Source organism: Felis catus, chromosome C1, assembly GCF_018350175.1.
Source record: "Felis catus isolate Fca126 chromosome C1, F.catus_Fca126_mat1.0, whole genome shotgun sequence".
NCBI classification, from domain to species: Eukaryota; Metazoa; Chordata; class Mammalia; order Carnivora; family Felidae; genus Felis; species Felis catus.
Genome location: NC_058375.1, coordinates 173,887,422 through 174,175,779, shown reverse-complemented (window position 1 = coordinate 174,175,779; position 288,358 = coordinate 173,887,422). Strand labels below are relative to the sequence as shown.

Here is a 288,358-nt window from a genome sequence, read left to right as displayed (position 1 = left end):
AAGGAACATTTCCTATATATATTTATTTAAGCAGAATCTAAGGGAGTCTTTATTTGTACTTTCTTGAGATTGAAATCATCCAGAGAACCTCAGAGTAACAATAGAAAGAATGGGACTCTTCCTTTAAAGATAATGTTCTCCCATCAGGAAATTAAATGTTTCTCCTGGCAGCAAGTGAAGTACACAGAGGAATGCAGTCTCACACGTATACCTCTTTAAAGCTTATCACAGACCGGGTTACCCAAGGTTCAGACTAAAGGGGTGGGGGTGGGGGGCAGTCTCACCCCTAGATATTATTTGAACATATAAACCAGTTTAGAAGTGTTAATTAAAACACATTTGCTTTTCTAGTAGACTTTTATGAAAGAATTAAATGTAGTAAACTATAACACCTTTATATTACCAGAAGGGAAACAACTAGCATCTGCCTTAAAGATGCCCTAGGTTATGCTGTGTGTGTTCAAAGCTGTAATGTACTTGATCCATATATATAACAAAGAATCCTCTAAAAGTGCTCATCCAGGCAAAGGCAGTTTTATGGAGAGGAAAAAGCAAGTGGATTTGGAATCAGAGAATCAGTGAGTGAACATGGGGTCAGTGACTAGTTGCTATGTCAACTTATCAATGTTCTGTAACATTTGGGGCCTGTGTCTCCAACTGTAAAAATAAAGATAATAATAATACCTGGCTTACAAAACTGCTATGAAGAATAAAATAGTACATGTGAGAGGGTTTTTAAACTTTCTACTGCTATGCAAGTATAAAATAATATTATCAGTCAGATCTGTAAATCAGAGAGGGCCATGACTAAAATTTTGCCACATGAACATATGGAATCTGAAAGGATACACATTATAGAAAATGCCCCTGTCTCTTCAGGGCCAATACTGGGTAAATAAATGTCTCCTTGCTGTGGAATCCAGTGTACTCTAGGCTGAACTAACACGTAGAAGTAGCAAAGTGAGACTGGCACTAGAGAGACATCTAGTGTTTGAAAGAACAGGAGAGTAGATTTGAGATTGAAGCAATTTTGTTTAAAAAAAAGAATGAAATGGTCTGTGTCCACATAAAGGTATACAAAAATTAAATCAACATAATAATATTCCTACACCATTTTGAATCCTCCATAAATGTGAAACTTTTTTATTGAATTTTCAACTTATACACTAGCATTTTTAAGGAAAACCAGGAGTCAAGGAAGGTAACTCCTGGAACTTCCCTCTTAGGACATTTACCACCTCCCTGGGTAAAGTTTGGTTCAAATGGGAGAGAAAATAGGTCTGGGGAGAAGATAGATGAATAGCAGAGGGAGATTATGTTTGGAAAGAAATAAATCAGTGGGGGCACCTGAGTGGCTCAGTACATTAAGTGTCTGAATTCAGCTCAGGTCATGATCTCACAGTGGGTGGGTTTGAGCCCCATGTCTGGCTCTGTGCTGACAGCTCAGAGCCTGGCCAAATCCTATCTCTCCCTCTGTCTCTGCCCCTCTCCTACTCATGTTCTGTCTGTCTCTTCTCTTAAAAATAAATAAATGTTAATTAAAAAAAAAAAAAAGAAAGAAAGAAATCAGTGAAGGAAAAATAATTAGGGGCTCCTCTGTGGAAAAGGTGAGCACGGGCTATGGGAAAAGACCAGACAAGAAGACTCTACATTTTTAGTAATAATTCACCCTTCTAAATATATTGTTGACTATTGTTTCATTAGCCCACATATGTGGTGATGCATTGAAAGTAATTCAGTTTACAGGTTTTAATAACTAAACATCAACAAAAGAATTACTGCAGTTCAAATAGTTAATAGATATTTATTAAATGATTACAGTGTGTCAGAAATCTTCAAGATATTGGGAATGTACCAACTAACCAAACATAAAAATTCCTAGGCTTGGAGCTTACATTCTAGATAAGAAGAAAGACAATAATTAACATGGAAAAATAAGTAAAATAGAGAGTGTCTGAAAGGAGGGAAGAGGGAATGAAATTTTTGCTAAAGTAACACTATACCTAATCTTCTTCACCAGAAAATCAAAAATGATTTTGGAGCCATTTTTAAGGCATATATTAGTTTTTTCCCCTTCCAATGTCAATAAAATTTGATAGCCACAGTTCTATGTTAGCTATTCAAGCTCTTGGTTGGAATAAAGTAAGTAGTTGAAGCAGCCATATTTATGTGAAATTACTTAGTTTTCCATATCTCAAAGTTCTCATCTAACATTTTACTTTTTTTTTTAAGATTTTATGTTTAAGTAATCTCTACACCCAATATGGGTCCTGAATGCACAACCCTGAGGCCAAGAGTCACTTGCTCCACCGACTGAGCCAGCCAGATACCTCTCATCTAACATTTTTCTAATCACTTTTGTTTCAATTTGTAAACCTGCTAAAGTTCCCTGCCACCACTGAGATTTCATAAATGGCTCTAAATGATAATGGTAACTAGAAATACAGGGGCGTCTGGGTGGCTCAGTCGGTTGGGCGGCCGACTTCGGCTCAGGTCACGATCTCTCGATCCGTGGGTTCAAGCCCCGCGTCAGGCTCTGTGCTGACAGCTCAGAGCCTGGAGCCCGTTTCGGATTCTGTGTCTCCCTCTCTCTCTGCCTCTCCCTGTTCATGCTCTGTCTCTCTCTGTTTCAAAAATAAATAAACGTTAAAAAAAATTTTTTAAGGAAATACAGAGCCTATTCTTCTTTTTATTTACATGCTTGGATAATGTCTATAGAAATATTTTTCTAAATATATGAAGAAACTATAATATTAGTTTTTTGTCCCTAAGTTCTAAGAATCACTAAACTCTAGTAATGTCAAGCTTCTGCTTGGGATAAAGTACTCTTGTCCCCAAGACTGAGATTTATTTTTTTAAAGAAATAAATGGTAAAATGCAATGCCAAGCAATTCAGGTGTTTAAAAAACTCTTAGAAACCTTTGATGAAAGCATGTTATTTTCTTTTAGATCTAACTACCAAATGGGTTTGACATGATATATTTAAGGGACGTAAGTACATCATTGTTATACATACCAAAATAGGCAAATATTCTCCAGGAATTTTCATGTTGGTAGCCTTTTTTCTGAAACTTTTAAAAAATGTTTATTTATTTTGGGGTGGGGGTAGGGGGCAGAGAGAGAAGGAGAGAGAGAATCCCGAGCAGGTTCTTCTGCACTATCAACACAAGCCCGACTTGAGTCTCGATCTAACCACCATGAGATCATGATCTGAGCTGAAATCAAGAATCAGGTGTGTAACCAACTGAACCACCCAGAAGCCCCATGTGCTACAATTTAACAGCTCTCTTAACTCTCAGAACCTAACAATACATATTACTATGTTTTGATACATAATTTGGTGTGAAATGACATGACTTGTTTATTTTTTAGTAACATTGTGCTATCACAATTCTTTAATAATTCTCAGGAGATTTAAAATCCAATATGTAAATTTCTGTGTTCAAAATCTTTTGTAACTAAAATTTGCCAAAAGTGTTATTTTTCCTTTTATTATGATAACATTTACTAATATAACTTTAGTAAACTTTAGAGATTTCTCCCCAACATATCTATATGCATATTCTCTATGGAACCAAAAAAAAAAAAAAAAAAAAAACAACCTATGGTATGCATAGAAGTTCATACAGCATCATATTCTTATTCTCCTTATCCAAGAAACCAGATTTCTTGATTCAAAATCCTTCACTATATACATTGCTTATGGTCTTATATTGATTATTTCCTTCTGGTCTGCTTATGTAATGGCCATATTTAAGCTTCAAAACCGTAGTGAGAAATGCTTATTTATGTGATGAGAGAAGAATTTAACTCCTTGCTCACTTTCCATTCTGTCATTAGTGACAATTATCATCAAACATTCTAAATTTTTCACTCAATAGAGAGTCCTACTTATAATTTCAAACCCTTTAGCTGAAACACATACACACATACACACATAGAGACAGAGACAGAAAGCTGGAAAGAAGGAAATTGTTGGAATAGAAAGATTATATGAAAGTCTTTTATTAATTCACATTATCTTCATTACTTAATCTGAAGGAGGAGGTTGATTTTGAATGTTACTTTATCTTTAGTTCCATTGAGTGGTGATGTCACTTATAGAAATTTGTATCTTGTTTAAAAGGTACCACAAAAATATTGACCTTTCCATGCATCTTGCTACTATGAGACACTTTGTCATGATTACACTCATTTTGCCATGTAAGACTTTGAGATGTTGTAGAAAATGACTTATTTCCTAGGTGTTATCCACGTAGAATCCATCCAATTATATGGCAATGTGGGATTTTAAAAAGGTAACAATCCTGAGATGTAACATTGAAAAACTCAATCCAGCACAGTGTGATTTGGGAGCCATCCCTGTCTTCATAACAGAGTCTATCCAAATCCTTATATGAATTTTCTCTGGCTAGTTTGATGGTACTAGAATCCCACCGACTGGTATAGAGACTCTCTTAAAGCAGACTAAAGGACAGGAGACATCTGCCTGCTATCATGGAAGCCAGTAAAGCAAAAATGTAGCCCTCCTTTTGCAGTGTTATTCAGCCTTATGCCAATGAAAGGATCCCTTAAATAATCAGAGAGCTGTGTATCACCTAAAGTTGGAATTTCGCTAGACCAGGTATTTTTCACATAAAAGCCCATTAATAATAGTTGTATAGCCACTGTATGTTTCATAGTTGGATACTTACAGATTTGGCCAAATTAGAAGATTAAAAAAAATGGAAAAAAATTGTATTCATATGATTTTCTGGTTTCAAGTCTGTGATAAAACTGTGTCATAGATACACTGGAGCACATTTTCATCTAACTATCATGTATAATTATAAAAACAATAGCCATAGCTATTAGCAAGTAGCATGAACCAGTCAGGATGTAAAGCCCTTTAAGTGAAATAATCTAACTTCAGTCCTTACAAGGTAAGGTATGATTCCTTGAGGTAGATATGATTCCTTTTATAACAGATGAGGAAGCAAGTTTCCCAACTAGATAATGTTGGCTGGAATTCATTCTAAGCCTATTGTCTTCAAAGCCTATGCCCTTAAACACTATGCTTTACTGGTGTCTGGAAATGAAATCAACCTAAGTATTTAAAACTCAATATCTAAAAACTGGCACATGAAGTTTAACTTTGATCTTATGTCTATAAGAGGTATGAAAAGTTAGAAAACAGAGGTGCCTGGGTGGTTCAGTGGGTTCAGCAACTGACTCTTCATTTCAATTCAGGTCATGACCTCACAGCTTGTGAGATCAAGCCTCACATCAGGCTCTGTGCTGACAGTACGGAGCCTGCTTCAGATTCTGTGTCTCCCTCTCTCTCTGGCCCTCAGCTTGCTCATGCTCTTTCTTTCAAAATAAATAAATAAACATTAAAAAGAAAAGAAGCTACAACTGGGTGTTATATGTAAGTGATGAATCACTAAATTCTACTCCTGAAATCATTTTTACCATATAAGTTACTAACTAGAATTTAAATAAAAACTGGAAATAATTATTTTTAAAGAAGCCACAATGGTTTGCCCCTAGGTTAAGATGGTATCCACGGACACATATTTACAGTAAACGATAACTACCTGAAATATTCATTAAAGTTATGCTTCAAACAGCAGATCTTATCCTTGTTCTCTGGGATACAGTGCACAGTGGAAAGAGCACCACATTTGAAGTCAGACAAGTCGTCTCTCAGCTCCAAACTTAGCAGCTGTTGAGATCTTAGTCACGAAACTTAAACTATTTGCCTCCATTTCCTCAGGGAATAATAAAACCTATTTCCTATTTTGTAGTGAGCATTCAATGACACAATGTACATAAAGTTGCTGACACTCACAAAGTGCTATGAGTGTTTTCTGAAACTGACTTTCAAAGTAAATGATGGGAAAATTTTATCCTAAAAATTAAACATTTAAAGCATTGAATTTTGAAAACATGCAAAGTGTTTTTTGAAGCCATACATATTTTTTAACTCTTGTATGTATATATGGACTAAAATTGGGTTAATCAATTTTTCCATCACATGTAATTAAAAAAATTTTTTTTAACGTTTATTTATTTTTGAGACAGAGAGAGACAGAGCATGAACGGGGGAGGGGCAGAGAGAGAGGGAGACACAGAATCTGAAACAAGCTCCAGGCTCTGAGCAGTCAGCACAGAGCCCGACGCGAGGCTCGAACCCACTGCGAGATCGTGACCTGAGCCGAAGTCGGGTGCTTAACCGACTGAGCCTCCCAGGCGCCCCTATCACATGTAATTTTAATAATATATGGCAACAACCTTAACAGGCTACCTATGTTAGCAAACTACAAAGGGGAGCATAGCTTGATGAGGCTATTTGAACATGTTTTCATCTATACAGAGAGCCACTATGGTAAAAGCTCCTAAAATATTATTCACTGAGTGACTATATATTTATAGTAATTTTGTTTCAAATATGTCTTACCTTTAGAAAATTATTTTATGAAAACTTTTGATTTGCTCAAAAATTGTTTTCTGAACCACAAAATTTTCACCAATTCTGCCTTTCAAATTAGAATCTCAAATATAAGCTAAAAGTACCCCCCAATCCTTTACTCCATTCACCACATTTTTACAAAGAATGAAACATCAACCTGAGGCAAAGTGACTTGTTCAAGGTCTTACTGTGTTTCTGATTTTTGATTTAGGGCCATTGTCATCAAATAGGCTCCCTCCTGTTTATTTTTTTTTTCTTTTTTTTTTATTTTTTTAAGTAATCTTTACACCTAGTGTGGGATTCAAACTCACAACCCTGAGACTGAAAGTCCCAAGCTCTTCTGACTGTGCCAGCCAGGCACCCCAGGGTCTCTCCCTCTTTAGATGGCTTAAATTTTTTTTTTTTTATTTTGAAGTAATTACACATTCAGAGTAACTTGAAAAAAACAGTCTCGTGTAACCTCCACCCAGCTTCCCCCCAATGGTGCCTTTATAGAACTGTAGAACAATATCAAGACCAGGAAATCGACACTGGTATGATGCTGTTAACTAGACTAGAGATGTTATTCAGTTTCATCATTTTTTACATGCACTCATCTCCATGTATTTGTGCATGTGTGTATAGTTCTATGCAGTTTTATGCCACCGATGAAGATGCTTTTGCTAACGCAGTGCGGGGCAGGAAGCTCCTGTAGCTAGATGATGAGCAATTACAGAATGCCTCGACTGCTTGTTTTCTTATTGTAAGTTTTCATGTCTCCTAAATCGAGTTCTTCTGGATTTGACATAATTTCTTTTCTCCCCTGATTGGATAAGCCTGAGCAAATAACTAAAGATTTTGAATGTCAAGTTTCCATTCCATGAATAAAGAAATTAAAGCAAATGAGCTGAACTTAATAGTAGAAAATTGGTCACATTATTTAAGGCTATCATCTATATTATGCAAAGGAAAGCAATTAGATGACGACATCTTCACACATGCTTATACCTCCAGAAAGAGGTCTGCGCGTCAGGCTTTTGTGGAAAGCACACTGTGCCAGCTACTTATGACCTAAGATCAGTGTCTACTTCACTCAGCATAAGAGAACAGGTGGGTCTTTGATGGCCTTGCATGTCATGCTTAATACACTTGATAGTTTCCCTTGTGTTTCTTTCTGCAGATGTGTCATAAGAAGATTGAGGCAATCTATGTTTGGCTCTTGCTATAAATATCTAAACTGATTTTACGAAGGCACATGTTGGTAATAAAATACTAACTGCCTCTTACAAGCACTAGAAAAAAGTTAAAGGATTATTTTAAGAAATGTATTTTTACAGATTTGATCAAATGTTTAAATTGCAATATGTTTTATTACTTAATAATTACTTACAGAAAGGATTTCTGAGATTTTCCTTTTCTAGACGTATCATCTAGATTCTAGATAAATTAAAAAATATTTGCAGTGTTGGTTGCTATAATGAATTAACAACCAAACTGAAGATTATGCATTTATATTATACATAAATATGTAAATATATGTTTTTATATATATTTACATATTTTAATGTAAAAATTGACCAGTTATTTTATGTCATCTCAAACATTTAAGAACTGCTTAAACACGGGGCGCCTGGGTGGCGCAGTCGGTTAAGCGTCTGACTTCAGCCAGGTCACGATCTCGCGGTCTGTGAGTTCGAGCCCCACGTCAGGCTCTGGGCTGATGGCTCAGAGCCTGGAGCCTGTTTCCGATTCTGTGTCTCCCTCTCTCTCTGCCCCTCCCCCGTTCATGCTCTGTCTCTCTCTGTCCCAAAAATAAATAAATGTTGAAAAAAAAAAAAAAAAGAACTGCTTAAACACAATGCATGGAGTCTAGGGAATTGTGAAGCATTTCCAAGGCATTAATCTAAAAAACCACTTTTGAGACTTTATCTCACTGAAATACAATTACACAACCATCCTATTAAAATATAACTTTTTACTGCGTTTTCAGTAATGGTGACTTTTTTATTACTATTTAATTGTAATTAATTCAGGAAATACATGGAAAACAAGTTCAGAGAAATCCATACCCTCAAACAAAGAGAAAATCTGATAAATATAGATTTCTTTTTTCAAATAATTAATTTTCATCAATTAACAATAACTTTAACAAAATCAAAGATTTAGCATACTATTCAGTGAGAAAATGGCTTCATCATGAAGGGTATTTTCATCCAGATTTTGCAATTTAGAATGGAAAGCTATTACCAATTCTAATGTTTTTCTAAAATTTGCATTTTTTTCCTTTATGTTTTAATTTAAAATGTATTTATTGCATACCTACTACAAACCAGGCATTGGGCTGATTCAGAGGATACATGCTAAAGAAGAAGACAGAGCCCTTCCCTCAAAAAATTTTAATCTAGTAAGGCAAAAAGAAAAGAAAACATGGACCCATAGTATAGGGTTTGACAACATTAAAATAAACATTTATTTTCAGTTTGTCCTTAATTTTTTTTGAGATTATTAACACAATTTTTTAAATTTCTTGGAAATCCTATATCTTTAAGAGCACAGTGCTTTTTTTGGGTGCCTAGGTGGCTTAGTCAGTTAAGGGTCTGACTTCAGCTCAGGTCATGATCCCAGGGCTCCTGAGTTCAAGCCCTGCGTCGAATAGCTCAGAGCCTGGAGCCTGCTTCAGATTCTGTGTCTCCCTCTTTCTCTGCCCCTCCCTAACTCATGCCCTGTCTCTCTCTCAAAAATAAATAAACATTAAAAAAAAAATAATGAAACAAAAGAGCGCAGTGCTTTTAAGCAAGTTTTTATTTCCTCTGTGATCTTGCAATGGCTATGAAATTTTCTATCAGTTATTTCTATTTGATTTATGATTATCAAATATAATTAATTGATATATAAGAATTTTAAATATTTTGGGGTGCCTAGGTGACTCAGTTGGTTAAGCATCTCGACTCTTGTTATGGGCTCAGGTCATGATCCCACAGTTTGTGAGATCAAACCCTGAGTAGGGCTCTGTGCTAAAAGAGTGGAGCCTGCTTGGGATTCTCTCTCTCCCTCTCTCTTTGCCCCTCCCCTGCTTGCTCTCTCTCTTTCTCTCTCTCCTAAAATAAATAAATAAGCATTTAAAAAAAAATTTTTAATTTAAAAATTTTTACACTTTGTGCCAAAAATGGCTTTAAGATTAAAAGTCTATACATTTTTTTCTTATTTTCCAAAAACTGTATTTTCCCTGAACTTTATGTTAACATTCTATCTTAATAGTGATAAAGAAGAAAGTTCCTCTACAGAAAATTCTCCTCCATTTCACTTCTTCAACTCTTTCTCTTCCAAAACACTCACTTGAAAGTTTGATCTATGTGTGGAGAGGATATGAACCCTTAGTAGACATAATGAAATCTGAGGTCATGCACATTTAAAATGATATCAAAGACATAATAAAGCATATGTGTATGCGATGCACATCTAAATACTTCTTTTGATTGTAAAAGCATGCACTTTGTCTTAGAGCAGAGCTTCCACTGATAGTACCTATGACTTCACATCAGATGGGGAAAGGTTGGTAAATGGAGAGAGTGATAAAGTTAAACAACTAAACACAGGAGAAATTTTCCAATCTGATGTAACTCATCTCTCTTGAGAATACTGACCCAGTGCTGAGTCATTCACCCAACTGGAAAGCACATCATTGCCTTCAGGCAGCCTTATTTATCATAAGGATGAATAGACTTGGTTCTTTCACTCAAAGGTGTTGTACATTGAAATTTAGGCTCTGATAAGATAAAGACTAAGAGGGCTTAATGGTCTGATACATTAACAAACCCCATAAGCCATCATATTTCTTCTGACCTCAGAAATTTTAGGCTACCTTTGTCCTGTCTTTTAATCCTGCCTTTAACCTAATTGATAATGACTACTCAGCCCTGTTTGCTACTTAATTTCTTGCTTTTGTTTCCTAACCAACCATTTAAGTATGGATTCTGACCTTGTTATTTATTTTTGGACCATTTCTCTCTATCCATTTAACATTAAGTATTAGATTTCATTGTAAGCGTATCCTTTCTTATTTATGATATTTTAGACTCCATCTTGTGCCTAAGGATGTAAATATTGCTTGGCTGCCTTCTCTCTTATATCTTAATTATCAACCTATAAATGACATAGCTCTAAGTATGATGCAGGAAAATGTTATCATGTCTTGTCATCTGTGATTTCACAAAATACTAATAAACAGAATTACATCCTTAGCTACCTGCTAAGACATTTTTGAAAGAAAATGTATTTTAAAATATTATTTCTGATAACCTCAGTTCATCCTGCAGATTGTAATACTGAGCACATAATAAGAAAAAGAGAATTTATGATAAATCTTCACATATGTGTACTACATAATATATACTACATAAATACTACCTTTATATGTCATTCATCCACTAATTAAAGTTTTGTTTTGTTTGGGTAGTTTGAACTTGGGTCCCTCTTCTGAGAAAATGTTTGTTGCTATCTCTAAACACCATTGCCAAAGGAAGGGAAGGAAAAGAAAGAAAAAAACCTTTTAGATCCAGGTCTGTAGCCATTAAATTTTTTGTTTAAAATTTCTAGGATCTAAATTTTGCTTAAGGGCCATGCTGTTAACATTATTCTTTTCTGAATAAGTGTCATTAATTATGACACATATTAACCTTTCAACTCAGGTCTTTATAAGTAAGACATTTTGGGTAATTTTTATTTCTTGTTAGAACAAGTCATGTGCTTTATGGCTTTTCTACTTGGTCAGGATAATAAATATAAACACTGATTTTTTCTAAACTTTTTAATTTGTTTTCTGCAAAAGAGAACTTTGAAGCTTAAACTCATATTAATTTTCCAGTTCACTAGGAAATAAAAGCATTTAGTCACAAGTTTTAGAAATCCACATATTCAGCATTAGAGAAGAAAGAGAGGAGTGGAGGGTTGAGAGAGAGAGAGAATATGGATTCAAGTCAAGGTATTGAATGATTATGAGTTATCTGAACAACCATAGTATATAAAAAAGTAAACTGGTAAAATTCAGCAATTGAGATGATATTATAATATGTGATATCTTTTTAAGGAAACCAATTTTTTTCTTGAACATTTCCTTTCTCCTATATTTGTTTTACTCCAAGTGCTACTCTTCTTTCCCTCTTACTCTCTGTCCCTAACTACCCTTAACTTCCCTGTCCTCCAGCCTCACAAAAGCCAAAATGGCTATTAAGGATAGAGATGAGGGTGGGGAAAAGCACTTAAGATAATGTACCCCCACTTAAATATCTTATTCATTGAAGTATTCTTATCAGCTTAATATTTTATAAGTATATAGATAAATATTACATCCATTTAGCTCAAATAATCTAACTGGAGATCTGCCCAGCTAGCCTCCCAAGAAAAGAAAGCACAATTTCCATCTATGCCTAGAAGTTTCTAGGACATTTGCTAAACTGTTAAGAAGTTAGAGAAGCCATGTAAAATATTTTCCTTCATGCAAAGAAAATAGAAAACTTAGAGTTCAGTCAGGCAAGGGGAGGTTTTCCTAGGCATGACACCAAGGCACAAACCATAAAGGTAAACAAAGATAGATGAGATGTCACAAACATTTAAAATTTCAGAACCAATGGGACACCTGAGTGGCTCAGTTGATTCAGTGTCCCACTTGGGCTCAGATCATGACCTCACGGGTGGTGGGTTCAAACCCCTTGTTGAGCTCTGTGTGGACAGCTCAGAACCTGGAGCCTGCTTCAGATTCTATGTCTCTCTCTCTCTGCCCCTCCCTTGCTCAACATGCTCTGTCTGTCTCTCTCTCTCTCAAAATAAATAAACATTATTTTTTTTTATTTCAGAGCTGAAAAAATAATTAATTAGGTCAAAAGGGAAATATCCACTGCTCTGTCATATAATATTGATGGGTATATAATTGTTATGATTTTCTTGAATCTGTTCAGGCATAGATTCAGAAAAAGATATTGATGATAATGGCACAGACATAGATTTTAAACTCAACTTACCCTGTGCCCCCAAAATTCCACTTCCAGGAGTTTATCTTAAAGATATGAGACTAACAAGGTTAAATGTATGTATTTTCATGGAAGAAAAATTTATATCAGGAAAATTAACCTAATATCCAAGTGGGGTGGATAAGTTAAAAAACATTTATAGCTGCACTGAGCAATAGTGCAACTATAGAAAGTGTTTATGTAGTTCTGTGTTTTTATACATTTGTATTGTCTCATTTTTAAAAGCTCTAAAAGAATATATGTAAATTGTATCATTCCAGTTTTCTTTTTAAAAAGATATTTATGGGTTTATCTGATTGCATGCATTGTGAAAATACTTTGAAATAATGAATATCAAAATTCAAATGATAGTTATGTCTGATTTGAAGGTTGAGTGATTATTTTCTTTCTTTTTATGTTTTTCTAAAACTCTGATTTCTTCAAAGAAAAAACATTTGAAATTCACACTGAGAAAAAATCAAACAAATTCAAGCAAAGGCAGTGATTTAGAAAGCATATGTTCTCATTTTGGATTATGGATCTAAGTTCCTTTCTAATTTTTATTATTCTAAGATAATTAAAATATTTTACCACTCATTAATCACGAGTTGACTATAACATATAACTATAACATATGCATATCTAAAAGTCATACTTATAAAAAGGTAACTTACATAAATACTTATAAGTCCTTCTGATATTTGAATTTCTTAATAATGAGGCAAGTTCTCCAAATCATATCCTATAAAACACATCTAATATTTTCTTCCCCTTCATTTGTATTCTTCCTCCTCTTTTCCCCCTTTTGTCTCTTTCTTGACTATTCTGTAAATCCCATAATTATCTATGATTTCATAAAGTCCTCAATGAATCTCTAAATTTATGGTATACAAAGACCCCTGGAATTATGCAATTTATATGCTATCAAATTGAGGATGATAAAATAATTAATAACTATACATCCTTAAGGAATGTGAAAATTCAATAATATTTAATATTAATATTTTACTTTTTCTTTAAATATTTAAATTATTATATACTTTTTTTGATAATTATAATGCATTTCTCCAGAGTAATTTTCCAAAAGAACTTTTCATCCAGTAATTACACTCACAGAACATGGCATAATTCTTATTTAATGCAAGTTTCTTAATGAAAAATTATATCACTATTACCAGTTCTTAATTATAATAGCTAGATATTTGCTATATACCAAATAATTTGCATTCATCATCACATTTAATCTTCTCTCCCTTACCTTAAAAATAAGGAAACTAAGTCTCAGAAGAGTTGTATAATGTACTCAAATTGGATAGTTGAAAATAAAAAAGTCATATGTAATATTATTATGAGATTATTTTGGAACAAATATTATAACCCAGGTGTCTGTAACAAAAATTGTCAGAATTCCCTTCAGGATTCTATTTGAGAATAAAAGGAAATGTTAAATACTCATATTTTAAACTTTAAACAAAGACATGTACAGGGGGAAGACCATTCTAAATAGCTTCTCCTCTCTATTTTTGAATAAAACCGTGACAGAAAGTAATTCTTACTCACAAAATAAGTTTGAGTAATTTTATGTCAATTTAACCCATATCTTAGAATAGGAACAAAAAGTCTGGAATGCTTTCCTTTTCTCTTACCAGCGGTGCTCCCGAGGCTGCCACGTTTAGTGAAAAAAAAAAAAAAGTGTGGAGTTGCTTGGCAATGTAAAGAGGAGGCAAGCGTGCCTATTAACTGTAATGCTCACAACAATGTCAATATCATGTCTTTTAATTTCTTTGGAAACTGAGTAGGACACAACTCGAGGGATGGGTCAACCATGTGAGATTAGGAAAGATGCACAGAAAGGTTTTTATACACAAAATCTCACATGGACGCAGTCTACAAATTAGAGTCTTATTTGGACTGGTAGGTTCCTCTTGTATAATAAAAGATTTTCCTGGCAGAATAATTCTACCAGTTATTCCCATCTTAATTTCAATTACTTAATGTATAGTTGAGATAAACAAATCTGGGAAATAGGAATATGATAATTAGGGGAAAGAGTGGTTATAATTGAGAATTATAGAATATAATTGAGGTAATAGAAAAATATTACCAGTGATTACCTTTAAAGAACTAAAGAACTCGATAATGGTGATGGAGGAGAAGGTCTGGGAATAAATGGGTAAGCTTGATAAGGCATGTCCAGAAGATAAATGGGATTTTACCAGTAACACTTTTCCAACATGCAATCTTGCTTAGGGTTCTGGTGGTGGTTCCCTCATTTTATCCCAATCTCAAAAAACCTCCAACTATCTGTCCAGTTGTTTATTCTTTAAGAATTTTTCCCAACTGTATCTCTTTCTCCTCTAAATAATTAATATTTACTATTAATTTTTATCATTGGAAATACCACCATTTGATATTCTTGAATAGTTGCCTTGTACACAAGTGGGAGCCACAGCCCTAGAATATCAGGGTGGGAAAATTGGGATGCTGGTAAGGGATGAACACTCACTCCACTAAAAATCATAGGGCCCAAACCATGGTGACTAAGAGCAAAACCCTGGAGAGAAGCTGAGCAAAGGCCAAGCCGACTATCCAAAAGAGTCATTAATCCTGATGGCTTGGACAGAAAAAGAAACTTCCTAAGTCAGTGAAAAGGAAATAGCGTGGGCATCCAAGGAAATAAAAAAATTCATAACAGAGAGCGATCCGGGACAGAGCTTTGAGAGAGACCCTGAAATAAAGAGATTTGATACAGTAAAAAGAGATCAGTTTGGTCTGACCACTTAGTTACTGTTACATCAGTTTTGCTCTGCTTCTTCTACTAGATTGCCAGAGAATATTCCCTGTGAGTCTTACTGAAAACTCCTGCTATTCTTTTCCTAAGTGTGAGGAAGCAGAAGCTGAGCAACATTCAGAAACCACTAACACCAGTGGTGAACCCAGAAAAGGAACAAACCAGGAATATAATCAGCGCCAAGTGTTCCTCTGACCTAGTCTTTTGATTTATAAGTTTCCTTGTTTTATAAATTGCTTCTTCCACCAGAACCACATGGTTGACCTTTTGATAATGAGAGAACTGATAGAAATTCATTGCTATGTCCCTTTTCCTTCTCTGAGCCTCCCCATCTTCCCCACTGCCCACCCAGTAAGAGTTTTCACTACCCAATTGGATAAAAATTTCCACTACAAATAGAAGATGTAGAGGTACGAAAGGAGGAACAACAGAATTAAGAGACTCAAGGCAAAACTAACATGAGAAATCTGGAGGAGCAATCAGTTAATGCAGTCCCCTTATTTTACATGAGAAGAGCTTGAGGGAAATTAAGGTGATATGATTAAATTAGATTCTATATATTTTGGATCCTCCATTTAAAAAAATTGTCTCTAAGAAGTTGTTTTAAAATGTTGGTCATCAAAAACCATTTTCACTTGAAACAAATTAAGTCCATAATGCAAATAGATTGAAGACATTTTCTATAAAAGTAATGGCAGAACCATTGGTACATCTCGGGGACCAGTTATTGTTCATTATGTTGCCAGGCACACACACCACTTGTTTGGCCCCTTAGAATCTAACTCTTGCATAAAGGCGGGGGGGGGGGGGGGGCGGTTAATGGAGAATAGAATTACTTGAGATGAAGTAATTTGGTTCTGTTAGATGCATACCACATAGATGCACCATTAAAGAGATCTAGAAGTAAAGAGATCTCACTGGGACAATTCCAGCTGAACAAACTATAAAAGCTAATGTCCACAAGCAACCTGCCTATGGGGAAGAAGGGAAGGGGAGAAAAAGGTCTAGATCAGCCCACCTCACACCTCAGATGACAGAGTAGTCTTTCTTGTGAATTATTTTTTTGTCCCAGTTAGTTCACCATTTGCACCTTTTCCTTCTGAAGTGCTTGGCGTCAAGAGTGAGTTTCAGCCCTGCACCACTGAGGAGAGGCTTAGTCTGCAGAATAATATGTGACTTCACTCTTCCTAGTGCTGAGTTTATCACACCCTTCCTCAAACGGCTGCCAAGTATTTGTGTCTTCCCGGCAGATCCTTGAGGACAGAAACAATGCCCATCTTGTTCAAGACTACTGTCACTATTATCTACTAATATTCATAGAGAAATTTACATCTCAGAATATGTACAGACACATAGAAACAACAATATAATGAAATGGGGAGGGATTTGTATCACCACCTGAGGAGCAGACCGAGAGACTAATGTGTCCAAAGGGTGTGATGGCTACCCAGGACAGGAACCAGGATTAGAATACAGATAGCTCCCTCCTGATTCAGAGTTCTGCCTCTCCTCAGGCCAGTCATAGACGCCTGTACCAGGATAGAGAAATAAATGCTGTTCATATTACATAACACCACAGAAAACTAAAGGAATGTAAAAGGGAAAGGAAATCATTTGTTAAGAAAACCAATGGTGTTTCTTCGCTCTTTTTTTCTGAATGATTTCTAGGATTAAATTACTCAGCTAGGTAGAATGATTTAAAACTTGCAGGATATTGTCTAACACCAAGTAATTCTATACAAAATGGGGACCCATGGAGTGCTTTAACTCATGCTGTTTTCCCAGTTTTCTCACCCTTAATTCAGGGGCAGACAGAATGACTTATGTCAAACCATAATAACGTACTTCTGAAATTTTATGAAGTATTCTGACAAATCACCTCACTCGCCCCAAACGGTAGCTGCCTCCAAATGCAAACGCCACATTTATCTTAAGGATCCAGATATCTGAAGAATAGTAAAGGTCTGCTCAGCATTTCTTTCACTGTAGGAAACTGTAAAATTCCACAGACCACCATACAATGCGGTCTTATTTAGAAAAGGAAGAAAAACCAAAGGCATGAGACAATATATTATTTGTTTTTAGTGTTTCTTCCACTCAAATTATTTGACTTCAGGCTACACGAAGCAAAGAGAGATAACCCCATACGAAGCTCCTCCTAAACTTCAAAACTCTGTGAAGGATTTGAAGACAGATGTAGGATGTCTGCTGGCTTTGATAAGAAACTGTACAAGTAAAGACAGAGCCTTAGGAAGTGGAAAGAAACACAAGTGTATTCATTACCCAACTTAGTAAGATTATGATAAAGAACAGTTGCACTGTTTGTGTTAGCTAAAACTCTGAAATGCAGAGCATATATCTTTGTTACAGCAGCAATCTAGGTTTTAATAACAGGACAAGTAGATGGGCTTTTTAAAAATGATTTTTATCAAATTAAAAAGCTATAAACCTAACTTGTAATGTTATTAGTATTTAATCATTGAAAGAATAAATTGTGTGTAGGGCAAGCTATAAAAAATGTCTTTTGAGGCTTTCTTTTATCAAAAAGAGACATTTGTAAAAATTAACTTCTCACAAGGGATTATGCAAAACATGCACTTCAAAGCCTGTTTCTCTTTGATGACAGCCAGAGACAACTCATAATCTAATTGTCAAGGGTTCTTGGAATTCATTCCTAACCCATTCATTAATTTACTAGAAATATTTATTGAATGACTATTATGTGCCAGGAGCAGTGATTGTTATATAAAGACCAAAAATATGTGTCCATGTTACAGTTCTGATCTCTAAAGCTTTCTCTGTCAACTTTTGCTGTAGCTCTGAATTCCTGCCACTCTTCACTCTACATTGATAAGCAAGTGGGGAAGAAAGCAGCAGGATTTATCTATCCAGAGAACTTGTGTAAATTACCTAAAGTTGTGGCAGCTCTCTTTCATATTTCCAAATTACTTAAGGCAACAGCCTAGAACAAGGTCAAGGTTTTGCTGCTCCCTGTGTGTTTGATTTGCCTAGACAGTAAATAATTCTCATTTCTAAAACCAATTAAACTATATGACTTTGGGAATTTTCTACTTTACCTGAGCATGTTAGAATTGCACATGGCTTTTCTTATTATTACAGAGCAATTTATTTGCTTCATTGCTTTCATATTTTGATTACTTCTTTGAACTTTATAAAAATTAGTTTTTATGAACATGAGATTTATGTGCCTTATTGCCTTTAAAGAGAAAAACAAACGCTAAATATGTCATTAAATATAAATAGATCTAAAATTTAAATTTAACTATAACTTTTAAAAAAATGTTAATGTTTAATTATTTTTTAGAGAGAAAGAGGCAGAGCACAAGTGGAAGAGGAGCAGAGAGAGAGGGAGAAACAGAATCCAAAGCAGGCTCCAGGCTCCAAGCTGACAGCACAGAGCCTGACTGGAGCTTGTACCCAGGAACTGCGAGATCATGACCAAAGTCAGATGCTTAACCAACTGAGTCACCCAGATGCCTCTAAATTTAAATATAATTTTAATGCATACTTTTATCATATAATTTAAAGTATAGCTTTTAAATTACATTAAACTTTTAAGGGCAAGTTATCTACATAGCTTAAGTTACTTGACTTTCTAGAATTTGAACTTTTTACTTTAACTTAAATATTAAATCAGTGGCTCTACTAAATATGGTATAAAATCACATTTCAAATTAAACATCTTATATCATTGACTTAGCAGTGACCTAGCAATCAGGTTAGTAATTCATTAACTTGGAAATGCTTTTAATATTAATTATTCTAATCACATGTGTTTAGTTTAAAAACTTTAGGTTCATAGACTTATAAGACAATTGCAATAGATCTGAGTGCTACAATATACTTTAATTTCATTTTTGAAAAGCGTAAAATGGAAATATAGAAATAATAGACTTCCTAAAGACCCTTCTGGATTAGTGAGACTAAATGTGTAAGCTTCACCGTTTTTACTTACATTTTCCTTGACATGGGTTCGTTTTTTAAAAACCCCTCCAAAGAGAGATATAAGATATTTGGTTTGGAATAGCAAAAAGCAGAGTTCCAGAGTCATCAATGCATGGTTCTGGAAGGGACAGACCAGAACCAATTATGGCCATAAATTTGGTTTCAGAAAGGAAAAAAAAACTTTTGTAATGAAGACTTATGTTTAAGAGAAGAATTCTTTGAGAGAAATTATGAAGAGGAGAAACTCTGTAGGTAGAGCCCATGTTTTCTAGGAAGCCAGAATCTATTCACCCAGACCTGTGCCAAAATAGAACCTCTGGTTTCTAACCTGTCTTATGACAGCTCCAGTTCTTCCAAAGAATTTAGGCATCTCACTTGCAGAAAATGCTTCAGTTATGGAGTCTAAATTAGAGACGTGTCTATGATCTTTGATTTTCCTTGCATGGAAAAAAAGTAATTGCTAAAGAAATTCTCTACTATTCATATAAATTTAATCTTCTCAGAGTATCAACTGGCCCTTTTTCTCTCCCATGACCACCTAGGATGGGGACAGAAGCCTGAGGCCAGAAGGACCTAACATAATAAATCAGACTTCTTGACAAACACATCAACTGTCATGAACCTTGACTCTCTTTGTGCAGTTGATTTAATTAGTGGACACTCTAACTCACATCAGTAGAAAAACTTAAGAGTCTCAGCCCATATGGTTCATGTATACATGTTCACAGAGAAGTTAGTTTGGAACAGTGAAGGAATAAGGAATAGAAATGTAGCTTTTTGTGTTAGTTTTGTAACAAGAGCTCCAAATCTAATACCATCTTCCACTGAGATACCTGAGGGAGGCACTTACCAAGAAACAAACATTTTAGACAGACGTTTTCACAAAAATTTTAATTTTGTTTGTTGTTCAAGTTATCAAAGCTAAAAGCTTCTCTCTGAAGCATCTCTGTGTTAGTCCCTAGATAAACAGAGAAAAAGGCACGTGGCTAATATAATGCGAAAATAAAGGAAACTAATGTTAAATCATGAATAAACAAGTACTATTTTAGAAATGGTAGCAAGAATATAATCCCAACTTTCATAACAGTATTATGATTATCAGGGACAGTAATAGGTAAATTATTTACATATTTACACATCTCAGGTGTACTTATGTTTCATCAGATCAATATAAAGCATCCAACCTAAATAATCAGAAAGATTATTGCCAATGGCATGCTAGAGAGTCATTTGAATAGCTCATCTCAGTAAGGAACTAACCATATCTCAGTTTTTTTAATATGAAACTCAAAAATTGCCGTTATTTTAAATTAGGTGTTGAAATCCATTGGAAATTCTTTCGAAGTGTGAATGCCTAAAGGTACTCTAATCCAGACAAGCAAACATAATGTGCTTCAGTAGTTTAAACACAAGTTAAAACACTGAAGTTTTCCTATGCACAACTATAAAGTATTTTGTTACCTAGAGAAAAATTGAACATCTGCTTTAAAAAATAAAGTCCTAAAACACTTACCTATAACTGAACTGTATATTTTAAAAACATATTTTGAAGTATATAAATGAATGACTATATTTATAAATAGAATTTGAATAAACGTTATTTCCTATGCAAAGTAATTGAAAGCATATCATTATGAGAAGGTTATTTTATATGATTTTGTATTTGTTTAGTTAGTTAATTAACTAGTTAATTAGCTATGTTTCTTCATTTAAAAAAATTATGTGCAAGGTCTTAAAGATATCAAACCCCTCCCAATTGTGAAATCAGATAGACCTGGGTTTGAAAGTTTCTCCATAATATATTATGTAACTTTAAAAAACTACTTAGATTCTTGGGGTGCCTGGGTGGCTCAGTTGGTTGAGTGTCTGACTTCGGCTCAGGTCATGATCTCGCAGTTCGTGGGTTGAAGCCCTGTGTCGGGCTCTGTGCTGACAGCTCAGAGCCTGGAGGCTGTTTTGTATTCTGTGTCTCACTCTCTCTCTGTCCCTCCTCTGCTCATGGTCTGTCTCCACCTCAAAAATAATAAATAAACATTTAAAAAATTTAAAAAAGGGGCGCCTGGGTGGCGCAGTCGGTTAAGCGTCCGACTTCAGCCAGGTCACGATCTCGCGGTCCGTGAGTTCGAGCCCCGCGTCGGGCTCTGGGCTGATGGCTCAGAGCCTGGAGCCTGCTTCCGATTCTGTGTCTCCCTCTCTCTCTGCCCCTCCCCCGTTCATGCTCTGTCTCTCTCTGTCCCAAAAATAAATAAACGTTGAAAAAAATAAAAAAAATAAAAAAAATAAAAATAAAATAAAATAAAATAAAAAATTTAAAAAAACTATTTATATTCTTTTAAATTTTTTGTCAACTGTTAAATGGAAATAATATCTACCTCACAGAGTGGATTATGTAAGATAGGATATGAAGCACTTAACACAATACCTAGCCTATGGTGAACTGAATATTAGTTAATATTAGTAACTGTCATTATCAACCATGCTATGCCAAATACACATGGGGTTGGCAGACATGAAAAATTACCTAGAGGAGGTAGAAATTTAGCTAGACCTTTAAATGCAGAAATATTATAATTGCTGTTTAAGTTTATGCACATAAAATATGCTAAATCAACATTTTCTTAAATGGCTGGTTTAACCTGGTGCTTTGTGGAATAATAAAAACTGTCCCCCAAAAGAAGCCAGTCACAAAAGACCACATATTTTATGATTCCAATTGAATGAAATGTCCAGAATAGGCAAGTGTCGAGAGGCAGAAGTAGATTAGTGATTGCTTAGAGCTGGAGGAGGGAGTTTAAAGGACAATAGCTAAAGGGCATGAACCTTCTTTTCAAGGTAATGAAAACACTCTAAAATTGATTGTGGAGATGGTTGCACAACGTTGTGAATATACTAAAAACCATTAAATTATACATCTTAAATGGATGAGTTGTACTATATATGAATTACATATCTTTAAAATAAAGTTGCTCCAAAGGAAAAAACCTGTTTACCAAAGGCTCTTACTTTACTGTTCTTCCACAATATGGACAGTTTGTCAGTATAGGCTCTCCACCTATGCTGAGTGGAGTTCCTATTCCTATGGTGTGGCTCAATGAGGAGGAAAGAAGGAGCCTCACAGGGACCATAGCTGTCATCCTTCTGCCCTGGAATTCCTTCTTCAATAGGCCCAAGAGTTTTTCTGAGCATCTGCAGTTGAAATGCATCAGCTATTAGCAAGATATCTTAAAATGGTAGAAGGTATTGGCATAAAAGAAAAACAAGTTCTTTCTAGGAGAGGTGATGTGTTAAAGGCCTTTGAAGCATGCATGTCATTTAAGAGTGACCAAAAGGTTTAGAGCCTAAGGAGAAAAACTACACTAAGATTAACAGAAACTGTGAGCTTGAAAATAAGAACCAGAATAAAACATAAAATTTAACTCAAAGACTTGTTCAGTAGCTCTTAGGACTTAAACTGCTTTCAAATGCATTAAATCTAAACTATTAAAATTCATTGAGTGGCAAACTGGTAAGCTAATACAAAATGTGCCTATTTGTAGGCTGTGAGGAAGGTCACCTTTCACTTTTTCCTATCTTAACTGTGACCTTTCTGTCATCTACTTATATATGTAAACCATTTGACTTATTACTAGAGACATGATCAATTCATTTCTCATTCCACAGCCAATAATTTATTCCTTTTAATGATTTCCTTATTTAGATTATATAATGTTGTATTTACATCCTAATGGTACATATTACTAACACAGACATACACAGAGACATACCCAGATGTTTACATATTGTCAATATAAAATAAGAGGAAAATTTATGGGAAGCTTTGTGTTCTTATTCCATAGAATAACTCATGAAATACTCCCAATGGATAAAGCATTATGCAGAACACTTTCCAGTCCACTACCATAGAATTAATAATTTACTCTGATTCTTAGGCAGCTAGACTGTGGTCAATATCTGGCCAGATGGTTAAAAAAAAATGGTGACATTGAAAAATTGGAGAAAAGGATACTTGGAATGGTATGTATGAATGGAATACTTGGGAAAGGCCCAGATCATGAAAATGTTTGTACCCCATATGGAGTCTAACAGTCCCATTCCTCATAAATAGATCTTTAATAACTTAGATGTATAAGCTGAATATGGATGTGAGTCATTCTCCTGGTTGACCCAGGACCACAGGCTTTTAAAGTTGTTATGGGGGCAAGGATGGAAGTTACACATGAGTTCAGCCAGCTGATGCTATTACTGAATGTCCAGTCTGCCAGCAATAGTGGCCAAACATGGTGCCTTAAGGGAACTGGCAGCCATCTGGAAACTGCTCAGTTGAATTGTGGCCTTTTCATTGCCAAGGAAGCAATCCATAAAATACTACCTTCAATCAAGATACCAGTTTCAAATTTTAAAGCAGCAAACTAATGCTCAAAAGCAATAATCCTTATGGAATAATCAGATTCCTTATTGAAAACTTTCCTATACTACCAATTTGCAAACAAGACTGTAACACTGAGGTGCTAACTTGCAGGATGTGATAATTGTTCTGAACAAATGACTAACACACATATATGGTTTTGTTTCTCCAAAAATGTGCAAATCCTAGTATAATGGGAGAGAATGCAGATGAGTCTTCTAAAATAATATTCAATAATCTTGATAAATGTCTTGCTTTTTAGACCAAGAATTCGCTTTTGTATAAGTATTGGTACCCAAGAAAGATATGTGTATACCATTGACACAGTAATAGTTTCTCTGAATTAAAAACAGAAGAAGCTGCATCCTGATTATTTTGGTTTTATCCTGTCTTTAGGTAAAGACTTAAAAATTGCAGCTATGCTGTCGTTTGACATTGATTATCAACAGTAAATAAGATTTCTGCCCTACAATGGGACTAGGAAGAGTTAGGATAGAACCTAAAGGAATGCTGTATGATAAAGAAAAATCAGTATGCTTCAAGCCTTTATAGAAAGGACCACTAAGTCCTACAAAAAATGAAGGATTAGATCACATCACTAAGAAAACAGCACCAACAAGTTAGGATTCTGTCCAACCACAAGGGAAATATGGAATCAGTAGTGGAGAAAGGAAGTGAAAATTACCAGATATGCTATCTGCAGAAATGAGAACTCTAGTCTATACATATATTCTTCACTTTCTGAGCATATACCTTGAAACGCGCATGCATGTGTGTGTGTATCTGTGTGTATGCAAGCATGTACGTAAGTGTACACACAGTTTCATCCTCTTAACTTTCTTTTCTTTTATAGTATTATATGGAGAATATATTTGCAATGGTTGAATTTGACACTTATACCACAGGTTGAGAAACATTAATCTCTTCCATTGGTTCTGTGAGTAATGATTTATCCTTTCAAACATGTCTTTTTATTTTTTTATTTTTTATTTTTTTTTCAACGTTTATTTATTTTTGGGACAGAGAGAGACAGAGCATGAACGGGCGAGGGGCAGAGAGAGAGGGAGACACAGAATCAGAAACAGGCTCCAGGCTCTGAGCCATCAGCCCAGAGCCCGACGCGGGGCTTGAACTCACGGACCGCGAGATCGTGACCTGGCTGAAGTCGGATGCTTAACCGACTGCGCCACCCAGGCGCCCCTGAACATGTCTTTTTAAAGTTAAGGTCATAAGTCAGTTTTGACTACTTATACCAAAGAAGTCAAATAGCAATTATATATATTAATTTCAACCATGGATTTATAGCCCATGTGGAATAAAAACAAAAGCAGGAAAGTCCAGAAATAAAATTACTGTTCAGATTTTTTGAATATTAAAATTTTTTAAATCTAGCCAATTCTTTGCCAACAAAATTTCATGGACTCCATTCCAACTTACTTTTAGTATAAGGGTGAAGTATAAGATAATGTTATTAACTATCATGTACTGAGTATCTACTATGTATCAGGCTATGATACATTCATTTAACACTCATGAGTTATGTATTTTAATTATACAAATATTGCTAATGGGAAACTGATATTAAATTATCCAAATATCATACCATTAGTAAGTAGCAGTGTTATGTTCTTAACTATCGTATTATATTACCTCCTTAAAAATCAGTCTGTTCAAGGTATTTGTGAAGAAGCCTTGGCAAATGCCTTCTGGAAGAGGGGCATAAAATAATCTATGGGTAGTAATCAAAAAACTCCCAGCAAGCAAAAGTCCAGGACCAGATAGCTTCACAGGTAAATTCTTCCAAAGACTTAAAGAAGAGTTAACACCTATACTTCTCAAATTATTCCAAACAATGGAAGAGGAAGGAAAGCTTCCAAATGTATTCTACAAGTCTAGCATTACCCTGATATCAAAACCAGATAAAGAAACTACAAAAAAAGAGAAGTATAGGCCAATCTCTCTGATGATTGTAGATGCAAAGTCTCATCAAAATATTAGCAAACCAAATCCAACAATATATTTAAAAAAAACTCATTCACCACAATCAAGTGAGATTTATTCCTTAGATGAAACAGTGTTTCTTTTTTTTTTTTTAATTTTTTTTTTCAACGTTTATTTATTTTTGGGACAGAGAGAGACAGAGCATGAACGGGGGAGGGGCAGAGAGAAGGAGACACAGAATCGGAAACAGGCTCCAGGCTCCGAGCCATCAGCCCAGAGCCCGACGCGGGGCTCGAACTCCCGGACCGCGAGATCGTGACCTGGCTGAAGTCAGACGCTTAACCGACTGCGCCACCCAGGCGCCCCGAAACAGTGTTTCAATATTCACAAATCAATGTGACACATCACATCAATAAGAGAGAAGATAAAAACCATGTGATCCAGGAAGCCAAGATGGCAGAAGAACATGGAAGTTATTTTGCATCTCGCATCCATAAAATACAGCCATATCAACACTAAACCATCCTGGACACCTAGAAAACTGATTTAAGGATTAACAACAATCTGCACAACCTGATCCACAGAACTCAGCAGGTACGTGATGCAGAGAGGTGAACTGAGGCAGAGAGAAGCCGTGGAGGGCAGGGAGCTGTTTTTGCTTGTGGAGAGAAGACAGAGACAGAGGGAGGGTACAGGAAAAGCACCCCCCCACACACACAAAAGCAGCTGGAAAGTGGGAAAGTGGAAACAGCCACAGGGACTGAACTAAAAAGGGGAGAAAGGAGAAAGGAGAGGGTTTAAATTCCATTAAGACTCTATAAACAGGAGGAGCACAGAGTCTGAAACTCCACAGCTTGATACCTGGCGGTGCTCTTGTGGGCAGAATGTATCCCCAGGAGCAGAGTGAAGTCCAGGGGGTCCTTAGGCGACATGGAGAGAGGCAGTTCTCCTGCTGGGGGGACATTTGGTAGAGGCTGTGAGGCCACCCCACAGGCAAAGGTCCCAGTAGACCCAAGAGAACAACCACCTTCACTGGTGCCGTAACAAGGATGTTAAGAGTGAAGACTGGTGCCAGATGTGTGTTATGATTTTCCATAATCCCTGTAATGCTGTTGCTACACAATCTCATGAACTTTTTCTGGGACGGGCTGGCACCCAGTTACAGTCTCTGGGCATTGGGAACAGCGCAGTCCCATGAACATTCCTGGGTGCAGCTGGCACCCAGCCATTGCTTGGTGAGACCCTCCCACAGAGGGTCAGAATGGGTAAAGCCTCAGTCCCTCAGAAATGAGCGATCAGGAAACACAGCCCCATCTGAGATAAAACTCAGGAGGGAGGTACCACCTTGCAACCTGATGGCTTGCTCATAGACAGTGTAAAAGCAGGGTGTGGATAGAAGCCAGAAGCAAAGGCCAGGTACACTATTGCCGATCAGGGAGATCTGGAGTTCTGAAACCAGACACCGGGTAGCTGGGGGATGCCATTTTACACCCCTCCCATGCATGTGCATACACACCTACAAGTGCCACAACAATCCACCCCAGTAAGGTAAGCAGCGCCATCTAGTGGAGAATGGAGCTGTTATACTAAGCCCCACCCAACTGGGCCAACCTTGTTCTTCAGGAACACCATAAGTCTATCTTCCTGCTTAGTTTACAGACTATAAAGTGCTTCATAGTTCCACTTCTAGGGAAAAATGATGTAATTTCAAATATATTTCAGTCTGTTCGCTGGTCCATCTATTTGATTTATTTCTTTTTTTTTCTTTTTCATTTATTTTCTTTTTCTTAAATAAAGAAAAATTTATTTTCAATTTTTATTAAAAATATTTTCCTTTCCGGCAGCGGGTCTGACTCCCTCCTGGTGCCGCAGGGCCCCTCCCGAAGCAGATCACAGAAGGAAAAGCAAGCTGAGCCTGTCCCTCCCACCCCCGTGCACCCTGCTGATCCACCCCAGCTAATACGCCAGATCCCCAGCACCACAAGCCTGGCAGTGTGCAAGTAGCCCAGACAGGGGCCACACCACCCCACAGTAAATCCCGCCCCTAGGAGAGGGGAAGAGAGGTACACACCAGTCTGACTGTGGCCTCAGCGGTGGGCTGGGGGCAGACATCAGGTCTGACTGTGGCCCCACCCGCCAACGCAAGTTATTCAAGACAGCACAGGGGCCTGCAGTTCCGCACCTCTCCAGGGACTATCCAAAATGACGAAACAGAAGAATTCCCCTCAAAAGAAACTCCAGGAAGTAGCGACAGCTAACGAACTGATCAAAAACGATTTAAACAATGTAACAGAAAGTGAATTTAAAATAATAGTCATAAAATTAATCGCTGGGCTTGGAAACAGTATAGAGGGCAGCAGAGAATCTCTTGCTACAGAGATCAAGGGGCTAAGAAACAGCCAGGAGGAGCTAAAAAAATGCTATAAATGAGCTGCAAAATAAAATGGAGGTGACCACAGCTCGGATTGACGAGGTAGAGGAGAGAATAGGTGAACTAGAAGATAAAATTATGGAACAAGAGGAAGCTGAGAAAAAGAGACATAAAAAAATCCAGGAGTATGAGGGGAAAATTAGAGAACTAAGTGATGCACTAAAGAGAAATAATATACGCATAATTGGTATTCCAGAGGAGGAAGAGAGAGGGAAAGGTGCTGAAGGGGTACTTGAAGAAATAATAGCTGAGAACTTCCCGGATCTGGGGAAGGAAAAAGGCATTGAAATCCAAGAGGCACAGAGAACTCCCTTCAGACGTAACTTGAATCGATCTTCTGCACGACATTTCATAGTGAAACTGGCAAAATACAAGGATAAAGAGAAAATTCTGAAAGCAGCTAGGGATAAACGTGTTCTAACATATAAAGGGAGACTGATAAGACTTGTGACAGATCTCTCTACTGAAACTTGGCAGGCCAGAAAGGAATGGCAGGAGATCTTCAATGTGAGGAACAGAAAAAATATGCAGCCGAGAATCCTTTATCCAGCAAATCTGTCATTTAGAATAGAAGGAGAGATAAAGGTCTTCCCAAACAAACAAAAACTGAAGGAATTCATCACCACTAAACCAGCCCTACAAGAGATCCTAAGGGGGATCCTGTGAGACAAAGTACCAGAGACATCGCTACAAGCATGAAACATATAGACATCACAATGACTCTAAACACATATCTTTCTATAATAACACTGAATGTAAATGGACTAAATGTGCCAACCAGAAGACATAGGGTATCAGAATGGATAAAAAAAACAAGACACATCTATTTGCTGTCTAGAAGAGACTCATTTTAGACCTGAGGACACCTTGAGATTGAGAGTGAGGGGTTGGAGAACTATCTATCATGCTACTGGAAGTCAAAAGAAAGCTGGAGTAGCCATACTTATATCAGATAAACTAGACTTTAAATTAAAGGCTGTAACAAAAGATGAAGAAGGGCATTATATAATAATTACAGGATCTATCCGTCAGGAAGAGCTAACAATTATAAATGTCTATGCACCGAACACCGGAGCCCCCAAATATATAAAACAATTACTCACAAACATAAGAAACCTTATTGATAAGAATGTGGTAATTGCAGGGGACTTTAATACTCCACTTACAACAATGGATAGATCACCTAGACACACGGTCAATAAAGAAACAAGGACCCTGAATGATACATTGGATCAGATAGACTTGACAGATATATATAGAACTCTGCATCCCAAAGCAACAGAATATACTTTCTTCTCGAGTGCACATGGAACATTCTCCAAGATAGATCACATACTGGGTCACAAAACAGCCCTTCATAAGTATACAAGAATTGAGATCATACTATGCATACTTTCAGACCACAATGCTATGAAGCTTGAAATTAACCACAGGAAAAAGTCTGGAAAACCTCCAAAAGCATGGAGGTTAAAGAACACCCTAGTAAAGAATGAATGGGTCAACCAGGCATTAGAGAAGAAGCTAAAAAATATATGGAAACAAACGAAAATGAAAATACAACAATCCAAATGCTTTGGGATGCAGCAAAGGCAGTCCTGAGAGGGAAATACATTGCAATCCAGGCCTATCTCAATAAATAAGAAAAATCCCAAATACAAAAATATTTTCCTTTATTTTTTTCTACTGTATTTTTTATTTTTGTAAATTTTTCCTTTTTTAAAAAAAATTTTTAATGTTTATTGTTGAGAGGAAGAAAGAGCATGAGCAGGAGAGGGGGAGAGAGAGAGAGGGAGACACAGAATCTGAAGCAGGCTTCAGGCTCTGACAGTTCAGCACAGAGTATGATGTGGGGTTCAAACCCACAAACTGCAAGTCGTATCCTGAGCCAAAGTCAGATACTTAACCAACTAAGCCACCCAGCAGCCCCTGTAAGTTTTTCCAATTCTATTTTACTTCCAGTATTTTATTTTATTCTATTTCATTCTATTCATTTTTTCAAATTTTCAAACATTTTCCTTTTTTTTTCCATTTTTTTCTCTAATCTATCAAGATCCTTTCAACACCCAGACCAAAGCACACCTAGGATCTAGCATTGTTAATTTGATTTGTGTGTCTGTGTGTGTGTGTTGTTTTTAATTTTAATTTTTTTTACATAATTCCTTTTCTTCCTTCAAAATGATGAAACAAAGGAATTCACCCCAAAAGAAAGAGCAGGAAGAAACGACAGCCAGGGACTTAATCAACACAGATACAAGCAAAATGTCCGAACCACAATTTAGAATCACAATGATAAGAATACTAGCTGGGGTCAAAAATAGATTAGAATCCCTTTCTGTGGAGATATAAGAAGTAAAACCTAGTCAGGTGAAATAAAAAACGCTATAACTGAGCTGCAGTCTCAAATGGATGCCACAGCAGTAAGGATGGATGAGGCAGAGCCGCGAATCAGCAATACAGAGGACAAATTTATGGAGAATAATGAAGGAGAAAATAAGAGGGACACTAAGCAAAAGAGCAAGATTTAAGAATTAGAGAAATCAGTGACTTATTAAAAAGGAACAACATCAGAATCATAGGGATCCCATAAGATGAAGAGAGAGAAAAGGAGGTAGAATGGTATGTGAGCAAATCATAGGAGAAAACTTTTCTAATCTAGGGAAAGACACAGTCATCAAAATCTAAGAAGCACAGAGGACTCCCAGTAGATTCAACAAAAACCGACCATCAAGAAGGCATATCATAGTCAAATTCACAAAATACTCAGGCAAGGAAAGATTCATGAAAGAAACAAGGGGAAAAAAGTCCTTAACCTACAAAGGAAGACAGATCAGGTTTGAAACAGACCTATCCACAGAAACTTGGCAGGCCAGAAAGAAGTGGCAGGATATATTCAATTTGCTGTATCAAAAAAATTTATAGCCAAGAATTCTTTATCCAGCAAGACTGTCTTTCAAAATAGAAGGAGAGATGAAAAGTTTCCCAGAAAAACAAAAATTAAAGGAGTTCATGACCACTAAGCCAGCCCTACAAGAAATTTGAAGAGAGACTCTCTGAGGGGAGAAAAGGTGAAAAAGAAAGAAAGAAAAAGACCAAAGGCAACAATGACTAGAAAGGACCAGAGAATACCACCAGAAACTCCAACTATATAAGCAACATAGTTGCAATAAATTCATATCTTTCAGTACTCACTCTAAATATCAATGGTCTAAATGCTCCAATCAAAAACGTAGGGTAACAGAATGGATAAGGAAACAAGATCCATCTATATACTCTTTACAAGAGACCCACTTTAGACCTAAAGACACCTTCATATTAAAATTAAGGGGATGGAGAACCATCTATCATGCTAATGGTTGACAAAAGAAAGCTGGAGTAACCATACTTATATCAGACAAACTAGACTTTAAAATAAAGACTGTAACAAGAGATGAAAAGGATATTATATCATAATTAAGGGGTCTATCAACCAAGAAGACCTAACAATTGTAACCTTTTATGCGCCAAATGTGGAGCACCCAAATATCTAAATCAATTAATCATAACATGAAGAAACTCATTGATAATAATACCATAATAGTGGGGGGCTCCAACACCCCACTTATAACAATGGACAGATCATTTAATCAAAAAATCAACAAGGAAACAATGGCTTTGAAGGACACAATGCACCAGATGGCCTTAACAGATATATTCATAACATTTCATCCTTAAGCAGCAGAGTATACACTCTTCTCCAGTGCACATGGAACATTCTCCAGAATAGATCACATACTGGGACACAAATCAGTCCTCAACAAGTACAAAAAGATTGAGATCATACCGTCGATATTTTCAGAACACAAGGTTATGAAACTAGAAAACAAGCACAAGAAAAAGTTTGGAAAGATAAAAAATACTTGGAGACTAAAGAACATCTTACTAATGAATGAATAGGCTAACAAAGAAATTAAGAAGTACATCAAAGCCAATGAAAATGATAACACCACAGCCCAAAACCTCTGGGGCGCAACAAAGGTGGTCTTCAGAGGAAAGTATATAGCAATCCAGGCCTTCTAAAGAAGGAAGAAAGGTCTAAGATGCACAACCTAACCTTGTGCCTTAAAGAGCTGGAAAAAGAACAGCAAATAAAACCCCAAACCAGCAGAAGACAGGAAATTAATAAAGATTAGAGTGGAAATCAATGCTATCGAAACCAAATAAACAGTACAACAGATCAATGAAACCAGAAGCAGGTTCTTTGAAAGAATTAACAAAATTAATAAACCCCTAGCCAGTTTGATCAAAAAGAAAAAGGAAAGGACTCAAATAAACAAAATCAAGAATGAAAAAGGAGAGATCACAACCAACACTGCAGAAATACAAACAATAATAAGAGAATATTATGAGCAATTACATGCCAATAAATGGGCAATCTGAAAGAAATGGACAAGTTCCTAGAAACATATACACTACCAAAACTGAAACAGGAAGAAATAGAAAATTTGAACAGACCCATAACCAGTAAAGAAATCGAATTAGTAATCAAAAATCTCCCAAAAAAACAAAAAGTCCAGGGCCAGATGGCTTTCCAGGGAAATTCTACCAAACATTTAAGAAAGAGTTAACACCTATTGTCTTGAAGCTATTCCAAACAGAGTAATAGAAGGAAAACTTCCAAACTCTTTCTACAAAACCAGCATTACCTTGATTCCAAAACCAGACAAAGACCCCACTAAAAAGAAGAACTACAGACTAATTTCCCTGATGAACATGGATGCAAAAATCCTCAACAAGATATTAGCCAACCGGATCTAACAATACATTAAAAAAAATTATTCACCACAACCAAGCGGGATTTATACTTGGGATGCAAGGCTGGTTCAATATCTGCAAAACAATTAACGTGATTCATCACATCAATAAAAGAAAGGACAAGAACCATATGATCCTCTCAATAAATGCAGAAAAAACATTTGCCAAAATACAGCATCCTTTCTTGATAAAAACCCTCAAGAAAGTAGGGATAGAAGGAGCATACCTCAAGATCATAAAAGCCATATATGAACGACCCAATGCTAATATCATCCTCAATGGGGAAAAACTGAGAGCTTCCCCCTAAGGTCAGGAACAAGACAGGGATGTCCATTCTCACCACTGTTATTCAACATAGTATTGGAAGTCTTAGCCTCTGCAATCAGACAACACAAAGAAATAAAAGGCATCCAAATCAGCCAGGAGGAGGTCAAACTTTCAGTCTTCGCAGATGACATGATACTCTATATCGAAAACCCTAAAGATTCCACCAAAAAAACTGCTAGAATTGATTCATGAATTCAGAAAAGTTGCAGGATATAAAATCAATGCACAGAAATAGGTTGCATTCCTATACACCAACAATGAAGCAACAGAAAGAGAAATCAAGGAATTGATCCCATTTACAGTTGCACAAAAAACCATAAAGTACCTAGGAATAAATCTAACCAAAGAGGTGAAAAGTCTATACACTGAAACCTATAAAATCTCATGAAAGAATTTGAAGAAGACACAAATGGAAAAAGATTCCATGCACCTAGATAGGAAGAAAAAATATTGTTAAAATGTTGATACTACCCAAAGCAATCTACATATTCAATGCAATCCCTATTAAAGTAACACCAGAAATCTTCACAGAGCTAGAACAAATAATCCTAAAATTTGTATGGAACTGGAAAAGACCCCGAATAGCCAAAGCGATCTTGAAAAAGAAAACCAAAGCAGGAGGCATCACAATCCCAAACTTCAAGCTATACTACAAAGCTGTAATCATCAAGACAGTATGGTATTGGCACAAGAACAGACACTCAGGTCAGTGGAACAGAATAGAGAGCCCAGAAATGGACCCACAAACCTATGGCCAACTAATCTTTGACAAAGCAGGAAAGAATATCCAATGGAATAAAGACAGTCTCTTCAGCAAGTGGTGCTGGGAAAACTGGACAGCGACATGCAGAAGAATGAACCTGGACCGCTTTCTTACACCATACACAAAAATAAACTCAAAATGGATGAAAGACCTAAAGGTAAGACAGGAAGCCATCAAAATCCTCGAGGAGAAAGCAGGCAGAAACCTCTTTGATCTTGGCCGCAGCAACTTCTTACTCAACACGTCTCTGGAGGCAAGGGAAAACAAAGCAAAAAGGAACTTTTGGGACCTCGTCAAAATAAAAAGTTTCTGCACAGTGAAGTAAACAATCAGCAAAACTAAAAGGTAACCGATGGAATAGAAGAAGATATTTACAAACGACATATCAGATAAAGGGTTAGTATCCAAAATCTATAAAGTACTCATCAAATTCAACACCCAAAAAACAAATAATCCAATGAAGAAATAGGCAAAAGACATGAATAGACCCTTCTCCAAAGAAGACATCCAGATGGCCAACCAACACATGAAAAAATGTTCAACATGACTCATCATCAGGGAAATACAAATCAAAACCGCAATGAGATACCACCTCACACTTGTCAGAATGGCTTAACATTAACAACTCAGGCAACAACAGATGTTGGCGAGGATGTCAAGAAAGAGGATCTCTTTTGCACTGCTGGTGGGAATACAGACTGGTGCAGCCACTCTGGAAAACAGTATGGAAGTTCCTCAAAAATTAAAAATAGAACTACCCTACAACCCAGCAACTGCACTACTAGGTATATATCCAAGGGATACAAGTATGCTGTTTCGAAGGGACACATGCACCCCCATGTTTATAGAAGCACTATCAACAATAGCCCAAGTATGGAAGGAGCCCAATGTCCATCAATGGTTGAATGGATAAAGGAGAGGTGGTATATACATACAATGGAGTATTACTCGGCAATCAAAAATAATGAGATCTTGCCATTTGCAACTACGTGGATGGAACTAGAGGGTATTATGCTAAGCAAAATTAGTCAGTCAGAGAAAGACAAATATATGACTTTACTCATATGAGGACTTTAAGATACAAAACAGATGAACATAAGGGACAGGAAGCAAAAATAATATAAAAACAGTGAGGGGGACAAAACATAAGAGACTCTTAAATATGGAGAACCAACAGAGGGTTACTGGAGGGGTTGTGGGAGAGGGGATGGGCTAAATGGGTAAAGGGCATTAAGGGAATTTACTCCTGAAATCATTGTTGTACTATATGCTAACTAATTTGGATGTACATTTAAAAAATAAATTTAAAAATATGTGATCATTTTAATAGATGCAGAAAAAGCATTTGGCAAAATACAACATCCATTCCTAGTGGAAACTCTCAACAAAGTAGGCTTAGAAGGAACGTACTTCAACATAATAAAGGCCATATATGAAAAATCCACAGCTAACATCATATTCAATCGTGAAAAACTGAGAGTTTTTCCTCTAAGATCAGGAATAAGACAAGGATGTCAACTCACACCACTTTTATTCAGCAAAGTACTGGAAGTCCTAGCCACAGCAATCAGAAAAAAAAAATAAAATAAAATAAAAGGCATCCAAATTGGTAAGGAAGAAGTAAACCTTTCACTATTGCAGATGACATGATACTCTATATAGAAAACCTGAAAGGCTCCACTGATAAACTACTAGAACTGATAAATGATCATTAAGGTAGCAGGATACAAAATCAGTGTGCAGAAATCTATTGAATTTCTATACACTAATAATAAAGGCAAAAGAAATTAAGAAAATAATCCCATTTACATGTGCACCAAAAATAATTAAATACATAAGAATAAACTTAATCGAAAAGGTGAAAGATGTGCCCTAAGAAAATTATAAAACTTTGATGAAAGAAAGTGAAAATGATACAAATGGAAACATATTCTATTCTAATAATTGGGAGAACAAATAGTGTTAAAGTGTTCACATTACCCAAAGCAATCCTTATAATACCAACAGCATTTTTCACAGAACTAGAACAAATAAAACTAAAATTTGTATGGAACCAGGAAAGACTGGTTCCATAGGAAAGACTAGGAAAGACTAGCCAAAGCAATCTTGAAAAATAACAACAAAACTGGATGTATCATAATTCCAGCTTTCAATATGTACTGCAAGGCTGTAGTAATAATTATAAGGGTATGGTACAACACAAAAACAGACGTATAAATCAATGGAACAGAATAGAGAGCCCAGAAACAAACCCATGATTTACAGCAGGGAAAAGACAGTCTCTTCAACAAATGGTGCTGGGAAAATGGGACAGCTAGATGTAAAGGAATGAAACTGGACCACTCTTTTATACCATACACAAAAATAAACTCCAACTGGGTTAAAGACCTAAATGTGAAACTTGAAACCAAAAAAATCATAGAAGAGAGCACAGGCAGTATTTTCTCTGACATCAGTCATAGAAACATTTTTCTAGACGTCTCCTGAGACCAGAGAAACAAAAGCAAAAATAAACTATTGAGACTACATCAAAATAAAATGCTTCTGCACAACAGCAACAACAAAAAACAATGAATATAACTAAAAATAAAAAAGGCAACCTATGGAATGGGAGAAGATATTTGCACATCACATATCCAGTAAGGGTTTGGTATCCAAAATATGTAAAGAACTTATACAATTCAACACCAGAAAAACCCAAATAATCCAATTTAAAAATGGACATAAGACATGAACAGACATTTCTCCAAAGGAAACTTACAGATGGCCAACAGATACATGAAAACATGCTCAGCATCACTGATCATCAGGGAAATACAAATCAAAACCACAGTGAGATATCACCTCACACCTGTCAGAATGGCTAAGATAAAAAACACAAGAAACAAGTGTTGGCAAGGATGTGGAGAAAAAAGAATCCTCTTGCACTGTTGATGGGAATGCAAACTGATGCAGCCACTGTGGAAAACAGTATGGAGTTTCCTCAAAAAATTAAAAATAGAACCACCTATGATCCAGTAATCCCACTACTGAGTATTTACCTAATAAATATAAAAACACTAATCCAAAGGGATACATGCACCCCTATGTTTATTGCAGCATTATTTACAATAGGCAAACTATGGAAGTAGCCCAAGTGTCCATGTATAGATGAATGGATAAAGAAAAAGTGGTATATATATATATATATATATATATATATATATATATATATACACACACACACACACACACACACACACACACACACACACAATGGAATATTATTCAGTCATGTAAAAAGAGTGAAATCTTGCCATTTGCAGTGACATGAATAGAGCTACGGAGTATAATACTAAGAGAAATAAGTCAGACAGAGAAAGGCAAATTCCATATGATTTCACTCATTTGTGAAATTTAATTAACAAAGCAAATGAACAAAGGGGAAAAAAAGCCAGAGAGAGACAAACCAAGAAACAGACTCTTAACTATAGAGAACAAACTGATGGCTACCAGGGGAGAGGTGGGTGGGGGAATAGGTAAAATAGGTGATGGAGATTAGAGTATACTTATCATAATGTATGAAATGAAATGAAATGATAAAAAAATAAATTTAAAAACTTAAAAATGTTTAAGAAGCTTAAATTAAAAAAATCAATAACCAATTGAGAAAATGAAACCCAAGAACAAGAGGTACTCTCCCAAAATGTGGAGATTACAGCAAAAGTAAGAATAAAACATGCAGAATAGTACTTTAAAATATGTATTTTATATCCTCAGAAAAATATGAAACAATACTGCTTTCATTAAAAAAAAAGTATCACCTAAAGAACTTAAATATTAAAAAAGTAAATTCAACAGAGAAGCTTCAGAGAAAAAAAACTAGCAAACACTACCTTGTCCAGTTAATCACCTCACATAGTGAGAAGTCATGTTGATAGTCAGCATCGTCTGATAAGATGATGAGAAGGGTATTTCACCTCTATCACATTCTTTACAAAAAACTATAATTCTAATAATGAGAAAAAATCATACAAAGTGAAGACATTCTATAACATCCTTAATCAGAATTCCTCAAAATTCTCAAGGTCAAGAAAAACAAGGCTAAGAAATTATCACAGAGCTGAAGACGCTAAGGAAGCATGACAGCTAAACACAATGTGGTATAATGGATGAGATACTGGGATAGAAAAAGAACACTAGTGGAAAAAGGTAGTGAAATCTGAATATAATCTGGAACTTAGTTAATAATGATTCGCCAAAGTTGGTTTCTTAGTTTTGCCATGGTTATGTAAGATGTTGGCAATAGGGGCACCTGGGTGACTCAGCTGGTTAAGCATCCAACTTTTGATTTCGGCTCAGGTCATGATTTAACCATTTGTGAGAATAACCCCATGACAGGCTCTGTGCTGACAATGCAGAGCCTGCTTGGGATTCTCTGTCTCCCTTTCTCTCTGCTTCTCCCCTACTCATGCATGCATACTCTCCCCCACCCCCATCTCTCTCTCTCTCTCTCTCTCTAAAAATAAACAAATAAAACTTAAAAAAAAAAGATGTTGGCAATGGAGAGAATTGTATAAAGGTAGACAAGAATTCTCCACTATCATTGAAACATTTCTGTTAACCTAAAATTATTCCAAAGTTGAAGTTTTATTTTAAACACACTCAAATCAACTGAGTAGCAGGACAGCTAAGCAGGACAAGAGAAATAATGGTATAACATTCTGATTTCATCAATATGATTAAGACTAAAAATTCTAAAAGGCCTTATGCTAAAAAACACCCAGATGCTGGATCAATTACTATAAACATGCTTTTAAATGCTTTTAAATAAACTGAACTCTTATGAGTTCATAAAAATTTAAGAGAAATTTTCCTGAGGGCAAAAATAGAAACAAATATTTTCAGTCTTCAAATATTAAGCTAAAACTATAGTGGTAAATTTTACCACTCAATATTGCCGTAGGTGATTAAAAGCTAAAAAAAATAGTCCTTTCTGAGAATTTGTAGCAATATACTGCTTTCACATGAGTTTATGATTTGAATTTATATTACCATCCCAATCAGGGAATCCCCAGACAGGATTAGGTAAACTTACTCACAGGCTGATATCAACCGTTGGCCCCCAGTAAAAGTAAAACAAAATCCTACCATGAGATAAAGATTTTTCCTCAATCAAGCACGTTAAGTGTTTCCACAGATTAATTCTAGGCAAATATGATTCATATCTAAAAAAGAAACTACGTCATTATCATCATCATCATCATCATCACCATCATCATATAACACACTACAAAACAAGCTGCCATCAGCAAGAGTGAGTAAGAACAGGTTAGCATTCATCATAGATTACAGTCCAAAAACTTCAGATACAGGAATCATCAAATAAAGATTATAACAATTATGTGTGAAATGTTGAAAGAAAAGTAGGAATAAATAAAAGTATGAATCAGAAGATTCTCAAAAATGATCAGAGAAGATTTGACAGTAATGAAATATAATTTATCAATCTGAAAAGCATGATTTTTTTTAATTAAAAACTCAATGGGTAGGTTAAACTGCAAATCGAAGAATGGTAAAGAAAGAATTATAGAACCTACAGATAGATGTATTTGAAGAAATCATTCAAAATGTGAGGAAAAGGAGATAAAAAATATGAAAGAGAGGTTAAAGTTATTGAAGGATAGACTTAAAGCCTAACATGTGTCTAACTGGAGTTTCAAATAAGGGTATTAGAAAAAATTCTGAAGACATAAACTACACATCTTAGAAATAATAGAAAAAGGTAATGACTAAGAATTTTCTAAGACTATACATACATATGAAGCCACAGTTCAAAGCAAATACTAACCAAAAAAAATCCTTAAAAAATGAAAAACAGGAGAGTGTTTTTCAGAATCCCATTCCTACTATTGTGGTTTTTTAAGTAGATAAAAGCATTCAGAATAAACAACAGGCCAAATTATCAGTTTCATTTCTCTGGCCTAGACATTATCTTGTGTGCAGTTGTGGCCCACAAAGCCACAGTTGTATTGGGTTTAGCATGGTGCATTGTGTAATCGCATGTCACCAAACAAGTTGTGTGAAGGAATATCTGGAACGAGTATGCGATTTACTCTGTAGAAGGGAGAAACTCCTCCGTCCTTATTATACCATAACGTGCTCATTTTGTGTACAGGGAGGGAGATTGCAGTGCAGGCTGTGAGTGTACATTACATACATCATGGAACCCAAACCATTGCCTGCCAGCTTATGGAAGCTCTGGCACTGACAACAGGAGTCATTAACTCTGAGTCATATATCAGAGATTACATAAATGATATATTGCATTTGGATTATACCTTACTCTTCTTTGTTTCAAAAAATAAGAGTAACCAAGAGCAGTTTTTCATGGTTTAGGAGGGAAGCTGCCTGTCCCACTCAAAGCAGAGAAATACGGAGCTAACTGCCCTTCCATCCGAATCTGTTCTTCTGGCTGAAACATTTCTAGAAACATCGACCTTTTCAAGTGCATGACTCTAAGACTTAAGTGTTGATATGTCTGATTGGATATCCTGAATAAAATCTTGAAATCTGATTACACAAACTAAAGCTGCCAACCAGAAAACATAATTTTATCCCCTAAGCATGAAGCCCATCAGCTAGCGAGTGTCAGGCAAATACATGAAATCAGAGGAATGATTAGTTAATCACTCTGACAATTAGTTAACATAGTATTTCTGATCCTAAAAAACAGCTGATAATTGCATGGAAAATTCTTATGAAGACCACAAAAATCTCATGTAAAAGACCAAGTAAACAGCCACACGATGCACAAGATAAAGGGAGATAATTCGTTTCAGTTCATTTCTATCTTCATTTTAGACTTTTCTTTAAACCAAACTTTTCCCACACCTTCATTTGTCCTCCCTGTGGCCCTAACATACAAGATTGCTCTAATCATTGTAATAATAACACTTGCATATTAGACAAAAATTTTATTATTAAGCTCTTACAACTTCCAGAAGCTTTTGAATTTTCTTTAGATAAGCATCTGGGGAGTGAAAACAGTGGGAAAGTAGTGATAATCCCAATTCCGTATTTGGAGACTTAGTGAGAGCTGGAATTTATCAAGGGATGTTAAAGGATGCCACATAAATGGGTAACTTCTGGGGCACCTGGGTGTTTCAGTTGGTTGAGTGTCTGACTTTGGCTCAGGTCATGATCTCATGGTTTGTGAGTTCGAGCCCCATGTCAGGCTCTGTGCTGACAGCTCAGAGCCTGGAGTCTGCTTCAAATTCTGTGTCTCCCTCTCTCTCTTTCTGTCCCTCCTCCACCCCCCCACCCCCGGTCTCTCTCTCTCTCCCTCTCTCTTTCTCAGAAATAAACATATAAATAAATAAATAAGTGACTCGTGCATACATTGTTCCTGGAAGGAAGGCAGTGGTATAGCAGTTAACTTTCTGAATCTCAACTATATTTTCTATTCAAATAAGGACCTGTCTTGTTCTTAAATTTAATAATTGCTTTAAAAGTATCTTATTTATTTCACAATGATATAATTAAAGTATATGAAAGTACTTTGTAAACTGAATAAAAACTATTTTAACAAATTTAAAAATATTTTCTTATTAAAAACAGTAACAATACTAATGAACTATAAAGACCTCTTTTCATATTTGTCATTATTAAAATCAAATCTAAGAATGTGGATCTGGAATATGAAATCTATTCATATTGTACTTAAACCAAAAAAAAAAGAGTTTATAAAAGGTCACAAAATAACATTATTTATGCAGGAAGAGTTTCTGAACAGAAAAGTGGAAGTCTATTGTCTACTTAGCTTCCAACTCCTAGAAATTCATAACATTCATCCAAACAATAAATCCTTAAAGCTATAAAATGATGTGTGTGTGTTTTTAAATATGAAATTTATTGTCAAATTGGTTTCCATACAACACCCAGTGCTCATCCCAACAGGTGCCCTCCTCAATACCCATCACCCACCCTCCCCTCCTTCCCACCCCCCCCCCATCAACCCTCAGTTTGTTCTCAGTTTTTAAGACTCTCTTATGTTTCGGCTCTCTCCCTCTATAACCTCTTTTTTTTTTTTCCTTCTGTGTGTGTGTGATTTAACAACATATCTTATTTGGATACAAACAATATTTAATATCCTCTTGTATCACTAGATACAGAATAAACATGTGATATAGTTTAATACATTTCTAAAAGAATTTTAATAAATTCCTAATAAAATTAGGACTCAAACTTTATAACTTGTAAAATCTAAAATCATCTTGACCTTTCAACAGAATCTAATCACAGTTGATTCAATTTATTTAATCCTTGCCAAGATGTAACACTCTACTGGAGGAAAAGATTTTCCAGAGGAAGGAACAAGTTTCTAAAGGTTATAAAGCAACAGAGTAATTTTTCTAAACTTATTTCTGAGATGTTTAATTAAATCAAAACACAGTTTTAATTTTCCTCATGTTATATTTAATTCTAGTTCTGTGAAAAATGTTGGTATTTTTATAGGGGTTGCATTAAATCTGGAGGTTGTTTTAGGTAGGTAATGTGGACATTTTAATAATATTCATTCTTCCGACCCATGAGTATGGAGTATACTTCTTTCCATTTTTGGTGTCATCTTCAATTTCTTCATCAATGTTTTATAATTATCAGAGTACAGGTCTTTCACCTCCTTGATTAAGTTTATTCCTAGGAATTGTATTCTTTTTGGTGCAATTGCAAATAAGATTGTTTTCCTAATTTCTCTTTCTGCTGCTTCATTATGTGTATAGAAATGCAAAAGATTTCTGTATATTAATTTTGTATCTTGCAACTTTAATGAATTCATTTATCAGTTCTAGTAGTTTTTTGGTGGAGTGTTTAACATTTATTTTTGAGAAGGGGGGGGAGTGCAGAGACAGAGGATTCCCAAGCGGGCTCTGTGCTGACAGCAAGCCAGATGTAGGGCTCAAACTCACAAACATGAGATGATGACCTGAGCCAAAGTGGGATGCTTAACCAACTGAGCCACCCAGGTGGCCCTTGGTGGAGTCTTTACAGTGTTCTATAGATGGTATCATGTCATTTGCAAATAGTGAAAGTTTTACTTCTTCCCTACCAATTTGGATGCTATTTCTTTATTTTGCTTTCCTAATTCCCAAGATTATGACTTTTAGTATGTTGTTGAATAAAAGTTGTGAGAATGCATATCCTTCCTGATATTAGAGGAAAAGCTCTTTTTCCACCATTGAATATTCTGTTAGCTGTAGGGTTTTAATATATGGCCTTTATTATGTGGAGAAATATTCCCTCTAAACCTAATTGTTGAGAGCTTTTATCATGAATGGATATTGTGCTTTGTCAGATGCTTTTTCTGCATCTATTGAAAAGATCATGTGGTTTTTATCCTTTCTCTTGTTAATGTGATATATCACATTGATTAATTTGTGAATATTAAACCATTCTTGCATCCCTGGGGAAAGTCTCGCTTGATTATGATGGATTTTGTTGTTGATGCTTTGCTTTTTTTAATCTTTATTTATTTGATTTCTAGAGAGAGAGAGAGCACAAGTGGGAGGAGGGGCACAGGGAGAGAGAGAGAGAGAGAGAGAGAGAGAGAGAGAGAGAGAATCGCAAGCAGGAGCTTGATCCCATGAAACATGAGATAGATCATGACCTCAGCCAAAATCAAGAGTTGGATGCTTAACTGACTGAGCCACCCAGGCACTCCTGTGGTGAGTATTTTTTAATATATTGTTGGATTTGGTTTGCTAATATTTTGATGAGAATTTTTGCATTTATGTTCATCAGAGAAATTGGCCTGTCCTCTTTTTTTGTAGAGTCTTTCTCTGGGTTTTATATCAGGGTAATGCTGGCCTTGTAGAATGAATTTGGAAGCTTTCTCCCCTCCTCTATTTTTTGGAATAGTTTGAGGAAAACAGGTATTAACTCTTCTTTAAATGTTTGGTATAATTCACCAGTGAAGACATCTGGTCCTAGACTTGTTTTTTGGGAGTTTTTTATTACTGATTCAATTTCATTACTAGCAGTTGGTCTGTTCAAATTTCCTATTTCTTATTGGAAATAGATTCAGTTTGGGAAGGCGATATGTTTCTATGCCAATTTTTAGGCATATATTTTTTTCATAATACTCTCTTCCTTTGTATTTCTGTGGTATTGGTTGTTATTTCTACTCCTTTGTTTCTGATTTTTTTTAATCCTCTCCCTTTATCTTGATGAGTCTGGTTGACGGTTTATCAGTTTTACTGATCTTTGCAGAGAACCAGCTCTTGGTTTCATTGATCTGTTCTATTAGGTTTTTTTAGTCCATATTTCATTAATTTTTTCTTTAATCTTTAATTATTTCCTTCCTTCTACTGGCTTTGGGCTTTGTTTGTTCTTTACTTGCTCTGTTAGGCATAAGTTAGTTTGTTTGTTTGAGATCTTGCTTGCGTGTAGAGATAGGCCTATAGTGCAATGCACTTCCCTCTTTGATCAGATTTTTTGCATCCCAAAGATTTTGGACCATTATACATTCATTTTCATTTGTCTCCATGTATTTTTTTATTTCTTCTTTGATTTCTTAGTTGACCCATTCATTGTTTAGTAGCATGTTATTTAGACTCCATATATTCATGCTCTTTCCAGTTTTCTTATAATTGAATGCTGGTTTCATATTTCTGTGGTAGAAAAGAAGCGTGATATGATTTCAATATTCTTAAATGTATTGAGATTTGTTTTGTGGCCTAATATGTGATCTATCCTGGAGAACATTCCATGTGCACTTGAAAAAAATGTGTATTTGGCTGCTTTTGAATGGGCTATTCTGAATATATCTGTTAGGTCCATCTGGTCTAATGTGTCATTCAGAGTCAGTTTTCTTGTTGATCTTCTATCTGGATGATCTATACATTGACATAAGTGGAGTGTTAAAGTCCCCCACTATTATTGTATTACTGTCAATTTCTTCCTTTATGTCTGTTAATAGTTTCTTTTATGTTTTAGATGTGTCCTTGTTGGGTACATAGGTATTTATAATTGTCATATCCATTTGTTGCATTGTTCTCTTTATCATTACATAGTGTCCTTCATTGTTGTTTGTTACAGTTTTTGTTTTAAAGTCTGGTTTGTCCAAAATAAGTGCTGCTATACTAGCTTTCTTTTCATTTCCATTTACATGGTAAATTATTGTTCATCCTTTCACTTTTAATCTGCATGTGTCTTTAGGTTTGAGCTAAGTCCCTTACAGACAGCATACAGATAGGTCTTGCTTTTTTTTTTATCAATTCAGTCACCCTATGTCTTTTTATTGGAGCATTTAGTCCTTTTACATTTAAAGTAATTATCAATACTTATATGCTTACTGTCATTTTGTTACTTGCTTTATGTTTGTTTTTGTAGTTCTTCTCTGTTCCATTCTTCTTTTGCTGTCTTCCCTTGTGGTTTGATGACTTTCTTTAGTTTTATGTTTGGGTACCTTTCTTTTTATTTTTTGTGTATCTCTTAATAGGTTTTGATTTGGGATTACCAGTAGGTTTGTATACAACATCTTATGGGTAGAGCAGTCCATATTATGTTGAGGTTCACTTGAGTTTCAACCGTTCTTAAACCACTAAACCTTTACTCCCTTGTACATTTTATGTATGTGATGTCATACTTTACATCCTTTTATTTTGTGAATCTCTTGACTGATTTTTGTAGACATAATTGATTTTACTGCTTTTGTGCTTTAATTTCCATTAGCTATTAATCTTTTGTCATTTTTTTGCATTTACCTGTGAAATTTTTTCCTTTCACAATTTTCTTATTCCTGAGTATGTCCTTTTCTTTCCACTCAAAGAATTCCCTTTAATGTTTCTTGTAAGGCTGGTTTAATAGTAATTAACTCTTTTAACTTTTGTTTGTCTGAGAAACTCTTTATCTTTCCTTCTGTGCTGAATGATAACCTTGCAAATTAGAGTACTCTTGGTTGCAGTTTTTTTTTTCTTTTCAGTACTTTGAATATATCATGCCACTTACTTTTGATCAGAAGTTTCTGCTGAAAAACTAGGTAATTGCCTTATGGGGTTGCCCTGGTATAGGACTTTTTTCTTTTCTCTTGCTGATTTTAATATTTCTCTTTATCATTACCTTTTGCCATTTTATTTATTATGTGTATTGGTGTGAGCCTCACTTAGTTAACTTTGTTGGAAGTTCTCTGGATCTAGATGTTTGTTTTCTTCCCCAAATTAGGGACATTTTCAGCTGTTATTTTTTCAAATAAATGTTCTTCCCCCTTCTCTCTCTCTTCTTCTGGTATCCTTATAATGAAAATGTTATTATACTTGTAACGTCACTAAGTTCCCTTAACCTATTATCATTTTTTATTATTTTTTTTTCTTTTTGCTATTCACCTTGATTACTTTCCATTACCCTGTCTTCTAGGTCACTTATCCATTCTTCTACTTCCTCTAATCTGATATTGGTTGCTTCTAGTGTTTTTTTTTTTTAATCTCAGTTATTGAGCTCTTCATCTCTTCACTGGTTGTTTTTTTAATATTTTCTATGTCTTTTAAAGGTCTCACTGAGGTTTCTCACTCTTTTCTCAAGACCAGTGAGTATCTTTATGACCAATACTCTGAATTCTTAATCAAGCATATTGCTTATCTCCACTTTATTTAGCTTTTTTGCTGTAGTTCTATCCTGTTATATCATTTGGAACATATTCCTCTGTCTCCTCATTTTGTCTAACTCTCTGCATTTGTTTCTACATATTAGAAAAGTCAGCTATATCTCCTGATCTTAAAAGTAGTGGCCTTGTGAAGAAGAGGTCCTGAGGTTCCCTGCAACACAATGTCCCTAGTTCATCAGAACCGGGTGCTTCAGAGGTACTTCTCCCATGTGGGCTGCATGCACCCTACTGTTATGGCTAAGCCATATTTGCCTTCAGTCCAGTCAGCTGCAATGGTCCACTTTGCCTGTTGTGGGCACACCAAGTATCATTTGGTTTCTGTGATGTTAAGTGGCTAGTCTGGGGCCACCACAGGCTTGTAGTTGATTGGGACTGGCAGACAGAGCAGGTCCTTATGCCCAGCCTATTCTCTGGGGCTACAGTCACACTCATCAGCAGGGCACTCTCTTTACATTGCTAGCTATAAGGTTCAAATGCTGGGACTGTAGTCACACTAGTATGTGTGGTTATCTTACCCTCTTCCTAGGGCAAGAGTTACTTGGGGTGCCATCAGTCCCTGCTAGGGTTGCTTTCAGGGTGTGTCAGGGCAGAAGCTTCTTTGGAAGGACACATGCTAAGTGGGGCAAGTTTAATGGGGCAGATCCACAGGAGAATGTAAAGGCAGGGCAGGTGGTGCTACAAATTAGATGGGGAGTGTTTGTGCTTATTCCCTCAAGTGTCCTGCTCTGTAGGCTAGAGGGGTGAAGAGAAATGGCAACCACCAGCACTTTTGTTCTTAGTGAAGTTCCCTAAAGATCCCCTGCCCTCCAGGGCATGTTCTGAGATTACTAAGTAAATCTCCTTCACATATACCCCAGGTGCTTTTCAAACTGGTGCTTCTATGCTGTATCTTAGTGGTTTACTTATTATGTGGCTCTTTAAGTGTGAAGACTCGGTTTCTTATCCCTCCTGGTGCTCCCAGAGCTAAGCCAGCTATAAAGTACCTGGAATTAAGCCCCACTGATAGTAAAAATTTGTAAAATTAAGCCCCACTGGTTTTTACAGCTAAACGTTATGGATACTCATCTTCCCAGGGCAGGTCCCCTGTGCCTGGGATACCTGGTGTGAGGTCTGATCCCCTTACTTCTCCATGCTTGTGGTGTCCTTCCTGTCTGTGGTTAGTCTTGCTGGGAGTTTGACTCCTGACCTGGTCTCTACCCTTCCTACCCTTTTAGATGTGGCCTCCTCTCTATAATTAACTGTGTAAAAATTTTCTGGAATCTTCAGGTCACTTTCAAATTTAGTTGCACTAATGTAATTGCCACTTTAGTGTGTCTGTGGGACAAGGTAAGCTTGTGATCCTTCTACTTTCCCAGCTTCCCCAGAGTTCCAAAACAAACAAAACACTTTAAAAGAAAAATTTGGCAGGAATAAAATAAGCCCAAGTTGACATGATAAAATAGCCAAATAGAAAAAAAATGGATATTAGAAATGAAAACACTGTAAAAGTTCCAATGACAGAATAAACTCCAGATTGAACTCAAAGAGATCATCAGTAGATTATAAGATAATTACTAGGTCATGCCATTGGTCATGTTATCTAATTTTGCTGCTATTTAAACTACTGCTTCTATTTGAGCTGCTTTACCCAAATTTGCTATTATTTAGTCCAAGACAAAGCAAATCTGGCCAATCTATTTATATCCAGTCCTTCCTATGAAAACTGAATAGCATTAGATATGAATAAATATATTCCAATAAATTAAATATGCCATCTTCCTGTTTACTTAAAACTTACCCCACTAAGCAATTATGCTGACTTATAACCAAATTCATGAAATAAAAATAAGGGAGAACTGAAGAAGAAAATTTGAAGTGAAATAAAAAGAGACTTGACTTTATGATGATATGCAATCTCCTTGGTTTCTGTACTGAATTATTGGTATATTAAAGACAGAAACCACACAGAAGATTTTTAAGCCAGTGAAAATACTCTGTATGATATTATAATGATGAATATATGTCAGTATACCTTTTTCCAAATCCATAGAATGTACAACACCAAGAATGAACCCTAGGGTAAACAAGGAACTTTGAGTAATTAAGAAGTGTGAATGTAGGTTCATCCCTGGTTTAAAAAAAAAAGTACCATTCTGATCAGTGATGAGGAGTTGATGAGGAGGAAGCTGTTTATATGTGGGAATAAGAGATATATTTGAAATTTCTATACCTTCCTTTCCATTTTGTTGTAAACTTAAAACAGCTCTAAAAACTTTGTCTTAAAAATAAGAAATGAAGACTGTAAACTACTTGGTGATGAAAAAGAATGAAATCTTGCTATTTGCAACAATGTGGATGGAACTGGAGGGTATTATGCTAAGCAAAATAAGTCAGTCAAAGAAAGGCAGATGTCATATGATTTCACTCATATGTGGAATTTGAAAGACTTAACAGATAAACATAGGGGAGGGGAAGGAAAAATAAGATAAAATCAGAGAGGGAGGTAAACCATAAGAGACTCCTAAATACAGAGAACAAACTGAGAGTTTATGGGGGGTGGGTTAAATGGGTGATGGGCATTAAGGAGGACACTCTTTGAATCACTAAGTTCTACTCTGAAGACAAGACTACACTGGGTGTTAATTAACTTGAGAATAAATGAATAAATAAATAAACAAACTAACAGACTGTAAAAAAGTCTTTTAATATGACTGGAAATGCTTACTGTTTTGTTTAAAGCAATAAAATGTTTTCTATATTTTGAATGTGACTTAACCTAGAAAACGTTTAAATGTAATGGCTGCAGGCTCAAGTTCATTTATGAACAGGGGAAATCATCAAATTGTGTTACATCTCTGAATAGTAAAAAAAGATTAGACAGAAACCACGTGTTATTCTTTGCGGCCCACAATCATTAACACTGACACAAAACAAAATCCATTGATTAAGCAAGCAAACCATTTATCTAGGAATTTCTTCTGCATTATATCCCAGGTTTAGTTTGCACCTGCAGTTGCCTTTTCCAAGATCTATTCCTACTATTTGATAACTCTCATCACAGTAAAAACCTGACATGACTACATGGCATACAAAACTTTTTGACCTGGTACTTGCCGGCTTTGTCTGACTTTGTCTCTTGCCATTTCCCATACTCCATATCCTTCCCCAGAACACACTCCACTCTCCAACAGTTCTAAACAATTCTAAGGATGTTCCCAACATGCCAGCCTCTCTTCCCATTCCTCACCTTCACACATATTCTTCCAGCTCCTAGAATCCTTTCATCATTCACTGCACCTGACAATCCCCTACTTGACCTTCAAATCCCACTCAAATGCTGACTTCCCATGATGCATGGGTTGCTGTTTCTCCTTTGTTCCCCCTGAATACTGAAGCAGTCCACTCATTGTATAAATCACTGTACTGAATTACAGTAATTTCTTGATCTTTGTCTATAGACAAAGATACTAAGACCCTAAGATCCTCAAAGGCAGGAGACTTGCCTTTGTTTCTTTGTGTTCCCAAGATCCAACCAAGGGCTTTGCACATCATGGCACACAAAAATGTCTATTGCACTAAGACAGCTCTTAGTGGGAAAAATTCAATCTATTCTTTCACCTTGTTGCATCTCTTAATTTTATACTTGAAGGCTCTCTGAAAACTTTGCCAGTATTCTTTAATTCTTACATAACAATGCCTAGTGGTCAAGTCCACTGTCTGTGAAGCCCAAGAGCTCAGATTTCCTATTCTAATGCCAACCTTTATAAAATATATAACCTGAAATAAGGTATCTAAACTATTTAGTCAGTGGAATAGGGAGAATAATAATTGCCAACACTTGAGCATTTACTATGTTTTTGGCATTGTTCACACAATAACTCATTTATCCTCCCCAAAATTCTGTGGAATATAATTTACCCTTATTTACATGTAAGGAAACTAAAGCACAGAGAGGTTAGGGAACTTGATCAAAGTCACAGAGCTAATAAGTGGTAGAGTCAGAATTCAAACTCAAGTCACTGGGCTCCAGAACCCATCACTTACTTATGACCTTTAACTGCCTCTACTATAATATTGCCATATGTGAGGATTAAAGAAGATGATGGAGGTACATAGATTAGCACATACTAAAACTTCTGCAGACGGCAGTTATGCTTACTGTCATAATAACAATTCGCCTTTGCTTCTTAGCTCCAATACCAGGTATTGATAACTGCATTTTTATACAATGCCAAAAATGATGAATTGGAAAATGCTTATTATAAAGTTGACCTTAAAAGGCTTGATACTCACACATGCACAGCATTATAACTATGTTCAATTAATATGGTTCAATTAAACCTTAATTTAAATTAAAAAAAGCATAAGTCAAAGTATGGGTTGGTTCTGTGTTAGACTTTTCTTCTTTTCTATAAGGTAACAAGGTCAAAAAGTAGTTTCTCATAGTATCTATTAACAATTTAAATTTTGAGGCTTAGAAGTATTTCAACTGACTGGCAGTGTTGAATCCATAACTTCCTCTCTAAGATTATTATTATAAAGTTTTTCCAGAGTTAATTTTAATGATGGGTCAAACTTAGAAGGTTCATGTTATTCAAGGTTAGAGGTGAGATAATTATCTAGGATGGCGCATTGAAAAACAAGTGTGGCTGGAAGTGCAGCAGGATGGGGAGCGCTCTTTAGCTACATTACCAAAGTCCCTGGAGAAATCAAGCAATCCAATAGCCTCATCTAATATAATTGCAGCTCTGAAGTGTCTGCCCAGAAGAGTTTTATTCCCACACTCACAGGGTGTGCCCTCTTGGAACTGAATATATGAAAGCAAATGGTAGAAATAGCACCAGGAATCCCTTTCACAAAAATTTTTATGGTAAGAAGGAAGATATGAAAGATAGAAGTGTTACTACAATCTCAGATTTAAACTCCTGACTGCAATCAGATTATCAGTACTATTTCAGAGATTAAAAGCAAAACATTTCAAATATTTTATGTAATAGAAGATACGCAAATAATTAGTTATTGTGTGAGCAACGTATAAATGAATTCTCATATGAAAACAAGTTACTTGTAGATAAAAAGAGTAAGCTACTAGAAGAGCTGTATAAAGGTTTCAAGTTTTTCTAGACGAAAGTCATTAAAAACAAGATTGAACTTTTAAACAGTTCCATGTGACTTATCAAAAAAATAATAGCCAACATTTATTGAGCATTTACAAAAATCCCAGGTTGGTTATATAGTTTCAATAAAAATATATAAAGCAAGTGAAGACACATAGTTTATAAAAGAGCAAAGCAGGAAATTTCCATTGGAAAAGTCTGTGAAGTAAGAGCCACTTACATTCTGATCCCAGCTATGTCACTTAAAAGTCTACCTCCCAACTTAGGTTACAAAGCATATTTTTCTCTCCACTTTTTGCCATTTAAAATGAACTAAATATTATTGTATAATTTTAATGCAAAATTCACATTCAATAAACAATTTACAATGCCCTAGTAGATACTTGTTTTGAAACCCCAGCTAAATAATGTTCAAACTAATAAATGGATCATTTATGGATGGTGATAGGAGGTCTGAGCTCTCATTTTATCACTCCCACTTCTTATCATCCCATTTTTGCCACTTTATTCCACATAGCTTAAAGTACTTAGACAAGAAAAGCAAAGAATATGCTAAAACTATTCAGTTGTTTGAAAATTATAAGTCTCATAAAGATTTAAGAATATCTTTTTGAATTTCATAGGTTTACTATCAGGAAGAAATATGTATTTTCTAAACTGGGTTCTTCTGTCTTATCTTAGCTGGTGGTGCCATCATTAACCCACTTAATCAAACAAACTAGTATCACAAAGGAATCATCAACTCCTCCCTCTCCGTTATACCTCACAACCAAGCGGTCATCACCTTGTCATTTTTTTATTCTAATTCTTAAATAGGTTATTATTCTTGTTATTCCCACTGCCTTAGTTAATGTCTTTACCATATCTCAATTGTATTAACGCAGCAGCCCCACAGTGAATTCTCTTTCTCTGAGTAGATCTGCCTTACACAGCTACCACAATCATTCATCTAAAACACAAGTCTGACCCACTCAAATCCCTGATTAAACTAATGTGGATAACTTCCCATTGTCGACAGGATAAATTACAACCTCTTGAGTATGCCACTAAGGCCTTCATGACCTTATTCCAGACTGACTCTCCATGACGAATGATGGAATCCACAGCACCCAGAAAAATTTCTGACAAATGATAAACATCACTTAATATTAAGCAAATAATAATCATCGGTTAATTAATAGTGCCGACTAAATAGATACATAAATAAATAACTGTTGGTCTCGTTTTCACTAGCCCCTATTTAGCAATCTGTCCTCCTTTGATAGCAACATGAAAGGGCATCTAATTCCCCATGCAATCCAGGCTGTTCTACCCTGTGGTTTCTTCTCCTTTGTCTGGTTACTTCCCAATCCTCCTTTAACATGCCACTGGAACACTGGCTGCTCCTAGAAACTTTCCCCAAATCTTCCTCCCTTCATATGGGCTCCCAAAATATAGTGTGAGAAACCTTTAGAATTGAACTGCAGAGTACAAGATGTTATATATAAATCGCGTTCCTATTATTAGCACTTGCCTCATACCGAGCACACAAAAGATGCCTAGCAGATGTTAGGTAATAAATGAATGAGTAAATCTAATCCAGTATGTGCCTAATCTAATATACATATATATACATATATATGAATATAACTTCTTCAGTGTTGGAAAGTAGCTAAAATGCAAAAAAAAAATCTGTTTCTTTATAAAGTTGCAGCATTTAGGGGCGCCTGGGTGGCTCAGTCGGCTGAGCATCTGACTTCGGCACAGGTCATGATCTTGCTGTTCGTGAGTTCGAGACCTGTTTCGGGCTCTGTGCTGACAGCTCAGAGCCTGGAGCCTGCTTCAGATTCTGTGTCTCCCTCTCTCTGCCCCTTCCCTGCTCATGCCCTGTCTCTCCCTGTCTCTCAAAAATAAATAAACATTAAAAAAAATTTTTTTTATAAAGTTGCAGCATTCCACAAAATATAATCAAATACATAAACTCTGATTTAACATCTTCAAATACAGTTCTCAAGGCTTTGATTTATCACAATAGATGTGAATCAAAAGTTCACCATCTCCATTTTGGTCAGTATTCTCTGAACAATCTATCTACAAGGTACTTACATCAATTAAAAAGAGAAAATTATTTTTAAAATGCTATAAAATAAAGGCAATACATTAAATTATTATTGCTATTAGATCTTTCATATGTATTTCATGTATTAAATATGTGAACGTGGGGGGGCCTGGGTGGTTCAGTCGGTTAAGTGTCCAACTTCGGCTCAGGTCATGATTTCGTGGTTCGTGGGTTCAAGCCCCACGTGGGGCTCTGTGCTGACAGCTTGGAGCCTGGAGCCTGCTTGGGATTCTGTGTCTCCTTCTCTCTCTCCCTCTCCCCCATTCGCTCTATCTCTCAAAAATAAATAAACATTAAAAAAATTTAAAAATAAAAAAAGTATGTGAATGTGATCTTTATTTGGCCACTCTGCCAAGATTATTCTAGTTGCTAGCTACTGATTAACCTAGATACATGTATTCTATGTATTCTAAGATATACATAGAGTATTAATAAATTGATTCAAGTTTAGAATAATAATGAAGCTTCTTAATTTTGTAGCAAGCTGATAATGTTTGAAATGTCCGTATACATACAAACTTACAAACACACAATAGTGATAGGCATAGAAATCACAGACCTCATAGGGTATTTCCATATGTAAAAGAATGCATTATTTTTCTAGTAAATCTAAACTTAATATGAATTTCTTTCATAAGTAATCATCAAACATAATATTAGTAAGGGAATTTTATATATATTTAATAGACGTATATTTATGCAATAGAAAACTGAAGAGCGTAAGTGCATTTTAATATTGTATGCCCACGATACCTTGACCTCACCTGTATCATAAACTTACTGTGTTGTATATTAATTATGTATTTATGTGTCTGTCTCCTTAGCTAAATTACAACTCCTTTGAGAGCATGAACTGGGTCAAAATAATTTTTTATTAAATTTTTAATTTTAATTCCAATATAGTTAACATACAGTGTTATATTAGTTTCGGGTGTACAATATAGTGACTCAACAGTTCTCTACATTACTCAGTGCTCATCATGATAAATGTACTCTTTAATCCTCTTCACCTATTTCACCCATCCCCCCACCCACTTCCCCTCTGGTAACCATCAGCTTGTTCTGTATAGTTAAGGGTCTGTTTCTTGGTTTGTCTCTTTCTCTTTTTTTTTCTTTTGTTCATGTTTTCTTTTGTTTTGTTTCTTAAATTCAACATATGAGTGAAATCATATGGTATTTGTCTTTGACTGACTTACTTCGCTTAGCATTGTACTCTCTAACTCCATCCACGTTGTTGCAAATGGCAAGAATTCATTCTTCTTTGTGGCTGAGTAATATTCAATACAATATATATGTACCACATCTTCTTATTCATTCACCTATTGATGGACACTTGAGCTGCTTCCATAATGTAGGTATTATAAATAATGCTAAAATAAACATAGGGGTTCATGTATCCCTTTTTGTTTTTATTGAGTAAATACCAAGGAGTGCGATTACTGCATTGTAGGGTAGTTCTATTTTTCTCAAAATCATTTTTGAATCCCCAGTGCTTAACATATGACTGCAAGAAAGTGTAACTCACTGAAAAATGTCAAGGCTAGCATTTAGTAAGTTTGTTAAATTACACAGTATTGTATCTATGAGAACCCAAAGAAGGAATACAGTTTGCTCTCAATATTATAAATAGTTGTGCTTTTCTAAAGAAATTGGATTATTTTTATCTTACAAGGAATAAAATTTATGTGTTTCCTTCTTTCCCATTAGCTGTTAGAAAATAAAAAAAAAAAGCAATACTCTCCAATAAAAAATGCATAGAATGTCAGGACATTTATTTTGTATTAAATACTCAATTCCTCTTTCTATCTTATTTTTGACTTCATTATTTCTACTTTCTTCATCTCCTCTACTAATTTCAAACCACTTTCCCTTCCTCCATTACTTACATTTATAGAAATCTCCATGAGGCCATTTTAAAACAAACTGGATTAAAATGATTACGCAAATGGCAGATGTTCAACAAATATCTTTTCAATAATTAAAGAATGGAATACATTGTTGAATTTAAACTTAAATTGAATTTACATGTATACTTTTCTTTTTAAAAATCTCTTGCCTTACATTAGGTAAATTCTTATGTGTTCTTTAATTTTCTATTATCAATACATGTTCAATAACAAAAAGTTATAGATAATACACAACAAACAGGAAGTGCTAGAACTTCTCTGCATAGGTATTCTGTTCTACATTTGTAAAATAGCACATGTAATGAAACTTTTTCCATAAGATAATTCTAATATGCAATCCACTGAATAATAAAATGAGTTTAGATTTGTGCTATTAAAATAAAAGTATAGCTTGTAAAATAAGCATAATCTAAATGCTTTGTGGTTATGGTTTTAAAGTCATTTCTTTTGAATTTTACTTAACAAATGACCCTTAGTATTCATACTCTCATCATTTTAAGCCATGTGACAAAAAAACAACTGTGGGAAACTTTAGGAGTAGTGGGTGGAGCGGGGAAGCACTGTGTTTCTTCAGGATTCCCAGAAGTTTGCGTGGAGTCAGCTCGCACTTGTAATAGCTAAGGCATTAAAAACAATAACAAGTGCTTCTTTTGCAGTTCATAAAGTTTAAAGATGAAAAGTAGGCAGCAAAATTCTTCAGATGGATTTAACTAGAAATGACTTGTAGCCAAGCCCCACATTTGTATTGAATAATTTCCATGGGTATTTCAAAGAACAAAATTTCTAGGTCAGTTAGTATCTATATATTTAACCAAAAATAAAAAAGGATTAATGTATTAAGCTACATAATTTACTTCATATTAGTAAATGTCTTGCTCCCTGTATGTCATCCTTGTGAAAATTTCAAATTGAGGAAAATTTTGGATTTTTAAATTCAATTTTTAAATTCAATTCAAATTAAAATACACTATAGCTTATATTAAGCCTAAGAAAATCTGTTGTAGTATCAGTTTATCATAATGTCTGTCCTATATTTATGAGGCAAATTACACACATGACCCTGATTCAATACTAAGTTTGGGGGGTTCTTTCCTTAAATAACCAGCAGATACTTAGGTACTTTTATGTGAAGTGGTAAGAAGCAATCTTCAGGGGAAATTATATTCATTCTATCAACGAATATAAGACAAGAAGCCATGTGATCTTTTGGAGACCTAAACTCTAAAGAGGAAGTTGTGGAAATTTTTACTTCTTAAGAACTTTTTCAAAGGTCAGCAATGTTGCACTTTCAGTAGAAGACATCTTAAACTTTTAGTCTAAAAACTACCAAATAATCTGTGTAATTATCAAGGTACCTTAAATGATTGAGTGCACTTTAGCCCATAGCTTTTTAAAGAAACTGATAAAATCAGAAAAAAAGGAAAACAGCAAATTGTCATAGGTTACAGACATTCTAGGAAAGGAATTTCAGATTTTGCTCTAAAAGGTCTTCTACTTTTGCAACATATTTCATCATTGTGTTGCATCATTATCACTGAAACACCACTTTGTTTGCAATCACTTAAATGTTGAAAACATGATGGTTGACTCAGGCATATTAGTCAAATAGTGTTTAAAAAATTACATTCAGGCCTTTTCAACTGTTTGAAAATGATCCTTTATTAAACATAAAGATTCTAATATTTTTATGAGTTCAGATTTTATTATTTGAATACAATATCATATCAGGTCAAAATTAAGAGGTGACTGAAAAATTCTTAGACTGATTAGGGAAAAAAGAAATCATTTTGTCATTAGAACACGAGGGGATTCTCTTCATACAACTTATCCTGATGAAGTTTGAAAATATGTAATTTTTAGCAGTGTTCTTACTCCCTCTTGTGACCAGTAAATGAAATGTAAATGCTGCATAGAAGTTTCAATGGGGCTTTTAATAAAATTCCCCAAACCTAGCTAGATTATACATGTTCTTTAGAATTTATTTAATATCAAATACATTGCATATCTAAAAATAATTAATTGAAAGCAAAATTCATCATGACTAAGTGACAATATCAAAAATTTATTTTTCGGGTGCTTTCTCTTATTTCAAGATGTGTATTTTTAAATGTCTAAATTTCTTGATAAATAAAACTAAATTAGACTAGAAGATAAAAGGCAGCAAGATTCTCTAGATGGATTTAACTAGAAATGACTTGTAGCCACAGCCCACGTTTTACTGGAATAGTTTCCACAGATATTTGTACTTTGATATGGCCAAAGAGAGGTGGCAGGAATAAACGATTGTTGTCTTAAAAACATCCAACAGCCTGGACTCACAGAAATGCTCCAGTATGCAGAGACCTGGAGCCTCAACATAACTGTTTCCTTTTAGGTCCGCAGAGGCAGACAAGCCTGTTAAAACTGCCTTAATTAAAATAAAAAGAAATTGAAGCTCACCTTAGATTCACTCTTCTCTGTTCAACGGCACTGCCCTTGCCTCACCACTGAGCTTTTATCTCCCTCTTTTCCATGAATCCAATGTCCTCTAGGGGCCTAGGATGAACCTGTATGCTTACACTGCCCCTTAGTCAAATGTCCTGTATTCCACACTTACACAGCATCCCTCACACATGTCAAAAGTTCATATGGCACCCTATTCATTCCTTTCATGATTTTTACTATTCTATTACCTTACAGATGAATACACAAATAGAAACTAAAATGTAAATGTTTGCCTTTCACATCATATATTTGCATTTACCACGGGATTCCTGGTGACATGATCCTTTAACCCAAAATAATATAGCATTTTAGGCACCATTATAAAAGAAGTAAAAGTATTGAGCACCTACTTTAGCAGGTACTGTGTTGGCATTTTATATGATATCCCTGTGATTCTGGTTTAATTATCTTCAATTTATAGATGAAAAAACCAAGACTTAGGAAGTAACTCACCTAGGGTGCCTGGGTGGTTCTGTTGGTTAAGCATCCGACTCCTGTTGTCGGCTCAGGTCGTGATCCGTGGTTTCACAAGTTCAAGCCCTGTGTTAGGCTCTGTGCTGGCAGCATGAAGCCTGCTCAGGATTCTCTCTCTCCCTCTCTCTCTGCCCCTCCCCTGCTCACACTGTTTCAGTCTCTTTCAAAATAAATAAGCTTACTAAAAAAATTTTTAAAGAAGTAACTCACCCAAAGTTACGTGGTTAATATTGGATCCAAGTTGCACAGCAGGTTGTCTAGCTCCAAAGTCTGTGTTACCTTTAGCAAATAATGACATATTTTTGGCCCCAAAGATTTTTTAGGTGATTTTTCAGACCTCAAATAAAGGTTATTGTCTTCTCCATCTGTTTAGTGAAATTCTGGTGTGTTGTGAATCATGCTCAGTGCATCAAATATGGAAAAAGTTCTCAAAACTAAACATATGAATATGAGATCACTAAACTAATTTTCACTCAAGTCCCAGGATTTCCATTATTATTATTTATAGTCCTCTATTGGGTATGTTATTGCATTATGAAATTCTGTGGAGTCCTAGTTGAATTTTATTATACATCATTAAAAGCATTTGAACATTCGCTTAAAGTTATCCACCAGTGATTTATTGAAATATTTTATGATTGAAACCCATTACATATTATACTATGTTATGTCATAGTAAAACCTATGATAATGGTGAACGTGATAATCATGGACTCTGCTGTTATAGTTTAGTGGGGAATACTTATAAGACCACTTTCAAAGCATGAAATAATTGCCGTGATGGAGGCAGAAGAGCAAAGAAGAATGAAACAAAGAAGAGGAGCCAAAAGTCCCAGACAAAATTAGAGAATCGCTTCCCAGAGAAAATGATGCCAGACTTAGCAAACAAAAGAAGGGAGGAAACAACGCTTCAGACAGAGGGAACAGCACTGAGAAGTAGGCAAATATTTAAGATATGTAAACAACAGAATTTTGTGAGATGTTTGATATGAAGCAACAGAGAAAGCTGGAGGGCAGATTGTGGAGGATCTTCAAATTCAGAAATTAGAACTTTATCCTGAGGGCAACCCTGATAAGCAAGCAAAGGAGAGACACAATCTACTAGGCATTGAGACATAATCACTCTGAAGAACTGCTTGGAAAAAGGCCAGAGTGGAGGGAGACCCAGTGGAGACTGTTTCAACAATCAAGAAGAGAATAAGGGGTGCTTGACCTAAGGTCAGAGCTATAGCAATACTAAGAAAGGGACCAATTGTAAAATATATAAGTCACGGAATTTTTGATATATTTGATATACAAAGGGAGAAAAAAAGGAGGATTGAGAGATGTTCATATTTCTGCCAGTTGAATGAATATCATGTTTGTGAGCTACAAAACAATAAAGTTAGCTGAAGGAAGAAAAAATGAGAACTTTTGATATTTCAGTAGAAAGGAAGTTTGAATTCTTAAATTCTCAGATAACTTTGAGTCTGAGAAAAGTGAAGCGTATTTTGAACAAGTATTGTGGAGAATGGAAACATGAAATGGCAGGCAAAATAAGGCAGACTTGTCTGGCATCCCTGAGAACCGCAGTGCAACTGACAAGAAAGACAGTGCTGGTAACATCCTGACCTATGATGTGATTTTCACCATCAGGGTGGCCTGGAGTGGACCATTGGGTTGATGCAGGATTGATGCTGTGCTAGGGAATGAAACAAAACATCGGTGGGGCAAGGAAGGCAGGGAATGTGGATTGGAGACAGCTGAGGAGTCAATGGTTCAAAAACAGGTGTAGTAGAATAACTGAATGGAAAAGTTAAAACTGTGGTTCTCAACTGTGGTGGCATATTGGTGCCACCTGGTGAGCTGAAAACCTGATCTCTTGAATCACAACTCTAGAGATTACAGAAATTCTAATTTAATTAATCCAAAATGTGGCCTAGGCTGGGCATCAGGATTTCAAAAGTTTCTCCAGGTAACACTAATGTGCAGCCAAAGTTGAGAACCATAGAGCTGAAAGGATTTAAGATTGAGAACTGTTTATTGTTGTTGTTGTTTTTACTTTAACATGTGAAAGGGGAAGAAGTAATGAGTGATAAAAAGGTCCAGGATATGGCTGAGGGAACACTTGTCTGAAGTGCTGTGGAAGTAAAAGTCACCAAAGATGTAAAAATCAAGGACCTGGGCAGAGAATCAGATGGGTTATCCACATGGACACTGTCACCTCAGGAAATGGCAGATCTGGGAACAGCAAAGGTTGTGAGTCAAATGCTTAATTTAAATTATTTTTAGACTTATAAGACAAGTAGAAACCAGGTGTTGAGGATTCACATTACAAATTATATAACTCCTGAAATGAACCTAAATATTATTATATATGTATTTATAAAATATGTTTACATATTTTACATAGTTTACATTTTTATGCATAAAATATAAAATAACTTAGTCTGTAACACTAAACCTGTGGAATTAATGAAATAAATTCAGATGACTTCATTGACTTTTCCAGAAGGGGAAAAGATATTGTATTTACATCAGTGTATTATATCAGTAACCTATAAAACATAGTATATCAGGGTGCCTGGGTGGCTCAGTAGGTTAGTATCTGATTTTGGCTCAGGTCATGATCTCACAGTTCATGAGTTTGAGCCCTGCATCCATCAGGCTCTCCCCTCTCAGTGCAGAGCCCACTTTGGATCCTCTGTCTCCCTCTCTCTCTGCCCTCCGCTGGGGCTCACCCATGCTCTTTCTCTCTTTCAAAAATAAATAATCGTTTAAAGAACAAAAGTGGGGGGGCACCTGGGTGGCTCAGTCGGTTAAGCGTCCGACTTTGGCTCAGGTCATGATCTTGCGGTTTGTGAGTTCCATCCTACTCAGTCGGTTAAGCATCGGGCTCGGTGCTGACCAGCTCAGAGCCTGGAGCCTGGTTCAGACTCTGTGTCTTCCTCTCTGCCCCTCCCCAGCTCATGCTCTGTCTCTGTCTCTCTCTCTAAAATAAATAAACATTTAAAAACATTTTTTTTAAAGAAAAAACAGTTTTCAGTATAAGCAAATGTCCTTCTATGAATTTGAATTTTAAAATGAATGAATATGCCTACCCTTTTTTCAGTGCTTATATTCACCTAATAAGAAACTATGCCTCTTCCCTAATGTATACTTATCTCAAATCACTTTTAAGGTTACCAGCAGGAAGGCAGATAATTCTAGCAATTTTACCTGATTCTAAAATATATCCTAGTTTCCTCTGGTTGGTCCAAAGGAGAAAAAAAAAAGTATAAAACACTAGATATTATTTGACAGTGTTACAATAGCAACTTCTCATACACTAGGCAGTTCTTTACAGGACCATCCGATTCAGCAAGACTATCATAAGTTCCTCTAGACATTTCAGTAAATTCCTTTGGTTGTGGTTCAAGACTGATTCATCTTATACCAATATATCTATGTCATTGAATAATTTTGGAATTTTATCTTTAAATTTTAAGCAATGTACCTTTTGCAATTATAGTAGATATATAATGTCTGCTTTGTTTTCTACACTATACATATTTGTTTTCTGACATTACATGAACATTTTGCCCTCTTTTCAGAAGTTTTTGGCAGTTTTGTCAATTCTAATATATTTATATATTCACTGATAGCCTGCAGACTTGACTGACTAGAAGCATATTTCTGGCAATTGGAGAATCTAATTTCCCAACTATGTTTTCACTGTATAAATATAGTTATTAAGAACTAAATCAATACGGGAGTGGTTGTGGGAGAGGGGATGGGCTAAATGGGTAAGGAAGGGGCACTAAGGAATCTACTCCTGAAATCGTTGTTGCACTATATGCTAACGAATTTGGATGTAAATTTAAAAAAATAAAAAATAAAACAAGTTAATTTAAAAAACAAGTTAATAATAAATAAATAAACAAACAAACAAACAAAAAAACTAACTCAATACGAATCTTCCCCTGTAGTGGTCAAATGTAACTTTTTTTCTTATATTCACTGTTAATTGCAATGTCATTTAAAGAAGCTAGAAAAAGACTTGATTATAACTCGAATAAATGTATTTTTAAAAATATAAAGGGGCACCTGGGTGGCTCAGTCGGTTAAGCATCCTACTCTTGGTTTTGGCGCAGGTCATGATCTCATGGTTCATGGGTTTGAGCCCCGCATCAGGCTCTGCGTTAACAGTGTGGAGCCTACTTGGGATTCTCCCTCTCTCTCTCTCTCTGTCCCTCCCCTGCTCATGTGTGCTCATGTGTGCACACATGAGGAAAAAAAAGGAAAAAAAATGTTAAATCATGAAAAGTATATCAGTAATATAACCAGAAAGACAAATGCTAGCACTGGCCTACCTAAGTTGTGTTGAGTAGAATTTATTTCTATTGTAGAAATGCCTCTAAATCCTCAGATCAAATATGTCACTTATTCTGATTTCATGTGCACCAAGTGTATCTCTGGTTATATTGCAGAAAAAAACATTCTGGCTAGAGGATAGGAGTGTTGGGTTATGTTGACTGTTATATTTCTTATTGTTAAATAACACACTGGCTTTCTGATTTATATATTTCAGTCTCTTGTGAGTTTAGTCAGTGTGAGTCATCCAACACATCTCACTAATTATAGGGTATTGACAAGATTGAGTCTTTGAAACTCGTAAGCTGGACCAGAGTGAAATCACCAATGTTGTAATTCTACTTTGTATGACTTTTTGGCCTCTTGAAATTTGACCAGCTGGCTTCCCCAAACTCAACACTTCCAAGCCTCCACAATGGAGTTCTTTGTTTACAGGAAGAGATTAGCTGTAACACAAATAATAGATAAGCTTTCATCTGTCAATCAAGGTGTTTCCACCTTTAAATCAAGACTTTCTCCTCCCATGATTCATTTAATAGGAAAAACTCAGAAGAAATTACCATAACTACAGATTGATTTTTTTTATTATAGCAATGTCTTTACAATAAACAAATACTGTGCTTTCTAAAAGTGAAAGCATTTCAATCATAATGAAAAAAGGGAAAGACAACATAGTTTACTTGAATCAAAGTTTTTAAGATGCTTTAATGCTGTTATACCATATATCCAGGAATGGACAAATTCTGCACTGCGCAGCATCCTTCCTCCTGTGGTTGGGAGGCAGAGGGAGAGGGGAATCAACACAAGGACCAAGGGAGAACGAAAATCAAAGGATACTTTATTCATATCAGAGCAAGCATGGGATCACTGTGCTCTGCTCAAAAGGTCAAGAATAAGACTGACGAAAAGGCATGAACAGTCTACTTTTCCTTACCATGATCTTCATCTTCTATTCCCTCCACTCACAGAAACAAACCTGAATATAAATTTGGGACCTCAACCATTTTCTGGATAGCTGTATTGATAAAGAAAGTTGAGAAAAGAAGGAATTTTCCCTGGATACAATCACTGTATGACTATAAAATGGAAAACCAGAGAGAACAGAGTCTCACTTAGTGCCTTTTAAAGTACAAGGATCCTTCCTACTTGATCATGGCCAACCCAAGTGTGAAAGTGAAGACTGGTCAAAGGTAGAGGCAGGGTTGAAACAGAGTGAGTAAGCCAAAAATTCCCCTAAGGCTGTAGTGTAAAGAGGAAAACCATAGACTTTGGAATCAGATAAATCTGAATTAATTATCAGCTCTTCCCTAATTAGCTACAGGGCTTCTATATGATCCTTAATTTCTAATTTGTGAAATGTGGATAGTAATTTTTACGAGGGATATTAGGAAGATTAAACAAATGACTAAAAATAGTTACTGGCACAGAGTAGGCACTCACTAAATGATGGCTATCATTATTAAATATTATGGAAAATTTATTTGTGGACCATATGCACTTTGTTTAAAAGAGAGTTTATCTATGGGCACCTGGTGGGTTGGTCGGTTAAGCATCCAACTCTTGACTTCTGCTTAGGTCATGATCTCATGGTTTGTGGGTTCAAGCCCCACAGCAGGCTCTGCACTAATGGGGCAGAGTCTGCTTGGGATACTCTCACTCTGTCCCTCCCCAACCCCCCCCAAATAAATAAATAAACTTTAAAAAAAAGAAAGAGAGTTTATCTAAAATATAAAGAGCTAGATCCATGCAATTTGTTACATTTGGTAATCATTTATTCAGCATTTTCATCTATAGTAAAAAGAGCTTTAAAATATTTCACTTAAGAATAATTTTATTTCTATGACTTACTATCAAAATTATCTAAACTAATAAGGCCTTCATTTCTATTTATCTAAGGAATGACTTGTTCTGTCACATACATCCATTCCTATCAATACTTAATTGTTTCTAAGAACATTCATTTCAGATCAACCTACATAATACTAAATGTCTAGTCAATGTACATTTGTTTAGATACATGTTCTTAGCCTTAGTGACTAGATCATTTATTTCTTTGTCAAGGTAATATATATCTAGCTTTTTTTTTCATTTTCTGAAAATTAATTTTATTCAACATCTTCATCCCCTGGGATTGAGAGTCATGCCAAAGGTTGCAGAGCATCAGATTATTTCATCATGGAGTTGTGAAATGAAAAGTTGTTCTGCCAGAGGTTCTTGGTAGACAGTAAATGTTGAAATCCAATACTCTCTTACTAATGTATGTACTTAGAAGCTTGTTTTTAATACAGCAGTACAGAAGTTTACTATGTGGTTAAACTTGAGTAAATATTCACATTTAAGTTTTACCTAACTTCCATTCTTCTTTTTTTAACTTGTTTTATTGATATATAATTGACATATAACATTGCATACGTTACGTAATACAACATATTAATTTGATACATCTATGTATAGCAATATGATTACCACCATAGCATTAGGTAATACTGCCATCACGTCATATGAATATCATTTCTTTTTTGTGACAAGAATAATTAAGATCTAGTCTCTCAACAGATTTGAAGCTTATAATATAGTATTGTTGTCTATGATCACTATATTGTTCATTAGATCTCTAGGGCTTATTTATCTACTAGTTGAAAGTTTGTATCCTTAAACAACACATCCCAATGTCCCCACCTTCAGGCTCTGGTAACCACCATTCTACTATTTTTATGAGTTTGAATTTTTTTTTAATTTTTTAAATGTTTATTTTTGAGACAGAGAGAGAGACAGAGTGTGAGCGGGAGAGGGGCAGAGAGAGAGGGAGACAGAATCTGAAGCAGGCTCCAGGCTCTGAGCTGTCAGCACAGAGCTTGACGCAGGGCTCGAACCCGCAAACCATGAGATCATGCTCTGAGTTCATGTTGGACGCTCAACTGACTGAGCCACCCAGGCGCCCCAATGAATTTGGATTTTTTTAATTCCACACATAAGTAATATCACAGTTTTTGTCTTTCTCTATCTGACTTATTTCACTTAGCATAATGTCCTGAAGATCCATCCATGTTGTCACAAATCCTTCTTTCTTGTGTTTGAATAATATTCCATGGATACATATACCACATCTTTATCCATTCATCTATTGACAGACACTTAAGTTGTTTCTGCATCTTGGCTTTTGCAAAAACTGCTGCAATAAATGTGGAAGTACATATACCTCTCAAATATCCTTTTTTTTTTAATTTCCTTTAGATATATACCCAAAACTGGCATTGCTGGATAATATAGTGATTCTATTTTTTATTTTCTGAGGAATCTCCATTCTGTTCTCCATAGTGGCTACACCAATTCACATTCACACCAACAGTCTACAAGTGTTCTTTTTTCCATATCTTCACCAAGTCTTACCTTCTCCATGGTTGCCATTCTAAAAGGTATAAGGTAATACCTCATTGTGATTTTGATTTGTATTTCCCTAATGACTGGAATGTTGAACATCTTTTCATATACCTTTTGGCCATTTGGACAAGTTATATGAGTTCTTTATGTATATTAGATATTAACTCCTTCTCCAAGACATGGTTTCAAATATTTTGTCCCATTCCACAGATTATATTTTTATTTTGTGAATGTATCTTTTTCTGTGTTTTTTTTTTAGTTTCATGTAGTCCCATTTGTTCATTTTTGCTTTTGTTGTCTTATTTTATTTTATTTTTAAGTTTATTTATTTTGAGAGAGAGAGAGAGAGAGAGAGAGAACAAGTGGGGAGGGATAGAGAGAGTGGGGGACAGAGGATCCAGAGTGGGCTCTGTGCTGAGAGCAGAGAGCCCAATGTGGGGCTCGAACTCACAAACCGTGAGATCATGACCTGAGCCAAAGTCAGACACTTAACCAACTGAGCCACCCAGGCGCCCATTTTGTTGTCATATTTTAAAAAATCATTGCCTAGACCAACATCAAGGAGCTTCTTCCATAAGTTTTCTTCTAAGAGTTTTATAGTATCAAGTCTTAAATTTAAGTCTTTATAACCCATTCTGAGTTAATTTTTAGTGAGTGGTGTCAGACAGGCTCAATCTCATTTTTCTGCATGTATTTATACAGTTTTCCCAGCACTGTTTGTTGAAGAGACAATCCTTTCTCCATTTAATTGTCTTGTCTCCCTTGTGAAATGTTACTATGGGGGGAAGAGGTTGCTTCTGGATTCTCTAGTCTGTTCTATTAGTCTATGTGCTTATTTTTATGCCAGTACCATACTATTTTAATTACTATAGTATAGTTTGAAATCAAGAAGTGTGATGCCTCACACTTTGTTATTCTTACTCATGATTTCTTTGGCTATTCAGGGGATTTTGTAGTTCTATACAAATTTTGGGAGTATTTGCTCTATTTCTGTGAAAAAAATGCCATTGAAATTTTGACAGAGATTGTGTTAAATCTATAGATGGCTTTGAGTATTATGAACATCTTAACAATATAAATTCTTTCGATCCATAAACATGGAATATCTTTCCATTTATTTGTATCTTCTTTAATTACTTGTATCAAGCTCTTATAGTTTTCATTTTATAAGTATTTCACTCCTTCGGTTAAATTTATTCCTAAGTATTGTTTTTTTTTTTATTTAAGTGAGATATAATTGATACATGAAATTGTATTAGTTTTAGGTGTACAACTTAATTATTTAATATATGTATATATTGAAGAATGATTACTACAATAAGTTAACATCCATCACCACATAGTTATAATTTTTTTTCTTGTGATAGGAACTTTAAGATTTACTTTGTTAGCAACTTCCAAATATATAATACAGTATTGTTAACTTTAGTCACTATGTTGTGTATTACATCCCAGGACTTACTAATTTTATTGTTGGAAGTTTGTAATTTTTGATCACCTTCACCCATCATACCCATTCCACCCATTCCCCATGCCCTCCTTTTGGCAACCACCAATCTGTTCTCTGTATCTATGACTCTATTTTTAATTTTTTCCCTTTTTTAAATTTATGTTTTTAATTGAGGTATAGTTGACACATAATGTCACATTAGTTTTGGGTGTACTACATAATTCAACAAGTCTCTGTGTTATGCTATGCTCATCACAAGTGTAGCTACTACCTGTCACCATACAACCTATTCCAATACCATTGACTATATTTCCTGTACTAAACCTTTTGTTCCCATGACTATTCATTCCATAACTGGAAGCCTGTATCTCCCACTCCCCTTCTGGCAACTATCAGTTTACTCTCTGTATTTATGGGTCTGTTTCTGCTTTTTGTTTGCTTGTTCATTTGTTTTGTTTTTTCAGATTCCACATATATATTTGAAATTATATGGTATTTTTCTTTCTCTGACTAATTTCACTTAGCATAATTCCCTCTAGGTTCATTCATGTTGTTGCAAATGGCAAGATCTGATTCTTTTTATGGTTGAGTAATATTATATGCTATATTATTTTTATCCATTCATCTATTGATAAACACTTGGGTTGCTTCCATATCTTGGCTATTGTAAATCATGCTGCACTAAACATAGAGGGGCATATATCTTTTCAAATTAGTGTTTTCATTTTCTTTGGGCAAAAACCAGAGGTGGAGTTACCAGATCATATGATATTTCTATTTTAATGTTTTTGAGGAATCTCTATACTGTTTTCCACAGTAGATGTACCAATTTGCATCTGCAAAAACAATGCAGGAGAATTCCTTTTCCTCCACATGCTCACCAACACTTGTTATTTCTTGTCTTCTTGATGCTGGCCATTCTGACAGGTATAAAGTTATATCATTGTGGTTTTGATTTGCATTTCTCTAAAGATTAATGATGTTGAGCACTTTTGATATACTTGTTGGCCGTTTTTATGTCTTTGGGAAAATATCTATTCAGATCCTCTACCCATGTTTTAATTACATTGTTTGGTTTTTTGCTATTGCATTATATAAAGACTTCATATATTTTGGATATTAATTCCTTATCAGATAAGATTTGCAAATATTTTTTCTCATTCAGAGGGTTGCCTATTCCTTTTGTTGGTGGTTTCCTTTGCTGTGTAGAAGCTTTTTAGGTTGAAGTAGTCCCACTTGTTGATTTTGCTTTTGTTGCTTTTGCTTTTGGTGTTAAATCCAAAAAATCATTGTTGAATTATAAAGGAGTTTCTCTGTATTTTTTCTTCTAGGAGTTTTATGGTTTCAGGTCTTTGGTGTAAGTCTTTAATCCATTTGAGTTTATTTGTGTGTATGATATAAGAGACTGGTGCAGTTTCATTCTTTTGCATGTAGTAGACCAGTTTTCCCAACATCATTTATTAAAGAGACTATCCTTTTCCCATTGTATGTTTTTGCCTCCTTTGTGTAACAATTGAACATATATGTGTAAGCCTATTTCTGGGCTTTTGTTCTGTTCCAATAATCTGTTTTTATACCAGTACCATATTATTTTGAATACTGTAGCTTTGAAACATAGTGTGAAATCAGGATGTGTGATACCTCCAGCTCTTTTTTTTTTTCCTGCCTGAAAATTACTTTAGCTATTCAGGGTTTATTGTTCCATACAAATTTCACGGTTTTTTGTGTTCTATTTCTGTGAAAAATGCCACTAAAGTTTTGATAGGGATTGCACTGAATCTGTAGATTGCTTTGGGTGGTACAGATATTTAATAATATTAATTATTTCAATCCATGAGCACAGAATATCTTTCCATTTTTTTCGGTCTGCTTCACTTTTATTCATCAATGTCTTCTAGTTTTCAGTGTACAGGTCTCCTTGGTTATATTTATTCCTAAGTATTTTATTCTTTTTAATATAAATGGGATTGTTTTCTTAATTTCTCTTTCTGGTTAGTTCATTTTTGTGTATAGAAATGCAACACATATTTGTGTATTGACTTTGTATCCTGCAACTTTACTGAATTTGTTTATTGGTTCAAATTTTTGGTGGAGTCATTAGGGTTTCCTATATATAATGTCATGTTATTTGCAAATAGTGATAGTTTTATTTCTTCCAATTTAGATGCCTTTTTCTTTTAACCTAATTGCTGTGGCTAAGACTTCCAACATAATGTTGAATAAAAGTGATGAGAGAGGGAGCATCTTTGTCTTGTTCTTGATCTTAGAGGAAGAGCTTTTAACTTGTCACCATTTAGTATGATGTTAGCTGTGGGCTTGTCCCATATTGGCTTTCATTATGTTGAGGTATGTTCCTTTTATTCCCACTTTGTTGAGAGTTTTATTATAAATATATGATGAATTTTTTCAAATGCTTTTCCCACATCTATTGAGATAATTATATAATTTCTACTCTTCATTTTGCTAATGTGGTGTATCACATTGTATGAGTTGAGGATGTTGAACCATCCTGGAAATGCATCCTTGATATACATCCTGGTTAATCAAGGTATGTGATTCTGTGATGAGAAAGTAGTTATTTGGAGTTATTGCCTAGTCATTTTACATTATTACAACCTACTTACACCTAGAGTCTGGACATTAGATAAAGAGCCAAGCTTAGGATTCCTGCCACAAGTTTCTACTTCGCTTTTACCCAGGGCAATTTTTATTTTTATTTTATTTTTTTTTCAATATATGAAGTTTATTGTCAAATTGGTTTCCATACAACACCCAGTGCTTATCCCAAAAGAGGCCCTCTTCAATGCCCATCACCTACCCTCCCCTCCCTCTCACCCCCCCATCAACCCTCAGTTTGTTCTCAGTTTTTAAGAGTCTCTTATGCTTTGGCTCTCTCCCACCCTAACCTTTTTTTTTTCCTTCCCCTCCCCCATGGTCTTCTGTTAAGTTTCTCAGGATCCACATAAGAGTGAAAACATATGGTATCTGTCTTTCTCTGTATGGCTTATTTCACTTAGCATCACACTCTCCAGTTCCATCCACGTTGCTACAAAAGGCCATATTTCATTCTTTCTCGTTGCCACGTAGTACTCCATTGTGTATATAAACCACAATTTCTTTATCCATTCATCAGTTGATGGACATTTAGGCTCTTTCCATAATTTGGCTATTGTTGAGAGTGCTGCTATAAACATTGGGGTACAAGTGCCCTATGCATCAGTACTCCTGTATCCCTTGGGTAAATTCCTAGCAGTGCTACTGCTGGGTCATAGGGTGGGTCTATTTTAATTTTTTGAGGAACCTCCACACTGTTTTCCAGAGTGGCTGCACCAGTTTGCATTCCCACCAACAGTGCAAGAGGGTTCCCGTTTCTCCACATCCTCGCCAGCATCTATAGTCTCCTGATTTGTTCATTTTGGCCACTCTGACTGGTGTGAGGTGATATCTGAGTGTGGTTTTGATTTGTATTGCCCTGATGAGGAGCGACGTTGAGCATCTTTTCATGTGCCTGTTGGCCATCCGGATGTCTTCTTTAGAGAAGTGTCTATTCATGTTTTCTGCCCATTTCTTCACTGGGTTATTTGTTTTTTGGGTATGGAGTTTGGTGAGCTCTTTATAGATTTTGGACACTAGCCCTTTTTCTGATATGTCATTTTGCAAATATCTTTTCCCATTCCGTTGGTTGCCTTTTAGTTTTGTTGGTTCTTTCCTTTGCTGTGCAGAAGCTTTTTATCTTCATAAGGTCCCAGTAGTTCATTTTTGCTTTTAATTCCCTTCCCAGGGCACTTTTTAAAATAACCACTTAGGGGCGCCTGGGTGGCGCAGTCGGTTAAGCGTCTGACTTCAGCCAGGTCACGATCTCGTGGTCCGGGAGTTCAAGCCCCGCGTCAGGCTCTGGGCTGATGGCTCAGAGCCTGGAGCCTGTTTCCGATTCTGTGTCTCCCTCTCTGTCTGCCCCTCCCCCGTTCATGCTCTGTCTCTCTCTGTCCCAAAAATAAATAAACGTTTAAAATAACCACTTAGAGTTGAGCCCATGAAAAGTTACTGACTGCCACCCAACCACCTTATAAGTAATAGGTGCTTACTACCCTGCTCTCTATCATGACACAGAATAGAGAAGTGCCCTTCCTCCACCCTCATTGCACCTCCCATCCTTTTCTGGGATCTATCAGCAATGGCTTGTGTCTGGAATTCCTTTTCATGAGTGTGTTGAAACTGCACCTTCAATCAAAACTGCCCTGAAGTTTTTTTTCACTTCCCCAAAGTGGGAACTCACATGCTGAGAGAGCTACCTGCCAACCCCATGTGTGTCTGGCTTGTGCCTCTTCATTCAGTAGGTCATAATCTGCATATTCTTAATTTAACACATCAGCTACAGGCCCCCCAACACAGTTTCTTTAAATGTATTGTTAAATCCTGTTGGCAAATGTTTCGTCCAGGATTTTTAGATCTATGGTCATCAAGAGTATTGGCCTATAATTTTCTTTTCTTTAGAGTCCTTATCTGATTTTCATATCAGAGTAATGCTGGCCTTCTAAAATTAGTTTGGAAATGTTCTTTTTTCTTTGTAAGAGTTTGAGAAGGATTGATATTAATTCTGAATATGTCTGGTAGAATTCACCAGTAAAGCCATCTTGTCCTGGACTTCTGTTTGTAGGGAGGTTTTTGATTACTGATTACCACCTACTGGTAATTATCTGTTAAGCTTTTCTATTTCTTCATGGTTCAGTCTTGGTAGATTGTAGTTTCCAGGAATTTATCTATTTCATCTAGGTTGTCCAATTTGTTCATGTATAACTGTTCATAGTAGTCTTAGGACATTTTGTGTTTCTGCATTGACATTTGTAACGTCTCCTCTTTCATTTCTGATTTTGAGTCCTCTCTTTGATGAGTCTGGCTAAAGGTTTGTCTACTTTGTTTATCTTTTCAAAAACTAGCTCTTATGTTCATTGATCTTTACTATTGCATTTTTAATCTCTATTTAATTTACTTCTGCTTTGATCTTTGTTATTTCCTTCTCTGTATTAATGTTGGACTTTGTTCTCTTTCTAGTTCCTTGAGGTGTAAAGTTAGATTGCCTATTTTAAAACTTTGTCTCTTAGGGACTTCTGGGTGGCTCAGTCGATTAAGCAACCGACTTCAGCTCAGGTCATGATCTTATGATCTCATGGTTCATGAGTTCCATCCCCGCATCTGGCTCTGGGCTGGCAGCTCAGCGCCTGGAGCCTGCTTCAGATTCTGGATTCTGTCTCCCTCTCTCTCTGCCTCTCCCCTACTCATGATTTCTCTCTCTCTCTCTCTCTCTTTCTATCTCTCAAAAATAAATAAACATTAAAAAATATTTTAACTTTGTATCTTCAAATGAGCATTTATCACTCTGAACTTCCTTCCTAAAACTACTTTTGCTGAGAGGTGCCTGGAATGAAACAACCCATTTTCATTTAGAGTTATTATTGATATGTAAGAGACTTACTAGTACAATCTTATTAATTACTTTCTGGTTGTTTTATAGTTCCATTGTTTCTTTTTCTCTCTGTTTCTGCCTACCTTTATAAATTGGTAATTTTCTATAGTGATACACTATGTTTCCCTTTTCTTTATCTTTTGTGAATCTACTCTAGGTTTTTGCTTTGTAGTTACCATAAAGTTCACATAAAACATTTCACAGACAAAACAGTCTGTTTTAAGCTGAGAGCTTAAACTTCCATTTCTTACAAAAGCTTCATGATTTTACTTCCCCATTTTATATTTTTGATGTATTATTTTTTAAATATATATATTTTTAATGTTTATTTATTTATTTTTGAGAGAGAGAGAGAGAGAGGGAGGGGCAGAGAGGAGGACAGAGGATCTGAACCTGGCTCCATGCTGACACTAGAGAGCCAGATGTTGGGCTCAAACTCATGAACTATGAGATCATGACCTGAGCCAAAGTCAGATGCTTAACCAACTGAGCCACCCAGGTGCCCTGATGTATTATTTACATCTTTGTATGTTGTGTATTTAACCAAACTATATTAGCTATAATTATTTTTAATACACTTCCCCTTTAACTTTCATACTATAGTTAAGTAGTTAACACACCATCCTATTACAGAATTTGAGCTTTCTAAGTCTGGCTGTATATTTATTTACCTTTACCAGTGTGTGGTATACTTTCATATGTTTTCATGTCACTACCTAGCATCTTCTACCTAGCATCTTTTCATTTCAACTTGAAGAACTCCTTTCAGCATTTCTTGCAAGTCAGGTCTAGTGATAATGAACTCCCTCAGCTTTTGTTCATCTGGGAAAGTCTTTCTTTCTCCTTTGTATTTGAAGGATAACTTTGCTGGATAGAGTATTCTTAGCTAGAAATTTTTTTGTTGTTGTTTCAACACTCTGAATAGGTCATTCTACTCTCTTGTAGCCTGCAGGATTTCTGCTGTGAAATCTTCAGGTAGCCTAATGGGGGATTCTTTCTAGTTCTCAATATTTCTTTTATCTGGCTGTTTTTAAGATATTCTGTTTAACTTTGATTTTTGACAGTTTCACTTTAATATGTCTTGGAGGGTTGTTTTTTTTTGTTGTTTTGTTTTGTTTTGTTTTTTTGCATTGAGGCAACAGGATGACCTGTTAGCTTCGTGAACTTAGATGTCCAAGTCTCTGCAGGTTTGGGACATTCTCAGCTATTACTTCTTCAGATAAACTTTCTGCCCCTTTCTTTCTCTCTTCTCCTTCTGGAACCCTGATATTCTAATTTTTTAATGGAGTCCTATACATCACATAGGCTTTCTTTGGTCCTTTTCATTCTTTTATCCTTGTTCTGCCTGACTGTGTAGTTTCAAAATTCCTGTCTGCTCCCTTATTTCTCCTGTCTTCCTTTTGCTCTACTCAACTACCAATGCTCTCTGCTGAAATTTTTTCATTCATTGAATTCTTCAGCCCCAGAATTTCTATTTGTTTCTTTATGATTTCTATCTCTTTAGTAAATACCTCATTTTATTCATTTTTTTTCTGACTTCATTGAATTGTCCTTCTAGTTTTCTTTTTTTTTTTTATTTTTTTTTCAACATTTATTTATTTTTGGGACACAGAGAGACAGAGCATGAACGGGGGAGGGGCAGACAGAGAGGGAGACACAGAATCGGAAACAGGCTCCAGGCTCTGAGCCATCAGCCCAGAGCCTGACGCGGGGCTCGAACTCCCGGACCACGAGATCGTGACCTGGCTGAAGTCAAATGCTTAACCGACTGCGCCACCCAGGCGCCCCTTCCTTCTAGTTTTCTTATAGCCCATTGAGTTTCTTCAAAACAGCTATTTTGAATTCTTTACCAGCTAGGTCTCAAAATACTGTGCCTTTGGGTTCAGCTATAGAATTATTGTTACCTTTTTGTAACAACCTGTTTTTTTTTTATTTTTCATGTTTCTTGTAGTTTTGTGTCATTGCTTTTGTATCTGATGTACCAGATGCCTCCTTAAATATTTACTAATTCTCTTTGAGTTAGATACTTTTCATTGTTGCTGTTATATCTGGGTTTTTCTCTGCATTTTGGGTTTCCCAGAAGGGTTGCACTATAGCTTGTGTTTGCAGTTTCTCCATTACCCACAGATTTTATTCTTTGTTTTTCTAATTGCACTCCATTTGCTGGACTTGATTTTGCCACTGGCCTCAGGATCACACACAGGAAACCAGAGTATAAGAAGGTGTGGGTTTAGTCCTCAGGGTACTGAGGGTGCTGTGGACCTCGTGGAGAGATCCTCAGGTGACAAACTCCCAAAGGCTCATAGACAAACTTCCTGCTAAAGTCTCAATGTAGTCAACAGGAACCATATTGCTTTAATGCCTTTTGTTATTCTTATCTGCCTTTTTCTTGATCTCCTTCTTCACCCCAGTATGGAGGTCCCACCTAGTACTGAGTGCTTCTGGAAGGAAATGGACTTTTTCAGACAGGTACCACTTAACTAGAGTAGCCAGGCCCTCACTTACCACTATCCTTTTTCCCCACGGGAATGATCACCATTGGGTGGATAGCTCAGCCCAGTGCAGAGTTGCCTTGAGGGTAGGGAAGGACAGTGCAGGGAAGATTCCCCTTACTATCTCCATTGCAGCCAAATTCTCTTTTTCCTCCAATGAGATGTTAGAATTTCCCCCTTGGGAAGGCTGGACTCTTGCAAATTCTCTCTGTTCTGTGGATATCTGTCCCAAATCAGCACTCTCCAAGTTTATTGCCCCAACTGGAATGAGAAAGGTTGAGGCAAATTCTCTGGCTCTGCTGGTTCCACAGACAATACAGAGGTCTGTCTGCCTTTTACCAGATGCACAGATGGGCAACACTTCATCCAAATTCCCTGGCATATGATGCTGGATCCCACAATTCCAAAGGTGCTTCTGTGTGTGGATGGATCTTTCATTTGTTGTTAAAAGGGAAAGACAAAAAAGAAGAACATCTTGCCATCACTCCCTTTCCATCCTTTATCATTGTTATTTTTTTGCATTTGCATTTAACACAGAGAGATCCCAAAAGAAAAGGAAAAATCTATATAGTGGGAGAGATAGGGTGAAGATCACAGGATTTATTTTAAAAATTAAACAAAAGTTTTTTTTATTTTTGAAAGACAGAGACAGAGATAGAGCGTGAGCAGAAGAGAGACATAGAGGGAGGCACAGAATCTGAAGCAGGCTCTGAGCTCTGAGCTATCAGCTCAGAACCCGACGTGGGGCTGGAACCACAAGATCATGACCTGAGCCAAAGTCGGATGTTTAATCAACTGAGACACCCAGATGGCCCCACAGGATTTTTAATCAGAATATATGGTACTCACTCTGTGATTCCAACAAATTCCAATTTTATAACTCTGGTCAAGTTACATAGATAATACTCAGCTTCTCTCTCTCATCTGTAAAATGTAAGTAATGTAAACGTTTAAGAGCTGTGGGGAAAATTGAATGAAAGATCTATAAAGAGCCTAGCCTGTATTAGGTACCCAACAAATGCTAGGGCTCATCGTTCCTTCTTCCTTTCCTACTGTCTTTTCTTGTCTTTCAGTAAGAATAACAACTTCCTTATGTACTTTATAGCTACTTTTAGAATATGAAGAACAAGGTCAATTTAAAAAAAATTAAATTAAAAGCACTTTTGCTAATATCCATCAATTTTCATTCACTTACAACTCTAATATCTGTCTTTATTACAGAGAGTATTTAGAGATCTCAGATGGTTGTGAAAATGAGGTGAGCACCTCCAAAATACAATTTTAAGTTATTTGAAGCATCTTTGAGTCTGGCATTAATGAAGTGATCAATATATATTTGTGTAAAGAATGCTATTAAAAATTTAATGAGACAAATAAAAGTAAATGTTCTTGGTAAGTTTTAATACCCAAATACACACACATATTCATTAATTCTTTTTTTAATGTTTATTTATTTATTTAGAGAGAGTGAGAGAAAGCATGGACCAGGGAGGAGCAGAGACAGAGGCAGAGAGAAAATCCCAAGCAGGCTCCGTGTTGTCAGCACAGAGCCCCAAATGGGGCACAGTCTCACAGTTTTTGAGATCATGACCTGAGCCAAAATCAAGTCAGTTGCTTAACCAACTGAGCCACCCAGGTACCCACAAATATTCATTAATTCTATATAAGTCAAGAAGTAAATCTATTTGGATGAATCTTCCTCTCTTATCTGTTTCCCTTTTGGTCTGACTTGAATAAGTTCATAGAAAATGAAAAGTTATCTTAAATTACATACACAGTTTCAAATAAGAAGACCTATCACTAATGAACTAAATCTTTAAGTACCACTCCGAAAACACAATTGTCGTTTTCCATTTGTCAGTGACAAGACTATTTTAACAGAACATGAATTGCTACAAGAATATCTGAAGCTTAGCTGTGAGTTAATCCCCCTGCCTATGCATAGCACTTGTACTCTCAGAACTCAGTACTGGCTTTACTCTGGGGGTGGCCAGCTCCACCTTCCTGCCTCTCTGCTTGATCTCTGCTGGCCGGCTGCACAACTTCCAGGTGTTTTCACGAGCACTTCTGGTCAGATGGGGCCCCAGGAGCCACAGTGGGTGGGACTATGTCTCAGCTACCTTGCCTGGGCAGAAAGGGGTGGGGTTGTATAGGCTACTTTCAATTTCCCAAATAATCTCTCTAGTTGGGAAGGGCTGGGAGCTACCCTCAGCCTTAGCTATGGATTAATGGCCCTGCCTATGCATATCGCAGGGTAACTCTCCATGCCCAGTACTGGCTTTGCTCTCTGGGTGGTCAGCTCTTCCCACCCACCTCTCAGCTCAAATTTGCTGGGACACACAGCTTCCAGGTATTCCCACCAGCCCTTCTGGTCAAATAGAGCCAGGAAACACTCTCCCCAACAGGTGGGATTGTGACTCAGTTCCTTGCCTTGGTGTAGGGCAAGTGACTCAGTTCCTTGCCAAGCTGTAGAGCCAGCAAAATGCCTCATTTGACAATTCAATGAAATAGATCTAAATTCCCTAGTCAGAGTGTGCCCCCAGCTTCGTTCTGCAGATGAGCAAAACCACTGTTTGGGATTAGTTCTTGGGCAGTGCAGGTATGAACTTGTTCTGCTAACATCCATGTGCTGGTTGCAAGCCCCTTCCCCTTCTCCATCATAGTCAAATTCCCATTGGTTGAGCCCCACAGATTTCCCTGCAATCCCCCTGGTGCAGATCAGAGTAGGGACTCCTATAAAGTGACAATGCTGAGGGGTGCTGGTTGTCACCCCCTGTGTTTTCTTTTCCCACTAGAGGAATGGAGGCTCAGGGAAGACCTCTTTGGGTGGTGCTCTGCTGGCCTGGGGGAGGGACAATGTAGTAAATGTGTACTTCTCTTACCCTTCTAATGCCATCTGTCTTGGTGTCTGTGGTGCAGGGGGTGTTTCAACCTTACCCTCATGTTCTAGGATTTGCTCAGTGGTGTCTTGTTCGTGAATACTTGTTAGTTGTTCTTCTTGTGAGGGGGAGCAAAGTCAGGAATGGCCTACGTCACCATTTTGTTGATGTCACTCTCCAAAAGCTTGACTCATAGTCATAAAATTAGAATTCTATTAGATTAAATCATATCTACCACAATAGCTTCATAAATGTCATTGATGTTCCTGTTAAGTTTTTGATTGTTCTTATTACTATATTCTACTCTTCCTGGCAAAAGACCTTAGAAACTCAATAGCATCATTGCATGTTAAAATTTTAATCTGATTGTGAAGTCTCTTCCTTAACTGGGAGGAGGAGGAAGAAGAGGAAGGGGAGGAGAAGAAGGCAGCCAGCAGACTCAGTGATAATAAAAAATAAAGTCTTTGGATCTAAAAGAGGACAGAATAATGTTCCTGGAGACCATAAGAGTTACTCTCTAACAAACTGTTCTTTTAACTTGCAAGATTAACCTTGTCCTCAGGATCAAGTCCTTCTTTAAGTATGTTGAAACAACTACTCCATAAATCAAAGAAAGTTAGTGGCAAGGATTATTAGGAGTGCTTCAAAATGTATTTTTAAACAATGAATAATATGAGGGGCTTTTTCTACATTTACAATAATCAACACTCTAATAAAGTGTCTGTAAAATTGAATTTAAAAATTAATATTGCAGAAATGGAGACTTCTTTAAACTAACAACTGAGTTTGAGGCTCTTCTGTGGTAGAAAACTATTGATATAACATTGGTCATTAGATACCTAAAAAACAAGTGAAACATTTGCAAACTACCTGACAGCCACAAGCTTACATATGTATCAAACCAAGAAAAGGCAAGCCCTATTTTAACATTAGGGTGAACAGATCAGGTTACCAACTACTAACCTCAAGGGATTACTTCTGAGGTTTCTCAGGATGGGGGCGGGGGAAGAAATAGTGTACCATTGACGGTCCACCATCAAACCTAAGAGCTCTGAGTATAAGCACTCCACCCACACACAGCTGCATGGCCCAATTTAAGCATGTGATCTTCACAGGGAAAAGTTGGAAAAAAACAGAGTCAGAGATTGCACAATTCAGGAGATTTTTGCCAAAGTGCTCCCTAGCTTGCCTGAGACACCCTGGATCTGGCTCTCAGACATGCTGAAAGGGCTTTCCTTGATCTCCACAAAGCCAGAAGCAGGGTCCCTCTAGCAGCCAAGTGATTCTCCTGGGTCAGTTAAACCCAAGTTCAACAGCCTCATAACATCTGGGCTGCAGCAGAGAAAGACTCATTCTTCTCTTTGTTGTTGTGTCCAGCATCAGCCCAGCACAAAACTAAACTAGCTAAATAATGTCTGTCTTTTGATATTTCCATGTGTGATTTTCCTAAATAAAAATAAGGCAGAGTTTGTTTTTTAATCAAGCTGTGATAGTAAGCTTCTTTTTTTTAATATATTGTGGTTTTTCAAACACAGTTCCTTATGAAAAAAAATGAAATAGACTTATTAAATGATAAACTATTTGAAATCATGGCCATAAATAAGAAAAATGGAATATTTCAATATAAAAACCTGATAAGGTCAACAGAAAGTTAGAGATATAAATGTAATTATTAAAACATCACTATTCCTATGAAGGTAAAAATGACCCTTTATTCCATGATAAGCCCTATAAGGCAAAAAGGTACACAATTGCTTCAATGTATTTGATCTCTTAAAAATCTGGTTGTCAAATCCATCCCCTTAAATAAAAAGAATGGGCTGGTGGGAAGAGAAAGAAAGAAAAATTAGGGGGAAAAGAAGATATAACACAATAATAAAATTTTCTTTCTTTAGTGTCGGAGGCCATACAATAATGTTCCATGGTGGGGGGGGCACCTGGGTGGCTCAGTCAGTTAAGTGTCCGACTTGAGCTTAGGTCATGATCTTGCAGTACATGTGTTCGAGCCCTGCATTGAGTTCTGTGCAGACAGCTCAGAGCCTGGAACCTGCTTCATATTCTGTGTCTGTCTCCCACTCTGCCCCTTGTCCACTTGCACTCTGTTTTTCCCTCTCAAAAATAAATAAACATTAAAAGAAAAATTTTTTAGTAATAATGTTTCTGTGGATGATGAAAAGTACTCTGATAAAGTGTCGTTTGCTTTAGGACTTTTGTATTTGGCTCTTCATAAGCATTAGCCAGAGAAGACAATCAATGTATGGCTATTAGAATTTTCCTGGGGTCCTAATTAGTATTCTCCTGGGGTCCTAAAAGCAAGTTGCACAACCAGCATAATTTTTCCAACACAAATAGATATAGAGAATCACATATGGACCTAGTGTGTTTTTTAACACATCCAAACAAAACCATACTTTAAGACATTTGTGTTACTTATTAACCCTGATTTTGTCTCAGACATGAGTTTTTTCTATCTGTGCTTTTGCAGTGGACTACCAGCTTAATTCTGCTCTAAAATTGGATGATAGACATTTTAAGCCTCTTTAGAAGTCTGAAGGTCTTTAGAACTTTTCCTGCTCAAAACCAAACTGCAAATGGCTCCTGCCATTGTGTACATTTCTGTACACAAATGTACGGAACTACAACACTTCCTACGCAACACTTTCTATGCAACTTCCTATGCAACAATTAACTTAATGTTTTAATATTTAATACTTTATGCTAAGGACAAGTGCATTACAATTGGTCCATTAAATCCAACAGTTTTATCTACATAACATGGGCCTTCCTCATAATGGCCATAAGAAGAAACAAGATATAGGGAGGCACTGTCCCTATGATAACCAGAAGAGTTGAAGAGTCCATCAAAGAAAGATATTCATACACCCCATACAAATGTTCACTGAATAAATAAATTATGTCTTGCTTAATCATGAAAACTTATGCAGCCATTAAAACTGAAAATTCTAAAAAATACCAACATAAACATGAAAATGTGTGATGTAATATTGATTTTTACAAAAAAGTTATATTCAGAATTAAAAACACATATATACATTTGTGTGTTTGTATACACATTTGACTGCAATCTTGAAAATGCATTGAAAAATATACATGGAGAGAAAATGAATCAAAATGCTGATAGTGACTGTCAAAGTTTAAGACTATATATTATTATTGTTGTTTTCTCTTCAAAAGTTTTTGTAATCCATTTTGTTTATATTTTTAATTAAGTAATATTTTTAGGGAGAGAGAGAGTGTGTGTGTGGGGAGAGAGAGGGGCAGAAAGAGAGAGAGACAGAATATTAAGCAGGCTCCATGCCCAGTGTGCAGCGCAACATGGGGCTGGATCCCATGACCATGGGATCATGACTTGAACCAAAATCAAGACTCGGTCGCTCAATGGACAGAGCCACCCAGGCACCCTGTTTGTAATCTTTTTAAAAGAAGGGATTTGGAAATCATTTTGCAAACTCTTCAGATATTTTTTTTAACAAATTCAGTATGGTACATAAAACTAGGTATCACTAGAATATATCCACCATTAATAAATCCAATATGGTACATAAAACTACATTGGTAGATATGACTAGAATATATCCACCATGACTCTTTAAAACCAGATGCATACCCCAATTAAAACTGACAACATAAAATCCCTGAATGAAATGAGTTCTTTAGTTTCCAAAAGGCATGCATTCTTTATTTGTGACTAAATTTTAGCCACAAAATGGAAATCCCCGTTTTTTTTTTGCAATAAGGGAATACAGTTGGAATTTTTATCATACAAAGCAGAGAGGAACAATTTTTAAGTTTTAAGAAATTGTGTAATTGTATGTTTTGAGAAATCATGTCATTTCCTGACTTTTCTGTTTTAAGTGTTATTTTACTATTTTTAAAAAATGGGGTCATAATTCCAAAGTGGGGAAGATAAAATGGCTACTTTCTATATAGCTTTTGATTGTTTAAGGATTTCTAACTACTTTATGCTGAAATCTAATAACATATCTCCAGTTCTATCTGAAATATTATTAGCATAATATTCTCTTAGCAGAGCTCTACCAGCTTTTAACCTACCTGACACTTTTCCTGTATTTGTGCTCTGTTTAACACAAGCAAGCCCGCAGCTTCCTGTGTGATGGTGATAACATATGCCTGACTTTGTTGTTGGTTGCTGGAGTGAAAGGGAAGACAATGCCCTTTAACCTGTGTCAAGTAGAATAAAGCTTATCAGATCCTCCCCAGATATCATTAAAGGAAATGGGTTGAGAAGGCTGCCTCTGGTAGGAAACATATATTTTAGAAAACTGTCACTGCTAATCTTTTTTGTTATGGCACTAGAAAATCACCTCTAGAAATTTCAGCCCTTCTAGACAATGAAATCCTACCAAGATAAACTGAAGAAAGTAACAAGAAAAATGTAACAGGCAATAAATTATCTTCTTGCAACCACTATGACAAATGCCCTTCACCAAAAGAATTACCTCACTATGATTATTGGAAATTGAATCTGAAATCCATTAAGTGTTCAAAAGATAAGAAGTAATACAGAATTTTATTAAGCTTGCTTATAAAATACAAATGTATAAAATATTACTTACATTTAAGTTGCAAAAGGTTTATTACCAACTAAGTTTATTCAGTCTCTTGGGAAATTCTATCAGGCATAATACCGATAGTCGCACACTCAAATCTCCTTGCCCCCTCCCAGTCTCCACTTTCACATACACAAGAAAACTGTTAGACCTAATAAACAAATGCAGTAAAGTTTCAGGATACAAAACCAACAGACAAAAATCATTATTTTCTACACACTAACAATAAGCAATCTGAAAGAAAATTAAGAAAACAATTCTGTTTATAATAGTATCAAAAGGAATAAAATGTTTAGGAATAAACTTAACCAAGGAGGTAAAAGACTTGTATACTGAAAACTACAAAACATTGCTGAAAGAAATTAAAGGAAACATAAATAAGTAGAGATCCATGTTCATGGATGGAAAACATAACATTGTTAAAATTACTATACTACCCAAAGCAATCTACAGAATCAGTTCAATTCCTTTCAAAACTCCAATGGCATTTTAACAGAAATAGAAAACACAATCCTAAAATCATATGGAACCACAAAGAACTGTGAAAAACCAGAATCTTGAGAAAGAATAAAGCTGGAGACCTCATACTTCCTGATTTCAAAACATAAATACTACAAAGCTACAATAATCAAAAGAGCATGGTACTGATATAGAGACCAATGGAACAACAACAAAAAAGCCTAGAAATCAATTCATGCATCAACTGATCTTCAACAAGGGTGAGAAGAGTACACAATGGGGAAAAGATAGAGTCTTCAACAAATGGTGCTGGGAAAACTGGGTATCCATATACAAAAGAATGAAACTGAACTCTTTATCTTATTCCATCCACAAAAATCAACTCCAAATGGATTAAAGACTTAAACATGAGACATGAAATGGTAAAACCCAGAAAACAGAAAGTAACAGATGTTGATAAGGATGTGGAGAGTGAATCCCTTGTGTACCTGTGGTGGGAATGTAAAATGGTGCAGCCATTATGCAGGACAATATGGAAGTCCCTCAAAAAGTTAAAAATGGAATTACCATATGATTCAGATATCCTACTTCTGTGTATTTATCCAAAAAATTGAAATCAATATCAGAAAGAGGCATCTGTACTTCCATTGTTCATTACAGCTATGTTCACAATAGCTAAGAGGTAGAAGCAATCTAAGTGCCTGTCAGCAGATGAATGGATAAATAAAATATGGTTTATACACAATATGGAATACTATTCACCCATAAAAAATTCTATGACATGCTACAACATGGATGAACCTTGAGGAAACTATGCTAAGTGAAATAAACCAATCATTGAAGGAAAAATACTGTATCATTCCACTTATATGAGGTATCAAAAATAGTCAAACTCGGGGTGCCTGGGTGGCTCAGTAGGTTAATGACTGACTCTTGATTTCAGCTCAGGTCATGATCTCATGGTTCGTGAGTTTGAACCCCACATTGGGCTCTGCACAGTGCAGAGCCTGCTTGGGATTCTCTCTTTGCCCCTCACCTGCTCATGCTCATTCTCGCTCTCTCACTCTCTCTCAAATAAATAAACTTTTAAAACTAGTAAAAAATAAAATAAAATAGTCAAAATCATCAAAGCAGGAAGCAGGATGATGGTTGTCAGGAGCTGAGGGAAAGGAGAAATGTGGAGTTGTTATTTAATGGGTATAAAGTTACAATCACTCAAGATAAAAGAGTTCTAGAGACCTTTTGTTATAACATTGTGCTTATACTTAGCAATACTATACTGTATACTTAAAAAATTTTTTAAGTACAAAAAGTATTATACTTGCACAACACACAAATCACTTCACTTGATATGGTTGCAATCTAAAGATGTTATTCAAAGAATAATCATTAGAATAGTATTTGTACCAATATGTCCATTTTTTCTTAAGAATTATCCAGGTTTTGACCACCTTACATGTGTCAAATACTAGTGCAGCTCTTACTAAAAATCCCATACAATGGACACATCAGTCCACTCCCATCTCTTAGATTGCAAAACAGTTTAAATTGTGAGCCCAAATCTATCCCACATCCATTCTCAGAATTTCTACATTTTCAACATTATCAGGTTATTTATGGATCCTCATTCTTCCTATCGTGGCACAGTTTCTGTAATCTATACCTCTTACCTCCAGGTAGAGATGGCTTTGCTAAGATACTACCTTGTCTGCTATTTTGCATGCTGTGTAAATAGCTCCAGTACCCTGTTGGTAAACTTCTCTGCAGTCTCTACTCACAGCTCCTAATTTCCCAACAACTAGTAAAACCTTGTTATTTTGTTTAACAAGCAAATAGCTTATGTAAAAAGGTGGAGAAGGAGGTATAAAATGAATATCACAGAATCACAAAGCACAAAGAAAAGCAGACCTAGAAACCAGAAAGCTGTTAATATCAGGTTGCTCTCCATATCTCTGCTTCTCTCACTGCTTGGGACTGTGGGCCCTGAGTCAGACTGCCTAAGCCTAAAATCTTGTTCCACCATTTGCTAGCTATATCACTCTGATTAAACCATTTACTATGTCTAAGCCTCATTTTCTCCATCTGAAAAATTGGAACAAAAAAAGTACCTTTCTAATAAAGATAAGGTGACATTAGAGAGTAAAGTTCTTATGCAGTATGTAGTAAGTGCTCCATACATGTAAGCTGTCAAATTATTCTCTTTACTTCTTCGTCTACACTGAATCACTCAGACTCAACATGGCTGCTGCCCAAACTCTGGGCATCATCCTATCTGAGAATGCAACACAGTGATATGGCTGATATTGGGTCAACTGTCCTCTGTGGTTTAAATAATTGTTGCCCACAGCCAGGATTTTGAGACAGGAAGGGTAGCACTATCTAAGAGACCTGAACATGCTAAATTTACACAAGCAATAGAATCTATCTTGGACATTGTGTCCTGAATCTATAAATTATATACTCTTGGTTAAGTTACTATTTATAGGTACAGTCATTTTTCTGCTGCTGTTTCCAAAAAAATTGGTGGCACATATAGGGCTAGGTCCAAAGAGGACAAATTCCTGCTGAAGAACTTTTCGCTCTATCTTATGCCTCCAAATAGCTATTTTATGCTAAGCAATTTATTTCACCTCTCTGATCACTCAGTTGAGATCACAGTTGAGATCACAGTTGTCTCAACTGTAATAATGTAAGTTATATTTGTCAACTGTAATAATGTAAATTATATAGAACAGTGTTTCTCAAAATCTATCCGCATGCAGCTTACAAGCTAACACTCTCCTATGGACTGTACCACAAATGAGATGGATAGTAGAGTATATGAGAAATTCCTAGAACTTTCTCTGTAACTTCACCTCTTTTCCTCCAAATCAAAAAACATATGTATGTATCAGTGAGTAAATCAGGGTACTTGAAACAGCCTAAATAGATGATCTCTAAAACCTCTTAAGTTCTAAGACTTACAATTCTAAGACAATCTTAAAACTAATTCAAAGAAGATCCTTTAGATAATCTAAAGTAACACAAATTTGCTACATTTCTCCAGTAATTCTGTAGCCTTATTATATGAGATGAACAAAGATTTCAGTATGTTATTCTCAAGAATGGGTGTTTCATATGTATTGGAAAAAAAGCAAAAATGGTTGTCCCGTAGACTGGTTGAAGAGCTTATAAAATTACAAAATCGTTCCTTATCTATTAACATTTGCAGAATGATTTATGAAATATTGATGAAGGCATATGGAGTTTATTATTCAGTTACAAACAGCCTACTTTCTTATTCTTAGCAATAATTCATGAAATATATGAAAAGAATACTTCATTTCTAACATCTTTCACATTTATTTTGGGTGTGCAGTTAAATATGGGCATTTCCTTCAGTCAAAAACTTTGGCCATACTTGCAAAAGTGTTTGGCATAAAATAGGCTTAAATCTAAAATTATCTTCTAAATTACTAGGATAAAAATATTTTATTAACAACAATATTTCCAAGTTTTACATTATCTTACACCAATATTTCTGCAGGGCCTATTGCCCTCTCAGGTTATTCCCAGTGGTACTTCTCTTCATTAATGGCAGAGAGAACAATTCTTTCAGGATAGGATTTCCTGTTCAGTGGCTATAAAATTACAAGGATGTTAGTTTGGAATAACTTTGATCTAAGTACTTAATAGTAAGTAATAACAGCATATATTTGACAGACCCCAAATGAAGATGTGGGCCTACCTACAGAAATAATTTTCGTTCACATTCTATTTTGTTTTAAAGACATCAACTTGTGTTCCTTTAATTCCCTAAAGTAAATTATGTATTCTATTTTTTGAAGATTAACCTAATATAATAATGTTTACCAGTTGAGCAACTCTCTATCAACTATTATGAGACTACAATAATGGGTAGCATTCCTATCAAAACTCATTAAATTTTCTGGTTAATTCTCTCCTCTTTTTTAGAGAATAATCTGAAAATCATGCTTACATTTTACTCTAGAAGAGTATTGTGATATTGTAATCAATGAACAATATAATTTTCATAATTCTGCAGCCATCCAGAAAATATTGGAGCAAGGCTAGTAGTAAGTGGATTCTAAGGTAAATTATAATGGTGTAGAATTGTAATTGTTTAAGTGAATTGATAGGTTGGACTTCTCCAGGAAAATGTTTAGGTGCCAATCTAATTCATGTACAATAGGGAGTTACTATAGAAAGTAGTAGTGGAGATTTACTAACCATAATAATTAGAATTCTAAAACTGTGAGCCCCAATTCCAACCTGTACCGGCTTCCAGATTGGATGACAGTTTCACAGCAAGGAATATTATTGACTGGAAACAACATAATAAGATGGCTTAAATAACAAACACATTCAGTCATTATGCATGCTAAGAAATCTGAAGGTGGGCAGTTTAAAGGTTTGTTGGCAAGCTAAAAATGACAGGGTTCTGGGATTTTCTCTTTACAGTTCTTTGGCCTTTCCTTCATGTTTGCAAAATGGGTTCCACAGTTCTAGACATCATTTGTCTAAAGGCAAGGATCGGGAAGGGGGAAAGCTGTGGGACTAGAGTACGATAAATTTGTGTTCCTTCCTCTTTTTTATAAGTAAGGGTTAAATCTTTCCCAAATGTTCTCCAACAGAGTTGTGACAGTTCTGTCAGATAACCATTCCTGGGTGCACAGGATTATGGGAAAGAGACCACTTGGCCAAGGAAAATGTGATTGACAGACTACAAATGATTGGTTCAGATCACTTTTGAGTCTGCACAAATAGATTTGTGATTCCATTAGCATTAAAAGGAGACCAATCTCAGAAAAAAAAAAGGGAATAAACTACTCATACATGCAATAACATGGAAGAATCTCGAAAATGTTATGCTAAGTGAAAGCATTATGCCAGACTCAAAAGGCTCCATACTGTATGACTCAATTTATGACATTCTAAAAAAAAAAAAAGGCAAACTATAGGGACAGAAAGCAGATCAGTGGTTTCCCAAAGTGGGAAAGGGATTGATTACAAAGAAGCATGAAGGAGATTTTTAGATAATGGAAATCTTTTCTGGCTTGATTGTGGTGTTAAACTATTCTATAAATTTGTCAAAATTCATAGAACTGTACACCTAAAAAAGCATTGCTTTTTATTAAATATTAATTATATGTAAATAAACAAAAAAGCTAGAGACTTCTCTGGCAAAAGGCAATTAGTAGTATATATTACCACTCCCTCTATTACTGTTTCTCTCTGAGACCTTTAGCATATTCTGAAACTCCTCATGGAGATCTAGAATTAAATCAATTCATTTTAAAACTGTAGCCCAAAAGTCGACTAGACCTGGAAAAATCATTTCAGTAGAGACTAGTTAATTAAGAAAAAAACTCCAGGTGTGCCAGAAAGTTCCTGGAATAATCTTAGCATCTGTTTTGGCAAAAATCTGTTTCCCATGGTCAGCAACAACTTGTGGAGCTGGACTTTGCCAGAAAATATTCCTCTGGCTGCTCTCTATTTGCACAGCATTCAGAACTTTGTGTGCCTGCAGAGGATGGCTAATTAACGTAAAAGTGTGATCAATTACACAGAACAGCAGTTACATTTCAGTGTTAAAACTTTTAGGAAATGCTAATCTTATAAAATTTCTTTACATAGAAAACTTTATTTTATCCTCTTTCTACATCTTCACCAATAATCTATTCAAGAGAGTAAAATACAAAACACTAAATATCTTCTACAATAGTTGAGCCCCAGTTCTTAGTGTTGTTAAAAGGGACACTTTAACTTCTCATTTTTAGCGTAGATAATGCCTCTGAATTAACCAAAATTTTATTGGATGAAATTCTAAACATATTTCTAAATGCATATTAGCCATTGGTCTAATGCTTAAATAAAAACAGTATTGGCACTATGAGAATTGAACAGAACAATCACTAAAACTAGGCAACAGGCCTAAAAAGCTTATTAATGACTTTCCCTACAACATTACCCACATACATGTGGCCTGGTCCACATGGCAGTGCTTTTTTTTTACGTAGTTACTAACATGCTAAGTATACACAATAGCAAGTTTGAATAAAATGTGAGAAATTCAATCATTTCTATGATTTAAAAAATCCAGATGTTTAAAATCACGTAGATCAAACATTCGAACATTTGAATATTCCTTCTTAATTTTATCCAAATGTTTTGACATTTTAGAGGAGGAAAATTAGGAGTAAGAAATAATGGGACTAAAATGAACCAAGCAGAATTTTTATTTTGAGTAGATCTTGAGGAACAGTTGATAAGCATTTGAGTGAATATTTGTGCTTTTGGAAACAATGGACAATCTCCAGTATCTACCCTAAAATTTGAATAGTGATTTCCTACTACCTTGCCTCTAGACTTCTAATGTGGTTAATCTTGGGAGGTCATTTAGAGATCAAGAGTACTCTGTTAGTTTAGCTGTAAAACGTATCACAACTCCCACCAAATTTCCCAAGCTTGACTTCAGTGGGATATGTGTTTCCTAGTTGCAGAATCAAACATAATACCCTTATAAACACAGCAGTTCTGCTGAGTAACCAAACTTAACCTCTCAAAACAAAGCATTTCTATTAAAATAACTTGTTTGGCACATCATTAGGGTTGTACTATTATTAGTTCCAGGCAAACAGATGTCTTCCTGGATGAAATCCAAGCCAGGCATCTTTTTTTCTTTTTTTTTTTTTTTTGGCAAGTGGGTGATAGGCTAAATTATATTTTTTTCCAGCTCAGTAAGCTTTTAGCATTAGAAAGAGATACAATCTTGCAATTCCATTTGACTTCAATTTTTAATTTATTCTTTTACAGTACATTTTACAACAATTTGATTCATTACAAAAGCAAGATAGTAAATTCCATGTTTTCTGAAAATGTAAATATACTAGCCAATGACATAGAAAAGCTCAAGATGAAATTCATAATTTTAGAGCATCATCTCTTAAAAGTAAAAACATGTGTTATTATTATTTCTAAAATATGCATTGTAATATCAAACATTAAACCATCCTTCAATAGTACCGCCATTTGTAAAGGGCTTCTTTTTTTTTTTTTTTTTTTTTTTTTTTTTGCATGGAGCCCAACATGGGGCTTGAACTTATGACCCTGAAACCAAGACCTGAGCTGAGATCAAGAGTCAGATGCTTAACCAACTAAGCCACCCAGGCACCCCCATTTGAAAGGACTTTAAAATGTACCAAACACTTATCCTGCAACTTTTTCTTTTATTATGAAAGTGAAAATTCTCTTTTCCCTTATGTTTTCCATAGTAAAAGTGGTTTTTAATTTTTCCCCAATATAAGTTTGTACATCTCAAGGTTAAAAGAAGTAACTGTTGCAGAGACAACTACTTTTCCATTTATACATATTCACCTTCTTCTTTTTAGTAATAGAATCCCTGAACACACTGTTACCCAGAAAGATGCCATATTTACTAGATTCCTTTGCCACCACAAATGGTCATTTGACTATGTTTTGGCCAATGGGATATGAGCAGAAGTGATAGGTGCCACTTCTGGACCATTTCCTTAAACAGAAGTTGCTTCCTCTTTTTTTAATTCTTCTATGTCCCCTTTATCCCTTCCTGGGGACTGCTGCCAATGAGCTTGCTTTAGCACTGGGAAACAAAACACAGCAAAATAGAAGGAACTGGAAATTGTAACTGACCTTAAAAGCCACTTTATATTTAATTCTTCCTTACGGATATTTAGCCTATTTGATGCCTCCATTTTTATGATGTGGTTAATTGATACAATATATATGCAAAAAGATTTTAGATGTCATATTATCTTGTCTGGTAACAGTCTGTGGGGATTTTCACTCCATGCAGTTCAGATAGGGAATACCTCAACACCAATCGTTTCTTTTTATTTATGTTTTTAATTTTTTTAATGTTTATTTTTGAGAGAGACAGAGCACAAGTCAGGGAGGGGCAGAAAGAGAGAGAGAGATGCAGAATCCTAAGCAGGCTCCAGGCTCTGAGCTGTCAACACAGAGCCTGATGTGGGGCTTGAACTCACAAACCGTGAGATCATAACCTGAGCCGAAGTTGGACACAACCAACTGAGCCACCCAGGTGCCCCATCACCAGTCTTTTCTACAGAGATACAAAGAATCCAGATCTGATCACTCAGAGTATTACCATCATGAATGCTCCATGGCTGGATTCATGACCTATACCAGGCCCATAAAACCTCTCCCAGCTTTCTTTGCTAAAACTGTCAGCAAAAAGACCCATCTTCTCCTTCAGAACTCAAAAGCACTAAGTGCTAAACAAATTTGGATTATTGATGCTCTCTTGGCCACCCAAGTAGGGAAAATCTGCCTAGAAATAAATGTAACACAAAGAAAACAAAGCCAAGGGAGGAAGAAAGAGGGGGATCTTGATTATATTATTTAAGCTCCTGCATCCAGCTGTGCTAAAGCTATATACATTCTGGGCTTCCCACTTTTCTGGGCCAGTAAATTCCCACTTACTGTTGAAACTAATTAAAGTTGGATTTTTATAATTTGCAATTATATAACTCTAGTTATAGCAATTAATTATAGTCATTTTAATTGACATAAAATATCAAGACTTTTAATCTAAAAATATTCTTAACTTCAAAGTCATCCCCGTGTTCCCAAGAATATCAGTTGGAGATGTTACTAGTCTTCTTATTTTACACGATCATTCTGGCTTATTAAAAGCTAAATCTGTGACATTTTCAACTCCATAATACCAAGTCTGATATGAAGTTTTAGCCTATTCTCTGCTGTCAGCCAAACATACAAATACTCTTTAACACATGTTGCCATATATGAATAAATTAATTATGGTATATGTAATGTAATTTAATAATATTACCATTTGAATTATACTTTTTTTAGTGATATGTAGCACCTGTATCCCTCATTTTAGATAATGAAAGAGATATGAGATTTATTTGGAAGAGAATTTTCAAACTGAATTATATAAACACAAATATATAATTGGTACCTATTTTTGTTCCAATCCAAATGGAGTGAACAAATAATATATAAATTAAAATAGGCTCTATTAGAAATTGGTAAATCAAATTAATTCCACTAAGTTAAGACTTGGGAGTCTTGGCTACCTCCAACCACTGACAATTCATTCAACAGAAAATATTTAAGTACCCTATGCCAGGCAGTGTTCTAAGCATTCAGAATATTGTGAAGAAAACAGTCAAGGGGTGCCAGTCAGTTAGGTGTCCAACTCTAGATCTTGGCTCAGGTCATGATCTTACGGTTCATCAGTTCCAGCCCTGCCTCAAGTTCCATGTAGAGCCCCCTGTAGGGCTCCACGCTGACAATGCAGATCCTGTTTGGGATTCTCTCTCTCCCTGTCTCTCTGCCACTCTCCTGCTCATGCACACACACACACACACACACACACACACACTCCCAAAAATAAATAAACTTTAAAAAAAAATAGTCAAGTTCTTATTCCATAAGTGGTGAATTGATTTTTCTTTGGTATATTGAGTCCCCTCATACCATCTGATGGGAGGGTTCTCTTCAGGATCCATCCAATAACAGTCAATGTTGTCTTGAATTTCTAAATCATGAATCCTGAGGAAGAACTAGTGCTTGCTTTGGCAACACATACACTAAAATTGGAACAATACTGAGGAGGAACTAGAGTTAAAGATAGTTGGCCTTGTTGGACCTCATATCACCTGAGGTCTCTGTCAGTCTCTGCTTAGAACCTTCAAACCTGAGAAACTAATCCCATTATGTCACTGTTTTTCCAGTCCAGTGTAACATCCATACCCGTTACTGACCTTTCCTTTTATATGATACCACTCAACACTTCTTAATTTCTAACTGCCAATGCTCTTGTCTTCCCAATGCTTTCCTTTATATACCCTGGAATTCTTTGTTATTGTTTTGTTTTGTTTTTTAATTAGTTTAAACAACAACATATATTATTTATGGTGGAAGGCAGTGTTAAACATGGATTTAATTCTTTGTTGTTGTTTTTATAAATACTGAGCAAAATTGTTCACATAACAATGTGGTATTGGACAGATGGAATGGAAGTTTTGGTATTAGCAATATAACTCAACTATTTGCCCTCCTTTCAAGTTTATGCCAAAAATTACATGGTGATCTATTATAAAAAAGTATATTTTAATGATCTATTAGTTTCTTCATTTGTTTTGAAAGCAAAGAATTAGAAATGCCTTGACTTTCAAAAGGATTTGTTTCTGAGCCATTAGAGACGTTCACTTTCTTATCATCAATACAAATTTTCCTTTTGTTTGGTATACCAAGGACTTTCACATGCTGGGGTGATGAATACCAGATTGGGTGTGAGATATGATTTTGTTTTCTAAAATGAGAAAAGTATGGTTACAAAAGCAAAGTGGGGGAAAAAGACAAGCATGATGTTTTAAGTGAAGGTCTCCTGCCAATTAATATTAGGAAACAGTAAGCATGGGAGTTGAGTATCTGGACACTGAATTTCTTAAAATTCTAAGCCCCATGAACTTTGTAAAAGTCTTTGTGGACTTCAAGAAGTTTGAAAATTGCCAATCCACTGCCCCATAAAGTACCACTTTTACATCAAATGGCTTTAGGAAACACCAAGTGACATGTTCTCTTGCTCCTTTTTTTTTTTTTTTTTTTTTTTTTTTTTTGCATATCCAAAGTCCATCACAATATAGTCTACAGTCTATATTCACTATCTTCACTTTCTTACCTCCCTCTTACCCTCAGTCATACCATAAGTTTAGACAGTAAATTCATTCACATAACTCCACTGAACTATCTCCTGTAAGAGTCATCAATAATTTCCTAACTTACAAATCCATACACTTCCTTTATTGCTCAAATGGCTGGACTTATTTGCAGTTTCTGACCCTGGTGACCACTCTGTTTTTCTTGAAATTCACTATTCTCTGAGCCTGTTGATTTATTCCTGCTTTTCCAGCCTGCTTTCTAAGACCTCGTTGCACTGTCATCCTAAAATGTTGTTCTGCAAGGTTTCTGCTTTTTCTCTCCTCATTGAACCACTCCACCCAGATGATCTAATCCACCTCTCTGACCCTTCCTACATCATAACTTCTGTATCTCCAGCTCAAACTTCTCCACCAAATGCATGTGTTTTATAGCCAATGCTTTGTCAGACAGCTTTCACTTTGCTGCCTGCTACACTGCCTCAAAATGGCAAATTTTGAACTTTCCTGCCAAATTTGTGTCTTTTCCTACAGTCTCAAATTTTAATGAATGCTACCACCAAGCCTTCTAAAACCTTAGAAAACACCAAGACTCCTTCTCGATTCTTCACACTCTGCTTCCATAGAGACCAAGTCTTACTAATCAAATCTTTTACACATGCATCTTCTCTGGTCACATTTCTTAATTTATCCTCCTAACAAATATTTATTACATACCTATTATGTTCCAGGTACTGTTCTAAACATAATGAACAGAATGTAGAGACAGACATATTCCTTGTATTTTTACATGTGTGTATGCATATACACGAGTGGGGAATAAGTTTAAGAATTCTGTACACTTGCACCAATGGGTTAACAAGGCTTAGGGAGGGAAGCCACCACAGGGTGAAAGCGCCCAAGGCCAGTCATTAAGTAAGACAAAGCATAGAGCCAGAAAACCACCACCACTGGAGGAAAGTGCCCAGGGCTAGTCACTAAGTAAAACAAGCCTCATGTCTAAAAGCTGCCTCCACAGGAAAAAAAGCATCAGAGAACAGTTAGAGGTGGAAAGCCACACAGGGCAAACACACCCAAGGTTAGCTAGTGAAAAGGGTGCCTTGTTGGCCTTGAGGCAGCATGCTCCAGCAATCTTAAACTTCGAGATAGCAGCTACTTGGCTGTATCACCTACAGAGAAACACTGTCCATCTGGCGTCTGGCACACCGGTATATCATTGTGCTTTAATCTCAACTTCAAACACCACTTGCCCCCCCAACTCTTTGCTTCTTACACACACAAGTTAATGGTCACCATCTTATTGTTTTCTTCTGCATGTTCACCACATATGTAAAATCTTGATAGCTCGATAAATACATCAACAATAAATACATCGACAAAACATCCAGGGCTCTTGTCTCCTCCTGGACATTAGCCTCTCTCGTTTTCATTTCTGCGTCAGCTCTCTTGCTGGACAAGAGAGAACTCCAGACTCATAGTCTGCGACAAAAACATACACATAATATATATGTGCATATACGTGTACGTATCCTCTACTTTAGATTTGTACCATTTAGGGGCACCAAGGTGGCTCAGTCGGTAAAGCGTCTGACTTCTGATCGGTCATGATCTCACAGTTCATGAGTTTGGGCCCCACATCTGGCTCTCTGCTCTCAGCACAGAACCGCATGGGATCTTCTGTCCCCATCTCTCTCTGCACCTCCCCAGCTCATTCTCTGTCTCAAAATAAATAAATAAACTTATACATATATATGTGTGAGTATATGTATATGTGTGTGTATAAGATTTGTATCATTTGAAATTTTTTCAATCTAAATTGTTAAAAGATTATTTTGCCAAAAAAATAATAGAACAGATCAATGAAACCAGGAGCAGATTCTTTGAAAAAATTAATAAAATTGATAAGCTCCTAGCCAGACTTATCAAAAAGAAAAGAGAAAGGACTCAAACAAATAACATCATAAATGATAGAGGAGAAATAACAATGAACACCACAGAAATACCAACAATTATAAGAGAATATTATGAAAAAGTATACACCAACAAATTGGACAACCTAGAAGAAATAGGTAAATTCCTAGAAACGTTTTAACTACCAAAACTGAAACAGGAAGAAATAAAAAACTTGAACAGACTGATAACTAGCAAAGAAACTGAATTAATAATCAAAATCTCCCAATAAAAATCCAGGACCAGATGGCTTCACAGGGGAATTCTACCAAACATTTTTTTTTTGAGAGAGAAAGAGAGACAGCCCATGTTGGGGAGGGGGAGAGAGAGAGGGAGAGAAAGGATCCCAAGCAGGCTCTGCACTGGCAGCAGAGCCGGACTCGGGGCTTGACTCACAAAACCATGAGATCATGACCTGAGCTGAAACCGAGAGTCAGAGGCTTAGCCACCTGATCCACCCAGGCACCCCTCTACCAAACATTTAAAGAAGAGTTATACCTATTCTTCTCATACAATTCCAAAAAACAGAAATGGAAGGAAAATTTCCAAATTCATTCTGTGGGGCCAGCATTACCCTGATATCAAAACCAAAGACTCCACTAAAAAAGAGAGCTACAGACAAATTTCCCTGATGAACATGGATACAAAAATTCTCGATAAAATACTACCAAACTGAATCCAACAGTACATCAAAAGAATCATTCATCATGATCAAGTGGGATTTATTCCTGGGTTGCAAGAGTGGTTCAGTATTTGCAAATCAATCAACATGATACATCACATTAATAAAAGAAAGGATAAGAATCATATAATCCTCTCAATAGATGCAGAAAAGGCATTTGACAAAGTATAATATTCATTCATGATAAAAACTCTCAACAATGTAGAGTTATAGGGAATACACCTCAACAGAGAAAACGTCACATGCAAAAAACCCACAGTTAATATTATCCTCAATGGGGAAAGATAGCTTTTCCTCTATGGTCAGGGACAAGACAGTATGTCCACTCTCACTACTGTTATTTAACATAGTACTAGATAGAAGTCCTAGCCCCAGCAATCAGACAACAAAAAGAAATAAAAGGCATCAAATCAGCAAGGAAAAAGTTAATCATTCCCTATTTGCAGATGACATGATACTCTATATAAAAAACCCAAAAGACTCCATCAAAAAATTACTAGAACTGATACGTGAATTCAGTAAAGTAACAGAATACAAAATCAATGTACCAAAGTTTGTTACATTTCTCTACACAAGTAATGAAGCAGCAGAAAAAGAAATCAAGGAATGGATTGCATTTACATTTGCACTAAAACCATAAGATACCTAGAAATAAATCTAACCAAAGAGATAAAAGATCTGCACTCTAAAAACTATAAAACACTGATGAAAGAAATTGAAGATGACACAAAGAAATTGAAAGACATTTCATGCTCATGGACTGGCAAAACAAATATTGTTAAAAAGTATATATTACCCAAAACAATCTACACATTTAATGCAATCCCTATCAAAATACCAAAAGCATTTTTCAAAGAGCTAAAACAATCCTAAACTTTGTATAGAACCACAAAAGACTCCAAATAGCCAAAGCAATCTTGAAAAAGCAAAGCAAAACTGGAGGCATCACAATTTTGGACTTTAAGCTATATTATAAAACTGTAGTGAGCAAGACAGTAGGGTAACTGGCACAAAAACAGGCACATAGATCAATAGAACAGAATAGAAAACCCAGAAATGAACCTACAACTATATAGTCAATTAATCTTTGACAAAGCAGGAAAGAATATCCAATGGGAAAAAAAAAGACAGTCTTTTCAACAAATGGTGTTGGGAAAACTGGACAGCAACATGCAAAAGAATGAAACTGAATCACTTTCTTACACCATACACAAAAAATGAATTCTAAATGGTTGAAAGACTGAAATGTGAGATGGGAAACCCTCAAAATCCTAGAGGAGAACACAGGCAGCAACTTCTTTGACCTCAGCCATAACAACTTTTTACTAGATATGTTTCCTGAGGCAAGGGAAACAAAAGCAAAAATGAACTATTGGGACTTCATCAAGATAAAAAGCTTCTGCGCAGCAAAGGAAACAACCAACAAAACTAAAAGGCAACCTACAGATTAGAAGAAGGTATTTGCAAATGATAATTTGTTAGTGTCCAAAATCTATGAAGAATTTATCAAACTCAACACCCAAAAAACAAATAACCCAGTTTAAAAATGGGCAGAAGACATAAATAGACATTTTTCCAAAGAGGACATCCGGCTGGCTAATAGACACATGAAAAAATGTTCATCATCACTCATCATCAGAGAAATACAAATCAAAACCACAATGAGATATCACCTGTCAGCATGTCTAAAATTAACAACACAGGAAACAACAGGTGTTGGTGAGGATAAGGAGAAAAGGGAACATTCTTACACTACTGGTGAGAATGCAAATTGGTGCAGCCACTCTGGAAAACAGTATGGAGATTCTTTAAAAAGTTAAAAATAAAATTACCCTATGACCCAGCAATTGCACTACTTGGTATTTACTGATTTGAAGGCACACATGCCTTCCAATGTTTACAGCAGCTTTATCAACAATACTAAATTATGGATAGAGCCCAAATATCCATCGATTGATGAATGGATAAAGAAGACATGTGTGTGTCGTGTGTGTGTGTGTGTGTGTGTGTGAATATATAATAGAATATTACTCAGCTATAAAAAAGAATGATATCTGCCCATTTGCAATGATATGGATGGAACTAGAGAGTATTATGCTAAGCAAAATAAGTCAGCCAAAGAAAGAAAAATACCTTATGATTGATCTCACTCTTAAGCGTAACTTAAGAAAAAACGAATATGGAGGGAGGAAGAGAGGCTAACCAAGAAATAGACTCTTTACTATAGAGTATTGGTTATGAAGGGGCGATGGGCAGGGAGTTGGGTTAAATGGGTGATAAGGATTAAGGAGGCACTTGTGATGAGGACTAGATGTTGTATGTAAATGAGGAATCACTAAATTCTACACCTGAAACTAATATTACACTGTATGTTAACTAAATGGGATTTAAATAAAAATTTGGAAAAAAAATACTTCTATTTTGCAAAAAAAAAAAAAAAAGAAGGCCTTTAGAGATATCAGTGTACCTAACATTTCTCTGTTCTCTTTCCCTTACAGTATGGGATAACTTAATATCCCTAAATTTCTATATTTTGTAGTGTTGGGTATTAACTTTTTATTATGTAATTAATATTGTGAGTAAATTGACACTGAAAAGAAATCTTTTACTATGAGAAAATAGCATGAAGAAGTGCAACTTCCTGTGAATTCTGAGGAAAATTTTTAAAGAAAAATTTCGAGAGTATAACTGAAAATTAATTAGTGAGAGACTGATAATACTTCATTCAAATCAGAATACATCGGCACTGAGTATCCCCCTTTCCTCTGTGGCTAAAAACTTATTACAATGTTGACCACATTAAAACTACTACTAAAAATGGCAAATGTTAATGCATTTTTATATACTGTTATTGGAAAAATACTTCAACATGTCATTTTTTCCTTTAAAATGCTAACAGTTGTCTAAACAAAAAGACAAAAATTTTGCCTACTAAGGAAAACAGAACTCAGTATGAAATAACTCTCAACAATTATTCAGCTATTTCTGGCCTATGAACATCTAACCTAAGACATGTTTTCATTATTTAATATAATAAGTTGAAGCTGATGTTCAAAGCATCAAGGTCAAGCCAACACAAAGCCAAAGCCTCTGATGCCACATTGGGTAGTCAGAGAGGGAAAAATAAGTTAAAAATATCTAACTTATGAATTACCCAACACGTTCTTTTAGCAAGAAAACTTATCAGTCAACATGATATTAAGCTAGTCAAGTATTGCTCATATCCTTTAAAGCATATTTATAAACTAGATAACACAAGGGGGAAATGTTATACTTTTGATCTCTCTATTGGCCAAATGTCTTTCATAACCTATTGAAGAAAAAAAGCCACTGGCTGAAAACCCAAAATAGAGTGCAGGAAACAAAGTCATTGCTGTCATTCCTGTGTGTGATTGTTTTCTTTCTCTATTCTGTTAATGTAGATTAGCACGAAAGCTTAACTAATTTAAGCAGCTGACATTAATTTGAATAGGTGCAATAAAAATGAACATTTGAGTAGACAATAATTATCTTAATACACAAGAGATTACATTATTAGATCTAAATTTCACATCATCATCCTTGGAATGATAAATAAAAATATGTTTGTGAACAAGCAAGGATTTAATAATTGTTCGCCCAACAGCATTCAGATTCACGGACTTATACTGACACCTAGTGGAATGAAAACAAGATGCATTGCAGCCAAGATCTTCACTCTCAGGCTTTTTGCACTTAGCCTATATGATAAATAATACATATACATACACACTATATACATTTTCTGAATATATGCCCAAAGAAAATATAGCTTTGGAGTCAATTTGGTAAGAGATTACTTGAAAGCAATTGAAAATGGATGCTATTAGATCTCAAGTAATAATACCTCACCAAAATCTATGAAAATTAAATTACTTAAAACTAGCCATGAAAGTTATTTTTATTTTAATCAAAGTTTTTTTCACACCAACCACATTTTAAACTTTTTATTTGCATATTTAAAAATTGTGCACTCCGATAATGAAAATCATTTGAAGGAAAAAAATGGCACTCTGATTAAACTGCATTTTACGGTCTGCCTAACACCTGGACCAACTTACTTTCTACTGGCGGCTCCCACCCGCTTCCTCCTTCACCAGCCTTCAAGTTCTTTTCTTTCCCTGCCAGCCAGACAGGCAGACAGGAGAGGAGGCCCAGTGTTCATGGTCAGTAGTTGAGATTCTTTGATGAGAAAAGGGGCAGAAGTCATTTAAACTCGATCTAACCTCCTTCCAGCTTACAAAGTTAAACAGCTCAAACAAGGAAAATAAGAAGGGAATGCTTGTGGAATATACAGCCCATATTGGCAGCTCAGGCCTCATTACGATTCGCCTGCTTGCTCCTCCTGTTCAATCGTGTCCTAGGACGGCAGTGGATTTTTTTTCTTGCATCTTTGTCTTCTTTAGTTTCTACGTATCGAATTTCTCAATCTCAGCCATATCATGTTTGTCAGACATGGTTGCAGAGGAAGCAGAACCAGGCGGCCAGCAAGCCATGTATGCGCCATGGCCGCTGCCGAGTCTTAATCAGGGTGCCTGAGTGGCTCAGCAAGTAAAGCCTCCAACTCTGGATTTTGGCTCAGGTCATGATCTCACACTTAGTGATTTCAAGCCCCTTGTGGGGTTTCTGCACTGAGCACAGAACCTGCTCCTAAGCAGGCAGGCTCTCTCTCTCTCTCTCTGCCCTTCCCCCGCTCGCTATGATAAGTAAGTAAGCAAATAAATAAATAAATATATTTTTTTTTACTTTTAAATGAACATAGTTTAAAGAATTAATGCTTGATAAGACAAAAGAGGTCCCTGGCCCCTCTATACCTGTTCTTCTTCCGCAGCAGCTTTGTTTTTTGGGGTTTTTTTTTTTTTTTGGTTTTTTTGTCTATTTATTTACTTATTTTTTTTATCTTCAAACAACTTCTTAATTTTTAATTTCCTTCCCACTACAGAAGTCAAGGGTTTGCCTTTTGCTCACCCCTCTCTCACCACACACACTCACCCTTCTTTCATTTTCCCAATTTCCATCATGCTTTCAGTTGGGTTACTACAAAATATATTAAAATATCATCAATAGGGGCGCCTGGGTGGCGCAGTCGGTTAAGCGTCCGACTTCAGCCAGGTCACGATCTCGCGGTCCGGGAGTTCGAGCCCCGCGTCGGGCTCTGGGCTGATGGCTCAGAGCCTGGAGCCTGTTTCCGATTCTGTGTCTCCCTCTCTCTCTGCCCCTCCCCCGTTCATGCTCTGTCTCTCTCTGTCCCCAAAAAAAAAAAAAAAAAGGTGAAAAAAAAATATCAATATGTAAACACTAATCAGAGTAAAGCCACGCAGTAAGCTATGATTAAATTTCAAATTTCTGTACAATATTTTTATTCCTAGAACTGATCATTGTTGAGGAAGTATTTGTTTGTCTCTAAGCCTGGGTTCCCTAGAAAACAGTACCTAAGGTAAAACTTGTATACCAGCATTTTACTGGGTTGTGAAACCCTTAGGAACACAGGAATAAAGGAAAGGAATGCGGGGCAGGAAAATAGTGCAAGCAAATATGACAGAGTGAATAACTGAACCAGTCTCCATTTGGTATCAGGTGCAGCTGATGCTCCATCTTGCAGGACCATCTTCAGAGTCTATTTCAGGAGGCCTGGAGTAGGGGCAGAGGGCAACTTACCCATCAGTTCCCATCTCCCAGGATTTGCAAGCCCTAGCTGTAATGGTTTGCCTGTGGTTTTACTGGGTTTAATAACTGAAAATCCCCCTTGCCAGAACCATCCTCCCACCCCCCACACCCCATCCCCCTAAAACAGGATAACTGATTACCTAAAGGCATCTCAAACATAACAGCCAACAGATCAGCCTGAAGAATGGAAGGCTGAGGTGCTGGCAGGTTGGACCCATGTGAGGAAACAAATCCCAATGGCCGCTAAAAGAGTTGTGACCAAGGTAACCTGAGATGGCATATGAAAGGTCTGTTACAGATTATTTCTTAACTTTCTGTGCCTTAGGACTGATTCAGCTAGAAACTCTGAACATCATGCAAAAAAAAAAAAAAAACACCTTAAACTTTTCATATTCAGTCTGTCAACTTCACTTTCCTAAAGAAACAAATTTGATGGGGTTTTCTGAACTCCAGTTTGGACCGTTTTTCTTCTCCTTATTATTCTGGAGATTCCTTCCACCTGTATCCTCATTAGATTCCCTGTGTCCTGTAGCCTGTGTCTTTCTCTCTATGGGTTTACTTCTGTGTATTACTAGATCACATACTCTAGTAGCTTTCTGAGGAGGGACAAGTTTGATGGGAGGTAAATATTTTAAAAACCTTGCATGTCTGAAAATGTTTTCATTCTTTCTGCATAATACTAACTTCAGCTAGGTGTGGAACTCTAGGATTGAAATCACTTTTCCTCAGAATTTTTTTTTTCTTTTTTTTTTTTTTTTTTTTTTTTTTTTTGGGACAGAGAGAGAGAGAGAGCATGAACGGGGGAGGGGCAGAGAGAGAGGGAGACACAGAATCGGAAACAGGCTCCAGGCTCTGAGCCATCAGCCCAGAGCCCGACGCGGGGCTCGAACTCACAGACCACGAGATCGTGACCTGGCTGAAGTCGGACGCTTAACCGACTGCGCCACCCAGGCGCCCCTAGAATTTTTAAGGCATTGCTGCATGTTTTATAGCTTCAGTGTTGTTGATGAGAAGTAAAAAGCAATTCTTGTTCCGGATCCTTTCGTTTCTCTCTCCCTCTCTTAAAATTCTCTTGTGTCTTATTTTAAGTTCTTTTTTTGTTCTCTTACTATTTCTTTATTGTAGCTTTTTGTTCTTTTTTATTATTTCAGTAGACTTAACTCTCTAAAAAGCTTATGCAAAATTTTTATGTTTTCTTCCCCCTGCAGAGTATCTGTTTCTTCCTCAGAGTGTTTTGATTTTGGCTATTTGATATTTATTTTTATGTTAAAGACCTCCCTTAGGTTTCCTATTTTGTGTTCATATTTACTAGTTCATCATTAAGAGTGGGTGATGGAAAGCCCTAGTTTAAAACTGAGTGTGCAGGTGGGGCTTGTTGACTATAAGTATCACTACAAATGATCTAGCCAGGCCATGTCCTTGTCATCAAGGAGCCCGCATTGTATTGTACTGCATTGTATGTATTGTATTGTATTGTATTGTATTTAGGTCTTTCATCTAGAGCTGATCAGATTCCCTAGAGACATTCCCTAGAGAAAAGTCTTTTTTCTTCTCTGAAAGTAAATGCCTGAGGACCAGTGATCTAGCTGTAGAGTAAGGTGCTGGGATTCAGCCTCTAATATGCATATGTTTACTTAATACCACAGTTTTCAGTTTGGTGCAAACATCCTTGATTATGCTCAGGGTTCCCCAGTGTTGAGCCCGCTGTGTCACCACCTCTGCTAATTCACCTAGATGGAGGCAGTTGTCTAAGTGTTCAGAAAGAGGAAGGGGACTTGGGGATATAACCCCCTCCTACATAGGTTTCAATCAATTTTTTCTTATTTTAGAGTATCATCCCACTGCACCTTGCAACTGCCAGAAGTAGCTGAGCCCGTAAATCCTTCGTCTCTTTTGCAGTTCTTTAAGGAAACTGGACTGATTCTTACCTTTTACAACACGAGTTCAGTATACAGCTTTTACCGGTTTGCTACAATGCCTACCTACCACTCGTTGGTCATTTCATTTTCCAATATTATGCTGCTGTTGTCTCCACTTTCATCTTTTGCATTTGTGGGTTCCTGCCTTTTAGAATATTTCCTTACTATAGCCAGTGGAGTCTGGAAGTTTAATTAGATTTGTATCTTTAATTCACCAAGCAGCAAACTTATATCTCCGTACAGTTAATAGATTTGTTTTAGGGTTTTTTTGTTTTGTTTGTGTGTGTGTGTGTGTGTGTTTTGTTTTTGTTTGTTTTATTTTGTTTTTGTTTTGTTTTGATTTTTTGCCACTTAGGTCACTAAGAAGAAAAGCCAAAATATAATACACATATGTTATAAGTGTTTTAATGCAACAGAACCAAAAAATGATATCTAAAGTCCAACTGTCCACCTCCACACCCAAATTATCTGGGATACATTATAAGTTCATTACAGATTCCTCCAGAAACACAATGTGATTGCTAGTTCATAATTTCTCAGTCCTTTAGCAACTAGCTCATACTAATAAAAAAAAATGCACAAAGAACTGCTGCATTAAAAAAGCTTTATAATTTATTGACTTAAAGTAAGAAACATACTATCAATTGAATAAAGTATTCAAACTTTACGAATTGCAATTCTATGATCAAAGTACAAAAGGCCACAATAATAATGAGGTTATTTTAAAATAATTAAACATTAATTATTAATTATATGATGCTATATTAATTTGATGTACTCTTACTATGTCAATTTGCCAGTTAAACCATTCTCAAAATTCTTTTTTTTTTTTAATGTTTATTTACTTTTGAGAGGGGAGTGGGCAGAAAGAGAGAGAGAGACAGAATCTGAAGCAGACTCCAGGCTTTGACCTGTCAGCACAGACCCTGACATGTGGCTTGAGCCCGTGGACCACGAGTTCATGACCTGAGCCAAAGTCTGACGCTTAACCGACTGAGCCACCAAGGTGCCCCTCAAAATTCTTAATTATAGGGGCGCCTGGGTGGCGCAGTCGGTTAAGCGTCCGACTTCAGCCAGGTCACGATCTCCGGTCCGTGAGTTCGAGCCCCGCGTCGGGCTCTGGGCTGATGGCTCAGAGCCTGGAGCCTGTTTCCGATTCTGTGTCTCCCTCTCTCTCTGCCCCTCCCCCGTTCATGCTCTGTCTCTCTCTGTCCCAAAAATAAATAAACGTTGAAAAAAAATTCTTAATTATAAATAATTCAATATGAAAGAAATTCATGGCAATGAAGGTTTATTAGGGGGAGTCTGGATATTGCATCAAGACAAGTCCAAACTGATATATCTAACTGTTTAGTATGCATCTCCACTGAAAGCCCCACAGGCACCACAGTCTTAACACATTTAAACCTAGACTCAACATATTCTTGACCAACCCTGCTCTTTCTTCTGTGTTACCTATCCCAGTGAGTTGAGACTCATCTTGGCCTCTTTCCTCTATCATCCAAATCCTACTGATTTCTAAGACATTCTGATTCTATACCTGAGACCCATTATTTCTTGTATATCTCCTCAGCCATTAAGTTAATGCAGAACCTCATTTTAGTTACTCATCTGTGGTCACAAAAAACAAACAAACAAAAAAAAACAGAATCACTGAAGCTAATTCAAGCAAGAGGATTTATTGTAGTAAGTGTTAAAAGATAAACTGAGGCACATCAAAATTTTCAAGAGTTTACTTGAGCATACATTGATTTGAATCAGGCAGCACCAAACCAAAGATAGTTAGGAGTACTCTGAGTATGGGAGCTAGGAGGAAGGCTTTTATAGAAAGGACAAGAAAGCAAAGCAAGGAAATTATTTGATTGGCTATAACTTAAGTGGTTATTTATTTGGGAAAGCCTACTTAGCTGTGATTGGTTGTTCATATGTTTCATCTTCTCAGACTTGAGTGCATTGACTCTGCTTTAGGTTTTGGTTTGTCTAATGGCCTCCTTGCTTAATTACTTGACATGAGTAAGTGAGGAAATGACAATAATCTGGATGGAGGGACTATAACAGAGATGGTCTGTTAGGGCTAGAGAGTAGTTTAGATTGATGGTAGCTCCGAAGACTTTGGCAGCAGCAACCCACAGAGCTTTTTACTCTAGTACTCTGTATGACCATGCAGCACCTTAAAGATCTGCTTATTACAATCTTCTCCAGAAATTTCCCTTTGAGTATTAGCTCAGTTTCCAAAGAAAGGAACCTAGATCATCTTCATGAGCCAGGCCCCTAAGTTAGACTTGCCTGTGAACCTTTGTTGAATGTAGTGTCCACTCTTGGTCCAAATAGCTATAATGAGATAGTATTCACATGACTATTTGCCCTAGGACATCATCTCACTTTGAGATTTTCCAGAGGTTAGGTCGAAGTATGATTTTTTTTCCTGACTCTGAAAACACACACACACACGCACACACAAACACACACACACACACACACACACACACACACACACATTTCCATTTCCATTCATTTTGCTTAGGGAATGTAATATTTTTCTATTTATAATATTCTTATGGGCTTTACCCTGAGAATGTCAGGTGTTGTCATTTGTTACAAAGGCAATTTCCAATAATATATTCATAGATCAGCTGAATTCAGTTCCTGTTCTACAGTTAAGAATAGTGCCAAAATGATATCAGAAAAATTACCATCTGGAGGATATAAAGAGAAGAGATACACTGAATGTATTTTCCAAGTCAACAAATAATTGAGATAAAAGAAGACAGTTTTTAAATATTGATTTAATTTTTGATTTACATAGGCCAAAATGTCAAATATTTAGTCTTGTGATATTACACCCCACGAGGTCCACAAGAAATATTCTCCAATGAATAAAAACTTATATTTACATATCAAATATTCAAAGTCAACTATATGTTTAGAGAACTTTCAAAATGTTTTCATGTTGATTTTCTTTCAGTATGACAACTAAAGTAATATTTCCGTATCTCATATTTATAGGAAATAGTCATGAATGGTACTTAAAATTGTATAATAAATCTTAAATTAGACATGGTTTCTATAGCAAGTGAATAGTGAGAGGCAACTATTTCAGATAAGCTTGGGTGGTTTAGTTGGTTAAGTGTAAGACTCTTGATTTTGTTCAAGTCATGATCTCACAGTCATGAGATTGAGCCCCAATTCAGGCTCTGGGCTGGGCATGGAGCCTGTTTGAAATTCTCTCTCTCCCTCTCGCTATGCCCCTCCCCCACTCGCACACACAATCTCTCTCAAAACAAAACAAAACAAAACACCCCACAACGTTAATCTATATAACTATAGACCCTAAGAAAGCTAAAATATTTCTTATATGATATTTAGGATAATCTTTCATTTCTGCAAGAAAACCCTCTGCAGTATTCCTAGAATATGCCAATTCAGTATGCCTTTAAAAGTTTTCTGTGATGGGAATCTTCAAGCAACATGAGAGATCCACTTCATTTTTGGACAGGTGAAATTGTCCAAATATTCCTTCTTATAAGGAGCCAGTCTGACTCTCTAATATATCAAGCCCTCTAGAATGGCATAGATCAAAGTGGTACCTTTTCATATGCATGCCTTTTAAAAGTATTCCTTCTTAAGTGTTCTAAGAACCTCTCATAAGATGTAATGCCTAGAGACTTCCAGATGCAGTTAGTAACTAAAACAAAGGCATCTGACACTCTTTGACTCCTTTATGGCATAAAGATTAAATAAATGCAAAACAGTAGGAGAAAATCTGGAACACTAATCTGCGCTATTTGCAGAAAATTATACCAGAGGAACCAGGGAGATACACCATGTAGACTACATTGCTAATCAAGGAGCTAGTCTATAAAAATCAATGGCTCTAACCTCAACTATGTGAGCTGCAGCAACAGTAAGGAGAGTAAAATGATTTCAAGAACAGCTGTGTCAGGAGACCAGAAGTAAAGAAAGCACACAAAATAAGTTATTAGTGGCATTAGTATAGGAGCTTCTTTTTTTAACATCAATATTCTTTGATGCTGTTGGGAACAAACTTAGAAAGGAGTTTGGACCAATTTTTAGGGTAAAGCCCCTAAAAATTATTTCACAAAACCTGAGAAAAAAAACCTTACAAAAACAAGTACCCCTGGTGTATTGACCACAGTCTTAGCTTCTTCCTATTCCCGTATCACTGAACTATGAACCACCCCACTAGCCTAAAATGGTAACATGAGGATTCTAACAATTCCAAGTAGATGTTGAAACAAAACAAGAAGACTCCATTTGTCCCCCGCTAGAGGAAAATACTAAGACTAGAAGAAATTACCACCATCAAGAATGAATGTAGTAGACTCTGGGTCTGGAGTTCTCTCTTGTCCAGCAAGAGAGCGGACGCAGGATTGAAACGCGAGAGAAGCTAACGTCCAGGAGGGGACAAGAGCCCCGAGTAAGGGCCTTGCTCCATTTTTATTTGGATCAGAAGGCTTACAAGCATGGTGGACTTGCACAAAGAGACAATGAAATCTTGAACATTAACTCATGGGTGTGGGGGAACAGGGCGGGAGCGGGGGGGGGGGTGGTTTTGAAGATACAAGGTGTTAGAGGTTTGAGTCAATACAAAACAAAGTCCTTGTGCTGGGCAGATGGTTGTTTAAGGCAGGCTTGAGGAGCCAAGTCTGTTTACTTAAACTTGTCTAGGGGACAGAGAGCAGGCTACTTCAGGTTCAACAAGGTACCTTTCTTTTGCTAATTAGTTCCACTCCAGGCAACTTGCTGCTGCTGTCTATAGCCCTGTATTCTATAACCCTGTATACCTGTTTACCGATTTTGGTCTTTCCTTCCAATGAAAGCGGCTTTCTGCTATTGTACTAAACTGGGGGGGGGGGGGGGGGGGGGGGGGCAGAGGGGTGGAGGGGGGTGATGCGCTTCCACCCTGAATACCTAATCTTGTTTACCTAATCTTGGATGTTTTCATCCTGAGATTTCCTATTCCTATACCTTTGTCCTATAGTGGGGGCCTTTGCCTTGTTTACCTAATCTGTTTTACCTAATCTTGTATGCGTTCATCCTGTGGCTTTCTATTTCTTTATGCCTTGTTAACCCATTGATGCAAGCTCAGGGAATTCCTAAGCTTATTTTTTCCCCACAGATGAATAAAAAGAAGAAGGCAACTTAGAAAAGATTCTATCAGAATAATAAAAAAGTCACACCTTTCAAGAGGTAGACAAAGGGTGTGCTTTAAAAAAAAAAGTGTAAATTTTCAGCAGCATCTGTTTTAATGCTTGGTAAAATTCACTAAAACATGGTCTCATGGTTTTATTTTTTAAAAAAGTAATTTTTTAAAAAAGGTGATAAGATGTCTGCAATCAAAGGAGAACTGGCTGAGACAAAAGAACTGTATGAAAAATTGGCAGAAATAGCAATGAACTAGAATTTTCTAAACATTCAATGACATGATTTTTAAATGCCTTAGGATGAAGAGCGAAAATATGAAAACTCTCACAGACCAAAATGGCAACATAGGTTGTTCCTGACTTCACTCCCCCCTCACAAGAAATAAAGCTCACAACTCTTCAAGAACAAGACACCACTGAGAGAATCCTAGAACATGGGGAATGAAGCTGAAGCACCCCCTGCACCCTGGAGACCAAGACAGATTGCATTAGAAGGGCAAGTGAAGCAGCTACACGTTGATCACAATGCTCCTTCCTCAGGCCAACATCACACCACATGAAGAGGTCTCCCCTAAGCTTCCATTCCCCTAGTGGTAAAAGAGAACCCGGCAACCCCTAGCATTGTGGGTTGCATTGTGAAAGCTTCTACTCTTATCTCACACCATGAACATTACAGGGGATCTGCTCAACCAATGGGCATATGACTGTGACCGAGAAAGGGGGAGGAGCTTGCAATGGCCAGCACATGGATCTTGGCTGACTGAGTTCACATCTGCAGTGCCCAAGTACTGATCTCAACCAGAGGTTTTACTCATCTGCAGAATAAGCTAGGGGCACACTCTGACCAGAGAACTCAGTGGTGTGCAGATCTGACTGATTCAGAAGAGTTTTGCTAGCCTTAGAGCAGAGTTTGCTCACACCCAGGCAAGAAGCAGAATCATAGTCCCACCCTCAGTGGAGAGTGTCTTCCAGCCCCATCTGACCAGAAAGGTGGTGACAGCTCCTGGGAGCAGTACAGCTCAGCAATGCTTGTGCCAAGAGGCAGGCAGGCAAGCAGAGCTGATCACCCCCAAAGTAAAGCCAGTACTGGGCATGGAGCATTTCCATGCTACACATAGGCAGGGGGATTAACTCATGGCCAAGGCTGAAAGTAGTTCTTGGCCCCTCCACCTGGAGAGCCTGTTTGAGAAATTGAGTAGCCTGGAGCAGCCCTGCCTCCCCCAACCCAAACAAGGGAACTGAGACATAGCCCCACCGGCTCTATAGAGTGCCTTCTATCCTCATCTGATCAGAAAGGCCTGAGACAACTCCTGGAGCTGAGGGGCTGGCAGGCAGAGCCAATAGTTTGTAGAACAAAGCCAGTGGCCCTGTTCAGTCAGGGGATTTGTGGTGTAGGTCGGCTTGAGTTAAGACAACAAACAAAGAGCCTTACCAGCTTTACAGCTCTTTCTCCCACTATACTTGATCAGGGAGTCAAATTTCTAGCCCCACTCATTAGTGAACACAGTCTTCAGCCTGTTGACCACAGAACCTACCTGGAGCACACAGAAAGCTGCAGAGCCCATCTTGTAAGGGAGAACCTCTGTATACAGTGGCACTCAAACAGAGTGTACAGCCCATGGTTTCCCCTGTCTGCAGAACAAAGCTAGTGGCCTCACCTGACCAGAGAATTCAGTGCACATTCTGGCCTAATTCAGATCCACAAACAATGATCTATACAGGCCTTGGGCCCTGTCCTGCTGCCCTGTCAGGGCAGGGAAGATAATTCACAGCCCTATCTGCTACTGAATATAGTACCTAGTGTGATCATCTATTAAGCCTGACCAGAGAATCTAGGCAACCACAAAGCCAATCCTTCAGCCTCACTTGGGAAAGGAATCAAGCAGCAGTCCTTTCCAACTGTTTTGAGCCAATGACACACCCATCCATCCATGTTCTCAGAGCTCAAACAGCTGCCTCACCCCAAAACAGACCATCATAGCAGGCCCCACCTGCCCAAGGACATTATCAATAAACACACCAGAAACCCAAACTGGGCTGACTAGTAAAGAACTGTCTCTGTCAAAACCTGTAAAGTTTGAAAGAAAAGTCTGATTACTCAAATGTACAGATACTAACATAAGGAATCAAGGATCACAAAAAAAATCAGGTAAGTGTGGCACCACCAAAGGAAACTAATAAAGCTCCAATAACTAACCCTAAAGAAACAGAGATCTATTAACTGTTAGACAAAAAATTCAGAATAATCCTCTTAAGGAAGTTTAGTGAACTACCAAAAAACATAGACAGACAACTAAATGAATTTAGAAAAACAATGCATGAACAAAAGAGAAGCACAAGGAAACAGAAGCCATCTAAAAAAATAAAACAAATCCTATAGTTGAAAAATACAAGAATTGAACTAAAGAATTCAATAGAGAGGTTTAAAAGTAGATTCAATCATAAAGAAGAAACACTCAATTATTTGGAGGATAGGACATTGGAAATTACCTAGACAGAGAAGCAAAAAACAAACAAACAAACAAACAAAAAGAATGAAAAGAATAAAAAAATCCTGTGGAAATTATGGGACACAATGAAAAGACACAATATTTGCATTATTGGAATTCCAGAAGGAGAAGCAGAAGAGAAAGGGACAGAAACTATATATAAAGCAATAATGGCTAAAAACTTCTTGAACCTGCAGAGAGAAATGAACACCTCAAATAGGTTGAATCCAAATACAGCTAACCTAAGATACATTATAGTTAAATTGCCAAAAGCCCAAGAAAGAATTTTAAGAGCAACAAAAGAAAAGAAAGAAGCTATATACAAGAAAAGCCCTTACAAGACTACTAGTGGATTTCTCAACAGAGATTTTTCAGGCCAGGAGAAAATGGGATGACATACTCAAAACACTGACAGAAAATAACTGTCAACCAAGAATTCTAAACCTGGTAAAACTGTCTTTCAGAAACTGAGGGATGGACTTGCTTGAACAAACAAAAACTGAGGGAGTACTTACAAGAAATGCCATAGAGGTTCTCCCTTACAAGAAATGTTAAAGATGGTTCTTTGAGTGGAAGTAAAAGAATGATAATTAACATCATAAAAACTTATGGTGCCTGGGTGGCTCAGTGAGTTAAGAGTCAGACTCTTGATTTCAGCTCACAGTTTGTGGGATCGACACCTCCACTGTCAGTGCGGAGCCTGCTCGGAATTCTCTGTCTCCCTCCCCCCGTTCATGCTCTCTCTCTCGAAATAAGTAAAATTACAAAAAAAAAAAAAAAAAACCTCAAAAAGGTAGCATAAATCTCACTGATAATAGTAAATATAGTCATAGATTCTACAATATGGTAATAGTGATGCATAATTCATTTACAACTCTAGTTTAAAAAGAAAACAAATCATAACTACAATAATCTGTTATTAGTTACACAATAAGAGCATGTAAATTATAACAGCAATTACCTAAAATGTGAGGGGGGAGGAGAAGTAACATTATAAAGCTTAAAAATTCTATTAAAGTTAAGTTGTTTTCAGTTTAAAATAGGGTGTTATAAACTTAAGACATGTTCTGTAAGCCTTACCAACCACAAGAAACAAACCCGGTAGTAATTACACAAAAGAACACAATAAAGAAGTCAAAGCATACTAATACTAAAAGACATCAAAACACACCAAAAAAGATAGGATAAGAAACACAGAAAAACAGATATACAAAACAACCATAAAGCAATTAACAAAATGATAATAGGAAGTTCTTACCTATCAAAAATCACTTTAAAGATAAACAAATTCTCCAATTAGAAGATATAGAATGACTGAATGAATAAAAACCAGATCCAACAATATGCTGCCTATAAGACACTCACTTTAGCCTTAAAGACACATAGACTGAGAATGAAGGATGGAAAAAGACACTTCAGGCAAATGGTAAAAAAAAAAAAAAAAAAAAGGTGCAGTTATACTACATTTATATCAGATAAAATAGACCTCAATTGAAAAATGGTTAAAAAAAGTCATTATATAATGATAAATGGGTGAATACATCAAAAAGATATACCAATTATAAATATTTATGCACCCAACATCAGAGAACCCAAATGTATAAATCAAAAATTAACAGAGCTAAAAGGAGAAATAAAAAGTAATACAATAACAGTTGAGGACTTTACATTTTTTTTAATGTTTATTTTTGAGAAAGAGAGAGAGAGTGAGTGGGGAGGGGCAGAGAGAGAAACACAGAATCTGAAGCAGGCTCCAGGCTCTGAGCTGTCAGCACACAGCTCAATGCGAGGCTGGAACTCACAAGCTGTGAGATCATGACCTGAGTTGAAGTCAGACGCTTAACCGACTGAGCCACCCAGGCACCCCAACAGTTGGGGACTTTAATACCCCACTCTCAACAATGAATCTCTCATCCAAAGAATCAGTAAGGAAATGGTGGATTTGAATAACACCAGAGACCAAACGGACCTAAAAGACATATATAGAACATTCACTCCAACAGCCACAGAATACACATTCTTTTCAAGTGCACATGAAACATATTCTAGATTGACTCTATGTTAGACCACAAAACAAGTCTCAGCAAATTCAAGAAGACTGAAATCATACCAAGTATCTTTTCTGAACACAATGGCCTCAAACTAGAAATCAGTAAGTGGATAACTGGAAAATTCATGAACACATGGAAATTTATACAATACTCTCCTGAACAACCAATGGATAAAAAAAGAAAGGAAAAATAAAAAGTTTCTTGAGACAAATGAAAAGGAAAACACAACATACTGGAACTTGTGGGATATAGCAAAAGCAGTTCTAAAAGGAGTTCAAGGCAGTAAATGACTATATTAAGAAGCAAGAAAGATCCTGAATAAACAACCTAGCTCTTTGCCTTAGTGAACTAGAAAAAGGAGAACAATCTGAGTCCAAAGTTAGCAGGAGAAAGGAAATAATAAAAGTTAGAGAAAAAATAAGTTAAATAGGGAACAGAAGATTAGAAAAGACTACCTGACCCACGAGCTGATTTTTTTGAAAAGGTAAACAAAATGGACAAACACTTAGCTAGACTAAACAAGGCTGACTAAACATTGTAAATGAAAAAGTAGACATTAAAATTGATACCACAGAAATTCAAAGGATCCTAAGAGGCTACCACAAATAACTATACACCAACAAATTATACAACCTAGAAGATATAGAAAAATTACCAAGACTGAATCAGTAATAAATAGAAAATCTGAATAGAACTGATACCATCACTTTAGAAAATCCTCAGTCAGTATGAAGAATCCGCAAAAAATTAAAAGTAGAACTACCATATGACTCACCAATTCACTTCTGGGAATATATCCAAAGATAACAAAAACACTAAATTGAAAAATGCACTTTCACATTCATAGCAGCATTATTTATAATAGCCAAGGCATGGAAACAACCTAAGCATTCACTGATGGATGAACGAAAAAGATGAGGGATATATGTACAATGGACTATTACTCAGCCATAAACAAACAAATAAAAAACCCAAGGAATTCCTACCATTTGTGACAACATGGATGGACCTTGAAGGCATTATGCTAAGTGAAATAAGTCAAACAGAAAAAGAAAAATACTGTATGATCTCACTTATATGTGAAATCTAAAACAAAAGAAAACAAACAAAATTAACTCAGAAAAAGACACCAGACTTGTGGGTACCAGAGATGGAGGGAGGAGAATTAGGTGATAGGAGGAAGGTGGTCAAAAGGTACAAACTTCCAGTTACAAATCAGTACTAGGCATGTAATGTACAACATGATGATGATAGCAAACATTGCCATATGACATATAGGAAAATTGTTAAGAGAATAAATCCCAAGAGTTCTCATCACAAAGGGAAAATTTTTTTTCCTTTTTTCTTCCTTTCTTTTCCTTTTATTGTATCTATATGAGAAGACGGATGTTAGCTGAACCTATAGTGGCTATTATTTCACAATGTATATAAATCAAATCATCATGCCATATGCCTGAAACTTATACAGTCATGTATGTCAGGTTTTCTCAATAAAATTGGAAAAGAAAAGCTCTCCCAGAAAGCAGAAGAAAAGGTTGAGAAAAAAATAATGAAACAGTAAATAATAGATAAGAATAACCAAAAAGAAGCAAATAAAATCAGATACAAAATATAGATAATTTGTATTCTTTTTAATGGAACATAAGCAATTATAACATAGACTAAGACACTATGTTGACCAAGTGTTAAAAAAAATTATGAAAAACAACTTATGAAATGATTCTGGTTGAAGTCTTAAGTACAAAGAATTTTTTTTAATGTTACCAATACATAAAGGATAAAAAAATTAGACTAGTCTCAGAGATATACCCTCTATATCATGGATCACCTACAAAATGTATACCAATATTTTTAGGGTTAGAGGAGAAAGATTTTTATCCAAGTATTTTATAGCCAGCCAAATTGTCATTCACCTGTGAAAGCAATTTTAAGACAATTTACGTTATTCAAGACTGCAGAAAATATATATTGCACATTCTCTTCCTGCAAAAAGTATTCAAGAAACTATTCAATCAAGAAATGAATCAATTAAATAAAGAAAATAGAGAAGCTATGTTATAAAAGGGCAGGTGTTGATTAATAGAAACCATTTAAACATAAAATTAAACAACAACAAAATAATAATAAACATAAAATTAAAATGACCCCAGTTTTACTAGTATATATCCTCTAGTTCTTCACTCATTAATCATATGTAGGAGATAAACTCTCCCTATTTAGCTAGATATAAATGCAAATAAAAAATTTGATGCTAATCAAATTTTTGCCTTTTTATACCTATTTTTTAATTCTCTTTTTTTAAATGTTTATTTATTTTGAGAGAGAGTAAGCATGAGCAGGAGAGGGAAAGAGAAAGAGGGAGAGAGAGAATCCCAAGGAGGATCCATGCCATCAGCACAGAGCCCAATGTGGGGCTCAATTCCACAACCCTAAGATCATGACCTGAGCCAAAATCAAAAGTCAGATGCTCAACTGACTGAGCGACCCAGACACTCCTGTTTTTTTTAATTCTGTAAACAGGTTTTTTCAATCTCTTTAACGTTCTGAAATTTGCTAATCACATATCTAGGTATGGTAGTAATTATTATTCATTTATCCTAATGCTTGATATCCTAAGCTCTTTCCACTTGAAGGTAAGTTCCCTTTGTGGCGGGATTTTTTTTTTTAATTTCACAATCATTTTTAAAACCAAAAAGCTATTTCTGATTCTCTAGTTGTTCCCCAAATTATTTTAACCTCTCCCTCTGGCCCATTTTGTTACTGGTCTAATTTCTTAAAACCACCTTTCCATATTTCTCAGATTTTTTTTTTCTTTTGGCTTCATATTGTAGTACATTACTAACTTCCACCAAGACCTGAAAGGCAGAAGTGAATGAGAGAGCATGAAGCCCAACTAGCAATTACAGTTATAAAGTCCTTTGGTTTTCTGCAACAATAGTGGAGGTACTGATGTCCAGTCCCTAGCTTCTTGAGTGACTCAGAGGTACTTCTGCTGCAAAAAAAATCTCATGGTATGAGTAAATAATTTTCCTCAGTGCCTCACTTTAGTATATGATCAAATCTTGATCTCTATGGCCTTACTAGACATTTTGCAAGCTAGCTTAGATCCTATAATAAATTATTTTGTACCTGGAACCAGCCAGAGTGACTCTCTTGTCTAACCCAATGCTGGCAGGTAAGAAGGAGTAAACTGTTCCACGTTTATGCCTTCACTTATTCCCCCCCGAGACAGTCAGCACCCTCCATTCATATTTGTTCCTCTAGCAGTTGCTGAAATTTGCCAATGGCTCCATGTATTTATTTTCTATTGGTTTTTAAAAAATTACCACAAACAGTGGCTTAAAACAACACCATTATTAGGTCACAGTTCAGTAGGTCAGTAGTTGAAGCAGGCCCAGCTGCATTCTCTGGTCAGAGTATTAGGAGACTGAAATCAAGATGTCAGCCAGTCTGTACTCTTATCTGAAAGCTCTAAGGAAGAATCTGATTTCAACTTTATTTAGGCTGTGGCAAAGTCCAGTTCCTTAGTGTTATAGGTCTGAGTCCCCCATTTCCTCTTTGGCTCTTCTTCCAGAGGCCCCCAGCGTTCCTTTAAGGTGGATCCCTCCATCTTCAAGAAAATTATGCCTCATCTCAGACTTCTCCTTCTGCCACCAGCCAGAGAAAACTCTGCTTAATTTTATTTTATTTAAAAAAACTTTTTTTTAAGGTTTATTTATTTTTGAGAGAGGGAGAGAGAACGTGAGTGGGGGAAGGGCAGAGAGAGGGAGACACAGAATCTGAAGCAGGCTCCAGGCTCTGAGCTGTCAGCACAGAGCCAGATGTGGGGCTTGAACTCACAGACTGTGAGATCATGATCTGAGCCAAAGTTGGACACTTAACCGACTGAGCCATCCAGGTGCCCCCTGTGCTTAATTTTAAACGAGTTGTATGATTAGATCAGGATGACCCAAATCATCTTCCTTTTAATTAATTCAAAGTCAACTGACAGCAACCTTAATTACATCAGCAAAATCTCTTCGCCATGTAACAGGACATATTCACGGGACAGGGAATTATAGAAAGACAAAGGTCACTGGGGTCATTCTTAGAAGTCTACTACCTCAGTCCTCCCTAGTTTTTTCAGTAGCAGAGGTTGAAACCTTTTTATTTTTTATTTTTTATTATTATTTTCAAAGGCTCTTCAGATGGAAGTCTGGCATCTTAAACTAAAAGTCCCAATCACACTCACAGTAAGTTGCAAATTTATTTATATTACACTTGGATGTACAAAAAACTGAAGTATGCTTTCTCTCTAAATGATCCAATCACCTTTGCTAGCTACCACTCCACTTGAGCACAAGGAAAAAAAAAAACCTTTTAGTCTGATTTAATAGCCTTTTTTAGATTAATGAGTATCTATTGCCAAAGAAAAATTGAACTGGACAGGGTTAAACAGTCAAGGAAGACTTGTTCAAAATGACTGCATGGGCACCCAGGTGGCTTGGTCAGTTAAGCATTCAACTCTTAATTTTGGCTCAGGTCATGATCCCAGGATTGTGGGATCAAGCCCCACATGGGGCTCTGAGCTGAGCATAGAGCCTGCTCAAGATTCTCTCTCCAAGATTCTCTCTCTTTCTCTCTCTCTTCTCCTCTCCCCTGCTCACACTCATTCTGTCTCTCAAAAAAAAAAAAAAAAAAAAAAAAAAAAGCTTGCAGTAGAGGAGAGAGAGATTGAGAACTCAACTACATTGAAACAAAAGGAGCATTTTGAAGCCTGCAGCAAGCTAGTGGAAAAGTACTAGAGGAGGTTGTTAGGAAGGGGATTGGTCAATGTAATTAGGCCATCTATGACTGCTAACTGGTGATTACCAAAGTTAGGTTTCATACTGCCACAAAGACCAGGAGATGGGGGCACTATCATTTTTTTTTTTAGTTTAGTTTATTTACTTTGAGAGAGACAGAGACAGTGCAAGTGGGGGAGGAGCAGAGAGAGGGAGAGAGAGAATCCCAAGCAGGCTCTGCACTGCCAGTGCAGAGGCACTAGGCTCAGACTCATGAAACTGAGAGATCATGACTCCAGCCAATACCAAGAGTCTGGTTGGCTCAACCGACTGAGCTACCCAGGCAGGGGGCACTATCATTCTTGATGATTCCATTTCAAAGGGATGGTTCCCAGGTCCTTCAGAAATATACTACTGTGTTGTAAAACTGGCAAGAGGCTGGGAGAAGAGGTACATCTCAAAGGGACAAAGAAAAAAATTACGATTTAATGTTTCCTAGAATAAATGCTCTAAGAAAAGGGAGGTCAGGGACCTACTGGTAACTGGCCCTATTGAACTTTGATTAAAAAAAAAGAAAGGTATTGTGTTGAAGCACCTGCACTGGAGTCCTCGGTTCTCTTTGCCACTTTCTATTGTCTTGAAATTGCTGAGTTCTGCATCATCTTAGTCAGACACTAGTATACTTCTTCTTGTGCCCATTCTTTATATGTAAACACAGACTCTATATTCAGTGTATGTCTTTAATCCTTGAGGACCAGGACATTACAAGCAGTTCATTTACTCTCTGTCTTCTACTGGCATCTCTGCATATTGCTCACTTCATGTTAGGGGACACTAAGCTAAAAGCTGAAGTTCCCCAGTAATCTGCACCTCTCTGACACTATTCCAAAAGTAAACACACCTTCCATAGGTGTTCTCAGTCTTCCCAAACCAATCTCAATGTTTCAATCCATCCCTTGCCTCACCCTCACATCTCCCACCCTCACCCCAACACAAACACACCCACGTTAAGATTAGCAGCTGACTTCTTCCACTGACTTGTTAGTCTTCTTTTCATCCCCCAATGGCATACTCTTCCACTATTCCAAGTCTAATACTCTAGGCCCAGTTTATTCTATCGTACCCTATAGAGTTAAGATGCATTTATTTATAAAATGTATTAGTTCCTGTCTTTTATGGCCAAATTGTATTACTAAAGGGGCTAAAACTTAATTCATGAAACTCAAAGCTTATCAATGACTCATTTCTAGTACCACTTCCCTCATCCTGGGGCAATATGCTTCAAAATGTAACTTGGAAGGGAACATGACAAACTTATGGGAGAAATTTAATTCCCTGATTTAATATTTGCAAATATTACTCATGTCATACTCTCTTAATTGATGAAGGAAACATATGGGATAGTCACCTAGCTATAAGAACGTTTTTAAAGTCTTAACTGACAGATATAAAAACAAATGTCTTACATCTAGACTGAAGTTCTAACAATCTGTGCTTTCTCTTTTTAACTTCCATGAAAGTATGAATACTCCTACTTTTATCACCCCCCAAAATGGAATTTATGAACCCACATTTCGCTTACATAAAGTTTATTGTGTCTTAAACATGTGTCCTTTCTGAAAATTATGTCTATCACTTACACATAAGTATTATCTAATTACAATAAGTAATAACAGTTTTAACAATTATTTACTGTTTATTTTTTAAAGTTCTCTTCAAGATAATTCTTAAATAACTATATAATACTTCATATGTATATTATATATAGAAAGAGATATTATATGGATATACATATATATATTGTGTGTATATATATACATATATATATACACACAATATATATATGGAGAGAGAGAGCAGGAGTGGCAATTGAATAAAATGCCTTCACTCTGAAACCCATCTCATCTTGTTAAATAGAAAGTGTAGATTGTCAGTAATTTATATTGAATTTTTAAATTGTGAATATTAATAAATAAACTAATTCAATTTATAATTTCTTTTGGTTTCAATATGAGGTTTTTCCCTAATGTGTGTTTCACTTTAACACCTAGCACCATTAAGTTGACAGTAAAATTGGGATTATGGTCATATGTATGTTAGTTGTTATTAGTCAGAATAGAAAAGTAGTAATAAAATTTAGTAAGTTAAGATCTTAGACCTAGGACTGGTGGTGTTTATCTGCACATTTAACATGTGCAAGTTACCATTTCCATCATCTTCTCTCATATCGTGGCCTTTGCCATTTTCTCCTCTCTGCTCTTGACATAGTCTAGTTATGGCCTCCTCCCATGATAAAATGGACAACTATCCTTCATCTTCGCTTATGTTACTGAGCCACCAAGTAGCTATTTCCTGATTTCAATTTCTTAGAAAGATTCCAGTGACATGGCTTCTTTACTTGACTCAACTTTATTACAGCTCTCCCAGTAGAATGCAGTAACACAGTTCGTAGACAATGTGAATTATTTAATCAACATTGCATACTTCAAAAATATTCCATACAACAGAGATTGTGGATTTGGAGGACAGAGTCAATGGATTTGGCGCCACCCCCCCACACCCATCCCTATCTAAATATTCAATTTAGAAATGCTCCTCTGGCTTTAAAACCAAACCCGCCCACACCCTGCACACGTCCCGATTTAAGGATCTAGCTCCCTAGGGGTTAGATTCCAGTCTTTTCTTTCCCCAGCGACTCGCTCAGATTATGCATATAGTGAGCACTCTGGAAATGGTGGAATATTGTTGAACAAAAAGTTACTCGGGGGTTTCTGATAAAGATGATGAATCATCACAGGAAAATTTGAGCACGCAGAGCCCAAACAGTAACCCGCTCGTGCGACTGTCCTAACACATAATTTACCAGCCCTGCCTGCAGGGAACCAGCAAAAGGAACACGAGAGATTTGACAGCTGTGTCTTTAGCCACCTTTTAAGTTGGGCAGGTCGGGGTATTAGAAACGCTTCCCAGCCAGGAACCTGGCTTCAGGAACGAGCGGAGGCGGCTCTCAGCTGCGGAATCCACTCTCCACCCCTTGCCCTTTGGTTGCCAGCTATAGCTTGGCCGCAAGGCACTCTGGGACATCAGGAAGCTCAACCTTTATCACCAAGGCAACCGGCCGGCACGCGGTTGTCATGGAAACCGGCGGGCACTCGGAGAGTCTCGTAGAGGCTGCCTTCGCCCTCACCCAAGCAAGATGCTTCGCCGAGGCTGTAAAGCCTCTGAAAGGCGAAGACACTTGAGCAACCACCTCAGCGGGCAACAGGACCTGGCGCTGAGCGGCAGCATCTACCTCCTACGAGAGATAGGCCCCACCGGCTTCCTGCTGAGGGAGGAGGAGCCGGAAAACAGGGATTTCCGAGTAATTACCACCCCCAACTTGCCTTCACTCCCGTCCGGCCCACCCACCCAGTTCTCCTGGGCCTTCCTTATTTCTAGCCACCTTCACAATCCCTGCGGATTCTCGCTGCCACACCCACCACACCCGCGCGAGATCCAGACTCTAAAGATGTGCAAATTGCAGAGGGAAGTCGTGTTTTCATAGAAAAGTTTAATTTTGGGAAGTCAGGACTCCAAAATGGCATCCAACTCTTGTAAGATGATGGCACCTGCTTGATGTTTAGGCTTGAAAATGTGAGACGTTTTACTTAAATACATGCTTTGCGTTGCATGCGTTCTTGGATCCGTTGTTGGCAGTCACGAGCCCTGTAACTAAAACGAAATGAAAATCCTACGACCTATTTCATACTGTAAATACTAAATAAATAAAATCTGTTTTTCTTTACTCTTTAGTCACTCTAAACCTCCAAGAAGATCCTTTTAAAGTACCGTTTAGGTGGCGATGCCTTGGAAAGGTCTTAATAAAAACCTGAAAAAAAGATATTTTATATTTGCATATCCCACTCTTGCCACTCAAAAATCAGCCACCATCCCACCTCCCGGGTGTTGATTTGGAAAATTTTAATTTAGTGCCCTGCATTCTAAGTACTGAATACAAATTACTAGCCTGTGCTTATTTAAGACATCTTTTTTTTTTACTTTGTCCCTTAGAACACTTAGTTAAAAAATTATTGTCGCCAATATAAACTTGGTGAATAAAATTCGTCTTCTCAAGTAAAATTATATACCAATTAAGTGTACAAAACAAAAGATCCAAAATAAGCTAATTTACAAAAAGTCTTTAGCTCCACTGCAAGGCAGAATGAACTTTCATTAAGAAATGTATCGATACAGAGATATTTTTTAGCTTTTAAAATTAGATTTCTTTTCACTTGCCTGAGTGTAGGTCACTGAAGAAGTCTTAAGTGATAATACAAGTTGTTGAGCAAGACAATATGACAGTGAAAAATCAGCCTGGAGACTGGTGTCAAGAGTTAAGATGTCTCCATAGACTATATTCAACGTTTGAAGTCACCTAAACTAAATTACTTCTTGAAATCTCTTTTAATCCTGTCGTCTATTAAATTATTTTTATTCTAACTCTAAAAATTAACTGGAGGGGTTTTTTTTTAAGTATGCATTTTTCTTTTAAAGGTTTTCTTAGGAAATCCTCATGTTTGTAACTGTTCCACATTTCTGAAAGGAGGCGAACTTTGTAAGCATATATGTTGGTAAGTAACTGTAATCCAGATCTGCCACAAAGGAACATCTTGGTATATTGCCTTTTTCATGATTTGAGTACTGAAGGTAATAGAAATTTGTTGTTGGGAGATATAAGGGTAAAATGGCTGTAGTTTTTCAGTATATTTTGGGGTATTTTATTTCATTCTGAAAATTAAATAAAGTTTAACTTGAGAAACATACTACCACCTCTGCAAGTTTTAAAAGTTCATGTTTATAATTTAAAAAGTCACTTTTTAAATTCTTACTAAGAATCTTATGTACAAATGTGAAATCTAACTATAAAACAGAAAAAGGAAAACCTCCCTGATTCACATCAATAACAATAATTATGTTCTCACTATAGGATTTCTATTTGCTGTCAGTTAAAAATAAATTCCCAAATACATTTTTATTTTTATTCTTTCTACTGGGTGCATTGTTTGTTTTCTTTGTAAATGCAGTACAACAAACAAATCATTTAATAACAAAAAATTTGTTGTTTTTTAAATTTTTATTATTTTTATTATTTTCTTCAATTTCTCTAACGCTTATTTATTTTTGAGAGAGAGAGACAGAGTGCAAGCCGGGGAGGTACAGCGCGAGAAGGAGATGCAGAATCTGAAGGCTCTGGCTCTGAGCTGTCAGCATAGAGCCAGACACGGGGCTCAAACCCACAAACTGTTAGATCATGACCTGAGCCAAAGTCGGCCACTCAACCGACTGAGTCACCCACGTGCCCCTCATTATTTTTTTAATTATGATATTTTCTAATGTATTATTTTTATTTTCAATAAGCATTTTACTGTGAATCTTTTAAGATAGTAATAGGACTACACTGAGAATTACTTCTGTTGAATCTGAAAGTTTTCCTCTAGTGACAGAACCTACTTACAGGGAAATCCCAAAAATGAAAATTTTTTTAAAAATTGTTTTAATTTAGTGTTTGGAGTTAGTCTGGAATTCTTTCCCTTCTTTCCATTTTTTCATTCTTTCAACTCATTTTGTTTTACATATCTATATTTATATGAGCAAATCATGAATTATATTATTATAGAATATTTGTGACTGAAATTGGAGGGTAAAACAAATCTAACAAAAAATTGAGAGAAGAATATGTATCTCACATTTTGAATGCTTTTCTTTCTAAGTTAAAAAAAAAAAAGTATATACCTTCATTTCCAAAGCTTGTATTACGAAGTTTTTGTTGTTTTGTTTTGATCAGTTTTTATTGAGCATTGCTAACACAATTTACTCTAGTTAGCATAGAAGATATAAAATATGGTCCTTTAAAAACTTGCAGTTTGGTTTTATTATTAAAAACAGTAAATTATGTTTATTAAAATAGGTTTTTTTCATTTTTTTAATGCCAGCTTCCTCAGGGCAAGGGCCTTCTGTTCTGATTTCTATATAATGTTACTTGTTTTTTACAATATATTAACCAAACTAAATGGAAATATAATTCAAGTATTTAATGTACTAAAGTATATTTAATACATTTAAGTAAGAATTTTTTATGTATTTCTCAGCTTTTAAAAAAGTCATATTCCATTTCAATTGACGATATTTGAAGTATTTTTTCTGTCATACATTCAAGTGGTACATGTAGGAAAACAGTATTGGTACTCTGCAGAAAATTACTCCATTTTCAGGACTAAGAAACTTCTAGGGAAGTTTAAAGGAATTACAATGAATATCTCATTCCTTTACTAACCTGTCTCTGTGAATAAATGTATGTTATAAAGAAATACATGGACTCTTTCTGGCAAATCTCTTTATTATAAATGTCTTTTATTTTCATTTATCATACTTTTTTCACATATGCTTACTTTAAAACATTTATTTAACTACTGTTTTTGTATGAATTTTTTATTTTAATTTCAGTACAGTTAACATTTAACTACTTATCATTATAACAGAAAACTGATGAGAGTGTTAAGTATATTTATAACACCATCAGCAATATAAATTCTATAATGCTACTCCTAATATTAAAATATATCATTTTAGGTTATATCATAAATAAATATTTCTTTTGGTTTTCCACCTGTGAATACTAGGGTCTTGTTGAAAAAATTCAAACTTCCAAGGAATCATGAATGTAAGTTGCATTTCTTCTTTTATTATTTTGAAGTTAACATATTTAATAATTTTTTGTTTAGACATATTCTAAATTTAAACAATTATTTTCCTAGACAATCTGACAACTATCTGTAGCTCAGTTTGTTGCATTTAAGACACTTGGAACATTTTTCTTCCTTAATAAAAAAATGTAACTTTATATGTCATTTCAAATTCAAGGGCACTTAATAAAAAAAGGGATGAAACAATGGCTAGTTATTCTGAAGGCAAAATTTCCTTCATGTGTGCTAAGCAAAGATTCACAGTGGTTTCTAGGCGTAAAATTATTTTAATTATAAAAAAATCAGAAATGTAATTTTTTAGATCACAGTAATAGTTGACATGGAACATAATTTCATTCAAAAATATCTACTAACTGAAATTTGTATGTAAAAAATATAAATACATGTTTTTAAGAGTAAAATAGTTTTTATGACAGTACTTAAATTGAGTTTAGAGTCAAGCATATAGGTATGTAACTTTAAGTTCTAGAGTCCTCAAAATTAAAAGAGAAAGAAATTAATTTTGTTATAGGTCATTTGGATTTATAGATTTTATAAAAAAGATATTGTCATTATGGTAATCACAGTAAACATTTAAAAGTTGTACTAGATAATAAATTAATATTAGTGTTTCACAGACACTTTTTTTTGTACTCTTCTCTCATTTTACACATTCTCTTATCAACAGAGCACTATTTTCAGTTGCCTTCGGGGCAGCTCAGATTTGGAGGTCCCACAGGCATTTTAAATACCAAATTTCCCCCCCCCCATTTGTGCTCCCCTCTTGTATCCCCTACCTCATATATTGGCTTTCCTTTTTCTTTAGTCTCCAAAACTAGAAACCATAGGATTCTCCTTGATTTTTCCTCTCCCAATTTCCTCTCTCCTGTCTAAGGAGTCATTTCATAAATCCCGTTCATGTTACATCCCACCTCCTTCTCAATGGTGTTTTCATCTCTCCATTCTCATTCTCACCTTTGTCCAACCTTCATCAGCCCTTCATAGTGTTGTAGAGCCTGTTTCTTTTCGGTGCCTGCACTTGGTTTCTTCCTTCTCCACATTGTAGACAAAAGGTTCTTTCTGGAATGTCACTTAGTTCTCTACTTCATCCTCTCTTCCAATCCCTTCATACACAATGATTGGGTTGTTTGATATTGCACACACTGTTTATTTCTCTATTTCTTCATTTTATCCACCTGAAGTTAAGTGCTCACGTCCTCTCCAAATCTTACTTGTTCTCTACACTGTTTTACATACCATTTTCACAAGCTTCCATACTAGTGCTGTCCAATAGAAATATAATGCAAGCCACATATGTAATTTTCTAGTAGCCATATTACAAAGAGTAAAAAGAAACAGGGAAAGTTAATTTTAATAATATATTTTAATTTAATCTAATACATTAAAATATTACTATATCAACATGTAATCAATATAAAAATATGCAATATTTTTGATACTGTCTTCAAAGTCTTAGTGTTTTATACTTACAGAGCATCTCATCTAGACACTATATTTTCAGTGGAAATATTTGATCTGCATTTAGATTTTATAAAATACTCAGTTGAAAAATAGATTCATGTAATACCTAAATTGTTACATATACATACTTACAAATTTTTCAGTAACTATATATTATGAGTTTTCAATTTAAATTTAAGTGAAACAAAATTAGAAATTTAGTTTTTTAGTCACATGAACCATATTTCAAGTGCTCAGTAGTCACATGTGGCTAATGGCTACTCTTATTACAGTGCAGCTCTATACAACCAAATTCAACAAACATCTATTGTACTATGTATTAGACAGGAGCCTCTGTTAGATACTTCTTTATGAATTGAAAAATGAATACTAACATTTGTGGAGCTTTTCATTTCCAAAAGTAGCAATTTCATATGGATTAACCTAATAGTTAATATTCTGTTATCCTTTTTATTTCTTAAAGGCAGAAACTGTGTCTTGTTCTTTTTATAAATATCAGCCTATGGTTGGGAATTTTTTTAAATGTTTTTTAATGTTTAATCCTAAATGTTAATTTTGAAAAATATATACTCCCTACAAAAATAAAAGATCTTTCATATCTCTATATTTAAAAGAAGTTTTGGTCAACATTGAGAGAATCCTATTTGCACAAATATTCAAAAAAGTAGAAGTCTTAATCATCTTAAAATTTATCATGTAAATGAAAGCTAGAATGGGGGTGCCTGGCTGGCTTAGTCAGTTGAGTAACCGACTTTGCCTCAGGTCATGCTCTCACGGTCCATTGGTTCAAGCTCTGTGTAGGGCTCTGTGCTGACAGCTCAGAGCCTGGAGCCTGCTTTGGATTCTTTGCCTCTCTCTCTTTCTCTGCCCCTCCCCTGCTTGCGCTCTCTCTCTCTCTCTCTCTCAGAAATAAATAAGCATAAGAAAAAATTTTTTAATGAAAGCTGGAACAAACATAGATGATTTAAATTAATTTAAAGAAAGCTATAAATGATTATTCATTTGGATTATGTGAGTGTTTTGAATATCATTCCTAGATCCTTCTAAAACAAATCAGGAAACAAATATTTGCACTCTAGTGTTGCATATCAAAAACAATTGACTTTTATTTTTGAACATTTACAAAGATGATTACAAAGGAATTTTATTATAAAGACATCAGTTTTTGAACATGGAGCATTATTTTTCCCATCACCCAATAAATGTTTTCCAGCAAAACCTACATTTATCACCTAATAGTTTCTTCTAAAGATAATGTCTATTTTTTTTTATAGTTTACTTTTTAATAGAGAGCTGAGGGACAAAATAGCTAAGAGTCAAAAACGTATCCTTCTCTTTGTTTTATAAACGTTGGCATTAGAGAAACTTTTAGTTTATCCAACTCCCCTCTCTTCTTTTATAAGGGAGATTCTAAAAGTTCCAATGCTAACAGTAGTCAAAACCCAAAGTATAAACTAGATTTTTTTCCCTCTTCTCCTCCATTTTCTCTTTTTCTTTTTGTCTAGTAAATGCCATCCGTTCCTTTTTTTAATTAAATATTTACAAATAAATTAAGAACCATGTTTAAGAAAAAAAATTTTAAATTCCCACTACAAAGATACAATAAACTTTTTTGCTCCCATTTTCCTTTATTACTTTATATTTATGTATGTCTAATAGCGCATGGGAATTTTGTCCTCTGCTTTTATCACACATTGTTACTTTATACCCATTTTCAATGCTGTGTAATCTCTGTAATTAAAGTCATCAGTGGCTACATATGGTATATCATAATTTAGTTAACATTATTCTATTGTTAGGCATTTAATTTATTTCTGTTTGTCATATTCTTTGTACATGAAGCTTTCTCTTCTTTCAATCATTTGTTTAGCCTAATGTCTCATTAATCAGATTTTGGAGTAAAAGTATTAAAATTTTTATGTCTGCTGACCAGATGTATTGCCAAATTGGTCTTAAAATACTTTTGCTGATTTGCAATTTCAGCTACCTGTCAATTTTCTGCTAGGTTTGGTTTGAGATTCGTGTTTTAGGTACATATTATTACTTAAGCACATAATGAAAGACATGAACAGAACACTTAAGTCCCCAAAGAAAATAATTTAAAAATATGAAGAAATATTTTCAAATGTTAATAATATTTCTGTAGTGTAGGGGAAAAAAAGGCTGTCCTACAGAACACAAAAAAATGCCAGCTACAAGGTTCATTGTAATCTGTTCGTTCCTGGCAAATTAAATAAATTTCCATTCTTCCATACATCTAACATACCCTTAGAAGGTCTAAAGTATCTTCATATAACTTTTTTAAATGCAAAAAGAAATGACATAAGGCAAACAAACATAACATTTCATTGATTTACTATTGCTTATTCAATAGGTTTTGTTCTGTGTCTGTGTATCATTCTTATTTTAACTAATTTTCTTTTATGTTAATGAAGTTGAACATCTTCCATTGCCCTCTGATAAGATTAGCTGTCTTGCTCTTCTCTATAAAAGAATATTCTTTCATAGTCTCATACATTAATTTTTTAAATTAATTTCAGAAGAGTTTGTTTCTGCCTTTCATTTTCCAATTCATGTTATACCACATAAGACATTTATGGCCAGTTCCTCTTATGAACTTTTATGTTTCAATAATTCTGCTGCCCTAGGAAATCTTTATTCCCAAAAGCACAGTTTTTGTTCTACATTTTCCTCCCTGTCTTTTTTAGAGAGCAGATGTTGCTCTGTCTCTGTGACAAATAGCTCTCATCCTCCAAAGTAATGGTTAATTAAATTATGTTACCCTCTTACATTCCACCTGCCACCCCACCTCATGCAAGGAACAGAGATTTCTATATTGTTCTATGATGTTTTCAGTATTCTTAGTGTTTAATTTTTAAGTCTTTCCAGAAAAAATGAAGGCTTTATTATCTTGCAAGTATTTTAAAATTTATTAAATAATGTATTAAATGTATTAAAGAATGTATAAAATGAATAGAATTCAAGAGGACCAATAACAGATGGCATTTAAATTATGGCATGTTAAGGAGACAGAAAAGGAAAGGAGCCTGGGATGGAGAAAGGAATAAAGAATCTAGGATTCCCTGATCAAAACTAAATGTATTAGAAACGATTTCTTATAAGGACAGTAGGATGGAGAAAATTCATAATTCAAAGAATGCACATCCCAAGATTATAAGCAACATAGTTCCAAATAGATTATTCAGAAAAATACTAACCAAATCTGTGAAAGATGTGGCTACCAAGACACTCTTGTAAAAACTGAAAACCAAGACAGGAGAGTAGTTACAATTGAGTCTTGCTCTCCTGTTATCTATTCATTCATTATTCATCTAACAAAGACTAATTTCACTAACTACTCAAATATCCCTGTTTCTCCTTTATGTATTTGTGTCCATTTCTTTTGGTGGTATGTTGATAAAATACTATTTATGGACAAATTGAACAGATTAAAATCTAAGACATGGTTATAACACCAATCCAAGGATGAACACTGTCATATAATTAATGCAAAACCTTTACAATGCAACATTTGCACTGACTCTTTTCAGTTATAAGAAAAAATATATAATTTCCATTCATTTATTTTTATGTTTATTTATTTTTTAGGGAGAGAGAACAAGTCAGGGAGGGGCAGAGAGAGAGGGAGACACAGAATCTGAAGCAGCCTCCAGGCTCTGAGCTATCAGCACAGAGCCTGGCATGGGGCTCAAACCCATGAACTGTGAGGTCATGACTTGATTTGAAGTCAGATGCTTAACCAACTGAGCCACCCAGCATGTCCCATTCTTTTTATCAATGGCTCTTTCTTGACCTTTTGGTTCTGAAAAAAAATACAAGAAGTGGTAAATCTCAGTGTAACAATTCAATCAAAACTGTCTTTCTGATATTTGAAAGAAAGTTCTAACTTTCAGCATAAGTTATTTACATTTCTGTATCTCTAATTTTGCCACTGAATTTTAATACTTTGGGATTCTTCATAGGTGCTTTGCAGTTAGGTCTTGTGGAAAGAGAAATCAGTGACTTGCTTCGAGGGATACATCGAGTTCAAACTCCACAACAAGGAACAAATGATGAAACTGTGCATATTGAAGAAGATGGGTACATTAAACAGAAGGAAATTGGTTCAGATGATATCTGCTCTATTTGTCAAGAAGTACTTTTAGAGAAAAAACTTCCTGTCACATTTTGCAGGTGACATGTTTTTTCTTTATCTTTGTTATTGAAGTACAATTAAAATACATTATATTAGTTTCAGGTATACAGTATAATGATTCAGCAGTTCTGAGGAATGTTTAGTACTCATCAAGATAAGTGTACTCTTAATCTGTGTTATCTATTTCACCCATTCCCCTACTCACCTTCCCTCCGACAACCACCAGTATCTTTTCTGTATTTAAGAGTCTGGTATTTTGCTGATCTTTTTATTGTTGTTGTTCATTTGTTTTGTTTCTTAAATTTCACATATGAGTGAAATCATATGGTATTTGTCTTTCTTTGGCTGATTTATTTCACTTAGGATTATACCATCTAGGTTAATCCATGTTGTTGCAAATGACAAGGTCTTATTCTTTTCTGTGGTTGAGTAATATTCCATTCTGTGTGTGAATGACACCTTCTTTATCCATTCATTTGTTGATGGACACTTGGGTTGCTTTCACATCTTGGCTATTGTAAATATGCTGCAATAAGCATAGGGGTACATATATCTTTTGAATCCATGTTTTTGTTTTCCTTCAGCAAATTACCTTTAGTGAAATTACTAAATCATAATAATTCTATTTTTAATTTTTTGAAGAACCACCATACTGCTTTCCATAGTGGTTGCACCAGTTTGCATTTCCACCAACAGTGCATGAAGGTTCCTTTTTCTCCACATCCTTGCCAACACTTATTTTTTGTGTTTTTTGTGTCAGCCATTCTGACAGGTTTAAGGTGATATCTCTTTGTGGTTTTGATATGCATTTCTCTGACGGTTTGTGATGCTGAGCATCTTTTCATGTCTATATCAACCATCTGTATGTATGCCTTGGAAAATGTCAGTTCAAATCCTCTGCCCATTTTTTGATCAGATTATTTGGGGGTTTTTGGTGTTGAGTTATATAAGTTCTTTATATATTTTGGATATACCAAAATCAGATATATCACTTGAAAATATCTTCCCCCATTCAGTAGGTTGCTTTTTGTTTTTATTGATGGTTTCCATTGCTGTGCAAAAGCTTTTAATTTTGATTAGTCCCAAATAGTTTAATTTTGATTTTGTTTTCCCTGACTGAGGAGACATATCTAGAAACATGATTCTATGGCTGCAGTCAAAGAAATTATTGCCTGTATTTTCTTTGGGTATTTTTATGGTTTTGGATCTCACTTTTCTTTAATATTTTAGAGTGAGAAAGGGAAAGCATGAGCAGGAGGAATGGGAGAGAGGAAGAGAGAGAATCCCAAGCAGGCTCCACATTTAGTACAGAGCCAAACACAGGGCTCGATCCCACAACCCTGAGATCATTATCTGAACCAAAATCAAGAATTGGATGCTCAACTGACTGAGCCACCCAGGCACCCCCAGGTCTTACATTTATATCTTTAATCCATTTTGAGCTGATTTTTGTGTGTGGTGTAAGAAAGTGGTCCAATTTTATTCTTTTTGCCTATAGCTATCTAGTTTTCCCAGAACCATTCATTGAAGAAACTGTCTTCTCCTCATTGTAAATTCTTGCCTTCTTTGTTGTAGATTAATTGACCATACAAGTGTGTGTTAATTTTGGACCCTCTATTCTGTTCTGTTGATCTGTGTGTCTATTTTTGTGCCAGTATTATACTGTTTTCAATTACTACAGCTTTATATATATCTTAAAACTTGGAATTTGAAATGCCAGCTTTATTTTTCTTTCTCAAGCTGTCTTTGGCTATCTTTGAGGTTCCATACATATTTTAGGATTATTGGTTCTAGTTCTGCCAGAACTGTTGTTTGTCTTCTGATAGAAATTACATTGACTCTGTAGATTGCTTTGGGTAGTGTGGACATTTTCATAGTATTGATTCTTTCAGTCCTAGGGCATGGAATATCTTTCCATTTGTTGTCTCATCTTCAATTTCTTTCATCAATGTTTTATAGTTAAGTTTATTCCTAAGTATTTTGTTCATTTTGATGCAATTATAAATGGGATTTTTTTCTTTGTTTCTCTTTTTGCTACTTCATTATTAGTATACAGAAATGTAATAGATTTCTGTAAATTGATTTTGTATCCTGTGACCTTACTGAATTCATTTATTAGTTCTAGTGTTTTTTGGTGGTGTTTTAAAGGTTTAATATATATAGTATTCTGTGATTTGCAAATACTGAATGTTTTACTTCTTACTTACTAATTTGGATGCCATTTATTTATTTTAGCCTGGTTGCTGTGGCTAGGACTCTCAGTAGTATATTTAATAAAAACAGTAGGAGCAGACACCCTTATCTTATTATGATCTTAAAGGAAAAGCTCTCAGTACTTCACTGCTGAGTATGATTTTAGTGTGGGTTTTTTATATATAGTCTTTATTATGTTGAGAAATGTTCCCTCTAAACCTACTTTGCTGAGAGTTTTTATCATGAATGGATGTTGTACTTTCTCAATGCTTTTTCTGCATCTATTGAGATGATCATATGGTTTTTGTCCTTTCTTTTACTAATGTACCATGTTGATTGATTTTTGAAATTTTTCTAGGGATAGAGAGAGAGACAGAGGATGAGCAGGGGAGGGGCAGAGAGAGAGGGAGACACAGAATTTGAAGCAGGCTCCAGGCTCTGAGCTGTCAGCACAGAGCCCGACACGGGGCTCGAACCCACAAACCACAAGATCATGACCCGAGCCAAAGTCAGACGCTTAACCAACTTAGCCACCCAGGTGCCCCTGTTTTATTTATTTTTTTAGAGAGAGACAGACAGAGACAGAGAATGAGCAGGGAAGGGGCAGAGAGAGGGAGACACAGAATCCAAAACAGGCTCCAGGCTCTGTGCTATCAGCACAGAGCCCAACACAGGGCTCAAACTTGTGAACCGCGAGATCATGACCTGAGTCGAAGTCAGAAGCCTAACTGATTAAGCCACCCAGGCACCCCTCCTTCTTCATTTCTGATTTTATTTGTTTGAGTCCTCTCTCATTTTCTCTTGATGAGTCTGATAAAAGGTTTATCAATTTTATTGATTTTTTTCAAAGTACCAGCTACTGATTTCATTGATCTCTTCTATTGTTGGGGGGCGGGAGTTGTCTCTATTTCATTCATTTCTACTTTAATTTTTATTATTTCCTTCCTTCTACTGGCTTTGGGCTATGTTCTTTTTCTAGCTCCTTTAGGTATAAGGTTAGGTTGTTTATTAGAGATCTTTCTTGCTTCTTGAGGTATATCTGTATTGCTATAAATTTCTCTCTTTGATCAGCTTTTGCTGCATCCCAAAGATTTGGACCATTGTGTTTTCTTTTTTAGTTGTCTCCATGTATTTTGATTTCCTCTTATTTTTTTGATTAACCCATTCATTGTTTAGTAGCATGTTATTTAGCCTCCATATATTTGCATTCTGTTTGATTTCTAATTTCGTAATGTCATGATCAGAAAATGTGCATAAGATTTCATTCTTTTTAAATTTATCAATATTTGTTAGTGACCTAATATGCAATCTATTCTGGAGAATGTTCCATGTGCACTTGAAAAGACTGTGTAGTCTGCTGTTTTGGGATATAATGTTCTGAATATCTGTTAGGTCCATCTGGCCAGTCCTGTCATTCAAAGCTACTCCTTCCTTGTTTATTTTTCGTCTGGCAGATGTATCCATTGATGTAAGTGGGGTGTTAAAGTCCCCTACTATTATCGTATCATTGTCAGTTTATTCCTTTATGCCTATTAATAGGTCCTTTCTGGCTTTAGGTGCTTCCATGTTGAGTGCATAAATATTTACAGTTGTTATATCCTTTTGTTGGATTGTTCCCTTTATCATTATTAGTGTCCTTCCTTTTCTCTTGTCACAGTCTGTTTTCAAGTCTATTTTGTCCAGTATAAGCATTGCTACTTCAGCTTTCTTTTCACTTTCATTTGCATGGTAAGTGGTTTTCTAGCTCTTCATTTTCAATCTGCATATGTCTTTAGGTCTGAAGTGAGTCTCTTGAAGGTGACATATAGATGAGTCTTTTTTTTTTTTGAAAAATATTTGCTAACATTTATTTTGTACGAGATAAAAATGGGTCCCAGAAAGGCTAAATGAATAGACCACAGTCATACAGGTTGTTAATAAAAGAACTATAACACATAACTCTCTCATAAAAACGTAATTAAAAATTCTTCAAAAAACCCATTAGCTCTATCTGAGAAAAAGACTAAAGCTAATTTTTCTTTTTTTTTTAATATGAAATTTATTGTCAAATTGGTTTCCATACAACACCCAGTGCTCATCCCAACGGGTGCCCTCCTCAATGCCCATCACCCCACTTTCCCCTCCCTCTCACCCTGCCCCTCCCCCGTCAACCCTTAGTTTGTTCTCAGTTGTTTTTTTTTTTTCGTTTTTTATTTTTGGGACAGAGAGAGACAGAGCATGAACGGGGGAGGGGCAGAGAGAGAGGGAGACACAGAATCGGAAACAGGTTCCAGGCTCCGAGCCATCAGCCCAGAGCCTGACACGGGGCTCGAACTCATGGACCGCGAGATCGTGACCTGAGCTGAAGTCGGACGCTTAACCGACTGCGCCACCCAGGCGCCCCTGTTCTCAGTTTTTAAGAGTCTCTTATAGTTTGCCTCCTTCCCTCTCTGTAACTTTTTTCCCCCTTCCCCTCCCCCATGGTCTTCCATTAAGTTTCATAGGATCCACATAAGAGTGAAAACATATGGTATCTGTCTTTCTCTGTATGACTTATTTCACTTAGCATAACACTCTCCAGTTCCATCCATGTTGCTACAAAAGGCCGTATTTCATTCTTTCTCACTGCCAAGTAGTATTCCATTGTATATATAAACCACAACTTCTTTATCCATTCATCAGTTGATGGACATTTAGGCCCTTTCCATAATTTGGCTATTGTTGAAAGTGCTGCTATAAACATTGGGGTACAAGTGCCCCTATGCATCAGCACTCCTGTATCCCTTGGGTAAAATCCTACCAGTACTATTGCTGGGTCATAGGGTAGATCTATTTTTAATTTTGTGAGGAACCTCTACTTGTGAGGAACCTCTGTTTTCTAGAGTTTGCATTCCCACCAACAGTGCAAGAGGGTTTCCGTTTCTCCACATCCTCGCCAGCATCTATAGTCTCCTGATTTGTTCATTTTAGCCACTCTGACTGGTGTGAGGTGATTTCTCAGTGTGGTTTTGATTTGTATTTCCCTGATGAGGAGTGATGTTGAGCATCTTTTCATGTGCCTGTTGGCCATCTGGATGTCTTCTTTAGAGAAGTGTCTATTCATGTCTTCTGCCTGTTTCTTCACTGGATTATTTGTTTTTCGGGTGTGGAGTTTGGTGAGTATTTTATACCTTTTGGATACTAGCCCTTTGTCCAATATGTCATTTGCAAATATCTTTTCCCATTCTGTCGGTTCCCTTTTAGTTTTCTTGATTGTTTCCTTTGCAGTGCAGAATCTTTTTATCTTCATGAGGTCCCAATAGTTCATTTTTGCTTTTAATTCCCTTGCCTTTGGAGATGTGTCAAGTAAGAAATTGCTGCAGCTGAGGTCAGAGAGATTTTTTCCTGCTTTCTCCTCTAGGGTTTTGATGGTTTCCTGTCACATTCAGGTCCTTCATCCATTTTGAGTTTGTTTTGTTTTTGGTGTAAGAAAGTGGTCTAGTTTCATTCTTCTGCATGTTGTTGTCCAGTTCTCCCAGCACCATTTGGTAAAGAGACTGTCTTTTTTCCATTGGATATTCTTTCCTGCTTTGTCAAAGATTAGTTGGCCATACTTTTGTGGGTCCAATTCTGGAGTCTCTATTCTATTCCATTGATCTATGTGTCTGTTTTTGTGCCAGTACCATGCTGTCTTGATGATTACAGCTTTGTAGTAAAGGCTAAAGTCTGGGATTGTGATACCTCCCGCTTTGTTCTTCTTCAATATTACTTTGGTTATTTGGAGTCTTTTGTGGTTCCATACAAATTTTAGGATTGCTTGTTCTAGCTTCGCAAAAAAAGAGAACTACAGGCCAATATCCCTGATGAATATGGATGCAAAAATTCTCAACAAGATACTAGCAAATCTAATTCAACAGCATATAAAAAGAATTATTCACCATGATCAAGTGGGATTCATTCCTGAGCTTCCGGGCTGGTTCAATATAGGCAAATCAATCAATGTGATACATCACATTAATAAAAGAAAAGATAAGAACCATATGATCCTGTCAATAGATACAGGAAAAGCATTTGACAAAATTCAGCATCCTTTCTTAATAAAAACCCTCAAGAATGTCAGAATAGAAGGAGCATACTTAAACATCATAAAAGCCATTTATGAAAAGCCCACAGCTAAGATCATCCTCAATGGGGAAAAACTGAGAGCTTTCCCCCTGAGATCAGGAACATGACATGGATGTCCACTCTCACCGCTGTTGTTTAACCTAGAGTTGGAAGTTCTAGCATCAGCAATCAGACAACAAAAGGAAATCAAAGGCATCAAAATTGGCAAAGATGAAGTCAAGCTTTCACTTTTTGCAGATGACATGATATTATACATGGAAAACCCAATAGACTCCACCAAAAGTCTGCTAGAACTGATAATGAATTCAGCAAAGTCACAGGATATAAAATTAATGTACTGAAATCAGTTGCATTCTTATAAACTAATAATGAAGCAACAGAAAGACATAAAGAAACTGATCCCATTCACAATTGCACCAAGAAGCATAAAATACCTAGGAATAAACCTAACCAAAGATGTAAAAGATCTGTATTCTGAAAACTATAGAGAGCTTATGAAAGAAATTGAGGAAGATACAAAGAAATGGAGAAACAGTCCATGCTCATGGATTGGAAGAATAAATATTGTTAAAATGTCAATACTACCCAAAGCAATCTACACATTCAATACAATCCCAATCAAAATTGCACCAGCATTCTTCTCAAAGCGAGGTGAATCTTTTGTGTATATAAATATATATATATAAATATATTTAATATATATAAATATATTATAATATATTATATATAATATATATAATATATTATAATATATTTTATATAATATATATAAATATATATAAATATATAAATATATATATATTTACTCACCCTGTGTCCTTTGATTGGAACATTTAATTCATTTATATTTAAAAGTATTTATTGATATATATGTACCTATTGCCATTTTGTTACTTGTTTTATGGTTGTTTTTGTAGTTCTCTGTTCTTTCTTCTTTCTTGCTCTCTTCTCTTGTGGTTTGATGGCTTCCTTTTGTGTTGTGCTTGTATTCCTTTCTCTTTACTTTTTCTATATCAATTATAAGGTTGTTTTTATATGGTTGTCATTTTTATGTGTGGTTGCCATTAGGTTCATATATAACATCCTATGAATATAATAGTCTATATACGTTAATGTTGCTTTAATTTGAACCCATCTAAAGCACTAGGCTTGTAGTTGGGCAGCATTAGTAGTCACACCAGATGCCTGCCCTCAGTCTGTCTGTTGGAGTTGCAGTCATGCTGAAGTGCAGAGTGCTCTCCTGTGTTGTCACCTGAGAGGGCTTCATTGGTAAATGGAGCCAGATGTCAGACTAGATGCCTACCTCCAGTCCATCTGTTGGGGCTGTTGTCACACCTGTCTGCAGGTTACTCTCTCTGCCTTGTCTCCTGAGAGGCTTTCATGGGTGGATGGGTCCAGAAGTCAGACCCCATGCCTGCCCCCATTCTGTGTGCCCATGCTACAGTTGCACTGATTGACAGGGCAGTCTCTGAGCTTCCAACTGTAAGATTTGGCTTCTGGGACTGTGGGTGCACTGGTGTGTGTAGTTACCTTCTCCTCTCCTGAGAGCAGGAGTCGCTTTAGAGTGGTGCTGGTCCTTGCCAGGGCTGCCTACGGAGCATGTTAGGGCAAGAGCTGCTATGGGGGGACACCTACTGAGTGGGGAAAGTTGGTTGTCATGGATCCACATGATAATGTGAGGGCCAGAAGCACTGCAATAGCAAGATAGGTGGAAAGTGTTTAGCTGATTGCTACAAACATCCAGGTATCTAGCCTATGGGGCTGGGAAGAGGATAGAAATGGCACCCACTGGCTCTTTTGTTCTTGAAGTCTCTTAATGATCCTTGCCTTTCTAGGGCATGTTCTGAAATTAGTAAATAATCTCCTTTGTGTGTACCCCCTGGTGCTTTTCAAACTGCTGCTTTTATTACTGTATCTGGGCTGGGTTATTTGTTATGCTGGCTCTTTAACAGCAGGGACTCAGTTTCCTATCACCCTCTGGCTCTCCTGGAGCTAGGCCCTGCTGGCAGTGTTAAGCCCCATTGGTTTTCAAAGCCAAATGTTATGGGGACTTGTCTTCCCAGTGCAGGTTCCCTGTGCCTGAGGTGCCTGGTCTGGGGTCTGATTCTCTCACTTCTCCATGCTTGTGTTGCCCTTCCCATTGTGGTTAACCTCCACATGGGTTTAGTTCTTGACCACGTCTCTGCTCCCCCTACACTTTTGAATGTTGCATTCTCTCTACGATGAACTGTGAAAAATATGTTCTGCCAGTCTTTGGTTGTTTCTGAGTTAATTGCACTGATGTAGCTGTTATCTCAGTGTGTCCATAGGACAGCGTGACCTCAGGATTCTCCTACTTTGCCATCTTCCCAGCATTCTGTGTGTTTTTTTCCTTTGGTGATTTAAAGCTTATGAAAAAATTCTAATTTAATATGTTTGTAATTTCTTGTTAGGAGACATGTTGATAGAAAAACAATAAAAAGTTTTACCTATTGCTTAATTTATATTTAAATGGCCTTCTTTTGTTTCCTAACATATATGTTGTAACAGGTCCTGTTCTTATTCTAAATATTTCTAGGCTACAATATAAAGGGTGAAAATTAAAATCTAACTCCACTTTATTCCCTTCTCCCTTCTCCACTTTAAGCTATTAAGGTAGGATAATTTTCACATTTTTGTTTTATACCCATTGGCTCAGAGAAGTTACAAAGAATTTTCTGAGTAAAGATAGTACTTTAATATTCTAAAAATTCCTTTCAGTTTCAAATTCTATCTTTCAACCTAAGTAATTCAAATTTTTACCTATACACAAACATTTATTCAGAGTGTCATAATCATACTATTCTTCAAGGCACTGTAAAGTTGGACTTGGATATTTGGGCAACCATTTGCTATTGAATTTTTCATTTTCTTACTCCTGATTATTTGCAAAAATTTTCATCCATGTAGTTTTTCATATAGCAGCTTCTTTTTTTTATTTTTTTAATGTTTATTTATTATTGAGAGAGACAGAGACAGAATGCGAGTGGGTTGGGGCAGAGAGAGAGGGAAGCACAGAATCTGAGGCAGGCTCCAGTCTCTGAGCTGTCAGCACAGAGCCTGACACGGGGCTCAAACTCACAGGCTGTGAGATCATGACCTGAGCCGAAGGCGGACACTCAACCGACTGAGCCACCCAGGCACCCCTCATACGGCAGCTTCTATTGCATATTTTTAAATTATTAACTGTTTCCCAAAATATTATTTCTCTCAGTAGATATTTTTCGGGTACTATCAAATATTGTGATTTCTAGAAAAATGAGGTGATACCCCTGTTCTCAGTGATGTCTTTCATTTAAAAATAATTACTATTGTTATAATTTTCTTTTTGGTCAAGATTATATTTATCCTGACTTTAAAAATGAAAAATACTGGAGTGCCTGAGTGGCTCTCTTAATCTCAGGGTTGTGGGTTTGAGCCCTAGGTTGGGTGTAGAGATTACTCAAAAATAAAATCTTAAAAAAAAGAAAATGATGCAAAATTGTTTGCCACCATTTCATTGGAATGGGGGAGAATTTGTTAGGAATTCTGGTGTATAGATTAAAGATGATAGATTAGGTAGGTGAATAAGATAGTGTTTATGTGTATAATCAAGCTATATCTGGAAAATTGGTTCAGAATCTGTTTTTATAGGAAACAAAGATGGTAGCACAGAAAGTTTTATTTATATAAATACATATAACTTTGATGGATACAAATGGTAAACTCATTTTATTTCTAACAGGTTTGGCTGTGGCAATAGCCTTCATATAAAATGCATGAAGATCCTAGCTAATTATCAGGATATGATATCAAATGCTTCCATGTTGAAATGTCCTCTATGTAGGAAAGAGTTTGCACCAATAAAACTTATTTTAGAGGAATTCAAAAACTCTAGCAAACTTGTAACTGCAGCTGAAAAAGAGCGACTGGACAAACACCTTGGAATTCCCTGTAATAACTGTAAACAATTTCCAATTGAGGGGATATGTTATAAGTAAGTGTCATCAGTAAAATGATAAACATGTTTTCTAACTCTTTTTAACATTAGAAGACTTGAAGCATTAGAGTACTAGTCATTTAGGCTGGGCTCTTCCTTCTGTATGTAGTATGTTTGAGAAAGTGATGGTTGCTTATTTAGGATTTCCAGACTGGTGATCTATGTCAGCCTAGTACCTCAAAAACTCATTGTTTTATTCCTTCACTTACAGAAAGGTATTGGCTTTGCACTCCAGTCTAGATTGAGAGTCTGAAGTAGCATTCTGTCCTGGAAGCTCTGGACACAGGCTTGTTGCTTTGGCCTAAATGAGTTTCCAAATTCAGAACCCTCCACTTCTAGACCTCTCAGCTTCTGTAACTTTCTTTGAACCATCATTGATATTGCCAAAAACTTCTATAATTGAGCTAGAAGGATATTGACTAGATTGACTGAATATTTAATTGAGTTTCCTGAACTCCAAATTTCAACAAGTACATGTGGTTTTTGTTCCAATCCTATACTTCAATGGCAATAAGATAATTATTAGAGAAAACAGTTTTTGTTACTTTTGTACTTAATCCCCAAACTTTCCCGCAATTGCCACACTAAAACATCAATTAATTGCTATGCTTAGGAATTGTGTTTTAATTAAAATTTTAGCTTAACTCTATGTGAAGAAAATATTTTTTTCCAGTCTTCCTAGAAATACATTATGATGAGCCCAATTCATACATTTTTTAGAACCCTCTCATAAAATCATAAAACTGTTTTTAATCACTCCTGTCAGTAAATGGTAACTTTTCTGGTTTATAGTGTTTTAGTTCTTTGTTTTCCTTATGTGTCACATAGAAGAAAATCAACTGGATCACTGTAAGTAAGAGTCTTTACTGGAAAATGACTGGCCTGAGAAGACTCCAAAGGAACATTTTAACTTGAGAAAGAAGGTCAGAATTTTTGTGAAGGTTTAGCAGGTATTCAGCTATCATCAGGAATGTTAGTTAAATAGGTTCCAGAAAAAGGAAGGACTTGATCTTCGGTATTAGCAACCATTGTTTTCAAGAGGTACAGATCCAAACAGTAAGAAGCTAAGATAACATGTGAAAGAGGGGGTTGGGAGGAACAGCTGTGAGAGATGAGGACATGAAGCAGACATGGTGTAAAATTCTCAGTCCTCGTTGTTGCCTGTTCCTCAAATTATTAGAGTGTGGCTTTTGTAGATAATTTCAAATCTTTCTTTTAAGTATTTTGTTAATGGTAGTGCACTCTTTTCCTCTGAGTTTTCTGACTGCTCTCTCTGTCTTTGTGGATGATTCTTCACACTACCCCTTGTACAGGAGGAAAAAATTTTCTATACCTTTCTAGGTTCTTTCATCTGGTCTATTAATTAAACTGACGTAAGACAGATTAATAGCAGAAAAAGCAAATTTAAATTTGTTCATGCAGGAGCCTCACACTGACATGAAAGTTTCAAAGACAAGCAGTTAAGGCTTAGAAGCCATCCTGGGCTAAGGAGAAAGGGGGTAGGAGTTCGTGTCTTCAAAGGGAAAGAGGACAATTTATGGGAAGATGGGAAAAACAAATGTCAAGCCATGGTGAGACAATAGGACACAGAGAGGAATTTGAACAAAGAGGTCCTGCTGAGCTCCCTCCAGTTTACCATACCTAGTACATACTCTTTGTAGTTATCTCTGGTGGTAGCTCTCTTCCTGGACTGGGCCTCTATCTAAATTCCTTTAGGTAGTTGAGGGGGAGATAAAAAGCTCTTCCTGACTCTTTTTGGGCCTTGATTGACTTGAGCTCAAAGTAATCCACATGCCAAAGTGGCACATTCTGGGGAGACTTGTTCCAAATACAGGTCCACTGTTTTGCTCCCTGCTTACTGCCCTACACTAGGAGAATAATTTCTCCACTCTAGGTTTGGCTTACAATTACTTACCTCCGTATCAGTCCTCTCTTACAAATTAAAGAATTTATTTCAATATTTGTGACTTCACCTTCATTTCATTCCCTCAGATACTGACATTTTAGTCATTAGCCTGAAAAACTATTCCCAGTAGTTTTAGTAATGTATTGAGTAGGAGACAAACTAGAAAGCTTTTCAGTTCCTTCTTCATTAGAGTTTTACAACAGAGCTGCTACTTTTAAGAAGTTAATTCTAAATACATATATATATGTATGTGTGTATATGTATATATATATGTGTATATATGTATATGTATATACATATGTATATATGTATACATATGTATATGTATACACACACACACATATATATGTTGAAATATAGAGATACTTAATTTTTTCTTGCCTAGCAAAATTTGGTGTATCAAATAAAATGCTCCATTGCTATGATTGGTTAATGTTAAAATAATAACAATAATAAATTAGTGCATATGCTTCTAAATGGTTAAAGGACATATTTTCCCAGATTTCTCATGGAAATAGTTTTCTAAAACTTTAATAACTTGCATAAGAAAATAAGTTTGTTTGATTACTGCCCAGAATATTATTTGTTTGGTAAATATTGCTGCAAGTAAATTAAAATTATGTACTTATTGCAAATTTTTTTATAAATGATGTAAGTTTGAGATTAAAGCTTTTGTGGAAAGTGAAGTTTCTGTTTATTTAATAACTTTTTATACATATAACTTTTTACATATTGTGAGAAAAAAGGGAATATAATTTTTATTTTTAAGAAGTATTCTGCTAAGCACAACTCTCGCATTCTTGAAACAATTGGAAAACACTGGCTAATCAAACGATAGAATATCTAATAGGCTATAAATCCTATAGGAACTTAGATAAAGAAATGAAAATCAAGGTACTGTGGAAAGAAATCATGGAAGGATTGTGTGGTAGACAAAATAATGCCTTCCCAAATATGTCCACATTCTTATGCCCAGAACTTACCTAACATAGGGGAATTAAGGTTGCAGATGTAATTAAGATTGCTAAACACCTGACCTTGAAGTAAGAAGATTATTCTTGATTGCCTGGGCCAAATGTAATCACGAGTGTTCTTAAAAGTGGAAAGGGAGGCAAAAAAAGAGTCAGAGGGAGATGTGACTTTGGAAGAAAAGCCCAGAGAGACAAAGCATTGCTTGCTTTGAAGATAAAGGAAAGGACAACAAGCTAAGCCAAGGAAGGTAGACAGCTTCTAGAAAATGGAAAGACCAAGGAAAGGGGTCCCCTTTAGAACCTCCAGAAACAAATGCAACCCTGTTGACCCTTTGATTTTGGCCCCTCGAGACCTATGTCAGCCTTCTATCCTACAAAACTATAAGATAATTAAGTTGTGTTGTTAAGCTGCTAAATTTGCTGTAATTTGTTACAGTAGTGGTAGGAAGATAATAACAGGTGAGAAAAGATGGGCCTTGTCCTATCTGCCTAGTTCCCAGGAAATTTTAGCTGGAATTTTTCACCTAAACCATCAAAATAATTGGTTTTTTTTCTTGTATGTCTTAATATTTTGCCTTTTTAGGTGTACCGAATGCATAGAATATCACTTATGCCAGGAATGTTTTGATAGTTGCTGCCATCTTTCTCATCCCTTTACATTTCGTGAGGTACAGTTTCCATCTTGAATTATATGGTGTTTGTATTTATCCTGTTGTAAATCTAAATAAAGTAAATCTAAGAATAATAATACATAACACTTTGGAATAGAGATGATTGTCTTTTAATAAGAACCTAAGACTATATTTTTAGGAGAATTCTTTTTCATAGAGATGTACAGTGCAACTAACTCTCACATTGGTAGTTTATAAAATCTAACAATAGCAAACATCTGATGACATTACACATAAATCTTAAGTATAGGAATTACAGCCACTAAACTTGAAAATTCATTTTAAAAAAAGCTCAGCATTTCTAATTGGCATAACTTATTGACAACAACTTATGGTTTTAAATTTTCTTACATCAACAATAATGAAATTTTATTTCAATCCTTTATACTGTATACTTAGAAGTAAATGCCTCCTGATGTTGAATAATAATTCTACCTTCTACCTATTAGACAAGATAAAACATACACAAAAAAATTACTATTATTCATTAATATTCTTACCTTAAAAAGTAATGTTATTATAGTAGCTGTACAATAGTATATTAGACTCACTAATAATTTATAAATTTTTAATGTTAAAATTTTTTAAATGAATATTATTCACATTATGTTGTTAATATGTGGCTGATTTTAATCCACAAAATTAAAAATTTCCATGATTTGCAAAGTAACATTTATTTTTACCTATTACAGAAGAGAAATCAAAGATGGAGATCACTAGAAAACAGATCAGATGAAACTGTAAAATATGTAGATATTAAAAATGAGACAGAAGAAAAGATGCCACATTTTCAAGGAAAGCAAGGGTAAGATTCTCAGTGAAGCTTACATTTCTTTTGTGACTTGGGACATTTAAATAATTTTTCAGTTTGAATAAGTTTTATTCATTCCTTTATTCAGTAAATACTAATTATATCCTAGTAACACTATTATGCAAGTAAAAAGGAAGGCTTTAGAGTCAGACTGCTTGAATCTAATCCTTGTACAACTATAAGTTGGCAGTGTGACTTTTGGGCTAGTTAACTACTTTGCTTCTCTTCCACATTTTTTTCATCTTTAAAATGTGGATGGGGTGCCCGGGTGGCTCAATCAGTTGAATGTCTGACTTCAACTCAGGTCATGATATTGTGGCTCGTGAGTTCGAGTCCCACATTAGGCTCTGTGCTGACAACTCAGAGCCTACTAGCCTGCTTCAGATTCTGTGTCTCCCTCTCTCTCTGCTCCTGCTCTGCTCATGCTCTGTCTCTCTCTCTCTCTCTCTCAAACATTAAAAAATAATAAATAAATAAATAAATAAATAAATAAATAAATAAATAAATAAATAAAATGTGGATAATTATAAAACCAGCCTCATAGGAATTTTGTGAATATAAAATGGTTCAGACACACAGCAAATACTCAAATAATGTCTGTTATTATTAATACTACCAGAGATTCTACTAGGCATTAGGGATATAGTAGTTTCCTCAGTAAATAATTGATCATCTAAGTAAATGTAAAATTAAAAATGACATAAGTTATTAAAAAAATACAGGGGGATTTGATACTTGTTTTGAAGCAATTGATCTCTAGGGGAAGGAAGTCTTTTCTGCATCACTCCCCTACTGTTTCTCCCTCATGGAGGAAGAATGCTGAGTGGATTGGTTGTATTTCACAACCTTGATTGAGCTGTTTATTAGTGGACAGGCCTTCAAATTTTTTGTCATATTCCTTATTAAAGAAAATTAAATATACTGTGTATTATTAACACATTAGCTATAAAAATATACAAAAGAAATAATTTTGAAAGGATATGGGATAAAATTAGTTTTTAAAAATAACTTCAGGGGCACCTGGGTGACTCAGTCAGTTAAGTGTCTGACTCGATTTCGGCTCAGGTCATGATCTCACAGTCATGAGATGGATCCCTATATTGGGCTCTGCACTTAATGTGGGGCCTGCTTAAGATTCTCTCCCTTCCTCTCCCTCTGCAGCTCCTCCACTTGCACTCTCTCTCTGAGTAAATAAATAAATAAATAAATAAAGTCCCTTTATTAGTAATAATAATAATTTTAGTGAATTATATAAATAAAAATCGTCCTTACTCTCATTAACACAAAAACTCACATACATTTCTGTCCAATCCAGTGGATATTTACCCATGTCCCGTGGGTGCTTCAGACACTTTGTAGACCACAGGTCTTATGAAGCATAAAATAACTTGTGGGTATATAATACGCCTATACTAAGGCTCTCCATCTCCATTTCCTCTGGCTCTGGCTAGGTTCCTAGGCTCTGGCTGTTACACTTCAACCTATTTGGATAATAAATTGTATAACTAAATGTGTTGAAGATATTGTAGGTAGAGACAAGAGAACATTAAGGTAGAGAAACATTCTAGGCAGAGAAAGTGGATTAAATAAAAGGAGAGAGTTTCAAGATAAGGAATACTCACCACATTAAATAATAAAAATACACAGTATTTTTTTTTAGTTGACAATCACAGGTATTTTTTTTTAGTTGACGATTAGATGATCTTGGTAAAAGCAGTTTCTGCAATATTATGGAAATATATCTGTAGAGTGATAAGAAACACAATAGAACATAGCATGCAACCCATGAATCAATGAGTAATTTTGACTTTCAAGTCTTATTATTTAAGAAATACATTTCTAAATTTTAATTCCAGTATAATTGACATACAGTGTTATATTAGTTTCAGGTACACAATAGAGTGATTCAACAATTCTACATATAACTCAGTTCTCATCCTGATAACTGTACTCAATCCTCTTCACATACTTCATGCATCCCCCACCCACCTCCCCTTTGGTAACCACCAATTTGTTCTCTATAGTTAAGAGTTTTTTGAGGTGCCAGGGTGCCTCAGTTAGTTTAGTGCCCAACTCTTGATTTTGGCTCAGGTCATTATCTCATGGTTCATAAGTTCAAGCCCCATGCTGGGGGAGCCTGCTTGGAACTCTCTCTCTCTCTCCCTGTCTCTCTGCCTTTCCCCTACTCTCATTCTGTCTCTCTCTTTCTCCCTCTCTCTCTCTCAAAATAAGTAAATACTTAAAAAAAAGAGAGAGTTTTTTGGCTTGTCTCTTTTTTTCTTTGTTTTGTTTCTTAAATTCCACATATGAGTGAAATCATATGGTATTTGTCTTTTTCTGACTGACTTATTTCACTTAACATTATACCCTCTACATCCCATGTTGTCATAAATGGCAAGATTTCATTCGTTTTTATGGCTGAGTAATATTCCAGTGTGTGTGTGTATACTTCTTTTTTGTCCATTCATCTACCTTCTTTGTCCACTCATCTATCAGTGGACATTTGCGTTGTTTCCATAATTTGGCTATTGTGTATAATGCTGCAATAAACATAGGGGCACATATATTCTCTCAAATTAGTGTTTTCATATTCTTTGGGTAATACCCAGTAGTGGGATTACTGGATCATAGAATATTTCTATTTTTAATTTTTTGAGGAACCTCCATATTGTCTTCAATAATGGGGCCATACCAGTTTGCATTCCCACCAATAGTACAAGAGGGTTCCTTTTTTGTCCACATTCTCACCAACACATGTTGTTGCTTGTATTTTTTATTTTAGCCATTCTGGAAAGTGTGAGGTGATATTTTATTGTGATTCCCTGATGATTAGTGATTGAGCATCTTTCCATGTGTCTATTGACCATCTGTAAGTCTTCACTGAAGAAATGTCTGTTCACATCCTCTGCCCACTTTTAATTAGATTATTTGATTCGTGTTGAGTTTTGTAAGTCCTTTATACATTTTAGATGCTAACCACTTGTCAGATAAGTCATTTGTAAATATCTTCTTCCATTCAGTAGGTTGGCTTTTAGTTTTGTTTGTTGTTTACTTTGCTGTGCAGAAGTTTTTTTTATTCTTATTTTGATGTAGTCCTAATAGGTTTTTTGTCTTTTTTGGTTGTTTTTTTTGTTTTGGTTTTTTTTTTTTTTTTTTGCTTTTGCTTCTCTTTCCTCAAGAGACATAGCTAGAAAGATGTTCTTATGGCTGATATTTGAAGAGTTACTCCCTGTGCTCTCTTCTATGATTTTTATGGTTTCAGGTCTCACATTTAGGTCTGCAATCCATTTTGAGTTGATATTTGTATATGATGTAAGAGAGTGGTCCAGTTTCATTCTTTTGCATATAACTGTGCAGCTGTCCACAAACCATTTATTGAAGATACTTTTCTTCCATTGCATATTCTTGCCTCCTTTGTTGACGATTAATTGGCCATATAATTGTGGGTTTATTTTTGGACTTTCTGTTCTGCTCCATTGATCCATAGGTCTGTTTTTCTGCCAGTACCATACTGTTTTGATTACTACAGCTTTGTAATACAACTTGAAATCTGGAATTGTGATACCTCCAGCTTTGTTTTTCTTTTTCAAGATGTCTTTGACTATTCAGGGTCTTTTGTGATTCCATACAAATTTTAGGGTTCTAGTTCTGTGAAAAATGCTGTTGGTAGTTTTTTTTTAAGTTTGTTTGTTTGTTTGTTTATTTATTTATTTATTTATTTATTTATTTATTTATTTATTTTGAGAGAGAGAGAGAGAGCACCTGCATGAAAGTGGGGGAAGGGCAGAAAGAGAGACAGAGGATCTGAAGCAGGCTCTGTGCTGACAGCAGAGAGCCCAGTGTGGGGCTCAAACCTACGAACCATGAGATCATGACCTTAGCTAAAGTCAGATGCTTAACTGACTGAGCCACCCAGGTGCCCCTGTTAGTATTTTTTATAGAGATTGCATTAAAGCTGTAGAGATTGCATTAAAACTTTGGGTAGTATGGACATTTTAACAATATTTTTTTTCAATCCATGAGCATGGGATGTTTTCCCGTTTGAGTGTTGGCACTGTACTTGTTCCCACACATGTCTGTGTATCTACACTGGGCGCTAGGGGAGGGAAATGGTGCCCACCAGCTATTTGGTTCTTGGAATTATCTCCCAAAGATTGCTTCCTCTCCAGCACATACTCTGAGATTTGCAAATATATCTCCTTCCTGTATATCCCAGGCGTTTTTTAAACTGCTGTTTCTATGCTGATCTCAGTGGGGCTGTTTGTTTTGCTCTTTTAGGGTGGAGACTCAGTTTCTTATCCCTCTGGCTCTCCCAGAGCCAACCCTTTTGATTTTTAAAGTTCCAGTTGTTAAGCCCCACTGATTATAAGAACTCACAAAGTTAGGCCCCTCTAGTTTTATAGCTAAATGTTATGGGGATTTGTCTTCTCTGTGCAGATTCCCCATGCCTGAAGTGCCTGGTTTGGGGTCTGGTCCTCCCCCCTTTCCACACTAATGGCATCTCTCCCCATTCTGGACAGTACCACAGGTCAGTTTGGCTCCCAACTGCATCTCCACCCTCCTTACCTTCTTTGATGTAGACTCTTCCCTACATTTAGCTGTGAACAGTCTGTTCTTCCAGTCTTCATGTCATTTTTTGGGTTATTTAACCTGATGTGAGTGTTATGTAGGTGTACAAATGGGACAAGGTGATCCTAAGATACTCCTACTCTGCCATCTTCCCCAGAAGTGTGGAAATACATTTTATAAGGCTATAGTTGTCATACTGACTCCTCTGATGGATCTGGCAAAGTAAATTGAAAACCTTCTGGAAAAAAATTCACCATTCTAGATGCCATTAAGAACATTATTCATGGGGAGAGGTCATAATATTAACATTAACAAGAGTTTGGAAGAAGTTGATTCCAACCCTCATGGATGATTTTGAGGGGTTCACTATTTCAGTGGAGGAAGTAACTCCAGATATGGTGGAAATAGCAAGGGAAATAGAATTAGAAGTGGAGCCTGAATATGTGACTGAATTGCTGCAATCTCATGATAAAACTTAAATAGGTGAGGGGTTGCTTCCTATGGATGAGCAAAGAAAGTGGTTTCTTGAGAGAGAATCTATTCCTGGTGAAGATGCTGTAAAGATTGTTGGAATGACAACAAAGGATTTAGAATATTATATCAACTTAGTTAATAAAGCAACTGTAGGGTTTAAGAGCATTGATTAATTTTGAAATAAGTTCTTCTGTGGGTAAACTGCAATCAAGCAGCATCACATGCTACAGAAAAATCATCCATGGAAGGAAGTGTCAGTTGATGAGGCAAACTTCATTGTCATCTTGTTTTAAAAAATTGTCTCAGCCATTCCAACCTTCAGCAACCAGCACCCTGATCAGTCAGCAGTCTTTAACATTGAGACAAGACCAGCAAAATATTATAATGCACTGACAGCTCAAATAATGTTAGCATTTTTAACAGTAAGGCATTTTTTAGTTCAAGTATGTACATTGCTTTCTCAAACATAGTATTATTGCACACTTATTAGATTACAGTATAATGTAAACATAACTTTTATGTGTACTGAAAACCAAAAAATTCATTTGACTTGCTTTACTGTGGTACTCACTTTCTTGTGGTGGTCTGGAACCAAACCCACAATATCTCCAAGGTATGCCTGTATTTGAACTATGTTATGAATGACTTTTGAATAATAGGAATGTGTCTAACCTTTAGCTAAGTTGTATTTTTAAAGGTTTATCTGTGTCATCAGTTGGTAATGGCATCAAATAGCAGTTAATTTACATTGATCTGAGTTATGTTGGTTTGTACTTCTGGTACAAAAATGGGTTTGGTACTTTTAGAGTCACATTAACATAGTCTAACAATACTAAAGTAGTAAACATATCCCAAGGGAAAATGAGTTTCCTCCTAGATTCGTATCTACCAATTTATCATAGTAGCCTGAAATATTTAATGTGGCTTACTGTGCCCCTTACTTCCTACCAGATGGCAGAGTGAATTGGATTGTATTTTTCTAAACACAAGGTGTATGTGTTGGCTCAGACTGAAATAATTTGAGTATATGTTTCTTATTAAAATTTTGTTCTTGTTTCATATACATTAAAAAGTGCAAATCAAAAAATTTCAGGTTAGGGTTTTTATTTGAAATGACTAAATTAAATTTTGTTATTTATGAAGTTGATGTTGAAGTTGGATCTATCTTGTTCAGCATCAATATAGTAGATTTTTTAACTTTATAGTGTATGAGATTTATTACCTTCAGTTCAAGAAAATATTGGAATTGTTTACATTATTTATATGGAGGTAATTTACCTGTGCTATTGACTACTTCCTGATCTATAATCACATGTAAACATTAATGTCTTTCTGCTCATTCTCATTCAGCCAAGTTTACACACCAAAACAAGTGGTAAAGTCACTGCCTCTCTTACTGATTACAAAAACTAGTAAGCTGCTTGCTCCAGGCTACCAGTGTCGACTTTGTTTGAAGGCATTTTGTCTTGGTCAACATACAAGATTGCTACCATGTGCTCACAAGGTAGAAGTCACATCATTTTAGTTTGTCTTTCCTTGTAGGGCCAGTGTTTATAAATGAATTGACAGTTTAAGTTTCTCCTGCCACTTTTTAGTTATATCATGTGCAGAGATGTTCATATTGAACAGTGTATGGTAGAAGAGCCCCAGCAGAGACCATTGAGAAGGCAGCTCTGTCCCCTGTGGATGGATTTTTGTTGATTAGGACTCATTTCTATATATGCTATCCAGAAAAGATAAATGTCTCTTCAAGTTAGATTATTTTATCTTACTTCAGTTACTTGCAGAAAGAAAAAGCTTATAGAATATTAACCTAACGTGTTTTGTGATTCTTTGGATGAAACAGACGCTTAATTTGACATAGTTTTTATTTCAAATGAATTCACTAGAATTAAAGTCTAATGTTGTTTGATCATTATATATTTGGTAACCAGGTTTTTTTCTGAAATAAAGTTACTGTAAATATTTATAGCTTTAGAGTCACCTTTATTTAAAATGTCTGATAGGTTGTTTTCTTCCCAAGAATGTGATTTATTTTTATATCTTTTTATATCTTATATTTTACCATTTTATATCTTATCATTACCAGATCTATTTCCAAGTCTAGTTGGTTATGACTATTTTTATTATTTAATACATGTCATTCATTAGAAAGCAACAGTGAAATTGATGACTTAAGTAGTAAGATTTCATGAGATTACAAAAAAAATCCGTAGAAGGATTTCCATTTTAATGTTGAAAATAGACGTCAGTCCATAACCAATTCAGTTTTACTCTTCAAAATATTTCCATAAAACTTGATAAATTATAGTTATCTTCCATTTTTCTAGTTTTAATAATAACATAATAATGAAACCTGGAGAAATTTGCATAGATAATGTACATTATAAACAAGACAATTATATCTCTGATTAATTCGTAATTTTTTTTTTAGTTTCATAGGAAATGTATTGACAGTTGGTTATTATACAAGTGCAATTCATGCCCTATTGATGGACAAGTTATATATAACCCTTTAATCTGGAAAGATACAGCAGTAAATGGACACACACATCAGTCCATTTCAAACACAAACATCACTCATCTGTCAAAACAGGAAGAACCAGAACTTTTCATTCCTGGTACTGGATTAGTCTTAAAACAAAATAGACTTGAAATTTTACCTAGCATACCTCAACATGATTCTGAAAAGTTGAATACACCTGAAAGTCCAACAGATACCTATCAGAATATAACAATAGATGATCTATTCTCCATCAAGTTAGATGATTCAAACTCAAGAAGATTAATCTATGAATATAAAATTAGCCAACATTTCCCCAAGTATCTTCAAGATTCACTCACTGAACACATTGGAAAAATGTCATCTCAAGCATTTCTTCCTTCCATTACTAACAAGAATATTATATGTCTCACTGCAATGGAAAGCCCATGTATCAGTGAAAAATGGCACACTAGTCAAAGCCAGAAGATGGCCAAGGACTGTAAACATATTAACCACAATCCAAAGAAGACTGTTGGTACTAGAATAAAAGACAAGAAGAGATCAAATACTTCACTACAAGAAGATTTAAATCTTATTGTCAGTTGGGGTACAAGTAAACTTAGTTTGTCTAAAAGATATAGTAATTATATGAGAAAAGTTAGACAAAAATGTAATCTGTCAAGAAGGCCTGTATCTCACCCTTTAAATACAAAAAGTACTGAGCTATCTTTAATATTGGAAGGAGTTCAGTTATGAAAATGCATGTTTTATTAACATCAGAAAATGTTTGAATATTGAACATAAAAATGTTTCATTTGTAGAACATAAACATCGTATACTCTTGACAAATGTGTATAGAATTCTTTGTTGTCATTTTGCCTATTTGTCTGAATGACTAGGTACACTTAAATGACCCCATTCCTTATAAGACTTAAATCATTAGGTGCTTTGATCAATATGTTCAGGATATTAATTATGAATAATTTTTAAAAATTTTATTTCATACTGATTAAAATAACTATTTTTACTTAAATTAAGGAAATAGGTTTTCCTTGCATGGAGTCACTGTTTTTAAACATTGAACTTGATACATGTAACATGGAAGGATTCTTTCTAGGTCTTTGTGTATTTTTTGCATTTTAATATTCATACAAACCTATAGGAATATTCACACAAACCTATAAGAAAATCCAGATGGTAGTTGTCTCTTTCACTTTATATCCATAAAGGTATTTTTTATACATTAAAGTAAAATAAAATATAGTGCTGTAAGTTATGACACATTTACAATGGTTTCACTTATTTCAAGAAACTTATAAGTACTACCAAATTTCTTGATACAATCAGTATTAAAGGATCTGTTTTTTTTAAACCAGCCCCATTTCCAAAATAATGAACTATTGTTTCAAAATATTCACTTGAAAAATACAACCCTTAGATTCTTATTTTGCTTATTTTTAAAAAATTTATGGCTCAGTATCTTTTCAAATTTTTGTATTAAAATATTGATATTATTTCATTGACTTTTATTATCTATGACAAGGAAAAAAACCTCACATAATATTTTTGTCACAGTGTTAATGGAATACATAGTTCTATGAAACAGATCTTGAAGACATCAAGCAGAGAAAGTTCTTTGAAATAGCATTTGAATTTAAAGAAATGACTAAATTGAAGTTAATCACAGACAGAAATCACTAAAATGTAGTTCAGAAATAGCAACCGAGAGTTCATTAGACCATGAGCTACATTTTTAAATGAATGGAAAATTTGGTTCATTTTTGATATGCAAATGGAGGACCAAATACATTTGTCAGCAATCACAAATTTTATCAGCCTTTTTTTTTTCCCTTGGTAAGTTAAGGTGAAGCAAACTGCAAAATAACTTTCCAATTAATCAAATATTATTTATGTTCTAATTGATATTCTTTTTAAAAGAATTCTTCCAAAAGGAAAAGGAAAGAAAATGCTTTGGAAAGCAAAGTATATGAAAGAGATACAAAAGAACCATAAGAAATTGGGATGTTAGTAAAGAAAAAAAAATTTATTATTTAGTTTAAAGAAAGATATACTATGGACACTATTCCTATACTAGTCAAACTTATCATGATCATTCTGCAATTATTTGAGTTTTTATTATTGCAGTAGTATACTAGACATAAAATACTACACCCATGATTTTGAAAGGAGAGTAGATAACTACTGGAATAAAAATTTCTTAGGTTATGAGCAAGCTTTGCCCTGAAAGAGTTAGGGATATGAATTAGGTGACAAAGCAGAAGAGGATAAATAGTTCTCTGGTTTGTTATTAGACAAAATGAATTTCATAGAAGATGTCTGATTTCTAAGAATAGAGGTAATCCTATTTATGAAGAAGAAGATATGGCCTGAGATCAAGGGTAGCGATGAATGACCTAACAGCCTGGTCAGGGACCTAGAAGAAGAAACATTGAAAGATTGCTGACAAGCAGGCTAGGTGCTGATGGACATATGGGTGAGGGTCCTGCCGAAAGCTCCACCCACTGGGAGAATTTTCTCTTACCACTGCCTTTAAAGGCTACTCCTAGTGAGGCTACAGGGCAGTTGGCCATCCATTTTCAGTTTCCACCTACATATCCAGCCAACCCATCCAGAAGCCAAGACCACATTTTTTTCTCTGTCAGTCAGTCATAGGTTATTAACCAAAGGAGGGACACTGGTCCAACATTAATACTGATGAATGACATGGCAGTCTGGGCTCTCTGCTGATGCAGCTTGCCTTCTGATACTGCTAAAGTTATCTGGATGTACTGCTTCCACATGATGATGGTTTGCTGCTGCACCCAACCAACTTCATGACATGATGGCTCTAATAGACTCCAGCTCATGATGGGCATTTATGGATACATGATCAATCAAGTGGAATACCATGGTCAGGGGCTCCTCCACCAGAGCATGCCATGAATTGTTTTTCAAAAGGCAAATTTTATGGCCTTGCTCCAAAACCTCAGAAACCACATGTGATTCCCCTATACATGGGCTTGCCACAAGCTCCACTGGTCATGTTACTTATCATCAATACTTCTAATATTATAGGGCCTTCCAGGTTGTATGGCCAGAGCAGCATTATTGCTTATACCACAATCTAGACCTGTGGCAGAGTTCTTGTGTGCCCCAAGTGCCACCAAAGCTAGCAACCATTAGTGTCAGCCATATGGGCCACAGCAGTATTCCCAGATGTGGGATAATGGAATATACTGCTCCATAACTCAGAGATACCAACCAAGTGTTAAACTTCCTTTTCTGTTGTGGGGAGTGCAAGATGTGATCATTTGTCTTTTATTTTGGAGTGGATATCTGGCATGCCTCTGTCCACAGAAACCCCCAAAATTTTACTAATGAGAAGTCCCTGAATCTCTCTGGAGCACAATGTGTCTACCAAGGGGCAGGGTCAGATTTCCTGGCTACTAGTTTGAAATTTCCACTTGTTACAATGATTTCATCTACCTGGATTTTGACATTTAAGTGCTACCACTTGGCCTTTATTTAGATCCAGTCACCACCACCACCGCCACCCCCCGTGATATCTTGAGCCTATTAGTAAGGGCCTTTCCTACTCTCAGCCCTAGGTTATAGAAGAGACCTACCACTGAACTTTTAGTGATTCTGGTGCTCAAAGCAGAACAGTTTATAACTTTGGTTAATGGTATATTTTGCAGGCCTTTGATGGTGGGGCTTTTGGCCTTACAAAGTGTATTTACTCCAGCATGCTGGCTTCCATGGGTTTTTAAATCCCTTGGTCTACTGTTTGCTATGGTGTTCTGGTATTTCAACTTAGCATGGGCATTGCTTTTTCCACGTCTCTAGGAGTCATCTCCATAGTGAATACACCATCACCTGTAGTCCTCACCAAGCTGATTAACCCAATATCCCTAGAAAGTTCGCAAGTTAATAAACTCACCCTGCCCTATCATATATTCTGGTCCCCTTGATTAAGCACTCTCAGATTTCAGACCCACAGATTCTCCTCCAGTACACAATGTCTAGGTCTTCACATATTCTTTAGGATATTAGGCCTTATTAGCACCAGCATATTCCTGAGTTCTTCTGTGACTTAACCTTAATTATATGCCTAGTGGCCATAAAAATGTAAGGTCAGATTCTGGAGGGGGGGCAAATGATGTTTTGTGGAGAGAGGACTCTGCATTGCCTTCAAGTAAGAGGGGTGGGCAGGCTAGCTCTTTAAGAGAAAGGGTCCACTTACTTTAGCATTTTCAGAGAGTTCAGAAGATTCAAGTGGTTCCAAATGTACAGGGTCATCCACCCAAATGTTCTCTTCCCAAATGTTAGGATCCCATTCTTCCCCAACCAGACCCTGATCTTATCATAATTAACCTGCCTTGATTGGGCATTTAATCTTATCTGGAGTTCTACCACTCCATTAACTCCTGATCCTCAGTATTTCCTCTGCTTCCCTGCAGGAGAGTGTTTTCGTAAGCTACCAGGAAGGTCTGTTGGCTTTCACACTTGGAGTTTCATTGTGAATATCTTTTTCTAGGGTAGCAGTGGGCTTGACAATAGCCATCCATTCTCATTGTCCTAATAATTAGTTTCCCCAGTACTTCTCAAAGGTCTGATTCTTTATGCAAGGAATATTTTCCTACCCCAGGGGTATACTCTCATACCTCACCAACAAAGAGAATTTTAGTAATTGGGCATACACCTTCTGCCCAGGATGTCTGTGTTCCCCTTACCAATGACAGGGTCCTCATTGCAAGCTGGGCTGGAAATGATTCATCTCTCAAATCCCAATATTTCACCTAATTTCTCCTACCCCTCCCATTGCCAGCTGGCAAAGGTTATTTCTTCCAAAAGCAAATGTTTAAATAGAAATCGGTATGCAAGCTGTTCATTAACTATCAACACCTGTGGAAAGGAGGAACATGAGCCTGTCTTTATTTGAAATTTTGATGTTCATCATCTCTCCTTACCCTGGTCCCTTTTCTGGGGAAAGAAAACCAACTTTGTCAGAGGGAGAAGCAGAACTGTAAAGACTTGTTCATACTCCCGCCACAATCAGTCATGGGATATAGGCCATTATCTTGGGTGTGCTCTTGGCCCAGGTAATGCTCTGCAGCTGAGGCAGATGCTAAAAGAAGCAGACAGCTGCAGGCTGTTAGCAGATTGCACGCTCAGGAGCCAAGACAAGTCCTTTTTGGAAGGCCGATGTGGGCAATGCATCTCCAGTTTACTGTAGGCATAGAGAAAATTACTGAATTAAAGAGACGTTTAGAAGGTGACTGATAAGAAAAAGGAGGAAATAGAAGTCTAAACAAACTTTTTTCTGTGGTAGCTATTACTTGTGCTCAGAGATATCTGGTTCCTTTCTGGCCATTTACTACACTTCCTAGCCCCTTTGTGGTTAGGTTGAGCTCTGTGACTAGTTCAGACTAAGGAAACGTAAGAAAAAGTGAAGGCTGTCACTTCCTGCTAGAGACTGTGAAAAGCTCCTCCGCTGTCCAGCCTCTCTTCTGCAGCCACAGTACTTGAACCACAGAAAATTTGTTCTAGGTGGTACAGCAACAAAAGAGTGGAGCGTCCAACAGCTCGAACCCTGAGGTAAGCACTTAAACATAAGTTTGGAGGTCAGAAGAAGTTTGGGGTGAAAATACAAATTTAAGGGGCATAGGCATGCTGATGGAACCTATATGAATAAATATCAGCCAAGGAGTGAATACAGCGTAAATACATGACACTGGACAGAGCTCTGAAGAATGCTAACATTAAAACTCAGGAGAATAGACTAGCAAAGGAGGCTGAAAAAGAGTAAGAAATGTTCTAATGTGGTATCTAACAATATAACTATTCTTTCTTCATATAACTTTTGATGACTCTGTGAAATTACTTAATTCCTCCCCCCCTTAAAATATAAGATATTTGAGGCAAGGACCTTGTTGTCTTGCTTACTGCTGTATGCTTAGCATACAGTGCTTAATAAACATGGGTATTCTACAATATTTGTTGAACTACTGAATTATGAAGACAAGTGACCAGATAGGAGGGAGGCAAAAAGAAAAAAAATATGTGGTATTAGAAAACCAAAGAAGGAAATCTAGTCAATTAGTAGGTATTGGTCAGGTAAGATCAGGACTGAAAAATGTAATTTTGCTTTAGCAATAAGGAGAATGTTAGTGAACTTAGCTAGGAGAGTTTTGGTGGGGTGGTGGGAGCAAAGTCCAGATTGGATTGGGTTGAAGAGAAAACGGCAGGTGTGGGCATGGAAACAGGGAATGTATACAACTCAAGACAGATTATGAATGAGAGAAGAACAAAAAGTATCTGGAAGTAGATGTTTGTTTCAAGGTTTTTTTTTTAAGTTATGACTTAAAACTATTTAAATGTCATTAAAAATACATCTGGTGTGGGGGCACCTGGGTGGCGCAGTCGGTTAAGCGTCCGACTTCAGTCAGGTCATGATCTCGAGGTCCGTGAGTTCGGGCCCCGCGTCGGGTTCTGGGCTGATGGCTCAGAGCCTGGAGCCTGTTTCTGATTCTGCGTCTCCCTCTCTCTCTGCCCCTCCCCCGTTCATGCTCTGTCTCTCTCTGTCCCAAAAATAAATAAACGTTGAAAAAAAATTAAAAAAAAATACATCTGGTGTGTGTGATAATTGATAGCAGACAGATAAAGCTGGTGTGTATGATAGCTGGTAAGGACAGAAGGATCTAGAGCATAGATGTCAGGATAGCCTATAGTGGGATGCAGGGACATATCCACTATAACTGAAGGGAGCAGTGCCTAATATAGATGTAGATAGGTTTAGATGCAAAAGGTGGTGAAATTGCAGTCTAGGTCAGCAGAGAATAAAGAAGTGGTTTAAGGTTATTGGAAAAGAATTAAAGAAACTATTTTATTGAGAGAAATGGAAAGTGAACTGCTGAAGGATGATAGCAATTCAGGCAATTTTAAGGTTCTTTTAAGTTTGCTGGCTATACATTTATACAGTGCTACCAATCTGACTCATTTGGATGATGTTTAGCAAGCACAATGTAGTCTATGTGTAACCAGAGAAGTTGAAGGGTTGAATTCATCATGGTTTACATCTCAGTAGGCAGTTCCAATTAAAGGAAAAGGGGCCAGCAAGTTTGAGGCATCAGCAAGGGAGAGATCAAAGAGACTCAAAATCTGAACAAATTAGAAGAGACTGTAGGAAAAGGCTGACTCACAAGACAAGATAAATAAGTGAAATGAATTGGAAGACTAAGACTGGTCAAACAGGAGGTCTTAGGCAGACAAGCTGCAAAAACAGGAAGTTTGGGTCAGAGAAAGTGATACCTGAAGAAGAGACTTCAGAAGGAGGCAGGTTTCAGTGAGGTTCCAGGTATGGCCATAGGTTGGTGGAGGCAACAGAAAGAACCTGCAAGAATGAAAACAGGAAGGAAGAATGAGACCCAATGGCAATAACTGGGTCAACCTCCTAGACATTAACATCCTCCTTGATAAGAGGAGTTAGGGAGGAAAGAAAGTTCATAAATCTGTTGCCAAAAATCCTCAGTAGGGGAGTGTCTACAATGTCTACAAAGGAGGGACTATATATAAAAAAAGAGAAATCAAGAAATGGTAAACCTTCAAGGGAACTGGCATTTTTTTCCAATATATGAAATTTATTGTCAAATTGGTTTCCATACAACACCCAGTGCTCATCCCAAAAGGTGCCCTCCTCAATACCCGTCACCCACCCTCCCCTCCCTCCCACCCCCATCAACCCTCAGTTTGTTCTCAGTTTTTTAAGAGTCTCTTATGCTTTGGCTCTCTCCCACTCTAACCTTTTTTTTTTCCTTCCCCTCCCCCATGGGTTTCTGTTAAGTTTCTCAGGATCCACATAAGAGTGAAACCATATGGTATCTGGCTTTCTCTGTATGGCTTATTTCACTTAGCATCACACTCTCCAGTTCCATCCATGTTGCCACAAAGGGCCATATTTCATTCTTTCTCATTGCCACGTAGTACTCCATTGTGTATATAAACCACAATTTCTTTATCCATTCATCAGCTGATGGACATTTAGGCTGTTTCCATAATTTGGCTATTGTTGAGAGTGCTGCTATAAACATTGGGGTACAAGTGCCCCTATGCATCAGTACTCCTGTATCCCTTGGGTAAATTCCTAGCAGTGCTACTGCTGGGTCATAGGGTGGGTCTATTTTTAATTTTTTGAGGAACCTCCACACTGTTTTCCAGAGTGGCGGCACCAATTAGCATTCCCACCAACAGTGCAAGAGGGTTCCCGTTTCTCCACAACCTCTCCAGCATCTATAGTCCCCTGATTTGTTCATTTTGGCCACTCTGACTGGCATGAGGTGATATCTGAGTGTGTTTTGATTTGTATTTCCCTGATGAGGAGCGATGTTGAGCATCTTACATGTGCCTGTTGGCCATCCGGATGTCTTTAGAGAAGTGTCTATTCATGTTTTCTGCCCATTTCTTCACTGGGTTATTTGTTTTTCGGGTGTGGAGTTTGGTGAGCTCTTTATAGATTTTGGATACTAGCCCTTTGTCCGATATGTCATTTGCAAATATCTTTTCCCATTCCGTTGGTTGCCTTTTAGTTTTGTTGATTGTTTCCTTTGCTGTGCAGAAGCTTTTTATTTTCATGAGGTCCCAGTAGTTCATTTTTGCTTTTAATTCCCTTGCCTTTGGGGATGTGTCAAGTAAGAAATTGCTATGGCTGAGGTCAGAGAGGTCTTTTCCTGCTTTCTCCTCTAGAGTTTTGATGGTTTCCTGTCTCACATATAGGTCTTTCTTCCATTTTGAGTTTATTTTTGTGTTTGGTGTAATAAAGTGGTCCAGTTTCATTCTTTATGTTGCTGTCTAGTTCTCCCAACACCATTTGTTAAAGAGACTGTCTTTTTTCCATTGGATGTTCTTTCCTGCTTTGTCAAAGATTAGTTGGCCATACGTTTGTGGGTCTAGTTCTGGGGATTCTATTCTATTCCATTGGTCTATGTGTCTGTTTTTGTACCAATACCATGCTGTCTTGATGATTACAGCTTTGTAGTAGAGGCTAAAGTCTGGGATTGTGATGCCTCCTGCTTTGGTCTTCTTCTTCAAAATTCCTTTGGCTATTCGGGCCCTTTTGTGGTTCCATATGAATTTTAGGATTGCTTGTTCTAGTTTCGAGAAGAATGCTGGTGCAATTTTGATTGGGATTGCATTGAATGTGTAGATAGCTTTGGGTAGTCAATTTCAAAATTGACATTTTGAAAATATTCTTCCAATCCATGAGCACTGAATTTTTTTCCATTTCTTTATATCTTCTTCAATTTCCTTCATAAGCTTTCCATACTTTTCAGCATACAGATCTTTTACATCTTTGGTTAGATTTATTCCTAGGTATTTTATGCTTCTGGGTGCAATTGTGAGTGGGATCAGTTTCTTTATTTGTCTTTCTGTTCCTTCATTGTTAGTGTATAAGAATGCAACTGATTTCTGTACATTGATTTTGTATCCTGCAACTTTGCTTAATTCATGTATCAGTTCTAACAGACTTTTGGTGGATTCTATCAGATTTTCCATGTATAATATCATGTCATCTGCAAAAAGCGAAAGCTTGACTTCATCTTTGCCAATTTTGATGCCTTTGATTTCCTTTTGTTGTCTGATTGCTGATGCTAGAACTTCCAACACTATGTTAAACAACAGCGGTGAGAGTGGGCATCCCTGTCGTTTCCTGATCTCAGGGAAAAAGCTCTCAGTTTTTCCTCATTGAGGATGATGTTAGCTGTGGGCTTTTCATAAATGGTTTTGATGATCTTTAAGTATGTTCCTTCTATCCTGACTTTCTTGAGGGTTTTTATTAAGAAACGTTGCTGAATTTTGTCAAAGGCCTTTTCTGCATCGATTGACAGGATCATATGGTTCTTCTCTTTTCTTATATTAACGTGATATGTCACGTTGATTGATTTGAAAATTTTGAACCAGCCCTGCATCCCAGGAATGAATCCCACTTGATCATGGTGAATAATTCTTTTTATATGCTGTTGAATTCGATTTGCTAGTATCTTATTGAGAATTTTTCATCCATATTCATCAGGGATATTGGTCTGTAGTTCTCTTTTTTTAATGGGTTTCTGTCTGGTTTAGGAATCAAAGTAATGCTGGCTTCATAGAATGAGTCTGGAAGTTTTCCTTCCCTTTGTATTTTTTGGAATAGCTTGAGAAGGATAGATATTATTTCTGCTTTAAATGTCTGGTAGAACTCCCCTGGGAAGCCATCTGGTCCCGGACTCTTATTTGTTGCGAGATTTTTGATAACTGATTCAATTTCTTCGCTGGTTATGGGTCTGTTCAAGCTTTCTATTTCCTCCTGATTGAGTTTTGTAAGTGTGTGGATGTTTAGGAATTTGTCCATTTCTTCCAGGTTGTCCAGTTTGTTGGCATATAAGTGTTCATAGTATTCCCTGATAATCGCTTGTATCTCTGAGGGATTGGTTGTAATAATTCCATTTTCATTCATGATTTTATCTATTTGGGTCGTCTCCCTTTTCTTTTTGAGAAGCCTGGCTAGAGGTTTATCAATTTTGTTAATTTTTTCAAAAAACCAACTCTTGGTTTTGTTGATCTGCTCTACAGTTTTTTTAGATTCTATATTGTTTATTTCTGCTCTGATCTTTATTATTTCTCTTCTTCTGCTGGGTTTAGGCTGTCTTTGCTGTTCTGCTTCTATTTCCTTTAGGTGTGCTGTTAGATTTTGTATTCGGGATTTTTCTCGTTTCTTGAGATAGGCCTGGATTGCAATGTACCTTCCTCTCAGGACTGCCTTCGCTGAGTCCCAAAGCGTTTGGATTGTTGTATTTTCATTTTTGTTTGTTTCCATATATTTTTTAATTTCTTCTCTAATTGCCTGGTTGACCCACTCATTCGTTAGTAGGGTGTTCTTTAACCTCCATGCTTTTGGAGGTTTTCCAGACTTTTTCCTGTGGTTGATTTCAAGCTTCATAGCATTGTGGTCTGAAAGTATGCATGGTATGATCTCAATTCTTGTATACTTATGAAGGGCTGTTTTTTGACCCAGTATGTGATCTATCTTGGGGAATGTTCCATGTGCACTTGAAAAGAAAGTATATTCTGTTGCTTTGGGATGGAGAGTTCTAAATATATCTGTCAAGTCCATCTGATCCAATGTCTCATTCAGGGCCCTTGTTTCTTTATTGACCATGTGTCTAGATGATCTATCCATTGCTGTAAGTGAAGTGTTAAAGTCCCCTGCAATTACCACATTCTTATCAATGAGGTTGCTTATGTTTGTGAGTAATTGTTTTATATATTTGGGGGCTCCCGTATTCGGTGCATAGACATTTATAATCGTTAGCTCTTGCTGATGGATAGACCCTGTAATTATCATATAATGCCCTTCTTCCTCTTTTGTTACAGCCTTTAATTTAAAGTCTAGTTTGTCTGATATAAGTATGGCTACTCCAGCTTTCTTTTGACTTCCAGTAGCATGATAAATAGTTCTCCATCCCCTCACTTTCAATCTGAAGGTGTCCTCAGGTCTAAAATGAGTCTCTTGTAGACAGCAAATAGATAGGTCTTGTTTTTTTATCCATTCTGATACCCTATGTCTTTGGTTGGCGCATTTAGTCCATTTACATTCAGTGTTATTATAGAAAGATACGGGTTTAGAGTCATTGTGATGTCTATATGTTTCATGCTTGTAGCGATGTCTCTGGTACTTTGTCTCACAGGATCCCCCTTAGGACCTCTTGTAGGACTGTCTAGTGGTGACGAATTCCTTCAGTTTTTGTTTGTTTGGGAAGACCTTTATCTCTCCTTCTATTCTAAATGACAGACTTGCTGGATAAAGGATTCTCAGCTGCATATTTTTTCTGTTCATCACATTGAAGATCTCCTGCCATTCCTTTCTGGCCTGCCGAGTTTCAGTAGAGAGATCAGTCATGAGTCTTATAGGTCTCCCTTTATATGTTAGAGCACGTTTATCCCTAGCTGCTTTCAGAATTTTCTCTTTATCCTTGTATTTTGCCAGTTTCACTATGATATGTCGTGCAGAAGATCAGTTCAAGTTACGTCTGAAAAGAGTTCTCTGTGCCTCTTGGATTTCAATGCCTTTTTCCTTCCCCAGATCCGGGAAGTTCTCAGCTATTATTTCTTCAAGTACACCTTCAGCACCTTTCCATCTCTCTTCCTCCTCTGGAATACCAATTATACATAGATTATTTCTCTTTAGTGCATCACTTAGTTCTCTAATTTTCCCCTCATACTCCTGGATTTTTTTATCTCTCTTTTTCTCAGCTTCCTCTTTTTCCATAATTTTATCATCTAGCTCACCTATTCTCTGCCTCTTCAATCCGAGCCGTGGTTGTTTCCATTTTATTTTGCAGCTCATTTATCGCATTTTTTAGGTCCTCCTGACTATTCCTTAGACCCTTGATCTCTGTAGCAATAGATTCTCTGCTGTCCTCTATACTGTTTTCAAGCCCAGCGATTAATTTTATGAATATTATTCTAAACTCACTTTCTGTTATATTGTTTAAATCCTTTTTGATCAGTTTGTTAGCTGTTGTTATTTCCTGCAGATTATTTGAGGGGAATTCTTCCGTTTGGTCATTTTGGATAGTTCCTGGAGTGGTGCGGAACTGCAGGGCACTTCCTCTGTGTGTCTTGAATAACTCGTGTTGGTGGGTGGGGCCGCAGTCAGACCTGATGTCTGCTTCCAGCCCACCGCTGGGGCCACAGTCAGACTGGCGTGTGCCTTCTCTTTCCCTCTCCTAGGGGCGGGATTCACTGTGGGGTGGCGTGGCCCGTCTGGGCTACTTGCACACTGCCAGGTTTGTGGTGCTGGGGATCTGACCTATTAGCTGGGGTGGGTAGGCAAGGTGCATGGGGCGGGATGGGCAGGCTTAGCTCACTTCTCCTTTGGTGATCCACTTCAGGAGGGGTCCTGCGGCAGTGGGAGGGAGTCAGACCCGCCGCCAGAGGTGTGGATCCACAGAAGCACAGCGTTGGGTGTTTGCGTGGTGCCAGCAAGTTCCCTGGCAGGAACTGGTTCCCTCTGGGATTTTGGCTGGGGGATGGGTGAGGGAGATGGCACTGGCGAGCGCCTTTGTTCCCCGCCAAACTGAGCTCTGTCATCCCGGGGCTCAGCAACTCTCCTTCCCGTTGTCCTCCAGCCTTCCTGCTCTCTGAGCAGAGCTGTTAACTTATAACCTTCCAGATGTTAAGTCCTGCTTGTTATCCAAACACACTCTGTCCGGCCCCTCTGCTTTTGCAAGCCAGACTCAGGGGCTCTGCTTGGTTGGCGGGCCGCTCCTCCACCCCGGCTCCCTCCCGTCAGTCCATGTAGCATGCACCGCCTTGCTGCCCTTCCTACCCTCTTCCGTGGGCCTTTTGTCTGTGCTTGGCTCCTGAGACTCTGTTCTGCTAGTCTTGTGGCAGTTTACTGGGTTATTTAGGCAGGTGTAGGTGGAATCTAAGTGATCAGCAGGACGAGGTGAGCCCTGCTCCTCCTCCTACACCGCCATCTTCCAATCGAGCAGAACTGGCATTTTTATAAGAAACTCTGGAGCTGTGATCTGAAAACATCAATGAGGAGTACAGAGAACTTGACCCCACTCCGTGATCCTGATGCAAGGACAGTGTGAGAAAATAAATGTTTTCTGACAGGGCTTCAGGAAAGAGAATTTCTCAGAAGGAACACACGTTAAAGCAAGAGGGGAGGGAGGAAGGAAATGAAGCATTTTATGAAAAGACCACAGGTGTAGGGAGCTCATGGTAACGGAATCAGAAGTCCAGAGGAAAAATGGTAGGGGTTTGGGTTGGGAAGCGGAGTGTGCTGTTAGGGGAGTGTTGGGAAGAAAGGAAACACAAGGTATTCTAGAAATAAAGGTGAGCATAAGAAGATGGGACTTTTCTTGAGAAGTAACCAACAAATGGAAATTTGAGGCAGAGTTAACAGGTCATTTCTAAGATTGACTTTTAGTTGCCACTCGGTTGTGGACAGGTAGGGAGACTCACAGGTGGATATGACCTTCAGCACTGGATGCTCCTTAAACTCAATATCTCAGTCACAAATTTATAGGCCCAGTCGTGTTGCCAGGTGTTATGGCAACAAAGCATGTAGTGAGGCAGCAGGAGCCTAAATCAATGGAAGGTTGCTGGGCAGTGCGGCTGTGCACTGGTGGGAAGAGTAACCAAGAACCCAGGGGGAACATGGCAGGAGACTTGGGTGAAAGGAAGCTGGCTGGCTAGTTGGCTCAAACCCTTTTCTGTGTCTCTTAATTTCACCTGTCAGAGTGTAAGAGCTGAAAGAATTTGGAGGGGGTCCTGGGTTTTTTAATGAGGAAAAATAAAGTTTAAAGGGTTTTAATGTCAAACCCAAGGTGAGAAGCCAAAATGAGAACAAAAAGTCCCATTTTCTTCTAGTCTGACACTAGAACATAGTGGTGGTCTTTCTCATCTCTTTCTCTGAGTTTCTTTCAGATTTTAATTGAGGGAGTATTATATTATCCCATTTTCAACAAATTTTTTTTGATTTTATGTTTTCTGGAGCTTGTAAAGAAAAAATGTTGTTCTTAACAGTGAAATGTAGTTATAGTCAGTATTATACGGAGCACATACCTTCATGAATATTATCATGTTCAGTTACTCCATATAATGTTTCCTTTACACATGGTAATAAATATTTTATTCAAAGCCATTAAAATGAAATATTCAGAGGTACACATTTGCAACAACATTTCCAAAAGCAATTAGAAGATTGCAAACTGATGGAAATATTTTCTAAGTGATGTCTACTGTGAAACAAGTTCTACTTTTAATCTGTTCTTTGAAGAGGATGACCAATTTTTTTTAAGTTAAAATGTCATAATGGTTGGATGAGTGAGTGATCCCTTTGGGCTGGAAGGAGCATTTTTCAAGTTGGAATAGGAAACATTGATTTATATAAGACAATTTGGCATATCCTGGATGTTTAAATCATTGGAGAGGCTCTACTGTTTGAAAGTTAGATTTCAGCTGTTGAATAAATTGTACTGTTTTGTGGCCATCTGTTCCATAATGAAACACATTCGTTAGATGTATACTTGTTCAAATATTTGAAATCCTGAGAGTAAGAACTGGAAGGTATAACACTAAAGATAAAATTGTGCTTCCGATGCAACTTAATTAGCATGTTACTCTTATAGTGTAAAGGAGCATGGTAGTGAAGAAAATTTAAATATTTTAAGTAGTTGCTTTTATTTGAAAAATGTCAATAATTGACCAGAAGTATTTCAGTGATATTTCAATAATATCTGAAAAAAGAGCACCTGGGTGGCTCAGTTTGTTAAGCATCTGACTCTTGATTTCGGCTCAAGTCATCATCTCATAGTTATGAGATCAAGCCCTGCATCGGGCTCTGCACTGAGCATGGAGGCTGCTTAAGATTCTCTCTCTCAGAGTGCCTGCATCGCTCAGTTGGTTAAACATTGGACTCTTGATTTCGGCTCAGGTCATGATTTCACCATTTGTGAGATTGAGCCCCACGTCAGGCTCTATGCTGACAGCTAGGAGCCTGCTTGGAATTCTCACTCTGTCCCTCTTTCTTTGCCCTTCCCTTGCACTCACTTCCTCTATCTCTCCCCCCCAAACCCCCCAAAAAAAGAATAAATAAACTTAAAAAACACACACACAAAGTAGTTGGTATTAATTATAGGTAATATCAGCTGTTCACACTGAATATTTTAGAACTTTATACCTTTCCTAAAGTAATAGTTAAAACTGTGATTCAGTTAAGAAAATGCATTCAAGAGCATACACAATTACATTTATTTTTCTATTATAGAGATTTTATAAAAGTAATTTTTAAAAATGGAGGCATGAATATCCTGTTTGTATAGCATCAAATGATGTGTTTTTGACCTAGCTGAAAATATTGTAAAATATTTTTGAGTTTTAAATATTTTGCATTTGTAAGATAAGTCAGGTGAAGAAATCTGGTCAACAATTACCAATCTTACATAAACATTGCATGTATTAAATATTCTGAAATTTTTTTGTTTATTGATGCTTGAAAGTAATATTTTTTAGACTGAACTTAAAGATGAAGGCCTTCTTATAGTTTTTGCCAACATGTGTAACTTTTATAATTGTTGTGTTTTGCAGTTACATACAAGGCCTAGAAAAATCGCTTTTAAGATTCAATCAAGTAGAACCAGAAAATGGTTTTCAGATTATGTTGTCTTTTTGTTTGGTAGGATTTTGTGAAGTGAAAGGGGATTAGAAAAGGAGAAGCAGTAACCTGAAGGAATAGTACTCAGCGTACTGATGTTAGGAGGGAGCACATTTTTTGTACAGGGTAATGTTTTATTTCCTTTGTCCTATTCTGTCCCAATGCCAGGAGTTACACAGCCCCTTGAAATGGAGTGTTTTGATGGTGATGATTGATGCCCAGATAATGCTCTCTGGACCAAGACTAAGGATGCAGGCACCTTACTGTATACATTTCTGGAAAGAATATGAGTTAATGTCCATTAGCCTCCAAATGGTAAATTTCAGCAGCTGCTTGGAGAAGATGGTGGGGGGAAAGTTGAGGGTCTGAGAAATCATTTCCTTAAAGCAAGATTTAAGAAGCCTGGAAAGTTTTCAAGACCTATTATGAAAATGAAAGCTAGCTTGCTTGGCATCTAACCTGTATTTGCTTGGATTAAAAAAAATAGTTGTTGGGGCGCCTGGGTGGCTCAGTTGGTTGAACGTCCGACTTCAGCTCAGGTCACGATCTCGCGGTCCGTGAGTTCAAGCCCCGCGTCGGGCTCTGGGCTGATGGCTCAGAGCCTGGTGCCTGCTTCCGATTCTGTGTCTCCCTCTCTCTCTGCCCCTCCCCCGTTCATGCTCTGTCTCTCTTTGTCTCAAAAATAAATAAAACGTTAAAAAAAATTTTTTTAAATAAAAAAAATAGTTGTTTTCATTGAAATATAATTGGCCCCAAATTCTGTATTAGTTTCCGATATACACAATAATGATTTTATATATGTATATATTAAAAATGATTACTACAATAAGTCTAGTTAACATCCATCACCACAGTTATATATTTTTTCTTATGAGAACTTTTAAGATCTACTCTCAGCAAATTTCAAATATGCCACACAATATTATTAACTAAAGCACCATGTAGTACATTAAACCCTATTGCTTTTATGTAACTGAAACTTTGTATCTTTTGGCCACCTACCTCACAGATAACCCACCCCCACCACTAGCAACCACCAACCTGTTCACTGTCTGTAAGTTTGGTTGGTTGATTGTTTTTAAGATTCAATATATACGTGAGATGATACGGTATTTATCATCCTCTGATTTATTTTACTTAACATAATGCTCGCAAGGTCCAACCATGTTGTCCAAAATTTCAGAATGTGTACACACACATCACATCACATCACATCACATCACATCACATCACATCACATCACATTACATTTTCGTTGGCTATTTCCATCTTGTCTTGGCTATTGTAAATAATGCTGCAGTGAAAATGGGGGTACAGTTTTGGTATATTGTATTTCCATTTTCATTTCTCTCAAGGTGGTTTTTGACTTATCTTTCAACTTTTAACTTCTTTTTTGACCTATTCGTTGACCATAGCATATTGTTTAGTCTCTATGTTTTTGTGAATTTTCCAATTTTCTTATAATTTCTAGTTTCATACCATTGTGGTCAGAATAAATGTTTGATATGGTTGAATCTTCTTAAATTTATTAAGAATTGTTTATGATATGATCTAACCTAGAGCATGTTCCATGTATGCTTAAGAAGAATGTGTATTGTGCTGCTGTTCAATGGATTGTTCTGTAAATGTCTGTTAAGTTCATTTTATTTAATGTGTCATTTAGGTCCAATGTTTTCTTATTGATTTTCTGTCTGGGTGATTAATCCATTGATAAAAGTGGACATTAAAGTCCTCTACTATCATATTGCTATCTATTTCTCACTTCAGGTGTGTTAATACTTCATATATTAGGTGTTCCTATATTGGGTGCACAAATATTTACAAATATTATAATCTTTCATTGGAGGAACAGTTTTATCATTACATAATAACTTTTTAAATTTTTATGTTGCTTTCTTTTTGAAGTATAGTTGACACACAGCCTTACATTAGTTTCAGGTATATGACACAGTGCTTCACCAACCTATGTTATATTATGCTCACCACAGTGTAGCTACTATCTGTCACTATGCTAATACCACTTACTATATTCCCTCTGTTGTGCCCTTTATCCCCATGAGTTTATTCCATAAATGAAAGCTTATATCTCCCACTCCCCTTTACCCATTTTGCCCATTACCTTACCCACTTTTCTTACAACCTTGAGTTTATTCTTTGTATTTATGAACCTGTTTCTGCTTTATTCATTTGTTTTTTAGATTCCACATATAAGTAAAATCATATGATATTTGTCTTTGCCTGACATTTTACCCAGCATAATACCTTTAGGTCCATCCATGTTATTGCAAATGGTGAAATCTCATTCTTTTTCATGATATCCCTGTGTGTGTGTGTGTGTTTGTGTGTGTGTGTGTGTGTGTGTGTGTGTGTGTATGCATGTGCACATGTGCTCACACGCATGTATACTATGTCTTCTTTATCCATTCAACTGTCAGTGGACACTTGGTTTACTTCCATATCTTAGCTATTGTAAATACTGTGCAATAAACATAGAGGTGCATATATCTTTTGGAATTAATGTTTTCATTTTTTCTGGATAAATACACAATAGTGGAATTACTGGATCATATGGTCATTGTAATTTTAATTTTTTGAGGAAACTCTATACTGTTTTCCATAGTGGCTGTACCAATTACATTCCCACCAACAGTGCATGAGGGTTCCTTTTTCTCCATATCCTCATCAACACTTGTTATGCCTTGTCTTTTTATTTTAGCCATTCTGACAGGCATGAGGTGATGTCTCATTGTAGTTTTCATTTGAATTTTTCTGATTAGTGATGTTCAGCATCTTTTCATATGTCTGTTGGCCATCTGCATGTCTTCTTTGGAAAAATGTCTATCCAAGTCCTCTGCACATTTTTAAATCAATTATTTGGTTGTGTTGTTGTTTGTTGTTGTTTGCTGTTGATTTCTATAAGTTCTTTATATATTTTGGATATTAACCCCCTATCAGATATGTTATTTGCAAACATCTTGTCCCATTCAGTAGGTTGCTTTTTCATTTTGTTGATGGTTTTTTTTCACTGTGCAGAAGCTTTTAATTTTAGTGTACTCCCGATATTTTATTTCTGCTTTTGTTTCCCTGGCCCGAGAGGAGATATCTGGAAAAATGTTACTAAGGTCAATGTGACTAAGGTCAAAGAAATTACTGCCTGTTTTCTTCAGGGATTTTTATGGTTTCAGGTCTCACGTTTAGATCTTGAATCCACTTTGAATTTATTTTTGTGTATGGTGTAAGAAAGGGGTCCAGTTTTATTCTTTTGCATGTAGATGTCCAGTTTTCCCAATACCTGTTTGTTCAAGAAACTATCTTTTCCCCATTGTATATTCTCTTTTGTCATAGACGGACCATACAAATTTGGGTTTATTTCTAGACTCTCCGTTCTGTTGATCTTTGTGTCTATTTTTGTGCCAGTATTTTACTGTTTTGATTACCACAGCTTTGTATATATCTTCAAATCTGGAATTGTGATACCTCTGGCTTGTTTTTTTTCTATCTCAAGATGTCTTTGGCTCTTCAGCGTCTTTTGTGGTTCCATACAAATTTTAAGATTATTTATTCTAGTTCTGTGAAAAATGTTGTTAGTATTTTGATAGAAATTTCATTGACTCTATAGATTGCTTTGCATAGTATAGGCATTTAAATATTAATTCTTTGACTCCTGGAACTTGGAATATCTTTCCATTTGTGTCGTATTCAATTTCTTTCAATGGTGTTTTAAAGTTTTCAGAGTAGAGGTCTTTCATCTCCTTTGCTAAGTTTATTCCTAGGTATTTTATTATGTTTGGTGCAATTGTAAGTGAAATTTTTTTCTAGTTTCTCTGCTATTTCATTATTAGTATATAGAAAAACAACCAATTGCTGTGTATTAATTTTGTATCCTGCAATTTTTCTGAATTCATTTATTACTTAAAGTTGTTTTTTGGTGGAATCTTCAGGGTTTTCTCTGTGTAGTACCATGTTATCTGTGAATAGTGACAATTTAATGTCCTCCATACTAATGTGGATACCTTCATATTTCTTTCTCTTGTCTGATTGATGTGGCTAAGGACTTCTAATATGATGAATAAAAATAGCAAGAGTTTCCATTCTTGTCTCATTCCAGATCTTAGGAGGGAAAGCTCTCAGTTTTTCACCAATGAGTATGATGTTAGCTGTGTCTTTTTTTACAGATGGCCTCTATTACATTGAAGTATATTCTCTCTAAAGCCACTTTGTTGAGTTTTTGTCATCAACATTATAAATTTTATCAAATGCTTTTTATGCACCTATTGAAGAGATATGATTTTTATCTTTTGTTAATGTGGTATATATCACTTTGATTGATTTGGAAATATTGAACCACTCTGGTGAATAATACTTTCAATGAATTTTTTAATGCAGTTTGCTAACATTTTATTGAAGATTTTTGCATCAGTGTTCATCAGGGATAATAATGACCTTATTTTTAAATATTAATATAATATGATTAATACCGTTAGAAATTAATGCAGTGATATTATACAAGTTGTCATGGGTCAGTTTACAAGAGAATGATTTACCTAAGGTCACAAAAATTGATTCTTGCCACCATTAAATGTGAAACAGTTTTGACCCTTATTACTAAAGAGAAGCCAATCAATGTTGAGTCAAGGTAAATAATGTAGTATTTTAGGAAGTTCAGCTTGCTGGAGTCTGGGGATTAGGTTGGGGGAAAAAATACAAGAGATAAGAACACCAGTGAGAGATTGTTGCTATACCCCAGGTGACACAAGAGTCAAGGTACAGCATGGTACAAAAGAACCAGCCCAGGCAATGGCATCAGAGAGTTGAAGATACTGGCTCTACCACTTATCAGCCATGTAGTATGGGAGAGTCATAGAATCAATTATCAATTTTATAATGACATTCTTTTCTATTATCACAGTCTTTCTCCTAAAGTCTATTTTGCCTGAAATAAATGTACCTCCCCAGCATTCGTTTAATTTCTATTTGCATATAATATCTATTTCCATTGTGATATTTTTAGTCTATGCATTCCTCTGGTCTATGTATTTGTTTTTGTACCAGCACCTTACTGTTTTGATTACTATAGCTTTATAATATAGCATAAAATCAGGAAGTATGGTGCCTCCTGCTTTGTTTTTCTTTCTCAGAATTGCTTTTGCTATTTAGGTGTTTTGTGTTACATATAAATTTTAGGATTCTTTTCTTCTGTAAAAAATGCCATGGGAATCTAGATAGGAATTTCTACAGGTGGCTTTTCATAGTATGAATATTTTAATACTATTCCTCCAATCCATGAACATGGGATAATTTATTTGTATCTTCATTTTCTTTTATTAAAATGTCTTACAGTTCTCAGTGTAGAGATCTTTTACCTCCTTAAGTTTATCTCTAAGTATTTTATTGTTTTTGATGCTATTGTAAATGGGATCAATTTCTTTATTTTTAGATAATTTATGGTTAGTGTTTAAAAATGCTACTGATTTCTATTTAACTTTGTATCTTGCAAATTTGCTTAATTAATTTATTTGGTTTAGTGTTTTGGTGGGGTCTTTAAGATTTTATACATATAAAATATATCATCTGCAAATAGAGACAATTTTACTTCAGTTCTTTTTTTTCCATTAAAAATTTTTTTTAATTTATCATCAAGCTAGCTAACATACAGTATATACAGTGTGCTTTTGGTTTCAGGGGTGGATTCTGTGATTCATCGCTTACATACAATACCCAGTGCTCATCCCAACAAGTGCCCTCCTCAATGGCCATCACCCATTTTCCCCTCTCCCCTGCCCTCCCCCAATCAACTCTGTTTGTTCTCTATATTTAAGAGTTTCTTATGGGTTTGCCTCCCTCTCTCTTTGAAACTATTTTTTCCCTTCCCTTCCCCCATGGTCTTCTGTTAAGTTTCTCAAAATCCACAAATGAGTGAAAACATATGGTATCTATCTTTCTCTGACTGACTTATTTATTTCATTTAACATAATACCCTCCAGTTCCATCAACGTTTTTGCAAACGGCAGGATTTCATTCTTTCTCATTGCCAAGTAGTATTCCATTGTGTATATAAACCACATCTTTATCCATTTATCAGTTGATGGACATTTGGGCTCTTTCCATGATTTGGCTATTGTTGAAAGCACTGCTATAAACATTGGGTTACAAGTGCCTCTATTAATCAACACTCCTGTATCCTTTGAATAAATTCCTAGTAGTGGTATTGCTGGGTCGTAGGGCAGTTCTATTTTCAATTTTTTGAGGAACCTCTACACTGTTTCCAGAGCAGCTGCACCAGGTTGCATTCCCACCAACAGTGCAAGAGGTTCACGTTTCTCTACATCCTTGCCAACATCCATTGTTTCCTGAGTTGTTAATTTTAACCACTCTGACTGATGTGAGGTGGTATCTCAGTGTGGTTTTGATTTGTATTTCCCTGGTGATGAGTGATGTTGAGCATCTTTTCATGTGTCTGTTGGCCATCTGGATGTCTTCTTTAGAAAAGGATCTATTCATGTCTTCTGCCCATGTCTTCACTGGATTATTTGTTTTTCTGGTGTTGAGTTTGGTAATTTATAGATTTTGGATACTAACCCTTTATCCAACATGCCATTTGCAAATATCTTCTTCCATTCTGTCCGTTGCCTTTTAGTTTTGTTGATTGTTTCCTTTGCTATGCAGAAGCTTATTTTGATGAGGTCCCAATAGTTCATTTTTACTTTTATTTCCGTTGCCTTTAGAGATGTGTCAAGCAAGAAATTGCTGTGGCTAAGGTCAAAGAGGTTGTTGCCTGTTTTCTCTTCTGGAGTTTTGGTGGTTTCCTGTCTCACATATAGGTCTTTCTTCCATTTTGAGTTTATTTTTGTGTTTGGTGTAATAAAGTGGTCCAGTTTCATTCTTTATGTTGCTGTCCAGTTCTCCCAGCACCATTTGGTAAAGAGACTGTCTTTTTTCCATTGGATACTCTTTCCTGCTTTGTCAGAGATTAGTTGGCCATACATTTGTGGGTCCAATTCTGGGTTCTCTATTCTACTCCATTGGTCTATGTGTCTGTTTTTGTGCCAATACCATATTGTCTTGATGATTACAGCTTTGTAGTAGAAGCTAAAGTCCGGAATTGTGATGCCTCCCACTTTGGTTTTCTTTTTCAACATTACTTTGGCTATTTGGGGTCTTTTCTGGTTCCATACAAAATTTAGGATTGTTAGTTCTAGCTTTAAGAAGAATGTTGGTGCAATTTTTGATTGGGATTGCATTGAATGTGTAGATTGCTTTGGGTAATATGGACATTTTAACAATATTTGTTCTTCCAATCCATGAGTATGGAATGTTTTTCCATTTCTTTGTGTATTCTTCTTTCATTTCTTTCATAAGCTTTCTATAGTTGTCAGCATACAGATCTTTTACATCTTTGATTAAGTTTATTCCTAGGTATTTTGTGGTTCTTGGTGCAATTGTAAATGTGATCTATTTCTTGATTTCTATTTCTGTTGCTTCATTATTGGTGTATAGAAATGCAACCAATTTCTGTACATTGATTTTGTATCCTGTGACTTTGCTGAATTCATGGATCAGTTCTAGAAGCTATTTGGTGCAAATCTTTCAGGTTTATTATATAGAGTATCATGTCATCTGCAAACAGTAAAAGTTTGACTTCTTCTTTGCCAATTTGGATGCCTCTTATTTCATTTTGTTGTCTGATTTCTGAGGCTAGGACTTCTAAGACTATGTTAAACAACAGTGGTGAGAGTAGACATCCCCGCTGTGTTCCTGATCTCAGGGGGAAAGATCTCAGTTTTTCCCCATTGAAGATGATATTAGCTATGAGCTTTCCACATATGGCTTTTATGGTGTTTAAGTATGTTCCTTCTATCCCAACTTTCTTGAGGGTTTTTATTAAGAAAGGATGCGGAATTTTGTCAAATACTTTTTCTGCATCTATTGACAGGATCATATGGTTCTTATTCTTTCTTCTGTTATTGTGATGTAACACATTGATTTGAAAATATTGAACCAGTACTGCAGCCCAGGAATGAATCTCACTTGATTGTGGTGAATAATTCTTTTGATATACTGTTGAATTATATTTGCTAGTCCCTTGTTGAGAATTTTCGCATCCATGTTCATCAGGGATATTGGCCTGTAATTCTCCATTTTTGTGGGGTCTCTGTCTAGTTTGGGAATCAAGGTAATTCTGGTTTCATAGAATGAGTCCAGAATTTTTCCTTCATCTTCTAGTTTTTGGAACAGCTTGAGAAAGATAGATATTAACTCTGCTTTAAATGTCTTGTAGAATTCCCCTGGGAAGCCATCTAGCCCAGGACTCTTATTTGTTGGGAGATTTTTGATAACTGATTCACTTTCTTCACTGGTTATGGGTCTGTTCAAATTTTCTATTTCTTCCCATTTGAGTTTTGGTAGTGTGTGGGTGTCTAGGAATTTGTCTATTTTCTCCAAGTTGTCCAGTTTGTTGGCATATATTTTTTCATAGTATTCTCTGATAATTGTTTGTATTTCTGTGATATTGGTTGGGATCTCTCCTCTTTCATTTGTGATTTTTATCTATTCAGGTCCTCTCTCTTTTGTTTTTGAGAAGTCTGGCTAGGGGGTTATCAATTTTGTTTACTTTTTCAAAAAAACAGCTCTTAGGTTCAATGGTCTGTTCTACTGTTTTTTTTTTTTAATTCTATATGTTTTATTTCTGTTCTAATCTCTATTATTTCCCTTCTTCTTGCTTTGGGGCTTCTTTGCTGTTCTGCTTCTATTTCCTTTAAGTGTGCGGTTAGGTTTTGTATTTTGGATTTTTCTTGTTTCTTGAGATAGGCCTGGATTGCAATGTATTTCCACTTAGGACTACCTTTGCTGCATCCCAAAAGGTTTGGACGGTCATGTTTTCATTTTCATTTTGTTTTCATATATTTTTTAATTTCTTCTTTAACTACCTGGTTGACCCATTAATTCTTTAGTAGGATGTTCTTTAACCTCCATGCATTTGTAGGCTTTTCAAATTTTTTCTTATGGTTGATTTCAAGTTTCATAGCATTATTATCTGAAAGTGTGCATGGTATGATCTCAATTCTTTTGAGGGCTCAAAAGGTTTTGAGCCCTCAATTTATTGAGGGCTGTTACGTGATCTATCTTGGAGAATGTTCCATGTGCACTCGAGAAGAATGTGTATTCTACTGCTTTTGGATGAAAAGTTCTGAATATGTCTGTCAAGTCCATCTGGTACAGTGTATCATTCAAGGCCATTGTTTCTTTATTGATTTTCTGCCTAGATGATCTGTCCATTGTTGTAAGTGGAGTATTAAAGTCCCCTGCAATTACCGTATTCTTGCCAATAAGATTGCTTATGTTTGTGATTAATTTATATATTTGGGTATACCAAGTTGGAGGCATAAACATTTACAATTGTTAGCTCTTCTTGATGGATAGATCCTGTAATTATGATATAATGCCCTTCTCCATCTCTTGTTACAGCCTTTGGTTTAAAATCTAGTTTGTCTGGTAGAAGTATGGCTACTCCAGCTTTCTTTTGACTTCCAGCAGCATGATAGATGGTTCTCCATTCCCTCACTTTCAATCTGAAGGTGTCCTCAGGTCTAAAATGAGTCTCTTGTGTGTAGCATACAGATGGATCTTGGGTTTTTTTGTTTTTATTTTTTTTTAATTCATTCTGATACCCTGTGTCTTTTGATTGGAACACTCAATCCATTTACATTCAGATTATTATTGAAAGATATGGGTTTAGAGTCATTGTGATGTCTGTAGGTTTCATGCTTGTGGTGATGTCTCTGGTCGTTTGTATTCTTTTCAGCATTCTACTCACAGAGTCCCCCTTAGGATTTCTTGCAGGGTTGGTTTAGTGGTCATAAACTCCTTCAGTTTTTATTTGTCTGGGAAAGTCTTTATCTCTCCTTCTATTTTGAATGACAACTTTGCTGGGTAAAGGATTCTTGGCTGAATATTTTTCCTATTCAGCACATTGAATATTTCCTGCCACTCCCTTTGGCCTGCCAAGTTTCAGGTCTGCTACTACCCTTATGTGTGTTCCCTTGTAGGTTAAGGCCCGTTTGTCTCTAGCTGCTTTCAGAATTCTCTTTATCTTTGTATTTTGCCAGTTTCACCATGATATGCCATGGAGAATACCTATTGTTGTTAAATCTGAAGATGGGGTTCTCTGTGCCTCCTGGATTTGGATGTTTGTCCCTTCCTCAAATTAGAGAAGTTCTCAACTATAATTTGTTCGAGTAAATCTTCTGCCCCTTTCTCTCTCTCTGAGAGTTCTTCTGGAACTCCTATGATATGGATATTATTACATTTCATTGAATCACTTAATTCTCTAATTCTCCTCTCGTGGTCTAGTATTTTCGTATCTCTTTTTTCTCGGCTTCATTGTTTTCCATAATTTTATCTTCTATTTCATTCATTCTGTCCTCTGCTTCCTCTATCTTTGATGTCACTGCATCTAGTTTATTTTATACCTCATTTACAACATTTCTTAATTCATCGTGGCTATTTCTCAGTTCCTTGACCTCTGTAGCATTAGATTCTCTGCTGTCTTCTATGCTTTATCCAAGCCCAGCTATTAATCTTATGATTATTATTCTAAATTCTTGCTCATATATATTGTTTATATTTTTTTAAGCAATTCTCTTGTTGTCATTTCTTCCTGGAATTTCTTTTGGGGAGAATTCTTCCATTTCATCATTTTGGCTAGTTTTCTCTCCCTTGTGTGTTTTACTAGCTTATTGTGTGTACTGCACCTGTGAGCACTATTATATTAAAAAGGGGTCATACACTGTCCAGGGCATGGCCCCTCAAGAGGTGTTTTTGGAGTGTGTTGCATGCTCTCTGATGTTGTGACTCTGGTTCTTTATCTTCCTACTCATAGTGGTGGTTTGGGCCTTCAACCAGGTGTGCTTTGATTTGTTCTTTGAAGTAACCATTAAAAAAAAAATTTTTAAGTTGGGGGGGAGAGTGGTAGAAGAAGCCTTATCCCGTACAAAGAGAGAAATGACAGGGGTGGGGAAAAAGGGAAGAAAAAAAGTTAACCAGGCAGAAAATCAGAAAATCTATACAGTTTAATCCAGAGAGAGAGTGGGAAAATAAAGAAGAAGGAGATACAGAAGAGGTATAAAAAGAATAGATTAAAAATATCTGCTTAAACAAACCAACACTCAGAATAACCAGAACATAGAAAGAGAGGAAGAGGAGGAAGAGGAGGAGGAGGAAGAAGAGGAGGAGGAAGAAAATATATATATTTGTATATATATATAAGAACTGACCAAGAATCAAATCAGAAAATGCAAAACCACTGGACTGGTACCTGATGGTGCCTTGGAACCAGTGGCTGTGCTGGTCTGGAGGAGGGGCTGTCTGGCTTGGTTGGTTTCTATCTTGCTCTGGTAGATATGCAGTTACCAGGTGTGGGGGGCGTGGTTTGGTGTAGTGGGTCCTGCCTGCACCCTAGGCCCTTTGTCCGTTCCCTGAAGCCCCACCTTGTTGGTGATGGGGAGAAAAATGGTGACACCCAGTCTCTCCCCCACCAGACCGGGTGTCCCACACCACTGTTCAGGCAGTCAGTCCTCACAGTGCTGTGTGGACGCAACTGTGCTGGCTCGTTCTGTTCCACAGTCTATGGTGCCTCCCAGGTACTCACCTGAGATTCAAACCCTGATGTCTTAAAGGGTCCCGCTCCACATGCCCCAGTTCTGGGGAAGTGCCATTCCACACAGCCCACTGACTAAGAGTCTCTGGCTGGTGGGCATCTGCAAGGTCTTCTGTCCTCGAAGGCTATATGCTTCTTCCCACAGCACTCAAGGGAGAGGACTGCTCTTTCCAACTGTACCTCTGAGCTGCCTACCAAGCCCAGAGCTGGCTCCCCTCCTCCCCAGGCATGGGACCAGGGTGGCTGGGCCCAGTCTGGAGAAAGCCCCACAACCCTAGAATGAGGTAGAAATTGGTTCTTTCTCCATTTTTTCTGTTCCCCGGTCCACGGTTTTTCTCTTGTCCAAATTCAGTCCTACACTTGCATAGCCTCTCTTTCTTTTCCTTTTTTCTCTCCACAGAAGGGGATCCTTCCCCTCTGTGCCTACACTGCCTGTTTTATCTTTCCCAGTTCACAGTCACACACCTATGGCCCAACAAGTTGTCCCCATGGGCTCCTGGAGATGTTTCACTCTGTAGCTGTGATTGCTGAAATTCCAAGTCTTCTGGCCTCAATCCTGCTGTGTTTGAGGGATGAGGGAAATTCAGGTCCCCCTACTTCTCTACCATGTTGACTCCACACCCTTTAGGGTTTTTTTTTTTATGTTTATTTATTCTTAAGAGAAAGACAGCATGAGCGAGGGAGGGGCAGAGAGAGAGGGAGACAGAATCTGAAGCAGGCTCCAGGCTCTGAGCTGTCAGCACAGAACTTGACATGGGGCTCAAACCCACAAACCGTGAGATGATGACCTGAGCTAAAGTCAGATGCTTAACCAGCTGAGCCACCTAGGCACCTGAATTTTACTTCAGTTTTAATTGTGATGCATTTTTTCTTGCCAGATTTCTCTGGATAGGACTTCCAGTACTATGTTAAATAGCAGTGGTGAGAGTAGGCATCTTTGTCTTGTTCCTGATCTTTGAGGGAAACTTTTCAACCTTTCACCACTGAGTATGTTAGCTGTGGGCTTGTCATATATGACTTCTGTTATATTGAGGTACATTCCTTCTATATGTATATTTAAATGTTTTTTCCATGAATTGGTTGGATTTTGTCGAATGCTTTTTCTGCCTCTATTGAAATGTTCATATGATATTTTCTTTTATTCTATTAATTTTTTTGAGCATTTTTACATCCATATACATCAAGGATATTGGGTGTAGTTTTCTGGTGGTGCTCTTTTCTGGCTTTGGCATAAGAGTAATGCTTGCTTCATAAAATGAGTTTTGAAGTGTTTCTTCCTCTTTGATTTTTTTGAAAGAGTTTGAGATGGATTGTTGCTAATTCCTTAAATGTTTTCTAAAACTCACCAGTAAATCATTGGGAGATTTTTTATTACTAATTCAATCTTCTTACTAGTAATTTGTCTATTCAGATTTTCTATTTCTTCCTTTTTCAGTCTAAGAATTTTTCCACTTATTCTAAGTTGTTCAGTTCATTGTTGTATAGTTTTTCATAGTAGCTTCTTATGATCCTTTATATTTCTGTGATATCAGTTTGTAATGTCTCCATTTTATTTGTAATATTTTTGAGTCCTCTGTTTTTTCCATGGTTAGTGTAGCTAAAAGTCTGTCATTTTTTTTATCTTTTCAAAGAATCACATCACATTGTAGTTTTATGTTTTCTATTTTTTTCTTGTTCTTTATATTCTTTTTTGCTCTAATCTGTATTACTTCTCTCTGCTAACTTAGGGCTATTTTGTTTTATTTTTTTACTCTTTTTCTAGTTTCTTAAATGTTGAGTTATGTTGTTTGAAATCTTATTTGTTTCTTAAGTAGGTGTTTATTGCTATAAACCTCCCTCTTAGAACTACTTTTGCTGCATTCCATAGTTTTGGCATGTTGTGTTTTTATTTTCATTTGTCTCAAGATACTTTTTTACTTTTTTTTACATTTCTTTTTTTCTCCATTTGTTATTCATGAGAATGTTATTTAATTACATGTATTTGTGACTTTTCCAGTTTTCCTCCTGTTAATTTCCAGTTTCTTATCATTGTGGTCAGAAAAGAGATCTGGTATGATTTCAATCTTCTTTTTTTCCCAGTTTTACTGAAAAACTATTGACACACATCACTGTATAAATTTAAGGCATACAGCATAATGGTTTGACTTCCATATACTGTGAAATGATAAACACAGTAACTTCAGCTAACTTCCAGTCTCATCTAGAGACAATGAAAAGAAAGAACAAGGAAAAAAATTTCCCTTTGTAATGAGAACTCAGTATTTAATCTCTAAACAACTTTCCTATATATCATACAGCAATGTTAGCTATAATCATTATGTACATGACATCACAAATACTTATAACTAGGAGTTTGTACTTTTGAGAACCCTCCTCCACCTCCCCCTTTCCCACTGCCTGCCTCTGTCAACCACAAGTCTAATCTTTTCTTCTATGTGTTTGGGGTGGGATTTTTTGGGGTTTTTTGTTTGTTTTTGTTCATTTTTAGATTCCACATATGAATGAAACCATACAGTATTTGTCTTTCTCTAACTTATTTCACTAAGCATAGTGCCCTCAAGGTCCTTCCATGTGGTTGCCAATGGTAGGAATTTTTCATTTTTGTGGTTGAATAATATTCCATTGTATATATATACAAAAACTTCTTTATCCATTCATTCATTGAGGGAAGCTTAGATTGTTTCCTTGTTTGAGCTATTGTAAATAATGTTTCTATGAACATGGAAGGACAGATATCTTTTTAAATTAGTGTTTTTGTTACATTTGCCTATATTCCCAGAAGAGAATTGCTTGGATTCTGTTTTTAATTACAGTTCTGTTTTTAATTTTTTGAGGATCCTCCATACTTTTTTTCATATATACATTTTTAATATACATTTCTGCAAACAGAGCACAAGTGTTTCTTTTTCCACAACCATGTAAGCATTTGTCATCTCTTGTCCTTTTGGTGGTGTCCATTCCAACAGGCATAAGGCGATATCTCATAGTAGGTTTTTGGTTTAATTTCATTTTGTTTTATTTTATTATTAAAGCTTATTTATTTATTTTGATAGAGAATAAGCTGGGGAGGGGTGGGGAGGGGGGACAAAGGATCCAAAATGGGCTCCATGCTGACAGCAGAGAGCCCAATGTGGGGCTCAGACTCACAAACCCTGAGATCATGACCTGAGCTGAAGTCAGATGCTTAACTGACTGAGCCATCCAGCACCCTGATTTTATTTTATTTATTTATTTTTTAATGTTAGATTGATGACTTTGCTATTGGTATGCTTTAACTCCTTTATCATGTTCTTTTGTGTAATTACTACAAATTTTTTCCTTGTTGTTTCCATGAGGACTATATAAAATATCTTAAAATTGGGGGTGCCTGGGTGGCTTAGTTGGTTAAGTGCCCAACTTCAGCTCAGGTCATGGTCTCATGGCTCGTGAGTTTGAGCCCCACATTGGGCGCTATACTGACAGCTGAGAGCCCTGGAGCCTGCTTTGGATTCTGTGTCTCCCTCTCTTTCTGCTCCTTCCCCACCCCCTCTCAAAAATAAACATTAAAATTTTTTTTTTAATTTAAGAATTTAAAAATATATATCTTAAAATTGTAACACCCTACTTTAAACTGATAACAACTTAAATTCAATACAGTGCCTGAACTTGACACTTACTTCTCCTCCAGCTCACATTTTAGGTTGTTGATCTTACAGTTTCTATATTTTTTATATTGTGTAACAACAGATTATTGTAGCTAGGGTTATTTTTACTACATTTGTTCCTTACCTTTTAAACTAGAGTTTTAAGTGAACTGCACACCACCCTTACTATATTAGAGAATTTAGTGTCGACTATATATTTACCATTACCAGTATATTTTGCACTACTTTCTTAAGTTTTTGTGATGTGACTTAGCATACTTTTACTTCCACTCAAAGAAGTTCCTTTAGTATTTCTTATAAGACAAGTCTAGTGGTATAAACTTCTTCAGCTTTTGTTTGTTCAAGAAAGTCTTTATCTCTTCTTCATTCCTGGATAACAGCTTTAATGGTATAGAATCCATATTGATAGGGGCGCCTGGGTGGCTCAGTCGGTTAAGCGTTCAACTTCAGCTCAGGTCTTGATCTCACAATACATGGGTTTGAGCCCTGCCTAGGGCACTGTGCTGACAGCTCAGAGCCTAGAACCTGCTTTGGATTCTGTGTCTCCCTCTCTCTCCGCTCCTCCCCTACTCGCAATCTGTCTTTCTCTTTCTCAAAAATAAATAAACATTAAAAAAATTTAGAATCTATATTGATTGTTGTTTTCAAAATTTTGAACTTCTCATCACAATCTCTTCTAGACTGAAACATCTCTGTTGAGAAACCCACTGATTGTCTTATGTGGGTTTCCTTGTGTGTAATTACTTTTTTTCTTACTACTTTCAAAATTCTGTCCTTGTCTTTGATTTTTAACAATTTAATTATAACATGTCTCAGTGTAGCCCTTTTTTGGGTACAACATATTTGAGGTCATTTTTGCATCATGGATCCAGACAGATGTCTATCTCTTTCCCTAGGTTAGGTAAATTTTCAGCATTAAACATATTTCTGTCTCTTTCTCTTCTCCTGGAATTAATATAATGTGGATATTGCTTCTTTTAATTGTGCCCCATGTGTCTGATTGGCTTTCTTCATTCTTTTTCATACTTTTTTCTTTTTGCTCCTTTGACTAGATAATTTCAAGTATCTTCTAGATTATTGATTCTTCTGCAGGTTGAGTCCCCATATGAAGCTCTACGGAATTCTTCCTTTCAATCATTGTATTTTTCAGCTCAAGGATGTGTGCTTCTTTGCTTTTGGTCCTCTTTCTTTGGTGAACTCATTTCTGTCTATGCATTGTTTTCCTTATTTTGTTTAGTTCTTGCCTTTCACTAAACTTCTTTCAAAGGATTATTCTAAATGTTTTGACAGTTCACAGATCTCCATTTCTTTAGGGTCAGTTATTGGAGCTTTATTGGTTTCCTTTAGTGCTCATGTTTACCAGATATTTTATGGTACATGACTCCTTACATTACTATCTGCCTATATGAGTAACTGGTCTTCTCATCCAGACTTTACAAGTTCATGGTGGCAGAGACAGTTCTTTATCAGTCAGCTCAGTGTGGGTTTCTGGATATACCTGCTAATAATATCCTTGTTCACGTGGGGCTTGCTAATCTGGGTATATTTAGGAACAAGGTAACTGTCCAAGTTCTGAGGTTGGAGGAGTACCACTGGCCTAGAGCAGTTGAACAGTTTCCAGACTATGTGAGGCTATAGGATAGGTTCTGTCATTGCCTAGGTTCTTTAAATTCCTTAGCCAGCATCAATGACTTTGAGCTGCATTATCAGCTCTGCCTGCTGGGCTCTGTTTCAAGTTTGCTAGGCTATGTAACTTTCTAGGCATTGTGGTCAGGCTTTCTGGTTGGGTGGGGCTATGAATTAGCTTCTTCACCTGGGTGGGGTTGAGAAATTCTCCATGCCTGCCACTGGCTTTGTTCCTGATCAGCTCTGCCTACCATACTCTACTTGAGGTTTGCTTGGCTATGCTGCTTCCAGATGTTCTTGCTTGCCTTTCTAGTTAATTAAGGCTGGGAGCTTTACTCAGCAGTATATGGAGTTTTGATTCAGCTCCTCTGTGTGTGCTGGAGCAGACCAGTCTACAGGAACAACAAAACTCTTCATTTGAGGATCTGATTCAGGGAGAACTGTATTCAACTATTCTCTGGTCAAACTGTGCTACCAACTTGGTTCTGCTGATAAGCAAAGCTGCTGGTTATGAGTACTACTTGGGTGCTGTAGGTAGGAATTCAGTCTACCAAGATCTGAGTGCTGGTTACTGCAAGCCCCTTCCCTTTCTCCATCACAATCGGTGTTTAAGCCCTGCAGACTCCTCTACATTCTCTGTGGAGGGCTACATTCTCTCTCCTCTACATTCTCTCTCTACATTCTCTCTCCTCTGTGGAGGATCAGAATTGGGGCTCCCAAGAAGTAAACAACAATGCTGAAGGATCTAGTCCACCATGAAATCCCTTTTCTCAGAGGAGATCTCTCAAGGTGTTACTGCACCAGCCTGGGGAAAAGGAATGTAGTCAGCATGTAGCCACTTCCCTTGCCTTTCTAATGCAGTCTGTCTTGGTCTTTGTGGTACAGGGAGGTGCTTCAGCCTCACCTTTGTGTTCTAAGATTCTCTTGGTGTTTCGTCCATGAATAGTTATTAGTTGTTCTTGTGAGGGTGGATGAAGTTAGGAACAACCTATTTTGCCATCTTGGTGACAGCACTTTCCTGTTGAGGATTTTTGTATCAATGTTCGTTAGGGATATTGGCCTGTAATTTTCTTTCTTGTGGGATCCTTGACTGGCTTCTATAACAGGGTATTGCTGGCCTGGTAAAATGAGTTTGGAAGTATTTCTTTCTTCTCTATGTTTTGAAAAAGTTTGAGAGGAATTGGCTTTGTTTCTTCTTTGAATGTTTGGTAGAATTTACCAGTGAAGCTGTCTGACCCTGGACTTTTGTTTGTTTTGGAAGTTTTCAGTTACTAATTAAATCTCCTTACTGGAAATCAGTCTGTTCAGATTTTCTATTATTTCATCATGTAGTCTTATGGCTGTATGTTTCTAATAATTTGTTCATTTCTTTTAGGTTGCCCAGTTAGTTGGTGTATATTTGTTCATTGTAGTCTCTTATGATCCTTTGTATATCTATGTTATCAGTTATAAATTCTTTTTTTTTTTAATTTTTTTTAACGTTTATTTATTTTTGAGACAGAGAGAGACAGAGCATGAATGGGGGAGGGTCAGAGAGAGAGGGAGACACAGAATCTGAAACAGGCTCCAGGCTCTGAGCTGTCAGCACAGAGCCCGACGCGGGGCTCGAACTCACGGACCACGAGATCATGACCTGAGCCGAAGTCGGACGCTTAACCGACTGAGCCACCCAGGCACCCCAGTTATAAATTCTTTAACTACTAAGTTTATTTATTTCAGTCATCTCTCTCTCTCTTTTTTTATCTTGGTAAGAGTAGCTAAAAATGTTTCTATTTTGTTTATCTTTTCAAAAACCCAGCTCTATTTAGTCTTTTAGTCTATTTCATTTATTTCCACTCTGATATTTGCTGTTTCCTTCCCGCTACTAACATTGGGCTTAGTTGGGTCTTTTTCTAGTTCTTTGAAGTGAAAAGTTATTTATTTGAGATGCTTCTTGTGTCTTAATGTAGGCATTTATCACTACAAACTTTGCTCTTAGAACTGCTTTTGCTGGATCCCATAAGTTTTGGTATGTTGCATTTCCATTTTCATTTCTCTCAAGGTATTTTTTTTTCATTTCTCTTGTGATTTTTCTTTGGCCCATTCATTGGTTGTTCAGTGGCATGTTGCTTAATCTCCACATACTTGTGAGTTTTCAATTTTTTTTTTCATGTAAGTGATTTCTAGTTTCATACCACTATTGTCAGAAAAGGTTGATACAATTCCAACCTTCTTAAATAATGTGTTTTGTGGCCGAACATATGATCTAACCTGGAGATCCAACCATGTGTTCTTGAGAAGAATATATGTTCTGCTCCTGTTGAATAGAATGTTCTATAAATGACTATTAAGTCCATCTGGTCTAATATGTCATTTAAGTCTGATATTTTCTCATTGATTTTTTTGGCTTGTTTGGATAAACTCTCCATTGATAAAAGTATGGAATTAAAGTCCCCTACTATACTTGTATTACTGTCTATTTCTGACTCCTAGTGTGTTAATATTTGCTTAATATATTTAGGTTCTCCTGTGTTGGGTGCATAAATGTATATAAGTATTGTATACTTTTATTGGATTGACATGTTTATCATTGTATATTGACCTTCTTTATCTCTTATAAAAATTTTTGACAGGTAGTCTATTGCATCTAATATATATATATCTTTGCTTTCTTTAGGTTCCCATTTGCATAAACTATCTTTTTACTTTTACTTTTTTCTTTTACTTTTTACTTTCACTTGTGTGTTCTTAAAACTGAAGTGAGTCTCTTGTAGGCAGCAAATAGTTTTGTTTTTTGTTTTTTTTTTAATCCATTCAGCTGCTCTATGTCTTTTGATTGGAGAATTTAGTCCAGTTTAAAATAATTATTAATAGGTATGGACTTACTATTGCCATTTAAAGTTGTTTTCTGGCTGTTTTATAATTAATTTTTTCATTTTCCTTTCTTGATCTCTTTCTCTGGGATTTAATGATTTTGTGGTTATATGCTTAGATTTCTTTCTCTTCACATTTTGTGTATCAATTATAGGTTTTTGCTTTGTGATTGCCATGAGGCTTTTGTAAAACATTTTATAACATTTTGTGTGTCTATTATAGGCTTTTGCTTTGTGATTGCCATGAGGCTTATGTAAAATATTTTATAACAGTCAATTTTAAGGGATAAAAACTAAATTTTAAAGGGATACTAAGGCTCTACATTTTTCACTCCTCACATTTTGTTTTCGATGTCACATTTTACATGTTTTTAGCTTGTTTAACATTAACAAATTATTGTAGTTATTTGTAATGATTTTGTCTTTTAACCTTTATACCTGAGTTATAAGTGATTTATCCATCATCATTATATCATTGCACTATTCTGAATTTAACTGTATATTTTCCTCTACTAGTGAGATTTATTCTGTTCTGTGTTTTCCTGCTACTAATATTCTTCCTTCAGCTTGAAAAACTCCCTTTAACATTTCTTCTAAATCTAGTTTAGTGATGGTGAACTCCTTCTTCTCTTGCTTCTGGAAAACTTCTTATCTCTCCTTCAATTCTGAATGACAGCTTTTCCAGGCAGAATATTCTTGGTTGACAGTTTTTTTTTTCCTTTTAGCACTATGATTATGTCATGTCACTCCTTTTTTGCAAAATTTCTGCAGAAAACTCTACTGATAGTCTTATGGGGTTTTCCCTTGTACATAGGTTTTTCTCTTTGATTTTGATATTCTTTCCTTGCCTTTAATGTATGACAGTTTAAATATAACATGTTTTGGTATGAGTCTCTAGATTCATCTTTTTGGATTTCTATTGGCTTTATAAATCTGGATATCTGTTTCATTCCCAGATTAAGGATGATTTCAGCCACTATTTCTTTAAATAAATTTTCTGCCCCTTTCTCTCATTTCTTCTTCATCTTGGATCCCTATAATGAAAACACTGTTCCTCTTGATGTTGTCCCATAAAGTCCCTCCCTCCCTCCCTCCCTCCCTCCCTTTTATTCTTTTTTCTTTTCACTGCTCTGACTGTATGAATTCCACTGCCCTGTATTCAAGTTCACTGACCTCCTTCTTCTGCTTTATCTAGCTTGATGTTGGACACCTCTATTGAATTTTTCAGTTCAATCATTGAATACTTCAGCTGAGTGATTTCTGTTTGGTGCTTGTCTTATATTTGCTTTTTATTGAAATCCTCATTTTGTTCATGCATTGTTCCCTGAGTTCTGTAAGCATAGCTTTATGACTGTTATTTGAACTCTATCAGATATATCACTGTCTCCATTTCACTAAGGTCTGTTTCTATAGTTTTAGCTTGTTCTCTTGTTTGGAACATATTCCTCTGTTTATTCATTTTCCTTGAATCTCTGTGTTGGTTTCTGCACATTAAATAACATAGTCACATTTCCCAGTTTTGAGGAGTAGTCCTGAGTGTAAGATGAAACTTATTGTTCACCTGTGTCTGAGCTCTTGGCTGTCTCTCAATTTTTTTTTGTGATTGTTCAGGTTGCTTCTTTGTTCTTAGTGGCTCACAGTAGTTGACAGTGTACCAAGACTGTCAGTGTCCCAAAGGAGAGGATCACAGCACCTGAATGAAACCTGTTGGCAGCAGAACCCTCAGACAGCAGCTGGGAAAGTATGTCATTGGGTGACCTCCATGGAGAAACTGGGGGATGGGTTTTTTATCTGCTCCCTCCCTTATCTATACCTTGGGGTATAGCTGTGGGGGGGCAGAGAATGCTCCTACACCCATTAAGAACTGTTTCATTGTTTGCTACTGTCCTGTAGGTTTGTGAATGCAACCCCTGGGAGAACAGTCAGTTAAGAACTATTTCTTTGCTACAGTCAGGTGTGAATCCTCATGAATATAAACCTTCTTGGCTACAAGAGTCAGATGATCTAGGTGTCTGTCCCTTGGTTAGCAGCCCCAACAGCTGAGGTACTAGACATGTGTGCAAGTTCCTTCCTTGGAGATATTGGTTACTTGGAGTGGGCTAGAGGAAGAGGTCAGGGGAATTATCCATGGACTTCCCTGGCCTTGGGGGAGGATCACACGGTCATCCTCTATATGAATGTTAAATTAGAAGTATGAACTTTGGCAGCAACTTTCAAGGTTATACAAATAGGCCTCTGTCAGGGAAAGATGGAAGTGGCATTTTTTGCCCACTGCCTCCGTGCTGAGTCCCGGGGGAATAGCCACAGTGAATTCTTGTGAGTTCCTTAAGAACTATTTCTTTGCTTGCTATAGTCTTATTGATCCTTCTGGATGTGTGCCTCATTGGTTTTCAGAGCTAGGTATCTTGGGGCCTGTCCCACAGTTGGAACTCTTAAAATTTGGAGCATCATATTTGGAGTCCAAACATTTTGCTTCTCAGAGAGAAGCTGAGAGTTGGGAGTTCCTTCCTGATTGCATGGTTCTATGCGAGTAGTGAAGTTCATGATAAAAGTGTGTCTCCGCCTTGCCTGCCCATTTCAGTGTAGGTGATGTGGGTATTTTCTTGTTTTCCTGAATATAGGATTCACTCAACGAGTCTCTGGATTTCCTTCAGAGGGACTTGCCCCATGTGTAACTGTTGGTTCAGTTGTGTGCTTGGGAGGAGGTTAATTCACAAGGCTTCTATGATACCGTCTTGGGTCAAAAATCTAAGAAGTTTTTGTCTCCTTTTTTAAAGACTTTATTTTCTTAGGCAGTTTTAATTTTACAATAAAACTGAGAGACAGATACAGAGTACCATATGCCTCTTGCTCCCATACATGTATAGCCTCCACCATTATCAACATCACCAACATTACCAAAGGTGAATCTACATTGACACATCATAACCACCCAAAGTCCACAAATCACCAAAACCAATAAAGAGTGAACTTTAGGGTTCATTCTTAGTAGTGTATAGTCTTTGGGTTTGGACAAATGTAATAACATATATCCATTATTATCATACAGAATATTTTCACTGCCCTAAAATCTTCTGTGCTCTGCATGTTTATCCCCCCCACCACAACTGATATTTTTACTGTTTCCATAGTTTTGCCTTTTCTAGAATGCCATGTTGTTGGAATCGTATGTAGCCTTTTTAGATTGGAATCTCATTTAGTAATGTGCATTTAAGTTTCTGTCATGTCTTTTCATGTCCTGATAGCTCCTTTCATTTTCGCTCTGAATAATATTCGATTGTATGGATATACCACAAGTTTATCCATTCCCCTACTGAAGCCATGTAGGATATCTTGGTTGCTTCCCAAACTTCCACTTTATGGGAGGAGATATTTCCAAGGATTATTTTAATTACAAAATGGGTTATGTATGTTTACTGTTTCTTTTAATTTTACAAAATTTTTGTTGTGGTTAGACCCCTACTATAAATTCTGAAAGTTTAAAGAGTTCCTCTACTACAAATATTATTCCATTAAGGATCTATTCTCTTTTTCTTTTGAAAAGTCAACTTAAATAAGAAGAAATATTTCTTTTCAAAAATAATTCTTATTCAATATACCTCCCTGAGATTCTATGCTTTTGACACTGAGAACCCAAAAGACTGTGTGTGTGTGTGTGCGTGTGTGTGTGTGTGTGTGTGTACACAGATATGTATCTTTTGAAAACTTTACTTTGAGCTCTCAGGAAATTATTAATTTCAAAAAGTAAATGAATACAGAACAATTCAAATTTGACATAATTGTTCAGAAAATAAATAAACTACTCGCCATATTATGGAATCTCTATTTCAAGGGACAGAGCAGGTCCTTATCCTCCAGAAGCTTAATATCTACCAGGGAAGGGAGAGAAGTATGATGAGGAGCATAAGGCAGACTGAGGGAAAAGTATAAGCTAGCACCCCCCCCCCAACAGGTGGGATATATATGATATTCCTTGGACACTCCAGGCTCCCCCAAAACAGAAAGGGACCAAAAAAAATGGTTAAGTTGATAAGAGTCTCCACCAGTTTACAAGAAAAAGCCAATTCCATCAATAGCCTAAGTCCAGGAACTCCCTACTGTCTTAATGTTAATGCCTTGCAAAAGAGAAAAACAACTTTAGCTTGACAATAGCTAGGCCTCTGGTAATCTATGAGTCTTTAGCATTTGAAAATCTCTTTGGAAACTTCCCTTTTGACTTTACCTCTTCCAAGTCCATGGTATATAACCAGTCTTTCTTCACAACCCCAGTGCCCATGGGTCCTATCCCCATGCTTTAATAAAATCACCTTTTTTTGTGCACCAAAGATGTCTTCAAGAATTCTTTCTTGCTCATCAGCTCCAAACCCCACCATCACACCAAAACTTCATCAAGTAGACAACCTAGGTAATTTCAAACAGTGAGAATGAACAGAAAGCATAAGAGCAAGATAATATGATAGGGAGTGTCTAGGGATTAGGGTTCAGAAGCCAATTTAGACAGGGTGGGAGGAGGTCTAAGGAATTCATCAGAGACCTTAATAACAACAATCAGAAACAGGCAGGAGCATTCCAAAGAGGGAAGGACAAATGCAACATCCCAAGGCCAGAAATATCTTAGAAATTTCAAGGACTTAGAACAATAAAAACAAAAACCAGTGGGTTTAGAATGCACTGTTCCAGTAGAAAGAAATGTTTTTGTATATGGGCCAAAGAAAGAATGGACCAGGGGGGTTTTCCTGATAGTCCGTGAGATTTCCATAGCATGTAAGTCAGATCCTAAAAGACTTTACTTGCAGAGATGAGGATTAGAGTTGTGCTTCTCAAACTGTATTGCCCACAAGTCACTTGGGAGATCTTATTAAAATGTGAATGTGAATGAAATGTGTGTGGGAGCAGCCCCTAAGAGTCTGCATTTGTAACAAGTTCACAGGTGTTGCTGATATTGCTGGTCTAAGGACCACATTTACATTAGAAAAGTATTAGGTATTAGATTTACAAATCTTGCTCATCATCAAAATCACCTGTTTATCTTCTAGTAAATATATTTTGTTGTGGGCCGACCTACTTGGAATTTCTGGAAATAGGACCCAAGAATGTTAAAACAAAAACAAAGCACCTTAGATGGCACAGCTACCAAGTTTGAAGAGTACTGACAAAACACTACAGGCCAGGGAAATAAAATATGGGAAGTAGGAAGTTGTAATCTGTAAATATAAGTTAGCTACTCTTTCTTGTTTAGAAAGATATTTTGCTTTTATGAACTTCAGAAAATATTGTGTAGTTGGAATCAATTAAAGATTACTTTAAAGTGAGATAACATAATGATCTCTGGATTAAAAGATCAAAAAAGAAAGCCTTCAAGTTGCTGGGAGAAAGAAAGAATAAAGTAGGACTGAAACTAGGGACTTTTGATCCCTATAAGATTTCAGCTTCTAATGGGTTTTGTGGCCTGGTGTTAACCGCTGGAACTCTCTAACTCACACTTCTCATAAATAAGATCTCTGAAGTTTTTTTTAGTCCTTACACTCTAGGCCTCTTTGGTAAAGGAGTAATTCTTCCCACCTGATCAGAATCACAATGCCATCTCCCCTAATGCTCTTTCCCCACTTGTACTAGGACAGGGCAGGGATCCTTTTGTAATCAAACTAATCTGGGTTTACTCCTTGGTGAGTTACTGTCAGGGAGTAGGAATTCCTGTCCCCTCAAAGATCCTTCTAGCTGGACTAAGAATCAAGTTGACATGAGACAGATTAACAGGAGAAAATCAAATTTAATAGCATATGTACAGGGAATCTGCACAGACATGGGAATTCCAAAAATAGGCAAAATGAGGTATATATGTCATCCTGAGCTAAGGAGAAGAGGGTGGGGGTCTGGAACTTCAGAGGAAAGGAATGCAATTCACAGGGTGATAAGAAGAGCAAATGTTTGGTAATTAGATGTTTGCCCTGCCATACACATGGGTCATTCAGATAAAATTTATCTCTGTTAATAACCCTGATTCTGGGGAAGACCACCAGTTTAGCTGTTTCTGTATGGTTAAGGGAGGGACAAAAGTTTCTTTTGAGCCCATAGAGATTCAACTGCTTTCAGCTCAAAATACTTCATATGCCAAAGTGGCACATTCACAGCAGGGGGAGGGGGGAGATGGGAAGAGGAAGGGAGAGCTGTCCTGAACCCAGTCATTACAGATAGAGACTGCACCAGGTGGAGGTGTCAAACAAAGGAAACTTTATTTGCAGCAAATAAGGCGATCACAGGGAATAACTTCCAAAGCCATGACTCCCCATGTGGGAATGAGTGGATTTCTTTTATTTAGGTAGGATGAATATTCAGAAAGGGGAGTTTTGTCATCATATGTAGAGGTGGGCATAAGGTTGCACAGGCATACTTAGAAAACATACCTAGGCATGCATCCTATGTTAACGAAGCTTGTGTCTCTCATTGGGTGGAGATTCTAACATTATAAAGAGGTAGAAGTAACTGCTAGACACTCCAGGGTCCATCTGCATAGTTGTGAGTTGCTGGTCAAGCTCAAACTGATTTAGGCCAGCAGGGGCTCTTCCTGTTTGCCTCTAAAAGATAAGGTTAATATTCCTGTGAAGAAAAAGGGAGATCAGGGGGGTTCTTGCTGGTGATTGTTTTAGTCTCATTAACCCTCTGGGGCACATTTTCACTATTATGGGAAAAGGTATCTATGTTCCCTTATTGTGGGAACCCCCAAACTTCACCAGTGACCTTCTTATTCCCCACCCAAGGTTCTGGAAGAAATACCAGTAAGGTGTTCTCTTCACCACCATAGAAGGTGAGGTGAAGGGGATAGCTCCCTTTATAAACACGCCTCTCCAGAAAAGGTACTTCTCAGCTTCCTGGTGTTCCTCCTACATTAATAAGATGGCAGTAGGAAATGTGAAGTGAGTACCAGCTCTGCAAAAGGGTAGGTCTCAATAAACCCTTTGAAGAAATGGTTAGCTTGATAACTGAGCATTCTCTATACTTAAAACACATTTTTCTTCTATGGACTTGAGTCTTCAGGCTATGGGGAAATTTCCTATATTTTGGTACGGTCTCTTAAAAGTTTAGAATATATTCAAACTATGAGTGAAAAGATCAAGAAAAAAAACTTTTCTAGAAGCATTTTTTTTCTGAAGAAAACTATAATTAAATACTTTAAAATTGTGTAACTTATAATATGACTTAATAAAAAATTACAAAAAAATACTGGGGTGGCAGATGTTAAAAATAAGCCATTTTCCTTCAATTGATGAATCACTGAATAACAGGCCCATTAAAACATTCTTCATAATGCCTTTTCAACAGTTATTGCTAAATCATTCTAGATAGCTGAGCAATTATTACAGTTATATGAGATTTAGTATGAAGTATGAGAAGCAAACTATGCATGAGAGCATCTGAGCTGTATTACCCCATCCTATTAAATCCCCTAATTGACCTACAATATTATATTAGTTTCAGGTATGTAACACAGTGATTCATATTTTTATACATTATGAAATGATCACCACCACAGGCCCAGTTACTATCTGCCACTATACAAAGTTGCTACAATATTATTGACTATATTCCCTATGCTATATATTACATCCATGAGACTTAATTTATTTTGTAACTGGAAGTTTGTACCTATAATCCTCTTCACCTATTTTGCCCATTCCCTGAACCCCCTCCCCTCTGGCAACTGTAAGTTTATTCTCTGTATCTATGAACTGCTTCTATTCTGTTTGTTTTATTTTTTAGATTCCAAGTATAAATCAAAGCATACGGTATTTGTCTTTATCTTATTTCACTTAGTATAATACCCTTTAGGTTCATTCGTGTTATCACAAATGGCAAGATTTGATTCTTTTTTATGGCTGAGTAATATATCTCACACACACACACGCACACACACATACACACATACATATGTCTCACATCTTCTTTATCCATTCACCTATTGATGGACAAAGATTGCTTTCATGTCATGGCTATTGAAAAAAAAATGCTGCAAAGAACATGGGGTGCATATATCTTTTTGAATTATCATTTTCATTTTTGTTGAATAAACACCCAAAAGTAGAATTTCTGGATCATATGGTATTTCTATTTTAAAATTTTGAGGATCCTCCATACCGTTTTCCGAGTACACCAATTTACATTCCCACCAACAGTGCACAAGTGTTCCATTTTCTGCACATCCTCATCAGCACTTGTTATATCTTGTTCTTTTGATAATAGCCATTTTGATTGGTATGAGGTAATATCTCATTATAGTTTTGATTTGCATTTCTCTGATAATTATTGATGTTGAGCATCTTTTCATGTGCCTTTTGGCCACCCATATGTCTACTTTGGAAAATGCCTATTCAGGTCTTCTGCCCGTGTTTTAATTGTGTTCAATTTTTGTTGTTATTGAAGTGTATGAGTTCTTTATATAATTTGGATATCGACCCTTATTGGATATATCATTTGCAAATATCTCTTCCCATTCCATAGGTTGCTTTTTGAGTTTGTTGATTTTTTTTCTCTGCTTTTTATTTTTGGCATAGTCCCATTTGTTTATTTTTGCTATTGTTGCACTTGCCTGAGAAGACCTGTCCAAAAAAAATATTGCTGTGAACAGTGTTCTATAGCTTACCCTCTATGTTTTCTTCTAGGAGGTTTATGTCTCATATTTAGGTCTTTAATCCATTTTGAGTTTATTTTTGTGTATAGTATAAGAAAGTGGTCCAGTTTCATTCTTTTCTAGGTAGCTGTCCAGTTTTCCCAGCCTCATTTGCAGAGACTGTCTTTTCCCCATTTTATATTCTTGCCTCCTCTGTCATAGATTAATTGACCATATAAGTGGGGGGTTATTTCTGGTCTCTCTATTCTATTTCATTGGTCTGTGTGTCTGTTTTTGTGCCAATACCATGATTAGTACAGCTAATTTGATCAGTGCAGCTTTTATAGTACACCTTGAAATCTGTGATGGTAATACTTCCAGCTTTGTTTTTTTCATCAAGATTGCTTTGTCTATTTGGGATCTTTTGTGATTCCATGTAAACTTTAGGATTATATGTTCTAATTCTGTAAAACATGTTGGCACTTTGACAGGGATTATGTTAAATCTGTAGATTACGTTGGGTATTGTAAACATTTAAAAATATTTTTTCCAAACTGTGAGTATAGAATATCTTTCCATTCACTCGTGTTGTCTTCAATTTCTTTCGTCAGTATCTTATGGATTTCAGAGTACAGGTCTTTCACCTCTTTGGTTAAATGTATTCATAAGTATTCCATTCTTTATGATTCAATTGTAAATTGGATTGTTTTCTTAATTTCTTTCTCATAGTTGATTATTGGTGTATAAAAACAGATTCCTATGTATTAATTTTATATCCTGAAATTTTATTGAATTCACTTATTCTGACAGTTTTTTGGTAGGATCTTTAGGGTTTTCTATATATAGTATCATGTCATCTGCAAATAGTGACAGCTTTACTACCTTTTTTTTCAAATTGGATGACTTGTTTTTTTTGTTGTTGTTTGGGGATTTTTTTGTTTCATTTTGTTTTGGTTTGCTTTTGGCTTTGTTTTGGGTTTTGTTTGTTTGTTGTGTTTGTTTTTGTTTTTGCCTAATTGCTCTGGTTAGGACTTCCAATGCTATGTTGAATAAAAGTGGCAAGAGTGGGCATCCTTTTCTTATTCCTTATCTTAGAGGAAACACTTTCAGATTTTCACCATTGCATATGATATTAGCTGTGGGTTTGTCCTATACAACCTTCATTATGTTGAGATATATTCTCTCTAAATGCTCTTTGTTGAGAGTTTTTATCATAAGTGGATGCTGAATTTTGTCAAATGTTTTTTCTGCATCTACTGAAATGATCATATGACTTTTATTTCTCATTGTGGTATGTGGTACATTGTGTTGATTGATTTGTGGTATTAAACCATTCTTGCATCCTTGAGGTGAATCCCACTTGGTCATGGTATATGATGTTCTTTAATGTTTTGTTGAGGATTTGTATTTATGTTTATCGGGGATATCAGCCTGTAATTTTCTTTCTTTTTTCTTTTTGGAGTGTCTTTGTCTGGTTTTAATCATAGGGTAATGTTGGCCTTGTAAAATGAATTTGGTAGCATTCCTTCCTCTTCAATTTTTGGAATAATTTGAGGAGTTTAGGTATTAACTAATCTTTAAATATTTGGTAGAAATCACTTGTGAAGCCACCTGGACCTGGACTTTTGTCTGGGGGAAGTTTTTATTAATGTCTCAATTCCATTACTAGTAGTCAGTCTGTTCAGATTTTCTATTTCTTCATGATTCAGTCTTTGAAGACTGTATGTTTCTAGGGATTTATCCATTTTTTTCTAGATTGTCTAATTTGTTATCATATAATTATTTATGATATTTTTATGATTTGTATTTCTGTGGTATTGGTTGTAATTTCTCCTTTTTTGTTTCTGATTTTATTTACTTGACTCCATTCTCATTTTTTTGTGATGAGTCTAGCTAAAGGTTTGTCAATTTTAATTTTTTTTTAACGTTTATTTATTTTTGAGACAGAGAGAGACAGAGCATGAACAGGGGAGTGGGAGAGAGAGAGGGAGACACAGAATCTGAAACAGGCTCCAGGCTCTGAGCTGTCAGCACAGAGCCCGACGTGGGGCTTGAACTCACGGACCGTGAGATCATGACCTGAGCCGAAGTCGGACGCTTAACCGACCGAGCCACCCAGGCGCCCCAGGTTTGTCAGTTTTAGAACCAGCCCTTGGTTTCACTGATCTTTTCTATTTTATTTTTTAGTCTCTATTTATTTCTGTTCTGATCTTTATTATTTTCTTCCTTCTACTCACCTTGGGTTTTCTTTGTTCTTTTTTTAAGACCCTTTTGGCATAAGGTTAGATTGAGATTTTTCTTATTTCTTGAGGTAGGCCTATATCACTATATAAATTTACCTCTTACAACTGCTTTAACTGCCTCCTACAGATTTGGACCACTGTTTCATTTTGATTAATTTCTACATATTTTTTTAAATTTCCTCTTCGATTTCTTCATTGACCCATTGGTTGTTCAGTAGCATGTTGTTTATCCTCCACATGTTTGTGTTTTTGCCAGTGTTTTTTCTTATGATTGATTTCTAGTTTCATAATGTTATAGTTAGAAAAGATGCATGATAGGGATTCCTGGATAGCTCAGCCAGTTAAGCAACCAACTTTGGCCCAGGTCATGATCTCATGGTTCATGAGTTCGAGCCCCACGCCAGGCTCTGTGCTAACAGCTCAGATCCTGGAGCCTGCTTCAGATTCTGTGTCTCCCTGTCTCTCTGCCCCTCCCCCTGCTCACACTCTGACACTCTTTCAAAAATAAATAACTTAAAAAAAATTTTTAAGGTAAACATTTTTTAAAAAATTAAAAAAAAAAGATGAATGATATTATTTCAGTTTTCTTAAATTTATTGAGAATTGTTTCGTGGCCTAACATATGATCTACGCTGGAGAATGTTTCATGTGCACTTGAAAAGAATGTATATTCTGCTGATTTTGAATGTAATGTTCTGCATATATGTTAAGTCTATCTAGTCTAATGGAGTGTTCAAAGACACTGTTTTCTTTAGTTTTTTTAATGTTTTTATTTATTTTTGAGACAGAGAGAGACAGAGCATGAGCAGGGGAGGGACAGAGAGAGAGGGAGACACAGAATCTGAAGCAGGCTCCAGATTCTGAGCTGTCAGCACAGAGCCGGGCGTGGGACTCGAACTCATGGAGTGTGAGATTATGACCTGAGCTGAAGTTGGATGCTCAACTGACTGAGCTACCCAGGCACCCAAAGACACTGTTTTCTTACTGATTTTCTGCCTAGATGATTTATCCGTTGATGTAAGTGGGGTGTTAAAGTCCCCTACTATTATTTTATAACTGTCAATTTCTCCCTTTATGTCTGTTAATATTTACTTTATGTATTTAGATGCTTTCATGTTGGGTGCATAGATATTTACAATTGTTATACCTTCTTGTTGAATTGATACCTTCGTTTTCTCATATTACAGCCTGCTTTAAAGTCTATTTTTTTCTGATATGAGTATTGCTACCCAGCTTCTTTTTTTTCCTTCCATTTTTATGGAATATCTTTTTCCCTCATTTATTTTCAGTCTGTGAGTCTGAAATGAGTCTCTTGTAGGCAGCATATAGATGGGTCTTGTTTATTTATTCATTCACCAACCTATATTTTTTGATTAGAGTATTTAGATCATTTATTGATTACTGATAGATATACAGTTATTGCCAGTTTTAAAATTTGTTTTCTGGTTGTTTCTGTAGTTCTCTGTTCTTTTCTTCTTGCCCTCTTTTTTTGTAATTGATGACTTTCTGTAATGTTATGTTTTTCTTTCTTTCTCTTTTTGTATATTTGTTAAAAGTTTTGGGTTTGTGGTTACCATGAGGTGCATGTATAACATCCTAAGTGTATAATGGTCTATATTGTCTATATTATGATCACTTATGTTTGAGTACATTCTTAAAAATCTTCTTTATTCCCTCCATCATGTTTTATATATATGTTGTCATATTTTACATCTTTTTATTCATAATTTTCTTCTAATTATGTTCTTTTCGACTTAAGGAAGTCCTTTTAACATTTCTTATAAGACTGTTTAGTAATGATGGCCTCCTTTAACTTTTGTTTGCCTGGGAAACTATCTCTCCTTCCATTTTGAATGACAGTCTTGCTGAATAGAGTATTCTCAGTTGTGGGCCTTTTTCTTTTAGCACTTTGAATGGATTATGGTATTCCCTTTTGGACTGTAAAGTTTCTGATGAAAAATCAGGTGATAGCCTTATGGGGTTTCCTATATATAAAATTTTGCTTCTCTCTTGCTTCTTTTAAACTCTATCTTAAATCTTTGACATTTTAATTATGTGTCACAGTGTGGACCTCCTTGGTTCACCTTGTTTGGAGCTCTATCTGCTTCCTGAATCTGGATTTCTGTTTTCTTCCCCATGTTAGAGAAGTTTCCAATTATTATTTTTTCAAATAAGTTTTCTGCTTCTTTCTCTCTTTATCATTTCAGTTGTGTTTTTTAACTCTAATTGCTTCTTTTTTATATTTTCTATCTCTCTGTTGAAGTTCTCACTGAGTTCTTCTATTCTTCTCTCCAGCCCAGTAAGCATCATTATGATCATTACTTTAAACTATCTATCAGGCATATTTCTTATCTCCATTTCATTTAGTTACTTTTCTAACATTTTATCTTTTTCTTTTATTTGCAGCATATTCCTCTGTCTCATTTTTCTTGACTTTCTGTGTTTATTTCTATGAATTAGGTAAAAGAGCTACTTCTCCTAAATTTGAAGAAATGGTTTTCTGTATGGTCACCCCTGTGTGTAGAGTGTGTGCCTGGGGACTTTAGCTGGCTGGCTGGTGCTGTGGTTGATGTGGACAGGAGGTCCCAGAGCACTCCATGCTGGGGTTGCTGTGGCAGGATGGCTGGAGCTGAAGTAGACATGTCCCAGGTGATGCTGGGGCTCTTTGCATAGAAAATGCCCTATTAGGACAGCTAAAGCTAAATTGGGGGGCAAAATTTTGGTGCAAGCCAGAGGGTCTTAGGGTGTTCCACACAGGGAGTAGACTGGCAGAGTGGCAGGAGCCAAGCTGGGGTGCAGGCCAGGAGGTGACAGAGTGCTCTGTGCAGGGGTTGCTCCGGTATGGTAGCTGGAGCCTAGGTGGGGCTCTGGTAAGACAGCCCTAGCTGAAGTGGGTGCAAGGCAGGGTATCCCAGGGTACTCTGTGCAAGGGGTGCCTTGGCACAGCAGCTGGAGCCAAGGTGGAGTGTGAACCAGGCTGTCCCAAAATGCTCTATGCAGGGCATGCTCTGGTGGGACAGTTGGAACAGAGCACAGGCTGTGGTTCATGGGGTGATCCATCCAAGAAGCACCCTGGCAAGGTAGCTGGATCCCAAACAGACATGAACTAGAAGGGCTCAAAGGACTCTGCACTGGGGGTGCCCTAGGAGCCAAATTGGGGTGGGCCTGGAGTGTTCCAGGGTGATTGGCACCCGTGTCACCTTGGCAAGATGGCTGGAGCTGTATTGTCCCAGTGAATGCCATGCTGAAGTCACCTTGTGGGGCTCACCGAGGCAGCAAGCCAACTCGAACATCTGGACCCACTTCCTGTCCATACTATCAAGGTAGAGAGGGAACATAAACTATGGTATTTGCCAGCCCCTCTGACCTGGAAAGAGTTCCAGCAACTTCCTTACCATTTGAGAGGGTTCTAGGGGCTAGTTTCTTTATATTCTAGGTGTTTAAACCATGGCTTTTTTTTTTCCTGTAGCCAGGGCATCCAGGGCCAGAGTAGACTAGGGTCCCGAGGCCTACTGAGGCACCAGGCCAGCTATGGTTCCCATCTGTGCTATCAAGATGGAGGGGGCGTATAAACCATGGCTCACCAGCCCCTTGAACCTGGAGAGTTCTAGCAGCAACCCCACTGTTTGGCAGGGTTTTAGAGCTGGTTTCTTTATATTCTAGTTGCCTTTTTAGACCATTGCTTTTTTTCTGTGCTCCAAAGCAAATCAATCTGTTCATGGTCCTGTAGTACTATTTCTCCCCACTGTAGTTCACAGCAGGAGGTTGGTTTTTTCCCTTACTGTGTCTTTGTCTTTCTTGCCATTCTCTATCTCTGTGTGGTCTGTCTTTTGTTGCGCAGAAACTGTCCAGCCAGTCCTCAGTTGTTCTTCAAGAGGAATTATTCTATAAACAGGTATAGATTTGGTATGTCTAGTGGGGAGGTGAGTTCAGGGTCTTCCTACATCACCATCTTGGATTGGAACCCACATCTTGCATCTTTTATTTTATGGACTTCATATATTCCTTAATTATTATACAGTAAAACCTTGGATTGTGAGTAACTTGTTCTGCAAGTGTTCTACAAGCCAAACATTTCTAATAAATTTTAACATGATAAACGAGTGATGTCTTGCAATGCAAGTAGAATGTGACGCTGAATGTCACATGATCACAAGTAAGCCAATGGTTTTGAAATTCACTTTGATATATGAGTCCTTTGAATTTCAAGCATGTTTCCAGAACAAATCGTGCTTGCAAACCAAGTTTTTAGCTTTTACTGCATTTTTTTAAATTAATTTTACTACTTCTATCTTTTATCCTTCATACTTTTATAAGTAGTTGATCTACCACCTTTATTTATAAATCTCTTCTGGTGACACATCTACTCTCCTATATTTTCTTATTATTAATTAGTGCCTTTTCTTTTTAGCTCAGAGAGGTCCTTTTAACATTTCTTGCAAGGCTGGTTTAGTGGTGAAGAACTTTGGCTTTTGCTTGTATGGAGAATTCTTAATCTCTCCTTCAATTCTGAATGATAACCTTGCCTCCGTAGAGATTTCTTGGTTGGTGGTTATTCCCTCTCAACCCTTTGGATATCTCATGCCACTCCCTTCTGGCCTGTAAATTTTCTGAGACATCTGCTGACACCCATATGAAAATTCTTTTATCCATATGTTGCTTATCTCTTGTTGATTTTAAGATTCTCTTTATCCTTAAATTTTATCATTTTAACTACAATGTGTTTCAGTGTGTTTCTCTTTGGATTCATCTTGTTTGGAATTCTCTGGGCTTCCTGGATCTGGATGTCTGTTTCCTTCCCCAGGTTAGGGAAATTTTCAGGTATTATTTCTTCAAATAATTTTTCTGGCACTTTTTTTCTCTCTCTTCCTTCTGAGATATATATAATGTGAAAGTTATTTCCCTTTGATGTTGTCCCCGAGCTCCCTTAAGGTATCCTCACTTTTTCTTTAACTCCTTTTTTCATTCTGCTGCTCTGTGTGGATGTTTTCTGTTGCTTTGTCTTCCAGCTTGTTGATTTGTGCTTCTATTTCATCAGTAATGCTGCTGTACCCCAATAGTGTATTTTTCAGTCCAGTTATGACTTTTGTTTGGTACTTGCTTTTATTTTCTAACTCGTTGTTGAAGTTCTTGCTGTCTGTGTTCATCTAATTCTCCCAAGTTCCGTGAGTGTCTTCATGACCATTACTTTGAATTCTGTATTACATAGGTTCCTTGTCTCCATTTTATTACAGTCTTTTTCTGGGGATTTGCCATGTTTTTATCTTGGAACATTTTCCTCTGTCTCATTTTGCCTGTTTCTGTTTGTCTATGTGTATTAGGCAAAACAGCTACCTCCCTTAGTCTTGAAGGACTGGTCTTGTATAGGAGCTGTTCCATGTGGGCCAGAAGTACAATCTCCCTTGGTAACCAGAACTAGGCTTGGTCACCAGAGCCAGGAACTATATGAGCATCCTTCATATAGGCTATTGCCCAGCAGCTGTGATAGGGCTACAGCTGCTGTGCAAAGCCCAGGGCACTCATCCATTCCACTTCCGTGCAGAATAGCCATGGTTCAGGGTGCTCACCTAACCCAGTTGTATCTTAGGTGCTGAATAGGGAGGGAAGGGCTCAGGATACTCCCTTGGCCAGTTGTAGCTTGGTATCTGTGAGGGCTGGGCAGGACCTGATGCTCTAACTCAGTCTGTTTGTCTCTCCACTGCTGAGCAAGGGGAATGGGGCTCAGAACTCTGACTTGACCTTGTTGGGGGTTGGGTGTTATGTTTTATGAGTGAGGTCTTGATTCTCACCCAGTTCAGTTATGGCACAGGGTAGGCAGATCATTCGCTCTGGTGCTCGCAGGTTAGAGGGAGGGCACCAAAAATTGTGCCTTTTGGCTCTGTTACTAGCACGTTAAGAATGAGATTGTAAAAATAGTGTCTGTGAGGACTTCCATCCCTGGATAAAGTCCCTGAAGATTTCTGCCTCTCCAGAAACTGCTTTAAAATTAGTAAGTATGTAGGGGTGCCTGGGTGGCTCAGTCAGCTGAGCGTCCGACTTCAGCTCAGGTCATGATCTCACACTCCATGAGTTCGAGCCCTGCGTCAGGCTCTGGGCTGACAGCTTGGAGCCTGGAGCCTGCTTCAGATTCTGTGTCTCCCTCTTTCTCTGCCCCTCACCTGCTCATGCTCTGACTCTCTGTCAAAAATTAATAAACATTTAAAAAATTTTTTAAAATAAAATAAAATTAGTAAGTGTGTCTCCCTTGCTTATGGCTTAGTCTTAGATCTCAGGGCAAATGGGTTTGTGTGCAAGCCCTATGAGAGTGGGATTTCTGTTCCCTATAGCTCTGCGATTCTACTGATTTTTATTGCCCTGATTTTCAATGCCAGACATTTTGGGAGTTCATCTTTCCAGTGCCAGCTCCAAGTGTTGTGATGCCTAGTGTGGGAATAGTCCCTTCACTTCTCAAAAGAGAGTCCCATATTTTGGAGATCCTTCCTGATTGTGGGGTCACCACATCTTCAGTGGGATCCATAACAAGGTCATGTCTTTGCCTCTTTTATTCTTCTCAGTGCATCTCTTTGTTGTGAATATGTTGAATTGTTGTGAATACATTGTTCATCTAACTCTCTGGTTCCTCCCTTTCAGAGGAAAATTATTCTATATATAGCTGTAAGTTTGTTGTGTTCCTGAGAGGAGGGTCTTCCTACACCACCACCTTGGATCCCCTTCCCCCTAATTTTAGTGATTCTCTTTTTTTCCCCCAATATCTAGTGGTCCTGATGAAAAACACAATAATGGCTGTAAGAACTCAGTCAATTATCAAAGTGTAGCCTTCAAATACCAATTAGTTTGCAGTGATGCTAATGAAACCTTAAATGAGATAATGTTGGTTAACAAGGTTGAACCACAAAAAGCAACCCCTTATAATTTGAATTCATCAAATGTAGTGTCAAAAAACAATAACCAAGAGTACCTAGGTGGCTCAGTCAGGTAAGCGTCAGGCTCTTAATTTCGGCTCAGGTCATGATCTCACAGTTCATGAAATAGAGCCCCATGTTGGGCTCCCTGCTGGGCACGGAGCCTGCTTAAGATTCTCTCTCCCTCTCCTCTGTCCCATCCCCCACCACGTGCACATGTCCTTGCTCTCTTGCAAAACAAACAAACAATAACTAATATTTGCCTAGCCTGTGCTTTTCCTCTATACCACCTTATTTAAGTTTTCCATCAGCCATGTAAAGGAGGTATCACCGTTGTGGGCGTAGCTAGATGGCTATAACATGAGGAAATTGAAATTTGCTAGAAATGTGAATCATCATGATTTGAACCCAGATCCTCCTGACTTTTGTTCCTATGTTTGTCAAATGTTTACTGAAAATCTACATTGTGAAAATGCTATACAGAAAAAAATTTCAGTGAAGAGGATAGAAATTAACATAAAAATAGTTATTCATCATTTTTTCTTAAAGTTTAGTTTCAGAGAGAGAGAGGGAGAAAGAGAGCGTGCACATGAGTGGGAGAGGGACAGAAAGGAAGGGAGAAAGAGAGCTCTGCACTGTCAGTAAGGAAGGAGCTCAATTTATGGCTCAGTCTCACAAACCATGGGACCATGACCTGAGCCAAGACCAAGAGTCAGACACTTAACTGACTGAGCCACCTAAGCTCCCTGCCACTTATTTTTAAATAAAATTCTACTTACAACAATTGAATTTATACCCAATGAGATATAAAGTGAAAGTCACATTCATAAAATTTCATTTAAAAAGTCACATTCATAAAAATTCATAAAATTTAATGACTGAAGTCACTCTTTTTTCCAACTTAAATACATGTTTATTTATAAAAGTTAATATTATTGATATTTTATTTATATTTTAAGTTATTTATTACACAAATAATTTAATGATTTCAGTGGAAATCTTTTCTCACCTTACACACTCTTTCTGAGACATCTCCCCTTCACCTTTAATTCCAAACAATCATCTGGAATTTTCCAAGTCTCTACTATCTGCATAAGAACTAACATCTGATGTTACCTGAGTAGCTAATCCAAGATGGATTCAAAGATGCAGTGGAAATCTAGATGCCCCACCAAACCTTATAACTCAGAACATCTGAAAGAAAAGGACTAATCTCCCCCAGACACCCCCAAAAATCAGTAATAAACACTAAATGAAAAAACTTAGTAACAAGAACTAAGTATCTATAAAAGTACATGTTAATAATGAGACATTTCTGTATCTAATTTACACAAATCTTTCAGAAGTTATCTAAATTAGAAATCAGGGTTTCAAAATATCATTTATAACAGAAAGCTGGATATTGGAGGCAAATTTAAGCTGAATAAATATACTTGAAAGAAATATTTCCTATGTAAAACAAAAATCTACACTTTCTGGACTGAACTATAGAAATATATAAAATAAAAATTATTTTCAGCCAATTACTCTATGTTGCTTAATAGCCACAATTATGCTTTTCAATACAGTATTTAGGAAAGGTTTTTAACAAAGCTGTTCAAGTGTAATAAGCCCAGAGACTCCTGGGAATGTAATTATCTGGTTTGTTTTGAATCAGACTGTCTGCGGTTAGTCAAGTGTTTTAATAAGGTCTATAAGGATTAGAATCAGTCAACATATGAATTATGAAACTTCTAATTTCAGGCTGAAGTACAGACCAAAAAAAAAAACAAAACTAAATCATGTGGGAAATTGGGTATCCCTACAGGACTATGAAATATTATTTGCAACCATAGCAAGTATAGGTTTGAAAACCAGGAAATAAAAGCTTCAATCAAGAAAGGTTTTGTCAAAGGGAAAAAAAATATCATATATTTCTCAACATGTAAACTTTCCCAACAGAAGCAGGTAGGTATTTATCTACTATAGCTAACAAAGTGAAAAGAAGTGTTATTGCAATGTTTTGATAAACAACTCAAGTAATTTTAAAATATGATCCTTAAGTTTATCTAATTTAGAAAGAAAATAATTATCACAACTTTTTCCCTAAGAAAATTGCCATATATATTAAGTGAAAATGTTTTTCTATCATTTGAATTGATTTTATTACCTTTTTGGTATTTAACATTATAAATTGATTAAAATCAATATGGTTTATTTCTAGATGACTTTTTTCTAGTCAAATTCTGAAAATGTTTTTATAAAAAAAAAAAAAACAATGGACATAAGTCCATAATCCTAAAATAAGCAGAGGTTCAAAATAAAGGATAAAGAAAGTAAGCAAATCAAGGATTTTGATGGAGCAAATAAATCCAAATCTAGGGACAATAGAGCAGAGTTCTTGAATTAACCCCACAATTGATTCAGAGAGAGCTTACTGATAGAATTAGTTTATTTCACTGTAAACCATAATAGAGAAATCTACCTATAAAAAGAAGGCCAAAAAGTGATTTTAAGCAGTCTGGATAAAAGAACACTGTGGTATAATTTTAACGGGCACTATATTAACAGCATGTAGTTTAGGGAAACGTCCTTAATTAGCTGTCACGATTATCAAGTACTGATAGATTTTTTTTAATGTTTATTTATTTTTGACAGAGAGAGACAGAGCACTAGCAGGGGAGAGGCAGAGAGAGAGGGAAACACAGAATCCGAAGCAGTCTCCAGGCTCTGAGCTGTCAGCACAGAGCCCAACGCAGGGCTCGAACTCACAGACAGCGAGATCATGACCTGAGCCAAAGTCGGACTCTCAACCGACTGAGCCACCCAGGCACCTGTGATAGGAGATTTTTTTAGTGAATTTATCAGAAGTGATTAACCTAACTTCACCCAACTACCTCTCCTATAGTTCTTACATACTAGTCGTCCCATATTAATTTCCCTTCTGAGATGAGCCTGTGATGACCAGCTCATGAACATCATCTGTTTGGCAGCTATGTTTGTGATTTATGAAATCTATTTTCTATTACAATCCATTCCCTGTGAGCTTGGGTCTTCCATGACTCCTCCAGAAACTGCATTATTTCTGTTAAGACTCTATACTATCCAGTGGGAGATCAGGCCTTGGAAAAAAGGTAACCACAGCCTGGCTTATACTCTGCAGGGATCCAAATGGACGTGTCTATCTCAAACAATAGTGCTGGGTCATAATCTCCACTATAAATGTAAATGGATTCAGAGCCCAATTCCCATTAGAACTAACCAAAGGTATTTCTACTACAATATTAATTTATACAAGTTATACAAAATGTCTGAAAACATGGCAGCCAAGATAAGGATTCTAAAAGATATTCTAGGTGTCCCTGGCTGACTCAGTAAGTAGAGAATTTGCCTCTTGATCTCAGGGTTTTAAGTTTGAGCCCCATGCTGGGTGTAGAGGTTATATAAAAAAATCATACATACTAAAACCCCAAAGTGCAAACTGCCTGAACTTAAGTATGGTTCAACTAGGTGAGCGGAAGACCTCTTGAAGTTCTAACACTCTTAATTGTGAACAACCTTTGTGTTAGTATCTTGTATCTGCTCTTACGTTTAAAGTCCAAATAATTTTTTAAGTGGAGAGGTGATATTGTATCTTGTTCTCACTTAGAAATTTTGGGTACTGCAATTTAGTTTCTATTCTATCACACAATCTTAAGAACTCTTCTCATTGAATGGAAAAATAATTTCTCTATACTTAGCTTTAACAGTAAAAACGTGAATTTTGGAAAACATGAAATATAAAGAGAAATCAAGTTCATTATATAACCAAATGGTATTCAAATATATAATATTTATTGTTCTGTAGGGAGTGTAATAATGGGTGAAGTAATAACTGAATTATTATTCATTATTAAATGACAGTTTAGGGAGAAATGTTTTGTAGTTTACCCAAAATTAAAGAATGAATCAAGTACATTTTTATATTTATTATCTTTAATGAACTATGTTTAACATTTTACAAATCTTCAGATTGTTACAGTTTTCAGCAGTAAATATAGTAATAATGGCAATAAACACAGTGAAATGTGAGATTTCTCTGTTGAAATACAAAAGATAGAAATACTTGGAAACAAGAGGGCAAAATGTCAACTTAAGGTTTGAGATGGAAATTAAAATGGTCAAATTCTTTACAATGTCAATACATTTTGAGGGACATTATTTGACCCACAGATTCCTAAAATTCTATATGTATTGATATCAGAGGATTCAAACACAGAGAGTGATCTGAAAATGATTGCCAAAGCAAAGAAGTGCTTTTATTCCTCAACATTTGTGACCTTCGTGGTATACTGTGTATTATATAAAAGGGCATAAACCCTAAACTGCATAAATGTCATAAAAATTGATTTTATAAAGTCTCAAGATCATAATATGTATTCAAAAATACACACAGCTGTGCTTTCATAAACGAATCCATCAGTTAATTGAGGGATAATTTTGCTTTTAAGATATAGCCAAAGTATATACAAAGGATACACAAATGTTAACAATTTGTGATCAAAATTCTCTAGAGTTACATTTGCAAAAAACTGTGTTGGTTTTCAATTTAAAAATTTAAGAAAGATGTGAATATTGTAGGCTTATTATTACTTGGGTTAAGAAAAAGTAGATGGCTTCAGCTTTTTTAACAGGAAATTTGTGAACTACTCAAAATGAGAAGTTACACATTTTTGATCATTAGAAAAGGTAAATTGCCTATACTTCCCCACTGAGAACAGAATGTGCAGTGTATTAAAAAAAAAAATAAGGTTTTATTCTGAAACCAAAGAAAAGGTATTTCTAGAAAAGCCCCTGGGGATACGTCTTCTCATTTCCTTTACATAAGAATGAATAAGTGGCATACTTCAATGGTGTACCATTATGTCAACATGTGTATTCCATTACCAAACTAAAAGATCAAATATTTTTATTTAAAGGTAGAGAAAATATAAACTTAAGATATTGAAGTGCAACATCTTACTATATAGTTTCTAACTTCATTCCGGCACAACATAATTTATCAATATAACCTGGATTCAAAGAAACACACAAAAGAGAGAAATGTTACTTGCATGCAAAATTCATTGTTCCAACATGAAACACTAGGTCTATGTTTTTTAATTAAAACCTGCACATCTGTTTAATTTGGCTAACAAAGAAAATGCACATTAAAGAAAGATGTTCTCATATCCTTCCAATAAAGCAAGTCTATATCAAAGGCACTTCAGCAGAGCACTAACTCCTTAACCTTTTCCAAGTCCTTTTCATTTATGCCGCTTTTAATGCATCTTTCTGTAGACCAAGAAACCTCCTCCTCAAAAAACTAGACCTAGGTATTACCCCCAAATATTTAGCTCTTCTGTGGATTGGGTAAAAAATGGGTTTTTAAGTTCTTTGGGTTAATACAGAATGGGAGGAGTGTGACCTGACAGGTTAGGTGTTATAGGAAAAACTGAAGTAATTGTAGGAAAAAACTGGCTGAAGTCTATCTTGGGGAAAAAAAGCTGTTGTCTTTCACTGGATATCCATCTATAATTTGACTACAGCTAATATGGCTAATTTTGCTTCTTTCAACTTGTTTATGTGCCTTGCGTGTCTATGTTGCTCCCATGTTGAGTAGACGTGAATGAGAAATAAAGCAATTTCGTTTTATTCTTCCCCCAAGGGACAGGGGAAGCTGCTTCAGACATTTGCCTTCATGGGGATTTTTAGAAAATTGGATGAGTTGATTTTAATTAACAAGGAGCTTTATTTTTAGGACATATGAATGATAATTCAGAGTTGAAAGCACTTATAATTAAAAACAGCTGTTCAGTGTGTTCATACCGAACTCTTTGCTATGATGGAAATAATATGGATATATTACTTCCAAAACTAGAAAAAGAATTGTAAATTCTATAAGTGATTTAAGAAGAGACCATGTGGATATATACCTAAATTCTGGAGATAGTTTTGAGTCTTAGGGAAATAGAATTTCTTCTCCTGTTTATCAACATTTCAGAAAAAAATTAAATATTTTAATAAGTTAATATTTAGGTGTTCATAAGAAACTTTATTTTTAACCAAGTTTAAAAGGTTTAAGTGAATGAATTAAAAAATATCTTAAAGCTGCCTACATGTATCAATGAGTCTTAAACTAAAGATACGGGTTTTTTGTTTTGTTTTGTTTTGTTTTGTTTTATGTTCAGACTGGTAAGAAGTTTTCCTTGACAGCTAAGCTCAATTCTCTTTAGAAACAGGGGGAAATTTTTTTAAATAAAAATGAAAGTATCAGAGCATTCATTTTCCATATTTCTAAATAACAAATTAACACCTTATTATTCTGTGAGGTTATATCTAAAAACAACCAAAGAGCTGGCATTTTCCTCTCTAACCACCAAGTAGCTTCTTGCCCATCTTAAAAGTAAGATTTATTTTTGGGTTGACACAGTACACATGCTGTTGACTGCAAAAAAAAAGAAAATAGTGTTTGGCCTTTATGTTCTAGAATAACATCAATTCCCAATATTTGTCCTTATTTTCAGGGACAGGCAGAGGAGAACATAATAGTAACATTTCACAAGACTATGATGCCTGAAGAATACAGTTTCATTCCTAAATGTTTCACAGGGGCAGTCATCAAAGCAGAAGCAACATTTTTTGAAAGCAACTTTAGGAGTACACATTTCACAGTTGTTCTTTCGAGAGGGCTAAAGTGGCTGAGCATTTTCAGATAACTTACATCTTGAAACTATTTTACATTTTGAACTCTTGGATACTTCAAATTCATCACCCAAAAATAAACGAAAAGAATAGGCCAGAAAAAGCATTCCTTGGTATCTTTCTCTTTTGTTAGTGAATTGCCATTTTACTATTTACTCTGCTTGAGACATGTCCAGGGACCATGAGATTGCTCAGTCTCAACTTCTTAGAAAGTTCATACAGCAATTTACACGAAGCAAGAATAAACAACACGAGAGAGCAGAGACACAACCACCCTTGATGTTAATTTATGGGAATCAGTGGACGTTCCTCTCGCTTCTTCCAGATATTAGTCTTGCTATCTTTTTTGGCTAGTGGTGGTCTGCCCCTTTTTTTAGTGGGGGACATATTGGCTTCAAAATCTTCAACAGTGCTTTTTCTTCCTGGAGACTCTTCCCCAGGGTGTTCCATGATAGCTCCACTCCCTCCATCTAGAATGTGTCTTAAAGCTGGGTCCTCGGGGGAGCAGACAGTGGTTCCACTCTCACTGCTGCTCAGGTCTAAATCTTCTAAGTAAAGGATCTTAGGCTGATGCATGCTTTTGATGAAAGTTTTCTCCCTCTCGAGTTTTCTACTTGAGTGGTGCTCATTCATGTCCACCCCAGAGTCCAAACTCGTGTCATTGCTCTGGGCTCTCTTGCCCTTTTTCAGGTCTATGAAGGAATGTCTCACTTGTGCGACTGGTTTTCCATCAAGAGATACAAACCATGCTCTGGGATGGGGGGAAGGCTTTCCTTTGGACAACTCCAGGAGGGTCTGTTCTGAAATTCCTTGAAGCTCTGATGAAAAGGGAGTCATTACAACAGCTTCATTTAGTGTTCCAGGAACAGAAACAGATTCTAGTAAGCTGTTTGAATACCGGCTCCAGTCTGAAGTTTGGGATGGCAGGCTCTGTTGACCTTCGAGTGGAATATTCTCTTCCCTCGCATCTGGGGGCTGTGTGTGAGAATGCACTGGCATTTTGGGCAACGTCTGTGTAAAGTTCTCTCTACTAACTGGTTCCATCAATTGGCCATAGACTAACTGTCCCTTTCTTGGCAAAGTAGCTGACTTAGCAGTATGTAACTGCTCTGGAGTGGAGAAAAGGTCAGATGTTTGAAGGATGGCGATGGGCTGGCTGTAGATGTGCATAAGCTGTTCAGGAATGTGGGAATGTCCATATACCTCTTCGTTACCTGTGAGATACCGCTTTTCCTCTTGTGCATCACCTAGAGATGAAGATGGTTTGTTGTTAATGTGTTTAGGTTGTTTGGACCCTACATTGGGCTCCAAAGACTGTGTTGGGTTTCTTGAGTAATTATTTGGATTGGCTGATAGAAATGAAACCTCTTCATTGTAGACTTTAAAATTGTCCCGAGTTTTTACCATGGAAACTCTTTCTTCTGCTTCTGCCTTTGATGGTTCCTTTTTCTGAGGGCTATATGAGGAGTTTTTGGCATTAAATAACTGTGACTTGTCCTCGGCTTTTAATGCAACTTTGACTGAACTGATGTGATTTATGTGTGTTGTTGAAGTTGTCTGGTCTCTCTTGAGGACCTCGAGTTTAGTGATATTTCTTTCTCTCTTCTGCGGAGTACCACACTTGTCCCTACAGGAGAAGAGAGAGCAGAAAGTGTTCAAAACTTATGACCTAGAAAATTCATTTTTAAAAACCATCCCATGATATATTATATACATATGTAATTATATATATTATATATGCAGTGCTCTTAGACTGTATCCAGTTTTATTTTAATCAACATATTTTAAAGGTCACACTGCTGATTTTTATAAATAAACTGTCATACCCAGAACACATTGACATGATACTATGATCAGATAGTTTTCTGTGTTTATACATATTAATATTCTTCTTACCTGCAATAACAAAGAAGCACAGCAAAAAATCCAATGACAATGACTATTGTTCCTCCTAATATGGCTGTAAGAAACACTGTGTGGTAGGCAGTTATATCCCTTGAGTCTCCATTTATACCTGAACCTAAATGGTTCAATATAAACAAGTAAAACAGAGAATATATTATTTTAGGTAGATCAGATTTTCAATCATGTCCTATCCCGGGTAAAGCAGATTAAGTGTGTGTACACAGCTATAATGGCGGCTTCCCTGTGAGTAGAACATAACTCCCTATGTGTTGAGCTTAATCAGTTCTTGTTCTGTTCAATTAAATGTGAGCACCTTAAATGAAGTGGCATGAAATGGCCCTGCCCTCTTGCTAAGATTTTCTAGTTTCCAGACAGAATATCCAAAAGTGCTGCTATTCCTTCAACCTAGGTTCTGGAATGAAAACAAATGCTGAACTGCACCAAGCCAGGCCCAAAAGTCATGAGGCCCTGCTGCTGGGCCATTGAGGAAATCTGCTTCAAGAGGCAGTAAAACTGACCCCTGTTGTGTGGTAGCAAGATATGTAGTGGAATAAACTAGGGGAAAATATTTCTGTGCAGAGAGGTTTGGGGATAGAATGTTGGTAGTGAGGGTTGACTTAGTAGCTATATTCAATTATAAACGAAAATCTAAAGATAAATTCAAAAAGGAATTTGCCAAGGTAAGTAGGTATGAAAGGTTTTCTAGAGAGAATCTAAAAATTGGGCACTCGAAGGATTCAGAGTTGCAACTTTCAGTCTGGCCTTTAGAATAAGACACCATGCAGAGGCACAAGATACCCACCGTCTTTCTTTATGAGAGCACAGATATACACTGCTGTTGTAATCACCTTAACTGCAGTAAAAGTAGATTAATGCACTAGGATGATCAGCGTAGGCTATTAAGATTCTACATGAGGGGTGCCTGGGTGGCTCAGTTGGTTGAGCCCCCAACTCTTGACTTCAGCTCAGGTCATGATCCCACGGTTGTGGGATTAAACCCCACACTGGGCTCCACACTGAGCATGGAGCCCGCTGAAGATTCTCTCTCTCTCCCCCTGCATGTACTCTCTCTCAAAAAAAAAAAAAAGTAAAAAAAAGATTCTGCATGAGCGTAAATGCAATTAATGTTGAGGTAATCTGTTTTAATATCACTAAGATTTCACTTTGTTAAAAAATGCATATAGGGGCACCTAGGTGGCTCAGTTGGTTAATCGTCCGACTATGGCTCATGTCACGATCTCATGGTTCAAGAGTTTGAGCCCCTCATCAGGCTCTGTGCTGCCAGCTCAGATCCTGGAGCCTGCATTGGATTCTGGGTCTCCCTCTCTCTCTGCCCTTCCCCTGCTAGTACTCTGTCTCTGTCTCTCTCAAAAATAAACAAAATGTTAAAAAAAAATTTTTTAAATACATATAACAAGTCTACTGATCATTATCGACTAGAGTCTAATATGTATTCAGGGTGATAAAGTGATAAGACTGGTCAGACAGGTGGTTCTCTGGCAATCTCTACCACGAGAAACATCCAGAATGAGGCTTTCAGCTTCACCAAGGACCCTAGAAAAGACTGAGGATGACAGACTTTAGATCCTTTAACTTTTGCATCATCTTATTTGATAAAAATAAAATAATAATAATGGTAGTAAGAAAGGTTTTGGAGAAGTAGTATTGTGGTTATGCATACAAACTTTGGAGCCAGAGTGCCTCAATTAGAATCCCAGTCTCACTATTTATTTTTTCTTTTCAGAGAAACTTATTATCAAAATGTAATTTCTTGGGGCGCTTGGGTGGCTCAGTCAGTTAAGCATCCCAGTTCAGCTCAGGTCAAGATCTCACGGTTCATGGGTTCAATGATTCTGTGCTGACAGCTCAGAGCCTGGAGCCTGCTTTGGATTCTGTGTCTCCCTCTCTCTCTCTCTGCCTCTCCCCTACTCACGCCCTGTCTCTTTCTCTCAAAAATAAAATAAACATTAAAAAAACTTTATTAATGCAATTTCTTTAAATATATACCCTTCTCCCACCCTCTACCCTCTCTGGGGAGGAACAGAATATCCCCAGGAGATTCCATGTATAAAGTCTTATATGGTGAGGATGAAGTATAAAAATACTATTAACAAAAGGGAAGAAGGTACCTGTTGCTACCTTAACCTTCGGAAACCCCCAGCCTCCATTACCACATGCCCCTTTTGCTCCTTTAGATTTGAGTGTAGAATAAGCCCTTTCTCTAGAGGAGGACTCAAACCCAACATCATCATTTATTTCTTTGTAACATTCTCATTTAGTTTTGGGGCAAGTTTCATTACTTTGTGTCTCATTTCATATCTATAAGATCTCACCTATATGGCTTGTTATGAGGAGTAAGAGAGTTAATACTTATTAGGGGCATCTGGTTAAGTATCCGACTCTTGATTTGGGTTCAGGTCATGATCTCATGGTTCCTGGGTTTGAGCCCTGAGTCGGGCTCTATGCTGACAGCACGGAACCTGCTAGGGATTCTCTCTCTCCCTCTCTCTCTCTGCCCCTCCCCGACTTGCCCTTTCTCTCAGAAAAAATAAATAAACTTTAAAAAAAAAAGAGTAAGTACTTATTAAAACACTTAGTGCTTGGCACATGATAAGCACTCAGTGTACAACATCATTGTTATTAAATGAAACTTCACTGGCACTCCAGTATTAGCCACACTTTCCTATATATATGGTAAGTATTAACAAAGTGTTTATCATATCTGATAGACAACCAAGTACAGCACTCACAATATGAAATTTCTTCAAAAAGAAAAGAAATAAATGTAACATTTCTATCTGCAGATTCTTATTTAGGATCCAGGGTTGCAATGGAGTAGTTTGATTATAACTGCGTGAAATTCAACTTCTCTAAAAGTCTATGTTTCCACAATAGAGTAACACTTTTCATAGCACACAATTCCAACAGAACTCCCTTTTGGACACACGAGGCTGATACTTTTGGGTTTCTCCCAAATTTTATATACATGACAACACCAAAAAGTATGCATCTGTGTGTTTGTGTGTATGCCTAAAAAGAGTCAAAAAGGCAGAAAATTATATTTTCATTTAAATATATTTGAAAGTGCATATTTAAAAACTGTCATAAGTACTTGTTTATTAAACTCTACTCAGCTGTCTACTTGCCTATAGCAATCACTTGATTTTAATTTCTTGCACTTATTTTCCAAGGAATTCTAGAATTCCATTCAAAATGTATTTAAAAAACAGATTTAGTATGTTATTAGCTAAACTTTAAGTAGCTCCAGCACCTAGTCCATCAGAAGACCAATGTTGATTTTACAAAATGTGATTTTACTCACAATCTAAAATTTTAGGGGGCATTAAGGATCATCATATCCAACTCCTATCATTTAGAAATAAGAAAACTAACACTCAGATAGGCATGTACATATTTCAAACTCAGCCGGATAAATTATCGGCAAAGCCAGAGCTACAATCAAGCTATCCATATTTCTAGTATAGTGTTCCTCTGTGATAGGCTCGCAGAATGGATTTTTCAAAAACATCACTAGAAGGTATTTAATTCAAACTAAATGGGAATCCCACATTTCTATTTTCATACTCTGATTCACACAAAATCTTCTCTGAACTATAAGCTAAAACAAAACTTCCACCTACTTTGGAAAATTTGGCTTTTGTAATTCATAGTCATCTTCTATAAATTGATTTCAGGTATATTTTTAATGGAAAGTACACTTCTCTATAAAACTCAAGTGTTCCCTGGGTTATTTTTATTGGAAATGAAATAACTGGGATTTAGTTGAGCTGAGTATTAAATATTAATTGTTCTTTTTCATCAATATTTCATTATAGTTGCAAATCTAGAATGAAATATGGCCAGACAGCTGGCAAGACTGCAGGATATTTTGCATCATGAAGAACAAAAGTAACCACCCTCTGGTTTCTGAATAAATAATCTCATAAGTACTAAGTTCAAACAAAAACAGAGAGAACATCCCCCTTGATCATAATGGTTAAATGGCTCATATTTCTTCTATTGGAATATTACATGTTAGCTTCATTGAAAAAAAAAAGTCTTGTTACCTTGCATGGTTTAAAATTCAAAGGCTGTCAATATAAAATGATAAAAATTAAACTATCGAAAAAGACATCAGAAAGAACTGAGAGCCCTCGAATTATCAACAGGCCGCCATAACAAAGTTAGGTGATAGAAGGCTGCAGAGAAATGTATGTGCAATGTCATCCACATCCTGGGTCAGGGTGTGCACTGGGGCTGTGCCTGACTAGCATGAAATAGCCAGGTTGCAGCTGCCTCTCAGCTGGGAGCCAAAACACTCAACAAACCAAAAGAATTCTCTGACACATGATTAAAGATGTAGGAAAGACATATGCATTCAACCTTCACACTCCCCCAAAGCTTCACTAAAATGACCCTGATGGTTTTGCTTGGTTTTGTTTTTATAAACAAACCCACAGGTTAAAGGAGAATGTCGTAAGAGACCAGAGCAAGAAGATGATGAAGGCTGGAAGCTGACTTAGCAAAGCTGGCGACAGGCAAAGCCACGAAGCAATTCAATTGATACAGTGAGCACCCAAAAGGCCCAGAGAATGATACTAAGCCCGTGGTGCAATCAGACTACACTACCGCAGGTTAGAAGACTGTAAGAAGATTTAATGGATAAAACATGCAATGTTTGAGTATTTTGAGAGATTTACACAACTCAAGATGCATGTATAGGATTTCCTTACTTTAAATCATATAAATAATCTGATAGCATGTCCAATCTAGGAAAAATAAAATACTCATTTGACCTAGAACATGAATAGATCATTCCTAGTGGACAAGACTTAGTTTTTGTCCACCCTCAGCTCCTGTGTCAGGCCAACCTTCATTTGGGGTATCACATGTCTTATATTGAGAAAATCTGGGGACACTATTTTTCAATAGCCCTCACCCCAGGGGTGTGCTCATGACCCATGTCCAGGCAAACCAAACTCTTTATCTCTAGAATGAAGGAACAGTGTGAGGAAAAGATCACAAAGGGTTGGAGTCAGCTGTACATGGAGCAGCAATTCTACAAAGACAGTCAAGTAGGCCTGGTAACCGGGTGCCCTAGGATTCCTGCCTTTTAGAACCTAGTTCTTCAGCCTTCCCTGGGATCCTATGAACTCCCTGCATCCTAATACATTTTATGTAATTATCTAAGATCTGTTCCTCTTGCTTGCAACCCAACGCTTTAACTGATCTGGGTAAAATTTATCGTGAAAAGTAAACGCTTTATTGAACAAACTTTACACTTTACAGATTCATCAGACATCATGCTATAAAAACCTCAGAGTTCACAGAGCTTAATCTTTTCTTATACGCATGAAAAAAATTAAAAGAAAGCGGAGATCAACAGACTAGAAGCTTTTTCCAACATCGTACAGTCTGTAAGTGGCAAAGTTTAGAATAAAATCGAGATCTAGTGATATCAATTCCAGTTTGACTATTTGGATTTTTTCAAATGCCTTTTGTTTCATTTTTACAATACCTCTAGTTCCTGGAAGTGGAGCAGCTATCCAGTAGCCCAAACGTGGTGCATCATATGTCCAGACGAAGTGATTGTTATGTTCCTTGACCATTCCCTGGCCATGATTTACCCAAGCACCTAAAAAGGTAAGTAAAAAATCTCAATCAGTTAGTGTATAGATCTTTAAGGCTGATAGGAGTTTGCTGATAGTCATGTATAGACGTTTTTGCAGAACTCTTTCAAAAATTATGAAGACTCTGGCAATATATTATCATGAGATAATACATATTATATCAAAATATAGTTTATATTGTAATATATACAATGGGATGATTTGAATGATTATTATGACTAAAGGAAAGAAAATCATTATAAATAAACTAAGAATGTACACATTATTTAGAGAAATCACAACTCTCCGAATAATGTTTAAATTGTACATATTGAGATAGGTTTTAAGGATGTGAATAGTGAAATTCAAATTTATCAATAGGTGGCTATTTGTCACCTGTTCCAGGATTCTGATTAAACGCTTGTAATATATGTTTTATGGCCTCATTAATTTTTTTATTAAATACTGTTTTGGTCTATTACTGTTGGCATAGCTCTTTTAGAACGAAATTTTTAAGAATGTTTTTAAAAATACTATCTAATAAAATGCCATCCATAGAAAAAAATTCAGTAAAACCCAGATCTTTTATAAAGTTCAGCATAACAAAGTTTTTTATAAGTTCAGTGTATATTTGTACTTGGTTTATTAATTCACTGTAATGATATACCTACAACATGTAAAACAGTATTTAATAAGGTAGACAAACTTGAAATGACAGAAATGGATCAACTTACTGGTTTTTATTTTTTATTTTTTTTAATTTTTTTTTCAACGTTTATTTATTTTTGGGACAGAGAGAGACAGAGCATGAACGGGGGAGGGGCAGAGAGAGAGGGAGACACAGAATCGGAAACAGGCTCCAGGCTCTGAGCCATCAGCCCAGAGCCTGACGCGGGGCTCGAACTCCGGGACCGCGAGATCGTGACCTGGCTGAAGTCGGACGCTTAACTGACTGCGCCACCCAGGCGCCCCTTACTGGTTTTTAAATAGTCATACAATTAAGCATTATATATCGAATATATGAATTTAAAAATTTTGTTACTGGAGGGTACAAAGCCTCTGTCAGGACGAATAATCAGAAATCAGAACTCCAAACAGATATTCTTTAAAATGTTGTTTTAAAACAATTCTTTCATTCAACAAATTAGGAAATTCAGGCCCAAATAAGTGATTTGTTCAAAATCACACGGCTGGTGGGGTGCCTGGGTGGCTCAGTTGGTTAAGCACTGGACTCTTGATTTCAGCTCAGGTCATTATCTCATGGGTTTGTGATCGAGCCCCGCCTAAGGCTCTGTGCTGAGGTACAGAGTCTGCTTGGGATTCTCTCTCTCTACCCCTCCCCTGCTTGTGCTCTCTTTCTCTCGCTCACGCTCATAGTAAATAAATCTCTCTCGCTCTCATAATAAACATTTTTTTTAAAAAAATCACACTGCTGGTGAATGGACTAGAATCTAGGGCTTAGAGCTCTTAATCCAATAATTACAATATATTATATTTGGTTTTAGTCCCCAGTCCTTACACAGAGCTTTGGAAATCCTTGGAGTTATCTATGTAATAAAATGCAATGTTACCTATGGAAAGAGTACCTCTTGTAGTTCCTAACAAGCCACTTTCAACCACACCTGAGTTCATGTTAATGAGGTGATTTTTGGAAAGTCCCTGTGGATTGGGCTGGTTGCCAGGGAAACCCACCAAGTGATTAGAAGGTTGGAATTTTCAGCTTCACCCTACTCCTGCAGAAAGGGGAGATGGGCTGAAGATTAAGTTCAATCACCAATGATCAATGACAATCATGCCTACCTAAAAATACCTGAACTACAGGGTTCGAAGAACAGAGCTGGTGAACACATGGAGGTGGTGGGAGGGGATGCACCCAGAGGAGAGGATATTTTTCTATAATAAACTGATAATATAGTAAGTAAACTGTTTTCCTGTGAGCTGTTCTAGCAACTATCAAGGTTGAGGAGAAGATCATGGGAACCTCCAGTTTATAGCCAGTTGGTCAGAAGCACAGATGATAAACTGGACTTGTAATTGGCCTCTGAGTTGGGGGTTAGGGGACACTCTTGGAAGACTGAGCCTTTAACCTGTGGAATCTGATGCTAATTCTAGGTAGGTAGTGTCTGAATTGAATTTTAGGATACCCAGCTGGTAGAGAACTGCTTGGTGTGAGAAAAACACCCCCACATTTGGTGACAGAAGTGCAGTACTGAGTATAGAATCACATTGAGAGACTTTCTCTTACAACTATCCTTTTTACTTATATACATGTTTTTAAAAACAGTGGCAACTATATATTATTGTTTACATTTTGTAGTAAACAGGTATTTGGATTTTTTTTTTTTTTTTTGCCTAACTACCCTTCCAATCCAACTGCAGTGAAATCTCATTCCAAATCTCTTTTGAAGGTTAACTCCTCCATATTCTCAGTCCACATGATTAGTTTGGGCCTCCAACACAGTATCTTAAGCCTAAATAAATCTGTACATTCTATTTGCAGACCACAAAGGCTGGTTCGGAGATGGGCATGAAAATTCTATAACTGCAGTGAATCCAAGAGCTTGTGCAATTGCTACTGGGAAAAGAATCTCTTTCCATTGGACTTCAACCTGTGTGTCAAGTCAGAACACCTACACTCTCTTCTTGCCACTCTGAAGGTAAATCTTATCCCAGAAAGGTATTAACACAGAGAAAACATGAGAGAAATCAAATCCTGTGAAACTGTCTAGGCTCTGTATCTTGACTCATCCAAAACAATTGTGGATCATATCCCCCGCCCCCTCCCCCCTTTTTTAGTAATTTAAAGACACTCCTCTTATTTACATGGAAATACAAGAACAAAACCAAGGGAAGCAGAGAAGGAAAAAGTACTTCTACTTAGGAGACTAAACTCAGGACCAAAATTGGTACCTGAGATTTTTTTTTTTTAATAACCACTCTGTATCTTAATAGCAGAATGTCGTTTATTTTCATGAAATTAACATACATTTCTTAATTGCCTTAACCAACCTTTTAGATATAAGTTCATATTGCTTATCAAAACAAAAACCTAGAAGAGTAGAAATAGTTTTTTAAAAATTTATTTATACTTTTCTGTTAAAGATCTTGGGAAATATAAAAGGCAAGGGGGGGTGACTGGGTGGTTCAGCCAGTAGAGCACACGACTCTTGATCTCGGTTATGAGTTCAAGCCCTATGTTGGGCATAGTGCTTACTTTAATAAAAAAGGAATGTGAATAAATAATACTATTCTTTACATGTAACATATTGGCATCATTTTCCCCACAATTGTATTATATTAATCAAAGTGGGGCCAAATTCTGGTCATTGATAAAGTGCTTAAAATTGTAACATTACTGATTTAGTGCTCTACTAAAGATAAATCATTCAAATATAAATGATATATTTTAATGTTTTAAATAAGACACATTAATTTTTAATTATAGTCAGCATATAAAAATTTGCCAATTAAACCTCAATAAAGCTGAAAAAATCTTTAATAGTAATATGGAAACCTATCTTTAAGATCAAACATTCAAACACCCAAAAGGAAAATATTCAGAGTATTTTCACGTAGCTCACATACCTATGTTCATATCAAATGTCCAGGCAGGTATCTGATCCCCTGCACTTACATCATTTGTATGTATAAGGGGGAGAGAAACTTGAATAGAGCCATCCACCTTTAATTCTTTTCCTCCAGAATATATTTTCACGCATATTGCAGCAAGAGGAGTCAATTCAGTACTTTCAAAACCTAAAAAAGAAGACAGTTTATTAAAACCATATGTAAAATCCACGTTGTAGTTACATATTAATAACAAAGTAATATGGGCCTAAAATACCTAATTCATTTATTTCACCTATGGTTATCCACTTTAATATTAAATAGATACTGGGTTCTCATGAAAGAATTGTAAAATATATCATAAATATAGGTTATACTCATGTAACTTGACAAATCAATATGAGCCCAGAGATCTAATTCTTTCAGAGTCATGTGATTTAAGGTCACCAGAACCTAATTCAATGTTTTAAAAACCTACAAAACAACAGCAAAAAAATACAGTTCACAAGTGTCCTACCCAAATAAAGGTTCTACCACCTCAAGTCATCAATGCAGATTTGGGTCTATAAGCCAGTCTCTCCTGTCCCCAAGAGTGTCTGTTTCGAGTACAAGAACCAATAGACTGAGCTGTGTTCCTTGAAGTTACCTCGTGGAAAAAACATTCTGATTCAAAATGCAAATTTTCACAGGTTTGACAAACATGAAACAAAATCAGCAATATTGTTTGCTGATAAAACTAATAAGCTTTGATATATATTTGATTAATAGCATAACTGAAGGAATATAAACAGACTAAATATTAATAATACAATATTACTTAGACTTCAAAGCTTGCAAGTAGGGAAATGAGATTAAGAGAAGAATTGGTTATAGTGTTTTGCCTAAGGTTTTAAAGTATAATTATACATACAATTTATAATATGCCTTCTTAAACATCAGGAGCTACCTATATTTCTCTATTACTGACAGGAAAAGAGTAGAAAATGCCTTTGTTTTGTTTTTAAATATTAGCGATGCCAAAAATAATCTATACCAGAATATTTATAATGAATAAAGTAATATGGTTACAGATGTTAAAATTTAATATAAATTTTCTACAAATAATTTGATAATTTTAGATTTTCCAAGTAATTTACTAACACATTAGAAAGAGTTGACTCTAGTGTATTTATTATATATAATTTGCTCTTTGTAGATAAACCTGAATCTTTGAATTAAAAGCTAGAGTTTTGTTCATCATTTAACAAATATTTATAACAGAGCCCCTATTGGCACCACCTACTCATCTTGGTTCCAAAGACACAGTGAGTACATGATCTCTTGAGATATGTTTTTCACAATCTGCATTACCATCAAGAATGCTTTTTTCCATTTCTTTGCTCATTGTCAATTTTTCCTCCACCGGAATGTAAATGTATGGTAGAAGCTGCTTTATCAGTGCTTTAAGGAAAATCTAGAAAGGCAATGTAATTGCATGGTCATAAAAGTTGCCTCTCTAAGGAGGGGATGTTTGAGCTGCGGCCAAATGATAAGATGCCATCCATACAAAGACCTCAGAGAAGAGCTTTCCAGGAAGAAGAAACAAGTGAAAACCCCCCAAATCAGAGGTGATCTTGGCATGTTTAAGAATGAAAGAAGGTTGGAGGGCAGAGAGGTAGAAATAACAGAGGGCCTTCCAGGCCCTGGAAAGGAATTCTCATTATCACTACTACTATAGCTGGTGTGTATCTTCACCTGTCAGAGCAATTACTGGCTTAATGAAAAACTTCAATGAAATAGAAGACAATTAGCCTTGGTAAACTTCCTGAAACACTAATATAAGATAAGCAAAGTAATGGCATACGTATTTTGTAGACCGGTTACACTAGTACAAATCCAATGTAAGCACAAATAAATTATTATGTAATCTGTAAGTAGTTATAATTTCTTATGTCAAACTGTTTAGTAAAGCCAGCTGACTTTCTGAGGTGCCTGCTCTTCACTCCACTCCCACCCCTCGGTTCTGTGCATCAGTGGCTTTACATCCTAAATGCAGCTGAAATTATGAGATCAACTCCCCACCATGTGAGATAAGGCCAACTCAACTCAAAAAAGAAGGAAAAGAGAATGGTACAAGAGAAAAAGAGACTGAAAGATAATGATAAGGACGCAACTTGAAAAAAACTTACTCACAGACCACTAGAACTATCCAATACAATAGCCAATCCAATACAGTAGCCACCAGCAACATGTTGCAATTTAAAGGACGTTAGTGCTTTAGTTCCTCAGTGTACTAGTTATATTTCAAGAGCTCAACAGACACATGTGGCTAGTAGCTACCATATTAGATAGAGCAGAAGAACATGGCCATTGGTGGCACTGCTCTAGAACTTTTAAAATGTTAGCAGCACTCTCAGGATAACTGAAACAGTGAATGAATAGTCTCAAAAGCAGGTGGTAGAGGAATGCTGGAAGGAAGCACCCATTATGTCCCCTTCCCACTGGGCCTAATGAGTCTTGACCATAAAAACTCCTCAGGACCACATGAGCTTCATTTGTGATATGGTAGACTGGTCCCATCCTTGTAAATGTTTTTATTTTGAGCATCCTATAACTTCCATCTGGAAAATTTTGGCAGGTGTCTTAGATTGGCTTCTTCAAGAAGCTAAGCCTGAGATATCAATTTGGGAGGAAGTACCCACCATTGAGGGAGTGGAGACATATAAAGAAGAAGGAAGACAAAAAAAGATGTATTAAGGAATAGATATGTACTCTCTTTGTACTCTTGTCTATTAGTTGAGAGCTTGCCCTGGTGAGGGCCTCGCCTGCTTGCTGGACCACGGAATGCCTTTAGGCAGAGTCACAGATGTGTGCAGGAGGAAACACAGGCCCATAACAGAGGAGGGACAGTCATCTTGCTGGAGCACCAATAGCATCGGCTACAATAGGTAAGAAAAAAAAATAAAACTAACCAAAACATCTATACGCTTATTACTCTAATTTCTGGTTGTTCCCCAAATGAAATGGAACAAAATTTGACCTAAATGAAATCATCAAAATTATAGACTGAGGCGATTTTTAAAAACAGTGGCGTTTCAGTTATATGTTGCCACAGGTGGTAGAAATAGTGGAACAAAGGTGGATGTACAGAGAAGAGAGATTTTACGGGGTTTATTCATGGGTATGTTAAATAAAATGTAAAAGCCCATCATCCTCTTACCTGTTAGGTTGTGACAGCCCTATACTGTGTGTGTATATATATAGAGAGAGAAATATATATATATGCTGCTGAATCTGGAATACAGCTGACCCTTGAATAACATGGGTTTGAACTGCACAGGTGCACTTACGTGCATTGTTTTTGATAAATGCAGTACCGTAAATGTATTTTCTCTTTCTTAGGATTTTCTTAACACTTTCCTTCCTCTAGCTTATTTTAAGAATACAGTAAATAACATATAATATACAAAATATGTGTTAATTGACAGTTATTGGTAAGGCTTCTGGTCAACAGAAGGCAATCAGTAGTTACATTTCTGGAGAATCAAAAAGTTATATGAGTTTTTTAACTGGGGGGAGGCATCTCTACATTGTTCAAGGGTCAACTGTATATGTTTTTTAAAAACTTATAATTTTACTAACTTAGAATATCAAATTTATTTAAGAAAAACTTCCAGTTGGCTACTCCCATCTATAAACGTTTTACGTCTAACAATTATTGACAGTTCTGATTAATTTGATAACAATAATTGAAGGTCAAATTCTAAAAACACGTATAAACTTCTTTAAGTCAAATTTTCATTTTTATGTATTTTTTTAACCTGCAAAGTTATACAGTATCATTACTATTTTCTTTGGATAGAAATATCCTGTACATTAAATTTTTCATTAATTTAATATAATGCACGCAGAAGATTATGGTATAATTTTTCTTTCACTGGATGAAAGGAAATTGCCTTATAACATTTTAATAACTAGCTTTATATACTGTTTCTTTTAAGTATTATTTACATAAAAGCTAGATAGTACCTGATTTATTGAGCATAATTCCAGTTGTATACAGGAAATTGTCCACTTTCAAAAATTGTTGTAGAACTGTAAGATAGCCTGTTACGTTGCTAATATGATGGTTGTCAGGTAGTTTAATTAAGGCTTTTGAAAACTGAACACTTGGTTGAGATTTGGCATCTGGAAAAAGGAAACTTCATTAACAAATGGACAAAACAAATGCATATTAGGCATAACATCATTGCTCAGGACATGTTATGTTAACATCTCCTTATAATTAATATTTTAAATTCTGAATTGAAATAAGAAATCTTCCTTTCTTTAGGTCACACAAGGCACCTTTATCCTGGAGACCACTTGATTCTACTGCCCAGAATTTCTTCATCCTTTTTGGGTTTTACTCTAGGAAACCGCATACCGACCATTTTAGCCCATTTGATTCACTTGGGGTTTCATTTCTGTAACACAAGCTAATGGTGCAGGCCAGAATGGGCTGGAACCAATCCAAATGTCAGGTATTCAATTGATAAATGTTATCTCATGTTAATAACTTTGAATTGACTATCCCTTAATATAACTTACAAAGTGAAAATTCAGTGATAGTATTGATATTTCTGTAATCAATGTATTTTTAACAATTCAAGGGTCAACTCTTAAATCCTTGAAACTTATCAGAAATATCAGCTATTGCTTTGGACTTTAAGGTTGCTGACAAAGACAAAAGCAATCAGTTCAATTATTAGAATTTTTAAAGTGTCAGTTTCTAAATAGTTATATCACAAAACATGACAAAAATGTAACATAATTTTCAAAATCAGTGTACTGTTTACATATGAAGCTAGAAAAACTAATACCTGGAAAGTAAGAGATATAACTAAAAACAACATATTTATATTAGTCTTCTTTGGTTAAATTGAGGGTATAATCTAATACCTTCTGATCACTTTACAAGTACTATCTACACCTTACTCTGTTAAAATACCTGCCTTAAAAAAGTGCTGTGGAAATATTTCACATTAATAGAGGCTGAGACATGAAAACTGAATGTAACATTTGACCCTAAACTGGAGTGACAAAAAAAAAAAAAGCACCAGTGGCCAAAATCGGAATTTGGATGGTAAGTTATCCTATCAACATTAAATTGGCTGAACTGTGTTGTGGCCACTTAATATCCCAAATCTTAGCAAGTGCATGCTTAAATATTTAGAGGTAAAAGGCCACGATGCATGTAACTTACCTTCAAATGGTTCAGAAAAAAAGTATGCATACCCAGAGCACAAATACACATATAGTAAAGCAAATGGAATAAAATGTTATCAATAGCTAAATTTGAGTAGAGGGTATACAGGAGTTGTCTCTTATCCTTGCAACTTTTCTATATTTTGAAATTATTTCTGCATTTGAAGTTATTTTCAAATATAAAGTTAAAAATATACATGTGCCTTAATTATGCTGAAGCCCCAAATTTCTTATAACTGAAAACATGTGCACTAAGTAAAATGTCTGTCTGAGCCTCTCTAAGGTTTTGTACATTCCTGAAGTTTCTAATTTCTCCTGCTCCCTTTTTATCACAAGCACACACAAACCTAACACATTTTCATTGTACAAACTGAACACCTTTCTGATCAAATCCTGGAAGAAAAAATATCAATGTTTTATGGAAGTTGAGAAGTGAGGATGTGTATCTTCCAAGGAAGGATTTATCATCTGCAGAAACACCCCTCCTTTCCTGCTTAGCTTTTCAATGGGTCAACTCTTAGGACACTGAGGTAGTAAAAGGAAGCTATCTGAGAACTCAAGAGAGCCCACAGTGTTCTCATGGAGATATAGACAGTATCTCCCAGATAAATGCTCACCATTGCTTGGTAAAATGCAAAGGAGTGGCATATGGACATGTTCACACTAATCTATTTCATATATTCTGGAGGAAATTACAATTTGTAATGGGGTTTGAAGAAGACAGTATGAAGTAGGAATGTGTCAAAACACAACCTTAACAAGAAGGTGCTGCTGAAGAGGGACTGTTTTTACTAAGGTCCCAGCAGCATAACGTGTAGCCTTTCTCTATGGTAAATGGTTCCTATTTACTTTTCATCCTTCTGCACACCATGCCACATGCACCCATCCTGCCAGGCAGAGCAAACTTGCAACTCAAAATTCTATTGAATCTATTAGATTTCAAGAGTAAGATTCTGGTAATTTCCTCAGTAAATTAATCACACGCTGGTTTAATTTTTTTTCCAAATATTTTCTTTAATATTTTTGAAATAAGATAACTTCTGAGGGGTGCCTGGGTGGCTCAGTCCATTATCAGACTTTGGCTCAGGTTGTGATCTCACGGTGAGTTCAAGCCCCGCATTGGGCTGTGTGCTGACAGCTCAGAGCCTGGAGCCTGATTTGGATTCTCTTTCTCTCTTTCTGTTCCCTCTCCCACTTGTACTCTCTCTCTCTGCCCCTCCTCCTGTCAAAAATAAACATTAAAAAAAAGATAGCTTCTGAAAATGAACTTTCACAAACAATTTCTTTTTACCATGACTCTTATTGGACTCTTACTTTGAGGATTCTCTGCCTTTACCAATCAGTCATTACTATTATGCTTTAGTCTTAAACATCGATTCCCCAATACAAAAAAATAATTTTTTTGTCATCAATAGAGGTTTTATATAACATGCAGTAAAAGAGTGCAAAATGTGGGGGTTCCCCTAAGAACTAGTTAAGGAAGATGGCAGGGGGGTAAAGGTCATGCTGAAACTGTCATTCTCAGGGTTGGTAAAGCAGAACTAGAGGTCATAGTTTAAATCAGACTCCAAATAAAGCTTCCTGTATCTGGCCCATGGGATATGCAAGTGGGGTAAATCCCATCTGCTATGGGAAGACCTTACCCACTCTCAGGCCCTTCCCACTCAGGGATGGAGGTGCCTGCAAATTAGAGAGTCCCAAAGTTCCAACCTTTTCCTAATTTCACTGACCGCTAAAGCTCCGTGAGAGATGTGATTTGGAAAGAAGCTCAGAATCTCAGTGCAGTCTTTCGGAAACTCAAATGTTCCTACTGGGGCCAGGATGCTAAAATAGTAGAGAATGATTCCCACTATACAAACCCCCATATTGTTGTTTGACAGTGAAATAAGAATCAGTTAAGATCAACTTACAGCAGTACTAATCATCCTTGAGCAATTTAGACTTTTCTCCAAGTTACAACTAACATGAATTCATTAGTGAAGAACTACAGTAACATAATTAAAGGATTATCACTAAGGTTTTACCTACAAGTTGAGAAGAAGTGTTGTACTTACCAGCTAATTTTCCAGTAATTAAAACAGTGTCTTCAAATAGCCATATATTTGCTTGGCTTTGCGGGAACAGCGAAAGTGTAACTGATGAATATACTGTGAAATATAGAACAATTAAAATATTTTATTAAACGTGGGGAAAAAATAGGTTAAATATAGTCTGTTCCAGCAGGCCCTAAAAAGTGGGAAGGGGTGGGGTGGGGGGGAAACTGTGGGAACAAAGGAAAAATAAATGTAAAATACGATGAAGGGGGAAAAAAGAGTATCACAGTAAAGTCAGGGGGAAAAAGGTCAGGCATCACTATTTTACTAATCCTTTCTATTTCCAATAGTTTGTACCAACATTACTAATGATGTTCTATAACCCCAGACATGTATTGTCAGATTAAATGCTTGAATAATCCTGTTTTCTCCATACAATTGTTACTTGTTATTTTCTTATGATTAAAATAAATAAATAAAACTTTGGCTCTACAATTCAAGGTTCTCTAAGATAGAGACTACATGCACTGATGTTTTTTTAACTTCCTGCATAAGGGCACAACTCTCTTCACCACACAGTATGGTTTGCCAGCTCTAAGTTGACAGAAGAGGAAACAGTTTAATGCATAACAGAACAAATTATCCACAGTCATTGGTAGCAATGCAGGATGAGGCCAAATCTGCCTACAAGATTAGGTACCTTAAATAACAGGTGGGATCAGTAAGTGCAGATGGCCTGAAAGATAACAAAATTATTTCAAGATCAGAAGTGTGTGGGGGAGGGGAGACCATTTTATAAGCAAGAACAGATCAAATAAACTTACTAAAAATGAGTTCTCATTTGATAGCTCTCTTCTATTCGATACAAGCACTTAACAGAAATAACAAAATCCTAAATCACTTAGGACAGGATAAAATACATTTGCATGGAAATATGTTTTAAGATATTTCAAAGAGCTGTAAAGACTGATAGGATAAAACACAAAAATATACGAATGGGTATAAAATGAAATACACCATTTTCCTACAATAGGAAAAGAAATACCAAACAAAAGTATAATTTCAATTCAGAATACATTGATAGCTAGACTAATTAGTGGCTTTATGAAATTAGAAAGTGTCAGGGTAGTAGCTTGGACCTTGAGATGATTATAAGTAGGGCACTTTCCCACATTTGGATACTTTATTAAAAGGGGGGGGGGGCAGCCCTCACAGCCGAAGGTTATTAAACCTGAGGAGAATCTTTTGAACTTCACTAAAACTTATATGTGGATTTCCTTTCACTTAAAAAAAAGGTTTCTCATTATAAAAGGGATGAATATCCACTCTAGAAAAGTTGAGAAATAGAGAAAAAAAGTAAGAATAAAGTGATGGCCCTCCCAATCCCATGACAAAGACAATCACTATTAATATTTCAGTATATTCTTCCTGGCTTTTTCCTGTGATTTTTTTTAAAATAGGAAGTACAGGGGCGCCTGGGTGGCTCAGTCGGTTAAGCAGCTGACTTCGGCTCAGGTCACAATCTCGCGGTCTGTGAGTTCCAGCCCTTCGTCGGGCTCTGTGCTGACCGCTCAGAGCCTGGAGCCTGTTTCAGATTCTGTGTCCCCTCTCTCTCTCTGACCCTCCCCCATTCATGCTGTGTCTCTGTCTCAAAAATAAACGTTACAAAAATTAAAAAAAATAGGTACAATATTATATGCGGAATATTTTTGCCCTATTTTTTTCATTTAAGATAAAATAAGCATTTCCATCCCTCATTAGAAACTCTTCCTAACATTGTCAAGGTCACTTATGTCCTTTCTTGAAATATCAAGACTTAACCACTGTACTAGTATCACATATTTAGATTGTTTTCATTTTTACCATTATTGCAAAAAATAACATTTGAATCAACATTCTTATGTACAAAGATCTGTCAGCTTTAGTTATTTATATATTTTTAGGATAGACTCTTAGCAGTGGAATACTGGGTCAAAGGTGAAGATTTGGAAGACTTTTGACACACATATTTCAAAATCGCTAACCAGATAATTTTGCTGACTTGTACACCCACCAACCATGTTCGAGAAAGCTCACTATACCTCACTCTCTCAGTACTATGTTCACTTTTAAAAAACTTTTCTAAGGTGAAAAATCTAAGAAATGTGTATGTCTTTGGTACAGCAAATCTGAGACTATTAGGAAAATAAAACAGTTTGTCACATCTAGTAATCTTTTGTTTTTCTGGTTTTGAAAAATTCCAGGTAAGGATTTTGCCCATTTACCTTATTTAGTTAGGACCTGAGTGTTTTCTAACTAATTTGTATGAATTATTTACATACTGAGGCTACTACTCCTTATTTTCTAATATTTTCCTATTTTTAGACATTTTTTGAAATATAATTGATGTATGACTTATTAGCTGCCGGTGTCAACATAATGATTCAATATTTATATATATTGCAAAATGATTACCACAGTAAGTCTGGTTAATATCCACCACCTTACATACATTCTTCCCCCTGTGATAAGAAGTTTTAAGATATACTCTTAGCCACTTTCAAATATAGAATACACTATTATTACCTATAGTCACATGCTGTATAATACTTTTGTTAAAAATAGTGCAATCTACCTTTTACGACATCTTTCATTGCTTTTAGGTTTAAACAGGCCTGCCTCATGATTCACATAAATCTAAACTTTTTGCCTCTACTTTCAAGAACGTCCTTGCACCATCTGGCCCACCCTGCTCCTCACTAATCCTCTGGGCATGCCAAGCCTCTCACCACCACCTGCAGACAAGCTCTGTATCAGAGCAGAGCTCTTGCTCAGGACTCTTTCAAGCCTCTGTGAGGAAAAAAAAAAAAAAAAAAAGACTTTCACGTTTTCTTCCAACTGGCACTCCTTTCTAGCCTCTCTGTATTGACTTCACATGGGTTGTCTCATTGTCAGTTTACCAGAACAAGAGATTCCCAAAGCAGGAAAAAAAAAAAAAAAGTCATGTACATTTAAGTAAAGGCTTTTACACTGTTGTTGAGTGCTTACTTGGCATTTTCCCAGTCTTCCAAGGCAGAGGTGTCAACACGTAGCCATCCTTGTAAGCAACAATGGTTAAGCTGAGCCCTAATTTATAGGGTACTTTTATCAACACTGCTCCATTGTTCTTAGTTACTGTGGAATTTGTTTTCGTGTAGTTTACAAACACTTCTACAACTGCTTGACTCAGGTACTGACGACTGATGATGTCATTCACCTGTACTTTCAGCATAAATACAGACACTGGAAGAGAAAGAAGCCAGAAATAAGAGCATGTCAGATCCTAGGGTGCATATGTCACTATACCTTCAAATGTCATTCAAGACATCTGAATAACCATACAAAACTGATAAAATCTGGAAACACATATGTATGGATGCATTGACACAGGGGGAGAAACATTCCAACAAATTCATTATTCTTTCTAAAACTGAATAAATTTTTATTATTAATAAGGCACAGTGTTGTTATCCCAATTTTTTTCTGCCAGTAAAAAGGAGAAGAAAAGGAAGCAGTGAATAAGGGGAAGACAGAGGTTCTGTCTTCAGAAAAACCCATTTTCACTTGGCCTCACTAATTCTAATGCTATCAAGTAACTAATTCAAAATATAGTCAAAGTTCCTAGAATAAAATGCAATCTCACTAAACCTTAGTGCATGACTAGCTCCTTTATTTTGTTCTGTTGTCTGGAAAGCATGGGATGTGTTTCAGTTCCAAATTACCAAATATCAAAATAAAATCTTTAAAATACCAAGAAGTATATTATCTGTTAAATATGTAAGAAAGCACAGTAAGATAATCAATTGAGGAAAATAAGAATTAACTGGTTTCTAACTTAAACCTACAGCTTTATAGATCTTTGACAATATGTTCATGGATATACCAATGTTAATGTCTCATAAAAAAAACTTGTATCACCATGGAAATGCCTTTGTAAAGCCTGTATCACAACTTTACCACCTTTGCCAAAGAGGCCTTCTCTTCTGCTATTAATGGGCTTTGGAGTCAGTCGATGCCCATCTCTGCCATTCCCTAGATGTGTGACTTTGGGGAAGTTACCTCTCAAAGTCCATTTGCTCATCTGTAAAATTAGAATAGTAACTACTTTGAGGTAATAAAATGAAATAATGCAAATAATGTGTTCAGCACAGAGGTTAGCTATCACTTAATATCATTAATAATAAAAATTATTTCTCCACAGTTGGAGACCATTTCACAAACATTAGTGTCATCTGTAAGAAATAACTCATGAGGACTGATGTTGTGGGTATACATTTGCCAAAACCCATTTCACTCCAAATATTTTTTCACAAGAATAGCAGGTCAGGTAAAAAATCCTTGTCACCATTGCCTGAGCTGCAATATTACTACCAAACTATTCTTACACCTTATATACTCTAACTTTGTTAAAAATAAACTAGATTTTAAATTGCTTTTGGACCATAACAAAGACATTTTAAATACAAATCGAACTACTGCAGTAATCACCCAGTCCTAGAAAAGATGCAATCTAGCAGGCTAGAAAAGAGCTCTGATCCTTTCAAGACTCTAAAATTCAAGTTAAATGTTATTCAAACACTATTTAATCTATTTAGACACAAAGATTTTTTTAGTATATTTCCTCTTCTGTATGATAATAAAATGTTAATAATATATAGAATAATAATTATAACCACAAGAACTAAAATGTGTTGAGGGTTAATGAGTCAGGCATTGTGTTCATTTTTAAGTGCATCATTCCATTTACTCTTCAAAATCCTAATTACAGAGACATTATTGTTTCCTTCATCATATATATTGGTAACTGTGGGTTAGGTTTGTAAATCATCCATGGCCAACCCGCAGTAGATGGAAGTAACAGGACACAAACTTGGGACCATCTCTCCTCAAAGTGTGTGCTCTTAAGCCACTGCATTACAACTGCCTGATTTAACTCTTTTCTTTTTAAGTTTATTTATTAAGTGTGAGAGAGAGCACAAGCAGGGGAGGTGCCGAGAGAGAGGGGGGGAGACAGAGAGACAGAGAGAGATTCCCAAGCAGGCTCTGCACAGCAGTGCAGTGTGGAGCCTGATGCAGGGCTCGAACTCACAAAGCTAGAGATCATGAGCCAAAACCAAGAGTCCGATGCTTAACCGACTGAGCCACCCAGGCACCCTGCCTGATTCAGCTCTTAAAAGCAATCCTAACCCCAGTTTAGAGTGAAGAGATGGGAAGAATGAATTGGGAAAAAGGAAAGAAAAGGGAGGATTATATTCTGGATAGCTATACCTTAAAATGAGGTTCCATTAGTCTGTCTAAAAAACTGTTAATTTCCAGGACAACAATCTCTACATATTCAAATGTATATATGGAGAATAGAAAACAAAGCAAAATATATATTACTGATATTTATCCATACCTATGCCCTCTCAGCATTTTTAATAATAGGCAGCTTTGTGGGAGGTTAAATTATTTGTGATTAGTCATTACTATCATTGCTTTTAATAAATTCAGGAGCATCAGGTACTAAAAGGTCAACGAAGCCTTGGTTTTTAGCACCTACTGTTCCTCAAATTATTTATTTTCCCATCATTTTATAAGTTCAGCCCATTACTCTAAAATTAAAAAAAAATCATGTAACATTTAAAATCAAAATGTGAAGAAGGGCTGTGGATAAACACATGTTCCTAATGCCAAGCCTTGCATGTATATTATCACAAAAATCTCAATATACTTTTATAAAATATGTGATATCAAGTCTACTTTACCAATGAAAAAATGAGAATTCACATAAGTAATGTGAACTGCTCCAAGTCTCACTCATTTTAAGAGGTCTTGTTAGCTGAAACACGTCCCTGTGAATGACTGCAAAGCCATCTTTACACCATGTAACAGGGAGTCTTGGGATCACGCTACTAAAATTAATTCAAGGAATATATTGTTGCAATTACTGAGAAATGCTTATATAACATGAACTAAAAAGAAAAAAAGGGGGGGGCGTCTAGGTGGCTCAGTCGGTTAAGCGTCCAACTCTTGGCTTCCATCCAGGTCATGATCTCATGACTCATGAATTCATACCCTGCATCAGGCTCTTTGCTGACAGTGCAAAGCCTGCTTGGGATTCTCTGTCTCCTTCCCTTTCTGCCTCTCCCCCGCTTGCACTCTCTCGGTCTCAAAAATAAATCAATCAATATTTTAAAAAAAAGAAAGAAAAAGGAAAAAAAGGGAGCTCCCCAACAGACACACACATTAAACCATGGCCTTAAACTCATATGGGAAATATAACTCTTGTGTAAAAAACAAGTAAGACATGTGACATGATGGCCTCCTAAACTAAACGTCCTTGAACAGGTCCACCTAGAATAAAAGCTATGTGTAGAAGACAAATAGTTGCCCCATTCAAAATAATTCCTCCAACTGCCCAGCTCCTAATCCCCTAGATGAAATTTACTGAGCTGCTGGCACAAAGTACCTCACTAACGGGGGCTAGAAAGATTCTGTCAGGACCTCAAAATGTGGCTGAAGATACACAGAAGCAAATGGTTGCCGAAGCTGAAACATCTTAGAAAGTCTAGGAGCACCTACCCACTGAGCTTTCCAAAGTCTCCCTGCCCTTTGTCCTTCTAGAGGTGGGTTGTACATCTCCTCCTGCTGATCTGTGAGCTGTAGCATCATCCCTCCCCAGAGGCCCTTTATTCCTTGTAGCCAGAGGCAGATTCTGTTGCTTCCAAAGCAAGCACCTTGGATGATACAGGATACAACTGTAAACGCAGCATGTGTTATTTAATGGGCTACTCTATCTTCCGTAAGAGAAGGTACAGGAAGGAAGGATAATGTTATGTACCAAAAACAGGATAAAGCATATAAGAGGGAGACTGCACATAACTAAAAGGGAATTAAGATTCGCTAATAAAATTTAATAATGGGTCTTATTCAAATCAAATGTACCCACAATGGCTCCTTCAACAGCATCTTCAGGAGTAGGAATTCTGATTAATTCCTTTGCTATAACGATTAATTTCAGAAATTCTGAGAGCCTTTGATTTATAGACAAACTCCAGTGTGTAGTAAGATCTTAAGCGAAATTCATAAAAAAACCAAACCTGTGTCTTCTGTCTCCTCCTGTCCAAGTACAGTTGTCAAAATAAGACACACTAAAGGCTCCTGACATTCTGAGGCTGGATTTGATTCTTAATGTTTTCCAAAACATTTTTTAATCCAGAATGGATGGTTTTATTTTTCCACATGTAATAATTATGTTAAAGAATAAATTTGGTGAGAAAATGATTATCAAGTTCAGGAAAAAAATTATTTGCAAAGGTCAAATATTGCCGATCAAAATCAGTGTTCCTCTGAAGAGGTCCCGTATTTCTGCTCCTTAGATCTATTAGACTCAGGACATAATGTAGCCCTGACCAGCAGGGTCCTCTCTAGCTCAATTTGGAAAAAAAAAACTAATGCTATTTATGACATGCACATACACAGACACACACACACACACACACACACACACACACACACACACACACCAAGCTGAGTGTGAGAAACTTTATCTGTGTTGTCCAATTTCATCCTAATACAAACCTGCAAGACTTTCCCCCCATTTTAAGGCAAGGAATCTAAGGCTAGAGTTGCACAATTAAGGCAGGATTCACAGACAGGTTCATCTGACTCCAAGTTCTATGCATTCTACTCCCCACATCTCTTCTTGAAAACCAGTAGGGATTTGGTTTTTACCATATTCAGTAGCTTACTTGTTTCCTTCCAACCAGTGCAGAGAAGAAAGTGCAGAGAAGAATTTGCTGGTCCTATGAGCCTTTCACCCCATCCCTAGGCTGGGTTTGTGTGGCCCCAGCATAAGCAACAGCAAAAATAGCATTAAAAAAAACAAAAAGTCTCAGCTGGAAGCCTGCTTGCTGCTATTAAAGGGGCATAAACAATTCTTTCTCCTACAAATAAAAGGACAAGAATAAAGAATTGCCTGCCCAAGACTTAAATAGGACACTTCTGATTTCCATGGTGTTAACATTTTGATTAAGCAAACAGGGCTGGCAACCAGATGTTATAGATGTATATATAATCTCCATAACAATCCCCCTACTAATTATCCAACAAAAATACTTTGGCATTTAAATGGGACAGATTCCGCGATTAAACATATAATTTTCAACCACAGGTGCTTTTGTCTCCATAATCTATCCACTCTTCTCCGTTGCATTTTTCAGCTTTTCATGCACTTATTATTTTCTCTGTCACTTAATTATAATCATTATGTCTTGCCCACATAATCTTCTTTTCAATATGTCACGATTAGTTTAAAAATGGTTCAATATCAAATGATTTCAACTGCACCCTTAGAAAACATATAATCTAGATGTTGAGAGAAACAAGTAAAAATAAAATACACATCAATGAGCACAGTCCTAAGGTTGCCGGGGAAAAAATTAACTATCATATAATTAAAAGCATTGTTAAGTAATGAGAATAACTAAAATTCAAAAGAGTACTCTATACATAAAGAAGTGCTCTTGAAAAAGCATATTAGAACCAACACTATATTATGATTTTGCTATAAGATATAGATGAGTGAGTCAGTCTAATAGGGGTTTTAGAAAAATAAAGCTAGCTATTTGTTTGGGTGACATCTAGAGCTTGAAGTGGGTGGGCTGATAAATTATAACCCCACTTCTTTTCAAAAGAACTTGACATCATCTTATTATGTTGTTACCATTATGTAGGTTACAACTGTATCCATAGAGTTGTACCTTATTTTCAGATTTCTACTATACAAAAACTAGCCCCCTTCTTTTGTGTTATATTTCAAGCATCTACAATAATTTCATTTAATATGCAACATTTTTCTCTCTATGAATGTAATGCTAAAAACACAGTAGGTTTATAAAGCTTTTATAAATAGATCACAGATCAAATTTTAAGTATAAGATACTCTGACAATAAAATAAATTTTAAAACTTTACTAAGGTTTAAGCATTCAAATGAGAACTAGACTAAAAATGAAGAGCACAAAAATATAGTGGAATAAAATGGTTGGGAACAATTAGAAATATTCACCTACATTAATTCATCAAATGTTTATTGACTGCTCACTTTGGGCCAGATCTGCAGTAGCTAGGTATTAGGGATAAAAACATTAAGAAGAAACAGTCTTGCCTTGAGGATTAATTTAGAATCTATGTAGATGACAATCTGTATGATAAGTATCCACCTCAAAGAGATACCTTCATTCCCAGGTTCACTGCATCATTATTCACAACAGCCAAGATATGGAAACAACCTAAATGCACATCACTGCATAAATGGATAAAGAAAATGTGGTATATACATACAGTGGGCTACTACTCAACCTTAAAGAAAGAAGGAAATCCTGCCATTTGCAACAATACGGATGGACCTGGAAGACATTATGCTAAGCGAAATAAGCCAGACACATAAAGACAAATGTTATGATCTCACTTATGTGTGGAATCCAGAATAATCAAACTCACAGAAGCAGAGAATAGAATGTGATTGCCACGGGGTGAGTGGAGGGGGAGGTGATGGTCAAAGTGTACTAGCTTCAATTATAAGAAATAAGTTCTGAAGATCTATACAGCATAGCGCCTATTCCTAATAATATGTATTATATATTTAAAAATTGCTAAAAGGGTAAATCTTTAAGTGCTTACCACAAAAAAAATTCATTGTTAATAGGGATGGGAGGAAACTTTGCAAGGTGATGAGTACATCTATGGTCTTGATGCCTTGATGGTGATGATGGTTTCATGAGTATAACTCCACACTCATGGAGCATATACATTAAATATGTACAACTTTTTACATGTCAATCATACCTTGATAAAGTAGTTTTAAAAAGTATCGAAAACTGTGGATTTAGTATTTACTTTAGAATCAGTTCACACTATCATTTTTTGAACAGGGAGAATGTTGATATTTTGAGTTCAGATCTCTAAAGGGCCTGCCCATTCATTCTTGCTTGTTTTCCATAATCTGACTTTTTGGTCTATTATAATAGAGACTTTGTGGTGAGAACCCAAAAGATGACAAACTTCTGGCTATGACCCAAATCAGGCTTTATTTGTACTTTGCCATTTTCATACAAGATATCCAGTCACAGAAATTTTAATTTAGTGCTAACTATATAAATATCTTAAAATGTACACAGAAAACATCTGGCCCCAAATTTCAATGTCTGGGTATTTAAAACCTTTAGTAGAGACGTAACAATCATGATTTCACTAAAAAGAATATAAATTAATCCCCAACTCTTTAGCCTGGCATTCAAAATCTAAGATCTGGCCATCATCTTCCTTTCGAGCCTTATCTAATTAGGGGTTGACAAATGACAGCCTACAGGCCAACTCTGACCCACCACTTACTACTGTAAATAAAGTTTTCTTGGAATACTGCCACAGTATTCATTTATGTATTGCCTACAGCTGCTTTCGCTACAACAGCTGAGTTGATAGTTGCACCAGAGGCCATATGGCCTAAAATGATCTATCTGGCACATTACAGAAAAACTTTGCAGACCTCTGCTCTACTGTCACATAAATGGGTCAAGGGTCACTATCCAAGACCAACCCACTTTCTTGCTACATTATTCATTTCTTTCTTTCTACTGAAAAGTCTCCCTTTTTTTTTCCATCTCTCCCTGCCAAAATCCTACTCCATTCTTTAACATTTAGCTCAAACACCCCCTCTTCAAATAAATTTACTCTTATTTCAGTCAGATGGGAACTTCTCTTCTGTACCTGCTAGTCTAACGCCACATGATATATTCTGGCCTTTGCTTTGCTTTCTGTTTATTTGTCTTCTCTGTGAGAATAAGTTTCTCCACAATCAATGCATTTCAAACTCAGCCTTGTGTTTTGCTGGAGTTTAGTAAGGGATTTAGAATATGTATTCTGAATGGAATAAAGGTCAGAAGGAAAAGTGGGGAGAAGGAGAGTAGGAGAAAGAGGAGAAATAAAGGAAGAGAGGTAGAGGGAGGAGGACACAGAAGATCAAAAGCGGCCAAACACCAGGGTAAGAATGATAACTGTAGAATTTCCACAGAGGCCACCTGAAGTTACAGCTAGCTTCCTAACCCCACTATTTGGTAAATTTTTTTTTAATTTTTTTTTCCAACGTTTATTTATTTTTGGGACAGAGAGAGACAGAGCATGAACGGGGGAGGGGCAGAAAGAGAGGGAGACACAGAATCGGAAACAGGCTCCAGGCTCTGAGCCATCAGCCCAGAGCCCGACGCGGGGCTCGAACTCGCGGACCGCGAGATCGTGACCTGGCTGAAGTCGGACGCTTAACCGACTGCGCCACCCAGGCGCCCCTATTTGGTAAAATTTTGAGTTTAATCTCAGTTACCCAGTGAGAAATATATTATTGCAACGATCACAGCAACAAATAAATATTAAAATTCCTTTTCCTTTTCCTTTTGGAAACTAGTATTTTTCCTTCTTTTTCAAAAGAATATTTGACTGGGAAATTTTGACTAGAGAATAATATAGAAGTAGCAAAACTTGCTTAATAAATATAATGCAACTGTATTACAGCAAAGATTAAAATTAAAATTTTTACTTCTGTTACAGAATACCAACATAGTTTGACAACTCTTTCTCCCAGGGTACCAGCAAAATTTCCCTATTTGAGTTGGAAGGAGGGTTGAAAGTTCAGCAAAAAAGCAAGGACAACAAAGAAGCTCGTAAAGAGAAAGGAGCATATGATTCCACATTCTGTAATGCAGAGTGGAAAGGGCTGCAACAGTTTACTCTTTCTGGCATTTCAAATGTGGACACATAGCCTTCTTTTAAAGGAACAAAAGGGTGCTGAATTTAAAAAAAAAAAAAAACCTCGCTAAAATAAAAAAGTCTCCTTTTCATTGATTGCTTAAGTACCACATTGGATCCAAAATTCTTACTGGCTCTGGAGTTTAACAAACAAACAAAAATCTGTTCCTGTTTGAAACAGAAACAAATTTATTTGCAGTAAATTAATATTACAGAGGAAATGTCAAATCTAAAAAGAAATCAAAGAGTTAGATTAAGAACATTATCTCCAAAGGTGAAACATGCTATAAAGCAAATAAAATACACATTTTCTTCATTTCAATCAGGGGCTTCAATGAATATGATTCACCAAAACTAATGAAAAGAATGACATAAAAAGAATCCTTATAATTTAAGAATAAGCACATTGCAGACGACTCAATGGGGAACAAATGAGAGGGCTGGACCATTAGCACTTGGACTCTGTTCCTTCTTACCCATGCAAAAGACCTTTTCCTCAATGCAAATAAGTCAGTCTGACTCCACTCCTAAAACATACTGTCCAACTCACTCCACAGGTATTTCTCATCCTGACTTTTATCTTTTCTTCCCAATTTTTCATCCTGCTTCTTAATCACTTACAATTACTCCCTCACTCACTCACAAATTCACTCATAAACTATGGTATACAGGGGTGCCTGCGTGGCTCAGTTAGTTAAGCCTCTTACTGGAGATCAGCTCAGGTCATGATCTTGCAGCCGTGAGATCGAGCCTCACATTGGGCTAAGTGTGTAGCCTGCTTGGGATTCTCTCTCTCCCTCTCGCTCTCTGCCCCTCGCCTGCTCACACATGCTGTCTCCCTCTCGCTCTCTCTCAAAATAAATAAACAGTTAAAAAAATTTTTTAAATAAAGTATGCCATATATGGAGGCACTAAATGTGGAGCAACAGAACCTAGAACCCAGAGAGGAAAGGTTAGGGATCAGTTTTTCACTTGTTTGAAAAGGCATTGGTCCCAGCTGCCACAGAAGTACTGGGTACCTAACACAGACTGAGGTGGAGAAAGGGCTTGCTTGACAAGCTAAAAGAGCATGCCCCCTTGCTCCAGGCATATACAGGAGCATTCATCAGTAACACAAACAACATCACAAGGGCCGCATTCCCAGAATCTAGCCAAGGAGCAATCATGGTCGTAGGCCCCACTGGACACATGCAAGGACTGAGCAACCAACTCTGCTGTGTTAACACTCTCCTCGCACCCTATTTTTCCATACTACCTTCTTTACATACTATATAATTTACTCATTATGTTCATTTTGTTTCTCCTACCAGACTGTTAGCTCTATGAGGGGCGCCTGGGTGGCTCAGCTGGTTAAGCACACGACTTCGGCTCAGGTCATGACCTCACAGTTTGTGAGTTCAAGCCCTGCATCAGGATCTGTGTTGACAGCTCAGAGCCTGGAGCCTGCTTCGGATTCTGTGTCTCCCTCTCTCTCTGCCCTTCCCCAACTTGCACTCTAACTCTCTCTCTCAAAAATAAATTTAGAACATTAGCTCTATAACATGGACTTTTTCATTTTATTTACTCCTGTATCCTCAAATAACAATCCTTACTTTTGAATGAATGATTGAGTTAGTGAATGAATTCCTTCCTCTGATACCATTAAGTAAGATCACTGGCTCAGAACTACTTAACTGCAAGGGAGGATGCAAATGTGTAAACTGAGGTAGATAAGTCTTGAAGTAGAGGGCAGGACAAGGAGATGGGTAAGCAATCATTTCTGCATACAGACTATTTGTAAGTGATGTACTTCAAGCTAAGTGCACGGTCTTTGATTCATTACCACTTCTTCCTTCGGTAATTTCTTTCAACAGATACATTCATTCTCATGATATTGAGAAAGAACTTCAAAACACAAGTTTTTTGTTAGGGCAACCATTGTTGCTTTAAGCAATTATATGAGGATCAGTTTCCACCAATTATTACTCAACTTTAATTTGTAGGATAATACTCCAGTAGATTACCAAGAAACCAGAATTGAAGTTGGAAGTAAAAATGGAACAAAGTAATTTATGTGAAAAAAAAAGACTACTAGAAAAACCCCATTTGGGAAAATAATAAAATAAATAAGAATATTTTTAATATAAAGTTTTTATTATATATATTTCACAATGACTTATATTTCTTAATACATCGCTACTTAAAAGGAATAACCGTTAGGAATCTTTGAGTAGCTCATGTTTTCCCCTAGGTGTTTCAAATATATGGGAGAGACAAGAACAACTTTAGAGAAACATTCATGAGAGGGAAGAGTGATGAAACAATGGAAATCGGGTTGGATGTGTTAGCTTGGGTACAATACCCTGTTGGGGATGATCTAAGTATAAATTGCTTACATTGAACACAAAGTACTATAGCCTCCTTTGCAATTTAATGATGCAGTGTTCTTCAGTACTCCCAATTAGTATAATTTATGAAATCTAGAGAAGACTATGTCATGCATGCCAAAAAGAAATCAAATTATTGCTATTTATATACCATCCTGAAAAAGGATTTAGTATACCAAACCGACAATGTCCCCCCAAAATTACCCCCCCAAGTTTCTAGAAAGGATGTAAAATCTCCAAACTAAATAATTGTAGAGTGTGATTATTATTTTGAACTGCACAACTCTGACTCAGGAGACCTGGAGTAAGAGAGAACTCATCACTAAAGTCCCTGCTAACACCTTTCTCTAGACTGGGCTTTAAGGTAGGTCAACTGTCTGTACCAACTGGGACAGCCAGCAGCCTTCATCTCCTGCCAAGGGATCTGTCCAGTACTGCCCAAAGACCGGCCTATCTATCCCTCCTGCAAACAGTTAAATTTTCTTTACCATTGTGTATAAAATGAATTAAAACTTTAAAGACAACTCAGAATCAAAGAATACAGTACTGTAAAGTACTTATTAGTACAGTGCCTTGAATCTAGTTAAGCACTTTTTTTAAGTACCTCTTTTTAATGGTTCCATATCTTAATGCTACAAAGAAATAGTGTGATTAATCTCCTCTCTTAGAATGTATGCAGAGGTTTAGCAACTGAATATCTAAAGCCAATGACATAATCAACAAATATTTAGGAAACAAATCTTCCGTGATACCTAAAACAAAACAAAAACATCAAAAGCCCGAGATTTGGGGCCACAGTTCCCAAACTGTGCTCAAAGCCAACAGAGGGGACATAAATTCAGAGGGGTAAAATTCCACACAGGCACGATAATAACAACATCCTCTGGACATCGCAGAAACTGGAGACCGCCCACGATTCAATGTACTACACTCAAATCAAGGCCATTCCATTTTGTGAAGTTGGGTGTTCAGTGACTGCTCTGATAAAATGCAAATACTGCATGAAAATGAATGTCAAACAGGAAATGAAGACGCAGTGTTCAATCTCATTCCAAAATCTGAGAAGTTGTGCCACGTCTAACAAATACATCCCATTAAGTAATCAGCAAGTATTTTTTTCTTGAAATGACTACTAAGTTGTTAGGTCACACACACAAAAAATTACTGAGACACTAAAGGATCTGTGAACAAAGAAAATTTAGGAGTCTTTGTATTTGTTTGCTACACAGTTTTATTAAGTACCTACTATATGTAAGGTCTATACTGGTCACTGTGAGAGATAAAAGGAAATTAGTTGCCCTCAAGTAAGTACATGAAAGAGTCAAATGGAAAGAGTGAGGGTACCAAGAAAAGTGCATGCAGAGTGTTTGAGTTCAGAGAACTGTAGAATTACACTATTCTGGTTAACAATGTTATGAAGCAAGAAATGAGTCATATGTGAATTCTGAATGTACATCTTTCTACAAAGTGCCTGTTCACACTTTATTGTCTTACTATAAATATTCCAGGAAACAACTGTTCTTTGAAAACACATGTGTTATTGTAAACACATATGTGTCTACTTAACTCTTTTCTGAATGCCTAATTGTTTAAATGAACAAATAAGTGAAATATTAAATGAAAATCTTACAAAACCTCAAGATTATCAGTTTGCATAAAGTCACTATTGTTACCGTTTCTAGGACACTCGACTCCCTTGACCTAGGACATGGTTTCTCAACCTGGGTAAACATTAAAATCATCTGGGGGAACTTTTGCTGTATTCCCAGGCCCCACTCTAGTCCAATTAAGTCAGAATCATTGCAGATGGGGTCCAGGGAGTCACAGTTTTAAAAGGTCCCAGATGATTCTAATGCATAGCCAAGGTTGAAACCACTGACCTAGGATAAAGAATAAGTATATCCCAAAGGGGCAGGGATATGACCTAAAGCCATCCTCTTCAGTTCAATTGTTCTGTCTCTTTTAATATAAAAGAATTTAAATTACTTATCTTGGATTGAAATGGGCATGCCCATTTACTCCAGGGCTTGCTGGTGGTTCCTCTGTTGCACACCCCTAAAGGCATGAACACCCCAGAGAATCGGAGATATAGGACACAGATGTGAAAAAAACCTAACCTTAGTGGCTGTGTCTGCTGATAGTTATTGTTAGTTGTTTAGGTTTTGTGTGTGTGTGTGTGTTTTTTAATCACCGATAGCTGCCATTTTCTAATCCCTTATCTCTGGGTCCTCATATTTATTTATTTAAGTAGACTCCATGTGCATCATGGAACACAACATGGGTCTTGAACTCACGACCCTGAGATCAAGACCTGAGCTGATATCAAGAGTAAGCTGCTTAACTGAGTCACCTCTGTGTCCTCATATTTAAAAGGGTTTGGCACCACTCAATATTTTCCATTAGTTTTCTTCTTTTTTAATGTTGTATATAGAAAATACAGAAAAAACAGAGGAAAATAAGTTATTTCCTAATTCAACCTCTCAGAAGTAACTTGGATTCCATCTAGTACTTTGAAAATACTTAATCCAGTACTTAAAAAAATAGATTTACAGAATTAAGATTACATTGTGTATATGTGTGTAACTGTGTATATGGTTATATAAGCATGAAGTAAGGTATGAAAAAAACTCACCACATTAATATTAACTATATCAATTGGGTCATTGAGGGAACAGAATACCATTTCACTTGCTACAACATGTGACATGACTTACTACAGTCAGCTTGCATTATACGTAGGAAAGAAAAAAAAGCCAATAAAGAATGTTATAAGCTGGGTTTTTCAGTTAAGTTTGTATTGTGAACATGTATCAATAGTATTAAATATTTTTCAAAATTACCACATTTCACTACTGAAGAACATTCTATATGTTATTATTCATTTAACTTTCTCCTATTAGTGTATGTTCAGTCATTTCTATTTTTCACATTTGCAAATAATGTTTTAATTAAAAATCCATGTACATAAATGTTCATCTGAATTTTCAATTATTGCCTTGGTAGGAGAAATAATAGGTCAAAATATAAACTGTTTAAAGCTTCTTGATTTGTATTACTAAAATGCTTTCCAGAAAGTTACATCCATTTATACTGTAAATGTAGAGTATTCATATTTTATTTTACCATAGTTGATATATCATCAACATGACTGCTCCCTTACCCCAGGGAGTTAAGGTGAAAACCAATATTCAGTAAAGTTTCAAAATCATTCTATTGTCCTTTAAGTTTACCTTTTATTCCCAACATTGTTAGTTGCTTTGTCCTGTTTTTTCTTCATACCTCTTGATAGGGTGAGAGAGCCTCTTATGAAGAAAATTAAATATACGAACAACAGCGTAAGAATAACAGGAGCCCATCATACCCTCTTTGGTTGTTTTGGGATTGCATTGGTGAATTCATGGACTTTATTCACAGTAAAATCAAATGAAAAGGATTTAATAAAACATCCATTTTCCCTTTTACAGAGTCTTTCTTTCTTCTTTCTATATGCAAAGTATGTTGAAATCAATAAAGAGAAAATGGAATTTATTTAGAACCTGCCAGACACATGCTTCAGCGTGTCTTTTAGAAAGGGTTTGAAACCTACTATCAGCATTTCGTTAAAGCAGATGAGACCCACCCTGCTGGGAGAGTGGTTAGATTTAAACAGAATGAGCCCAGCATTTTCTCCAATGCTTCTCTGACACTCTAGTAGCCTTTTCCTGGTAATTAGACATCTGAGAGGAATACTGACCAGTAAATGGAAATTCAGGTGCTACACCAAAAACATCGAGTGCCTAAAGCATTAGCACACAACATATACAAGATGCAGCCTAGTATTAGTAGATAGCCAATATACTGCCAGACCTGGAAATTTTAAGCAAAACAAATCATTCATTAATTTATTTTTTCAGTGAAAAACTAACATGAAATTGAAAGATCTTAAAAGACAAAGCAGATATGACAATGCGCATGCAGTATGTATTTTGTTTGAAAGAAAGGCCTATAGGTAGCATTGCAGTATTTTTGAACTTCAGATATCAATTAAACTCACTTGAGTAAACATTCATTGCATCCTGACCAGGCATCAGATGAAGTGCCAAGTCCAGAGGGAGCATATACCATAACTTCTATTTATTCAACACCTTCTTCGTGCAGAAACTGTGCCAAATTTTTATGTATGTTATTATATTTAATATTACACAGTTTCAAGTCTGAGGTAGTTGAAAATCCAGTGGGAAAAGTATACAAAAATAATATAAACAAATTATATACAGAAAAGGGAAATATGAATTCTAAATGAGGGATGTTTTCAAGTAGGAATGAATTGAGGCTGAACTTGAAGGAAGAGATAAATTTTATTTTTTTAATGTTGTATTTATTTATTTATTTATTTACAGAGCATGAGCAAGCATGCAGACAGAGGGAGACAGAGAATCCCAAGCAGGCTCTGCACTCTCAGTGCAGAGCTCGATGCAGGGCTCAATCCCACAAACTATGAGATTGTGACCTGAGCCAAAACCAAGTCAGACACTTAACGAAATGAGCCAACAAGGCATCCCGGAAGAGATAAATTTTGAAGTACAGAGTTGAAGTATGGACATGTAAGTAACATGGAACAGCGTGAGAAAGGGCACCCAAGTTTCCAAAAAAAAAAAAAAAAAAAAGTAAATAAATGCAATGTTAAGGGAATAACAGTCAGTTGTAGCAAGTAAGAAAAAAGGAATCTGGGAACAATGGGAAATGACTGAATCTCATTCTATTCTCTGTGTAATGAAAGGTTGAGAAGCATGTGACAAGATCAGGAGAGACATGCACGATCTCCCTGGAAGCAATCTGTAAAATGGACTTGGATAGTGAGAAACCGGAGGTAGCTATTGAAATACTTTAGGATCAAATGAAGAAAGTCAAAATTAGAGTAGAGGCAGTATAAAGAAGGATCAGAAGCAAAAACATCATCTGGCAACTGATACGATATTGCAGTTGAGGTCAACTTAGAATAATAAACTTTTGAGTTTCAATGACTAAGGGAACAGAAAAAATACTTTTATTCAACAATTATTGAGTAGCTGATACTTGTTGATCAAGGTGATAGGCATTGATGTTTAGCCAAATAGCACAAGATCTTGACAGTGTGCCAGGAAGTTCAGTGGGAGGCCACAGGCAAGCCGACAGGCCATTTCAACTGAGCACCCAAAGTGTTCCAATACCTCAAATGCTATGGAAACACAGATCAGGGACACCATGCCAGATCTTGAGGGTCCATTATGGTTCCTGACAGAAGTGAGAGTTAAGCTGATATCAGAAAGCACCTGTGACCTTAACAAAAGAAACCACGCAGACAGGAGAAAATTCTAGGTGGACTGGGCCAAAATGCTGAGTCTTAAGCCAGCAGAGGGCAGGAACTACAGACAAGAGAGCATAGAATGGAACCAAAAAGGGGATGGAGAAGAAAGAGTGGCATTTGAACAGAAGCACCCATTACAGTAGATTCATCTACTATCCTTCTGGAAAGAAATATAAATTAAATGAGCTTTCAAATTTGCCCATCCTGGTCATTATGATCTAACTCCACTTAAGAGATTTCCCCCTCTTTATACCAGAGCAGCGATTTTTTAATCCCTTTGACAATCTGATGGATCTATGATCTCTCTTTACTACCACCCCCACAACACACACATGCACAAATACATGTACCCATAAATACACAAAAATGTTGCTTGTGATTTCACTGAGCTCAAAGATTCCCATAAACTAAATTTCTAAATGTTGCTAAGGACATCAACAGGTTCCCTGTGTCACATTTTTTGAAAACAGAAATGACTGTTAGAACTATCACTGCTAACTTCAAAACTGTGTTTTAACTTCATGGATACACATGGGTCATTTTTCCCAGAGAGATAGTACAGTTCATTTTAAGTTTTTTATTTGGAGAGAGAGAGAGAGAGAGAGAGAGAGAGCACATGTGGGGTAGAGACAGAGAGAGAGGGGAGAGAGAGAATCCAAGCAGGCTCCATGCTGTCAGCACAGAACCTGATGCAGGGCTCAAACTCACAAACCATGAGATCATGACCTGAGCTGAAATCAAGAGTCAAGACACTTACCCGACTGAGCTACCCAGGTGCCCCAGTATGGTCTACTTTAAAAGCCAAACAGCCAGAGTACCAATCCCAGCTCCATCTCTTACTACTTAAAGTGATTGTGACAAGTTACACAGCCAATCTGTGCCAATCTCATCTGTGAAATGAGAACAATAACAGCACCTGACTATAGATACGCCTCATTGGGTTAATGGGGGATTAAATGAAATAATATACAGTACTTAAGACAGCACCTGACCATGAACATTATACTAGTGTTTAGTATTATTTGTCCATACTTGTAAATATTTTTTTAGCTTCTGAAAATATCTCTAAGGAATGCTCTGACTTCACTAAAACCTCCCCAGAAAAGCTAGCACATATTTTGTATACATTTTAGCTTGTATAATTTGGCATTTCTGGACATTTTTCTTTTACTTTAAGAAATTGGTAAGGCTATTTACTTCTGTGAAACTAAACCTCAATAAGATACTTTTGCATGAAAGACAAACTATATAAGTATAATGCAATAGAATAATTAGTATTTACAAAAATATTAAGTGAATTTTGATAAATGATTCACATTTGTAAATTATCAATGAGAAAAAAGACTTCATTTGTCTTTATTACTTCTGTTAGGCAAAGGTATTAATCATACATTTTAACCTTCATTTAATTTATCTGGAATGAACTGGATAAAAAAGAAGTCTAGTTCAAATAAGAAATGTTATGTATTCAACAAACATTTATTAAGCAAGAAAGGTTAACGCTGGGTGGATAAGAACACTTTGCCCAGGGAGTTACATTGTTCTCATTGTCTTGTATCTATTAACTCATCTTAAGTCTCATAAACCCAATTTACAAATGAGGAAACAGGATTCAAAAAGTAAACCACTCAACATCTCATTGCTACAAAAGTAGTGAAGATAGTGTGTTGCTCAATTAAAGACATTATTCTTTCTCAACCAGAAAATTCAGGCATCCAAGAGGTGATATCAGCCATTATGGAATATTGTAGAACATTAGATGAACTTCTATATAATTCTTTTCCCCGTCTCAAGCAATGCCAAAACTGTATATATAGAGAGACATATTTATTACCGAACAAGATACACTCCTTTTTTCCACTCCCAAATCTGAATACAGGTTTCTCTATAGAAGCTATATAATTCAATTTCTGAAGCAGTCAACTCTAGAAACAAATCATATATGCAAGAATAAAAGAAGGCACCCTCACTCCTAAGACAGACTGTTCTGCAACCATGGTAATAGGTAGCCACAAGAACAAGCATTAAATTTCCTTAATCAATATAGAGTTCTATATAGCCTTAGAACCACAGAACTGGTGTGAAGCTCCTTTAACCAACAAATCATTGACAACTTGGCTCACTGAACTTATTCCTGTAAGGCAACCAATCAATAACCAATGGTCTCAAACATCAGCCAATGAGGAAAGGACTCACTCCGATAACAGTGCCTCTGTATGCCAACCAAACAACAAAAATCTCAGAGAAGCCAGCTTCTACTGACGTTATCCCATCACCACCTCTGAAAGTTCCCCAACCTCTGAATCCAATACTTCCCCAGAAACATTATGTGAGTTCAGTTTCTTGCTTTGCTGAGAAAATCTGTGCCTGACTAGCATGGCTCCCTCTCTCAGTAAGCAATAAATTTAGCACTTTTTGTTTGTTTCAGACATCAAAGGGTAGCCTCATCCTTTGACACATAGATGCTGTTTCAGGTCTTAGCAGACACAAAACACAATATTTCCCACGTGAAAAAATAATTTCACTAACATTCTTCGAAGCCTAATACTGCTTGCTGTATCTTTCACACCAGTACTAGGTATGACATGAGATCATTTTCCGTAAGTATCATTTTCACTTTGAAAGCTTTGAAAGCAAGATTACTTCATAAATAAAGTAATTTAGGAGAAAATACATATGTAATTCTAATATTTCTTGGAGCTTACTGGGAACTAAAAACAGAATAAAGTATGTAATACATACGGGTTTTGAAGAACTTGAAAGATTTAAATTATTTCATCTTATGCCTGTACACAAAAATAAATTCCAGATGGATTAAACACTTAAATATGAACTGAAAAGCTTTTAGAATTAAATACAGAGGGTTTTTTAAATTACATTAGATTAGGGAAAGAATTCTTAAGCTGGATACATAAATATGATTAAGAAATTCTGCTACATCAAAATGTTTAAAAATTTCCACAAAAGACTCTAAAAAACACTGTTAAAAGACAAGCTAGACACTGGAAAAAGGAATCTTCAAAAAATATATATAAACTATAAAGACTACTATTCAAAAGATACAGAAAACTACAAAATCAATAAGAAAAAAGAAGACACGAAGAGACAATGCATATAAGAAAGACAACTCACAGAGAATAAAAGTAGAAAATTTTGAAAAAAACATGTTTGGCACCTATCTATAACCAGGAAAATGCAAGTTATACAATTACTTAATTGGACAGACCCAGAAACATTAAAAATGTACACAGCATACGATTTGGCAATTCCATTTCTGTGTATGAACACCATATAAATTCTTAGAGTCATCTAGAAGGAGACACCTGCTAGATTGACCACTATCCACTACATAATAGCAAATTGATAGGTAAAACCTAATTGTACATCAATGTGCCTTATTTATATCATGGAATACTATGCAGTAATTAACCCAAATTAATGAAATGCGAATGTATCAACAAGTCCCCCAAATACGATGTTGAATGAAAAACATCAAACTGCAATATGTATAATATGTACATATATCTCTTATAGATTTTCAAACAAAAATATTGACACCCACTTCAGAATAATTATTATATAACATATAATAATTCTGGATAATGTAGGGTAAAGGAATGAATCTTCAATCTTTATTACCTAAAGAGGGAACAAGAAATCTGAAGCAAATACAGCAAAAAGCTAATATTTGATTAACTTGAGTGGTGAGTACGTGGATGTCCAATATATATAGATCATATTTTATGTTTGAAATATTTCATAATTAAGATGAAAATGTTTTAAATAAAAGCAGAAGTACAGGAATTTATTCCTACAGTGAAGATATGAGTAATTCTAAAAATACAAACCAAAATCTTAGTTTCTATTTCCTGCCTTAAGTTCTACCAGCTAGTCTTCTTTTTAGACACAATAGGAGAAAAAAATTCTATTTCTTTCCAGCCACCCTGCCTTACATAGGTTCTAAAGCTGTGGTGATCAAAAAGCAGGTAATTAAGCTATAAACAATCAGAAAATCAGCCCCTTAATAACTGAAAGTCTGTCTCCTCATCCTCCTGTTCCCACAGCACTTTAAAACTCTTGGGGCGCTTGGGTGGCTCAGTCGGTTGAGCGTCCGACTTCGGTTCAGGTCATGATCTCACAGTTCGTGGGTTTGAGCCCCTCATGGGGCTCTGTGCTGACAGCTCAGAGCCTGGAGCCTGCTTCTGATTCTGTGTCTTCCTCTTTCTCTGCCCCTCCCCTGCTCATCCTGTTTCTCTCTGTCTCTCAAAAATAAATAAATGCAAAAAACAATTTTTTTTAAACTCTAATGGGCATATTATAACATCCTGCCTTGTATTGTATTTATATATGCTTATGTCCTCTCCCCCTATAAACATTAGATATCTTGAGAGTAGAAAACTTGCTCTTCAATGTTCTACTATATGCCCATCTCTATTTGTTTGAATAATTTTCCATCTTAGAATCTCCATATATCATATTTAATTTTTCACTATTGGACTTTATAGACTAAGAAATTACCATCTCTAAAGTAAAGTTTTCTAATTCTTTCTCTTATGACAAAGACTAAGACAATAGCATAAGCTGCTGTATGTTAAAAATTGAGTGATAGAGGTGCGGCCACCTGGGTGGCTCAGTTGGTTGAGTGACTAACTCTTGGTTTCAGCTTAGGTCATGAACCCAGGGGTTGTGAGATCTAGCCCAACATCGGGGCTCCATGCTCACTGCTTAAGATTCTCTCTCACTCCCCATCTGCGCCTCTCCCCGGCTCGCATCTTCTCACTTGTGCTCTATCTAAAATAAAAAAAAAATTTTTAATGAGTGATAAAATCTTATATTTAGACAGCCATCAGTTTAGACATAGCTCTCTTATTAGCCTTTGCCACACCTGTCAATCAGTTTCATCTAACCAATCAAGAAGCACACATTTATTCATTGATCCAACCATTCAGGAAGCTATTACTGTGAACCCCACACAAGTCCAAGGTTAATACTGCATTCCTGCCATTTGCCAGGCTCTGGTAGTTTAGAGAAAAAAAGATCAGTTTGACATGGCTCATTCCTTTGTTTTCAGTTATATTCAAAGAGGACAAAAAATAATTCCTACACTACTTGCTCTGGTTTATTTTTGTCCTATCAGCTTTCCAAACCTTTGTCTGGTTTATTACTTTAATTTAGACACAACACATATATCTATCTATCTATATAGATAGATAAATAGATAGATGTGTGTGTGTGTCTATATCATTATATATATATATATATATATATATATATATATATATATATATATATATATATCATGGCTAGGAATTTTTAATAAATTCCTGATGAATTCTATTTGGCCTTTATAATTCATGACTTTCTCCTGCTTCCTACTTAGAGAAATAAGAATAGCAAATCATTTCTGACCACTTTTCTCATAATGTATAGTTTATAATTCTATCCCTTTCTTTCATCCCATCTTTTAATGAAAACTGCTGAAATTTGTTTTGTTTGTGAATATTGTTAACATTAGAAATTTTTTAAACTGGTTAGGTGCAACCGCCATACCAATTTGAGAATTCAATCAGCCTGGAATTTCACAGAACACAATCCTCTAGATCTAATCAATATGTTAATCAATCAGCTGCCTCCATTAGGATGTGAATGTCCCTCCCTCTCTGCTGTGGAGCAGTAACTGAGTACTGGAGACAAACATGATTTACTGCTCCTCTGAGGTATGTATTCAAAAATAAATAAGATTTCATCTGCTTTGCAGAATTCTTTTCTAAGGAGAGTGTTTCAAGACGCACCATTTTAATGGACAAATAATACTCCCCAGCATAATGCCAAGGCTAGCAAAAAGAAGGGAGAATTGCAAAACATTCTTGTTTCTTCCATAAAAAAGAAACACTATCCTTTGAATACAAAGTCTTCCAAAGGACCAGAGCCAGTATTCCTTGGCTCATTTGCATGCTGAGGATATTCCAGCTCATGTTAAGATTTTCTGGACAGAAAAAGAATAATAAGAACTACTGTTTGAATTCAGTCTTTCTTAAAAGCCAATTTGTCTTCTTAGCAAAACAAAAGGAATCAATATAATAGTGAAAACTTGAAGCTTAGGGATGAATACCTCACTGTTTTTTGGCTTTCAAGTAGATTTTGCTTGCTTGAGGTAACATTCCAAAAACAATGTTGTTTCTAGATTGTTTTAAAAGAAAAACAGTAATTTTGTTCCAAATATACTTTAATATTTCTTATTACAGAAACACATATGCACTTTTAGAGTCTAATTTACAAAGAAACATATAAAACAATGAAAACAGATTCAGCCTCATTTACTAGAAAGTTGTAAAACTGGCACATTTACCTTTCCTGTCTACCGAGTCAAAACCCTTACGAACATACTATCAAGAACATGAACCAAGACAGAATATTTGTACCGAAATATTTCATTTCCTAAAAACAATCTCTATTAATAACAGTAATTGGCAAGCATCTGTTAAGTTCCAGGTATTTCACATATATCAACTTAATGCTTAATAACAATTCCACAAGGTACCCCAGTTCCCAAGAGCATACCTAAGGAGGCAGAGCAGATTTCTGCAGTCCAGTTGCCTGAACCCCCAAGCCCATGGTCTAACCACCAAGCCATGCAGCCCTAGAACGATGCCTCTCTTGGTAAGGAAATTAACCACAGATACGCGGGTGAATACAGAGAACCCTATACTCTGCCCTACCCAACAACACCTAAACCGTGCTTCATCTCACGCTCTCCGGGGCAGCCATACTGGCCCTCTTATAGGTCTCAAATTCACGAAGGCCCCTTCCTCTCCAACATTACAACCATAAATATTCAGCTAAGCATCCAGTTCTTTACAGTGCCAATAAAAAAGTTTGCCCTCTTTTATTATGCTTTCTGTGAGAAAGAGGACTTTTGTTTGATAATTATTGAAGACTGATTAATTAAATGTACTTGTTTGCAATGTAGATTTAGAAATTTGTTCTTATAATTCAGAGGCCCTACGGCAGGATTTTGAGAAGATAAAAAGGTTTTCGTCAGCAATCCCACATCTAAATTAGCACCTTGAAGTGATAGGAAAATGAAGGTGGGAAAAGGAGGGGAGCAGAGAGTGAGAGGCATGAGCTTATCATCATGGACCAAAAAGTGACAAAACTAAGTGTTGATAAGAGACAAAAATAAATAAATAAAAGTAAAAATGGAATGAAACAAAAATATAGGGCAGGGAAAGGGAAGGACTCTGAAAAGCACTCCAGGTTTAAGTCATCAACTCTGGTATACTAACATCATGACTGACTGACAGTTCTCAATCTTAAAGCACCATATAGTATTATTCAGTTCATCATCTTTAAAAAAAACTTAAAAAAATGAATTTTAAGATTTTATGTTATTTTTTAATTTAAATCCAAGTTAGTTAACATATAGTGTAATAATGATTTCAGGAGTAGAATTGAGTGATTCATCACTTACATACAACACCCAGTGCTCATCCCAAGTGCCCTCCTTAATGCCCATCATGAATTTAGCCCATCCCCCGCACCCAACACCCTTCCAGTAACCCACACTTTGTTGTCTGTATTTAGGAGTCTTTTATGGTTTATCTCCCTCTCTGTTTTTATCTTATTTTCTGTTTCCCCTCTCCTATGTTCATCTGTTTTGTTTCTTAAATTCATTTCAATACTGTCAGCATCTGTCGCAAACTCATAAGTCTAAGAACACATATTTTTTTTTTAATTACCATGTGTTTGGAGTACGTAGTATATGCCCAGCACTGTGATAGGCATGAGGAGTAAATACATAAATAATAAAAGATACTGAGAGTTCCATAGATATTTCTAAGGATATGGTCATAACATGCTATGAATCAACACACTTTTATTGAGAACTTACTGGATATTAGGCATCCAGATGTAAAATGAGTAAATGAATAGATCTATGATCTGAAGGAATTCAGAAGCTCAAGAGAAAGACGAAAACACACCAGAAAGCTAAAATTAGACACTAATGTAAAACACCATGTTATCAAATACAGAATCACCAGATAGAGACTGTAAGTGGTCTAGTAGGACAGAAATAATTATGGCCTGGGAGAGCTTCACAGAGAAAGTAGAACAAAGTTGGGTTCTGCTGGAGTTAGAGGTAAGACAGAGGTAGGCCAGTGCCAGTGAGGAAAGAAAATATCTACAATTTTAAATTTTTCCTGGCGTTAGAACTTAGTGCAGGAAATAACATATTGAGCTAGCTATGGGGCTTTTTAGTTAACAGAAATCCAACCAGAATTTGCTGAGGTAAGAATGAGAATTTATCAACTCATTCAAGGAAAGGCTGTACAAGCAAAACATGAGGATAACAATTATCTGACTGGATCTTGGGAATGACTGAAACCAGTAACCCCATCTCTGTATACTGGCTTCTTCCTTCCCATTCACAGGCTACTGGCTCTGTCCCCATAGTAGCAAGCAAGGCTGATGATAACTCTCAGGTTTTATAGGTTACCATTTCCAACCACCAAACATGGATGGATGGGGGCAGCAAAGGAAAGGGTAACTAAGGGACCAGACGTTCTGCATATGACCGCATAGAAGTTACACGTAAAACAGCTGACCTAGATTGGTGGAAAATGACCAAAGAACAAAATAAATTGGAAGCCTAGCAGAACATCTCATTTTGGAGAGCCAAATAACTGACTAAAATGCTCCCTTTATACAAAGCACAGTCCTACCACAACATGGTATACGTGTAATATAAATAAAATGTTATTTGCATAAATATAGCAAGCCAAAGTGAAACCTTAAGAATTTGTCACATACAATCTATAAGGTTTCTTTATTCATTTGTTACTTGAATCTCCACCTTTTCCTCATTATTTTTTATACAGCTCACTAAAAAGTTCTTAATAATTATTTTACCATTTCAAAAGAATTATTACTTACCCACAGAAAGTTACCTAGCTGTTAAGAGAGGCATGCTAAAGCTTTCAGGGATGAAAAGTCAGGATGCACAGGACTAAGTCTCAACTGGTTCTGCAACATTGAGTGTTTGGGTGTGTGTGTGTGTGTGTGTGTGTGTGTGTGTGTGTGTGTAGAAAGATAGATTGTAATAGAGATAAAGCAAATACAACAAAATTTTGACAAATGCTGCATCCTGGTGAAGGATATGTGGATAGTCATTGTATTATTTTTTTCAATTTTTCAGTATATTTCAAAACATTCATCATAAAAAGTTGGAGGGAAGCAGAAGGCTGACAGAAGACTTCAAATCTTAATGACAATATAATGAAAGCTTAAGAAAAGAAAGCAATGTTGCAGGAAGATGCATGCAGTAAGGGCATATGGTCTGAGTTAGAGGGAGGAAAAATAGGGAGACCTAACAGATTATTGTAACAGACCAAACAAATGGAGTGTGGGCTCGGACAGAGAACGTGGCTGTAAAAATAAAACAGAAGGAATGGACACTGAAGACACGGTGATAGATACTTAACAGAACTCGTTGAGACCGACCGGTAATGGTAAGAGAGGGAGAAGGCAGAATCAATGATGATTCCAGGTTCTGCAAGTCAGATAGTTAGAGAAAGGATTGAATAAATATAATGGGCAGAGGGCAGATCTGCTGGGTTAAGACAATGTCTTCCATTAAACGGATTTATATACTGCCTCTTCCATGTAAATACAGTTCACATTTTGAATGGTGGGGTATGAGGTGGTCTCTTCCTTAGTCTCTGAAAGCCGTGAAAGACAACACAACACACAAGTACCCTGAGAAACAAACACACTGGGGCTAGAGCCCAAGGGAGAACAGCCACAGGCAGCCCATATGCTTTCCCTGGTAAGCCACCTGCTTCAGGGTCTCAATTCCCCTAGCTTGGAAGACTTACAAGACTTCAGGAGTTTAAAGAAATTCAAAAACTGCATTATAGAATGTTTTAAGTGGTAAGAGCAAACTTCAATTATATCCACAAAAAATATATCAATGTATATAGCTGAAAGTAAGTGTGATGCCCTTTCTCTTGCTTTGGTAATTTTCAGCTAAATGGCCTCTTGCTAGGAGTACGTCTCTAGATTAAGTTTCATGGAGAAAACCTTCATGAATACATAATGTCCCTATCTATTAGGTTTTATAAACTTTCTGATTTAGCAAAAAACCAGGTACAATTACCTTTCTTAAAAGTCTCAATTCAGATGGTCAACCGCAATCATTAACAAAATATATTTTAAATCACTCACTTTTTTCTGGTGGGGTGTTATCCGGATATGAAATTTAGGGTCACTGAAGGGTAAAGAAGAGAAGCCAAGTTGTTTTCATGACAGATTTGGGAAATGGCCACCAGGCTGGTACAGATGAAAGAGAAAGAGGTAGGAGACATCAAGAAACAACTGGTCTGTGTTGTGTTCATGTTGAGGACTAACATACAAAGAAAACAGCACAGGAGAGCCTGGGTAGCTCAGTCAGTTAAGCGTCTGACTTCGGCTCAGGTCACAATCTCGTGATCTGTGGGTTCGAGCCCCCCATGTTGGGCTTTCCACTCTCAGCAAGGAGCCTACTTCAGATCCTCTGTCTCCCTCTCTCTGCCCCTTTCCCCACTCACTGTCTTACTCTCAAAAATAAACAAGCATTAAAAAAATGTAAAAAGAAAACAGCACAGTTTGGTCATGATACCCCAACTGTTTTAATGGCAAAATATTTCACTATAAACGCAAAAGGTACCGATTGCTAGGTCACAGCAGATCTACACTGAAAGAAATGGGCTTAGGTTTGAATTCCTTTTTTTTTTTTTTTTCAACGTTTATTTATTTTTGGGACAGAGAGAGACAGAGCATGAACAGGGGAGGGGCAGAGAGAGAGGGAGACACAGAATCGGAAACAGGCTCCAGGCTCCGAGCCATCAGCCCAGAGTCTGACGCGGGGCTTGAACTCACGGACCGCGAGATCGTGACCTGGCTGAAGTTGGACGCTTAACCGACTGCGCCACCCAGGCGCCCCTTGAATTCCTTTAAGAGAAGAGTATGCATCATCAATCTGGTGTCATCAAGAAATGTGGGCACTGTGGAAGAAGCTACATTATTTTTTTTCTTTTCTAAAAGCCTCAAAACAATGAGCCATAAAAGTAAGAAATAAAAAAAATTCTAGAGAATACCAAAGATAAAAGGGAATAGAATTATTGTATTGTTATATTATTAAATATTATATTGTTCTATTATTATGTTGTTATCAAAGAAGTGGAAAAAAATCTAAATCAAAAATAAGAAAACAATTTCCTTCTTTTGTTTTTTACATCACTTTGAAACTCACCTTACGTGTGCTGTCTTCCAGGAAACAGGCCCAATTATTTCCCCCCAACCTGTGTGTCTCCACAGTATCCTATACTCTCCAGCACCATAGCTCTTACCACACTCTATTATCATTTATGGTCTCTTTATCTATGTCCCCACTGGGTGTACTCTGTAATCAGTCATGATGAAGTGCCTGGCAAATAGAAATTCAGCGAGTTTTGTTTAAAAAAAATAAGTAAAAAAAAGATGAATGAAATCAGTCACTGTAGCAATCTTATATGTTATCTCTGGCCCCATATATAAATGAGCATATGTTATATTGAATTCAAGTAAATACATCCCTCTTCCCATGTATTTCTTTCAAACCAAGCATACTCTTGACCCAAAACATATATACTTTGGCCACTTCATTCCGAAAGTCCTACAGCCTTTTCTCTATATTATGTCCTTTTTCTATATACACTCTCTAGAAAAGCCAACTCAAGCCTGGGTATGAAAGAAGGTATTCAATAAACTATTTCTCTATTTGGAGTCATTCAGTTATTCAATAAATATTTATACAGGATACAACCCCAACCAAAATAATTATTGCACCTGGCCTCATCTGGTCTCTAATCTAGAGAAGACAAATATGGAAATATGGACTGGGTGCCTAGCTACAAATCAATTACATACCTTGAACAAGTAGGAGGTGCTTATGAGAGCACATAACAGGAACCTAGCTCAGTTTGAAAAGCCAAAGAAAACCTGTTTAAAAGAAGTAGGATTTAAGCTAATATCTGAAGTTTGAATGCAATAACCCAGGTGAATTGTGTGTGTGTGTGTGTGTGTGTGTGTGTCAAAGATCATGAGGTACAAAACCTATCACACTCAAGGCACAGAGAACTGAAGCATAGTAATAAAGAGAAAACGAAGCGAAGACTGGAATCATACATCCTGCAAAGCCTTGTAGGTGAGGTTAAGACCTTTGACTTGGTTCTAAAGGTCATGGGAAGCTTGATCAGATCTCTACTTAAAAATAAAATAACCAGGGGTGCGTGGGTGGCTCAGTCAGTTAAGCGTCCTACTCTTGATTTTGGCTCAGGTCATGATCTCAGGGTTCATGGGATCGAGCCCAGCTTCAGGCTCCGTGCTGAGCTTGGAGCCTAAGATTCTCTCTCGCTCACTCTCTACCCCTCCCTTGTTCGCAAGCACTTTCTCTCTCTCTCTCTCTCTCTCTCTCTCTCTCTCTCTCTCTCAATAAATAAATAAATAAATAAATAAATAAATAAATAAATAAAATAACTACTATTGTGGGGGAGGAGATGATATCCATGGTTGCTCTGGGAAATATGGATTTTCAAGCACTGAGAACAGACTGAAGGTGGCCATTACTATGCTAACCTGAACCAGAGTATAAGAATACCCTCAGCCAGAGCAGGGGCAGTGAAGATGGAGAAAACTTAACAGATGAGGAATACTTGGGGGATCGACTCGGGATTTGGTGACTGACTAGAGGAAGGGGAAGGTGGAGAAAATGGCAAGCTTTCCTTCCCTTCATCTTTCCTTCGTAGGCTAGTGAGACACTTCACTGGTTCTTAGTAACAATAAGGAATGGAAGGAAGTTTGAAGAAGGTGGTCAAAAGGTAAAAACTCCCAGTGATAAGACATATAAATTCTGAGGATTATAGTTCATTGGTTTTGAAAATTTTTAAAAATATTTTATTCATTTTTGAAAGGGGGGAGAGGTGGAGAGACAGGGAGACACAGAATATGGAGCAGGCTCCAAGCTCTAAGCTGTCAGCGCAGAGCCTGAACCCACACACAAACCGTGAGATCACGACCAACTGACTGAGCCACCCAGGCACCCCTGAGGATTATAGTTAAAAAGAACAAAAGAATAAAGGAGATTTTTCTATTCTGGAAGTTGTGGTGAAAAATCAAGAGTCTGGTTTTAGACATGCTTAAACTGAAATACCTATGATATATCCACATAAAGATGTCAAAATAATTGGTGGATATATTCAGGAGCGAGCTCTAGGGAGTCTTAGCATATAGATGGTATTTAAAGCATCTTAAGTGGATGAGATCACCTCATGAGAGGCAAGAGTGGGAAGAGAGTCAGAGAATGTTAAATTAAACGAAAAAATAAACTATTTTTCAATTTTTATGTTTTAGAATATAAAGATATTTTAGCTACCTATATATTACAGTATCAAACATTTGATGGTTGGAATATTAATACTTAAGCATAACTTTTTTAAAAATAGCATAATTATTGCATAGCAAACTATTCAAATCTACAGACTTGAGATTGTATTATTTATAAGAAATACTGAAAGGCACCTGGGTGGCTCAGTCGGTTAAGCATCTGACTTTGGCTGAGGTCATGATCTCGCAGTTCATGAGTTTGAGCCCTGGGTGGGGCTCTGTGCTGACAGACCAGAGCCTGGAGCCTACTTCAGATTCTGTGTCTCCCTCTCTTCTCTGTCCCTCCCCTGCTCATGCTCTGTCTCTGTCTCTCAAAAATAACAAATAAAAACTTTTTTTTTTAATTTTTTTTTCAACGTTTATTTATTTTTGGGACAGAGAGAAACAGAGCATGAACGGGGGAGGGACAGAGAGAGAGGGAGACACAGAATCGGAAACAGGCTCCAGGCTCCGAGCCATCAGCCCAGAACCTGACGCGGGGCTCGGACTCACGGACCGCGAGATAGTGACCTGGCTGAAGTCGGACGCTTAACCGACTGCGCCACCCAGGCGCCCCTAAAAACATTTTTAAAAAATTAAGAAATATTGAGAGGGAAGAAAGGGGAGTACATTGGGCCAGCAGATTTTCATGTGCCTTTGTTAGATCTCTATCTTTAAGCTACTGGATCCATGATGGGCCCCATGTACAGTCCCTGCATAGAGTTCCGGACTGTGAACCAGTCCTTATGTACATGAAGCACAATGATCACAGTAAGACTTGGATTTGTCAGGGGCGCCTATTCCTTTTCTACCTCCGTGTCTGTGCCCCATGCTGTTTTCTGAAGCTACAACATTCCAAGTCACAACACATGCTATTATTTATCTTTGGAACATCAGAATGTGTTGAAATACAAATTTCTCCATTTGGATTTTCAAATGAAAGAATTCTGCAATACAAAGTTATTCCTCAAAACAAAGAAAATTCTTCACTCTGCCATTCATCTTCATAGCATCTAACTCTCCCAATGTAATCAGTTATTAGTGAAACTGGGAAAGGCATGAATCAAAAAAGTGAGTAGAAAAATATGGGTTTCAGTAAGTTTAGAAACAATATTAATTTTCAAAGCCCGGAACAGCACTGGTAATGAAAACAGCAAGTTTAATTGCTAGCAGGTTTAAATCACTGTAAGCTGAAATTACTATTTTGACCCCAAAACTGTTTAAAGACCAAGTATTAATGCATGTTTCAGTGGGTGAGGAAAGGCTTAGGTTTTTATAAATGCCTTCTTGGGGAATTAATAACAACCAGTGTACATCCTCATCTGCTAAAACTGACTGAGGTTTATAATCAGACCTGGAGGGATTAGATGACTCACAAAATCATCAGAGCCCTTGTTAACTGAATCTCAGTGACCCTACCCTTCAGTGGAAGAGCCAAGAGCCAAGACGCAGAGAGTTTCTGTGTTGACTGCCAAAGAATTCTGAACAGAGGGTATTTTCAGGTATAAGGTATCCTACCAGTTCATTATATAATGAAAACTGGATACAAAACAATTCAAAGTCATGTGATTTACCAAAAGATATATGTTGCATATTGGTAGCCATTCTACAAATGGAATGGCAGCCATTCCTCAGATGGAATTGAAAAGCCAGAGAATGAAAGAATTGACCAAGGCACATGTATCCTAAGCAACCAGTTCTTTTAAGGGTTAAAGCCTTTTGTCAGGATTAGTTATGCTGCAGTCACACTTACTAATTTTACCCATCACATGTGCACAATAACAGAGAAACTCCACATGTTAAGAACATACAAAACTGTTATTTGAGTATGAATGTTGCCTTTGTTCTTTTCTTGAGTCCACTTACAAAGGCCTAATTAACCATAGCAGGTTTTCTTAACATTTCTGGGGTCAAGGATTCCTTTGAAAATCTTACAGGTACTCCGAATACAAGATAATTGCAGACTACATAATTAATTTCAGGGTGTTCGTAAACACCCCACACCCTTCCACTGGCTGCCTAGAACCTCTATCTTAAAAGGTAAAAAGGACAGTGAGTCCCTTATACACACAGGAAGGAAAAAACATTCACAACTTGTAAGTGCTTTTCACTCCCATGAAATTGCTTACTTGACCCCCTCTCCTACTCGTCACAGTGAGCTCTATTACTTCTGACTTCTTTTCTCTTCAGCCTCAGCCTCCAGGCTTCACTTCCTACATTTTCACATCCCACACCTACAAAGCTTTATTAATTCACAAGACTTCTTCCCTACTTGAAATACTATGATTCAGAAGCAATTTTAAAATACACATCCTTTTGATTCTTCTCATTCACAAACTTGAGTCAGTTGATAGACAAAGTTAGATTATAACAAGGATCACTCGACTTAGTCATATTTACTATGAAAGAAATCATCAAATCATTAACTATCAGTTTTTATTAGACTTTGTACCTGCCAGGTGGTACCACAACATCTAAGATGTGGAAGTCTTCTAGCTTATGTCATATACTTTTCAAACATTGCCAGGGCAAAGCACTTAGGGCAAGGTCATTTCTACCATTCTAGTTCTAAGAGCATGGGATTTCAAGAAGACTTATAATCTACAAAGTGAAAAATTTTTAATTTTTAATTATTACATATTTTCATAGATCTTAGACACTGCTCCATTATAAACAGCACTGGAAGATCAGATTAGTTGTTTCATACATTACTATCAAATATTTTTCTTGTTTGTGATCATGAATGAGAGTTAAACTCTGATTTAGGAAGTATTAAGCCAAAGCTTTTCTGCTAAAAGTCCAGAGTCTAATAGATATATATCATACACTGTACTCTGGAAAGTACTTGTTTTATGAAGAGAAGTTATCTGTCTTTAAATGTAAATACTTGGAATACACTAATTCATTTAATATAAATAAGTAGGTGGACTTTTTTTAAACTTCAGGTATATAAATTGAATTGAATATCATCCGTGTTTCATGACACACTCTCATCACTGATCCATGCCTAGTTCGTTTTACTTAGTGAAATATTTTTTAAAAATACTACTATACCCATTACCCTTGGAGGCATTTTTCCCCCTTACATAAAAAGCACAGCCTCCCTGTATTTTATTTTTACAATAAATTCATTTTACAATTCTTTTAATTGTAAAGTGTTATTGTAATCATTTTAAATTCTTGTGGTACCTTTGGTAATCTTGTCTCAGTCACCCAGACATTTACAAACAAACTCTACTCATACAAACATGCAGCATGTTTAAAGTTCTGAAGAAACATAATCCACTTAACTATATAGAGTCATATTTTGACAACTTAATTTCTACCCTTTCCAAAAACATGAGAGCAAGCATGAGTGGAATGGGTGACAAAATCCAGTAAGTCACAAACCCCAAGACACTTCTATTCAACTCCTGGTTATAGTTAACCTGGTAGGAAAAACAAATCATCCATCTATCCATCCTGTTTCTATTTCTGTTGTAATAAAAGAGAGGAATAGGTAGGTGGGAATAAAACTATGGATGGTGGCTTTATTTTAGTTTAGAAAAGCCAATCGATACAGGATTATACAATATCCCTAGAGGACTTTACTTACCCCAGGTAAGGACAAGTACTTTACTTACCCCAGAGATAACCCAGGGCCCTCAACGCATGAGCTCTGGTTTGAGCTGGACATTCTACCAGCTTCCAACTAACTGGGCACCTAAAACCCAACTAGCATTTAAGTCCATAGATATGAATCGGTATTGGCTTGGCTATAGAAGTGTTTTACATTTCAACAGAGCTAACAAGTGAATTAAAACTACATACTTTTTAAGTAATTCTCTACTAAACAGAAACAAAACTGGACTAAGTACAATAACTGATAATGCGAATGAATGTTTAATTTTTCAATTATTTTCTAACTTGTTACGATATAGAAACTTACTTCAGAAAGAAAGCACACTAAATGGAAATTGAAATCTCAGTCATATATAAACGAAATTCATTTTAAATCTTTTTTTTTTTAATGTTTATTTATTTTTGACATAGAGGGAGACAGAGTGCGAGTGGGGAGGGGCATAGAGAGAGGGAGACACAGAATCCGAAACAGGCTCCGGGCTCTGAGCTGTCAGCACAGAGCCCGATGCGGGGCTCGAACCCACGAACCGTGAGATCATGACCTGAGCCGAAGCCGGACGCTTAACCGACTGAGCCACCCAGGCGCCCCAATTCATTTTAAATCTTAATTTCTGTGCAAGACATAGAGCCTTAACATGGAGATCTTAACAGGCATCATCAACTGAAGCTTTGGAGAAGCATAATACAGTATCAAGGCATGACACAGTCTGGGTTCACTAGACCAAAGAAGCAGATTCAACATGTTAGTAATGGTGGCAAATGATTACCACTTCCTTGACACACTCTACCCTACATGAAATGAAATCACACATTTCAGGGGCGCCTGGGTGGCTCAGTCGGTTGGGCGTCCGACTTCGGCTCAGGTCATGATCTCACGGTCCATGAGTTCGAGCCCCGCGTCGGGCTCTGTGCTGACAGCTCAGAGCCTGGAGCCTGCTTCCGATTATGTGTCTCCCTCTCTCTCTGACCCTCCCCTGTTCATGCTCTGTCTCTCTCTGTCTCACAAATAAATAAACGTTAAAAAAAAAAGAAATCACACATTTCAGGCCCAAGTAAAGTGGCCTTTATACTCACAGACATCATCGGCAAGTACTTTAAGAATACTGTCTGGTCCCAATAACACAAACAGTCATAAGAGAATTTAAAAGGCAAAGAATCTTGTATGTTTTAGACATATGGATTATGTGTACACAAAGGCCAATTAAAGAGACCTCTCCAAACAATCTTCAGAGCAAACAGAAGCTATTTCTTAAGCTTATGATGTATTGCATTACAACACATAGTTTTCAAAGTTTTAGGATTTTCCAGGTAACTACTATAAAGTATACTTTTTAACAATAGCAGATGGAACATATTGTATCCATTTCCAAGCTAAGGCAATTTGGACAAAAAGAAATTAAGGCACATTACACTAAGCCAAGTGAATGAATGACAATACTGTAGTTAACCTAGTCAGACAGAACATTGAAAGAGAATCCAGTTCACTATTTACACACTTGGCTGTGGAGGTGTGGCGGGAAGAGAGTTTCGTTTCAGAAAAATATTTGGTAGTTTTTGTTCAGTCACATTAAAAACATTAGAAAACCACCACTAAAACAAACTGGACTCAAATTCAACACAATGGCATGTGTTTTTCAAGCAGTAATCAACACCAAGATACAGCACCCTTTGCTTACTAAAATCCTGGAAAGAAATCATAATTACCCCATCTGGGAACATGGCCTTTAAGGCATGAGTACTTTAGATAGAACAGTCAATTTCTAACCCCATTTCTCCTACTGATTTTTAAATTCATTGGAAGAGAAAAAAGTAAATAAATGCTTTCACGGATAGATTTCCATCAGGTTGTTTAAGTCAATAAGTTTTAAATCAAGTTATTGAATTTAATAGAAAGTATATAGTAATAGTCTATATCAAAGTTCAAAATTTTTAAGTTGATTGTTATTAAGTGTGGGAGTGCCTGGGTGGCTCAGTTGGTTAAGCATCTGACTTCAGGTCAGGTCATGATCTCACGATTTGTGGGTTCGAGCCCTGCATCAGGCTCTGTGCTGACAGCTCAGAGCCTGGAGCCTGCTTTGGATTCTGTTTCCCTCTCTCTCTGACCCTCCCCTGCTTGCTCGCTCTCTCTCTCTCTCTCCCTCCCTCAAAAATAAATAAACATTAAAAAAAGGTTAAGTGTGGTGGGTTCCAGCTATACAGAAGTGTGCTGGGTTTCAGCAATTCCACTCTGAGGCATTTACATAAGTGATATGAAGACATACCCACACAAAGATTTGTCCAAGAATGTAGCAGCTTCATTTACAATGGCTAAAACTGGAAAAAACCCAAATAGCCATCAATAGAAAGAAGCAATAAACCAAAGTGGAGTAATTCATACAATGGAATAAGGCCCAGCAATAAAAAGAAATAAGCTATTGAACATTCAACAATATGGATGAAACCGATGGAAATTAGACTGAGCTAAAGAAGCCAGACACAAAAGAGTGTCTGCTATATGACTCTGTTTTATGAAGCTCTAGAAAATGCAGAATTGATCTATAAAAATAATTAGAACAGTAGTTGTCTTGGGGTGCCTGGGTGGTGCAGTTAGTTAAGCGTCCAACTCTTGGTTTTCGCTCAGGTCATGATCTCCTGATTCATGGATTTGAGCCCCGCTAGGGCTCTGCACTGAGGGTGTGGAATCTGCTTGGAATTCTCTCCCTCTCCCTCTCTCTCTCCCACTCTCCCCACTCGTATTCTCTAAATAAATAAGCAAACAAACAAAAAAAGAACAGTAATTGTCTCTGGATAAGGGGCAGGGATTGCCTGGGAGGTGGGCAGGAGGGAACTTTCTATGGTTATGTCAAGGTTCTATATCTTCACAAGGGTGATGATGGTTACATGGGCCTATCCATATACCAAAAATACAAAATAGTACAGTTAAGGTATGTACATTTCAATGTATGTACATCCCCCCCCCCAAAAAAAACTCCCATATAGTGGAAATGGGTGGAGGTGTGGGTGAAACAATAACAGCAGAATTCAATCACTGTTAAAGCTAGGAGACAGGTATGGGCTTTTTTTTAATGCCAGTCTGTTTACTTTCTATATATTTAACATTTTATAAAATAAAAAAAAGGTTAGAAATATATATCAGTGAAATGTACAATCAAAATTTTATACCATGAAAATATATCTCTCAAGAAGCTTTTTCTGTATGCAGAAGACATTTCTAAAAATTCACAGAGGTGCCCTGTGTCTGTGCTTCACGTGGAGAATTTGAAATGGAGCTCATTATTTTCTCCAGCTCACCTCGTCCCCACCCCCAGCATGTCTCCCATCTAATGGACCATCAGAGTGAATATGATATGGTTTCTCAGCTACCACCAGCCCCCAAATTAATTCTCCCCTGGTCTCTCAAATATTTATTTCTAACAAATACTGGTGCAGATGGAGAAATTCGAGCTGCTGCATACACTGGAGAAAACAATGGATGTGACAGACCTCGACCTCAGTCTTTATTCTCACTACTCTCTGAAGCTGGTGTTTTAGAAGTTAATGAGAAAATGAAAATTCAGTTTTTTTACATCTTGATTATTTCAATCTCATATTCAACTTCTTTAACCTTACTTCCTAATTTCTCAGCAACACAAAGAGACATACATTTTCAGAATAACAAAATCCAGAGAATACTAATCAAGGACAATGCTTAATTTCTCTATTATGGACTGACAAGGCTCAGTCATATACCAGTCACTAACTATGCCTTATTAGATTTCCAAATTTTGCCTGTAACAAGTTCTATAGTCCCAAGAATCAGAAGCACCAGAGGCAAAGAATAAACTCAAGCTCAATCACAGCTATATAAAGGTATATAAATACCCTCCTAGGTCATAAGAGGATTATAAGTGCACTTGGGTAAAGAATCTTGAGTCCTCTTATTATGTCTTGTCAAGTATTAGTATCAAACAGTTCTCTATGGTCAGAATAAGATAAACACTGAAATTAGCTAAAGATCTAAATTTCATAACCTCTACTTACAAATATTTCTACCTAACATTCCTTTATTTTTACATATCCCCTGCTAAATTCCAGTGAAGAATTTCACAAGGAAATTAAATAGCAAACACTCAAAAGATCCTTGATGCCAGCATTTTTGTTTATTCATTCATTCATTCATTCAACAAATTTATCTATGCCTGTGGGCAACAGATGCTCTTCCAGGTACTAGAAATGTGTATAATAATTTAATAGCAAACAAAACAAGGTTGATGCCCTCACAGAACTTATGTTCTAGTAAGAGGAGGCAAGCTTATAAGAAGGGTTGAGGGTAATAAGTGCACGGAGAAGGATCAATACAACAGGGCATGCAGATTACTACTTAATATAGCTGGTTAGGAAAGGCTTCTTTGTTACAGCGATGTGCAGCAAACCTGAGGAATGTGAAGTTCCAGAATTCCAGGCAGAGAAAATGGCAAGTGCAAAGGCCCTATCCCAGAGTGGCACTTGGAAAATGAAGAAACAGAGAGCCAGTGTGGCTACAGTGGAGTGAGTTAGGGTCAGAGATGTGAGAGATAGGAGGGGGAGGGGCACCGAGAGGCTCTAAGCCTTCCTGGGCCATTTTCAGGGTCTGGGCATCTAGTGTGGAAGAGATGGGAAGCCACTGGAGCACTGTGAGCAGAAACAGTCCTATTTAATGTTTTTAAAAAGATCAGGAGCTGCGAGAGGAGAACAGGCAGTAGCGGAACAAAGGTTGAAACAGGAAGACCAGTTCGATCCAGAGATCACAACGCGCTCAGAGGAATATTTTAACTCATTTGTTTTTTGGTTGTATTTCGTTATACTCCATATTCCAGTAACTAAAACTGCAATCAACTGGACTGCTCTCTTGTTTGCCACTGGCTTTGGGGAGTTAGTTTTTGAGGGAAAAGCAAAAGTCAAAAGAGACTACTTTTCAGGCTCTCATTTGACCTACTAGTGATTCCTTTATTTCAATGGACCTAACAATAGGTAAGTAAGACAAAAACTGCTAGTTTGCAAAATAACCTTTTTCAAAAATATTTTCACAAATATCAGGAAACAGATATTTTAATTTGTAGCTACACACAAAAGTTCTCATATTATCGCAGTCTTTCATAACCTTTATCACACAACATATATCATAGTAGTCAAAACCCCCTTTAACTAATTAATATTTCTGAAATAAATATATAATTTCAATAAATATATCGAAATAAAAATACGTGTCAAACCACGGAGTCCGTCAACGCTTTCTCAGAATTCTGTTTTGTGGTTAGTTTGTGAAATGACCCTCATAATGAAGACAAGCTCTCAACTGTGCTTCTATGTCTAATTTCTGTAAGTTTAGCAAACAGCATGTTTAACAGCCTCGCCCAAACCCTGTTGGTGGCACTTTCAGTTATAAAAAGCTAGGTAGGAAAACCATCACACAATGCATACCTTTCAGGACTTCTAGCCATGCTTGAGTGTTATTAATTGGTTTAAGAGGGTGTGAGAAACACAAGCTTTCCTGCACACTTGGGTGATTTCATCCTATGTTCCCAGCACTCTGATAAATTAAATCATCCTGTCTGTCATGAATCGCAGCTGGCATGCCTGAGTATTGCTCTTTGATGATGAGCAAGCAGTACAAAATAAGATGCTGATTCCACTCTTCAAAATCTCATTTTCAGCATTTCATAGGTTACCAAGCAGGATTTTAAAAACAAAAACAAATGTCAAAATGCAATTCACTTTGGTTTTGTGGGAACCCAGGCCCACTTGCCAAAAATATCGATAGCTTTTTTCCTTTCTAAATAGCAGGCAGCATCTACAGCAGGGAAGAGCACTGGGGTGGGGGGTGGGGAGAGGCTATTAAAATGGATAATCCAGCTTTCTGTTTACCCATGGAGCTTTAATGGGGGGAAACCAGCCAGGAACTGAGGGATTGTCAGAGCCACACAAACTAGAGTGCATTTCCTCACCCTCATGAATAGTGTCAAGAATCTGCCTCCTTAAGTTCCACTAACAAGTAAGGAGATTCCCCTCTCTGGAGGCAGGCTTTGCTGTAATCACATCACTACTGACTTATCGTATCGTTCCACCTCCCCTTTACCCTTTTCCTTCAACTACAAACTCCGATTCCATTTTGTTTTATTTCATCCTAGTATATTGAAGGCATTCTTGCAAACTGACCTAAACCATTCCTGGGCTAAGAAGAGACAGAAATAATAAAATAAATCAAGATTTCTTTCTCCAGATCTAAATTTAAATAAACCAGGCGGGGCGAGATGATGAAAAGCCGTGTGGGTGTCTATTGCAAGATTTTCCCGTCTCTAGGAAAGAAAAGAATAAAGAACAGAATGCTAAATGGATTTGGGAACGGAGTGTGTGTGTGTGTGTGTGTGTGTGTGCGTGTGTGTGTGTGCGCGCGCGTGCAGTCATTCTCAGGGCAAAGGGAAGAATTCAGGAAGAAGGAAGAGAAAAGAAAAAAATCAATCGAGGCAGTCATTCACCCCTACCCCCTCCCGACCCCTCCCCACCCTACTGCAGTGCTCTGCGCTTCCCAGAAAGCTCAGCACCCCGAAGGGCAGTTTCCCGAAACCAGAGCACAGCTCGAGTCCTGGACAGACAGTCTGAGGAGATCGGGGAGGTGGGGATGGGTAGGGACAAGCGATTGGAAGTGAGCCGGCCACGGGAGAAGCGAGGAGGCCAGCGACGCCAGCTGAGATCCCCCGCGGCGATGGAAAGGCAGGGCCGGGCTACCGGGACCTACCTGGAACAGTGAGGGTGGAGGATGCCCCCGGCACCTCTGGCCTCTCCTCCTCAGCCTCCTCCCGCTGCCTTTGCTGCTGCTGCTGCTGGATGAGGCTGAGGTCGGATCGGCTGAGCTCGGCTCGAGCGGCCGCGGGGACCAGCCGCGCCTTCAGCAGCACCGCGGCCAGGCCGAGCAGCAGGGTACAAGAGACGCGCCGGCTGAGCCTCGCCATGGCCGAGAGCCAGAGGGCAGCGGCGGCATATTGCGGGGCTCCCGGCGGCGACGGACGCCAGGGCTGCGGGCTCCGGCGGCGCCCGCTCGCTCGCTCCCGCTCGCGCGGTCTGCCTCGCACGCCCTCGCCGGGAGGAGGAGGCCTGGGAGGCGGAGGGGACGGGGGTGGAGGAGGAGGGGAAGTTAGCATCCTCGCGCACGTGATGCGCAGGGCGGGGCGAGCCGGGAGCCGGCGGCCGCGGCTCAGCTGTCACCGGCGGCGGAGCAGCTCGGAGGGCCGGGGCCGCGCGCAGCGCTGGGGCTCGGGGCCGGGCGGCGGCCTCCGAGGGGAAAGGAGCGAGAAGAGCCTTTCTGGGGGCTGGTCGGCCTTCAGATCCTCCAGCCTTACGGAAACATCGGGAAATTTTGCAGAAATGGGAATAAAATTGCCCCCACCTGGCCCCAAAGTAGAGGAAAAGGTGGTGTATTGATTACTCTCCTAAAACACTTAACGCAGCACCCACGCATCAATTAGCCAGGACCTGTGGCCATTCGGGCTTTGCCGCATCACAGCCATCATTGGTTATCCAACACTTAAACTACAGTTCTACCAATTTTAACTAAACTTCCTCTTTCTGCTCAAGTGGGAATTTCTTTCTTTATTACAAAATATTCCTGATTACATTTTGTGTGATTGTAGCCTACACTTCTCGCTTACTCAAAAAACATTTATTAAATAAATGCACACTAGGTGCTTACTATGTGTCAGCATTCACTCAGGTGCTTGAAATAAGCAAGATACAGTCTTCCTTGCATTCCAAGTTTCGCTACCTGTTAGGGCAGGGGAAAATACAAGCAAATTATAATCCAAGGTGGTGGTTACCACTGGAGACGTAGGTGCAGAAGGTTGCACTGAGTTTGGAAGAAATTAACTATGTGGTATATGGAAGTCGGCTATGAAACACCAGAGGACCTGGGGTTTTAAGAAGAATAAGAGTTCCATACGTAGATGGGTACAACCAGGTAGTCTTAAAAACAAGGGGGCAGAGGCGCCTGGGTGGCTCAGTCTGTTAAGTGTTGGTCTTCAGGTCAGGTCTTGATCTCATGGCTTGTGAGTCCGAGACCCCATCCGGCTCTGTGCTGACAGCTCAAAACCTGGAGCCTGCTTCGGATTCTGTGTCTCCCTCACTCTCTGCCTCTCCCCCGTTCATGCTTTGTCTCTGTCTCTCAAAAATAAATAAACGTTAAAAAATTTTTTTAATGGAGCACCATCTACGTGTGTGAAGCCCAGAGATGTGTAATAGTACCATGTGTTTGGAAATTTGAGCAATGATTGTGACAGAATGGCAGTGTTTTAGATTGAAAAGGAGAGTGAAGATCAGGTCATTAAAAAAATAATAGCAGACACCTCTATAGTAATTACTGTGTCCACGCACTGTTTAAGCACTTCATATATGCTAACTCCTGTTAACAACCCTCCAGATGTACATACGGACATTGACATACACTGCAAGTAATTACGAAGTAGTGAAAGAAATTAATCAGGGAAGGGACTTGGCACCAGTCTACCTAGCAGGATCACTTTGCTATCAGTATGAAAGTGGGATTACTGAAGGATAGATTGAAGGAGAGGAGGCCAGTTCAGAGGTGTTTCCAAAAGCCAGTGAGGAGATGCAGAAGTCTTGTGACACTGGAAGGGAGAGGAAAGGCATGGGAGATTCAGTTTTTAGGGCTAGAATCAACAGAGATAGTTGATTGGGTGGGGAAGGGAGATATGTTCAGTATGACACCCAACTTGTCAGACTGAGGATCTTGAGTGGCTGCTTATGTCATCATCAAGATTGACTGGTAATATAGGCTACAGAATAGATGATAGGCTGTGTGTTCAGCTGTGGTCTCTTTGCATTTGGAGATCTCCTAATATAATACAAATGTTATCTGATCGTGACATCATATCATTTTCCATCATAGTGGATTCAGCTGTTTTGGTTGATTGGATGTCCCTTTCCACCCTCACCATTTTTATGTGTCTTCCTCCTAATGCTTCCAACTTCCTGGAAAAAAAAACAAACTCCTTGGTAGTGGAAAATTATTCTTTGCCCAAGGGCATGAAAATAATACCTGTTTAACCACAAAGATAATAATAATAATAATAATAGGCATGTTATATATATTATCTCACTGTATCTTTACAGCAATCCTACGAATTAGTTTTCATTATCCTGTTTATCAAATGGAAACACTGAAGATCAGAGAGGCTACTTACCGTCTTGCTCAAGGCTGTACTAATAATATGTGACTTTGTCTTTCTGCACTTTTTGAAGCTACATGAGCTGTTTAGTGATTTCTAGACAAAAATAAACTATGTGAGCTATGTAAGTTTTGGAAAACAGATGCCAAAGTGAGGTCCCTCACATTAAACACTATTGTTCCACCCCTGCTTTGCCCTGCCTGTGTGAGCAGGAGCTACTGGTGGGGGGCGGGGGGGGGGGGGTGGAATGCAGGGAGCCTTTATCAGCCTCATCAAGCTGTTTTTGTTGCATTTTCTTCCAAGTTACCTCTGCTCCTGGAGAGAGAAAAGGAGAAAATGGAAACGGCTCCAAAAACCTGACTGGCAGATCAGAAGGGAAGCAAGACTGCCAGGATTTCTGTCATCTGCCTTATGGTGGCCAGATCTTCTTTAATATGTTAAAAGCTGACCTTCCAGAGGCAAAGCCACTGATTTCATGGCCCCAGTAGAGGGTGGACATCAAATCCTTCAATACTGTGGAGTGTTTAAAGAAAAGCTTTGCCTATCAAGATGGTTTTTAGAGGATTTTTAAATGTTCCAATACTCATATAGTTTATGCCTAATTTCTGCGCAATATACAAAAACCATATTATCTCATGCAATCAGGGCTAGTATTTAGTGAATCAAAAAAAGTTGGTCAAGAGACAAATCAATAGATCTTAAATATGTTTTAAACTGTTTGTTTGATCTTAAAATAAGTAAATGTACATTTATTTACCACTCTTTTGATATAGGGCCAAGATATTTTTTAAGTATCTAACCACAACCTAGGGTTTGAAGTCATAAACCACAATTATAATGAACCGCTATGATTTGCAGTTTGAGTTTAAGTGGAAGGAGCTCTTAAAGACTCCGACAAGCAAGCTGAATGCCAACTCGTTCTATTTAATTTTTTCCCAATTTTTTTACAATTTTTTCACCTACTTCGTGTTAAACTTTGTTTTCATAGAAAAATACACTTTGCTTAAATTTATATTTCACCCATTCCTTAAAATACATAGCAAAAATAAGTTTCAGAAGAGACATAACTGAATTTTTGGCACACACACAGAAAGCAAAACCAAGCAGACTTTCCGGAAGGTGAATCCTGCTAACTCCATGTGGGTTACTTGTCAGTCAGTGTGTTTTACAGAGGAATGGAAGCTGCCAACTGATGTAGGAAGTTATTTTCAAGTTCATAATCTAGGATACTGTTCATGCTTGATACAATGTAACTATTAGTGTTAGAAATTCTTCATTTTTATTTAAAAAAAATACTGCCAGAGCCATCAAAAAGCAAAGTATACTACCATACATATATTATATAATAACTTTTTACTGCCTAAGATCTGCTGGTACCTCCCAATTGCTCTTAGCATAAAGTCCATAATCCCTAATAGACTTACAAAGCCATTTGCAATCTATCCTCTGACTACCTAGGCTCATCTCTGAATATTTGCTACATAAACATACTTTGCTATGCACACGTGCACACACACACACACACACACACACGCACACACACACAGAGCGTGTACAGAGAGAACACCAGCGAAGAGACAAAGCATTTCTTTTACTCCCTCAAATTAGACTTAATTTGAGTTGCCCCTAGACCTTCACATGTTGATTTCCTCTGCCTGGAACTCTAGTCCTTCACATCTTTAGCTGGTAAGCTCCCATAGAGCCCGAAAGGTTAGTTTAGATATTCCTTCCTCCAGAATACATTTCCTAACACCCTTAGCTTTGATTAGGTGCCCCTCATATGAGCTTTCACATCACCTCATATTTCTCCTTAGAATTCTATTATTTAAAACGGATTGCTCCTAAGAAGAATAGGGTTAGATTCCTGTGAGTCTCTGGTTCACAACATTTTTATCAACTGATCAATGCATAACTTGTTTTATGTGTGTCTTTGTTTAAAGACACCTTCTTTATTACATTTTGTTAGTTCATTAACATTGAGCTCACAGCCAATAATACTATAACTCATGCCTGAAAGAAGTTTTTCTAACACATGTACTTTCTCTGTAAGAAACATCACAGCCTTCTTGGGCTTAGGAACACTAGACAGCACTTCAGCACTGTAATTAAGGGTCATTTTAGGGGTGCCTAGGTGGCGCAGTCGGTTGAGCGTCCGACTTCAGCCAGGTCACGATCTCGCGGTCCGTGAGTTCGAGCCCCACGTCAGGCTCTGGGCTGATGGCTCAGAGCCTGGAGCCTGTTTCCGAATCTGTGTCTCCCTGTCTCTCTGACCCTCCCCCGTTCATGCTCTGTCTCTCTCTGTCCCAAAAATAAATAAACGTTGAAAAAAAAAATTTTTTTAAAAAAGGGCCATTTTAAACAACAGAATAAATAATGGAAAGTACAAAACTGAAAAAAAAAATGGCACTGAGTAGACCACCAAAAGGACACTTATTATGAGAGCAGAAGGAAGAAGGAAGAGCATCACCTTGCTTGACTTCATCTGGGAATGTGAATGCCGTGTAACTCAAATTTTTCACTGATCTGCACATTTCTGTGAATAACCATGAAAGTACTGATTTGGGGGTGACAAATAAACAGGCAAAGTCAGAAATATGGAATCATGAATGAGGAAGAACTACTCCTGTGTGTGTAATCTATATAATACATTTCTTTTGGTATAAGTAAGAAAGATTGGATAAAAGAAATTATAGGGAAGTCAAATGATTCTGAAAAAAAGATGAACGCTATCAAGAATTAAGAAAGAATCTGCCCCTGCAGTCCCAGAATCCAGGCATGCCCTAATGCAAGGCTAGCCCCCTATATACCAGGCCAACACCTTCAGACTCAGCGTCCAGTCTAGCTCCTATGGCCCCAAATTCCAGGCCTGCTCCATTGCCTGAATGGCCCCTATGGCCCCAGTCTCTAGGCCCACCACAGCACTAGACCAGCACCCATGCACCCAGGCTCAAGTAGACTCTGTGTCCAGGACTTCCTCCTCGATTCAGGCACCACGCTTGCCTCCATCAACATCCATCAACATCCAGAAATCAGTTGTGATACACCACAGTAACAAAATGAAGGATGGGGCGCCTGGGTGGCGCAGTCGGTTAAGCGTCCGACTTCAGCCAGGTCACGATCTCGCGGTCCGTGAGTTCGAGCCCCGCGTCGGGCTCTGGGCTGATGGCTCAGAGCCTGGAGCCTGTTTCCGATTCTGTGTCTCCCTCTCTCTCTGCCCCTCCCCCGTTCATGCTCTGTCTCTCTCTGTCCCAAAAATAAATAAACGTTGAAAAAAAAAATGAAGGATAAAAGTTTAATAGTTTAAAAGTTCTCAATAGTTTCAGAAAAAGCATTTGACAAAACTTAACACCCTTTCATGATAAAAAACATTCTCAACAAATCAAATTGAAGAAATGTACCTCAACATGAAGGCAGATATGACAAGACCACAGCTAACATCATGCTCAATAGTGAAAACTGAGGAGCACCGGGGTGGCTCAGTCGGTGGAGCATCCGACTTCGGCTCAGGTCATGACCTCACAGTTTGTGGGTTTCGAGCTCTACTTTAGGCTTTGTGCTGACAGCTCGGAGCCTGGAGGCTGCTTCAGATTCTGTGTCTCCATCTCTCTCTGCCCCTCCCCAGCTCGTGCTCTCGCGCTCGCGCTCTCTCTCTCTCTCAAAAGTAAATAAACTTAAAAAAATCTGTTTTAAAAAGAGTGAAAACTGAAAGCTTTTCCTCCAAGATCAGGAAAAAAACAAAGATTCCCACTGTTACCACTTTTAATAAATATAGTACTAGAAGTTCTAGCCAAAGCAAATAGAGAAGAAAAAGAAATAAAAAGCATCCAAGCCATAGAGGAAGAAGTAAAATTGTTTGCAGATGACATGATCTTATATATAGAAAATCCTTAAGACTCCATCAAAACTATTAGGACTATTAACAAATTTAGTAAGGTTGTAGGATACTAAATTAACATACAAAAATCAGTTGCATTTCTATACACTAATAATGCACGATTCAAAAAAGAAATTAAGAAAATGATTCCCTTTACAATAGCATCAAAAACAAAAACAAACAAAAACACCTTAGGAATAAATTTAACCAAGGAGGTGAAAGACCTGTACACTGAAAACTGTAAAACACTGATAAAAGAATTAAGACACAGAATTAATGAATAGAAATCCCTTGTTCATGAATTGAAAAAAATAATATTGTTAAAATGTCCAACTCCCTACAGCCATCTATAATTCAATGCAATACCTATCAAAATTCTAGTGGCATTTTTCACAGAAATAGAAAAAATAAGACAACATAAATAAAAGGCATCCAAATTGGCAAGGAGGAGGTCAAACTTTCACTCTTAGCAGATGACATGCTACTCTATGTGGAAAACCCAAAAGACTCCATTGAAAAATTGTAGAATTGTTCCATGATTTCAGTGAAATAGCAGGATATAAATCAATGTACAGAAATCAGTCACATTTCTATACACCAATAATGAAGCAGCAGAAAGAGAAATCAAGGAATCGATCCCATTTACAATTGCACCAAAAACCATGAAATACCTCGGAATAAACCTAAACAAAGAGGTGAAAAATCTATACGCTGAAAACCATAGGAACCTTATGACAAAAATTGAAAATGACACAAAAAAATGGAAAAAATAGGGGCGCCTGGGTGGCGCAGTCAGTTAAGCGTCCGACTTCAGCCAGGTCACGATCTCGCGGTCCGTGAGTTCGAGCCCCGCGTCGGGCTCTGGGCTGATGGCTCAGAGCCTGGAGCCTGTTTCCGATTCTGTGTCTCCCTCTCTCTCTGCCCCTCCCCCGTTCATGCTCTGTCTCTCTCTGTCCCAAAAATAAATAAACGTTGAAAAAAAAAATTAAAAAAAAAATGGAAAAAACAATCCATGTTCATGGATTGAAAGAACAAATATTGTTAAAATGTTGATACTACCGAAAGTAATCTACATATCCAATTCAACTCCTATCAAAATAACACCAGTATTCTTCACAGAGCTAGAACAAACAATCCTAAAATCTGTATGGAACCAGAAAAGACCCTGAATAGCCAAAGCAATCCTGAAAAGGAAAACCAAAGCTGGAGGCATCACAATTCAAACTTCAAGCTTTATTAAAAGTTATAATCATCAAGACAATATGGTACTGGCACAAAAACAGAAACATAGGTAAATGGAACAGAATAGAGAACCCAGAAATGAACCCACATGTATATGGTCAACTGATCTTTAACAAAGAAGGAAAGAATATCCAATGGAAAAAAGACAGACCCTTTAGCAAATGGTGTTGGGAAAACTGGACAGTGACATGCAGAAGAATGAATCTGGACCCTTTCTTATTCCATACATAAAAATAAACCCAAAATGGATGAAAGACCTAAATATAAGACAAGAAACAATCAAAATCCTAGAGGAGAACACAGGCAACAACCTCTTTGACCTTGGCCACAACAACTTCTTACTTGACATGTCTCCAGAGGCAAGAGAAACAAAAGCAAAAATGAACTATTGGGACCTCATCAAGATAAAAAGCTTCTGCTCAGCGAAGGAAACAATCAGCAAAACTAAAAGGCAATGGACAGAATGGAAGAAGATATTTGCAAACGACATATCAGATAAAGGGTTAGTATCCAAAATCTATAAAGAACTTAACAAACTCAACACCCTAAAAACAAATAATCCATGAAGACATAGGCAAAAGACATGAATAAATACTTTTCCAAAGAAGATATCCAGATGGCAAACAGACACATGAAAAAATGCTCAACATCACTCATCATCAGGGAAATACAAATCAAAACCACAATGAGATACCACCTCACACCTGTCAGAATGGCTAAAATTAACAACTCAGGCAACAACAGATGTTGGTGAGGATGCAGAGAAAGAGGAACACTTTTGCACTGCTGGTGGGAATGCAAACTGGTGCAGCCACTGTGGAAAACATTATGGAGGTTCCTCAAAAACATAAAATTAGGACTACCCTACGACCCAGCAATTGCACTACTAGGTATATATACAAAGGCTACAGGTGTGCTGTTTTGGAGGGGCACATTGCCTCAATGTTTATAGCAGCACTATTGACAATAACCAAAGTATGGAAAGAGCCCAAATATCCATCAATGGGTGAATGGATAAAGAAAATGTGGTATGTATATATATATATATATATATATATATATATATATATATATATACACACACATATATATATATATATATATATACACACACACAATGAAGTATTACTCGGCAATCAAAAAAAATGAAATCTTGCCATTTGCAACAACGTGAATAGAACTTGAGTGTATTATGCTAAGCAAAATAAGTCAGAGAAAGACAAATGTCATATGATTTCACTCATATGAGGAACTTAAAATACAAAACAGATGAACATAAGGGAAGGGAAACAAAAATAATATAAAAATAGAGAGGGAGACAAACCATAAGATACTCTTAAACACGGAGAACAAACTGAGGGTTGCTGGCAGGATGTTGGGTGGAGGGAAGGGCCAAAGGGGCGAGGGGCATGAAGGAGGACACTTGTTGGGCTGAGCACTGACTGTTACATGTAAGTGATGAATCACTAAATTCTATTCCTGAAATTTTATTACACTCTATGTTAACTAACTTGGATTTAAATTAAAAATAAAAATGAGTAAGCAAGTAAAATTTAGAAAAAGAAATAGAAAAAATAATCCTATAATTCATATGGAACCACAAAAGAATGTGAATTAGCCAAAACAATCCTGAGGGGGAGAAAAAAAGAAGCTGGAGACATTACATTGCCTGATTTCAAAATGTGCTATGAAGCTATAGTAGTCAGAACAGCACAGAACTGGTGTAAAAAGAGACATATGGATGAATGGAACAGAATAAAGAGCCCAGATATAACTCTAAACATTTATGGTCAACTAATCTCTGCCAAATTGCCAAGAACACAATGGAGAAGGACAGTTTCTTCAAAAAATGGTATTGAGGAAATTAGTTATCCACATATAAAAGAATGAAATCAGACCCTTATCTCATTCAATAAATAAAAATCAACTCAAAATAGGCTGAAGACTTAACTGTAATACCTGAAACTATACAACTACTTGAAGAAAACAAAGGGGAACACTTCTTGATATTAATCTTGTCAATGATTTTGCACATGACTCCAGAAGCACCATCATTAGGAGCAGAAAAGAGTGAGACTACATCATTCGTAAAAGCTTCTGCACAACAAAGGAAACAACCAACAGAGACAACCTATGGAATGGGAGAAAATATTTACAAACCATACATCTTATAAGGAATTTAAGCAACTCAATCGCAAGAAAACAAATAAACCAATTTTAAAATCGGCAAGTAGAATAGAGAGCCCAGGAATAAACCCATGCAAAAACTATTTATGACAAAGAGGCAAAAATATACAATGGGGAAATGACAGTCTCTTCAATAAACGGTGCTGGGAGAACTGAACAGCCACATGCAAAAGGAATGAAACAACTACTATTTTACACCAAATACAAAAAATAACTCAAAATGGATTAAAGGCCTGAGGAGCAGCTGGCTGGCTCAGTAGGCGAAGCATACAACTCCTGACCTCGGGGTTGTGAGTTCAAGCCCCACATTGGGTGTAGAGATTCCTTAAAAATAAAATCTAAAAAGGGGCGCCTGGGTGGCGCAGTCGGTTAAGCGTCCGACTTCAGCCAGGTCACGATCTCGCGGTCCGTGAGTTCGAGCCCCGCGTCGGGCTCTGGGCTGATGGCTCAGAGCCTGGAGCCTGTTTCTGATTCTGTGTCTCCCTGTCTCTCTGCCCCTCCCCCGTTCATGCTATGTCTCTCTCTGTCCCAAAAATAAATAAACGTTGAAAAAAAAATTTTTTTTAAAAATAAAAATAAAAAATAAAATAAAATCTAAAAAAAAAATGGATTAAAAACATGAGTGGAAGATTTAAGCTATAAACTTTTAGAAGAAAACATAAGCAATAAACTCCTTGACAGTGAGTTCTTATTTTTATTTATTTTTCTCTAGAATTGTTTACTTTTGTACATTTGCCTAATTATTAATTTCCCATAATAGACTTTTTTTTAAATTTTTTTTTCAACGTTTATTTATTTTTGGGACAGAGAGAGACAGAGCATGAACGGGGGAGGGGCAGAGAGAGAGGGAGACACAGAATCAGAAACAGGCTCCAGGCTCTGAGCCATCAGCCCAGAGCCTGACGCGGGGCTCGAACTCACGGACCGCGAGATCGTGACCTGGCTGAAACTGCGCCACCCAGGCGCCCCATAATAGACTCTTAAAGACAGTGAGTTCTTAGATCAGACTCTAAAAGCAAAGGCGACAAAAGCAAAAACAAAGAAGTGCAACTACATCAAATTAAAGAGCATCAGCATAACAAAGGAAACCATCAGCAAAGGAAAGCATCAGCAAAATGAAAAGGCAAGCCAGGGCATCTGGGTGGCTCAGTAAGTTAAGTGTCCGACTTCAGCTCAGGTCACAATGTCACTGTTTGGTTTGTGGGTTCCAGCCCCGCATGGGGCTCTGGGTTGACAGCTCAGAGCCTGGAGCTTGGAGCCTGCTTCAGATTCTCTGTCTCCCTCTCTGTCTCTCTCTCTGCCCCTCCCCTGCTTGTGCTCTGTCTCCTTCTCTCAAAAATAAATAAGCATTAAAAAAATTTTTTTTCAAAAAAAATGAAAAGGCAATCCATGGAATGGGAGAAAATATTTGTAAATAATATATCTGACAAGAGGTTAATATCCAAAATATATAAAGAACTCACACAACTGGGCAATCCGATTAAAAACTGGGCAAAAGACTTTGGTGGGCATCTGATTGGTTCAGTCAGTTAACCATTCGACTTTTGGTTTTGACTAAGGTCATGACCTCATAGTTCATGAGATTGAGCCCCAAGTCCGGCTCCGTGCTGAGAGCATGGAACCTATTTGGGATTCTCTCTCCCCCTCTCTCTCTGCCCCCCCTCTCTCTGCCCCTCTCTGTTCATGCTCCCTTTCTCTCTCTCTAAATAGCTAAGCTTATTTTTTAAATAAACTTTTTTAAAAAATTGGGCAGAGGATCTGAAATAGACATTTTTCCAAAGAAGACATGCCAATGGTCAACAGACACAGGAAAAAATGCTCAACATCACTCATCATCAGGGAAATGCAAATCAAAACCACAATGAGATGCCACCTCACTCACACCTGTTACAATGACCAGAATCCAAAAACAAGAAATAACAAACATCGATGAAGATGTGGAGAAAAGGGAACCCTTGAGTCCTGTGGTGGGAATGTAACTCTCCAGCAAGGAAAACAGTATGGAGGTTCTTCAAATAATAAAAAATATAAATTCCATACAATTTAACAATTCTTCTTCTGGATATTTATCCAAAGAAAATGAATAAACTAATTTAAAAAGATATCTGTACTCCCATGTTCTTTGAAGCGATTTTTTAAATAGCTAACATATAAAAACAACATAAGTGTCCTTCAGTGGATGAATGGACAAAGAAAATGTGTTACACAGACACACACATACACACACACACACACACACACACACACAATGGAATACTATTTAGCTGCAAAAAAGAATGAAATCTTGCCATTAGTGACAACATGGATGGAATTAAGGGCATTATGCTAAATGAAATAAGTCACACAGAGAAAAAAAATACCTATGATCTCGTTTATATGTGAAATTAAACAACAACAATAACAACAAACCAAGCTCAGATACAGAGAATGGTGGTTTGCCAGAGCCAGGGAGTGGAGGGTGGTAGAAATAGGCAAAGGGTGTCAAAAGTTATAAACCTCCAGGGGCGCCTGGGTGGTGCAGTCGGTTGAGCGTCTGACTTCAGCCAGGTCACGATCTCGCAGTCCGTGAGTTCGAGCCCTGCGTCAGGCCCTGGGCTGATGGCTCAGAGCCTGGAGCCTGTTTCCGATTCTGTGTCTCCCTCTCTCTCTGCCCCTCCCCCGTTCATGCTCTGTCTCTCTCTGTCCCAAAAATAAATAAAAACGTTGAAAAAAAAATTAAAAAAAAAAAGTTATAAACCTCCAGTTATAAAATAAATAAGATACAATGTGCAGCATGGTAACTAATATGAAATGCTGTATTGTATATTTAAAAGTTGCTGAAGAGACCTTAAAAGTCCTTGAAATATATATATTATGTAAGTAAAATATATATATATTTATGTAAGTAAAATATATAATATTTATGTAAATTATATATATATAGTAACTGTGTATGGTGACAGAAGTTAACTAGACTTAGCGTGATGATCATTTTGCAATATATACAAATATCCAATCATTATATTTTACACCTGAAACTA

General features: G+C 36.6%; 2 protein-coding genes, 3 long non-coding RNA genes and 1 pseudogene across 7 annotated transcripts in view; 4 read left to right on the top strand and 2 right to left on the bottom strand.

Annotated features, from left to right (window-relative positions):
• The window catches only part of LOC123379206, a 120,080-nt gene extending 15,516 nt beyond the window's left edge, over positions 1 to 104,564 (top strand). Inside the window, exon 3 of the long non-coding RNA XR_006583411.1 lies at positions 104,433 to 104,564. This is a non-coding gene — a long non-coding RNA (uncharacterized LOC123379206). The remainder of the gene's footprint in view (positions 1 to 104,432) is intronic.
• LOC102901402 lies at positions 101,258 to 101,393 on the bottom strand (annotated as a pseudogene).
• Positions 104,565 to 122,105: 17,541 nt separating the features above from the next.
• On the top strand, positions 122,106 to 154,355 carry ZSWIM2 (zinc finger SWIM-type containing 2). Of its 3 annotated transcripts, none has more exons than XM_003990927.5 (9): positions 122,106 to 122,351; positions 123,524 to 123,600; positions 125,650 to 125,690; positions 131,178 to 131,388; positions 141,369 to 141,620; positions 145,084 to 145,168; positions 145,864 to 145,976; positions 152,376 to 152,529; positions 153,460 to 154,355. In XM_003990927.5, the coding sequence occupies exons 1-9, from the start codon at positions 122,187 to 122,189 to the stop codon at positions 154,264 to 154,266; spliced, it is 1,905 nt and encodes a 634-aa protein (XP_003990976.3). In that variant the 5' UTR covers positions 122,106 to 122,186; the 3' UTR covers positions 154,267 to 154,355. The 3 variants fall into 3 exon arrangements, with proteins under 3 accessions (XP_003990976.3, XP_006935461.3, XP_011283719.3); XM_011285417.4 differs by lacking the exon at positions 122,106 to 122,351 and adding an exon at positions 122,399 to 122,623; XM_006935399.4 differs by lacking the exon at positions 141,369 to 141,620.
• A 1,254-nt stretch (positions 154,356 to 155,609) lies between these two features.
• On the top strand, positions 155,610 to 221,357 carry LOC123379205. The gene is made up of 3 exons (XR_006583410.1): positions 155,610 to 159,108; positions 220,310 to 220,483; positions 221,139 to 221,357. It is a non-coding gene; the product is annotated as an uncharacterized LOC123379205 (long non-coding RNA).
• FAM171B (family with sequence similarity 171 member B) lies at positions 211,175 to 275,926 on the bottom strand. Its single transcript, XM_023259537.2, has 8 exons — positions 275,593 to 275,926; positions 235,312 to 235,545; positions 232,306 to 232,398; positions 229,034 to 229,192; positions 225,044 to 225,214; positions 221,368 to 221,484; positions 215,841 to 215,964; positions 211,175 to 215,571 (listed from the first exon to the last, which is right to left on the bottom strand). Exons 1-8 carry the CDS (start codon positions 275,804 to 275,806, stop codon positions 214,227 to 214,229), a joined length of 2,457 nt encoding a protein of 818 aa, XP_023115305.2. The 5' UTR covers positions 275,807 to 275,926; the 3' UTR covers positions 211,175 to 214,226.
• LOC111561885 lies at positions 221,374 to 231,333 on the top strand. The gene is made up of 5 exons (XR_006583409.1): positions 221,374 to 221,492; positions 223,959 to 224,115; positions 226,221 to 226,329; positions 227,801 to 227,952; positions 229,338 to 231,333. It is a non-coding gene; the product is annotated as an uncharacterized LOC111561885 (long non-coding RNA).
• Positions 275,927 to 288,358: the final 12,432 nt, after the last annotated feature.

Coding starts and splice junctions, on each gene's coding strand:
- ZSWIM2 (XM_003990927.5), top strand. CDS start 122,187: ATGCTTCGCCGAGGCTGTAAAGCCTCTGAAAGGCGAAGACACTTGAGC. Junction 145,169..145,863: donor ATCCCTTTACATTTCGTGAG/GTACAGTTTCCA, acceptor TACCTATTACAG/AAGAGAAATCAAAGATGGAG. Junction 152,530..153,459: donor TGCTACCATGTGCTCACAAG/GTAGAAGTCACA, acceptor TTTTTTTTTTAG/TTTCATAGGAAATGTATTGA.
- FAM171B (XM_023259537.2), bottom strand. CDS start 275,806: ATGGCGAGGCTCAGCCGGCGCGTCTCTTGTACCCTGCTGCTCGGCCTG. Junction 235,546..275,592: donor CTCCACCCTCACTGTTCCAG/GTAGGTCCCGGT, acceptor TTTCTCTTCCAG/TGTCTGTATTTATGCTGAAA. Junction 225,215..229,033: donor AATTATGCTCAATAAATCAG/GTACTATCTAGC, acceptor CTTCTTTTTTAG/GTTTTGAAAGTACTGAATTG.